Consider the following 288,358-nt stretch of genomic DNA (forward strand, 5'->3'; position numbering starts at 1 on the left):
AATAGCGCAGAACTGTTTTGTACATGCATTTCAAAAACAGCCTGTATATTGGTGTTTAAATTTAATATAACATAATAGTTTAGATGATAATTATAATCGGGACTTTTGGCTAATCCGACAAGGATCTGGCAACTTTCGTGTCTGATTTATCCGTGCATTACTGTAATGAATTTTCTTGAGGTTTTCTAATTTTTCTTAAGTTTATCTTTAGATTTTCCTCAAATATTATCTCGCTTCTTATTTGATTTTCTACAATTGGTTGTAACAAGTCGATAAAAAAATATGAAAAATGGTGGATGCGCCAGGCTAATACACGAAAAAAAAATAGACAGCAGGCGTTAACTTCGTTTCTTAAGTTGGTAACTTTGAAAAATCGGTTGAAAAGTGACACTTTGATGTCATGAAGAGTTGCATGAGAAAATGTAAAAATAATAAGAAGGATTGTACAGTTTATAGTTTATTTATTCGAATTTGGCACAGAAAAGAACAGTGAGCCTATTTCCTAGTAGACATTTCAGTTGTAACCATTTGATGCGATATATGACTTACAATATAATTTTACATTGAGAATGGTATTGTTACAAACACTCACTAGCCCTATGATGCATTATGGAATATTTTAAATGCACTACACTCGATCTCTTTCATATTGTCGTGCATACCTAATCGAGTAAATACTAAAATTTACACTATACCTAATTACAGGTATCACATTTTAAGTATGTAGGTTTCGAAAATCAAAACAAAGTCCCGGTTTTGAGCAACAAGCAAATGTCCACGGGGTGGTCAAAAAAAAGTAGTAAGTTCGTAATTGCTCAAAATGTTTTATTCATGGGCGCGTAAGGATGAAGTCAGAGCCTGATTGAATGAAATTGCTTTGTTTGGTCATTGGGTATATGAATAGCGACCAATCTGCTTAATATAGTACTACTTTGACCTTTTCTGAGTTACATAATATGACAGATAACTTTAGTCTAAGTACATGTGTATACTAACCGTAACATATAATTGAGTCACTGTACAAGTACAAAACTGCTGAAAATAAATAATAATTACTTAAAGTACTGGCTCTTATATTAAAATATATAAACATCAACAGTTGAGAACAAATCTATGATAGGTACATTGCACTTGAATTTAAAGATTTTGCGAGGTCTGGTCGTCTCATCATCGCCGGGTAATTTGTACCAAATCGAAAAACTGTAAATAAAGCTGTCAACAATGAGAAGACTAGACTCGATGAAAATGATAACAAATAAAAACTAAACAAAAATGAATAAAAAGTAAAGCTGATTGTGTCAATGCAATGCGTAAACTATGTATAAAACTTTACATGAATTTACAAAATAAAAACAAAGGGAAAAACATTAAAGACTAATGTAATAAATAACTTGAAGATCTAGAGTAATGTATCTACATAACAATACAACTACAACACCAACGTTATGATAATAGTCTCGGGCGTAAAGTCGCTTCACATTCGATGGCACGAAGAATTCCACTTCCACCGTCAGAGGATTTGTACACCGCGGGCTCCGATTCAATACCAAGGGAAATTACCTTCCCTGTTAGGCCAGGCTCATTCATCCTCATTCCTCGGACTCGAATCATAAGCCATTGCGTGCTCCTGCGAGAAATTCATACCATCCGGCGAGGTACTATCATGAGGGTAATAGAACCCTTCCGAACTCGGCCCAGCGCCGTTCATCATCCCCAAGGGTGGCGACACGCTGGGCCTCGTCGCCGAAGCCGACATCTCCGAATTCGAAGACAACGAGAAATTCATATCTCCCGTGCCGTCGCGACACCACAACTGGCGCATCTCCTGGCGTCTCTGACGCATCAACATCTTGTACTCCGAAATGCGCATCTTCTTCCCATCGACGATGCAAGTGCGCTTGGGCCGCGGCCGGTACCGGTAATCGGGGTGCTTCTCCATGTGGAGTTTTGATAGTCGCGACTGTTCTTCGTAGTATGGCTGCTTTTCGGCGTTGGACATGGCTTTCCAGCGAGCCCCGAGGATTTTGGATATGTTCGAGTTGTGCATGTCTGGACACGCTTTCAGGATCTTCCGTCGCTCGTCTTTGGCCCACACCATGAAGGCGTTCATGGGGCGCTTTATGTGCGGCTTGTTCTCGGAGTCGCGTTTCGTCTGCTGTCGAATGATTTTCGCTTTCTCGCTGTTGTCGTCTAGTTTGAAGTTCGGGTCCGGCCCGCCCCACACTGCAAAAAAACTAGAATTAGAAAAAATTCCAATCGACCAGTACAAGTTTGCACAGAAAGACGCGACGTCAAGTGCAAGCAAATTGTAGCTGACAAGACCTCTATATCTCAAGCACAAAAGTATACAATTAAGTACAATAACATCTGGTTACGGCTGCGGGTTTCAGTTCCCACAGTAAACTTCAGATGGTTAAATTACTTTGTGCAATTGGGACACAGTTTAAGGTTCTAGCCGTTAAATGTACTGGAAGAAGTAAACTGCAACGTTACGCACGTTTTATGACCAACTTTATATGCATTCGCAACCTTCAAACCAACAATCCAATTGTCGTTTGCGCTTGTTTTATTACTTCAACAATTAAAACTAAACTCATTGCTTTATTTTGGTTTTGTGGCGTCAAATCATGACGTCACAGGACGACGTAGCATAAAAAAAATCGAGTAAGTGAGGCTGTACCCGTTTGATTTATTATTGATTATTCTTGTGTAATTTGATCTCCTGAAGACGATGGTGATTTTGAACATTCTCTAGGACCTCTAGTTTTTGAGATCTATAAAAACTCAAGATAATCACTTATTTCTATTCAAAAGATCTTTTAGATGAAGAAAAATATCAAAAAAGAAAAAAAACTTTTTTTCTTGTTTATTTATCTCAAAAACGGTTAACTGAATGTTTTTGCTACCATGATACCCATAATTATGTGAAAATTGTTAACAATTTATTAAGTAACATTCATAATATGACTTTTCATAAAAAAGATTTACCCCAACTTACCTTATTTCGAAAAAAAATTATAGAATAGAAAAAAATCTAATGTATTTTTTTAATTTGGTATGATAAAAAAACCACAAAATTTTTGTCACCACTGCCAGGAAAGAAAAGTACAAAATTTGTGTGATAAAAGTGTTTTATTTTTTGATTACATGTTTTTTGTAACTTTTCATTGTTACCGTGATCTATGACAACTGTAATCTGAGTCAGAATTATCGAACGTAATTTAGACTAGCTCAAAATTCTGTCTCAATTAAATAGAAATTTGGAACAATTTTAATTAAATTTAAGGAATCAACTTTGATGTGTACAAAGGTTATTTAAGTTACTACTAATTTCATGTACTTATTTATATAAATCCAATTTGAAGGGAACGAATCAAGGAACGTTACACAAAAAATAACAAAATATCCATTACTTCTCAAACAAAGAACTTTTTAGTAGAATAGCAGGCAAGAGAGTTTGTGCCAGATAATTTCAAACGTGGATAGCCGACTACAAATCTGCATGGGCTCTTTCGGTCTACGTCCGATATTACCCCAAGTTACCTTACATAATTTTTATTTTTTTATCAAAAAATTATTTTTATTTAAATCTAAGACTTCCAGATAGATGAATTAAAACGACAGAAATTTATATCTAGTTCCGGAAATTTTACCAAAAAATCTGTGTTCTTCAAGAACGGTTTCACTGATTTTCATAATGTTTTGCACACACTATCTTGAGATGTTTTGCACTCAAATTAGCAGTTTTTTCAAACCTCAAAAACTAGACATCCTGGAAACATTCACCATCGTGTTTTCTGACCAAAATTACATAGGGTACTTTTTTTTACTTTTATTTTGTCGGCCAGTGTTATTGTAAGCGAAACATTGCTCGCTTCGCTCGCCTTTACTCACTTCCGTGAATAAAAAGTCGCTAAAAAAATTAAGGTGCCCTTGGTTCGATGCGCACGTATACATATGTCAAGAACAGAAAAATACAAATTGACAGCCCATTTTTATTTACGTCTAGATGAGCAAATATTTCTTAACAATCACATTTTAACTTACTGTAACGTGTGGAATATTAAAGCCAATTTAATGCCCAGTAGCTGTCATTTAGCAAACATAATATTAAGCATTCGTTTAAACTTACGATGTGCTACATAAATTCCGCCGTCAAATTTCGCAAATAAATTGAATAACAGCCTGTGAACTTACTGTGACACGCCGCCATGAAATCCGTCTCGTCCTTGATCCCGCCATCATCCTTGGGCCTGCCGCCCATGTGTGGCGGCGCCGGAAGTCCATACATATGCATAGGAAAATGCGGCTGTTTGTCGTCCTTGCTCTTACTCCTATCGACACTGGGGGGTAAAGGACTAAATTGGGGAGGCAACCCTGCGTAAGGCAAAAACGCCCTCGGCATCACTAAACTGGGAGGTAGAAGTTTGGGGGCGGTAGCCGCCACCGGTTGATCATTGAAGGTTTGTAGACCTGCGGGTGCGCTTTGTGGACTCGATCCTGCCGATCCAGAACTTGAAGATTTCGGTTTGGATAGGTTCAAGGGGGCATCAGGATCAGAGGGTGGGGGAGGTGGTGACGGCGTTCTTTGTGGCGTTGGTGATCGTTTTTCCGTTGACGCGGATATGTGGGCAAGATGGGCGGTGGCGGAGATCCAACTGGGAACTTGATGAGGAGGAAGCATCTGAAAAAAATCGTCTTTTATTCGAGTTTTGGAGAGGTTGACGAGGGGGCTTACGTGGTTGGCGAGGGATTTTGGGGTTTGGAGACTGCGGAGTTGGTCCAAAAATGGCAAGAACATGAGACCCTGAGGGTTGACACCGCTGGCGGCGTATTGAGCGGTGATCTGGCCTTGGATTTCCTGGAGCTTCTGCTGCTGTTGCAGCATTTGCTCCTGTTGGCGTCTTTGGAACTCCAGCTGCTTCTGCGTTTCATTGACCAGTTGGGTGGTGCCCGACGGCTGCAACAAAAAGAAAATTCAACAATCCCGAAGAGGAGCAAGATTAATGAGCGGCGGAGGGGGAATAAGGGCAGAAAGACACATTTAAGAATTGTTCATCTGTTATATTCTCCATGTTTCTTTTTTTCAAATATTCGCAGGTTGCCAAGCCGCCTACGGCTACTAAATATACGTCGGCAAGCGGCCAATTTTATCTTCCATTCACTGCAGTTCTCATACATAGTGCACATTTCAGAATTTCCAACCGAATTAAAGAGTCATCGTAAATATTGAACGCTTCCACGTTTTTCCACGCATAAAAATAAACTTGTTATTGTTGCGCATCTCTTTTTGTCATTCCCACTAGGTCAAGCATGAAAAACTGAAAACCATCCCCGCATATTTCTGGAGGCGTTGGCAGAAGACCGAGAATAAGAACACCAAGGGGACAGCAGGCAGATATTCTGGTGTCGGTCATTATTACGACATGATATATCACTTCCGGTGCGTGTTAATTACTCGACCAGCTAAGAACAAGAACGGGTGGTGTTGAGAATATTGCAGGAGGTCGATCATCTCCGCAGGAGCTTTTTGTTGTTACAGAAATCACTCTTTGACGGCATGTTAGATCGTTTAGGATCACGTAATCTGAACGTTTTAACATTCACATCGGTGATGCAAATTCGAAGCGTTTCGAAAATTCTTATAATTGTCGTAATGTGATATTCTCTCTAAAATTAGAGAGGCCGAATTCCGATTCGAGTAAATAAAGGAACCCGATATTCTCATATTTGACATACCGAGAGGCTGCCGCAAGCGCAAACGCAACCGCGAAAGTGTCAAATGGAGCAAATCGATGGTTGGATGAAGTCGCCGTTTCCGTTTGATAGTGTTAACAAAGAAGTTGTGTGGAACAGAAAAAATAGAGTCGATGTCTTTGTATATACACGTGGGACACATAAAATTGGTGCAGACGTCAACTGTGAATAGACGTGAAACAGAGAGAGAGTTTATAATGATTCAGGAAAACGATAAAGAATAAAGTACGCCAATGAAGTGAAGAGAGATCAAAGTTCCCGAAAAGTACATCAACATAAGTCTAATGGAAATATTCGATTTAGTTGGGAAATATAAACTGCGGGTCCTCGCTACATATTAACTCTTAAAACAATAAAGCAGAGTGTATCAAAGACCGTCTAAAATAAACACGCTTGTTTTCCCAACTTTTAAAAATAATAATAACGACGGCGGAAAAAATTCAATCAGAGCCATCGACTTTGTTTCACAGGCGAGCCACAAAAAGCTCTTTGAATGTGCACACATTCAAAGGTCGTTTTCATTTGTTTTATGCCCTCGACTGACATTATAAAGGCTTGTTTGGACAGTATCTTCTGCACTGATCTTAATGGAAGGGAACGGTCTAAGCACGCTTTGATCTGCATTGTTACGCGGATATTTTATTCATTAGCTGATGATCCTGGGACATTTTGGGGGCCGCTGGACAGTCGCGGACAATACATTATTGTTACGGAAAAGGTCTGTTTTAAATCAAGTAAGCAACGGAAAGCGACGCCCCCTGCGACCGACATGTGTTGAACAGATGTAGCGCACAGATTCGCGAAAACAATACACCGATTTAATGAGGAACGCCGCATTGTCTTGTCACTCTTCCATTTTCGGACGAAATTTTACGAAATTATCAAAGTATTAGCCAGGTGGCCCCGAAAATTCGGCGGATCTCGCGGACCTCGTTAGAAAATAATTGGAAGCTTTCCAGCCAGTTTTCGATATCCAGACCGGCACTATGGTCGAACGGCAATGAAATGAAGCCATTATTTTGGTTTTCTGTTAATTACGAATTTGAGAAATCGGGGCAAAAGCGTCTCGATATATCACTTTCTTCGTTAATAAAATCTTTTATTCTGGGAAGGCGGCCTTAATAACCAATTTAAAAAGAAATAAATCAGGCCGAGTTAATCGCAGCCAATAAATTTCCCGCGGTATTGTTTTTTTGGTGTAGTGGTATAACTCACGTCAAATTTTTCTTAGATTTATGGTAATAATGACCACGCGCGTTGCGAGTGTTATTTTCGATTTTCTTTCAACGAAGAGAAAATTGTCAGTTGTGTTTTATGACAGACAATATGAACTCTATTTATACAACAAATTTTCTTCAGTAAACAAGGAATCTAAAATTAAAAGTACAAATTTACAGAGACGACAATATCCTCACCAATAAACCGAACACTAAAAGATTCATAACGTCGCCGGACTGAAATAGTGAACGGATTAATATTAATGGGACATTTGTTAAGTTTTTTGTGTGGTTTGGAAACGTCTCCATAAATCCGAGTAACAATTTAATTTAATATGAAGAGGAAGAAATGTTTTGACAGTGCGCCACCGAAATAAAAGTTGCAAAGTGCGACTGGTCTTGGAGACATCAAAAAGCGTTGACGGTCGGCTGTCAAACTCGAGTTAGGGTTTCTTTGGGGATATGCGAGTGGTGAAAGTCGCGCTATATTCTGTTTTATCTACGCCTCCGACGGACCACAAAAGGAATATGGGCGCTAAATAATGCAAAATCCGGCGGCGAAAGTACAAAATCAAAAGCATTATTATTAGATCGAAGCGCTGAAGGAATAATAAACAATAGTGAGGAAACAGAAGCGGAAATAATAAAAACGCCAACAAGAAGGCCAGATCGTAATAAATCCGTGCATTATGATTTATTAGACAATAAAGCGACATTGTGGAAAATAGCAGGGCCGGCTTTGAATGCGTCCACGTATTTGTTCAGGCCGACTTCGAAATTATGCATCTGTTTATACAGTTCGCTTATATTAACTCGCGCTGCTTATGAAACTGTTTATTGCCGCAGCGGAAGAAATTGTAAACCGAAAGCCCCCGCATCTATTGTAGCGCGCGCGCCGCAATTTGTTGCTGGAAAAACAATAAACACCCACTGAGGTGAGGCGAAATCAACCCCCAGCAGTAAAGTCATTTCGACACAATTTGTTTGGATTAATCAATAAATCCTTGAATGGTGGCAGAGCGAGGCGTGAAGACATCGAGTGGGGTGAACACAACGTATTGTATTCAACCAACCCCTGCATATGAATTATGATTTATGGCCCGCAAAGTCATGAACCAACCACTGTTCAGGGTAATTAACTTCGCGTTTAGGGTTGGCGGGCGATTATCCCTTTATTTACTTTATTGTTTCACAAACCTAATTTGGGGGAGGGACGTTTTTTAGGATTTTATTTAATTTCATTACGGGGAGTTTTATTCGTCGGAGCTTATGCTCCTGTTAATTGAGTGTACTGGAACAATGGCTGAGCACCCTTGTGTGCGTGCCGCGATGCGTGAAAGCTTCAAAGGACCTCATCCTTGATCCCAGCTTGTGATTTTAATGCGTATTATTTCGGCACAGCGGAATTACATCTGATTATCGCTTTTCACCGACACAATGCCGGTTTCCATCATTTCCGCGTTGGCGTAAACAAACCGGAGGGGTTGCTGTCCGCCTCCTCGATCGTGAGGCAATTGAACGACGTAATTGGTAATCAGTGGTGGCGTGGAGACCGCGACACGTGTCGCAAACAAGTGCCCACGTGATGAATACGTACCCCTTTGAATCGTTTGTGTATTATGTTATTTTAGGATTTAACAAGGGTTTCTACTTGACATCAAAGGGGAGCACTCGCCAAACAGCATATTGTCAATATTTGATGCGTACAAATATGCGGCGGTCATAACGCACGTTTATTAAAACTGGGAGCTTTGTGGGATGATTAGCATAAATAAATAAACGGGGGCTAAAAATTAAAACGTCTTGCAAAAATCCAAGTCGATAAGTTGTCAAAATCGGCGTGGAGCAAGGCAAGAGGAAAATTCTGATTAGTGCCTTATCCCTCGGGAAGGAAGGCGCACGTATCCCTTGGAGGAGTTGCACGCGTCTTGTCGTACGACATTTCACGCTCGACATGCGACACGCCTTTTGAAACCAATATTGTTCCTGGTGTTGGGCGACAGGCCCCGTCTCGGGCGCCACAAGACGAAAGAACATGTGAATGATTAAAGCCGTCCGTGCGAGTAAATCTGAATAGGATCGAGACCGTCGTAAAGCAGCGTCGTCGTGCCAGCACTTTCCAGCTTGCAGGATTTATGTAACACGTGAAGGCTGTTGTTTCTCGCGGGCCATCACTCACACGGGTAAACACCGTAAATCAGTCCCAACTAACGGCTGGATCACGGTTCCCAGTCCATAAACTTTCTGCAGGTTTATTTGTTGGGAGAAATGGAATATTCGAGTTGGCTTTGTTTATTTCACAATAAACAACGTCGAGTGGCCACTTGATTTCGATGGAGGTGAAGAAGATCGGGTGTGACGCCCTGCGGCGGTATAAAAAGAAATAATCCAGAATAGAGTGTGGATGTGACAAGGAATATAAGCCTTAGACAGGCTGTTCCCTGAGGATTTGTCATGTCAACCTACAATGCAGGAGCTATAATGCTGTGGAGTGAGAGGATGAGGGGATTACGGTTTCAGCTAGACGAGCTGCTTTCCTATAAAACTTATTAGCACTCTTGTGTACACTAATCCTCAGACTAATCTCTTAGTTTTTCAAAACAAAACAAATGAGACATTCTAACATCTTATAACTTTCCCAACGACACAAAGATTATATTTAGACGGACCAAATCGTCATTACTCTCAAACCATCCATTATCTTTATCACCAAAATATGCTCATTTTAAAAACGCCGAACAAAATCGCCCAATCTCCCAAAAAATATAAACAATATCCGCAAAGTGCATTGATCGCGCGTGATTACGTAACATAAAAATTCGATAAATGATGTTACAGAAACCTGCATGCGCGCTTCTCGCGTGCGATACAGGTGGCAGCACTGATCGCACCTCGTAAAACTTGTATTTTTCCTTTTTTGTGAACAATGCGAGCTTTGTGCCCCATTGAAACCCTCCATTTCCGTGAAGTTGTGCTTTAAAAAAGCGTCCCATGCAACTCACTGAATCGAATCATACGCCCAACGAACATATTATCGGAGCAAGTGCGCATTATTTTATAAGAGCAGTCGTTTGTTTATTCCGAACAATAGAGTCTTTCATACCGCCGACCACTTGACTATTTGAACGCTATTAAAATCGGGACGATTTTAATTGGGAGAAAAATCTCATCTTAATTATTTTCCGAGTGGTGGATCGATCGACGGGACCAGATGGAGGAAATGGTAATTGTTAATTAGGTTTTGGGTAGTAACTGAAAATTTCAACATGTGCAGTGTTCCGATTCAATTTGTCTTATTGGACGTTCTTTGTAACGCACCGTGACTAATGAAGAAGTGATCAATCACCCTCTAAGTCCTCTTGGTCCTCATGACGTCCTCCAAAACGTAAGCTGGTCAAGTTCAATGTATTTTTAGCCGCGGGTTGGAAAAAACTGAAGAGTATCATTTTACAGGATATTTATAGGCATCTCTTTGGGTTTTGTTCTATGTTTAGATAAGAGAAAGGAGCGTGGCGAAGAGCATAAATCTAAAAAATTAACCGTTTTTCCCCCGTGTTATGGATATGGATTACTAAATTTGAAATATCTTTGATACACATCGACTGCGGCTAATTTTAAACGCCAACAGAGCACATGAATGGAGCACACAGCTGTTGGGAGTTATAAGAATCTTCCGCTGGAAGTGTCATTCCACTGACATACCTTCTACATCAGGCACTTTAGAAGTGCTCTTCAAAAAAGGACTCGCCTAATTTTAACTGCAATCATTACGATTACTTCGAGTTATGACACCATAAAAAGCCGTAAAAAGCACCCAGAAGGGGGTGAATGAAACAACTGAAGCTATTACTCGCTGGGTTTCCCGATTTTCTCTAGGACGTCATCATGAAGGTTAAAAATGTAAATAGAAATGGGGACATCCGAACTCGCTCGAATGCCAAAATTTTCGCAGAAAATGAAGAGCTTGCTTCGATTTTGTCAAAGCCATGAGGCTGAAGATTCTGAAATTTCTCACGTTTTTCGATTTTTTGAAAAATTGAAGCTTAAAACTGGCAGAACTTGGACCAAGAATCTGAGCAACTGGGAAATCAATCCTGAAATTTAAGTTGAGGAACTGAATTGAACCTGCAAACCTGAGGATTTGTGAGCTCTATAAACCTAAAAAACAAAGAATTCAAAAGCCTGAGAGATTGAGACACCTAAAAACCTGAGGTACTGGAAGCTCCAATATTTGAAGAGCCAAAAATATGACACCAAATTGTTTATAATTTTTTTATAAAATTTGCTAAATCAATGAAATTTGAATGAGGTACTACTTACATCTCCCTTAGTAACTGTACCGAATTACAACATTTTAGCTCCAGAAATACAAGTTTTGGAAATTTTAATTTTGAAGACGAATCAAAATCTGGGCCATTTTTTATAAAATTCTATAATTTTTGTATTTGTACCTATAAAACGATGAAATTTTGCGGTTCTTAGTAACTGTACCAAATTAAAAAATTTTCGATCTAGAAATACAAATTTTTGAAATTTTAATTTTGTGGATAAACCAAAATCTTGACTATTTTTTATTAAATATCATAACTTTTGTATTTTTACCTCTAAAACAATGAAATTTTGAGGAGGTACTACTATCTAGCTTAGTAACTGTACCAAATTACAAAATTTTAGCTCCAGAAATACAAATTTTTGAAATTTTAATTTTGAGGACGCATTAAAATCTTCAACCTTTTTTATTCTATTCTACAACTTTTGTATTTTCACCTCTAAAACAATGAAATTTTGAGGAGGTACTACCTCCATCTCTCTTACTAACTATACCAAATTACAAAATTGTACTCCAGAAATACCACTTTTGGAAAATTCCAAAACGACGAACCAATAAAATTGGTGGAGGTAACTTCTATAAAACGACTCGAATTATAAAATGTTGCTAGGACGAACCAAAATTTCCAAAATTACGGAAGTAAGAAGTGAATTTTTCCATGCATCCTAAATTTTAAACCATTTAGTCGTTTTCAAAGAGTTTCTCGTTTAAAATCGAAGAAGCAATAGCAAGAACCGTGTCATAGTTTGATGCTTGCCTGAGGAATGCGGTAATGACTTTACCCAGTCCGTGTCATAAACAACTTCCCTGTGCGAGTAGGGTTCTGAAATTAACGACTTCGCTGATGATTCAAATTCGTGGTAGCTCCTTGTTTGCTCATGCACGAAACACTTCTTTTCGAATCAGATAAGAGAGCACCTGAAAGTGTTGCGGTTTGGGCAGTTTGTAAAAACTATCAGGAAATCTCCGGCCGATGAGTAAACAACAACTACAAGACGTCAGTGATTGGCACAAAATTCGAGATTCTCACTTTTAAATAGAACCGCTAGTATGTTTTAATAGATCGCAGGAGTAAATATAGAGGGGTTAATATCAAAAATAACGACAGTGACGTGATAGATACGTACGCATTTTGCAGTTAATCTATAATTAGGGAGAGTATTGGATTTTTGAAAGATGGGCTAAACAGATGTTCGCTCTGTTTATTTTCTTTCGACCATGTCCAAAGATTATTTTTATGATTAGTTTGAAAATTCCTCGCGTTTTATTGGTAATAATGGCGTTACATCATTTCTCTTAGCTTATCACCGAGTTTTGCATCCTATTTATATGAGTCCTGCTTCAGCTGACCATATAAATAGAAACCGCCGCTTGTATTGCAAATTATTTAATTATTGTGATTAGTTTTTCTCCTGCAAGGATTTTCACGTTTAACGAGCGCACTCCTGATATGGCCTCGGTCGTACTTTATTGCACATAATTTGTAAAATTGAGATTAACATTTATGATTAATCTAGCTTGCCATAGCAGGCACGTTAGTTAACAAGATGCGCCGTCATAAATTCGCTTTTTTATGGCATAAACTCGGACCATTTCAATCTGAAATGGCCTAGACTACAAATGTATGCAGATTGAATAAGCTTTGAATTGTTTAAAAATAGGAAAACCCATGAGAAACAAACTGCACTTGTCAGATCATTTAAATGCTGAATAACTTGAAATTAAATAATATACCAGGGCATTGACTGGTTCATAGACGAGAAGCTCGAACCTGTTCATGGACGTCAAGCTGCTTCGTTATCCCACGAAATTCATAAATTACGCACTCACCTCAACGTTTCGCCAAAAACGGATTAGAGATGTTCAAACTAATAGCTCGAATTTCCGAATTTATGGACGCTAACAAAGCAACCGCAGAATGTGGAGAACAAGTGCCAAAATATTCAACAATGGGCTATTTTCAACGGAGGGCACTGACTTGTCAAAAACAACGATGATAGATTTTTATTTAAGAGTTAGAACACGGACGTTTTACAGCTAACAGGTGGCCCAGTCTGTTTAAAATTCGGATGAAAAAGTGGGAAAAAAATCAGCAGTCATTGACTTTTATTTTGTTTAATTGACAGCTCGAAAACAGGTGGAGGAACATTGTCTTGTCGTGGTTTTTAAATTGATCAAAGGTTGGAATAATGTTAGAATTCAGAGCAAAAAACGGTCGCTCATTAATTTTTAATTATTGTTGTTGGACAAATTAAATGACAGTTTGTAATATGAAACCAGTTGTTTGACTCATTGTAGAAGTCCACAATAATTATAATTATTATTATTCTTGAGTTTGTTTCTATTCAATAAACGGTTCGCTCCAAATTTCATCGTTTTAGCGGTAAAATTATGAAAGTTATTTCGTTCATTCCAAAAATTAAAATTTTGTAATTTGGTACTTTTACTAAGTGAGATAAAAGCAGTACTTCCTCCAAGTTTCATTGTTTTAGTGGTTCAATTATAAAAGTTGTGGAAGTAATGGAGAATATTGAAAATTTTTGGTTTGTTTTCGAAATAAAATTTTTAAACATGTCCGTTATTTATTCAAAAATTTTGTAATTTCATACAGTTAATAAACAAAATGGAAGTAGTACCTGCTCCAATTTTCATTGATTTAGGGGTGAAACTACCAAAGTTATGAAATTTAATCGAAAATATTAAGATTTTTGATTCGTTTTCAAAATAAAAATTTAAAAAAAAAATATTTCTCTCCATTTCAAAATTTTGTTATTTGGATCAGTCAATAACCAAAACAAAGGCAGTACTTTGCCCAAATTTCGTTGCTTTAAAAGGAAAATCACGGCAGTTATGAAATTTAATGTAAAATTTGTAGATTTTTGGTTGGTTGTTAATACAAAAACTTTCCAAAAAATTCTGTCTCTGCGTCAAAAAATTTGTAATTTGGCACAGACACTAAGTAAGACAAAATTCGCCCCTTCCCCAAGTTTCAACGTCTTAATGGTCAAACTGTAAAAGATACGGAATTTAATCGAAAATAGCAGAAATTTTTGGTTCGTCCGAGACACAAGCTTGCAGGCTTCATAGAAATTTATTTAAATATTGTCAAAATTTCAGACTTTTCATCTCTGGAATCTTCAGGTTTTTGGTCCCAGTTCTCACTTTCGCACGTTTCAAAAATTTTTTCTCAGACTCTCAAGCTTTCGAGTTCCGAAGTCTAAAACTATTTTTAGATTTTTGTTCCGCAGATCCACAGATTTTCAAGTTTTAAAGTTTAATTTTGAAGTTAAATCTTAATTGAAAAGCTCAAATTACAGAAAAAATATAGAAAATTTCATGAATTTTGGAAAATAGAGAATTTACCTTCGTGCATGGCCGTGGAAAATCTAGGAAAAGTCGTGATTTCCAGAGTTTTAGACCGCGATACAACTCCAAGTTTCTCGAAACTGTAGGAATGTGAACATATCCTGTTTTGACAACCTCAAACTAATATGTTTCATATTTTGAGTAAAGAAACGGATAGCAATTATTTAAATCAGTTATTTCCGAGCGCCATGACTCAAAACCGTCAAAATGAACACGCGTACTTTGGAGTGAAGAACAACTGTTGAAAATAAATTTCCCCGTCTTGACCGAAAAAGTCTCTAAATAGTTCAATATAAAATATTGTGTTTCTAATAAATGCCACACTTACTTCTTCGACGAGCACTTCGCGTATTGGTGCAGCTCCCGCTCGTGTCTAAACTTACATTTATCGAATAACTTATTAAAAAATCCGTGACGTCAATATCTAAAAAAAATGTCGTTTTCAAATTGCTCGGAATTAATAATAATCGTATCCGCTCCAATTCTCGCATCACAGCCGTTTGAAAATTCTTCTTGTTAAATTTAGTCTCGAATCGAGTCTAGTGAGGATGCACTTTGCACAAATTTGCGTGAAACCGCCCTTAAAACGTCGGTGCCTTACAGTGACTTGCATTTATAATTGTGTTAAATTAGGCGCGCTCTCAGATAAGACTTAATTTAATAAAGCAGGTGGAAATCGCACGTTGTGCATCATCAATAACGCATTTATCTGACGATGACTTCGCAGCAGGACTGTCAAAACGTATTGTTTAATGGTGTGTAAGCTATGCGATTAACAGGATGGGTGTACAGGGGCACCCACATCATCACTTCCAATCGTAAAATGTCCTCTTGACAAATATTGTTATTTTTGGCGGACGAGAGATGCTGTTTACATGGCGAGATGGACTATTATTTCTTTTACGGCCGCGCAAGAGCCACGTTTACAACCGAATGGACATTACTAGTTTATTTCGAACTGGAGTGGGCTATTAATTATACACCAGTTTTGGAAAATAGGGCATTTTTCGGAAAAAAAGTTTTTGTACTGAACCCCCATTTAGATTTAACGCAAATTCGCGCCGATTTCTCAAATTCTAACTGGTGAATCTGCGTAAGAACTCTGGAGTTTGTGACTGAATCTGCCAAGTCAAGTGTCAACTTTTAAATACATTTTGCATTTTGTTGCGATTGTAGAAAAAATCTTGTGGCCAACTCGTGCGAAATGGAAGTTACGCACACAAGTTGTTGTCTAAACTCGACCTACAGACTCGTGGGACAAATCACGTCTGGAGTATAAAATATTACGATTTTGCAGCTTGTTGGAAAAATAACTATTCTGTAAAAAAGGACCTTTTGACATTTTTTCTACATTATTTTTATTTTAATTTTGAATCATTCGGATACATCCGATTTTTCTTTAATTTATTTCCTTTAAAATTATGTACAATTCAAAATGGGCCCATCACATTTGTCCACGGTATGGCCTAAAATGTGGACCGCAAGCTAATTCTAGTGATAAATCTATTGTAGCTGTGACTCCGCGAAAGTCCCATTTCCATTGATCGTGCTTCACTTTTGAGGATGTACCATGAGTACCAATGGTTGGCCCATCTTGAATCATTTTAAAGAAAATTAAACGAGTTTTCATTTAAGACTAAAAAAAGTAAAATTGGATAAGTCCAAGTAGTTCCAAAATAATAATCAAAAGTTAAAAAAAAAAAATTCGCGAGTTTAAAAAATTAAATTCTTATATTTTTTTTATATACAATTTCAACGAAACTTTGGTACTTTCGACAACATAACTCTTTAGAAATTCCCTGTAAATAATTTTGACCAGAATCTTTTAGTTCGTAATATACTGAGTGTTTAAATTTCGTATTTTTTGCATGCATAGACACAAAAAAGTAAATTGAAATTTTTAGACAATTGTAGAAATTCTATTGATTGGGGTATAGTGCCTAATTAAATGTATTTTTAAGAAAAAAATACTTTATTGGTTTTAGTTGACACTACGTACTTCTAAATGGCGGCCAAATAATATAATTTAATAATAATTTAAATAAAAATAAAAATAAAGTTTTCAAAAAGATTGTCACAGCTATAATAATTCCTTTTGTGTCGCTCGCATTGTACTGCGTTTGAACAAGTCCCATCATTTTGGACTTCTGTTAACATTGTCACTTGTCAAACGTCAAAATTGCCAATAGGGAAAAACAAACAGAAAAATTAAGCTTGAGTTGGTTGAGTCAGTTTTATTCCTTTAGCGATCCAGTTGATTTCAGTGTCTTGAAAGTATTTTGAAGTTATGTAACTAACGTTCCTGCCATTATTTGCGTTAAGCGGCATATTTAAATTGTTCGGAAAATCGTAGGTGACTAGATGAAAATCTTTTTGAAACGCGCTGTACTAATACAGTGAGTTTGCTCTTCAAAATTTTCAGTAGATCTGGATCAAAATGCCTTTTAAAAACAATGTAGATTTTATGTGCATTATTCAAACACCCTGTATACACAAAAAAGAGACTGATTTATGCTTTTAAAGCGAAGTACCGTTTATACAATTTAACGCATTTGGTCCTTTACGCGTTGGGTGAAAAAACTTTTTTACAAGAAGTGGTAAGAATTTATTTGTATCAAAAATGTGTTGAAATGGTAGTAAAATAAGTCTTCTTTTCCATTCTATGCAATTTTTGATAATTAGAAGTTATTTAGAAGCATAAACTTAAAAAATACAAGAAGTCACAGAGAAGTCAGAGTGGAAAAAAATTGTACCGACTAAACTAGAAGTTTGCCCACAATGTTTTTCTAGGAGCAAAAGTCCACTTATTGAGTTTTAGTTTGACACTAAATTTAAAAAAATGGAAAGTGTCATTCTTTTCAAAAAATTGCAATGTGTCATTTATGTCTTCATTTTGAAATATGTAATGTCAAGTAATATCAATAATATTTATTTAGCTAATGAAATTAGAAATTTCACCACCCGAAATAATTCAGGAAAAAAAATCTAAAAACTGGGGTAGCCTTGTCTCGAAACGCCCCAAATCGTAATGAGATTTGTCCCCCGAGTTATTTCTCTCAGACCCTTAAAGGGTTAGACGTGCTCCTGCACGTCAGTGAAAGATTATTGTACATCCGGCTGGTGCGCGTCAAGGGATATTCGTGTTTTTTCACCTCTTTACCAAGGGAAAGGATGTTATGTCTGCGAAAGGGTGGAAAGTGTTAAAAAATCCCCGCTGACGGATAAACTGCAGCAAATGTTGAAATGAATTGTTTGTGTGAATGCGCGGCTCGTGTTGATAACGTAAAATAATAGTCAGCTTCAAAGGTCGGCGAAATTAACAAAATATTTTGTCGACAATGAGCGTTCCCTGCAATCTCAACTTTGTGGATGTTTTCGATAAATTCGCTTTGAGTTAGTTCCCCGTCGAAACCCGAAGTCAGTCGGTATTTGCGCAAGATGTAATTGTACATAATCTCGTTATCATTAGTCGTGTGCATCTGATTTCGGCCCCACCATATCCCATCAAAGGATCACAAACTAGCCCCTTTTGATTCATCGCGATTTGGCATCCCAGTTTCTGTGTAATTAAGTAATGGGAATCAAACTTCTGCCTTCTGATGTTGCGCTATTTGTTCAACAGTTTCAACCAATCTATTTGTCTGTTTGATTATTTCGAGCCGCGGAACAAGAAATCTCCTTTACCAAACTTTTGATTAATGTTATTATAGCCATGTACAATGTGTATAAACAGAGGTCAAAACGTTACCGGGTCACTCGTGTTGGACTATTATGTAAACGCATGATAAAGAAGAATGTGAATCGACGTACAAAAAAAACTCAATCTTTTTGCGTCCTTCTTGTGCAATGTTGGAACACAATACTCTTATCAAATAAGGTCAAATTTTATCACTAAATTTAATAATAAAATATCGCATTGGTTTGTATACAAAATTTCCGAGGGTGGTTCAGCTTTGAAACTGCTGCATTATGATTAGCTTTTAATGGAGGTCATTACGTAACATTGTAGGACAGCAACATCAATAGGAATCATGGAAATTAGTTGTTATTGTGTACATCATACATACACATGTCATCACAAGCGCACTCGTTATTATACACATCCATATCAATATTTGACAAAGGCCTTTGTGCTCGATTAAATTATTCCGGTTGGCATTCAACTAAAACAAACTCTAATTAACGTCCCAACCACATATGAAATCGATCAGAGAGGGTGGGGAAATGCGGGAAACCAACAATGTGCTGCTAGCTTTATTTCCACTGAAATTTTATTCCGGAATTGCTGGCTGAAAAACGGACGAGCTTGATATAGATGAGCGTGCGGTTCTAGTTGACATCTGGGCAAAACTTGATCTTAGTCAACCGAATTTACATATGGAAATTAAACCGGAAGAGCGACACATTTCTATTTGAAATAGCAATAAAACTGAGGATTTAGAAAAAGATGCCGATTCTTCAAATTTATTTAATTTCAGGCGCAATCTTTTCTAATTTACGATCTTTGATTGTTTTTGAGGCCTTCGTTACCCAATTCAAGTATAAAATTAAAAAAAGTCCAGATTTCATAACATTCGAAATTTTGTAATTCGTCGACATACATACTTTTAAAGGTTTATAATTTGATCACTTTTATGACTATAACTTTGAAATTCGCACAGATTGTTCTCTTGGTATTGTCAAAGAACTGTACAAAATTACGAAATTTTGCTTTCAACAGGACAATTTTTTCAAATTTTTTAATTTTAGGGATTTTTGTCGACATGTCCTGAAAAATCTATCCATAATTTGGTTAGTTTTAGAACTATCAATTTGAAATTCACGAAATTGGAAAATTTAATCATAAACAAGGAAATTTTTGCTTCTGTTTAATTTTTCTATCGCTTTTGTTTGTGTAACTGTAGAAAATTACAAAATTTTTGAGAAAACTTTATAAAAAAATTGCAATTTTATAACAGTTGGATGATTCAAAGAAAGAATATAGTAAACCCAGTTGACATATACCTAGTAATTTTTATGGCCACATTATGAGAGGGCCGGGCAGTACTAATCCTTGCGATTGGAGACCATAAATGAGCACGAAATGAGTGCGGGCCTATTCAACCATCGGTCAACTCTCTACCTAGAACTTTGTCGGCTGCAGTTTACAACACCCAGTTTTATTTCTATGGGTGGTTTGACTTAAGCCATAAAATGTTTACTAGGTATATGTCAACTGAGGTTACTATACGAAGAATTAACACAATCTGGAGAAGTAATAAAAATAGCTACGAGAAAAAAAAACTGAAAAATCAAAGAATCTGAGCTTTGAGTATTTAGAAGTTTTCGAAACTCAAATCTTAGTCTCATCTCAGAATGAAAATCAGTAAAAGTATCCCAAGATCCTGAAATCCGAGAAGATAAAACTCTGAAGCATTTCAGGATACAAGGATTTCAAATGTGTTGCATTGAATTTTTTTGCGTCTAAAAGTTAAAATATGGGAATCCTGAGAATTCGAGAAGCGTGTCGAGATTTGGTAAAATGAATAAAACCGCCCTTATCGCCCTTAATATCAGTTAAATTACGTGTCATAACGTATGTGTATTATTTCCCCCACTTGACTGCGGCGTTCCTAAAGTAATCCGTCGGATTAGAATAATTAAAATGAGTATTCACCCTCTTTGCGTCGATGGCCTCTGCCCCTATTAAAAACTATATAAAGTGTATTTTTAATGTGTTTTTGTTTATCGTATAAAGGAGTGGCGCACGAATCTCTTGTGAGCTGAAAGAGGGTCTTAATTTCCGCAAGGAAATAATCATAATTGAGATGTCGGTGGTCGGGGGCGGCTGCGCCATTTCAATAGCTACAATCTCTTTGTAAACGTGTGTATTTATGTTGTTTAAAGTTTGTATCAAAGCAACCGAGCACAGACTCAATTCCATCAGACGTCTTAGAGGGTTGCGACTATATATTATGCTATCTTGCGAATTGTTGCTGAAGAGGTTGATTGGTTCAGTTGGTACAGACAAAGCCGGGCAAAGAGGCAAAGCCGAGTTTGTATCGCCATTCAGCGCACCCTACATCATAATTATGACTGTAACAACCCGCCGTAATGTTAATGAGATAATGGCAAGAGCTGCTTTTTGCAGATCGGATGAAAGAGAGCCTCTTCTAGCTCCAAGATAAATCAGCAACACTATCTGGTCTATATTTGCATAAAGGACGACGCAACATGAGCCGTTCGGACGATCTCGAAAAAAATCACCAGCATAATTACCGGACGATTAATATGCGCGAGAATGAAAGTCCCGCTGTGCTGTCGATACTAGGCTTGTAATGCCTAGGTTTATTGCGGCCGTTTATTATTTTAATAGCACGGTTTCGTGTCGACGACGCTCCGGATTTATCCCACAAAGACCCATCGCGATTATCGCTCTTTCCCCGGATTTGCCCTCGACAATGATACGTAATATTACGGAGGCTTTGTCAACAACTGATTGCTCGATATCTCTACATATTACGCTTTGATTGCAACCGCCAAAGTTATTACGAGCCCGAAATGAAAATACATAAACGGAGCCAAAAACAATGAAAATGCACCTGTCAACACCTCAGCTAGTTACGAGCTGTGTTACAAAGCGAGCGAAGCGATTAAACCACACATTGTTGCTCTTCCTCATTTTTTTTTGCTTATTTTTCGAACTGCAACTTTGATTGTGGAGTTGTATATTGAAAAGAACAATTTTGAGAAGATTTTGAATTTTCGGGACACAAAAAGTTTGATTTTTGTCGACTTGTCCTAAAAAATCTATAATTTGGTTAGTTTTAGGACTATAAATTTGAAGTTCGCTGAAATGGTTCTTTCAGTATTGTTTAGAAATTGTACAAAATTACGAAATTATAACATAAACAGGAGAATTTTTGGATAATTTTGAAAACCGTTACTAGTTACTTTTTTTACTACAACTTTAAGACTCGCACAGACTGTTTCCTTAGTTGTGTCAAAGAACTGTGCGAAATTGCAAAATTGTACATTGAAGAGGACAATTTTTAGAAACTTTAACAATTTGAGGACCATCGGAACTTTTGCAGTTTAACGACATATTTTGAAAAATTCCCAAGTTGGTTAGTTTCAGAACTGCAACTTTCATATTACTGGAGATTATTCTTCAAATGTTGCACAGTTAGTGTAAAAACTTTCGAAGTTCCCCATTAAAAGGGACAATTTTGAGAAAATTTTGAATTTAGGGAATCAACAAAAATTTTGGTTGCTGTCGATATCTCCAAAAAAAAAGATAATTTGGTTAGTTTTAGGCCCATAAATATGAAGTTGGCAGAAATGGTTCGTTCAGTCTCATCAAGAAATTGTACAAAATTGTAAAAATATACCAAAATCAGGAGAATTTTTGAATAATTTTGAATTTAGCGTTACTCTTAAAATTTTGCGATTAGTCGACATGTTTTAACAGGTTTATAATTTGGTTACTTTTACGACTATAACGTTGATATTTGCACAGATTTTTTTTTGGTCTTGTCCAACAGCTGTACGGAATTTTAAAAAACATACGTTTATCAGAACAATTTTTAGAAAAAAATTAATTTTAGAGACAACGAAAATTTTGCAACCCAGCGAGATGTTTTGAAAAATTTAGAAGTTGCTTCTTTTTAGAACTACAACTTGATACTAGCGGACAATATTCTTTAGGTGTTGTCCAATTACTGTACAAAAACACAGAGATATACATTAAAAAGAACAATTTTGAATTTTTAGAACCCACAAAAATCTTGATTTTTGTCCTAAAAAATCTATAATTTCGTTTGCTTTAGGACTATAAATTTAAAGTTTGCAGAAATGGTTCTTTCAATCTCATCTAGAAATTTTCCGAACTTGCAAAAATATACCAAAATCAGGAGAATTTTTGGATAATTTTGAATTTTGCGTTACACTTGGAAATTTTGCGATGAGTCGACACATCCTTAAAGGTTAGTAAATAGGTCACTGATGCGACTAAAAGGTTGATATCTGCACAGATTTAAAAAAAATACGCTAAACAGAACAATTTTTAGAAAAATTTTAATTTTGGAGACAACGAAATGTCTATAAATATTTTTTGGGGCACTAAATGTAGGCAACCCAAAATCCACTTTTTTGTCAACTTGTGGGAGAAAAGTTAAGTTTCCCAGGAAGCTGACGGCATGGTGACGTGTTCTCGAGCAATTTTCTACAATCCAAGAAGTCAACCATCTCCTGCAGGGTTCTCGTCCCCGCTCGCCTCTTCGTCCTCTCGGATGGCCGCGGTGAACCCCGTCGCATTATTCGAATGATAAATAAACGCCGTAAATGCATTATGCCTTTTATTCTTTTAGGAATTTTCGGTGAGACCTGCGGCTTGTAAAAGGTATACGTGCCTAGTTAAAAGCGCGTTCTTTGCAATAAATTCAACGAATGATGTCCATCGGAACTTTGAGCTTCGTTTTATTACGATCTATTAAAACAGCGGCGTTCTTAGTTTTATATCAGCGAGGTTAAAGCGAATCATAAATTAAAATATTCAAGCCATCATTACAAAGTATTCGCAATTGGACAGCGATAAAGTCGAGGCGATAAAATCCGGGATTAAATCGATGCAATATGTAATTTAAAATGGATAAAATCTTGATAGGATGAGGTCCTAAATTGTGGCGGTTTTCATCCAGGACACCCGAAAATAGACAAGATAAATGTTGATGACTTTAAAAAACCGACGACTTGCTATAAAAAGACGGAGATCCATCTTGTGACTGTTCACATAATTAAACGTGGCGATTTTTCAGTTTCTACAGCGTGCTGATAAATTGACGGGATTGTGTTCTATTCCACTGATAACAACTCACCGTTATTACTGTTATTAGATATTGATATATTACTCTGTTAACTGCCAACAGTAATTAAATTAATTTTTATCCGATCGCAATTAATTGATTAAATTCTCAGAAATAGTCTCCAAAACACACTCAAGCACCAAGTCCTTGAAATTTCTTTCGTCTTCACGATAATGCAAAGTGACAATGACGTGGTTATCTCATTTTTTACGAGCTGTTTGGTGATGGGTGAAGGTTCGAAAAAGTCGGGCGATAATATCAATTTTGGAAATGGTAAAGCTGTGATTTCACATGTTATTTGACAGGAAATATTTTTCCATAAATCTTTGAAATCTATTTTTATCAGTTCCGCCGAATGTTTTTATTGGCCAGCACAAAGAGAAATCGCCGGATTTTATGAAATATGTGACTTTTACGGAAAGTTTGTTAAATTTTGAGAAGTCAGAAAGTCAAAGCATCTAAAGTCAAAAAATGAGAATTTTATTATCCTCTTGTTTGTAAATTGCTGAGAGATTAAAGGGCCTCGAAGGATCTCAAGGATGTGAATGTAAAAAATTCAAAATTTTGAAGCTACAAGTGCCTTAGAAATCAAAAATTATTTTTAAATCTTCAAATTTTCAAATTTTTTATATTGCTGGTCTATTTTTCGACCATTAGAATGAAGAAATTAGTAAAAAATATAGCAAAAAAATACAAACAGGCTCCGAAACTAGCAGGAATAATTGGGATAAATGTCACTGAAATGACAGGACTGTGTTAGAAAATTTTCAACCCAAAACGCAGCTCGCATACATAGAAATTTCAAAATTTTGTTGCAACGAAGTGGTTTAGAGATCAGAAATTAATTTCAAATTTTCACTAAGCTCTAATTTTACTTCAAAAGTGATTTTCGAAGTCCAAAAAACGCAGTGATATTAAAAAAAATTGCCTTTTCTAGCCAATTTTTCAAATTATGTTTTCCCACCGCCATCATACCACAAATGAAAAAATTGAAAAAAAAAATTCAATCGTAGCCTGAAACTTTAGCTTTAACGTGAAATAATTGTCGCCGAAATTGCAGGGCTGTATTAAAAAATTTTTGACCAGAAAAGTAACTCGGTTAGAATTTCGATGCTTCGAACTGCCTGAGACATTAGACGTTAATTTCAAATCTTTACTTATTTTACTTCAAAAGTGGTTCTTAATGTCCAAAAATCGCAGAAAAATAAAGAATTTCTGGCATTTTTAGTAGTTTTTTCAAAATAGGACTTTCGACTGTTATAATTGTGAAATCAGTGAAAACAAAATTTAAAAAAAATACAAGCGGGCCCCGAAACTAGCAGGAATAAGTGGGATAAATGTCACTGAAATGACAGGACTGTGTTAGAAAATTTTGAACCCAAAACGCAGCTCGCATAATTTCAAAATTTTGTTGCAACGAAGTGGTTTAGAGATCAGAAATTAATTTCAAATTTTCACTAAGCTCTAATTTTACTTCAAAAGTGATTTTCAAAGTCCAAAAAACGCAGGAATATTAAAAAAAATGCCTTTTCTAGCCAATTTTTCAAACTATGTTTTCCGGCCGTCATCATACCACAAATGAAAAAATTGAAAAAAAAAATACAAACGTAGCCTGAAACTTTAGCTTTAACGTGAAATAATTGTCGCCGAAATTGCAGGGCTGTATTAAAAATTTTTTGACCAGAAACGTAACTCGGTTAGAATTTCGATGCTTCGAACTGCCTGAGACATTAGACGTTAATTTCAAATCTTTACTTATTTTACTTCAAAAGTGGTTCTTAATGTCCAAAAATCGCAGAAAAATAAAGAATTTCTGGCATTTTTAGTAGTTTTTTCAAAATAGGACTTTCGACTGTTATAATTGTGAAATCACTGAAAACAAAATTAAAAAAAAATGCAAGCGGGTTCTGAATTTTTCGCTTTAGCGTGACGCTAACTTCATTGCAATTGCAGGATTGGATTAAATATTTTGGACTCGAAACGCAGCTTGCACAAGATAAAAAAATAAGTATTTTTGTTTGTTGTTAGTAAATTTTTTGAAAATATGACTTTGGACCCATTTAATTACGAAACCAATAAAAAAATTGTTAAAAGGATTCCAATACTTTCGCCCTCATATGATTTAAATACCATGAAATTGCAGGACTGGTTTAAAAAATTTGGAGCCCGAAATTCCAAAAACTGAAATTTCGAGAACTCTAAAAAACAATTTTATCAAGTATATTTGTGAAAATAGGAGTGGTGGATTTTAGAATTCCAAAACTCAAACGCTTCAAAAAACTTTATTATTCCACCGCATATTTTTGTACAAAGTTTGGATTTCCGTTGTCATTAAACGTAATTACATAGAATTTTTATTTTGATGGCAGAGCTTCGCTTTAACAGTCTTTTATGACAAAAATGCGAAGAATTTCCAACGCAAACTGTACCATTTAACAGCAAATAAACCAAACAATAATCATAGAATTCTCTCTTTAATGTGCCACATTTCTCCGAAGGCATAAACTGAGTAATTCTGAGCGGCAGATCCGGTAAAACTCCGCAGAATCGAACCTCGTTCCGGATCCCCGGATCCGGCGGAGCCGCGTGCCCGGGCATTGTTTCAGTGATTATCATAGCAGTGACGGAACCCACGCGCAAGACGTACGCTATTGGCTGGCACAAATCCTCCTATCGCCATTGGTCACCTAGTGACGGATGAGTAGCTTTTGTCTGTTGTCTGACAGGTGGGATAATAGTATTTCCGAACAATGGCGAGACGAAAATATGTCCGTTGACGCGCAGACCCGAACCACTGCCAGAAATTAAAACTTTAGAAGAGGCGGAATCGAATTTGGCCGCTGTCAAAGGACACGACTCGTGAATGCAGATCGACAACCCTAATATGAATAAAATATGCAACACAGAGGGATTGTCGGGACGTCTTTTGTGCTCGCGTTTGTTTGCCGTTTCTTTGAGGAGGTTTTGATTCTCTCTCGACCGAATTAAATTTGCATCGGGAAAAGCGAAATTCTAATGATACGGACCTTGGACTCTTGCTGTTGTTGCTGGGAGATGAGCTGCTCTCGGACCATCTGAAGTTGGAAGATTAATTCCGACAACTTCCGGTCTTTTTCCATGAAGTTATCACCGGAGAGGGCTTGCTGGATCGCAGCGGTCGGCTCCACGTCTCTGGAACAAGAAGGGGCGCTGTACTAAAGGTACGATTTGAATAATGATGAACGAACACAAGGGATGTGTGCTTACTCTAGTCCAACAGTTTACATAATTTAGATACGCTGTGGGGTCACCACACCATGCAGGAACATGTCAAAAAGAAGAATTGCGGCTCTGGCGGCATTTGCTAGAGAGCCTGTAATTTCAACCCTTAAAACCACTAAGCCTGAAACCCTGAAATCCAAGGAACCTGAACTTTCTTGTTTCATTGATTAATTTCGTGAAAAAGCCGTTTTCAGCGCGCAAAGTTTCCATCCCTCGGAATAAAGGCATCCAATCACACAGACCAGGGATTCAAGTCGCAAGTGCGAGATGGATGTATGTATTCATAATAAAATAACGAATTATTATGCAGGAGGCGTCTTGCGTCCGCTCGGGAACTAATTTGATCATTGAAATGCATTACACTACAAATAAACTGCATTGACCTGGTGCAACATGCTCGGTACGGTCAAGGAACACGCCGTCGTTGAGATGAGAAGAGTGTTGCATCAGGACTTCCATCTGAATGCTGAACGGATGAATGTAATGCATAATAGAGCAGTGGAGATTTAATATAAATTTTAAATGTGTTTCCGAAAGGTCCGTATCACTGCTGCTCAGCAATGCAAGTTTAATAAGAGAGTTTTACAATGTTGGTGTCACCTTTCGACTTTTTTTTGTTGGAGTACCACAAAGCCTATCGCTGTCTGGTATAAAATATCACACAAATGACTTTGAGCCCATTAAATCGATCGGCGATAACAAACATAGACTATAACAATAAAGTGTGTTGTCATATCCAATTGTCTGAAAGACATAATCTAACATTGTAACTTCTTACATAAATCTTTGTTTCCGTTGTGTGATAAACTATTGATTTATGTTGAGTACAACGAAGAGTAGACATAATGAATGGATAATAGTTCGATAAGGAAAAAAAACACGCGCGCATATGTATTGGCGACATAATAGAAAAAGCGGAAAAGAATTGGGTTAATCGGGTACTGAAGTTATCAATGTGTATATTTGGAGTAAAGGTCAAGGTTAATGTTGATATTGTAGTCGTGTAAGTGGTTAGAACGCAATTGATGGCGAGCTGATGGCCATGCGAGGTGGTAATGACGGGAAGGTCTTCAAATTTGCAAACAGATTGCTCGTTTGATTTATGAAAAATATGCTTTTTGCCACTTCTTTTTATTTCTAATTTTAACTTAGAAGGCCAAGAAGGAGATGTGCACAATTTTATTATTTGGCTGTGTGCAAAAATGTGTACTTTATGCAATTTTCGGTTCATCCTAAAAGTAAAAATTTCTAAAATCGGTTGTTTTTGCTCTATTTTTCTGAAATTTGGCACCCTCAGTAACCAAGTCAATATAAGTAATCTCCTCGAATTTTATTTCTGTGGGGTGAAAATTGCCAGAGTTACCACCCTTAATACATTTTTTCAAAAAATTTGGGTTCTTCCTCAAAATAAAAAATCAAATTTTGTTTCTTCTAGTCAATTTATAACTTTGCTATTTAGCACACTTAATTAGAAAGTCGCAATTTGTAACCTCCCCAAATTTAATTCCTGTAGCATTAAAATTATTAGAATTACAACCCTTAATAACAAATTTTTGCCCCCAGAGTTTAGTATTTGTAAAAAAATTATTTCTAAAATCAGTTGCTTCTGCTCTATAATTCTGATATTTGGCACAGTTAATAACCAAACCTAAATTAGGCACCAATTTTTGTTCATCCCTAAATGAAAAATTTAAAATTTTGTCTCTTCTAGTCAATTTATAATTTTGCCATTTAGCACTGTTAATAAGCAAGTCTAAATTAGTAACCTCCCCTAATTTTATAGCAGTAGCGTGAACATTTTAAGAACTACAACCCTTAATAACAAATTTTTGCAGTTTTCGAAAAAAATAAAAATTTCTAAAATCAGTAGCTTCTAATCTATAATTCTTAAATTTGGCACAGTTGATAACTAAGTATTAATTAGTTACCTCCCAAAATCTGATTGCATTAACTTTAAAATTACTAGAGTTACAACCCTTAACAACAAATTTTCGCAGTTTTTTGCATTTTCAAAAAAATTAAAATTTCCAAAATTAGTTTTGACTGCTCAATAAATCTGAGATTTGACACAGTTGATAACTAAGTCTAAGTTAATAATTTCCCCAAATTTGATATTTGTGGCGTTAAAATTACCAAAGTTGTACCCTTTAACTAATTTTTTTAGAAAATTTTGGTTCATCCTTAAATAAAAAGCTTAAAATTTTGTCTCTTTGGGTAAATGTATAATTTTGCCCTTTAGCCCTTAATTAACAAGATGCAGTTACTAACCTCCCAAAATTTAATAGCACTAGCATTAAAATTGTAAGAATTACCACTCTTAATAACAAATTTGGGAAATTTTCCAAAAAAATAAAATTTCTAAAATCAGTTCCTTCTACTATATAATTCTGAAATTTGGCACAGTTGGTAACTAAATTGTAATTAGTAACCTCCCCAAATATGATTGCTTTGACGTTAAAATTACAAGAGTTACAACCCTTAATAACAATATTTTCGCAATTTTCAGTATTTCCAAAAAAAAATAAAAATTCTAAAATCAGTTGTTTTTATTCCATAATTCGGAAATTTGGCACAGTTGGTACCTAAGTCTTGGTTAGTAACTTCTCCAAATTTAATTGCTGTGGCGTTAAAATTACCCGAATTACAAGATTTTAAGTATTTTTTGAATTTTTCAGTTTCAGTTCAAATTCCTAAATTTTTCTTACTTGACTTACAATTTTGCCATTTGGCTCAGCTAATAAGCAACTCCAAATTACCAACCTCCCCAAATTTCATTGTTGTAGCGTTAAAATTACCAAAGTTACAGCTTTTATCATATTTTTTCACTATTCTCTAAACCAAAATTTTCAATTTTTTTTTCTTTTGGTATATGCATAACTTTGAAATCTGGTGCAGTAAATAAGCACGTCTAACCCAATAACGCCCCCATATATAATTGCAATAGCGTTAAAATGGCCAACCCTTAATAAAAAATTCGCAGTTTTTGGTTCACGCAAAGAGTAAAAATTTCCATAATCAGTTGCTCATGCTCTATAAATCTGAAATTTGGCACAGTAAGTAATTGAGTCTAAATTAGAAATCTCCCCAAATTTGGTTGTTGTGGCGTTTAAATTACGAAATATACAGCTTCATCTTTGATTTTGACTAGTCTGTACACAATGTTGAAATTTTGCAAGTTTAAATGAGTAACTGCACCAAATTTAGTTGCTTTAAGAAAATGTAGCCCTTGTAGTCACAATAATTAAATGAATTTTAGAATTTCACACCTAAAATCTATTGATATTATAATACGACACAATTCTCATCTCAGCGCGATTTCTATTTTCCTTTGATATTATTTCAGGAAGTTCAAAACTAAAGCCGATCTAAATATTTTAGCTCATAAAACTTTCGATGTTTCAACAGTTTACCTGAAAATGCAGTAAATTCGGAAAGAACAAAGTCGTGGTAGCGTTTCTTTGTAAATCCGAAGAATATAATCATTTTTCAGTTTTATAAATCAATAAATTTATTACAAACATTCCGCCTGCCTCGCTCGTTGCCTCGGCCCTGAAAATTTCCGAATATTTTTGGTACTTACGAATTGTGCGTCGAGTTGGGCGTCGAGGACGGCGTCGGCCTCTTCTCTTCTTTAATGGTGCTGTTGTTGATTTTGGAAGTGAGCCTCTTGAGCACATCGTCCATGGATCTCTTCATGGGATGCGAGGAACTATTATTATTGTGTAAACTACTGTTATTATTATTGTAATGTAAGCTAGTCTTTAAGTCGGAAGTTGGCGAACTACACTCTGACGAATTCCGTCGTCTTTCGTCGGCATGCAGCGAGAGCGCCGCGATGCCCGACGGCATGAGCACATTACTCGGCGCCTCTGAACACATTCGAGCCGTTTTGCTCGGAGGCGGCGTCCGATCGTCGTCGTCTACTTCGCTGCCTGAAACACTCGGAGATGACGATTCGGAAAGTTTATAAAACGCGCTGGAATTATTGACCATCGTGCCGCTTCCGGCGCCGATGTCTTCTTCGCCGACGTCGCTGAGATTGTTACTGCTGGTTTCATCCAGGTCCGTTAAACCGCCGCCGTCGCTGCCGCCGCCCACGATCGTCGGGGGCAGCGGGCCACCACCGCCGTCTGATGCGCCTTCTTGAAGCTTCGTTGGAGGACTCTTCCGCTTCGAAGACATATTTCTGGAAGGAAAAACGAGCGGTTAGTGCGGCCTCCGATGCTTTTATTGTCGTGTTTGACTTTAGCCTCAATAAAAACGCGAAATTGTGTACAGAATTCCCGAAAGCTAAACAAATCGCCGTTAACAACCTGACGACGAATTTATTGTAACAAACTTATTTAGCATTTGTTTTCACTAACTTTTTACAATCGTGTTTAGACGATGAAACATAAACTGTTTGAACAAAAGTACCAATTATTATCTGCACTTAATATACTCGACGTTCCCGGAATAGACAACTCTGTGGCTGAACGAACAAACTTACATACTGGATGACGTACAAACTCATTTATAATTGCGGTTACAATGCGTAAAAGCGGGAGATGCATTGTCTAAACTACGAGAATATCTGATGAGTGTAAGAAAAACAAACAGTAAAATATTATGTTATGGATTTTCTTCATCTTTAATATTGTTTATACTGACTTTGTTAATGTTTGGCGGTAAACCAAACTTAACAAAACCTCAAATCTCAACTATAAATTACTTCACCGGATTATTTGCAGTACCTTCATTTCGCAAATGATCAAAATTTTACGGCGACCGCCTAACGTGAAGGATCCACGAATGTAAGTGGGCCGCAGATGCGCCTGCCTCGGTTCACACATTTTTTGCAATTCCTAGAAAATCCTGACTAAATTTCAAATTTTAGCTTCGCCTTGCAAATTAAAATTTCTAAAAGTTGTGCCTTTGGATCGACAATTTTGTAATTTGGTAGAATTAATACACGACTTAATAACAAATTAAGAATTTTAACAAAAGATGTTGGCAATTGTTGATTCGTATTCAAAATAAAAATTTCTAAAATTTTAGTTTTTCGCTCTACAATATTGCAACCTAGTAGAGTTAATAACTTATTTAAAGAGAGTAACACAGAGTAGCACAAAAATTATCAAAATTACGAATTTTACCAAAGGATGTGGTCAATTTTTGCTTCGTCTTCAAAATAAAAATTTCTAAAATCTGAGCCTCTCAAGCTATACTTTTGCAATTTAGTAGAGTTAATAAACTATTCAAAAAGAGTAACTGCCTAAAATTTCGTAGCCGTAGCGCTAAAATTGTCAAAATTACATTTTTTTTTAATTGTGTCAATTTTTTGCTTCGTTTTCAAAATAAAAATTTCGAAAATCTGAGTCTCTCGAGCTACACTTTTGCAATTTGACAGAGTTAATAAACTATTCAAAAAGAGTAACTTCTTCAAATTTCGTAGCCGTAGCACAAAAATTATCAAAACTACGAATTTTACCACAAGATGTTGGCAATTTTTGCTTCGTCTTCAAAACGAAAATTTCTAAAATTTGAGACTCCCGTTCTACAATTTTTTAATTAGGTAGAGTTAATAAACTATTCAAAAAAAGAAACTTTCCTATATTTCGTAGCCGTAGCACAAAAATTGTCAAAATTACAAATTTTTCTAAAAAATTGTGTCAATTTTTTGTTTCGTCTTCAAAATGAAAATTTCTAAAATTTGAGTTTCCCGCTCTACACTTTTGCAATTTGGTAGAGTTAATAAACTATTTAAAAAGAGTAACTTCCCCAAATTTCGTAGCCGTAGCACAGAAATTATCAAAATTACGGATTTTACCAAAGGATGTTGGCAATTTTTGCTTCGTCTTCAAAACGAAAATTTCTAAAATTTGTGTCCCCCGTGCCACAATTTTGCAACTTGGTAGGGTTAGAAAGCAATTCAAAAGGAGTAACCACTCAAAATTTCGTAGCCGTAGCACAAAAATTATTAAAACTACGAATTTTACCACAAGATGTTGGCAATTTTTGCTTCGTCTTCAAAACGAAAATTTCTAAAATCTGTGTCCCCGTGCTACAATTTTGCAACTTGGTAGAGTTAGTAAGCAATTCAAAAGGAGTAACCACTCAAAATTTCGTAGCCGTAGCACAAAAATTATTAAAACTACGAATTTTACCACAAAATGTTGGCAATTTTTGCTTCGTCTTCAAAACGAAAATTTCTAAAATTTGAGTCTCCCGCTCTACACTTTTTTAATTATGTAGAGTTAATAAAGTATTGGAAAAGAGTAACTTCCTCAAATTTCGTAGCCGTAGCACAAAAATTATCAAAATTACGGATTTTACCAAAGGATGTGGTCAATTTTTGCTTCGTCTTCAAAATAAAAATTTCTAAAATATGAGCGTTTTGAGCTATACTTTTGCAATTTGGTAGAGTTAATAAACTATTCAAAAAGAGAAACTTTCCCAAATTTCGTAGCCCTAGCACAAAAATTATCAAAACTACGAATTTTACCACAAGATGTTGGCAATTTTTGCTTCGTCTTCAAAACGAAAATTTCTAAAATCTGTGTCCCCGTGCCACAATTTTGCAACTTGGTAGAGTTAGTTAGTAATTCAAAAGGAGTAACTCTCAAAATTTCGTAGCCTTAGTATAGAAATTATCAAAATTACGAATTTCTCAAAAGATGTTAGCAATTTTTGCTTCGTCTTCAAAATATTTTTTTTTAAATCTGAGTCTTTTACGCTACAATTTTGCAATTTGACATAGTTAATAACATATTAAAAAAGAGTAATTTCTCCAAATTTCGTAGCCGTAGCACAAAAATTATCAAAATTACGAATTTTAGTTGAGGATATCAAAAATTGTTGGTTTCCTTTTAAAATAAAAATTTCTAAAATTTGAATCTTTTGCTTTATGTTTTTGAACTTAACTGGTAGAGTTAATAGGCGGCTCAAAAATAGTAACTTCCCCAAATTTCGTAGGTGTAGCATGAAAATTCTATAAATTACGAAATTTAGTTGAAGACATCGAAAATTATTGCTAGGCGCTTTTTTCGGACGAGATGCAGAAACCTGAGCTGCGCCAAAAATGTCAGTTTTTGCTTTGTCTTCCAAATGAAAATTTCTAAAATAGGAGTCTCCTCCTCTACCCGTTTACAATTTGGTGAAGTTAATGCACGTAAACCAAACTTATTAAAACCTCAAAACCCAACTATAATTTACTTCACCGGATTATGTGATCAAAATTTTACGGCGACCGCCCATCGTGAAGGATCCACGAATTTAAGTGGGCCGCGTGCCTCGGCCCCAGCCTCGCTCACCGTACTTTTTGCAATTCCTAGAAAATCGCGCAACGGTACCACTCAATTATATTTATGTAATTGTATAAATTAATTGAAACGAAGCCGTCTTCCGTGTTGCCGTCATTCTCGTTTTGCCTCTATAATTACCCAACAATCACGGTTTTGGTCGTTTCGGCCGAAGCTGCGAATTGTCCGTTAAATATAGTGCCCGGATTTCTCTTTTTTTGCTAAAGACTAATTCATACGTCAGTGTATCTAGTTGGCAGCGATCCGGATTCAAGAATAGGAATCTTCTTTTGTACACGTCCGCGGCTTGCTGGATGTATTATTTTCACTCCGTTTTGTTTTCGAAACAATTCAGCTTGAGATAGACACGCACGGAGAAAAACGTGGACAAAGGCGGAACAACATCGAGGTGTTTATAAAAGTGTCAGGGCTATCATCATGTTTTAATTAAAAGGACACATAAGTGGGCGCGATCGTACAATCGCGTTTACTTCCAATAACTTCAGCGATTATTCTTAATTAATAGGTGCGGACGGATTGGAAGAGTCTCAATTTTTTTTTCTCTTAAGGTCAACATCTCCTCCCATCTTCATCTGTTTAATCAATTTTTTTTGATTGACTGGGCTGACAGCGATCTTTCTCGGCACAGCTGACAGATTACAATTACGTAACGGATAAATAATACATCACAATAAAGATTATTGTAATGTTTCACGCCGCTTGCACGTTGTCCGGTTGGTATAATCTCAATTATGATAAATTTAGATTGTGATTACATTATTATAGGAGCGATAATGTCGTGACCCCGTGTCGCAGCCAATTATCCTTTCGAGAAATCAACAGATTGTCGCGCGACATGCGGTCGATCTGCACGGCGCCTTGGGCTAATGCAGTTGCAGGTTCATCTCAAATTTTGTTTGTTTATTCGAGAGTTGGATGGGATCTCATTTTTGTGGTGATGACCGAGTTTGATATTTTGGCAATGAATCGTTCATTTTTTCAACGATATTTTGTAAATCTTTACTTTCTTAACCAAAATCTATCGGATTTAGAGGACTAAATAGAAAGTTTTTACAATTTTCACAATAAAAAATTTCCATTTTTTCCTTGTGCAGATACAATATTGTAATTTCCGGTGTCAAATATGAAGATCTAAACTAGTAAATCCAGAAAATCTCGTCCCTGAAATTTTAGCTTCCCCTTGCAAATTAAAATTTCTAAAATCTGTGCCTTTTGATCGACAATTTTGTAATTTCGTGGAATTAATAACATATCCAAAAACAGTAACTTCTCCAAATTTCGTACCCGTAGCACCAAAATTATCAACACTACGAATTTTACTACAAGATGTTGGCAATTTTTGCTTCGTCTTCAAAATGAAAATTTCTAAAATTGGAGTCTTCCACATGACAATTATGCAATTTGGTAGAATTAATAAACTATTCAAAAAGAGTAACGTCTTCAAATTTCGATGTCGTAGCGCAAAAATTATCAAAATTACGAATGTTACCACAAGATGTTGGCATTTTTTGCTACGTCTTCAAAATAAAAATTTCTAAAATTTGGGTCTTTTGCTCTACAATTTTGCAATTTAGTAGAGTTAAAAAACAATTTATGGAGAGTGATATCACCAAGTTTCCTAACCGTAGCACAAAAATTATCAAAATTGCGAATTTTAACATGAAATGTTACCAATTTATGCTTCGTCTTCAAAATAAAAAATTCTAAAATCTGAGTCTCTTGCGCTACACTTTTGCAATTTAATGGAGTTAACAAATTATTCAAAAAGAGTAACGTCTCCAAATTTCGTAGCCGTAGCACAACGATTATCAAAACTACGAATTTTACCACAAGATGTTGACAATTTTTGCTACGACTTCAAAATGAAAATTTCTAAAATTCGAGTTTTCCATTCTACAACTTTGAAATTTGGTGGAACTATTCATGAATAGCAACTTCCGCAAATTTCGTAGCCGTAGCTCAAAAATTATCCAAACTAGGAATTTTAACAGGAAATGTTAGCAATTTTTGCTTCGTCTTCAGAACGAAAATTTCTAAAATCTGAGTTTCCCATGCTACACGTTTGCAATTTGGTGAAGTTAATAAACTACTCAAAAAAAGTAACCTCCCCAAATTTCGTAGCCGTAGCACCAAAATTATCAACACTACGAATTTTACTACAAGATGTTGACAATTTTTGCTTCGCCTCCAGAATGAAAATTTCTAAAATTGGAGTCTTCCACACGACAGTTACGCAATTTGGTAGAATTAATAAACTATTCAAAAAGAGTAACGTCTTCAAATTTTGTTGTCGTAGTGAAAAAATTATCAAAATTACGAATTTTAACATGTAATGTTGTCAATTTTTGCTTCGTCTTCAAAATAAAAATTTCTGAAATCTGAGTCTCTTGCGCTACACTTTTGCAATTTAATGGAGTTAATAAACTATTCAAAAAGAGTAACATCTCAAAATTTCGTAGCCGTAGCACAAAAATTATCAAAACTACGAATTTTACCACAAGAAGTTGGCAAGATGTTGACAATGAAAATTTCTAAAATTGGAGTTTTCCATTCTACAACTTTGAAATTTGGTGGAACTATTCATGAATAGCAACTTCCACAAATTTCGTAGCCGTAGCTCAAAAATTATCCAAACTACGAATTTTAACAGGAAATGTTAGCAATTTTTGCTTCGTCTTCAGAACGAAAATTTCTAAAATCTGATGAGTTTCCCATGCTACACGTTTGCAATTTGGTGAAGTTAATAAACTACTCAAAAAAAGTAACCTCCCCAAATTTCGTAGCCTAACACAAAAATTTCCAAATCTACGAATTTTTTCTACAAATGTTGGCAATTTTTGCTTCGTCTTCAAAATAAAAATTTCTAAAATTGGAGTCTTCCGTTCTACAACTTTGAAATTTTGTAGAGTTAATAAGTAATTCAAAAGGCGTAACCACTCAAAATTTCGTAGCTGAATCACAAAAATTATCAAAATTACGAATTTTTCAAAAGATGTTAGCAATTTTTTCTTCGTCTTCAAAATAAAAATTTCTAAAATCTGAGTCTCCCGCCCTACAATTTTGGAATTTGGCAGAGTTAATAAACTATTCAAATGAAGTAACTTCTCGAAATTTCGTAGTTTTAGGACAAAAAATATCCAATTTAAGAATTTTAACAAACGGTGTCGCCCCGAAAAATGCCAATTTTTTTACAAAATTGCACAATTTAGGCAAGAAAAAGCGAAGCCACTTCTTTTCGCATCCCCCGCAACCGAATGTTAAAAAGTGGTTTATAGGAGGGCGCCGGGACGCGTCCCCGTTCCGTCGTCGACTTTCGCACGACCTGACGAAGATGATGAATGTGTGTGTTGGTCGTAAACAAGCATCATGTGTGTTATTCTAAGGAAGCGAACATCCGCCTTTCGGTGAAATATCGCCTTGTCTCTGAACAATCCTAAACAAGTCGTACTTTTGTCCTCAACCCCCTGCTAGATGATGCGTTAGTAAAACGGTTCGCCGGATCCTCAGCGGAAAATAAATAGGCTTTGATGGCCGTACAAATAGGAAACCGAAGTCGGAGAATAAATAAAGCCACCCTTTGAGTTATTGTATCAATTTTTTTCCGAGTAAATGCGATGTGTTGCTCGTATAATAGCGTGCCGTGTTTGACATTCATCAAGAGCAAAAGTCCGGAGCAGGTTCGCTCCGGGATCTTGAAATTGATTAAGTACAGCAGCAAGAAACAACAGAAGTGCGTCCATAACTTAGGAAAATACAAACATAACGCGAGTAATGGACAAGTACAAGAAATCCAATTACTGAAATAACTAAAACGCATTTTATTCCGGCTCGTTTATCAGACGACTACCACTCTTCATATATGGGCATATCTGGGTGACGTCGCATGAATGAATGGCAAATATCACCATTAAACGCAAGCGAGTTATTACACCTGGAAAAAACGCTGCCCGGATTTATAACTTAATGGACGCCGACTGAAACGTCCATAAAAGCGCTAATAATCGTAAAGCGCTTACAATTAAAACGCATTATGAAAATTTTACGCAACCGCCGTTTGTTGTATTTCAATAACAATTCATTTTTACGTCTCATTTCGTTTCTTTCGCAATTCACCGAGACAATCAGAAATTCCGGGCGGGTCAAGTGTGTCGTCGATATCCGAGGAAAATGACTTCCGAGATGAACAAGCGGACTTGATGACACGCATTGTGACTGTCATTATGTAAACGCTGGAGCTTTTATTATGTGGAGACTGGAGGGTGGCTACCCCGAACTCTGGATGACACACGAGTACGTGTAATGCTTTGACGAACAATAGACTTCTTTTATTACGGCTGATCTGTTGCCATTAGGTCATTACATGTGTATGTGGGGCTTCGGCATTGTTAGCGCGGGTTGACGCTCCGCAATAACTCTTATTAGTCCGTCAATTTATGTCCAAAACATTCTCCGGTACCTATTTTCTTGTCAAAGCAGAATTAAACACGTTTCGCAGAGAACAGCCATTGTATGGATCACAGTTGTTTGATGACAAACTATTGAAATTATTGAGGAAATTTTTTCTTATTCTAAGACTTGCAAAATTCGTCTTAAGTTTCTAGTTTCTTATGGAGTCACTAGAATCCGGAAAGTCCGGAGAGTCCAAAAACCGTAAGATTTAACGAATTTTACAGAAAATTAAACAATTAATAACCCTGTATATGAAAAAAAATAAATAGTAAACCTCGGCTCCGCCTCGGGTTTGTATACTATTTTATTCACACTTCAGAATTTGGAACAAAATTAAAATATAAACCTCGCCCACGCCTCGGTTTGTTTTTTATTTATTAACAATTAGAGCTTCTGACTTATAAAGTTCAAAATATTTTGAAAAATCATTGAAAAAGTGAACCTCGGCTCCGCCTCGGGTTTGTATACTATTTTATTCACACTTCAGAATTTGGAAAAAAAAATATAAACCTCGGCTACGCCTCGGTTTGTTTTTCATTTTATTAACAATTATAGCTTCTATTCTGACTTACGAAGTTCACAATATTTTGCAAAATTTTGAAATTTTTTAAATAATAGCAAACCTCGGCTACGCCTCGGTTTGTATCCTATTTTATTAACACAACTTTTATGGCTCATTTTCTAACTTTCAAAAATCTACAAGATCAAAAAACTTTTTGAAAAAACATAAAATTCAAAAACATGCAAAATTGAACCTTAAAATTCGAAGGACCTCAAAGCCTGCAAACTTGAAGTCTGTAACTGGAGCATTATAACTCCTGAATCTGAAAAGGAACTAGTCGAAGAACTCGAAGATTTGAGGCTTTAATTGAGGATTCTTACATTTATTTTAATTGAGGAACTTACAAACCAAGAAATCCTGAAAATTTGAGAGTTAACTATCAAACTCCAGAAATTCTGGAAGTTCAAAACTTTATAAACAGATCAAAACCTTAAAAATTTGAGAGCTGGAAAACCTAAAACTCGACGATTCATTACTTAAAAAAACGGCAAATTAAAGATTTTTAAAATTAAACCTTAAAATTTCAAGATTTGAATCCGCAAACTTTACACATCAAGGGCCTAAAAATTAAACATTATAACTCCTAAATTCTCAAACCTGAAGATTTGACGGCCTAATTAGAATTCTAGAGACTTTAATTTGGAAGTTCAAAATCCTAAAAACTGAGATCAAAACCTTGAAAACTTGAGAGCTGGAGAACCTAAAACTCGACGATTCATCTGTAAACTCAAAAAACTGAAAAATTCTGAAAATTGAACCTTGAAATTTCAAGGTCTGAAAAATCCAAACTTCAGACATCAAGGGCCTAAAAATTGAACCTTATAACTCCTAAATTCTCAAACCTGAAGATTTAGGGACCTAATTGAGAATTCTAGAAACTTTAATTTCGGAGTTCAAAACCATAAAAAAACTGAGATCAAAACCTTGAAAACTTGAGAGTTGATTCCAAGGGCTTGAAAATCAAACTTTATGGCTCCTGAAGCTGAGAAGGTAATCCAAGAACCTTAAGATTTGAGGGTTTAATTGAAGACTCGACAGCTTACAAATTTATGAATCCTGAAAATTTGACTATCAAACTCCTGAAATCCTGGAAGTTTAAAACCCTAAAAACCTTGAGAATTGAGAAACTCAAAAAACTCTTGAAATAGAACCTTAAATTCCCAAGAACCTAAAAGTGTGTAAACTTGAAACTCCGAGGGCCTGAGATTTAACTTTATAACGATGATAATTCTGAAAATTTGGAAGTCCATAAACTGAGATCAAAAGCTTGAAATTGTAGGAGTTGGAAACTTTAAAACCAAAAAGCTAAAACTAGTTTTTTTGAAAAAAGAATTGGGGGCCGGAAGCGTGTTGGCAACAAAATAATTTCCGCTTAATGAAGTCATCGTCGGGTCGGTCAGACGTCCACCTCGAAATTCTTGCAGTTAGAGTTTAGGTCCTCGGAAATAATTCCATCTCCTCGTTGGTAAACGTCGGAAATGAAGACGCTCCCGGGCAAGGAAGCCCTTCAAAAGGAACTAATTAAAAGTATCGTTCCTCTCTCACCTTAATACGTAATTATACGAAAACAGGCCTCATTGTGCAATGAATTTTTAAAAGCTTTGAATAATACAACGTCCATGAAAGGAAGAAAAAGCTCCGACTATAAACGCATTTATAAGCTTAATGATACATTTTTATGAAAACACGGTCGGTCTATAGAAAATATAGAAATGGCAGTCGCCAGTCGTATTGATTGGGAGCGCGCGAGCAATTTTAGACGCGACACAGCAGGGAAACAAATCTAATTTCTCAAATAAATATTTTCTTTGCTTCATTATATTATTTCTGTTTCTGTTTGGGATTCGAGGACGGCGACGTTTTCTTTCATGCTGCGCCTTTATGCGCCATTATTTCTACATCTTTACAGAGCGAGCAAACGCGATTTCCCGACAATCGGAACAGCTCCGGAACCTGGACGGTTTCCGGTCATTTTAGCAAATTCGCAAATCAAATTTGGCACTTCCTTGTTTTTTGAATTATGGATTTATTCGTTTTACACAATTCGGCTGCGCCTCGGGTTTGTATACTGTTTTTTGCACTACTAGCTTCGCTCCTACAAGAATTTTGGTGAAAAAAGTAAAAATATACGAAACTACGAAAAAAAAGATTTTTCTGGTCTGAGAGAAATTATTCCTCTCGATCTTTCGGAACTCGGGCCACAAATGCTTCTTTTTTGTGGTTTATAAATAAATTACTATACAGGGTGCTGCTTAAAAAATATTCACAATCGCGGCTCATTTTCCAATTACTACAAAATTTTGAAGAAAACATTGCAAACTGCAAACACAATTATGCCTCATATTCCGATTTTCCGAGTTCAAAAATTTTGAAAAAAATTAAATAGTTTGTTTTCCATTTTATGAACAATTATAACTTATATTCTGATTTCCAAAGTTCTAAACATTTTATAAAATCTTAAAAAAAATTAAATAATAGCAAACCTCGGCTCCGCCTCGGTTTATATACTATTTTATTCACGCTAATTGTGGCTCATTTTCCACCTCCAAAAATCTACCAGATCAAAGAACTTTTTGAAGAAATTTAAAAATTACAAACCTTGAAACTTTAAGGGCCCAACTCTGCTAATTTGAGACTCCAAGAGTCTTAAAATTGAACCTTATGACTCAGTCAATCTGAGAAAGGACTAGTTGAAGAAAAAGTAAATGTATAAATCACAAAAAAGGAGACTTTTCTGGTCTGAGAGTAATTATTTCCCTCGATCTTTCGAAACTCGGGAAATAGTAACTTTCGGACCACAAAAATGTCTTCTTTGCCTTGTAAATAATTACTATAATTTGCACTTATTGCTAAAACTTAGAATGGCTCATTTTAGATAAAAAAATTGAAAAAAAACACTACGGCTAGGGTTTGTATACTATTTTTTGCACTACTAGCTTCGTCTGCTTTCGAATTGTGAAATTAAATTTCGATCCTACAAGTAGACAAAGAAAAGCGTGTTTTACATTGCCTATAATAAGCAAAATTTTTAACTCGAGCTAGAAAATTGAAAATGAAAAATTAAAATGTAAAGCTCCGCTACGCCTAGGGTTTGGATACTATTTTTTTCATGATTAGCTTCCCAACTGAGAAATTAAATTTCGTCCCTATAAGTAGATAAAGAAAAGCGTGTATTTTGGCCAAAAAAGTAAATAAAAAAAACACGGAAAAGAAGGCTTTTCTGGTCTTCGAGTAATTATTTCTCTCAATCCCTCGGAAGTCGGGAAGTAAAAGTGTCTTCTTTTCCTTGGTAAATAATTACTATTATTTAAAATTAAATTTAGATTTAGGATGGCTCATTTTTTACCTTTCTAAAATCTGGTCAAAAAATTGAAAAAAAAAATTGCCGCGGCCAGGGTTTGTATACTATTTTATTCTCATTAAGTTTGTACGGTTTTCGGTGATTTTAGGAAGTTCAAGAATGAAACATTGCTTCCTCGATTTGAAATAACGTATTTATAGCAGATTTTATCGCATTTTTGGCGAATTTTCCAATAAACATGTTTTACGGGTTACTAATCGAACAACAGTTATGATTATTGCTGACATCAGAAAGAAGTGTATCAACTTCCTAAATTAAGTCGAAGAAAACAAAACTCAACGATTTAATTGAGCTATTTATAAATATTTATAAACGAAAGAACCTAATAACAAAGATAGATACATAAAAAGTTTTACAGCAGATTGTAAATTACAAACAAGTATTAGTAGGTGCTGTTTAAATGGTAATTTCGGATTTTTTGTTGCTACCGTTATCTGATAAACGTGAAAGTCGAATAGAAGTTTGAGTTCTTGTCGCGACGTCCCACATCTAAAGATAGCTAATGACCGGATCAAAGTTAATCAGCGTCTACTCCCATCAACAATACGACGTTTATTTTTTCGGTTTGTAACAAAACCAGGCCATTGTGATAATCCCAAATATAAATAAGTTCCAACCTAGTCTGGCCTCCAAAAAACACTCAAGTAAAACGATATGCGGCCATATGGAGTCCTGTACAATGGATATGCGAGTAACATGTTCGGAAAACAACTTCAGGATGGGATTTCGTAGACAAAGAGACCACATCTGGATGCCATTAGCTTGGTGCAGGTTCGGTTTTTGAAACTGGTCCATAATATCTGCAACATCCGTTACGGACGTCTAATTTTAAAATGGACCGCCCTGCATTCTGCCTATTTGGTCAATTACACCAAGACACGTTTTTTTCGGAAAATCATAAAACAGAGGAGGTAATATTTCAAGAGGAAACGGAAACCTGAGGCACAATCCACATTGTCTAAACATGTCACCGGTGTTCAAAGTATTTCTTTTTTAAAATGTTGGCTCGTAAAAAGCGATGTTAGATGGATGTCGGAGCGTAAAGACAGATTGTTAATTTTTTTTCGAAAATTCTATTTCAAGCAGCTTTCGCCGCCGTACGAAACATGAAAGAGTTTGGCAAAATTGACGAAAGCCGTGTCAAAAGCACGATTTTATTAAAAACTGGAAGGTCGTCGACCACAATTGAGCCATCTCCCGTGTCGCCACAATCAAAGAGACCCGTTGAAATTAATCACAGTGGGATTAGAAATATCGAAGTGATTATTTAAATGAAGATGGAAGTCGCGCGATAATGGATCCCGTAAGGATTCTGTCAGAGATTATGTCCGGGGATTTATCCAGCGGTAATTGATAAAGATTTTTCAGTGTTATGCTAATGCATTGTGCATGGAAATGGTAATTCGAAAAAAGCGACTCTTTGTGCCGGCAACAACCTGAAAACATCCCCGACGCGACCGGAACAGGGGAAATCGAATTGTCCGCGGATCGGAATTGGCAAATCGCTGAAATGACAGTAAATGTTTGAAAAGGGGATGTAGATGGCCACTATGCAAAGCATCCGATGGATTATGGAGAGTCGGGGGCGCCATAATAGACCCGGAGCATCCCGAATTGTCCCCGTTGTGTTTGTGCAGTGTTTTATGTTATGAGGTTTTTCGATCCGTTGTATTCATTAGAAAATAACTTCGATGGGAGCCTCGTTGGGAGACTAAAAATAAGCCACACAAAGCACTAATTAAAATTAAATTTATAGAATTGCCTGCTTTGTCGGACGAAAACTCCAATTCAATTTAATAGGATCAATCGAAAATCTTCATTGTCAAAATTGGTGCACATTATGCAACTATTGAAACGTAAGAAACATTCTAAAAACATTAAAACTCGCTCATTTATAAACAGATTACCTAACTGGGTTACATAAGGCGTTTTAAGATGTAATGTAATTAAGGTGGCATAATGTTGGTTTTTTGCCGTGTCGTGCTATTAATACGAACAATTCTTTGCAAGGTGTGTTGGAGTTGGATAATTCTAAAAGTGCTTTCTGTCATTTTTCAATTATCTTGCCAACAGGTGTACAATAAATTAAGAGATTTTTAACTCGTCTTTATCGTGCAATATTTTACAAATGCAAAACAGTCCGAAAATTAAAAAAAAGACTAGTCGTAGTTCCAAATCTTTTTAATTTCCAATTAAATCTAATTAGTTAAATTAGTGCAGTTAATAAACAAGTCAAAAATTGTAATCTCAGCTAATTTCATTGTCTTAGCGTTAAAATTTTCATATTTGCAGCTTCTTCAGTCTACTTGGATCGACAATTTCGAAAAAATGTCTTTTCTGCTCTATAATTAAGTGATTAAGCGCAGTTTTTAAACGACTCAGAAAAAGCAATTTTGCCGAATTTTACTGCCGTGAGATCAAAATTACCAAAATTATAACCATCTAAATAAAACTTTTTGGTTTGTCCGAAAATTGAAAATTTCTAACAATTGCGCTTTTAACTCTATGATTAATTAATTTAGCACAATTTATAAACAGATTCTAATTAGTAATGTCACCAAAATTCTTTGCCATATCGTTAAAACTACCAAATCGCAGGCATAATTTAACCAAAACGCAACTTTTCGTTTTGGTCTAAAATTAAAAAAATTATAAAAATTGTCATAATTAATTAATTTGCCACAATTAATAAACGGCTCAAAATTAAGAAAGCCACCTAATTTTATTACCGTATTTTGAAAATAAGCAAAATTACAAGCAACCAAACAACTTATTCGTCCTAAATTTGATAATCTCTAAAAATTGACCTTTTGCTCTATAATTACTTAATTTAGCACAATTAATAAACAGATTCAAACTAGTAATGTCACCAAATTTCATTGCCATATTATGAAAATAAGCCAAATTACAAGCATTCAAACAATCTGTTAAAATTTTGATTCGTCCTAAATTTGATAATTTCTACAAATTGCCCTTTTTGCTCAACAACTAATAAACAGATCCAAATTAGTAAAATCCCCAAAATGCATTGCTATATCGTTAAAACTACTGAAATTACAGGCATCCAACCAAAATGCAACTTTGCCGTTCGGTCGAAAACAAAAAAAAAATCTAAAAATTTTCTGTTTTGCTCGGAAATTAATTAATTTAGCACACCTAATAAACAGATGCAAATTAGCAACGTCACGAAATTTTATTTCTATATCTTAAAAATTACTAAAATTACAAGCGTCCAAATAATGCGATGAAACTTTGGTTCGTCCCAAATTTGATATTTTCTAAAAATTGCTCTATTAGCTCTGTAATTAATTTATTTCGCACAATTAATAAACCGATCCAAATTAGTAAGGTCAACAAAATTGATTGCCATATCGTAAAAATTACCGAAATTGGAGGCATCCAACCAAAACGCGTCTTTTTAGTTTAGTCTAAAATTAAAAAAAAAATTGTTTGTTTTAGTCTATAATTAATTAATTTGGTATAATTAATAAACGGGTTAAAATTAGAAACGCCACCAAAATTCATTACCATATCGTGAAAATAAGCGAAATTACAAGCATCCACACGTCATGAAACTTTGGTTCGTCCTAAATTTGATAATTTCTAAAAATTGCCCCTTTTGCTCTACAATTAATTAATTTACCCCAATCAATAGACAGAATCGAATTAGTATTGTCACCAAATTTCATTGCCGTATCGTAAAAATTAGCCAAATTACAGGCATCCAATTAAATAGTTGAAACTTTTTGGTTCTCTCTAAAATGGAAAAACATTCGAAAAATGGTCTGTTTTGCACCAGAATTAATTACTTTGACATAATTAATAAGTACCTAAATAAAAAATTTGTACCATGGTCAAATTTTATTGTCACATTGTAAAAATTAAGAACATACAAAGTAAAAAACGTTGAAACTTTTCTGTTGATAAGAATGAATTAAGATTTCAAAAAATTGTTAATTTTGCTTTATAATTAAGTTAATAAATACGTGAAAATTAGTACTTTTCGTGAATTTCATTGTGATATTGTTGAAATTGATATTAAAGTAACACAAAGAAACGTTAAAACTTGTTGACTCTAATGATTTGAATTACCAAAATTATGAGCATCCAAACAAAATTTTGGTCGTCAAATTGGCATTCTGTCCCCATGACATGTCAAAACCAGTGACATTGACGACAAATTCCGAAAAGAAAATGTGAGCCCCCAAATTCGCCTTTAGCCTCTCAAATCCACTCGCTGTTCTAAATTTACCGCCATGTCCAAGCGACGTTTGTTACACTTCCAGTTTGATATGTTATTTTCTTATTGTTCGCAACAGTTTTGGCGCATCTTCCTTGCGACCTTCCTTTTTGATTTCGCCCATACGTTCTCTCCCGTCAAAAGCTTTTAACTCGTTCGGAACAATTTCGAATCGAGCACAAAAGAGGCAGCAAGTCTGACCTTGCTGCAAGTGGCAGTTCTAGAATCGCATCAGGAATGCACCCTCTTCCTTCGGATCGAGGGGTGCTGTTAACCTGATTTATTGGAAGCTGGGTCAGTGGTGAAACCCGATATTCGTGTGGGAACAATGCACCCTGCATTTGGGCGAAATCAGAACGGTTGTTGGACGTCCGACACCCACACATGTGCGCCTGCCATTAGTCGAGTGCCTAATCTTGAGTTAAAACAGATGTGCCACTTTGCAGAACAAAGATTGTCTTATTTTCGAAGGAGCACTCAAAGCGGCGTTTGTTGCCGCAAGAATTCGCGATCAAACCACGACTTCCTCTCCACCGGAAATTGATTGTTTTTATCACAACACATTGAGGATGATTCATACGAGTTGCATAACGAAGAACGAAGAGCTGCTGGAAAAGTGAACAACCTTTTGAAATTTCAAACCGGTTCTGCAATTACCATAACAATTGTCCCCTCGGACTCGCATCTAGAAAACAACCTGTTAATTGTGTAATTACGGAGCCAAAACGGCGGAATTTCGATCATCTGCTCCAATTATGGGCACAAAGAACCATTTCGCGAAATAAATTTATCGTCATATTAAAAGGTTTTAATTATCCCGCTGGAAAGAAACGCTCTGATAAAAGTTTTCGTTAAATTCACGTAATTAATTTAATTGATAATGGCGGAGGAACTTGTTAGCTAATGTGTGCTAGACAAGAAAAACGAGAAAATGCCACGCTAATTTGTTTAATTGAATCGATCGGGAAAACTTTCGAGATGGCGCCCTGTAATTGATTACCTATTTGCTCGTCTAATGAGGATGCTTTTTTCAAATTTTCTACGACTAATTGCAACAGTGTAGTTCTTTGGCTCCACCTGATCGCTTATTTTCTTATTATGACTGGCCACTGGATAAATAAACAACCATCCGCGAATATAACGATCCGATTTATGATAAACGTTCCCTGTTTGCATAAACAGACTACAGAGAATCATTGTGCGAAAACTGAACCTAGTTTATCGCACAGAGCCATCTTTCAATGTTTTTGTTCTTTCAAATCGCAAAAAAAAAGGTGGTCACAGAACATTACCGTCCCTCCTTTCACCACTGTTTTGATAAATAAATCATTTTATTACGACTCGCACCTTCCCAGAAGTTCGTTTTCTGGAATATCGTCATGTTCATTAACTCCAAATAATGCAATTTTATCTCAACGCACGGTATGTAATTCGGTATTTTCTAATTATAACCAGCACGACGTTTCACACGACTTTTTTCCCTTGTAAACGCACTGATTTATGATGAAATCCGAACAATACTAATTTGAATACAGTCAAGCCTCGATCAAACGTCTAAATCCGGAACACTTATCAATATGCAGATGAGATTCAATTAATTTAGTTGGAGCCGTATTCCTCGGAATGTAAATACTTTCATTTCAATTTAATTTAATTAGCACTTATGGTGATGTCGTGATCTGAAGATACACAGAATTAGGAAAGAAACGTTACGTGCTTTGTTTTGTAATAAAAGAGACGATTAGTGTCGTTCCGTTTCGCCTTGTAATTAATTTATGAACAATTGCAGATATTGTATCTTTGGAGTTATCAGGGAATGAAAATGTTATGGACCACAGTTGTTTGGTGTTACATAAGCCAAGACGCAGTTTATCGGAATTGTTTACGTGATAGTACCTAGAATATTGAATTTAATGTCTTTCCATTGTCTGGGTATGAATAGGCTTTTCAGAATAGTAATTATTTGTTTTCAAATAATAAATTGACCGCCCGGCGTCGGGGGCCCATGAAAAATTGTTTGGGAATACTGGGAACTTTCTGGGTTTGTTGGTAAATGCTCGCTGCGCTCGCCTTACGCTATACGCCGTATTTTGGTTTTTCACCGTTTTCTAGGTAATTTTAGTCTTTGTTCCCAACTTTTAATGTTTTATGCTCTTTTTCCTGTTTTATTGTTCTTCTCTTAACAATTTAATCGCAAAAGTTTACAATTTCAGCTTGAAAAATCTTGAGAAAAATAAAAGATCCAAACCTCTTTTAATGTTTTATGCTCTTTCCTGTTTTATTATTCTTCTCTTAACAATTTAGTGGCAAAAAGTTTACATTTTCGGCTTGAAAAATCTTAATAAATTAGAAGATCCAAACCTCGGCTACGCCTCGGAAAGCTGGAAATCGCTTATTTTGTGATTAGTATAAAACTCAAAATTACATTATTAATTGTGGATAAAATAGTATACAAACCGAGGCGTAGCCGAGGTATACTGGATCAAAGTATGTACCTATCGAAAAAATATAAAAAAAAATATTCACAATCATGGCTAAAACTTTAGGTAAAAACAGGCTCTTCTTCCAAGTTTCTAGAGTCTAAAGGTCCGGTTTACACAATCCAAATTCTCTTTAAATACTTAACGCCACGTTAAAGTGCCATGTGACTGCATTTCCGCCAATCAAATGCCAGCAATCCTCACATTAGATGCAAGAATTACATCATTTCAATGAAATTGTTGTGTAAACCGGACCTAAGAACTGAAAAAATAAAATTGCAAACCTTGGCTACGCCTCGATTTTAGTTTGTATACAATTTTATTCACGATAATGGCCAAAACTGGTTCATGTTTCAAGATTCTAGAAACTAAAAGAACTGAAAATTTTGAAAAAAGTAAATTATAATGTCTAGAAATTGGAAATGGGTTTTCAAAATACTGTCTAATAATATCTAATTACTCAATTCCCAGGTCCAAGAGTTTGAATAGTGCAATTTTAATCAGAATTTTGACTTAAACCTACTCTCAAATTCCCAGAATTTAAGATCAAATTTAATTTAATTGTAAAATTTTGCAGGTTCGTCTGGAATTTTCTCCGGAATTTTATTTAGAGTCCTTTTTGATTTCGAGGATTTCCCAAGATTCTGCACTTTTCTACACGTATTGTGAGTACGCAAAAGTCCCTTTTTTAAGCCGCAGGTTCAACAATTTTACATTGTTTGTCTTCCGTTAGAGGTAATTTCATTTTAATAGTCAAATTGATATAAATTACGACCCTATAAAGTGTTTGAGAATTTAGTGTCGACAAGCGCCCATTATGGGTTATAACTTGGATAATAACAATCCTAATCAAACACCTGAAAATCGTTTAGTAATGAAGCGAATTGTACATTTCCAAATAAAAAGTGGGCTGTGGGGGTTGGTGGTCCGGCGCCGTCATCAGCATGCATGGACTCACCTGAGGTGCGCCAGGAGCCCGCGATCAGCACATGGCGGCAGATTCGCCTGGGAGCGAACCTCTTGTAACGGTGCAGCAGCCACCGTGTTGCCGTCGACTGTCCGCAGCACTGCACAAAGCGAAGGCGGATGCGCGCCCCGTCGCCGTCCCTATGCGCACCCCCTCGCACCTATTGTTTGCTGTTGTTGGATTGGCCGGGCGGTGCACCTGCTCGGCCTCGCCGCCGGCTATTGTCACACACACACTGTCCTAACCTCACTGTTGCGGATGACCGATAGCGCGTAAGCGTGCGTATGCACTGCGTTCCAAGATGCGTCTGGCGATCTTCGTGCGCTAGCCAGCGCCCCACCAGCACAGCACCGCCTCCGCCCCTCCTTCGGAGCCCACGTGTGCGGCCCGCCTACCGCGCGAATTGTTAGGGCTCGCGACCCGGCCAGCTCGAGACGCGGCGACGATTGCGGATTCGCATTGTTGTCGCTGCGAGGCGGGGCGATGGATGGGACTCCCACAAGACAATGATGTGATAATAGGGACGCGGTTACGTCAGAGACGGACAATGCGCCAATCGCCACACACCGACTTTACTTAAGTCCACTGTTACGACACCCCTTAATTAAAGTGGCAAAATATGCCGGTCAAAAGATTTTAAGACAAAGTTTCCGCATGCTTCGTCCTCTCCGCTTCCTCATAGCGCGCCACTTTTTCAATTAACAAATTGCCCATATTAATGGTTCTGTTGGTTTAACAGTTAATTCCATCAAAATTGATTGCTATCGGCACGAAAAGTACTGATTTATCCGTTTGTTCGACACTTCCCTCCTAAAAAAACCTGCTCGTATTAATTACTTTCGCACTCTCGGAATAATTCCGTGACACGAACATCGAAACGATTTTGGGCGCTTTCTAGAATGTAAAAAATCCATCTGATCGGTCGTTTTATTATTGAAACATCAGTTGCGAAAACGAAAGGAGGAAGATAAAGCCGACACGAAAAATGCATTTATAATTTTTCTTCTCGCATGGATTAGCGCGACAGTGAGCAAACGTCGGAGCGTATCTTTGTGAGAGCTCTGGCAAAGGAATAGGAGCTTCCAAGCGAAAGAGCTCGTTCAGCTGAAGTTTCAGTTTTTGTGTTGGCAGCCATGTAAAAGGACATCGCCTGAAAGCTTCGCGAGTGTATTAATAACGCTGTTCAAATGAACTTTTATTTTGTTCAAAATTGGAATATTTATGTCACAATAAACCTTTTGCAGGCTGGCGGAGGTAAACAGTTTCTAATTGGATGTGGAGAGAGAATTATGCCATTTTTTCATGGATAAAATCATTCATTAATGGGGACTTTGTAAGAAATTACTGATCGGAACGGCAACTCAAACGACCCACGCGGAATAATTAATTACTTACAACAATAATTAAAATATAAACAACTCGTTATGGACACTATCTCCGATTTGTGATCCTTTTTTTACCATGCTTACCATCAGTCTTTGGAATTTTTAAGTAAGTAGGTAACTATTTTTATATTATACAGTTAGTTTCCACATTTTGTTGAATATAGACTTTAAGGATACGTCAGAATTAAAAATATCTTCGCTATTAGATTCAACTCGGAGATATGTAGATAATCTCCAGCAATACATTTTTAGTTTCAAGACTACCGTTAATTGCTTTTGATAAAAGCAATAAACTTAAAGGTACCTCGAGGCGGTCCATGGATATTATTAGCAAGTTAATAAATTAAATGATACTCGCTTTTATTAACCGGATTTTAAACATTAACACTACAAATAAGGAGAATTGGAAGATACCTATTGTTTGATTCTTTTTCTCAATTCTTGGATTATTCTGTTCTTTCTTGTACTTACTGTCTCTTTGAATCTGAACTAGAATTCTCTGAAGGTTGCTTTCTTCGATTCACTTTGTTTTTTTTAGGATTTTCCGGGATCATTTTAATTATTTCCAGGATTTTCTGGGATTCTATGAATTCTAAAATTTTTGAGACTACCTCAGTTTTAATTTTTCACGATTTTTCAGAGTTTCTCATAATTTTACCAATATTTCCACAATTCTCGACGATTTTCTAGGATTTTGCAGGATTCCAAGGGATTTTTAAGGCTCGTTGGAAACATTTTAGACGTTTGAAGAAAAATTTCAGGATTTGAATACGATTCTGAGATTGTTTGCGATTCTATTAAATTGACTATGATTCTCCAGGATTTTCCAGGATTTTCTAAGTTTCTGGAGTTATCGAGATTTCTCGACAATTTTCAAGGATTCTGCAAAATTTTGCACCATTTCACCAAATTTTCGCAAATGTTCGGTCGATTCTTTAGGTCTTTTTGGGATTTTTTTAAACGTTTTATGAATTTCCAAAATTCTAGATGACTTTAAGATTGTATAAGATTTTATTAAATTGTTGATTATTATCTAGAAACTGTCAAACTTATCTATGATTCTCCATCAGGGCCTTTCAGGATTTTCTAGAATTGCTTGGAGTTATCAGGATCTTTTCAAAATGTTACACCATTTTACGAGATTTTCTTGTAGATTTTCAAAAATTCACAACGACTTGGATTTTTTTTTAATTTTTTAAGAATTGCCAGGAATCGAAATTGTCAAAATTAATTATCCTTAAAGATCATCTGTGATTTTCTAAGATTGTTTGGAGTTATCGAAACCTCTCAAATTTTCGAAGATTAGGCAGAATTGTTGCATTTTCTCTGAATTTTCGGAATTCTCAACGATTTTCTAGGCCCGTTTTGGTGTTTTTTAACGTATTAGGAATTGCCAGGACGACTCTGAGGTTATTTAATATTCTATTAACTTGTTTATTATTATGTGATTCTTCAGGAGTTTCTGAGATTTTGTAAGATTATTTAGAGTTATTGAAACCTTTCCTGAATTTTCGACAATTTCCTTGACTTTTGCGCTATTTCTCGAGAATACCTGCAAATTTTTTTGGCTTTTTTGACATGTTTTTAACGTTTTAGAAATTGCCACGATTCTATTCGATTCTGAGATTGTTTAGGATTCTACTAAATTGTTTAGCATCTCGAAATTGTCAAAATTATTAATGATTCTTCAAAATTTTTTAAGATTTTTCAATCTTGTTTGGATTTGTCTAAACGTTTCCAAAATTTTTGACGATTATTCCGAACTTTGCAGGATTTTACGAGTGCGAATTTTCAGATTTTTTACGATACTGTCGGCCTCTTTAAGAATTTTTTAGATTTTTTAGGATTTGCCAGGATTCTATCTTACAATGTTTATTATTGTTTCGGAATAATTTATTATGTTCTGGGATTGTTTGGAGTTATCTGGACCTCTCCAGGATTTTTAACAATAATCCAGAATTTTGCACCATTTTACGAAATTTCCTGCAAATTTTTATCATTTGAGATTTTTTAAACGTTTTAGAAATTGTCAGAATTCTATCCAACTCTATGATTTTTAGTATTCTATTAAATTGTTTATTATTGCATATCTCCGAATTGTCAAACTTATCAATAATTCTCCAGGATTTTCCGGGATTTTCTTAGATTGTTTGGAGTTATCGAAACCTCTCTCGGATTTTGCAGCGTTTCTCGAGATTTCCTGCTAATTCTCAACGTTTTTTAGGTCTCTTTAGGAATTTTTTAGACTTTTTAGGATTTGCCAGGATTCTGTACGACTCTGTAAATTGGTTATTTATTATCCCGAAATAATTGTCAAAAGTATTTCTTAAAGGATCTCTGGTATTTTCTCAGATTGCTTGGAATTAATATGACTTCTTCAAAATTTTTGATGCTTCTCCGGAATTTTGCCGCGTTTCACGAGATTTCTTGCAAATTCTAAAAACTTTTTTAGCCCTTTTTGTATTTTTTTTAACATTTTAGGAATTGCCAGGATTCGCTGAGATTATTTAAGATTCTATTAGTTATTGTCTATTAACTTCTCAATAATTTTTCAGGATGTTTTGGGACTTTCGAAAATTGTTTAAAGTTATCGACAATCTTCCTGATTTTTCCAGAATTTTCCACGATTTAACTTTATCCCAACTACACTATGAATCCGCACAATTTCAGACGATTTCCTACAATTTTTTCGAATTCCCAAACTGTCAGGATTCTTTAATTTTTGGGTATTTGTTCCTTCTTTGGACTCTCATCCGATCCAAATCCTCCGAAGAAAGTTTCTTCCAGCGGCGATTTTTCTTTAATTTTGCATGCTCATTAGATAAGCAGAATAATCATTTAGCAGACGTTATCAGATAAATTTATATCAATATGAAAGTAAATATTCCAGTCATGCATTCATTGTTTAGCAAACGTTTCACGTCCCGAGATAATTATAAGTTTATAATAAATTAATCTTACATGATATTCGTGTTGAAAATCTGATAAGTACATAATAATTAATGTGAAATTACTCGACTCCTAAGCGTCGCCTATAATTTTATACGTAATTTAATTTTTCTACTACTTTGAACTGTTTATCACTGTCATTGAATAAAGGCAAGGATTAGTAAGATTTCTTTATGGTTTCTATGAATCTGACATTGAGCGGTTTTATGATAATTGCCAATGAAAAGTCGAAGGAAATTTGGCGGTGCAAATTTGCAAGTTTCGCTTTCCGTGAAAAAATTGGCGTATCTCGCAGGATAAATGTGGGGGATGATCAGTGATCGAGTTAGTCGAACCCCGAATCCCGTTCGTCGTTAAACTCGTATCAAGATATTCAGGTACATAATCCGTGAACACGTTTTAGCAGTGACGCAACCCTTCATGTGAATTTCATGAGATTTAATGCACCGCCATATAATTGGGTTACCGTTCCGTGCTCATCCGTCCTCGTCTCCGAGGAGCCAACAAGTTAGTAAGCCATTTCCCGGGTCCTATCTTCGGCGCGTCATTTGTTCCGAGTCAAACGGCTTCAAACAGAACCTCATTATAAGTTGCCTGATGTTCATAAAATATACAGGAGGCGGCCGGGGCCGCAACTCGGAATAATTCCATGTTTGTTACACCGTAGGGTACACTAGGATAATGCGGTTAACCAGGCAACCCTTTGGCAATGCTGCCGACGGCATTAGCCCTCGCTCGTTATTGTTTTTTATGTCAATTAACTTGTAATTCGATACCAAAGAGAATACCGGGCTGCTGCTATTACCGGTCTTTAATTCCAAATCCCCAAAGTCGTTCTTCATTTCCGGAAAACGGGGCGACATTTTTAGAAGATCTTCGGCGCGCCTCAACAATTAAAGTAGCGTTAACGAACGTCGACTACAAATTGACATCATCATGAGCGTTTAAGGAAGTAAATTAGACGATTTACCTACTTATGTTAATTCCGTGTAATTAATTAAGCGCCGGAATTGAATTTATGGCGGACTCTTCCATAATGTGCGACGCTGGCTTTCCATTTTTTACCTCCAATCTAATTATAGTTTATAGAATTTTCTGTCGCTGTAATCACCCCGATACGTTCAAACTTGATTAACACCATTAATAAAACAAGTTCATCGAACGGAATTAATAATTAATTATTATCGACGCCGCTATAAGTTACTAGAAATTTATTAATTAAGCCATCAACCGGATTGATCTTAACGCCATTCGAGTTAAACGACGAAGAATAAAATTGAGAGTGAAGATAAGACCTCTTTCTTCATTAAAAATTCCTATAAAAATCGACCACTAAGTCGAGTATTTATTACCGTCGTAAAATACATATTAATAGGCCAGGATAGAAGAAACCTCTTCACATTATTATTAAAAATTAGGTTTATTCCTGCTATTGACAAGAATAGATAAAAGCTTTGCTCGCTTTCTTAATGGATCATGATGCTGCTTTGTGAAGCTGCAAGATAGGAAGCATTAAAATCTACAGCACTTTGCATTTACATTTTTCTTACGCAAGATTTGCACTGGATCGATCTAAACTTCGTTTTTCTTGTAGAGGATTCTTCTTCCAACGAAAATTTACGCGTAGCCGAGGTTTTATTTTGAAAAATTTTGGAAAAATTCAATTATGTTGAAAATTCAACTTAAAGCAGGTTTGGTTGACAAAAGCTAAATTAAATCTTACCTGACGTCATGTTAAAGTGACATATGACTGCTTTTCCGCCAATCAAACGTCAACAATTGTTTTTAGAATTTAAAAAAATAATATTTTAACTTTCTCGAAACTAAAACTTCGAAGGAATTAGAAAAAAAATATAAATTCTAGGAAGTGGAAAATGGCTTATTTTGTGATTAGAATAAAACTGATTTTTTTTTATTGTAAATAAAATAGTATAGGTACAAACCGAGGCGTAGCCGAGGTTTACTGGTTAAACTTTTTTTGAAAAAATTGCCGAAAGCTCAACTTTCAAACAGAATCATCTTCCAACTTTCTAGTCTAAAGTCCGGTTTACACAAGCTAAATTAAATCGTACCTTTACGCCACGTTAAAATGACATGTGACTGCTTTTCCGCCAATCAAATGCCATCAATCGTCAGATTAACTTCAATTACTTAAATTATTGTGTAAACCGGTTTAAAGATCAAAAAATTTGGAACTAAAAAATATTTGCTTGTAACGCTCGCTTCGCTCGCTTCTCGCTATACTTTAAATTTTAGTTCTTCACCGTTTTCTCGATTATTTTAATTTTCGTTTCACTTTTAATACAAACTAAAAAATAAAAGAATTTTGAAAAAAATAATTAAAAATTTTAAACAGTTGGGAATGTGTTATTTTGAGATCAATAAAAAACTAAAAAAAAATTGTAAATAAAATAGTAATCTAAAAATAGTGGCTAACCCATGATTAGTAGGTCAAAATTTCTTGATATTTTTAATATTTAACTAAAACTAATGTAAATAAAGTAAATTTAAGTAAAATTGTGAACTATTTTGCTGTTTTTTTTTAATTATTATTGAAAATATAAAAATCTTTTTGAATTAGTGAAAATTACGTCTTTTTTTCGGATTAAAGAGGTAAAAATAAAATTTTAGATTAGCGGTCAGATTAAAGAGGTGCTCCTATCACTTTCAAAATACTTTTTATTTTAGACGTTAAAAATTTGTTGGAAAATGAGTCGTAATTGAATATTTTGAACGTTTAATAACGTCAGGAATTTAAAATATATTAAAAGTTCGGATAGTATTTCGGATAAAAATGACATTTAGAATTTGAGATTAATAAAAATTTCGAAATTGACATTTTTAAATCTAAATCTGTATTAGAGTCAATATGGGCAAATGTGGATAAAATAGAAAATAGTAATTTACCCTTTTAAATTCTGCTGATTTGTAAATGGGAATTCGGTGCAGGAAAAAGTAAGTACCTATACGTATAATCGATTGTTTTGAAAAGTCTCTTGTAGAATGCATGCCTCGCTCTTGTTAGTCTAAAGAGGAAATAGTTTTCTTTGATCCGCGTTTAGTAAGAAAACGAGCTGTAATGATCTATACCGAGAAACAGACATGTGTTATCATGAAAGCATGTGAAAAATCTGGTTTCTTCAAACATGCATAACAATTTCCAAGCCATACCTTCTAATTCCAACCACTCCCATCTCTCCCCTGTTCAATTTTCGTCAAGTCGTCTCTTTGTCAGCTCGATCTCGCCGCATTCTTCGGGGGACACCTGAGTTCATTTTATGCAGCAATATTCTTATTTTATTCGAGTTTTATGGTATTTTATGGACATCGTTGCGAAACGGCACCACCGAGTTATGTCGACAATAAAGGAACAAGAAGTTTAGTGTATTTGTCCGCTTCGTATATAAAATGTATGGAATAATTTATTTGAGCCGCGTCGAGCACATATTCGCGCAGATCTAAAGAGAACAACACGACGCCACGCGGGGTGGGGACGGGGGCGGCATGCACCGGCCGCCTGGGATGTATGAATAGCCCCGTGGTGTTCCAGCAGGAGGCTAAATCGGTCGCGCGATGTTCATTCATAATCTTGATGCACCCGGAAGGGACACCTTGCCAAAGTTCATTCACAGAATCGGAAAGTGCGGCCGAATTCTTTGGATATTCTTGGAGCGAGCATCCGGCACGGGAACCTGGAGGTTTTCACCTGCTGGACGCTTTCGGATTCCTGCTATCGGTCGGGATTTTCGATCGCCATTCCCTCTAATTCCGGCTTTCTATTCCGCAACATGCGCCTGTAAGTCTCGTTTTGAAAAGACGTGGTAATTGAAACTGCTTTCTTGCGACGATGATGGGACAGCCGCGTTTGTTTGTGACGCCAGTTGTTACACACAAGGCCCTGTTTTTAATCTCCCCATTCAAATTATAAAAGCTATTATGTAGAGCTAGACTGGGGCCTATTGTGCGCCCTCTTAAAGTAGATAAGAATGAGTTTTTTTAAAGACGTGTCCGCGCGATCGAGCGAGCTTTTCACTCATTAGAAAAGCAATTCGAAACTGAAAGGACCGTGTTATCGAAGCACTAAATTTAAACATGTGAAGACAGGATGTGCGGTATGTACAACGGAACTAGTGTAATGTTAAACTGGCGACATTCTTAAGAATTGTCACCGCGGCCAAGTCGTTAATTTAATTATGTCGTTACAACACCTTTGCAATAATAATAATTATCAGCAAAGCATGACGACCAACAAATTATTACACTCATGGGTAGCCAGGCATATCAAGTAATTGTTTACAATATTGCCCGTATCTTTCCTTTGATCTGCGTGGGCGCCCCATTTAAAATATCGCGGATATTAAATCTCGTATAAAGACATTCGGAGGAAGATATCGGTCGTCCTGCATAGGCCACGGTGCTTAATTTCCTGTTTATCGCAAACACTAATTGGTAGTTTACGTTGCAAGATGATTGCTTATTTTCTTGGCCGAGTCGACGATGAAAAAAAGTGTAAAATCTATCGGTGAAGAGGAATGCACGCTCTGTAGTCCACTTGGAAACTGGTAATGCACGCTCGCCTCACGAACACTGTGTAATTCAAGCCATTCTGTATAATTTGTCTCTTATCGTGTAATTGTTTGAATAATTCATACTAATGGCTCAAACTAGCTGATTTATTGGCGTGTGCACAAGAAGCCATTTTTGGCGCAGCTCAGTTTTCTGCATCTCGTCCGAAAAAAGCGCTTGGCAGTAATTTTCGATGTCTCAACTAAAATTCGTAATTTTGGTAATTTTTATGCTACAGCTACCAAATTTGGGGAAATTACTATCTTTGGATCGTGTATTAACTCCACCAAATTTCAAGAACATAAGCAAAAGAGTCAAATTTTAGAAATTTTTATTTTAAAGGGGAAGCAAAAATTTTCGATATCTTCAAATAAAATTCGTAATTTTGGTAGTTTTTATACTACAGCTACCAAATTTGGGGAAGTTACTATTTTTGAGTCGTGTACTAACTTCACTAAATTTCAAATACATAAAGCAAAAGACTCAAATTTAAAAAAAAATTATTTTAAAGAGGAAGCAAAAATTTTCGATATCCTCAACTAAAATTCGGAATTTTGGTAATTTTAGTGCTACAGCTACAAAATTTGAGGAAGTTACTATTTTTGAGTCGTGTATTGACTATACCAAATTTCAAAAACATAAAGCAAATGACTCAAATTTTAGAAATTTTTATTTTAAAGGAGTAGCGAAAATTTTTTATGTTTTCAACTAAAATTCGTAATTTTGGTAATTTTTATGGTACAGCTATGAAATTTGGGGAAATTACTATCTTTGGATCGTGTATTAACTCCACCAAATTTCAAAAACATAAGCAAAAAAGTCAAATTTTAGAAATTTTTATTTTAAAGAGTAAGCAAAAATTTTCGATATCCTCAACTAAAATTCGTAATTTTGGTAATTTTCATGGTTCAGCTACGAAATTTAGAGAAATTACTATTTTTGGGTCGTGTATTAACTCCACCAAATTTCAAAAACATAAAGCAAAAGAGTCAAATTTTAGAAATTTATATTTTAAAGGAGAAGCAAAAATTTTCGATATCTTCAATTAAAATTCGAAATTTTGTTAATTTTTATGCTACATCTACGAAATTTGGGTAGGTTACTATTTTTAAGTCGTGTATTAACTCTACCAAATTTCAAAAACATAAAGCAAAAAAGTCTAATTTTAGAAATTTTTATTTGAAAGGGGAAGTAAACATTTTCGGTATCTTCAAATAAAATTTGTAATTTTCATGCTACAGCTACCAAATTTGGGGAAGTTACTATTTTTGAGTCGTGTACTAACTCCACCAAATTTCAAAAACATGAAACAAAAGACTCAAATTTAAATTTTTTTTTTTAATGAGTAAGCAAAAATTTTCGATATTTCAACTAAAATTCGTAATTTTGGTAATTTTCATAGTACAGCTACGAAATTTGAGGAAATTACTATCTTTGGGTCGTGTATTAACTCCACCAAATTTCAAAAACATAAAGCAAAAGAGTCAAATTTTAGAAATTTTTTTTTTAAAGAGGAGGCAAAAATTTGCGATATCCTCATCTAAAATTCGGAATTTTGCTAATTTTAGTGCTACAGCTACAAAATTTGAGGAAGTTACTATTTTTGAGTCGTGTATTGACTCTACCATTTTTCAAAAACATAAAGCAAATGACCCAAATTTTAGAAATTTTTATTTTAAAGGAGGAGCGAAAATTTTTGATGTTTTCAACTAAAATTCGTAATTTTGGTAATTTTTATGCTACAGCTACCAAATTTGGGGAAATTACTATCTTTGGATCGTGTATTAACTCCACCAAATTTCAAGAACATAAGCAAAAGAGTCAAATTTTAGAAATTTTTATTTTAAAGGGGAAGCAAAAATTTTCGATATTTTCAAATAAAATTCGTAATTTTGGTAGTTTTTATACTACAGCTACCAAATTTGGGGAAGTTACTATTTTTGAGTTGTGTACTAACTTCACTAAATTTCAAATACATAAAGCAAAAGACTCAAATTTAAAAAAAAATTATTTTAAAGAGGAAGCAAAAATTTTCGATATCCTCAACTATAATTCGGAATTTTGGTAATTTTAGTGCTACAGCTACAAAATTTGAGGAAGTTACTATTTTTGAGTCGTGTATTGACTATACCAAATTTCAAAAACATAAAGCAAATGACTCAAATTTTAGAAATTTTTATTTTAAAGGAGTAGCGAAAATTTTTTATGTTTTCAACTAAAATTCGTAATTTTGGTAATTTTTATGGTACAGCTATGAAATTTGGGGAAATTACTATCTTTGGATCGTGTATTAACTCCACCAAATTTCAAAAACATAAGCAAAAAAGTCAAATTTTAGAAATTTTTATTTTAAAGAGTAAGCAAAAATTTTCGATATCCTCAACTAAAATTCGTAATTTTGGTAATTTTCATGGTTCAGCTACGAAATTTAGAGAAATTACTATTTTTGGGTCGTGTATTAACTCCACCAAATTTCAAAAACATAAAGCAAAAGAGTCAAATTTTAGAAATTTATATTTTAAAGGAGAAGCAAAAATTTTCGATATCTTCAATTAAAATTCGAAATTTTGTTAATTTTTATGCTACATCTACGAAATTTGGGTAGGTTACTATTTTTAAGTCGTGTATTAACTCTACCAAATTTCAAAAACATAAAGCAAAAAAGTCTAATTTTAGAAATTTTTATTTGAAAGGGGAAGTAAACATTTTCGGTATCTTCAAATAAAATTTGTAATTTTCATGCTACAGCTACCAAATTTGGGGAAGTTACTATTTTTGAGTCGTGTACTAACTCCACCAAATTTCAAAAACATGAAACAAAAGACTCAAATTTAAATTTTTTTTTTTAATGAGTAAGCAAAAATTTTCGATATTTCAACTAAAATTCGTAATTTTGGTAATTTTCATAGTACAGTTACGAAATTTGAGGAAATTACTATCTTTGGGTCGTGTATTAACTCCACCAAATTTCAAAAACATAAAGCAAAAGAGTCAAATTTTAGAAATTTTTTTTTTTAAAGAGGAGGCAAAAATTTTCGATATCCTCAACTAAAATTCGGAATTTTGCTAATTTTAGTGCAACAGCTACAAAATTTGAGGAAGTTACTATTTTTGAGTCGTGTATTGACTCTACCATTTTTCAAAAACATAAAGCAAATGACTCAAATTTTAGAAATTTTTATTTTAAAGGAGAAGCGAAAATTTTTGATGTTTTCAACTAAAATTCGTAATTTTGGTAATTTTTATGGTACAGCTATGACATTTTGGGAAATTACTATCTTTGGATCGTGTATTAACTCCACCAAATTTCAAAAACATAAAGCAAATGAGTCAAATTTTAGAAATTTTTATTTTAAAGGGGAAGCAAAAATTTTCGATGTTTTCAACTCAATTTCATAATTTTGGTAATTTTCATAGTACAACTACGAAATTTGAGGAAATTACTATCTTTGGGTCGTGTATTAACTCTACCAAATTTCAAAAGCATAAAGCAAAAGACTCAAATTTTAAAAATTTTTATTTGAAAGAGAAGCAAAAATTTTCGGCGTGTGCACAACAAGCCATTTTTGGCGCAGCTCAGTTTTCTGCATCTCGTCTTAAAAAACGCGTGTGGGTGCCATTGAGACAGGAAGTTATGAATGGGCCGCCTGGCACAACTATTCCCGGATTTAGCAACAGGATTGATGTCTCCCGTGTCCTATTTTCATTGTTTTGTTTGAATGCGATGCATATTTTCGTGTCGGTTAAAAATACCGGCGAAAAAACATGAGCAGTGAAATTCCTGCAGGTGACCCCTGAGGCTGATTAAGAATTGCGTTTAATTAGCGTCGTTGACAATCAGCGGTACCAAAATAGACCACCACTTCCTGCAGGCTGCCTGCCAACACTGACAATGGAAATCCCCACGTGTGCCTGGAAATAACCGAACAATGAAGAGACCGCTTCTGGGATGTTAATTGCTGATCGGACACTTTGACGGACTGCCAAAGAGTCCATCAATCAGTGAGGAATGCGGCGGGTACAAACCACTCGACAAATCTATGCGCTTGTCCGCGACCTGGCTTAAGTGACATGTCAACGGGGTAAATTCTTCGGATGTTGCGAAATTCGCGGCCAAGAGGCTGATATTTCTGGAATTAATGCAACGGTCGTGTATTAACGAGGCAGAGGCACGCAACTTGCCAGTAAAGAGTGTAGCAATTGAGGTTGGTAACATGTAATTTCCGGCAGTTACACTGTGTCCAATTTATACCGGCGCCTCCTAGCGGCTAATGGACTTCTTCGGCGATCGACAAGAACTTACACCTTTTTTCAACGTTAACACTCCGTTTTCGCACTGATAACTTCATCAAAACGGTTTTCAATTCATCGGCTTGGTGCAGCGATGTTGTTTGTTACACAAAAACAATATTACATTTTTTATTGTGAATAAAGGTTTGTTTATTTATTATATCAAAGTAGGAACCTACAGACATTTTTGGACATGTTTTATTCACATTTATGGCGGGAACGAAGTTTGGATTTTTATTTCTTATTTTTTTTAACGTTGCAAAATTAACCATTACAATCTCTAATCCTGATTTTGGTGCATTATATTTTTTTTATTTTCAAAATAATATACTTAAACTTTAAATTTTCACTGTGTAGAATATTGAAGACTAAAACTTTGGAATTTTTATTTTAAAGAGGAAGAAAAATTTTTGAAATCCTCAACTAAAATTCGTAATTTTGGTAATTTTAGTGCTACAGCTACAAAAATGGAAGAAGTTACTATTTTTGAGCCGCGTAGTAAGTCTACAAAATTTCAAAAACATAAAGCAAAAAACTCAAATTTTAGAAATTTTTATTTTGAAGAGAAAGCTAAAACTTTCGATATCCTCAACTAAAATTCGTAATTTTGTTAATTTTTATGCTACAGCTACGAAATTTGGGGAAGTTACTATTTATAAGTTGTGTATTAACTATACCAAATTTCAAAAAGAAAAAGCTTATGGCTCAAATTTTAGAAATTTTCATTTTAAAGAAGAAGCAAACATTTTTGATATCCTCAATAAAAATTTGTAATATTGTTAATTTTTATGCTACAACTACGAAATTTGGGGAAGTTACTATTTTTGAGTGAGTTGTGTATTAACTCTACCAAATTTTAAAAAGATTAAACAAAAAACTCAAATTTTAGAAATTTTCATTTTAAAGAGCAAGACAAATTTTTGGAATCTGCAACTAAAATTTGTAATTTTAGTAATTTTAGTGATACAGCTACGAAATTTGGGGAAGTTACTATCTTTGAGACGTGTATTAACTCTACTAAATTTCAAAAACATAAAGCAAAAGACTCAAATTTGAGAAACTTTTATTTTAAAAGGGTAGCAAAATTTTTCGATATCCTAAACTAAAATTCGTAATTTTGGTAATTTTCATGCTATAGCTACAGAATTTGGGGAAGTTACTATCTTTGAGTCGTGTATCAACTCTACCAAATTTGAAAAACATAAAGCAAAAGACTCAAATTTTAGAAATTTTCATTTTAAAAAGCAAGACAAATTTTTGGAATCTGCAACTAAAATTTGTAATTTTAGTAATTTTGGTGCTACAGCTACGAAATTTGGGGAAGTTACTATCTTTGAGACGTGTATTAACTCTACTAAATTTCAAAAATATAAAGCAAAAGACTCAAATTTTAGAAATTTTTATTTTAAAAGGGTAGCAAAATTTTTCGATACTTTTAAAACAAAAATTCGTAATTTTGGTAATTTTCATGCTACAGCTACGAAATTTGGGGAAGTTACTATATTTGAGTCGTGTATTAACTCTACCAAATTTGAAAAACATAAAGCAAAAGACTCAAATTTTAGAAATTTTCATTTTAAAGAGCAAGAAAAATTTTTGGAATCTGCAACTAAAATTTGTAATTTTAGTAATTTTAGTGCTACAGCTACGAAATTTGGGGAAGTTACTATCTTTGAGTCGTGTATCAACTCTACCAAATTTGAAAAACATAAAGCAAAAGACTAAAAAATTTTTATTTTAAAGAGCAAGAAAAATTTTTGGAATCTGCAACTAAAATTTGTAATTTTAGTAATTTTATTGCTACAGCTACGAAATTTGGGGAAGTTACTATCTTTGAGTCGTGTATCAACTCTACCAAATTTGAAAAACATAAAGCAAAAGACTCAAATTTTAGAAATTTTTATTTTAAAGGGGAAGAAACATTTTCGAAATTTTCAACTAAAATTCGTAATTTTGAAAACTTTGGTGCTAAGCTACAAAATTTGAAGAAGTTACTATTTTTAAATCGTGTATTAACCCTACCAAATTTCAAAAACAAGCAAAAAACTCAAATTTTATAAATTTTTATTTTAAAGAGAAAGCAAAAATTTTCGATATCCTAAACTAAAATTCGTAATTTTGTTAATTTTTATGCTACAGATACCAAATTTGGGGAAGTTACTATTTTTAAGTCGTGTATTAACTGTACCAAATTTTAAAAAGATAAAGCAAAAGACTCAAATTTGAGAAATTTTTATTTTAAAGAAGAAGCAAACATTTTCGATATCCACAACAAAAATTCGTAATTTTGGTAATTTTTATGCTACAGCTACGAAATTTGGGGAAGTTACTACTATTTTTGAGTGAGTTGTGTATTAACTCTACCAAATTTTAAAAAGATTAAGCAAAAGACTCAAATTTTAGAAATTTTCATTTTAAAGAGCAAGACAAATTTTTGGAATCTGCAACTAAAATTCGTAATTTTTTAAATTTGGAGAAGTTACTATTTTTGAGTCGTGTATTAACTCTAGCAAATTTCAAAAAGAAAAAGAGTAGGACTTAAATTTTAGAAATTTTCATTTTGAAGAGCAAGAAAATTTTTCGAATTCCTCAACTTAAATTCGTAATTTTGGTAATTTTAATGTTACAGCAACGAAATTTGAGGCAGTTATTATTTTGGAATCGTGTATCAACTCAACCAAATTTCAAAAATAATATACTCAAGTACCTATAAACATTCTGTTCTAGAACTCGCGAAGGACCCGTTAACCGCAGATTTTGTCATCTTACATTGTATATTTAAAAAAAATATATTAAAGTCGGAATACATTGATAACTCATCGGCGCGATATTAATTTTGTCGGTTCGGTGTAGCTATGTTATTATAAAATAATCCTCGCCCCTAAAATGATCCCCAATATTCGATAGTCGTAATGTGTGCTTGTCGGATCAGTAGGTGTCGCGTAATGGAGTTTGTGTAGCGCAGGAGGCGACAAAGCCTTGGTAGTCGCAGCAGGATTACACCGTGTGTACTCGCTTATCCCTCTCGAACAGCCATTGAAGGACCACAATTACGCAGGAACGTAATATCAGTAATCCGCGTCTTTGTGTTCGCTTCGACACCTTCTGGCTCTACAGTTTGGGGAATTGATACCCGATGAATGGGAACAATTTTAATAAGAAGTGGGAGAGGAGTAGTGTCAGTGGGTGGCATTACTCCCCTCAATGCATCCTAGCGACAAAGTTCTCGAAAATTGTAACTCAAATTCATTGAGAAATACAATGCCTATCATTACTCATAAAAAAATAAAATTGTTGCATTTTGCATTCGAAGGACCAAATCCCTCTAATAGCGAAGAATTACTAAAGGAGCAATCATGTTAACACCTCGTCTTGCCAAAAATGATAAAACAATGCCACGACGCATGCATTCGCGCTGATGGGGGTAAATTATTTTTATCTTCCTCGCTCCAATGGCAATTATGGTTTTCTTTGTTGCGCTCATCTATTTGTCCATTAATCGGTCTTGGACTCACCGAAAATTCATGTTTCTTGATGTGTGTGAGAATGAAAGAATGCAAGAATCTCTTTCTCGCTCGGTGTCCCCCACTTTCTATTAAATTTAATTCCATGCATCGGGTGTCAATTCCCCAAACTGTATATTGAAGTAGCGCGCTATTATATTCAACGCAGAGGCGTCGCAATCGATTGCCTAATCCGTAACGGTAAACGTTATAAAATCGGAACAATTTGTCCGCTAACATATGTAAATGCCGAAGAACGGTTCGATTTTTCCCACTTTAATTGAATTTGCTCGTTTTCCAAATTCCGACGATAATGGAGAGGTTGAACGGGTCAACGGACGCTACTGTCGAAACTAATATCGGCGACGTTGTGTCCAGCTTTTATTCCGCTTTAATCTCGCGGTGGTTGATTCCGGGGATTACCAGGAAACTCGAGAAAAGCATCTTTGCCAGGCGTTATGATGTGCTCGCACGAATAAAAGAAAATTAGTTCTCGGCGAGATGTATGGCGGACTCCGCTTCACATTATCTGGTTTATGAGGTTCTCTGTTAATTGGACTTTTACAAGTCTTCCTGTCATTACTCCGAGCTTCAACCGCTTTATTTACGCCCAACTCGTTCCGTACAAAAAACTTACAACCTGCAGGTTCCACTCGCTGTTATTATTTACAAAAATCGAACACGACTTGTTAGCGGTAGCAGGTGTTTAAAATATTCACGAATTTCAATATTTATGAGTTATTAATGGAAATTTATGCCTGCGAACAATTAACGAATAAAGATGAGACTACTAAGTATTTCCTTCACTTTTCCAGCTTTTTATTATTCGGAAATATGAGGAATGGACGTGTGTTAGGCGAATTAATAAAAAAACGACATTAATTTAAATTAAGTAATTAGTACTAGAAGGGGCACGATTTATATCTCTTTCTTAAAAGTCCAAAATTGCCATCAAGTTCAAACACCCCGACCGGTTCTTCTTAACTTCACCATTAATATGCGAGGTAAAGACTCCGACAATTACGAATCTGGTCTCTGACGTCACTACCAGCACCCATTGTCTTCTATTTATGTCACCTGTCAATAATCATACGCTCTTTAATGGGCATAAGCTTAATGCAATTGCATAATAGTGCACTCAATCCAGTTAATTACGAGCAAACTTCCTCTATCTTACCGTGGCGAAATTCAACGTTTTCTAATTAGAGCTTAAAAGTTTGAGGGATGATATTGTGTTTCCTGATTAGGAAGACACTTCAAATGAGGATTGTGAAGCATTATTTCCGTTGGAGAGGCCAACTCGGATTGAAGAGGCCCTCGCCGTCGGCCTGCTGGGTTTTAAGTGGTGCCAGCCCTTTAGAAAAATAATTTGCGTGCGGCCATTGTCGAACCACCAAGTGACTAGCTCACAATCATTGCAAACGAATATTGTGGGGGTGACATCGCCCAGACTTTCGCATGTGTTGCTCGAAAAAAAATCTTTATCTGGTGTCACCGGGTCCTTTTTGAAGTCCCGCGCGCCTTGAAAGGCTTCGCCTTTTTGCGCCCCTGCTGTCACCCAAGTCGTGCATAATTGAGTTGACTTCGGGAATTGCGGGGGTCCCCGAGCCCCTTGTCGCGTTGACAATGCGGCCCTGTCAATGCCTAATGCCTCAAGTCATTAATCACCGATCGTTCGCTGACACTTCGCTCCGAACGGAGATAGCAGGAGCTCCCATCTGCCGATAATCACTTCCATGTTATCTCGGGGCCCGAAAAACTGCAAGGACCCGGTCCATGCTCGCGCTAACGACCCAAACGGAATTGATCCTGGTGGTGTAAAAAGTGAGCGAGACGCGTGTTACTTGCCATCATAAATGAAATATTGCCGCTCTCGCTGTCGAATTGAAATCTGTTAATATCGATCCGAAAGGAATTAGATGGGTTTATGAAAGAGCATAAATTTCGTTTGAATAATTGGGCAAAATCGCGTTATGAGAAGATTTAGGGGGGCATGACAGGATCTATAAAACAGTTAGTCGACTTCAAAGGGAACATGGAACATCAGTTTACAAATAATTAAGTTCGGATTTATCGGCGCATGCCGGCTTGTCTTACAGGTGTGCCAAAAGAATTAATTTTCGACGGACACTGGCTTTATTATTATTTTTTTCTTTGTTTATTTTACACCAATCAAAGTTTTCTTTACATTCCACAAAAATCGAAATCTAAAGCGGCTTTGAAGTGAGACAACCGTTGGCAGAACTGCCTGATTGACAGTTTTGAAAAATTGTTCAAATACCCACAGAATTGACAAAAAAACAAAAATTAAAAAAAATCTAACTTCTGGATTCAAAAATCAGTCAGTTCAAAATAAAAATTCTAAATTTGACTCTGGAGCGTTCAATTCATAAAATTTGACCATTTTCTTGTACAGTTTATCTGTTCAAACGCCGAAACGGGAAATTGTTCAAAAATCCACGAAATAAATACAATTTTTTTAAAACTACCGAACTTAGAGTGTCAATTAATACAGAAATTTTAATTTTGGCTTTAAAGCTTCAAATCGATGAAACGTGTCTATTTTCTCGTAGACTTCACCTGTTTAAACACTGAAACGTGAGATTGTCCAAATATTTACAGAATTAACAAAAATTGGAATTTTTTAAAATGATTAAAATTGAGTGGGTGTAAAAATCAGTCAGTTCAAAATAAAATTCCTAATTTTGGCTCTAAAGCTTCAAATTCATGGAAAGTGTCTATTTTCTCGTAGATTTCATCTGTTCCAACACACAGAAACAGGAAATTGTCCAAAAATTCCCGAAATTAACAAAAATACAAATTTTTTAATAGAACCCAATTGATGAGCAAAAAAGTCTGTTTTAGTTGAAACATAAAAATTCAAATTGTGGTTCTAAAGCTTTAAATTCATAGAGCATGTTTATTTTCTATTAGATGTCATTTGTTTAAACGCTGAAACGAGACATTGTTCAAATATCTACAGAACTAACAAAAATACAAATTTTTTAAAACTACCGAATTTGGAGGTTTTAGAAATCTGTCAGATCAAAATGAAAATTCTAACTTTGGCTCTCAAGCTTTAAATTCATAAAGTGTGCCTATTTTCTCATGTATTTTGTCTGTCTAAACACTGAAACAAAAAATTGTTCAAATATCTACAGAATTTAAGAAAAATACATTTTTTTTAATATTACCAAAATTGGGAATGCAAACGAATCTGTTAGTTACAACAAGAAAATTTAGATTTTGGCTCTAAAGCTTCAAATTGATAAAACAGGCATATTTTTTCGTAGATTTAATTTGTTTAAACATTGGAACGAGAAATATTCCAAATATTCATGGAATTAACAAAAATACGATTTGTTTTAATTATCAAAATTCGGGAATGCAAAGAAAAGTCATACTTACAAATAAAATTTTAAATTATGGCACTAAAAGCTTTAAATTTATAGAGCAGGCACATTTTCTCGTAGATTTCAATTGTTTAAACTGTCCAAATATTCACAGAATTAAAAAAAATAAGAATTTTTAAAAATGATCAAAATTGGGTGGTGCAAAAATCAGTCAGTTCAAAATGAAATTCCTTATTTTGGCTTTAAAGCTTGAATTTTCTGGAAAGTGTGTATTTTCTTGTAGATTTTATCTGTCTAAACACAGAAACGAGAAATTTTCTAAATATTCACAGAATTAACAAAAATACTTTTTTTTTAAATGACCTAAATTGGTGGATGCGAAAACCTGTCAGTTCAAAATAAAAATTCTAATTTTGGCTTTAAAACTTCAAATTGATGAAACGTGTCAATTTTCTGGTAGATTTTATTTGTCTGAACACGAAACAAGAAATTGTCCAAATATCCACAGAATTAACAAAAATACGATTTGTTTTAATTATCAAAATTCGGGAATGCAAAGAAAAGTCATACTTACAAATAAAATTTTAAATAATGGCACTAAAAGCTTCAAATTTATAGAGTAGGCACATTTTCTCGTAGATTTCATTTGTTTAAACTTTGAAACGAGAAACTGTCCAAATATTTACAGAATTAAGAAAAATAAGATTTTTTTAAAATGACCAAAATTGGTGGATCCGAAAACCTGTCAGTTCAAAATAAAAATTCTAATTCTTTATTTGAAACTTCAAATTAATGAAATGTGGCGATTTTCTGGTACATTTTATTTTGTCTGAACACGAAACAAGAAATTGTCCAAATATCCACAGAATTATCAAAAATACGATTTGTTTTAATTATCAAAATTCGGGAATGCAAAGAAAAGTCATACTTACAAATAAAATTTTAAATTATGGCACTAAAAGCTTTAAATTTATAGAGCAGGCACATTTTCTCGTAGATTTCAATTGTTTAAACTGTCCAAATATTCACAGAATTAAAAAAAATAAGAATTTTTTAAAATGATCAAAATTATGTGGCTGCAAAAATCAGTCAGATCAAAATAAAAAATCCTAATTTTAGCTTTAAAGCTTCAAATTCACGGAAAGTGTGTATTTTCTCGCAGATTTCATCTGTCAAACCCAGAAACGGAAAATTGTCTCAATATTTACAGAATTAACAAAAATACATTTTTTTTAAATGACCAAAATTGGTGGATGCGAAAACCTGTAAGTCCAAAATAAAAATTCTAATTCTTTATTTGAAGCTTCAAATTGATGAAACGTGTCTATTTTCTTGTAGATTTTATTTGTCCAAACACCGAACAAAAAATTGCTCAAATATCCACAGAACTAACAAAAATAGAAAAATATAAAATTCCAATTTTGGCTCATTCCATGCGTTCAATCACTGAAACTGCCCATATAGCTTTGGAATGAGAAATGGTGGTGGCTCTGTCTACTTGACAGTTTTGAAACCGTATCGCTACCAACATCACAACAATAAAATAGTGAAATTTGTCATCGAGGTCGATAGGGCATCTGGTGAAAATATTTCCGGAAATGAAGCCTCTCCTAGAGCGTGAGTGACGGACAGACACCTTGTCATAACTCACACCGCGAACAAATTTCAAGCCACTTGACAGTTGTTTATTATTCGTGCATACGGAGTTGAGCATTCCCGCCACTTAATTTCCTCTCGAAATGTTTGTTTTCTTATTTCCTGCCGAATTCGACCGCCGTCGGGATGATTATTCACTCTCCAAATGAGACCGAGAATAATTATTTCTTCATCCAATTAGGGATGCTGCAAGTACAGAAGCCACAATCACGCTCGAGGATGCTATATATTCATTGTGTCGTCCGTAAGACTAAATGCAGAAATTAATGGGGATTTTATCTCATTAACAGCGCCGTGTTTTTATTTTATTCCGCAAGCAACACATTCCGAGCACTATTTAATTAAAAGAGACCATACCGGAAAGCTGCACAACAGCGAGGAGGAAATCTGACAATATGCGGGGCGAATTTTCTGGACGCGATTTTTTAATAACCGGTTGCAATGACTGCATCATTATTTAAATCAACGTCTAATTAACCAATAACTGGATATTAACAATTTTAATTTTTTACTTTGAGGAAAAAGTGAAACTATGTAAACAACAGAAAATAATAATCAATAGTTACGCCTTTAATTAACTGTCATGTCACTTGCAAAACCGGTTTTTATCTTTTAGTTATATCGTTTAAGTATACAGCAACCGGAAAGTACTTTTTAAAACGTGTTTTTTATTGTGGATCTTCTTTCCACGTAATCGAAAGTCTTCATCTAGGGAAGTAAAGCTGCTGGAAAAAATTAATCAGCGTTAAATCAACCAGTAAATGCTATTTTCCTCTTTTTCAATTAATTTAATCATTAATTTAGCAATTAAAACAACCTGCACAGTGGTATGCTAATATGAAGAACAAGAAGTAAGTCGTTAATTAATTCAACGAGAAAAAACGCTGTACTCAATAATAAACTAAACACGAAATATTACGATTTTGTGTTTGTAATAATACAAACCACATGTACTTAAAATCAATTAGTAACGTGAAATTGGAAGTATTCGAAACATTTCTGGTTAATTAAAAAAATCATTAGTCCTCAAACCTCCCAATAAATTTCAAAAGTCGTTCCGATGTTAATTTGTCTTTCCAACTCCTCGAAATAACTAAATTAAAGTTGAAAACCGTCCTTTTGTTTAATACCGATAACTCATCGCTTTTTTCGAATTTCATAATGAGAACGTCCCACGGCGCCATGCCATAAAATTTTTCCTTTAATTAACGCGTACCTCGTAAAGATTCAAAGTCGTCTCCGTAGGGTCAGCAAGCAGTGCTCCACATACGCGCGCGGAATTCGCAATTAGAAAACATGCACTCCTTGCAATCACAATTACATAACCGTCCGCAAATTCCAAAATAAAACCGAATGACGTGCTTTTTTCGAATGCGGCGCCCACGAATTGTCACCGAGCTCGATAATAAATTGCTTATATGTTTCTATTAACGAGGAAATTTTGTTCTGGGGGAGGCAGTCGACGTCAATGAGGGGCTGAAACTTTTAAAGCCGTGCTGGATGTCATTCGGAAGACGGATCACCCATTCTGGGTACGCATTTGATTGTTACGAGGTGAATAGCGACGTACAACTAATCTATCATACTAATAACGGATAATTTCGGTGGAAGTAATAGGCCACGAAGGACGGGACAATGGCGGAAATAATAGCGCGAATGTGGTGACAACAAGTGCGGGAGGTGATCGATTAGTGACAGGAGCGTTCATTAATAAAAATTATTTCAATTATCCGGGACAAAATTTGGCGGCCCAAGGATTTTCGTGGATCTCGCGGTTTCGGGGACCTCGATAACTAATTTGTCAAATTGTTAATTTTCAATTTTTTGATTAAAATTATCAGTTTTTGAGGTCAAAGTTTCTACATACAGTCGAACTTTCATAACTCGAAACCACAATTGCTTTGAGGTAAAAAAATTTCGAGTTAAAGAAAAACTAAAGAAAAATAGAAAATTTATAGATGTACAAAATCCGTTATTAAATTTTAGCGCAAATATTTGTTCTTACAATTTTTTTCATAAAATTATTTTTTAAAGAATTATAAAAAAATAGTTTCAATATTTTAAACGCATTTTTCACTTGTAAATGTAAATCTTCAAAATCTGTTGTAAAAGATCTGGTTTTGATCTGATTTTTTAAGATATTCTTCTTCTTGCACTTAGAAATTGGTTTTCTGGCTTAATTCTTCCAGTGAGATATTGTTGTCGAGAATCACTTACCAAAACGAAATTTTCGAAATAAAATTCTGAATATTTTTTTCGGTTACATCGGAGCTCCATATGGCGGATAAAATTTTTACACAACCCAGAAGATCAATTTTGGGCATCTTAGTGCAAGTTTCTAAGCTATCTAGCAATTTTGATAAAATTCTAGATTTATGGTGACATTTAAAGCTATTAATCAACTTCAGAAGATTCAGAAAAGTACTACAATATCATCTTTTACAAACCAATTCTGAGAAAATTTGAGTTATGTTGGCAAAATTTAATTCAATTTATAGAAATTTTCGAGTGATAGAATTTCGAATTTCGAGAAAAAATTAATTTGATTTTAAATTTATTCACAATTATAGGTAATATGCTTTGATTTTACTTGATTGTGGATAAAATAAATAATTTAAATTGTTTTTTTATCACTGATAGTTTTGGCGTCGCGATGTCTTAAAAATGTAATTTTTAGTTAATTGTGAGAGTTTGTGACATCAACCGTTAAATTTTTTTTTTTCAATATAAATGTGTTAAAATATCTCAGCTGTTAATTTAGATTCAATGCACATTGTCTGCAAAATTTGAGAAAAAAATGCGGTTTATTCAAGTTAGTATCCAATTTCATTACGTCAAAATTGGGAACTACGTTTACACCCATCTGTCAACATCTTGTGTCACAAATGACATCTATCTTTTGGCTCGCTTTAGATTGCAACAAAAGTCTTACTTGGTGAAATTGTCGCTTTGTCGATATTAATTAACGATTTTTGGTGTCCATAAAGTGCAACATGCCCGTGTTAATCAAATTAAACTTTATAAGAGTGAATAAAGTGACTTGTGACATTTTGGTGTAAACGTAGTTTGCCGCTGCTCTGTCAGAATTTTGAAAACTAACTTGATAAAACAGCGTTTTTTTCGCAAATTTTAAACACAATTTGCATTAGATTTAAAATAAAAACTCAGATATTTGTGTCACAGTTATGTTGAAAAAAAAATTGAATGCGCGAATATTTCCGCAAAAACTCAAAAATCGCTAAAAATCATACTTCTTAGGCGTCGCGACGCCAACCAAAGCTTCTAGAGCTTTGTCAACTATGAGCGTATGCAAATTTTCAAAATTGTAACTTTAAAATTAAAGACGATTTTGGGGGTGGACACAAGTGTTGCCGGACCCTGTATAATTCAAATTGTCTTGATCTAATTTTTTTTAATAAATCGGTAAATCCGCCGCAGGAAAGTATATTATAGGTGGCCCCCGGATTTCGGTGGACCTCATCTAAATGCTTATCGTCTTACCCATTGTCAAAACTTTTCGAAAAGAAGAGAAAATAATTACCTGCAACAAAAAAAAACAGAATTAGTTATACAGTCCAAAGCGCAGGTGTGAAAATTATTTTTTTTTCTTTTGTCACTTTAATAGTTCCAGTTTTTCATTCGTCAACATAAAATTGTATAGTAAAAAGTGCCTATTACTGTCCCCGCGAAAAAATAAGATAATGGTTAGTTTAGCTACATTGCAACTAATGGAAATAATACAGCATTTCAATTAAAATCACGCAACTTTTAATAAAGAGCCCACATTAATGAGTTAATGATCAACCATTTGAAATAATTACCTCTTTTTGTAATGTTTACATGTAACAATCGCAAACTAGTATTTTGTGACTAGTTTTTTCAGCTCCACTGCGAGCTCAAAAATCAAAGTTTACCGGCACGTTTGGAATAATCAAATGGCGATCTCTCCCAAAGGTCCAGATCCTAAAAATCAAATAGACATGTCTCACAAAGGTGTCCTTTATAAAGCGTATGTCATTATATCCCCCTTTTGTGAGCTTCCTTTTGTACATGGCGAGGAGTTCGGTCTTGCATAGCAATGAGATCGTCAGGGCAGCGTCGGCATGGATTTTAATGTTTTTATAATCATCCTCTGGCTCCCCGTTAATGTAACACTTTTGCTTTCGGCCAGAACCAAAGGCTTCATAAAAGACTTTTTCCTTTTTTATGTAAAATGTCCTAACTTCATTAACTTGTCGGTTGGAAATATGAATTTTTAGTTCTCGCCAAAGGACACAGGCGTCCTGTTAAATATTAAATAAAGCCGCGACGGGATAATCGACCGCATTTTAATTACTATCATCTGAGAGAACCACACGTGAACAAACACGGATTTTCCTCAATAAGGCAAACTTTCCACAGACGGGTTATTTTCGTTCGCATTCTTGCTTAATCCGCTCATCATTGTCGCTTCTCTTGTATTTCATTTTTTGGAGATATTCTGGCAGCCGTTCAGCTCGTGAATGAATGAACTCGGGTTTACGAGATTTTTCGTCTTTTTGCCGAAATTGCGACACTGCAGGAGTGCTGTTTATTCAATTCTGTTTGTCATCACTTAGCCACAATGTTATTTTGAACAAACATGCAAAATATTTATTGGAGCGATAAGATAAACTAAATATAAGTTTTTAAGTAAAGGAAACGATAAATCTGCAACGCGAGACGATAAACCCTTTTCCCGTGTGTGGCTGTTTTTAGAAGGGGTGCCAACCCTAGTTTTTGAGGACGAGATAAATAACTGTTTTTGAGTAACGAGTCCGATCATAAAAAGATATTGTAAATAGATCTTAAAATAAAAACATTTTAAAATGTTTACGACATGTTGGCCATTATTTACACGCATTTTTATTGGTGTCTTCGCACGTAACAATAATATATGGATTCCATAAAATATGAAAATTAATAATAAAAAATGGAAGAGTTCCAACCGCCACGTCCGTCATATTTTTAGCCACCGTCATTACCATTATCTCGAATCTGTTTAAGTGGGTGAACCCAAAAGTATCGTTGCCCAATTATGTAAATCCGTCGTTTATATAGGTACTAACATAATAATTTCGCGTTTTTTTCTTAGTCCTCCGGAGATTACCGGCGTCCCGTTATTCGATTACGACTTTTCTCTCGGTATTAATTTATGGCCGGTGAAACAATGCCAGCGAGATTTCCATCGTAGATAAGCCTCCTTTCGTTTTTCCGCCTCTCGCATTTTCCGCGAGATTTGAGCTGGCTCATCGCTGCTTTTCGTCACCTATAATTGGTTAATGCGAACAGTCGAAAGCGTTAATTATTTCAGTCGATTTAACGCCGAGAATCCGAACACGACGACTGAAAGGTTTAAAGCTCGGATTTTCAGACAACGGATTTTCCGTCTCTAATTTTCGGTGGATCCTTCGACACTTTCAGCTGTTCGTAGCCGCACTAAGTGGCTACAAAAGCCATAAATACTAAATATGAATCCGGCGTGGCATACGGAGCCGTTAAAAGCCCCCGGTGTAAAAATACATTCACAATGCGGGAAACATAATTCATACAGCTTTTAATAAACAGTGGTGGTTGTTTCGGTTTTATATGAGGTATTTTGCGGTCGCGACGGTAAAATCGTTTTATTTCGACGACGACGGCGCAATTGCGATATAGACATCTTTATTGTGCGGCTTTTAGTTCGGAGGAAGGTTTTGTTATGGGTTACAGGCATGAAAATAGACCATCGACGTGACAGAAAGACACGAAAAGTAAACTATTTATTGTCATCTTAACTGTTTTATTTTTTTTTCAGTTGTTTTGCAATATTTTCTTGGAATTGCTGCGTTTATCCAATTTGAAGCAATTTGATTAAATTTACTTAGCTTGGTTGATCATAAACTGTGGAGCTCTCGAGGCTTTCAAGTTATAACTTTGACTAATGGGACTAGTCAGCACAAAGAATTTTGCTCGATCACTTTTTTTCAAGATTTGTTTTTAGATTCTTTCTAGATTAGAGATCGTTTTATAGATTAGGTGTATTTTAAGAGCTTTTCAGGATTTCTTGCGATTTCTTAGGGATTTCTATTACCTTTTTTGATATTCATTTAGGATTTTTAGAGATTTCTTGCCAATTTCTAAAAATCCTTTGAGATTTTTTTGAAAATCATTCTTAACGAAATTTGTTCTAACATCTTAGAGATTTTGTGTGGATATTAGAGAAAAATTTTTTGGAGATGATTTGCGAACTTTTCAGTTTTGATTTTTAGATTTTATTAGAAATTTTTTGCTGATATTCTTTAAGTTTTTTAGTGACTTTTGAAGCTTTGGATGCTTTTAGTTACCTTTCCCAAATTTCATAGCTGTTGCACAACAATTATCAAAATGACGAATTCTATCAAAAACTGTTGGCAATTTTGTTTGATCTTAACAACAGAAATTTCCAAAATTTGAGTCTTTCGGTCTACAATTTTGCAATTTAATGCAGTTAATACATGACTCAAAAATAGTAATTTCTCTAAATTTCATTACTCTAGCACTGAAATTACCAAAATTACGAATTTTAGTGAAGGATGTCGGAAATTTTTCTTTGGTCTCAAAAATAAAAATTTCCAAAAATTGTGTCTTCCGTCGTACAAGTTTGAAATTTGGTAGAGTTAATACACAACTCAAAAATAGTAACTTCTCCAAATTTCATAGCTGTAGTACCAAAATTACCAAAATTACGAAGTTTATTAAAGGATGTCGGAAATTTTGGTTTTGTCACAAAAATAAAAATTTCCCAAAAATTGTGCCTTCTGTCGTACGATTTTGAAATTTGGTAGAGTTAATACACAACTCAAAAATAGTAACTTCCCCAAATTTTATAGCTGTAGCACGAAAATTACTAAAATTACGAATTTTACCAAAAGATGTTGGCGATGTTTCTTTGGTCTTGAAAACAAAAATTTCTAAAATTTGTGTCTTTTGCTCTACAATCTTGCAATTTGGTGTAGTTAATACACAACTCAAAAGTAGTAACTTCTACAAATTTCATTACTGTAACACTAAAATTACCAAAATTACGAATTTTATTGAAGGAAGTCAGAAATTTTGGTTTCGTCTCAAAAGTAAAAATTTCTAAATTTGGTCTTTTTTATCGTACAATTTTGTAATTTAGTAGAGTTACTACATGACTTAAAATTAGTAAATTCCCCAAATTTTATAGTTGTATAACCAAAATTACTAAAATTACGAATTTTTCTAAATGATGTTGGCGATGTTTGCGTGGTTTTTGTTTTCAAAATTTCTAAAATTTGTGTCTTTTGCTCTACAATTTTGCAATTAGGTGCAGTTACTACACAACTCAAAAGTAGTAACTCCTCTGAATTTCATTAATGCAGCCCCAAAATTACCAAAATTACAAATTTTATTGAAGGATGTCAGAAAATTAGGTTTCGTCTCGAAAATAAAAATTTCTAAAATTTGTGTTTTTGGCCGCACAATTGTATGATTTGGTAGAGTTAATTCACGGCTCAAAAATAGTGACTACCCCAAATTTCATAGCTAGAGCGCGAAAATTACCAAAATTACGAATTTTAGTGGAGGATGCCTAAAATTTTGATTTTGTCTCAAAAATTAAAACTCCTGAAAATTGTGTTTTTTTGTCGGACAATTTTGTAATTTGGTAAAGTTAATTCATGACTCAAAATTAGTAATTTCCTTAAATTTCATAGCTGTAGCATAAAAGTTACCAAAATTACGAATTTTACCAAAAGATGTTGGCGATCTTTCTGTGGTCTTGAGAACAAAACTTTCTAAAATTTGTGTTTTTTGCTCTACAATCTTGCAATTTGGCGTAGTTAATACACAACTTAAAAGTAGTAACTTCTCCAAATTTCATTACTGTAACACTGAAATTACCAAAATTACGAATTTTATTGAAGGAAGTCAGAAATTTTAGTTTTGTCGCAAAAATAAAAGTTTCTAAATTTTGTCTTTTTTGTCGTTCAATTTTGTAATTTAGTAGAAGTAATGCATGACTTAAAATTAGTAAATTCCTTAAATTTTATAGTTGTATAACCAAAATTACTAAAATTACGAATTTTTCTAAATGATGTTGGCGATGTTTGCGTGGTCTTGAAAACAAAAATTTCTAAAATTTGTGTCTTTTGCTCTAAAATTTTGCAATTAGGTGCAGTTACTACACAACTCAAAAGTAGTAACTCCTCTGAATTTCATTACTGTAGCCCCAAAATTACTAAAATTACAAATTTTATTGAAGGATGTCAGAAAATTAGGTTTCGTCTCGAAAATAAAAATTTCTAAAATTTGTGTTTTTGGTCGTACAATCTTGTGATTTGGTGGAGTTAATTCATGACTCAAAATTAGTAATTTCCCTAAATTTCATAGCTGTAGCATAAAAGTTACCAAAATTACGAATTTTACCAAAAGATGTTGGCGATGTTTGTGTGGTCTTGAAAACAAAAATTTCTAAAATTTGAGTCTTTTGCTGTAAGATTTTGCAATTTGGTGCAGTTAATACACGACTCAAAAATAGTACCTTCTCCATATTTCATAGCTGTAGCACGAAAATGACTAAAATTACGAATTTTCCCCAAAGATGTCAATTTTTGTTTGGTCTTTGTGTAAAATGTTCGAAAAATGAGTATTTAATTGAATTGTTGCAGATAATATCCCCTTGTTATCGAGCTTATTAAAATATCCTGAATAGCGATTGTAAGATAAAGAATTAATTTCCCCTTATTTTGCGCCACATATCTCAACTTTTTGCCGTATGTGCAGATGTAGTAACAAGTTGTTAACAATGCGGGCTAGTTGTTTGATTATGCACTGTGGCAAATGCAACAGCATTCTTTCCAGAGAATGTGTTGTTAATTAAGTTCGATAATATAACAAAGTTTTTTGTTTAGGTAGTCCTATCCTAATCGCCTCGTTCATTGTACCTCCCTTTTATTCCCTTAAGTTTGCTAATTTCGCAAGCGCGGCCTCTGTATAAGCTTCTAAATCTATCCGTCAGAAAACAGCGGCATTATGTGACCTGTAGTGTATTTTCAGCTCGGGCCTTTATTCCTTTATCTTGCCTTTCAGCCCGCTTTCAGAAACTTTTGCATTTGTTCGACTTGTTCATTAACGAACACGGCTCCGCCATCAATGCAGCGGAAAACTGAAAATTGTGTCTGTTGTGAACTTGCCTCTCTCCTTCCATCCTCTAATTAAAATATTGTGTCACCCTAAAGACGATCAAACAGAATAATTCACCAGGTCACCACATTATTGACGCCATTCTCCGGGGATTCCCAACGCTCTCTTGCAGCTTTTAATGCGACATTGTGGTGCAATGAATAATTCAGCGATTATTTATGTAAAAAGGGCATTGATACAGCAGGAATTACGACGATCAGCTTGAATGAGGGAAGCGAGATAGGGCTGTCTGTCAGGATGATTTATGCGAAACCTATTTCTGAACCGATACTCGTTTACCACGGACGCTTATAAAAGGACCCGGAACTGATAGTCCGACCGCTTTCGACACCGGATTAAAGACGACGCTCCGGAAACACCACGTCACGATCTGCCGACTAGCCACGTCACGACTTACAGACAAAAAGCGACGCTAATGGCCACCGATTATTAAATCGAAATTTAATTGGATGCTGATAGTCTATCCAATCAGCACGGGTTATACACAATACTTTTCCTACGACTACGTTTACTAATTGTATTGGAGAAGTGGAAAGTCATTTCTAATGTGATTGCGGAAATTTTGGTTTCGCCTCAAAAATGAAAATTTTTATTGTATTTTTTGTCATACAAGTTTGCAATTTGGTGGAGTTAATACACGACTCAAAAATAACAACTTCCTTAAATTTCATCACTATAGCACTAAAATGACCAAAATTAAAGTCCGTTTTGCTTTATTAGGATTCAAAGATAATCTTGAAAAATTATTTTATTTAAAATCATGGAGAAGTTTTTCTGAACTTTTTGTTTTGTTTTTGTCAATTTTATTAAAAAATCTATGCCATTGCATTACAAAATCGTAATTTCTAGGCACAAATTAAGTTTTACTACAATGACTTTAATGCTAACGCAGGCCTGAATAATACATTTTAGAAAACGTTTTGGTAATGAAATTAGAGGGTAGAAATTTTTGAAAGGAATTTTCTAGAAAACACAATGGAGAACCACTAAACACAAATACACAAATACAAATACAAAAATCTGTTGAAAAGTTAGCACAAAATGAGGAGCTGTATATATTTTTATCTATGATCTTCAATTCTAAATCATTAAAAATGGCACATTTGAATAAAAAACTGAAGAAAATGAATAAAAATTTCAGCTCCGAAATCTTGAGTACAAAACCTTGTCTGCTAGCGCAGTTTTGTGTATTTGGGGGCAATAAATCAACCATCCCGATCCCGTCCGTCGGTGTCTTGAAGCGCCCTCTTGAGCGCGTTGTCGAATTCGTGGGTAGATAAATCGTGGTGTAATGACGGGTTGGCTAAATGAAGAGGGCAATTACGGGAGCTTAGGTCGATTATCCGGTGTGGCTTCGCGACCGGTCCCGTCACGGTCCTTGCACCGACAAGAGATGCGCTCACTAATTAGAGCCGGGTGCGGAGCCACCAATACGCCACGGCCCGGAGATATGATGAGTTCGAAAAAAGGACGATCTTGTGCACACCAGGCGCTGCCCGTTGCCCTTTGATCTCGACATAAAGAGATATAACCATTAGGTTTTCATCATGCTATGCGGCCGGTGCTGCGGCGGCCGCTGGTCCGTTTGTGTGCTCTCAGGGATTAAGGAAATATAAGTGGTAGCGGGCGAGGAGTCTGCTCGTTCATTATGAATTAATGTCCGACCTTTCACATCAAACGCGAATGTTCATTTCAGCAATGGACTTCCGACGGACGAGCGTTGTTGTTGTTTCTGCGATGCTTCGGATGCCACAAAGCATAAAGAAAACACGACGTCGCCCCAACTCACATACATTTATTACGCCGACGATTACATAAAAGGGAGCTTTTCCTACCTTCTTTTTATCGAACGCGAACAAATAAACAAAAATTACTCGACTCAAAATTTCCTCGCTGGTCAAGTCTTTGGGGACGCCGCCATTAGTTACTTACGAAGGATTAGTCGCAGGAAACAAGAACTCTTGGGCCCGCTCTTACCACAAACTCCTTATTGCCCGAAAGCACTAAAGTATAGATTGGCTAACTTTGTAATGTCTTATCTCATTCAGACGGATCGTAAAACTCGCTTAATGGATGATATTTTCCACCGTTGGGAGGAACAAGTGCCGCCACCAAACAACTTCCCAACACGTAAACCGCTCCAAATCTCCTTATTTCACCCGAAGCCGGAATTCCAATGGGGAAAAATTTCCAAGCGTTTTTCTATTAATACAACGCTCCCTGATACACATTCGGCTTTATAATGAGCTAATCTATTTAGTTTATGTTTATAGAGCGACCACAACGACCGACAACACGCATCTTAGCACGAATTCATATTTAATACGAGTTGACAGAAATAGTCGGATGTATCAAATGGGAGAAGGTCTAGAAATTAAATTCAACAGATTTATTAGCGTTGAAGCATTTTTTCGTAAAAATAAAACCACAAAATGACACATTAAGGATAATTGATAGGGTCGGGATCCAGGTGAAATGTTAGACGCTTTGACTTTGATAATACCTGCTATACATTCCGACTTATTTTTAAATCCGTGCCAATTTTTTAAGCTCCAAGGGTGGCCCAAATCTCGCTCATTTAAAATTGAAATGAGACCATTTTACGACCTAAAACACAAATAGCTAATTAGCTTATCACGAAAAAAAACCGCCGCACAAGGGTGCTTTGGGGTGTCTGCGCTTTTTCGTGGAAACTTTAAAGTAAAGGATGTTTGGTCTCGCGGCTGCTGTTATAAATAATGGCTCGAAACCTGCCTAAAATGCAGAAACAGATGAACGAACAAGTGCTTCCAACCCCAAAGAGTCGTTGCGGTAAAAATACGTAAATCTTTTGCGACGATCTCATTGTGAAATGGCAACATTTAACTAAAAAAATAATCACCTTTTACTCACACGACTTCAGACAAATGAAAATTTTGCAGTAGAAAGTTATTTCCAAGCAGAAATTGTTTTGTTTTGGTTCTAGTCAGGACTGGTAAAAATAAAATATTTAAAGGGCTGTAACTCTAGTAATTTTAACCCTACAGCAACCAAATTTAGGGTGATTACTAATTTACACTTAGTTACTAATTGTGCCAAATTTCATTACTGTAGCACAAAAATTACCAAAATTGCGAATTTTAGTGGAGGTTGACGAAAATTTTTGCTTCGAATCAAAAATGAAAATTTCTAAAGTTTGTGCCTATTGATCTATAATGTTGCAATTTGGTGGAGTTAATACACTACTCAAAAATAGTGACTTTCTCAAATTTCGTAGCTGTAGCACAAAAATTATTCAAATTACAATTTTTCCAAAAGATGTTGGCCATTTTTGTTAGATTTTAAAAATAAAAATTTCTAAAATTTGAGTCTTTTGTTACAAGTTTATAATTTGGTGAAGTTAATAAATAATTGAAAGAGAGAAACTCCCTCAAATTTCGTAGTTGTAACACAAAAATTATATAAATTTCGAATTTTACCGAAAGAATTTGCCAATTTTGGTATGGGCTTCTAAATAAAAATGTCTAAAATTTGAGCCTTTTGCTCTACAAGTTTGCAATTTGGTAGAATTAACAAATAATTCAAAAAGAGAAACGACCCTAGATTTCGTAGCTGTAGCACAAAAATTATCCAAATTACGAATTTTTCCAAAAGATGTTGGCCATTTTTGATTGATCTTAAAAATAAAAATTTCTAAAATTTGAGTTTTTCGTTCTACAAGTTTATAATTTGGTAAAGTTAATAAATAATTGAAAGAGAGAAACTCCCCCAAATTTCGTAGTTGTAACACAAGAATTATATAAATTTCGAATTTTACCGAAAGAAGTTGCCAATTTTAGTATGGGCTTCTAAATAAAAATGTCTAAAATTTGCGCCTTTTGCTCTACAAGTTTGCAATTTGGTAGAATTAACAAATAATTCAAAAAGAGAAACGACCCTAGATTTCGTAGCTGTAGCACAAAAATTATCCAAATTACGAATTTTTCCAAAAGATGTTGGCCATTTTTGATTGATCTTAAAAATAAAAATTTCTAAAATTTGAGTTTTTCGTTCTACAAGTTTATAATTTGGTAAAGTTAATAAATAATTGAAAGAGAGAAACTCCCCCAAATTTCGTAGTTGTAACACAAGAATTATATAAATTTCGAATTTTACCGAAAGAAGTTGCCAATTTTAGTATGGGCTTCTAAATAAAAATGTCTAAAATTTGCGCCTTTTGCTCTACAAGTTTGCAATTTGGTAGAATTAACAAATAATTCAAAAAGAGAAACGACCCTAGATTTCGTAGCTGTAGCACAAAAATTATCCAAATTACGAATTTTTCCAAAAGATGTTGGCCATTTTTGTTAGATTTTAAAAATAAAAATTTCTAAAATTTGAGTCTTTTGTTACAAGTTTATAATTTGGTAAAGTTAATAAATAATTGAAAGAGAGAAACTCCCCCAAATTTCGTAGTTGTAACACAAAAATTATATAAATTTCGAATTTTACCGAAAGAAGTTGCCAATTTTAGTATGGGCTTCTAAATAAAAATGTCTAAAATTTGCGCCTTTTGCTCTACAAGTTTGCAATTTGGTAGAATTAACAAATAATTCAAAAAGAGAAACGACCCTAGATTTCGTAGCTGTAGCACAAAAATTATCCAAATTACGAATTTTTCCAAAAGATGTTGGCCATTTTTGTTTGATCTTAAAAATAAAAATTCTAAAATTTGACTCTTTTGTTTTAAAAGTTTGTAATTTGGTGGAGTTAATAAACTATCGAAAGGGAGAAACTCCCCCAAATTTCGTGGTTGTAACACAAAAATTATATAAATTTCGAATTTTATCGAAAGAAGTTGCCAATTTTGGTATGGGCTTCTAAATAAAAATGTTTAAAATTTGAGCCTTTTGCTCTACAAGTTTGCAATTTGGTAGAATTAACAAATAATTCAAAAAGAGAAACGACCCTAGATTTCGTAGCTGTAGCATAAAAATTATCCAAATTACGAATTTTTCCAAAAGATGATGGCCATTTTTGTTTGATCTTAAAAATAAAAATTCTAAAATTTGACTCTTTTGTTCTAAAAGTTTGTAATTTGGTGGAGTTAATAAACTATCGAAAGAGAGAAACTCCCCCAAATTTCGTGGTTGTAACACAAAAATTATATAAATTTCGAATTTTACCGGAAGAATTTGCCAATTTTGGTATGGGCTTCTAAATAAAAATGTCTAAAATTTGAGCCTTTTGCTCTACAAGTTTGCAATTTGGTAGAATTAACAAATAATTCAAAAAGAGAAACGACCCTAGATTTCGTAGCTGTAGCACAAAAATTATCCAAATTACGAATTTTTCCAAAAGATGTTGGCCATTTTTGTTTGATCTTAAAAATAAAAATTCTAAAATTTGACTCTTTTGTTTTAAAAGTTTGTAATTTGGTGGAGTTAATAAACTATCGAAAGAGAGAAACTCCCCCAAATTTCGTGGTTGTAACACAAAAATTATATAAATTTCGAATTTTACCAAAAGAAGTTGCCAATTTTGCTATGGGCTTCTAAATAAAAATGTCTAAAATTTGAGCCTTTTGCTCTACAAGTTTGTAATTTGGTGGAGTTAATAAACTTTTGAAGGAGAGCAACTCTCTCAAATTTCGTAGTTGTAACACAAAAATTATCCAAATTACGAATTTTTCCAAAAGATGCGGATCATTTTTGTTTGGTCTTCATAATACATTTTTTTTTTAATTTAAGTATATCTAGAACAGAAGAAACAAAATTTTGAATTTTATATTTTGAAAATGAGCATTAGAGAATCTTTAAAAAACGTCCACAAAATCGACCAGGAATCTTCAAATAAACCAGAAGGAACTCCAAGACTATTTTTTTTCTATTTGGAAGATCGCTTGTGGTAAATTCAGTTCGGCCCTAATCATAGCAATTCCATCTCTCCATCCTGCAAAATTTAATGCCCACCGGTTTTCCCAGCGAACATATTCTATGACTGATTCGTTATCTCCATCTCCTCGTCCGGCGTACAAGTTAAAGATTTTCTTCTCGACGTTGCATTTAAGTAATTCAGCGAGTGGATAGAGTCCTCAAGCTTCACTTAAGTACCAAACCAACAAAACAACCCACGAGATAATGTTGCGTGTAAATGTAAAACAATCTGGTGGGCCGTAATAGAGATAGCGAATACTCCGCAGATAGAGTCCGGCAAGAACACACAACTACCGAATAAATACACAGAGATACAATCGTCTTGAAAGAACATGCTCTCGATTGAAATACTGAAGAGCCACAAAGTAACCGCACAGCGCCAGACCCCTTAGTAAAAGATCTGAATCGGCTTTGCTCCTTCATTAACACCAGACCGCTACGAGGAGAGATAAGAATGAAGTTCGTTCTATCCGCATGCAACGTTTTGTTCATAAATGTGCAGAAATATCTGCATAATTGGCCACGGGGCAATACGATTTGATTCGGTCGAAAAATTGACAGCGCGCCAAATATTCAAATTTATTATAATTAGCCGGGAAAGCTCGGAATTATTTATTTGACCATTCGATTCCAGAGGAATGTTTTGTGATGAAACGGCAATTAGGTAATTTATTTGAGGAAACAGTTAACTTGTAACGTGTCAAATGAAAAGTAACCAGATAAATCAAAAGAAATGACGGGGGAATGTGCGCGCTTCATCATGAATATGAAATTTGATATTCGAACAGAAAAATCTGTCGCTTTTTAATTATCGCGACATTTCGAAACTGGAACAGTTTCACGTGGTCATCGCCGAAGAATGCTGATGGGATTATCGAATATCAGATAACGAAGACTTTCGAAACTATCCAAACACCTGATCTAAACAACACAGCCGTCAGGTTTAATTTACAGACGTTAATAACTCAACGTTCAAACTCATCTCAGTGAGCTTCTAATAAATGGCTCTTGAAAACCAGCTCCGGATTAAGGAGGTTTCCCTGAAATAATAACATGATGAAAAAATCGATCGTGACAGCTTTCACACGTTTGACCATCCAATTTTTTAATATGCTAAATTATACATTTCATTAAATTAACAAAACTGGTATCTACATAAATTTGAATCTGTTGGAAAATTATGAAACGTGGGAGGTTCTATTCGCACGCAACGGAAATCTGATCTGGAATACCGGAGATTTTATAAGGTACCTGCGGCTAATACGGCCCCCGCTGTCATTTGGCCCACTATATTTTTTTAAGGTTCATATTTCTTTAATTAGGGCAAATAGGAAAAATCTGTTTGCGTCATCGCTTTTATCGAATTCTAAATGATCAAATTTTCAAAATTCTCCGGTAATTTTAACCCCAAAACTAATAAATTTCGGGATGATACTCATTTAAATTTGCTTATTAACTGGGTTAAATTTCAAAATTGTACGACAAAGAAAACAGATTTTGGATTTTTTTTTAGAAGATAAACCAAAAATTTCAATTTTTTTTATTGAAGCTTGTAACACACGTAGTTTTAACGCCACAGTCATTAAATTTGGAGAGGCTACTAGTTTAGATTTAGTTAGTAATTGTGCTTAGTTTCAAAGCTATAGCACAAAAGCGACAGATTTTGGATGAACTGAAAACTGCCTAACATTTTTATTAAGGGTTGTAACTCTGGTAATTTTAACACCAAGGCAACTAAATTTGAGGCAATTACTTGCTTAGATCTGTTTATTAATGGTGACAAATTTCAAATTTATACGTGAAGAGAAAAATCAGAAATTGAAATTTTTGATTTTGAGCGTTATCCAAAAACTTTTTAAAAACGTGTTAAGAGCTGTAACTCTAGTACTTTTAACAACACAGTAATCAAATTTTAGGTGGTCAGTCATTTGAAGTTGTTTATTGACTGTGTGAAATTAAAAAATTGTAAATTAAAACAGGATAAATTTTGGAATTTTATTCTAAAGATAAACCAAAAATTAAAAAAAAAAACTAATGAAGCTTGTAACTCTGGTAGTTTTAACGCTACTGCAATGAAATTTAGGGAGGTTACTTATTAGGTTTTGGCTAGTAACAGTGCCAAATCTAAAAATTATAAACCAAAAGAAATTTTTACTTTTTGGATAAACTGAAAACTCCCAAACAATAATTTAAAGGGTTGTAACTTTGTTAATTTTAACACCCATGGAACTGAATTTGGGACGATTACTAATTTAGACTTGCTTATTAACTGTGTCCACTTTTAAAATTAAATGTGGGTCAAAAAGACCAAATTAGAAAATTTTGATTTTGAGGATGCTCCAAAAACTCCTAAAAAAAAGTATATTAAGGGCTGTAACTGCGGTAATTTTAACGTAACAGCAATCAAATTTGGTGTGGTAAGTCATTTGTAGTTACTTATTGATTGTGTCAAATTACAAAATTGTCGGACAAACGGAATAAATTTTGAAATTTTTATTTAAAAAATGAACCAAAAATTTTTAATGAAACTTGTAACTTTGGTAATTTTAACGCCACAGAAATCAAATTTGGGAGGTTACATACCTAGATTTAGCTAGTGCCTGTGTTAAATTTCAAAATTATAGGCCAAAAGCGGCGGATTTTAGGCATTTTTTGAGCATGAACCGAAAACTTTTCAAAAACTATTCTATGGGTTTGTAACTTTGGTAATTTGAACGCCACAGGAGTCAAAATTGGGGAAATTGGTAACTTGGAGTTGCATATTAATTGTGTCAAATTGCAAAACATAAATTTTAGAATTTTTATTTTGAAGATAAACAGAAAATTTTCAACATTTTTTTGTAATGTTTGTGACTCTGGAAATTTAAATTTGGAGAGATTATTTATTTCAATTTAACTAGTAACTGTGCCAATTTTCAAAATTATAGACTAAAAGCAACGGATTTTAGAAATTTTTATTTTTAAGCATGAACCAAAAACTTCTCTAAAACTAGAAAATGATACTTGATGAACTTTGATAATTTTGACGCCATACAAATTAAATTTAAGGTAGTTGGTAATTTAGAGTTGGCTTATGAAGTGTGCTAATTTAGATAGATTTTGAAATTTTTATTCTGAAGGTGAACAAAAAATTTCTAAAAATTTTTATAAAGTTTGAAACTCTAGTAATTTTTGCGTCACATTAATCAAACTTCGGGAGATTACTTATTTAGATTTGACTAGTAACTGTACCAAATTTCAAAATTCTAGACCAAAAGCGACAAATTTTAGAAATTTTGATTTTGAGCATGAACGAAAAACTTTTGAAAAACTGTACAAAGGGCTGTAACTTTGGTAATTTTAATGCCACATCAATAAAAATTAGGTGCTTTATTAATATAAATTTGCTTATTACTATACCGAAAAATCTGAATTTTCCTAATTGATACCAACAATTTTTTGAACATGCCTATTTTGTAAAATTTCATAAATTACTGATATTATACCACTTGTTTAATTATAAAACCAAAATGAAACGATTTAGAGCGATCCGAACTTAGGCGGGCCTTGCTAGCCGCAGGTACCTTAGCAATCCCAAACACAAAACGAGCTTATGCTAATCAATTAATTATGGAAAGCACTGATAACTGTAAACTTTTTTGTTTTCGGTAAAAGGCGAGCGCGAGCAATGAAATGTCGTGGATTTAACAGTGTTTTATGAAATATGACCACAATTTGATTAGCGGTGATTTTTTTTCAGACGCATCAAAACCGTTCATCCAAAAATCTTCCATCTTCCGTCAATTGAACACGAATTTCGGATTTATTCATCAAATATAATTATAAAACTCGGCAACTACAGACTAGTTGAGTGACATCATAGTTTAACTTGGTAACTACTTATACTAATATAATAAGTTGGCAACGTCTGCACTGCGTCACTGCTCCTGCTGCACTTAATAACCAGCGATCACTCATTTTTTCACATTGTGACAACTGTCTGTTTTTTTAAAAATAGATCAGTCTAATATATTCCCTGCGAGTTGTTTGCTTTTCGTGGAATGTCACAAATATGGCGCTGATGCTCTTCGAAATTAACGGTTTTCGTAACATCAATCTCACGGTATAATACAAGCTCAATTATTTTTAATGACAATAATTAGAATTCGTAACTTTCAAAAAATCATTCCTGCTGTTACGATAATTGCATCACGGGTATGTCGCGTTTTTATTTTATATTTATTATTTATTTATAAGATTCTGTCGTGTCTATTAGATTTATATTGATTACGATTAAAATTTAATTAAGCTCGCGGTAGACAGGTTGATCGTAAAAAACTTAATTGGCAGTTGGTCCCCTCATATAGGAGGAATCTGGGAGGAATACAATCGGCTTCTTAATATTTTTATCCGTAGCCGTAACGGCTCTTGATACAAAACAAGTTGCACTTTCAAAATCGCCTGCAGTTTGCGGTTAATGTTACGGTGTAAGTCTTTGTTTTTACGATTCAGGTTTAATAGTCGCAGCAGGTGAAACAAAACCTGAAAACGTACTGTCAAGACTATCGGTAATTACGTAAGTATGTCCGCAGGATTGCGGCATTATTATTTATGGACGCGTCCCCGGAGCCTTCCCGGAATGATTTTGGGCTTTGCAACTCCTCGAGCCTCATGTGTTGTTTGGTCGTGCGAAAATGCCCTAGCATCGATCGCTGCGTCAAACTTTAAAAGATGCAATAACGAATGGAACCTTCAATTAAAGCAACGTCTCCATTTATCGGCGTAAATCTTGTCGCTTCGCGGGTTCATGGGGCTCCGGCCGGTTATTGTTGCATTGTGTTAGATGCGACAACCTGATCGATGTACCAGGACTGGTTCTCCTCCTGGGTCGCCCCGATAATTTAATACACAGACTCATTTAAATCCGGCAAAAATGCCGAGTCCGCCAGACCTTGTAAGTTTTAAATTACAGCACAATTGCACGAGATTGGTGAATACATCTGCATAACTTAGCGGCCCGATCGACGGCCGATATCATTGTCGCATGCCGTTTTTGCTCGTTATTTTTTTCGATGAACGGGTTTCGACTAATGAATATTTCTTCGGGACCGAGACAAATGGCTGCGATTCGGTTAAATAATCGCCGGACGGAGTGCTGCCAGGACACCGGAATGCCAAGACGCGACACCAACTGACCATGCACTCCGGGCACCAACGCTCTCTGCCAACCACATTTTTTTAAATCCGGCTCCATGGACCAAATTATATACAGCAACATATAAAAATCAATAAAAAACTTTTGGATTTAGATGGATTCTTAAAATTCGAGTGAAACGGGCGTTGTTTTGTACATTAAAATCTGCACTTTTGAAAATCTGGCTCAATGGACCAAATGAGAACAACTATACTTTGATATTCCTATACTCACAAAAAAGAGTACAGGCACAAATAATTGGCAAAGTGCGAGCGAAGTGAGCTCTGTTTTTTACCACAAAATCTGTTTAAATCCGGACCTATATTTGTAAACACCTGTATAATTTTATTACATTCTTGAAATCAGAAAAAAATTGCCCACAAATATCTGGTCAGGTCAAATGTGTCTTAGATTCTGAATTTTTTATGATTCGGCTCAAAGGACAAAATTAATGGAGTTATATAGTTCTATTGCATTTTAAAATCGCTAAAATAAGTAAATAGAAACGTGTGAGCGGCGCAAGTGCTGTTTTTCCAATCAAATTGCCCGTTCTTTATATACAGAATGTCCCCGGATTGAGTTCACAAGAGGGAAAAAAAGTTTATTTTCCATTTTACAAAAAAATGACAAAGGAATAACATTTTTTGCTTATTTCAAAACAGATAAATCTGCAATTAAAATTTCAAAATTATTAGTTTGTACTCTTAAAATTAAGTTTTTCATTATTTTTGTTTATTAAATTTTGTAATCGTATTTAAATAATAGCAGGCTGTGGATTCACAATATCAAAGAGTGCGTTAAAGATTAAAGAAAAATTTACCCAATAATGTGTAAGTATTAAAAAATTGGAAAAAAATGCAATTGCATCCTTAACAATAATTGAAAAAATTCGAAACAGTCTTAAAGAATTACGAGTTAGAATTGAACTATGTGCTAAAACAAGTAATGGGTCAATCAAATAGTGGAAATTGGTTTGAGTTAAGGAACAAATTTCATCCCTTTGACATTTTTTGCAAAATTAAAAATAAAAAAGTTCTTCGTTATTTTTTTGTTTTTCGATTTTAAGAACACAGCTTCATAATATTAAAGTTTTAATTAAAGATTTATTTATTTTAAATTAAGCAAAAAATATTATTCCTTTGTCATTTTTTTGTAAAATGAAAATTTTTTTTTCCTCTTGTGAACTCAATCCGGGGACATACTGTACTATATTTTATAATATATGTAACTGCTTAGTTTAGGGACACCTGTATATTATATTGTCAAAATCACTAAAATATAAAATATAAAATTACTTAAAAAATTTACCCACAAATAACGAGTCTTCCGTCAAATTCTTGCTTTTTAGATCCTGCTCGATGGACCAAATTAGTAGAACTGTATAGTTTTGGGCCAACTGTATGTTGCATTGCTAAAATTACTAAAAAACGGTCAAATGCGAGCGCAGCGAGCACTGATTTCTATATCAAATTGCGCATTTTTTAAGATTCGGCTCCATGGACCAAATAAGTTTATCTGTATATTTTTGGACCGGCTGTATAGTTGTATTAAATTTTAAAATTACTCAAAAAAAAATTACCAACAAATAACTGGGCAGGTCTGTTGATTCTTCCGTCAAATTCTTGATTTTTAGATCCTGCTCGATGGACCAAATTAGTAGAACTGTATAGTTTTGGGCCAACTGTATATTGCATTGCTAAAATTACTAAAAAACGGTCAAATGCGAGCGCAGCGAGCACTGATTTCTATATCAAATTGCGCATTTTTTAAGATTCGGCTCCATGGACCAAATAAGTTTATCTGTATATTTTTGGACCGGCTGTATAGTTGTATTAAATTTTAAAATTACTCAAAAAAAAATTACCAACAAATAACTGGGCAGGTCTGTTGATTCTTCCGTCAAATTCTTGATTTTTAGATCCTGCTCGATGGACCAAATTAGTAGAACTGTATAGTTTTGGGCCAACTGTATATTGCATTGCTAAAATTACTAAAAAACGGTCAAATGCGAGCGCAGCGAGCACTGATTTCTATATCAAATTGCGCATTTTTTAAGATTCGGCTCCATGGACCAAATAAGTTTATCTGTATATTTTTGGACCGGCTGTATAGTTGTATTAAATTTTAAAATTACTCAAAAAAAAATTACCAACAAATAACTGGGCAGGTCTGTTGATTCTTCCGTCAAATTCTTGATTTTTAGATCCTGCTCGATGGACCAAATTAGTAGAACTGTATAGTTTTGGGCCAACTGTATATTGCATTGCTAAAATTACTAAAAAACGGTCAAATGCGAGCGCAGCGAGCACTGATTTCTATATCAAATTGCGCATTTTTTAAGATTCGGCTCCATGGACCAAATAAGTTTATCTGTATATTTTTGGACCGGCTGTATAGTTGTATTAAATTTTAAAATTACTCAAAAAAAAATTACCAACAAATAACTGGGCAGGTCTGTTGATTCTTCCGTCAAATTCTTGATTTTTAGATCCTGCTCGATGGACCAAATTAGTAGAACTGTATAGTTTTGGGCCAACTGTATATTGCATTGCTAAAATTACTAAAAAACGGTCAAGTGCGAGCGCAGCGAGCACTGATTTCTATATCAAATTGCGCATTTTTTAAGATTCGGCTCCATGGACCAAATAAGTTTATCTGTATATTTTTGGACCGGCTGTATAGTTGTATTAAATTTTAAAATTTCTCAAAAAAAAATTACCAACAAATAACTGGGCAGGTCTGTTGATTCTTCCGTCAAATTCTTGATTTTTAGATCCTGCTCGATGGACCAAATTAGTAGAACTGTATAGTTTTGGGCCAACTGTATATTGCATTGCTAAAATTACTAAAAAACGGTCAAATGCGAGCGCAGCGAGCACTGATTTCTATATCAAATTGCGCATTTTTTAAGATTCGGCTCCATGGACCAAATAAGTTTATCTGTATATTTTTGGACCGGCTGTATAGTTGTATTAAATTTTAAAATTTCTCAAAAAAAAATTACCAACAAATAACTGGGCAGGTCTGTTGATTCTTCCGTCAAATTCTTGATTTTTAGATCCTGCTCGATGGACCAAATTAGTAGAACTGTATAGTTTTGGGCCAACTGTATATTGCATTGCTAAAATTACTAAAAAACGGTCAAGTGCGAGCGCAGCGAGCACTGATTTCTATATCAAATTGCGCATTTTTTAAGATTCGGCTCCATGGACCAAATAAGTTTATCTGTATATTTTTGGACCGGCTGTATAGTTGTATTAAATTTTAAAATTTCTCAAAAAAAAATTACCAACAAATAACTGGGCAGGTCTGTTGATTCTTCCGTCAAATTCTTGATTTTTAGATCCTGCTCGATGGACCAAATTAGTAGAACTGTATAGTTTTGGGCCAACTGTATATTGCATTGCTAAAATTACTAAAAAACGGTCAAGTGCGAGCGCAGCGAGCACTGATTTCTATATCAAATTGCGCATTTTTTAAGATTCGGCTCCATGGACCAAATAAGTTTATCTGTATATTTTTGGGCCGGCTGTATAGTTGTATTAAATTTTAAAATTACTCAAAAAAAAATTACCAACAAATAACTGGGCAGGTCTGTTGATTCTTCCGTCAAATTCTTGATTTTTAGATCCTGCTCGATGGACCAAATTAGTAGAACTGTATAGTTTTGGGCCAACTGTATAATGCATTGCTAAAATTACTAAAAAACGGTCAAGTGCAAGCGCAGCGAGCATTGATTTCTATATCAAATTGGGCATTTTTTAAGATTCGGCTCCATGGACCAAATAAGTTTAAATGTATATTTTTGGGTCGGCTGTATAGTTGTATTTAATTTTTAAAATTACTTAAAAAATTTACCCACAAATAACTGGTCAGATCAGTTGATGCTTGCGTTATATTCTTGCTTTTTAGATCGGCTCAATGGACCAAATTGGTAGAAATGTATAGTTTTAGGATACTGTATAGTTTATTAATCACCCACAAAGAACTCATAAAGTCCAAACGAACCGAGTACTGTTTTTTTTAGATAAAATTTTGTATTTTTAATATTCGGCTCGATGGACCAAATTACATGATACAGCGTGTTTGTAAATGATTCTTCCTCCAGGGCGGCTATAAACTGTCAATTTTTAGACACAACTACAACTGACATAAGTGACGTTTGTAATGAAATATGAATTCCAACGCCATCCTTGAGGAAGACACATTTATGAACACTCTGTATAACTGCGTAGTTTTAACACATGTATTATTTGATAGCATTCTTAAAATCAATAAAAAAAAGTCATTTGGAAATAAATTAGTCAAGTGCGAGCGGAGCGAGCGTATTTTTTTTACCCGGCTCTATGGACCAAATTAGTACACCTGTATAGTTGTATAAGAATTTGCAGTGGATGAATGTTTATTCGTGTAGCTTAGCAATAATCGTCGGTTAAAAAGCGATCGAACTCCTCCACCCCCATCGGTGGTTTATTATACGTGCGCCGGATCCATAATGCATGGGGTTGTGCAAAGCAGGGCCGAATTTGACACGAGCGCTCCCAGCCGGGGCTTCCTGCATCTTACATAAGCGTAACATCGTGTACATTATAGGGGCCTGAGCCTGTAATTCATTTTCCACCGGACTCCAGTCAATTATTTAAAAATTGCCGTCCCAGCGTGCATCATTTCTCCGCGAGCTCAGTTCCCGGAACAGTCGTATTTTGCTCCGGCAGCGGCCGCCGTACGAGTCATCAGGGACCACTTCCGGCTTGTTTTACATCGTTTTGTTCTAACAATCCCGCACATAACTCCTGCATCGGCGGAACTTCGCTCGAGCACTCGCTGTTATTGAAATTTGAAATTCGGGATACTCATTTGACAGACTATAACTCAACGCTAACTGATAAAGATTGCCGCGGTGGTTCCGTTCAAACGCCTGCTTTTTGCACTTTCTTCGCCGGTGGAAGAAACAAATTGCTTTTTGAAAGGTCGACGCGAGCGCGAGCGACTGTCAGCGGGTAATTGATGAGCATGACTCGGGCCTAATTAACTACTCTTGTAACGCGGGACCGACTATCTCACTGATACACATTCGGAAATGACACCCACGCGACAAAAAAACACCAAAAGAAACGAACAAACTTCAATTTTACACCGACGCGTTATGCCAATTATAAACATGTGCCGCTAGGTTAATCTATACAGAAATAATACTACAATTTTCCTTAATCATTTTTATGGTTCTAATACAGTAAATTGATACTTCAAAGTTACATCAAGATCAAGTTTTATAGATAGCGACATTGTGGACAGTATGCGATAATACGGATTATAAAATAAACAAAGATTAACTGAATCATTTATATCATACCTACCTAATAGTCCAAGCAAAATAGACAAATAAATTTCAAAAGCTTGGAATTATTTCCATAAGGCTGATTTTTTGTGTGGACGTTCATTTTATTGTTTTAAACAAAATGTCAAAAGTCCCTATTTATAGGTGTGCTGCTAAAAAAGTTACGCGGTGGTAAATGACAAAAAAAACAAATATTTGCAAAACTTGTCACTGGTGATTTCAATGCCAAAAATACTTGAAAATGAAAATTGTACCTTATCAAATTTATCACAAAAAAATAATATTTTTCGTAGGAGTTACCATTTTGGAGATAAAAGAATTTTTCAAAATTTTAAGAATTTTATTATTTTGTGCATCACAGTCGAAACATAGAACTTAGTGCCTTTTTTTAGATTGAGAAAGCATTGAGTAAACTTAACCAACGAAATCTTTCAGCAACTTATGAAATTAATCTTGTGCAAATTGATTTTTATGGTACTTATTTTCTTCAAGATCTTCTTGTTTTTGAGAGTCCTCAAAAGAACAGGATGATTTTCATGTATATCTTTGTTGAACTTGTACAATTAAGACTCATTTACCTAAGATTCAGGCAAGATGAACGGCGGCAATTACCATATACCTAGTGTTGAAAAATAAAACTTTTTCACGCTAAATTAAAACTATAACTTTTACCACCATTAAAACAATTACTTTTTACTAGTTTATTTGAAATAAATGAAGACACAGTGTTATTTGCCTTCTAAACTTCATTTTAGTCTTCATGTCTTCAGCAACAATCAGTAATAATAAAGTTGGTCATTACCAATATTTAAAATTGGTAATGCACAACATTTTTAACCATTTTGTCACTGTTAAAATTTTTAACAACAATAATGTTACAATACTTTAAGAGCAGTTTTAATGTCTTTTAAATACTCTGTTATACATGAAGAATTTTACCAAAAGTCAACGTTTTCGTACACATGAAAATTTAGAAATTTTTAGAAATTTTTATTTTGAAGACGAACTAAAAATTGTCATCACTTTCAATTATGTTCCGTACTTTTGTCAGATTTTATCCTACAACTGTGAAATTTCAAGGTTTTATTACTTTAGACTTGTTAATCTACTGCTCTAAATTTCAAAATTTTACAGCAAAAAATAGAGTTTTTAGAAATTTTTATTTTGAAGACGAACTAAAAATTTTCATGGTTTTTATTTAAATTCCGTAACTTTGTCAGATATTGACCTAAAACGGTCAAATTTGAAGGTTTTATTACTTTAGACTTGCTAAAGTACTGCTCTAAATTTCAAAATTTTAGAAAAAAAATAGAGTTTTTAGAAATTTTTATTTCGAAGACGAACTACAAATTTTCATGACTTTCACTTAAATCTTGTAACTTTGTCAGATTTTATTTTGAAACTGTTCAATTTAAAGGTTTTACTATTTTTAGACTTGCTAACTTCCTGCTCTAAATTTCAAAATTTTAGAGCAAGAAATAGAGTTTTTAGAAATTTTTATTTTTAAGACGAAATAAAAATTTTCATGGCTTTTACTTAAACTCTGTAACTTTGTCAGATTTTATTTTAAAACTGTGCAATTAGAAGATTTTACTACTTTAGACTTGTTAATTTGCTGCTCTAAATTTCAAAATTTTAAAACAAAAAATAGAGTTTTTAGAAATTTTTATTTGAAGCCGAACTAAAAATTTTGATAACTTTCACTTAAATCCCGTAACTTTGTCAGATTTTATTTTGAAACTGTTAAATTTGAAGGTTTTACTATTTTAGACTTGCTAATTTCCTGCTCTAAATTTCAAAATTTTAGAGCAAGAAATAGAGTTTTTAGAAATTTTTATTTTTAAGACGAAATAAAAATTTTCATGACTTTTACTTAAACTTTGTAACTTTGTCAGATTTTATTTTAAAACTGTGCAATTAGGAGATTTTACTACTTTAGACTTATTAATTTGCTGCTCTAAATTTCAAAATTTTAAAACTAAAAATAGAGTTTTTAGAAATTTTTTTTTGAAACCGAACTAAAAATTTTGATGACTTTCACTTAAATTTCGTAACTTTGCCAAAATTTATCCTGAAACTCTGAAATTTCGAGGTTTTACTATTTTAGACTTCATCTACTGCTCCGAATTCCAAAATTTTAGAGCAAAAAATAGTGTAGACGCGAAACACACTCCAGTCATTATGTGTACAAAAAATTGCTCAAATATTTCAAACTTGTACATGTTTATTTTGCTTGAACTATAACCTATTTATTTGTTATTAGAATAGCATTCTTAATTTATTATCCGATATTAATCGTTACATAATTTCCTCCTGTTGAGCAATCGCGAACTTGAAGCGTCCACGTAATTTATTGCACTTTATTTATTTGACATTTTGATAACAGTCCGCCGGTGGCTATCAGTGCTGCACCTCGCTGCACATGGTAAATTTTGAATGTCTCTTGAGCGAAGAGGCGGATGTTTATGAGCAAAAGTGCTGTCCACTCTCATTAGCGCGTTCAAATCTAACTAATGTACAACCGAAGGCCCGGTGGAGCAATAACAATCAAAGCACTTACCGGTTAAAGTCCGGTCATAACCCGGAATATCGTAAAGTTAAATGTATGATTTGGAATGACCACCCGGGACGAATGATGGAACATGTAGGGAGTTTTTATCGCCTCAGTTGGTAAAATTGGTTTTAAGGAAGAGTAACTTACCGAGACATGACATCGGGGAACTCCCTCTTCAAAACAGCCCACTTCTGGAACAGAAAACAACATGTAAATCCGAGGCGAACAAGATTTGTTTGTCACTACCATTGTGTTATCACGACCGTTGGCAATCGTCTGTTTGGATTACTTCTGTACACTTTATTCCGGAGAAATGCGGATAAAAAATATTTGAAGATAAATTTATTGACAATATAATTATTGCAGAATTGGGAGTGCCTATCAAAAGTTCAAACAAACTTCAGATAATGGCAACGATTTTTAATCGCGCCTCGAACGAACTGTAATTGTCATTTTCCTTCGCATTTCCGTTCGCTGAATTTTTCCCCAATCGAGAAAGACATGTTTTTTTACTTTCGCCCTCACATGATTGTTTGGCGATGAATTGGAATTAAATATCCGTTGCAGGCACCGGAAATGAGATCGCGCGAATGGGGCGCCAAAAATAATTATAATCCCTCGCAATTTTCCATAACAAATCTTTGTTTACATTTCCTTATCGGCGAATTTGATAATACCAGCAGACGAATTAGCTGACATTTCCGCATGATGCTCATCTAATGGAAGAAACACATCTCATCAGATTCCACCACAAAGCTCTCGTCTCCCTCGAGATGAGCTTTGATTAGAATCGTATGATTGCATTGCTCACTGTTTGTAAGTGCATCAGCTGTGGAAAAAACGCTCTTTGACAGCGATACCAAAACCTGACTCACACTTTTCCAAGTGTCTAATTCCAAGAAACGCGAAATTATATCAGAATTTGCTTTATCCTTTATTTAATGTAGAGATAGCTGCTGTAAACTTTTTAAGTTGTTTCACTGATAACTTGATGTTTAACTTTTTGAATAATAGATCTAAGATCCTGATTGCAAGGTTCTGTTTACTTTGTGATAAATTTTGTATTAATGCTTTTACAACTATTATCACTGACGAGGAAGTTAAAACAAAACGAAAACTATTTCTGATAAAAGTAAGTAGTTATGTAAGAAATTAATACTTTTGTACATTTTCAATTTACTACAGTGCTAATTTATAAGATAAGTGAATGTGTTAACAATTAAAGTGAGTGTGCATAAGACACAATGAGTGCCATTCAAAATCGGAATGTGAAGGTATTGCAGCATCAATCCGAGCTGGCGTTCGCCAAGGATTTTGTAAATTAATCAGTCCTTGGGTTAGACAGCTGGAATTGTGCTTTTCTGGTATTAAAAAATTAAATTTATAACCAAATTTGTAAAAAATGAGATTTTGGAAAATTGAATGTGCCAAATTGCAAAATTATCGAAAGAGCAAGAGAGATTTTAGGTTTTTTTTTCAATCGGAGGAAGAAAAATTTTGGAATTTTTAAGAAAAAATTTGTAATCAGTAAATAATTCAACAACTTTTAAATTTTTGAAAAATATTGTCTTTAAATTTTTAAGTTCCAAGCTCTTTGGATTTTTATTAGGTATGTCATTTTTTTGAAGTTTTAGATTCTCAATTCCATTAAATTAATAAATTCTTTATTAAGTCTTCAATATTAATAAAAGAAGCATTTATGTATTAGTATTTAGTTTCTAAATATTCTTCGTATTTTCTTTGAACAATTCGTCTATTTATGTATTAGATTTTTCTTATATTGTCTTTAAAGTTCCACTGAAAGATTTAAAGAATCTGAAGAAACAAATTAAAAATTTTTAAGGATCTTTAAAGTATATCCATCTGTGAGAGCGTTGCTTTTGCCAAACAAATAAATTCCACCTTTTTGCGTGTAATCACCATAAATTTAATGTTGGTTTACGGCAAGTTATCGCTGCAAAATAAAAATTCCCAGCATGTAAATTTGCAAAGATAATTCCTTTATAATTGTGCGTAAAATTGTTCCTCCGCTTCGACAGCTCATCAGATGTTAAAATAGGCCCCCATTCCCAGTAATTTATTCCATTTGTGTTGATGAGCCCCGTTCATTAGCATCCGAACCAAACGATTTTTGTCTAGTTCAAATTAGAGCCACGTGAACAATTACCCGTCGTAAATAACAATAAAAGATTAGCTGGAAGAAGCATGAAGGGAATAAATTACGTGAAGACCTCACGCATTCTTCACGATAATTTCGCCTCGTGCATAAAACTAAATTACTTTTACATTAAAACGAAATTTATATAAATTTATGAAAACGATCATCAAGCTCTGTCAGGTTTTTATGCACTTAGGCCAAGTGGGTTATAGCGGACTAACTAGGATGGTCAGAAGGATGATTAATGATGCAGGAAGCGGTCATTCTGTCGAGTCTAACACAATAATAATACCGTTTAATTGTTTCGATACTCGGCCAGGATTAGCAAAAACGGGACACCTGAAATTTCCGGAATGTCGTCGCTCCTCATACCTGTACTTTCTAACAATACTTTTACCGAGTGGACAGTGGGTCGTCACCTCGGGACATCTAAGACCACCACATGTTCCAACGATTCGACGAAACAATAATTTAATCTGATGCTTTAATGGGTAGAAAGTGGAGTCGTTTTATGTATAGCAAAAATCGTTATGTCGACAACAAATTTAATTATTCAGTCGTGTTTAACGACGGTAGAAAAACACTAATTCCTGCTCGTCATACATTTTAAATTCACTTGCATATGCCCGGAGTTGATGATGCCGCTTTGCTCAACAGACAAATTTGAATTATTAAATTTTTGTTTGCTGGGAGGCGACCTCAAAACTTTCGATGCATCGAATCTGCTTCATATTCAAAGTGTTGGTAACGTGGGCACATCGTAAATTTTAGTTTGATGGTTATTATACCAGGCGTTGTCGAATTAGTAAGGGGAAACCTTCAGCTGACTATAAATCTACTAATTTTATATGCTAATTAGGAGAAGAGGAAAGGACGAAGGTTTATTGTTAGCTCTTTGCGAGCTAAAAATATAACTTACGGTACATACAAGCAAGCTGTGCGAGTTGGGCTGTGCGGTTTTGACAGGAGTGATGTTCATAAATTTTTAATACCGCTTTTTCTACAATTACGCAAGTCAACACATTTTGATACAAATAGTAGTTTTTTCAAAAAAAAAACGTTTATAAAACTCGTAGCTCAGGTAGTTTTAAAGTTAGAAGATTCAAATTTGACAGTTTAACTGTCTCTAATCCTCTAATTAGCGGTGCCAAATTTCTATATTTTAACACAAACAAATATTTTAGAAATTTTGTTTTAAAGACGTACCAAAAAATGTTTAAAATTTTTCATTAAAATTTGTAACTCGAGTAGTTTCAATGCTACAACAATTAAATTTGGAGGTTTTATTGCTTCTGACTCTCTCATTAACTGTGCCAAATTATAGTGTTTTAGAACAATAAATAAAAGTTTTAGAACTAAAAATGTACAAAATGGTCACTCGCGTGGTTTATTTACAACATTCAGATTTGACGATTTTACTACTTCTAACACTCCTTGTTCAGTGTGCAAAATGGTAGAATTTTACAACAAGAAAGAAAAATTTTAAGAGTTTTTATTTTAAGGACGAACCAGAAATATCCAAAATTTCTTTTTCAAACTTGTATGTCGGGTAGTTTTAATGTTACAACGTTCACATTTGAAGGTTTTTCTACTTCAAATATTTCTATAAACTGAGCAAAATTACAAAATTCTAGAACAAAAAAAACAATTTTAGAATATTTTTTTTCAAGGATAAACCAAAAAGTTGTAAAATTTCCGTTTCAAACTCGTATCTTGGTTAGTTTTAATGTTACAACATTTGAATTCGAGGGTTTTTTCCTACTTCCAACACTTCTATTAACTAAGTAAAATAATAGAATTTTAGAACAAGAAGGTATAATTTTGGAATTTTTTTCAAGGACAAATCGGAAAGATGCAAAATTTCATTTCTAACTCGTATCTCAGGCAGTTTTAATGTTATAACATTAAAATTTGGAGCCTTTCCTCCTTCTAACATTTCTGAGCAAAATTATAGAATGTTACAAAAATAAAAATAAAAATTGCATACAAAAATCAATTAAAACTGTTTTTTTGGGTCATGAGATTAGCTTTTCAAAAATATCTTGGCAACTACTTATCCTAGCGATGAGTTTTATAGGTTGTTGGAAAGTTTATTAAGTAAGATAGTATCTTCCAAAAATTTCAAAGTTATAGCTCAATTAGTTACTGATTTACAAAACTTTCCTTAAACATTGTTTTCCTCCGAAAAATAAAAATTTCTAAAATCTTTCTTGCTCTTTCGATAATTTTGTAATTTGGCATATCTAAAAAGGAAGTGTAAAATCGTAACTTCCAAAAATTTGAAGGTTATTGTCCATTTAGTTACTGATTTACCAAACTTTTCTTAGAAATTTCAAAAATTTTCTTGCCCTAAAAAATAAAAATTTCTAAAATCTTACTTGCTTTTTCAATCATTTTGTAATTTGGCATATCTAAAGAGGAAAAGTAACATAATGTCTTTCAAAAGTTTTGAAGTATTGGTCCAATTAGCTACTGATTTACAAAACTTTTTTTAAAAAGCTCAAAAATTTTCTTCCTCCAAATGATAGAGATTTCTAAAATCTTTCTTGCTCTTTCCATAATTTTGTAATTTGGCATAATACGTAAAAGGAAGTGTATGGCAGTATTTCAAGGTTATGGACCAATTAATTTCTGATTAAGAACTGCACTTATTAGCCTCATTGTACATGTGAGCGACAGACAATCCCGTTCGTTATTTCAATTCAAAAAAGTCTTTAATACATTCAGCATCCATACACATAGCTTCCTTCTTGGTTTAATAAACCCGATTAATTTGTCGCCAATCCGTATTGTCCAGTTACACAACAGGTAGCCAATTACGCGTCCACATCATTAGAAGTTGTTGTAAATGCCGTCGGAACGTCGTCTTCGATCTGGTTCCCGTTTCCTGTTATGGATGTGACCGCAGAATCACGGCGCGATTATCTCCAACAAAAAACGCACACACAAATGATAACACGTTTGTTTTCTTTTCGTTTTTGTTCGGGAGAATCGATTTTCGACGGTGTGCATAGACACAAATGAGGACAAAGTGCATACAAAGACAGTCATTGTTATGTTTTAATGAACGCTTTGGTTTTCGTTTTCTCAAAGGACGAAGATGGATGAATCGAATTTTTTCGTTTGGAATTAGCATAATGTTTTAGCCGTCACCGTATTCGCATAATAATAGCACGCTAATTATACATTGTTATGTTGGCACCTGTACCAACAAACCAGCGTTTTCAACACAACGTTACGAAAAACAAAGGTCTCGCAGCAGCGCCTTGAGGTACTTCTGCCCACTGCTACCCAATTTCGTCACGAGTTGAACGGAACAATCGCCCAAAGGCGCTATCGATCGCTCGGCGATTTCTAATCGAGAAGGAAATTACCGATCGGTCAATTTATGCGTTTTCATCCGGCAAATGGTCCATATAGTGTCCAAACGGCATCTGTATTAGATAATTTTAAATTTATGTGGACCGGTTCCTGTAAAAAAGCCATCAAACAAAGTTATCAAACAAAAACAACCTATTTGCCGGGAGAACTCAATAAAGTAGGGTCTTTTAAAAAGGCCAGTCTGACCCCTGTTTTCATTAATTATTGATGCGATTGTGTGCAATGAATAAGTAAGGTGCATTATAAAACCTGGAAAGCGAATCGACCGCTTCGGGTCCTCCGTGGTTCAGACAGAATGCAGACCACGCGCCAAAAGCACGGATATCGGATGAAATTGAAGCGAATTGTCGGAAACCTGATCTGATTAGGGGATGGGGAGGACGGGCGGGGAAATTGTCTTGAGATATTAAAAAGGACGAAAATTGGCATCGACAAAGCCATTTGGAATTTACTGCTTTTCGGCGCTTTAAGAGCCTCATTAAAGCACCGTTTTTCAATTGTTTTGTAAATAATCTGTGCTCTGATTGGACGAATAAATGTCATTTTTTGACAATTGACAGTAGATTGACGTTTACCGACATAATCTAGTTTTTGTAAAATATCTCAAAATCGAAACTTCTTATTTATGTATATTTTTGTTTGTAATATAAGCATTTATGTGTAAAACAAACACAGACTTTTCGAAAATATGGGAGTTTGGGACTATAACAACAGAAAACTCGTGGTAAAAACAAAGAACAGAGTCTCTAATGGTACAAAAAGTTTGCAGAGAATTTGAAACTCTGATTGTTTGAAGAACTGGGAACTTTTTAAACAGAAGCATTGATAAATTGTTTTAAAATATGGGAATTTGAGATAACGACATAGGCAACTCACTGGTTCTAAAATATAAACTAAACATTACAAGAATTCGAGAATTTGGCAGTTTAAATATTTAGGAATTTTATTAACAGAGACTGCGAGATATAAATAATGGGACAGAGGGCTCGAATTTTCGAAAATTTAGAAATTTGAGAAAATAACAAAAAACTCGTCGCAAAACTAAAACGACAAAGTATGTCATGGGACCGAAAACCGACAGATTCGAAAATTTGATTATTTGAAGAACTGGGAGTTTTATAAACAGAAGGATTGATGAATTGTTTTAAAATATGGGAATTTGAGATAACAACATAGGCATCTCATTGGTTCTAAAATATGGACTTAACATTTCAAAAATTCGAGATTTTGGCAGTTTGAATATTTAGAAATTTTATTAACAGAGACAATAATAAACTGCGAGATATAAATGAGGAGACAGAGGACTTGAATTTTCGAAAATTTAGAAATTTGAGAAAATAACAAAAAATTCGTCGCAAAACTAAAACGGCAGAGTTTGTCATGGTACCGAAAACCCAGAGATTCGACGAAAATTTGATTTTTTGAAGAACTGGGAATTTTATATGTTAAACAGAAACATATTATATGAATTGTTTTAAAATATGGGAATTTGAAATAATGACATAGGAAGCTCATTGGTTCTAAAATATAAACTAAACATTACAAGAATTCGAGCATTTGGCAGTTTGAATATTTAGGAATGTTATTAACAGAGACATTAATAAATTGAGAGATATAAAAGGGACAGAAGACTTGAATTTTCGAAAATTTAGGAATTTGAAAATATAACAAAAAACTTGTCGCAAAACTAATACGGCAGAGTTTCTCATGGGACCGAAAACCCATAGATTCGAAAATTTGATTATTTGATCAACTGGGAATTTTATGAAGAAAAACACAGATAACACAGAAGTTCGAGAAACATTTGAGAACTTGACAATAAAAAACTCATTGCCTCAAAACCAGAGCAGAGAATTTGTGTTGGTTGACTAAAACCAGAAATTGTGAGAATTCGTGAATTTGACTTTTAAAAGAACTGAGAATTTGATAAACAAAAGCACTTTTGAGTTATGATGGTATGAAGAAATAAGAAAAAACTGAAACGTTTGAAAATCTGGGAAATGTCTATAAAGGATGGTAAAAAAACAGACGAGATTAAAGAATGTTGGTAAACAAGAGAAGTCTATGGAGAAAAAAACAAAAGAAACCAAGACACATTCAACATGTTGAGTGAGAGTTGTATGGACAGTGCTGCCAACATGCAAAAACGAAAATAAATTTGGTCGGTACGGAAGACGACATCTATCGAATTCCCAGAAAGTGCACATATGTGCGTACCCACAACTGTCCATGGAGTAATCTAGTAATTTATCTAGGGATTATTTTGAAAGAGCAACTCTGTTACTTTCACGGAAGACCGCTATAAGTGTGTAAAATACGCGCGTTGCTACGACAAGAATTACATACATTACCGAGATTAAAGAGCGTGTGGTACGCAGTATATTCTCACTCGAATGCAATTTTTGTATGCTGCGAAAGAGAAATTGGATTCTCGTATACTATAATTATAGGAAGTTGCCGTATTGCATACGCAAGATTTTTGTGCAGCGACTGGTAATTATTCCTTGGTAACAGCGTTTGCGCTCACCCTGTATATTGGGGTGTTTGGTGATGAACGAGTTAAATCGGTGCGGTTTTTCGGCTTCGGTTATAAAGATATTCGTGGTAGATGTCCGAAATTGATAATATTGAGCAGTAATGGATTAGAGGCGGTCTGTGCGACGTGCAGATGGCTAAATCCGATACGGCGCGTTTATTAGCAGTGCACACCGGCAGCAAGCTAAGGGCAAGGTAAGTCTGGTACATTCTCGTCACGATCCGGCGATTGGATGGCAATCCAATAATCTCACTGTTCCGGTCTGACCTGATGCAATTCTTCTCTAAAGAGCCACGTTACTAAATACATTATGTATGATACCGCTCTCTGCTTAGCTTCGCAGATTTCCACTGCCTCTATTGTTTTTTGATGTTGAACTGCCAGGATTGCTGCAGAATGCGAGCGGATGTGCGTTTTTGCGGTTTTTGTCGACCAGTATGTTGTACTGTGTGTTTATCGGGAGAATTAATGTAAACAGGTATATACGATGGATGCACTTGGAACTACAGAATTGCAATGTGCTCTTAATTACGACTTCTTCAAATCGATCAACAAAAACTCAACAACGCCACTTTTTTCAACGAGAGAGGAAGCGAGTGAATTAAGTCATTTAAAAATCCAATCATATCCTTTGTTTTAAATATCTTTCCAAGAAGAATTACTTTACCAGTTATTGATTCCATTCCAAATATGAACGTTACGCTCGATGGAAGAGTGAGCCATCATGTTTGAAATTAACATCGAAATATACGTTCCAAGGTTCAAATATTAATGAACACGATAAAATATGGATTGTGAACCTCTTTCATGCATGAAAACTGTTAATATGTTAATCAAATAAGTCAATATAATGCTTGTAGTGGCATTTTTAACAGCAAACAATGAAGGTTTTCTCCTATGAACGCGCAATTCAAAAAATAAAAGAGCTCATTTCGTCCAAAGATCTTCAAACCGCCAAATTTTTGAATTATCAAAATGTCTCTGTTTATATTCCCAGTACTTGAAAATGCCAAATTCACGAATTCTCAAACTCTCCGATTTGAGTTTACCAACACAAATTCTTCTGTTTTGTTTTTGAGACAATGAGTTTTTCATTGCTATGTTCTCAAATTCTAATGTTTCTCTAATTGTTCCTCTAACTTCTCTGTGTTATCTGTGTTTCTGTTAATAAAATTCTCTGTTCCCTCTTCAAACAATCAAATGTTCGAATGTTCTTTAGGTTTTCGGTCCCATGACAAACTCTGCCGTTTTGTTTTTGCGACAATGAGTTTTCTGTCGTTATTTTATCAAATTCCTAAATTTTTGAAAATTTATGTTTTTTGTCCTCTCCTTTATATCTCGCATTTTATTAATGTTTCGGTTGATCAAATTCCTAAATTTTTCGGTACCATCATATTTTAGGTCCAATAAATTTTCTATGTCATTATCTCAAATTCCTAGTTTTCTGTTTTTGAGGCAATGAGATTTTCATTAGCAGGTTTTCAGATTCCCACATTTTCAAAATGTCTCTTATTTTCCTATGTTGTTTGTGTTTCTGTTTATAAAACTTAAAGTTCTTCAAATAATAAAATTTTCGATTTTTTTCTGGATTTTCTCTGCCATTACAAACGTTGCTCTTTTGTTTTTTATATTGTCATTCTCCCAAATTCCTAGATTTTCCAATGTTCAATTTTTCTGTTTTTTAGTGTCCGTTTATAGAATTCCAAGTTCTTCAAAATATCAAATTCTCAAATCCTCAAAATGAGTTTTCTATTGCCATTCTCTCAAATTCCCAGATTTTCGAAAACTTAAGTTCTTCTTTCTCTAATTTCTTCGTGTTATCTTAAAATTTTTTTGTTAGTGCTCTTATTTACAAAATTCTCATTTCTTCAAAATTTCAAATTAATGAACTCTTAAAAAGTCTTGTTTTAAAGTCCTAACGCAATTTTTGTGATGTTCCCGAATCCTCAAATTTTCAAAAATTTAGTCTACCTTCTTTAAGTTCTGTGTGTTATCTGGGTTTATAAAATTCCCAGTTCTTCAAACTATCAAATTATCAAAGTCTTTCTGTTTTATCTGTACTATTATAAGTTCTGCTGCTTTTAAGACGAGTTTTCTAGTGTTCCAAATTGTTACATTTTCTAATAGTCAAGTCCCCTGTCTTCCCATTTTTGTCTTTCAGTTTATTAGTCTGTTTATAAAATTCCCAGTTCTTCGATGTACCAAAGTTCCGAATTCCCGAAATGTCTTTGCTTTCTCAAGCTTAGTCCACATTTCACAAAATTTCCAATTCTTTAAACTACCAAATTCCCAATTTTTTTTCAGTTTTTTCAAACACTGTTGTTGTTTCAAATTTTCAGAATCTCGAAAACCGGCTGTTTCCTTCTGATATTTGTTCAAATTTCCGCGTGTTCGTCAAGACCAAGACAAATTCTGAAGTTTTTTTATGAGCATTGCAATAAATGAAACGAAATAAATAAATTTTCGAATAATAGCCTCGTTCTTCTCGCACCAGACGCCAAGTCAGCACTTTCCATCCTTCACGGCGATATTTAAGAATTTTTTCTTTCCCCTGAACGTTCGGCTACACCGACTAGTTAGTGCTCGTCCCCCGCTGAACTATCCGTCTTCCCGTTTCGGCCCAATTAGCCTCGCCCGTTGAACCCGGCGTCACGTTTTCGGTGTTGAACCTCGTGAGAATGAACATAATGAAAACGCAATCAAATCCCGCGATCAGTGTAGCTGTCCGCATTGACGGACGCGAGATGAGCGTGTGTACATATAATATAACGTGTGCCCCCTCGACGTAGACCCAGACGGACGGCCCAGCAGGTTCTCGGGTCAGGGCACGTCACTGGCGATGACTGCACCGACCGCTTAAAAAATATCAATCTCTTGTCGGGGGGCCCGATTTGCTGCGCCATGGGATTTTCTCGCAAGGAGGTTATTTCTCCAAAAGGAAGAAATAACGCTATTCAACAAGTTAATTAGATAGGGTAAAACTACTAATAGTTCTTCTAAATGTCAAATTCACGAATTTTCACAATTTCTGGGTTTAGTCAACCAACACAAATTCTTCTGTTCTGTCTTTGAGACAATTGTCATGTTTTCAAATGTTTCTCTAACTCTCTAACTCTCTTCATAAAATTCTCAGTTGTTTAAATAATCAAATTTTCGAATCTCTGGGTTTTCGGTCCCATGACAAACTCTGGCGTTTTAGTTTTGCGACGAGTTTTTTGTTATTTTCTCAAATTCCCAAATTTTCGAAAATTCAAGTCCTCTGTTCCCTCATTTATATCTCGCAGTTTAGTAATCTCTCGGTTAATAAAATTCCTAAATCTTCAAACTGCCAAATCTCGAATTCTTGTATTGGTTGATTTTTCTGTACCATCATATTTTAGGGCCAATGAGTCATATGTCATGTGCTTCTGTTTATATGAAATTCTTATTTCTTCAAAATGGTAAATTTGCGAATTCTCTAGTTTTAGTTTTCGAATACCAAGACAAATATGTATTTCAGTTCTGTTTTTGAGATAATGAGATTTATATTGTCATGTTTTCAAATTCCCAAATTTTCAAAACTTCTCTAATTTTCTTTGTAATTTGTAAAACGCCTCTTCCTTGTCCTAAAAGTTCAAAATTTGGTAGAGTCGAGTTACATTAAGAGTAGTATTGCGTCTAAATTTAATTGCCGTAATGTGAAAATTTTGCAATATTTTGATTCGCTTATAAAATTAAAATCTCTAAAATGCATCTTTATTATCTAAAAATTTTCAAATTTGGGACAGTTAATGAGTATAATAGGAGTAGGAGTTGCGTCCAAATTTCATCGCCATGAAAACTACAAAAGATACAGGATCCAAAATAAATTTTGGATATTTTATATTTAAAAAATTAAGATTTTTAATATTTTTCTTTGTTGTCCTAAAAAATTCGACATTGCCGCAGTTAATGTGTGTCCACAAAAGTACAATTTTCATTCCAATACCATCAAAACTACAAAAGTTACGGTATTTAATAAAAAATTTTGAAAAATTTCCGGTCGCTCAAAAAACTAAAATAAAACATAAGAAAATTAGAGAAGTTTTCACATTCCCAGATTTTCAAAACTTCTCTAATTTTCTTATGTTTAAAACGGTAATCCTTTTTGGGAAGCCTTTTGGTGCTTTAAGACGCTTTAAGAAGTATGGCGATTGCTAAAAAAAAATATTTTACTCGATGGGTATCATAAGAGAGCTGTCTTTAATTCTTTGCTAAGAAATTGCTTACTATTTTCTTTTTTTTTGACCTGCAATGCGTATTTTTTTGGGTCCTTATAAAAATAAAAACAAAATAAACTTAAATAACAAGAAGTAAAACAACATAGTAGAGACTCTTATTGAAGACATGAATAAACATTAAAATAATTACATTTTTTTTTGTAAAAACGAAAAGTTTTCATGGTTCAAGAAGGTTTTAATTCCGCCAAACAGAAATTGCAAGTGAGTTTTTTTCTCTTCGTCTACTCTTGCACATTGATCATGAGCCCATTTTTGGCACATACTGCAACTAGTCCAATCTTCCTTTTTCGAAGAGTGAAAATATTTTTTTTAACAAAAAATACATACTGAAAAGATTCATTCTTTCGCTTTTGTTTTCTTATCATTGTCTTTCGTCAAATATCATACAATTATTCATATTAGAGGTAAAAGTGCAATAAAAACAAAGAACATAATTCATAAATTTACAACGTGCAATGTTCCAACTGAATCAACAAAAAATTGAAAGTTTAATATTAATTCTTTAAAACACCACAGGTGTCATTTTGAAATTTTAATTCGAAAGGTAAAATTCACTTGATTAGAAAATGTCTTAGATTGAACCAGGGAAAAACATTTTTTTTAATATCCACCGAACTGCATGCAGGTGCTTGCCTGCAATGTCCGCAGGTTCAACAACATATTTAATCATTTTATTGATCGATGGAACTAAGAAGTTTGGGAATCAAAGGGAATCATTTTACCTCGAAGGATCATTTTACCCCGATCTCCCCTACAAAAAAAATTTGTTCGCTTTATTTGATTTTATTCTCCGGTTAAATACATTAGTGTAAACATGTTTTAAGCGTTCATTCATCAAAATTTTAGAAAAAAATAATTAAGAAAATTTGTTGTTTTTATCAATTTTGGTAGCTATTTTTTTGTGTTATTAAAACTAATATAATTATAACAATATGTTCTACGGATACCTACAAGCTTCTAGTAAGTATACCCAACAAATGGGGCATTAACTTTTGGACCAACACATCGGCAAAAATTTGGAAAAATCCTCCAGTTTGAAGAAATTGAGTTTATTTGTACTATTTTAGTTTTAATTTTCTAAAATAAATCATAATTTGACAATACAGTAAGATTTAAATTATAACAAAGCTTTTTTATATATTATCTTCTACACCAGAATAGGTCAAAGAAATTTATTGGGTCAAATTTTGGTGTTGATAAAAACTATCAAAAATTCAATTTATTTCTAAACATATTTATACAGTTTAATCATCGCTCTGATGATGGTAGCTATCGAAACGCGCATCATTTTTTGACGAAATTTGGTGTTTGGCAATAAATTGTATTTTTGATAACCAGAAAAGGTAAAACAGAATAGGCGTAATTTATCAGAAACAAAACCAACTTTTTAAATTTTTGTTACATTGTGTTACCCTAATTTCGGTTGGTAAAAATTTTTCCCTGCCCGGAGACGGCCAAGGTCACCCGGAAGAGTGGACACGGTGACGTCACAGAGGTCAGGTTGCCCGATCAGGTGTATAGACCTAACGGTCGCTTGCATCATGACAGGTAGGAGGCTGAAACAATCACGCATCACACACACACACGGCCGCCTTGATGGGATTCGGCGGTCCGGTCACGTCCACCTGTTAATGTAACTAGTCGATATCTTGGCACTAATGATGTTGGTTTTTGGAGGAAAAGGACATTTTCACACGCTGAGTGAATCCGTTCGACGATTGAGAGAGATTCGATTTTTTTACACGCTCCGGTGCGCCCCGGAATTCTCTTCATTGTTCCAACAATAAGCGAATGCAATGAAAGTGGAATTTCGTTGCCTGCATGTGCGTGTGTGAGCTCAGTCGTGTTGTAGAACTGTCATTTTGTTTGATTAGTTGTTGTGAGATGAAAGGAAATTAGAAATTCACAGTTTCGATCTTTTTACGTTCGGAATGGAAATTACTTTCATTTTTCCTTTACGTAACGATTTTTATTGGGATTTTATAGTCTGGAACTAGAAGTGATAATGCATAAATTTTAGAAAAGTGGAAAAGAAATTGAGGTCGAGCTTGGACAGAAGTTGCACAGGCGATTTGTTCAAATTATCGATTCGCACCTAATGGAAGTAGGTGGACAGGTTCAGGTGCTTCTAACTGAAGAAATAAGAAGAATTTTTACGCCCACCAAAGTTAATTATCCCTGCTAACAATATTGATACTAGAATCTAAATCACAAAAGTTTTCGTCTCTATATGGCAGAGAAATCGTAATTAGTACGTCTATAGAAGAGTACAATCATGCCAACGTCAATTATTTTTTAATGACAATAATAAATATCTCCGTATTAATAACCGTCTAGTAAAATTAAGACGATTGCATTGATTAGTCGGATATTTTCATTTCTTCTGTTTAAACTCTTCCGATTAACCGTACTTTTTCAACACCGTCCCTAATTAATTGGGGATTTGGTTCGTGATGAAAAGGATCGTCCTATTGTCTGTTTATCCAATTGTGAAATTCTTATAAATCACATACGCTTACTGTTACATAACTGTATTCGTAAAAAAAATCTAAATATGTGTACAATAATTGATTGCTGCATTGTAAGCCATTTACTATCTCGTTTCTTTGTAAAAGTCGGCACTGATGTATAATAATAAGAGCCTCGGGCACACTTTCGAAATTGTCCGTACGTTAATGTATGAAAAGTTGATTGAAGCAATTATTTCAATTTTTAGTAATGAGAGAAAATCTGGAACATGTGTGGGGAATTTGAAAAGTTCGAATACTTCGCGTGCGAATGCTTTTTCGGGTTATTTATGTGACGGCGGTGCTATAAATTAGCTAAAATTTAGAATGCGCGGATTTCCTGGCTGATGCGGTTGTTACTTCACCGAAAAGTGAAGGTTTGATGAAAGTTTATGCAGGAGCAAAAATTACTGAATTTTCTTACAAACTAATCATTGCGTAATTGAGTCACTGCACTCTTATGAAAAATCGCCCTTTTGTGGATAAATTTTTGTTCTCTGCCATTCAAATTCACGTTCGAGAATCTTAAGAATTCGTGATATTCTAAATGGAGTTTTTCCACAATTTAAATAATATTTAAAGTGATTTACAGATGAGGTCTTGGAGAGCTTATGAAAATTGATTTAAAGTTCTCCAAAACTTTAATTTTTTACGTTCGCGTTTATTCAGTTTTTCTTTTGCAATTAGTTTATTAGACTTGCGGCTAGGGTCAGTAGTTCTTTTGATATTTTTAAAAAAAAACGTCATGTTTTAGTTTGTACCTACTTACTTTCACATGCATGAAACGTCAATACCATGCAATTGTATACTATATCTATTAACTGTGCTAAATTACAAGTTTCTTGAAAAAGAAAAAAATTCCTTCGAGAGTTTTTGATAATAATTTGGAATTACTACAAGGTTGGATGCCCTTAGCAACTACGTCAAAGTATGAATTTTTGTGGCAAAAATGAGGGAAAAATGTGCGAGAAATTACCAAAATTGCAATGAAATGGACGTTTTACTTTGTAGGCACACTCATGCATTAAAAAACACAAATTACAGATTTTCAGAACAAGAATCTAAAATTTAAAAACTCTTGGTGTTTAGAACGAACAAAATTGTCAAAAAATTTCGTTTAAAGGCTTGTAACTTTGGTAGTTTTTACAGCACGGTGATGAAATTTAAACGCAATACTACTTCTACTGTTCCCATTAACTGTGCCAAATTTTGAAATTTTTGGACAAGAAAGAGGCATTTTAAAGAGATTAATTTTATAAGCGAATCAAAATATTCCAAAAGTTTCTGTTAAATACCGTAACTTTGGAAGTTTTTACATCACGCCGATGAACTTTAGCCGCAATAGAACTCTTAGTGTACTCATTAACTGTGCCAAATTTTGAATTTTTAGTATTAAGAAAGAGACATTTTAAAAATTTTAATTTTTCGAGAGAATCGAATTTTTTCAAAATGTTCTATTAAATACCGTAACTTTGACAAATTTGATGATATTGCAATAAAAATTGGACATTTTACTTTTGTAGACATGCTTATTAATTGCAATTTGAAATTTTTAGGACAACAATAAAAAATTAAGAAAAAAAATTTAGAACAAAAAATATTCTAATATCAGTTTTTAAATCTTGTAACTTTTGTAGTTTTCACACCACTGCGATGAAATTTAGACCCGATACTACTCTGATTGTAGTCGTTAATTGTGCCAAATTTAGAATTTGTAGAACAAGGAAGAGGCACTTTACAAATTTAAATTTTTTGGGAAAATCCAATTTTTCAAAAATTTTCAATTAAATACCGTAACTTTGATAGTTTTGATGGTATCGCAATGACAATTGGACGTTTTACTGTGCGGACACACTTATTAATTGCGACAAATTACAAATTTTTAGGACAACACAGAAGAACAAATAAATATTCTAAAATTTCTTTTTAAATCCTGTAATTTTTGCAGTTTTTACACCACTGCGATGAAATTTAAGCTCAATACTACTCTTAATGTATTCATTAACTGTGCCATTAACTGGGCAGAGGCATTTTAAAAAATTTAATTTTTGGAGAGAATAAAATTTTGTCAAAATTTGTACGTGTAACTTTCTCAAATTTGATGATATTGCAATGAAAATGGGACGTTTTACTTTTGTAGACACGCTTATTAACTGCAAAAGATTACAAATTTATAAGACAACAATAAAACATTAAAAAAGTAATCTTAATCTTTAGAACAAAAAAATATTCTAAAATCAGTTTTTAAATGCTGTAACTTTCGAAGTTTTTACATAACATCGATGGAATTTTGACCCAATACTACTCTTAATGTACTTAATTGACTATGTAAAATTTTGAATTTTTAGGACAAGGAAAAAGCATTTTAAAAATTTTAATTATAGTTAAATACCGTAACTTTGTCAAATTTGAAGATATTGCAATGAAAATTGGACGTTTAATTTTTGAAGACACGCTTATTAACAACGACAAAAAACAATTTTATAAGACTAAAAAGACGAAAAAAAAAATTTTTTAGAGCAAAAAAAATTGTAATATTTTTTTTTCAGTAAATTCGAAGTTTTCACTTCACCGCGATAAAATTCGGGTTCAAAACTAACCTCGATCTACTTAATAATTGTTCCAAAGTAGGGAATTTTAGGACTAGAAAAAAAATAATAAAAAAGATAATTCCATTAAATTGCAAATGAGAATAAAAAAATTTGCTGGTATTTTTTACAAAATCGTTGACTCCACCGACGGTTTTGATAGTTCGCTAGAAAATTTTCATGATTTTTTTAAGTAAAACTGAAAAAAAACAAAAATGAAGGCGTTTTACTAAAAAAAAATAAATTGAGTGATTAATCAAAATACAATTTTTTTACTGAATTGCTTGACAATTGTAATTCCCAGAATTGAAATTAGCATAAAATGGAGCAACTGCAGATATTTGTGGTTTGAAGGTGTTTACTTAATTGATTACCTATGATGTCACAGATATAAACGTACAAAAGCTTTGATAAAAGGTGTATTTTTAAGCGCTGTTTTACACGTTTTTTACATGTGATTTCTTGAGAAAACAAGTTTAGAAATTCCCCGGACTGGAATTTTCCGGAGTTGTCTTGCACGATCCAAATTTCCCTTCATAACAATCAACAGAAGTAAAAATAAACAAAACTCAATAATTTATAACAAACTAGTCGAACCCTCCCAGCAAGCAGTGAATCTTCCAGAAGGAGCCCGCAAGAGAATCCGGTTGATGATTTGTTTAATTGTCTCCGTGTTAATGCAAGGCAATAAAAATTGATTGTCATAGCGAGCGCACCTCTTGTATTTACATAAGCCTGGAACCGGTCTCAAAATAATCCTTTGAGACAAAGCCTAATTGTGATGTTCAACGTACGTAATGGGGTTGGATGGTTGCACCGGATGCTGTAAGTGGGCCGCGCTGAAACGGAAGAGCAGGTGGACGAGCGCGTAAATCATCGTTTTGTCAAAGTTGCGAGCTCTTGCGCGATCTTCGCCAAAGAGAGACCCAACCGAATGAAATGAACACTTTGATGTGAAAACGACAGTTTATAGATTCATAAATTGTATGAGACAAGGGGGCTATTATTCTTGTTTTCGGGAAAATCGCATGGGTTTCTTTCGCGTGACTCATGATGGTTACGTGATGCTGAGAGTGGTAAAGTGGAGAACAATTTTCTTCACATGCGAATCTGCGACGGGTACAGATTTTGAAGCTTCGACGTGATTTTTATGGACGTTGAGGAACTTTCTTATTTAATCAGATCGAGGGAAATAAAATGGAAGTGACAGTAGCGACGAGTTTTTCTATTAACTGTTTTATTAATACGCACAGGAGAAATTACACACTGATTTTTTACTCGTGACTGATGAATCATTTTAGTCATGACTCGTGAATTAGGAAAGCTGAAAATAATAGTTGTTAGCTGTCTGATTCTCTTCTATTTAATATAACGCTGAATTTATGGCCATTTCACATGACTTTTGGGTTTATTAAAAATTATTTATTAGAACTAGGCGGTCTCTTGTCTTGTCTTTCGTTTTTCAAAAGCGGTTATCTTAGTTCATTTACACGATCTAAAGCCGAGTTTAGCCCGCTAAAGCTGTCATCACGTTGTGGTCAGGTCATGGTCACGATTTTGACAGTTGGAAGTTATCTAGATCCCCTAAGTTTCAAAAATTTTATATTAAATACCGTAAATTTGGCAGTGCAATGAAATTTGCAGGTTTTACTTTTGTATACACTTATTAACTGCCACAAATTACAAATTTTTGGGACCATAATTAAGAATTCTAAGCTCCTTAAACTTCAGTTTCAAGAATAATCTAAAAAAAAATTTTTAATCGTGTAACTTTGGTAGTTTTCATATCAATTTTTATGTCAAAAAATAGGCAAATTTGAAGTTTTAACCAAACAGAACTTTTACATTTATTCCTATTACATATTTATTTAGCAACACCATAACAGATATGGCAAATTAATGTTACATATTATCTCGAATTTGAAGTTTTAAAATTTTTAAAACAGTGAGTTTTCTAAATCTAATTCGCTTGATGTCTCGTTTATTCACGGACTAAACTTAAACTATTGGGGCTTGTTTTACGCAGAATTTTAATTGTCCCAGCAATCTTAAACTATTGCTTCTCATTTTACGCAGAATTTTAAGCAAAATCCAAAACTGTGCCAGTTTTTCGCGTACGTTAATAAATTACCGAATTAGACGCGTTTAAAATTGTCGTTAGTGACTTTTTTAGTTTCTATGTGTATTAACCCTGATATTTTGCTTATTGTCAAAGCAATCTTAAACTGTAGGTGCTCGTTTTACGCAGAATTCTAAGCAGAACCCAAAACTGTGCGAATTTTTAACGTACGTCAATAAATAACCATATTAGAAGCGATTAGAGTTGCGGATAGTGAATTGAAAAAGGGGAAATTTTTAACCAGGCCGGAATTTTTCAATTTTTTTTATTAAATACCGTAACTTTGTCAGGTTTGATAGTATTGCAATAAAATTTGGCGGCTTTAATTGTGTAGACGTACTAAGTACGTGCCAGAAATTACAAATGTTTTGAACAGCAATGAAGAATTTTAAGTCTTAATCTTCAGAACAAAAAAAAAAGTAAAATTATTTTTTTAAATCCTGTAACTTTGGTAGTTTTTACATTAAGGGGATTAAATTTAGACGCAATGCCACTCTTAATCTAATCATTAATTGTGCCAAATTTTGAATTTTTAATACAAGAAAAAAGCATTTAAAAAATTTAATTTTTGGAGCACCTTAAATTTTTGCAAAATTTTTTATTAAGTACCGTAACTTTGAGAGTTTTGATGATATTGCAATGCAAATTGGACGTTCTGCTTTTGTGGGCTCACTTTTTGACTGCGAGAAATTACAAATTTGTAGGACAATAAAAAGAATTTAAAATATTGAAATTTTCAGAACGAAACAAAAATAGTCTAAAATTCTTTTTTAAGCCTTGTAACTTTAGTAGTTTTCACATCACGGCGATGAAATTTAAACGCAATACTAGTTTTAATGTACTTATTAATTGTGCCAAATTCGGGCATCATAGGATAGGAAAGAGGAATTAAAAAAATAATAATTTGGTGAGGGAGTCAAAATTTTCCAAAATTTTCTAGTAAATACCGTAACTTTGACAGTTTTGACGATACTGCACCGAAAACTGGATGTTTTACTTTTGTAAACAAACTTATTAATTGGTTGCCTTCTCTTTAATGTAACGCAGAATTTATAGCCATTTCTCGTTACTTTTTGAGTTTCTTGCAAACTCTTTAGCATGCGTGTTAATATCGACTTGAATGATTTATTAGAACTAGCGGTCTCTTATCTTGTCTTTCTTTTTTTTAAAAACAGTTATCTTAGTTCATTTGCACAAACATTTAACTTTCCAAGCATTCTCATTTTAGAAGTAAAGCCGACTTTAGCCCGCTAAAGCTGTCATTACGTCGTGGTAACCATGGTAACGAATCACCATGGCGCTTTTGACAGTTTGAGGTTATCCAGAGTAAAATTGTCAAAAAAGTTCGCGATGGTAAAGTGGTACTTATTTGTATCTTCAGGGGATGAAGCGGTGATAGTGGAGGCGAGCGCGCGGTTCGCCTTGATGCACTTTTACTTTTAAGATCGTATGACAGCTCTCCGATCGTTACGTCAGTCATCCGACCAGATGTCATTCGAAAGCACGTGACATATGTTTACATGTCTAAAGAACTTACCTGTTGATTGCGGCGCCACAAACACAGAGTTTGAACATGATCTCGATGGCACTAGAACTGAGAATCCCGGCACTGACACTGAGGTAATCCAAAGGTGGGTGCACTGTCACTGTCACTGTCCTCGATGGCACTGGAAGCACCCCCAAGCAGTCCCATTCATGAGTACAATTTGATCGAGTCGCGTGCTCTCCCGAAGACCTCGCTTCTTACACTGATCACACACTCATGAAGGTAAGAATGGCCGGTGGGGGGACATATAAGCACCCAGGTAGGCGAAGCTGGTCGCCGGCGCTTCTTCGCCGACTGCTCCAGGTGGAGTGCGACGGTCGTCAAAGGGGCCGCATCCATTAGCGTCGACGTCTTGGCGTGGCCGCCGGCACGATGGAGCTGACCGCACCGATAATTTAATATAGTGTCCTCTCATTACCCTATTGATTGCTCCATTGTCTCTCCGGCGCGAACTTACAAACTTAGTTAACTCGCAGAGAATAATGGACAAAGGTCGGGAGCGGGATTCGGGGATGACGATGACTGGGACCCTACAATAGCTCACTTGATTATACTTATTATGGACGAAGGCGAGGCTTCTTCGATGTCAAAGCGACTAATTGATGACTTACCATTTTCAAAAACGGATTCTGCCAAAGCGAATTAATCACAATGTTGCAGATTTTAGGGCAGCGCTTTGTACAAGTTTTTAAAAGCGAAAAAATCTTACAAGATGCGTCATCTGGAGTGGCACAGCTGCGCGTTATTCCTAATAATTTTCCACTACAATTTTCCACTTTTAGAACACGAAACGATGTGTATACACCGCAAAAAACTGAATTTACTCACTTTAATTGCTCAGACTTATTTATTCAGGACTTTCAATTTTTTTGATGCTTATTGATGCACGAAAATAAAATTATTCTTTTGTAAACATTTTACAGGTCCTGATAATGTTCAAATAAGAAGGAACGGAAATGCTAAGGAGATTGAAGAGTGCATCAAAACGAAGAAAAGGAAGAGAATTGAATTAATCGTGAGAAAATCAAATCTGTGGTGTTGAGATGTGATAATGGGGCAAAAGAAGAAGGTGTAATGGTAAATACTGGGAATTCTCATAATCAAAAATAAAGGACGAATGGAAATGAAAATAAAAGATTCAAAAATGGTGTAACAGCTTCTTTGGATTTTTTCTTTGTTTCAAATCCTGTCGATTTTTTCTACGATGCTTCAGATTAATTTCTAAATCCTCAAGTAAGTCAGATTTTTTTTTTATTTTTCAAATTTCAGAGTCTTCCAGATTTTTAATTTTTGTAAATTTTGTTTCGACTTTCTTCGGTTGTTTTATGAGTAAAACTATGTCAACTTTCTGCGGTCGATTTCTTGCCTATTTTTGGAGTAATTATTACTTCTAAATTATTGCTTTTATTATTATAGCTCATTTTACGCAGAATTTTGCGAGATTCTAAATCCGGGATTGAAATTTAGCCCCGACAACAAATAACTGGGTTTCGGAAAGTTTTTCCTTATTTTTCCTAATTTTTAAAGTTAAATATCTCCGAAACTTTTAGAGATATTGAGTTGCGGTTTGCGCCATCGTTTTTCTCGCGATTTTTTACATAAGAAATAGTTCTTTGATTTTTCTACAGTCAAAATTTGCAAATTTTCGCAAAAATTTATGACTAAAACTATGCCAGATTTCTGATATCGATATCTCGCTTATTTTTTTGGAGTAAACTTAAGTTATTATACATCAGTGTACGCAGAATTTTCCGCAGATTCCAAACCTGGGATTGAAATTCATATCCGACAACGAATAACTGAGTTATGGCCGATCAAAGTTTCGGAAAGTTGATTTTCGTTTTTCCTCATTTTTTCTAATTTTTAAAGTTAAATATCTCGGAAACTATTTGAGATATTGAGATGCGGTTTGCGCCATTCTTTTTTTCGGCTCATTTCACGTTAGAAAATGTTTTCAAAAGTCCCAAATTTGATAGTCGATTTTTCGCGAAAAAAAAATCCGATTCAAACGATGAAAATTTTTCATTTTTTTAATTTTTGGCCATAACTCCCAAACTATTTGTCCGATCGATCTCAAATTTGGCCAGTTAATAGATTTTAAGCTCCTCTTTCGATTGACGTATAACACAAAGGTATTAAACGTCGTTTTCACCTTAAATGCAGTGATTGAAAATCAACCCAAAATTACCTCTTCAAAATAGTTTTAGGCCGATGCCTTGTTTATTTATTAAGCAAACTCAACAAATTTCGGCTCGTTTTATGCAGAATGTCCCGCTGAATCCAAAGCCGCAAGAATTTTTAATTTTCGTCAACAAATAACTGAGTTATTCCCGTTTGAATTTTTGGGTTGTCGCCAGAGGGCCAAATTTTTGAAGGTTCAAAACAATTCGTGCTCGATATCTCGGAAACTATTTCAGATATTGAGATGCGGTTTGCGCTATCGTTTTTCTCGCGATTTTTTACATAAGAAATATTTCTTTGATTTTTCTAAAGTCGAAATTTGCCAATTTTCGCCAAAATTGATGACCAAAACTATGCCAAACTTCTGATATTGATATCTCGCTTGTTTTTTTCGAGTAAACTTGAGTTGTTATACATCAGTGAACGCAGAATTTTCCGCAGATTTCAAATCTGGGATTTAAATTCAGATCCGCCTAAAAATAACTCAGGTATGGCCGATCAAAGTTTTGGAAAGTTGATTTTCGTTTTTCCTCATTTTTCTTAATTTTTAAAGTTAAATATCTCGGAAAGTATTAGAGATATTGAGATGCAGTTTGCGGCATTGTTTTTCTCGGCTCATTTTACGTTAGGAAAAGTTCTCAAAAACACAAAATTCAATAGTCGATTTTTCGCGAAAAAAAAATCCGTCTCAAACAATGAAAATTTTTCATTTTTTTTTATTTTTGGCCATAACTCGTAAACTATTCGTCCGATCGATCTCAAATTTGGCCAATAGATAGATTTCGAGCTCCTCTTTCGACTGATGTATAATTCAAAGCTATTAAACGTCGTTTTCATTTTGAAAACATTGATTGAAAATCACCCTAAAATGACGTTTTCAAAACGGTTTTTGGCCAAAGCCTCGTTTATTTATAAGCAAACTCAACAAAGTTGGGTCTCATTTTACGCAGAATGTCACGCTGAATCCAAAACCATGAGAATTTTTGAATTTTCGTCCACAAATAACGGAGTTATGGCCGTTTGAATTTTTGGGTTGTCGCCAGAGGGCCAAATTTTTGATGGTTTAAAATAATTCGTGCTCGATATCTCAGAAACTATTTCAGATATTGAGATACGGTTTGCGCCATTGTTTTTCTCGCAAATTTTTACATCAAAATTAGTTTTTATATTTGCCAATAGTCGAAAATTGCAGTTTTTCGCAAAACTTTATGACTAAAACTATGTCAAGCTCTGATATTGATATCTCCCTTATTTTAGTTCATTTTCCGCAGATTTCAAATCACAAAATCAGTTGAGGTCTTCGAGTTCCTGTACCAACCCAATTACAACCCACAAATCCGGGAGGTCTATAAAGGTCTCTGCGGTTCCGGAGCCTTTTCGTTTCAATGATTTATTAATAAGTTTTATTGCAAACCGATACAGGTGTAAGAAAAGACAATCTTGTTGTAATTCAAGCAATTGTGGGCAGCATTTGTGGATATTGTTGTATTGTGTTCGCATTGAGAAATTGCTCATTGATTCATGAACAGTATAAAGTATCGACAGCTAGAATGCGAAAATTCTCCGACCAAACTAGTGTATTCAGTATATTCAATTACTCCCGAGAATAATTCGGAGCGCCTGTCCGTAAAAAATTGTAATATGTGGTTGCGGCATCAAGCCTCGGTATAAATTACAGATTGTGTACGCTTAGGTCGAGAATTAATAATAAAAAAAGACCGTAGAAACAGATAAACAGTGTTTCATAACCTCAGCATCGTATGACAGTACCAATAAATCTCTGGTAATTTATTAGGAGTGTGAATCCCCATAATCGGACACTTCTAGCCACAAACTCCGGCACTTAGCTTGCGATATAAAAAACGGCAACAAAATCGCCGCTCGTTTTCCCGGTGCGAAAGCTTCGCGAGAGAGCGCTTTGATAGATAGCCACCAGCGAAGACGACAAAAAACTGTCTTTGTCTGTTGGAGCTATGTTAATTCTACCATGCGATAATTCATACCAGTTGTACTTGCCTTGCTGGAGTCGTATTATAATAATATACGACGAGCTTGGATGTATACCTACCTTGAAGCGCCCCTCGGCCCTCGCTGAAATACGACGCAAAAATGCGACACGCATGTAAAGCCTCCTCATCAGCCAACAAAGAAGTGTTACACTAATGTTGAAAAATTCAGAATCAATAAAGACAGGTTACTCGCTGGAGGTGTTTAAACGTGCGGCATTCTTATAAAAACAGGATTAGACACAAAAATTTCTACGGGTTGATGACCATCTCAGCTTTTGCCAAGAAAAACAGACATATTTTCTCAGGCGTTAGTTCTCCAGGCGCTGTTTCGCAAAATTTAGGTAAGAAATAAATTATGGCCATTTTGTCTTATTTTCAGACGCGCTCAGTTTTCGTCAACACCAGTAAAAGATGTTAGATGCAAAGCTTCGATTAACAAGCGTAAACTGAAGAAAAGGTGAGGTCAAAAGCAGTGTGAAAAAAATGGAGAAAAATTGTAATTGAACAGATGAAGAAGGCAAATTGTGTTGCTTTTGCTAATATCAAACGATTTTGTTCTATGTCTAACTTCTGGGGTCGATTTCTTCCTTATTTTTGGACCAAACTTGCGCTATTAAACCTCATTTTACAGAGAATTTTCAAAAATTCGGCCCTTTGACGACGGTCTCGGAAATCTCGTATTTTGGAAACTATTACAGATCTTGAGATGCGGTTGCTCCATCGTTTTTCTCGCGATCTTTTCATTCTTCTTATATTTTTCAAAAGTCGAAAGTTGCAATTTTTTGCGAAAATTTGTGACTAAAACTATGCCAAATTTCTGATATCGATATCTCGCTTATTTTTTAGAGTAAATTCAAGTTATTATACATCAGTGAACGCAGAATTTTACGCAGATTTCAAATCTGGGATTTAAATTCTGATCCGACAACAGATAACTGAGTTATGGCCGATCAAATTCTCGGAAAGTTGATTTTCATTTTTCCTCATTTTTTCTAATTTTTAAAGTTAAATATCTTGGAAACTATTTGAGATATTGAGATGCGGTTTGCGCCATTCTTTTTCTCGGCTCATTTTACGTTGGAAAATGTTCTCAAAAGCCCAAAATTCGGTAGTCGATTTTTCGCGAAAAAAAATCCGACTCAAACGATGAAAATTTTTCATTTTTTTAATTTTTGGCCATAACTCCTAAACTATTTGTCCGATAGATCTCAAATTTGGCCAGTAGATAGATTTTGAGCTCCTCTTTTGACTGATGTATAATTCAATGCTATTAAACGTCGTTTTTATTTTGAATAAGTTGATTGAAAATCACCCTAAAATGATGTTTTCAAAACAGTTTTGACCAATACCTCGTTTATTTATTAAGCAAACTCAACAAATTTCGGTCTCATTTTACGCAGAATGTCACGCTGAATCCAAAAACATGATAATTTTAAATTTTCGTCAACAAATAACTGAGTTATGGCCGTTTGAATTTTTGGGTTGTCGCCAGAGGGCCAAAATTTCGAAGGTTCAAAACAATTCGTGCTCGATATCTTGGAAACTATTTCAGATATTGAGATGCGGTTTGCGGCATCGTTCTTCTCGCGATTTTTTACATAATAAAATGTTCTTAGATTTTCCAAAAGTCGAAAGTTGCAGGTTTTCAGAAAAATTCATGACTAAAACTATATCAAAGTTTTGAAATCGATATCTAGCTTATTTGTGGAGTAAACTAGCGTTAAATATCTCCAAGAATTTCCTACAATTTCCACTGACTTCTAAAGAAATTTAAGAATATCTAAAATTTGACAAGGAACTTTAACATATTCTGATGGTTCTTGAGAATCTCCAGGAATCTCAAATTAAATAAAAAAAATCGGAAATTCGGTACGATTCTTAGAAATTATCTAAGAATCTTTAAGTATCACCAGAAATCTTTTTCAAATCTAAGAATGTCAGGGAATCTTTAAAAATCTCCTTAGATTTAAACCCAAAAATTAAAAAAAATCGCTCTAAGATATTTTTTTTTATATTTTTAATGATTTTATTTATTAAACTACTTGATAGAATCAAAAGGCGTTTTTTTCACTCAAAGACATGACTTAAAATTTCTTCGCCAACTGAGGATGATTTTCTCTTTTTGAGCCATAATTGAATCGAATATTTTACACATGTTTGTCTGTTGTGTATTCAACTTCATTCTAATGCGTTTTATGCCTACCTGCCCGCCCAAAAACCTAAATAAACCTCATTGTCATATCGCATTCTAACGAAACCGATGCCTATCTCGATGTTTTATAGCAGTGCCCTCCAATTTAACGCACTAACTCGGTGTCATACTTTGTCACATGAATTCCCAAATGAATAAATCATCGAATGCACGCCATCCTTGAGCTACATAATCAGAATCGAACTCCGTTTATTTTTTTTAATTAAACCGAAATTTATTGGTTGAGCAGCACAAAAAGACGAACGAATTTGGGTGTCAAACGGCGGATCCGCTCCCCGTCCGCTCGTTAGCTGTTGCAAGGATGATTTATGAATCCTGCGAGTCACTGGCTGGTCGAGTCACCCACTGAAGCCGGTGCTTTACGGTAGCAGCAGCCGATTAGCCCTAAACCATCTGCAAGTCATGCTGAACGGCTGCTTACGCCCAGACCTGGGGCGACACATCCAGCGCGCTAACGTCTGTTATAAATGTCGGAGGTATTATTGTTAACAGCTACCGTTTTTAATTTATGGTATTGATAATCACGCGATTTTTCCCAAGTTCTCATCGTGGCCGTGATGGAGATTGATGCCGAAATTCGATTTTAACGAGGCCGTTTATCTCGCGAATTAATTGAATTTCATTTTTTTGCCATGGGGGCAACAACGAGTCGCTATCATCTACCGTTACCACATAAACAAAGTCGAAATTTGCAAGTTTTCGCAAAAATTTATGACTAAAACTATGCCAAACTTCTGATATCGATAGCTCGCTTGTTTTTTGGAGTAAAATTAAGTTATTATACATCAGTGTACGCAGAATTTTCCCTAGATTTCAAATCTGGGATTTAAATTCAGATCCGCCAAGAAATAACTCAGCTATGGCCGATCAAAGTTTCGGAATGTTGATTTTCGTTTTTCCTCATTTTTCCTAATTTTTAAAGTTCAATTTCTCGGAAACTATTTGAGATAATGAGATGCGGTTTGCGCCATTGTTTTTCTCGGCTCATTTTACGTTGGAAAATGTTTTTAAAAGCCCAAAATTTAATAGTTGATTTTTCGCAAAAAAAAATTCCGACTCAAACGATGAAAATTTTTATTTTTTTTTATTTTTGGCCATCGCTTGTAAACTATTTGTCCGATCGATCTCAAATTTGGCCAGTAGATAGTTTAGAGCTCCTCTTTTGACTGATGTATAATTCATTGCGATTAAACGTCGTTTTTGTTTTGAAAACATTGATTGAAAATCACCCTAGTAAAACGTTTTCAAAACAGTTTTTGGCCAATTCCTCGTTTATTTATTAAACAAACTCAACAAATTTGGGTCTCATATTACGCAGAATTTCACGCTGAATCCAAAAATATGGAAATTTTTGAATTTTTGTCCATAAATAACCGAGTTGTGGCCGTTTGAAATTTCGGGTTGTCGCCAGAGGGCCAAATTTTTGAAGTTTCAAAACAATTCGTGCTCGATATCTCGGAAACTATTTTAGATATTGAGATGCGGTTTCCGCCATTGTTTTTCTCGCGAATTTTTACATTAGAAATAATTCTTTGATTTTTCTACAGTCGAAATTTGCAAATTTTCGCAAAAATTCATGACTAAAACTATGCCAAACTTCTGATATCGATATCTCGCTTATTTTTAGAGTAAATTTAAGTTGTTATACATCAGTGAACCCAGAATTTTCCGCAGATTCCAAATCTGGGATTTAAATTCAGATCCGCCAAGAAATAACTAAGTTATGGCGGATCAAAGTTTCGAAAAGTTGATTTTAATTTTTTCTCATTTTTTGTAATTTTTAAAGTTAAATATCTCGGAAACTATTTGAGATATTGAGATGCGGGTTGCACCATTGTTTTTCTCGGCTCATTTTACGCTAGAAAATGTTCTCAAAAGCCCAAAATTCGATAGTCGATTTTTCGCGAAAAAAAATTCCGACTACAACGATGAAAATTTTTCATTTTTTTTATTTTTGGCCATAACTTGTAATCTATTTGTCCGATCGATCTCAAATTTGGCCAGTAGATAGATTCTGAGCTCCTCTTTCGACTGATGTATAATTCAATGCTATTAAACGTCGTTATCATTGTGAAAACATTGATTAAAAATCACCCTAAAATGACGTTTTCAAAACAGTTTTGGACAATGCCTCGTATATTTATTAAGCGAACTCAACAAATTTGGGTCTCATTTTACGCAGAATTTCACGCTAAATCCAAAAACATGATAATTTTTAAATTTTTGTCAATAAATAATCGAGTTATGGCCGTTTGAAATTTCGGGTTGTCGCCAGAGGGTCAAATTTTTGACGATTCAAAACAATTCGTGCTCGATATGTCGGAAACTATTTCAGATATTGAGATGCGGTTTGCGCCATCGTTTTTCTCGCGATTTTTTACATAAGAAATAGTTCTTTGATTTTTCTACAGTGGAAATTTGCAAATTTTCGCAAAAATTCATGACTTAAAATATGCCAAATTTCTGATATCGATATCTCGCTTTTTTTTTTGGAGTAAAATTGAGTTATTATACATCAGCGTACGCAGAATTTTACGCAGATTCCAAATCTGGGATTTAAATTCAGAACCGACAACAAATAACTGAGTTATGGCTGATCAAACTTTCGAAAAGTTGATTTTGATTTTTCCTCATTTTTCCTATTTTTCAAAGTTAAATATCTCGGAAACAATTTGAGATATTGAGTTGCGGTTTGCGCCATTCTTTTTCTCGGCTCATTTTACGTTAGAAAATGTTCTCAAAAGCCCAAAATTCAATAGTCGACATTTTTCGAAAAAAAATTTTTGACTCAAGCGATGAAAATTTTTCATTTTTTTGTATTTTGACCATAACTCGTAAACTATTTGTTCGACGGATCTCAAATTTGGGCAGTAGATAGATGTTGAGCTCCTCTTTCGACCGATGTGTAAAACGTCGTTTTTACCTTGAAAACAGTGATTGAAAATGATTTCCCATCGTGGCCGTGATGGAGATTGATGCCGACGTTCCGAAATTCGATTTTAACGAGGCCGTTTATCTCGCTAATTAATTGAATTTGATTTTTTAGCTATAGGGGCAAAAACGAGTCCCTCTCATCTACCGTTACCAGATAAACAATGCTAAGAAAAGACGATCCAGTGTCAGAGTCGGTGGACAATGGATCGAATCATTAAATATTCTGCAGCACGTCCGATTTTGCGAGGGGAAAACTCGATAAAAATAACAATAGCAGCGAGTTTGCGACGAGACGCAGATGTGAGGTCAAGATTACGGAACGGCACAATGCCCACGTCACGTGGTGATTAATTAGAGGTGGTACCAGATGATCTCGTTTTGGCTCTTCGGACGAACCAACTTTAATTGGACTTAATTGCAGTCTCAGTGTGAAAGTGGAGGTTTTATGAATGAGAACGTCATAGATGAAAAAAAAAACGAAGAAATAAAGATATTATCGATGGAAAAACGTGTTCGGGACTGAGGAAATGGACGACATCGCATCGTTATAATGAGCCAACGAGATAAAAAGTGATCAGGGTTTTCAATGCTGGTTGTAAATTAAATGTCGGTTAATCTTACACAGTATCTCGTCACAAATTACATGAATAACCATAAAACTTGCAGGTTTCAAAATTGCGCTGCTTTGCCAACATTCTTATGCAGGCGCTATAAACAGATACAGGTGATTTTAAATTGATTGTTGAATGCGGACAGAGAAAGAGAAACTTCGATGCACTCCATTAACTATGGATTTTGCTATGGATGAACTGCCGCCGACATTATTATTAAACGATTTTAGCAAAAATGTATGAGCGGTACTTCTTACATCTCCAGCACCAAACTCTGGAAAATATAAAGAAGGTACAATACAAAGGTCCTCTTCATGAAATCAGCAAAATTTTTAGGATTTGAAGGAATAAACAATCAAAAAGTTCTGAAGAATTTAAGTCGTTTCTTTGAGACAGATTTTCGGGAATTTCGAGGAACCTAAAGAACCTACATGACCTAGAATCTAGAGAAAAAAGTGAATTTTTACATCCTCGAGTTCTTAGAATTTGAGTGTCCAAATTGTATTTTTTGATTATGTGAAGCTAAAATCTTATTTATTTACAATTGTGCAAAAAGTAGGCGTTTTTCGAACAGAATTTGGTTCCAAAAGTGGCCGTTTTAGTAAACTCTGCCAAATTTGTGTTTCTAGATACGACAATCAGCTGTCAAATTTGATTAATTTTGAAAAGAACTGGAGAACAATCGTAGATAAAACGTTGTGAGTCTTTTTAACCTTGTAGGCATAAAAATTTAATAATAAATACTTATCAACTTTCGACTCCTCTCATCTCAAAAGAATCTCCAAAAAAGTTTTAAAAATCGACCAGAAACGTTTTATGGGTTGCCAAAGAATCTTTGAACATAAATAAGAAACTCTGCTTCCAATAAAAATCTACAACAAATTTTTGAAAAATCTCTAAACAAATTCCCAAAAAATCGCCAAAGCTTGTTCAATGAGTGTCTAAAAAATCGTTAAAAGCCCTCAAGAAATCCTCAAGGATTCTCTCTAAAAAATCTCTGAGAATCTAAACTTTCTTGTAGTTGAAATTGTTTTATTCTGAAATCAAACTGAGAGCTCTAAATTCTGATTCTGAATTTTTTTTCTGACTAATTATTACCTGAAACTAGAATTTTAAACATCAAGTCTCTGCAAATTTTATATTTTAATTTTTTTTTCTAATTTCGAAGGAATCTCGGAAGGATTTTTCATAGAATGAATGTAAATAATCGCCAAAGATTCTATAGAAAATCCAACAAATTTCGATAAGAATATTTATTTCAAAAAATCTTAAAAGAGTCTTTAAAACCTTCTTTCTAGAGACTTTAGGGATTCTTAAAGAAATCCTCAAAGTATTTTTTTTAAATCTAAAAAAATTATAGCAAATTTCAATGCAAAACTCTTAAAAGAATCGCCAAAGGCTCTGATAGATTTAGATCGACTCTAATAATCGCTGAGGATACTAGAAAGAGTATCAGGAAATTTTGTTGAGAATATTTATTCAAAAGAATCTTTAAGGAGTTTTTAAAAAGTTTCAAAAGGTCCAAACAATTTCTAAATTATTTAAAAAATATTAAAGGAATCCATTTAATCTCCAAAAAACCCTCTGAAAACTCTTAAAGAATAAAATCTCTAAGAAAATCTAAAGAATTTTTAAGAAATTACATATTATAAAATTTGAAAATTATCTCAAATTTTTTTACGCATCTTTCTAAAAATCTTTCAATAAAGCATTCATAAAAAAAAGCTCAAAAATGGTCTAACAAATCGCGCAAACGAATTTCGGACTAGTTTTTAAATAATCTGGACAAAAATTTCAGAACAATATCTAAAGATTTTGCCCAAAAAATTACCAATAAATATTTTTAAGAAATCTTTAAAAAATTACAGATGTCAAAACAGCTTCCAAATATTTATGAAGTGTTAAAGGTACTCAAAAAAGCACCGAGAAACGTCATAAAAATGTTTGAAAACATTTAAAAAATCTAAAAATGTTTTTCTATAAAATTTTCGAGAATTTACAGGACTGAAAAGTTTCAAAATTGTCTTAAAAAAAACTTCAATGACTCTTGGAAAAGTCTCTTAAGAATTATTTTAAGGAATCTCCAAACAAACTTTCTGAAAATCTGTTACTAAAGAATTCATAAAAGAGCTTCAAGAACGATTTAACAAATTTGGTTTAGAATATCCACAAGGAAACGTCAAAAATCGCTAAAAAAATCTAAGGAATTCCTAAATAATAATCTAGACAATCTCTGAAAAATATTTATAATTTAAAATATATATCAGCAAATCTTCTTAAGAATATTTTTCTAAAATTGGTTTAAGGAATCTCTAAAATATTCTTGAAAGGATTCAAAATATCGCCAATGACTCTTAAAGAGCCATCAAAAAACATCCCAGAAATCCCTAAAAATTCATCTATAAAGATTTTTTTTAAAATGTCCGCAGAATCGAAAAAAAATTTGCAAAGAATTCTTAAAGTAGTCAAGAAAACAATTGCTATAAATTCTCGAACAAACTCTTCAAGAATAATTTTCAGTTTTTGTCAAATATCTCGGTCAAAATTGATTTAATCGACGACTTCTATTATTTGTTGGAAAGCTTTAGTGAGCTTTTCTAAGATATATTGCAAAGTTTCAAAATTTTTTTAGAACTGAAAAAAACAAACTAAAGTACTGAACAAATGTTTCTAATTATTTCTGTGTCGAACTCTGAGCGGATTATTTTAATGTAAACTGCACTAAATTAATACTACTGCACTTGCCCTTCGTCTCAAGAGTAAACAGTCCACCCGCTCTAAAAATTCAACTTAGCTCACTCGTTGAGTAATATATTATAACCGAAATTGGTTGAGTAGTGTAAGAAAAGAGCAAAATTGTTTAGATGCGCATTAAAAGATCACTAGCATGTTCGTTTCTGGGTCAACTTACCTCAATCAGATCCCATCGCATTCTTCGGCAACAACTGGAAGAAGAGACACTGGCTTTAACTCGGGCGCGATACAATACAAAGCAGACAATAGTTCACCGAGTCGGATGCATTTTTATAAGCGACCCCTCGATATTTATTCAGACTGCTCTATTATTCCATCAACAATCGCCGTGCTATTGTGTACCCATCTGTGCGTAGAGAACGGGGGCATTGTGAACGTCCTGTAGTGGCATCCTGTGACCCAGGGCACAGGTGAGCCCCCAAACTTAACAACTCATTACGAGTGAAGAGTGGAAAATCCATCATTAGCGTTTCTCGGACGCAGGAAAGTATTTTATTAGCTAAGAACCCTCGAAGCGTGCATGTAAATACGTCTGAGATAAGAGAAGAATCCGGCAACCAATCGCAAGTAAGTCGGGTAATGAAACTCTGGTTTGGTATTGAACCAGACCAGGGAACTATTCAGTAAATGGAGCTGCTGATGGAAAATCAAAAGGAACGAAGAGGTTTGCCTAAACAGAAACAAACACCGCCAAGTTATAAAGAGCGCCTCCTCCATATCTCCCCTGCCGCAAATACAGAATAAACAGAACACCGCGTTTCTGTTCTTACGTGCCTCTATAATTAATTACGGAATTACTTGGAACTTTCGGCTATTATTGAAGTTAGCAAAATATACTCGACACTATTCAAATAAATCAACATATTTTACTATTCAGGTGATGATTATTTTCTTTGCATTTTCGCTACTTAAAAAAAAGATGTTCTTTTTATGACGGGCTCTCAAAACCAATGGGCCATCCGAAGAGGTTCGTAAATTGTGAAAATAAATACCACTTTTCCAGGACAACGGTTTCTTGATTGCTAAATTAATAAATACAGCCGGGTAAACGACGCCACAATTAATTCCAAACCAAAAGACTATAAATTCTAGCTAAACTGGAAATTACTCGCTTAATTACCTTGCATCTTTATTTTCCCACACGACTTTATATATGATTTATTCTCAGTTGATACCAACAAGGGCCACTCTTATATTATTCGAAAAGCGCTTCTGGAACAACTTTCTCGCAGCCATAAAATTTCGAGATAATAATTGCCAAAACCTCGATTTTCAAATTAATTAAAATAGTTGGATGTGTATTCTAAAGACGTGTTTCTTTAGCAACGTAAATTCAGTATTTATTATTTTATGATGTATATAAATTTCGAATCGGGATTTGTGGTTTTTTACGCGGTGTTAGTATCTTCCGTTCGTGACCATAAATTCCTCTTGTTGAAAACACTGTTAAAATAATTTCGCAAATATTTATTGCGGGCTTGCTACTGGTGGATTGAGCGGTGTGGCCTCAATTGGATGTAGTTTTTAGACAAATTTTACATGAATAAATGTGGAAAATGTAGATAATTGATGAAACTAGAGTCTGAAGAATATATTAGAAAATAAGAGAGTAAGAGTTTTTGGGATTTTTCACAATCGTTGAACTTTGTAGATTTTGGTGGCCGTTTTGAATACTTTGGCTACTTTGTATTTTTGGAATTATTTTGTTTTTTTACTCTATTAATTCTTAGAGCTCTTTCGTTTTCAGTTTTATAGGTTTTAAATTCAATTTTGTCATTTCACATTCCCAAAATTTTCGTTGTTAGTTTCTTTAGATTTTTTAATTTTATTTTTCCATCTTCTATTTTCTTCGCATGTTTAGCATCATTAAATCTTTTCTTCAGAAGCTTTAATTTTATGAATTTTCTTATCCCGCTTATTTTTTGGAGTAAATTTGGGTTATTTTGCCTCATTTCACGCATAATTTTGCGCAGATTCGAAATCTGGGATTAAAATTACGATCTGACAACAAATAACTGAGTTATGACCAATCAAAGTTAAGTGTTGTTTATATCAAAAAATTCGACTTAAAAATCGAACTCTTTACTTACTTTTTGTATTTTCAGTTCCTTAGGATGTCTAAATTCTGTGAGTAGTTTTGTCTTCTTTGTGACCTTTCAGTTCTTTAGATATTAAATTTTTTAACTTTTTTTTAGACTTTTTCTTTCTCTTTTAAAATCTATATATTTGTTCGTCTTTCAGTTCTGTCTAGTCTTTTAATTCTGTGGATTCCTGGACCTTTGGAGTCTTTACAACATTGAAGGACATGGCTTTATTGTTCCTCAGAAGATCAAGAATAAATGGCAAACTGTCTAATTTACACAAAATCGTTCATTTTTATGGAGATTTTCCCATGTTTATTGTTATAGCTTATCCTCAAAATTTACGACGATTAAAACGAATCTCATCGCAGCATGAGAGAGCAACACATTACAGCCTTTGAATTTCATCGTAGCATTTAAACACTTTTAAGAGATGCTTGCCATGGAACTGCATGTTACGCAAATTGCTTTTCTGTTTTAATAGTTTTTGAGAGATTGAAAATGATTATTTTATACGTTTCCAAGTCTTCTAATCAATGTTTATTGCCATAATGCGACACATAGTAAAATAATTCTTTAAGTTTATAGCAATCAAACGTAAAATGAGTATTGTCTCATTTAAATAAATCATCGTCTGTCCGAAAAAGCGGCATTTTCGTCCGGTAATTACCCGAAACTCGTTTTGTTTACAATGCTCTCGTCTCGGCGGTGGTCGAAAAGCGCAATGATTAATTGTGATCCATGACGTATATGTGTATTTACGGGCACTTTTGATAAATCGTCCTGCGTTGATCGGCTTCGATCGTGGGCGAACACGAATTACCCCTCGCACAATGCCCGGTGATTTCCCGGGCTTTCATTACCCCCATTGTCGGTGACGCGCTTATTCTTCGTCGATCCCGAAACAAAATGATAGCCTCGCAAAAGTTTCCCAACGTAAAATAGTTATCTTTGATTCAGAGGGATTTCTAAAGCTCTTTTCTCTCCGGATTTTTCTTTGGCGAAGCGACGAGGGTCGAGCGAATGCAGTTCATTTTGAGACGGCGACAACCCCGAAAGGATTAAATTCGAATCAAGAGAATATTAATTGGCATGTAATGGCGTTCTGGCAACATTTGCTGCCGTCACACATCCATCACGGACATTAGCGAAATGAATCCATTACGGGGAAGTATCACAATCGGTGACAAATTTTCCGTGCTAAGAAATATTTCGAGTGTCTGTTTGCGTCCATAAAGAGCGGAATTAATGCCGGTCCTCGGTCCGTTAATGCCTCTAATCTGATGCGGCCGGCAGTAAACGCTCGCGGAATCTCGCAACTATTAATTCCTGCGACCGGATCATATATTAGCGGACACAATGACTCCGGTCCTGGACCCTCGGCCATGAATTTTTTATGTCGATGATGACAAATTCGAGCATCAAACCGCAACTATTATTGCCCAGTGAACAACACAAAAACAACAAAAATAGACACTTTATCTACCTTGATTGACAAGATAAAAGTTTCATTTTTATGCTTTAGCAGAGAAAGCACTTTATATGCCTCGTAGCTTCACCGTAAATACAGAAATGTTTTCACTGCATTGAAAATATTTTTTTTTAGAAAAATAGAGTCATTTTTCAAGTTTACGCAATCGTTTAAAAAAAATCAAATATGCTATTTAAAGCAAAAACCGATTTGTGTGCTTCGTCTGTTAAGTTTGCCTCACTTCGCTCGGCTAGACACACGAACAGGCTCAACACACAACGCTTCTTTTTTGCACTTAAAGACAAAATGTACTATTATACCACAAAATTTTTGTGTTTTTTTTCAGTTTTTTTGCACAAATCAGATTCTAATTTCTCAAAATTTGAAAAAGTTTTAATTTGAAATAGCTAAAAAGTTTCTACAAAATTTATTTTTCTATTTGCAGTACCCCCAAGAAAAATGCAATTTGTAAATAGAAACAAAAATTTTGCAGTTTATTTTTTATTTTACAAAAGGTCCAAAGTTGTTCTGATAAAATTTTACTTAAAATGACTTCCTAGGACAGAAATAGCTATTTGTGTACCAAGGCCAAAAAGTGATTCTTTTTTGGCCGTGATACACACATGATTTTTTAGGCGACATCATTAAATTTACAAATTAATTAATTTTTATTTTTGATTTATTGATTTAATCATTTATAACATCTGAATAATTGTAAATATTTATGAATCCTTCAGAAAAGTTCATATTTTCTTTTTTTACATTTGCAGTTTCGGCATGTGCAGCTTCACAATTTGTACGAATTAGGTTTGATGTGCTTTTTGATGTTGTTGCAGCCGCACTGCTAGACATGTTCATTTTCAATAATTCAACACGTCTTTGTTGGACTTTACAGCAGTTTGTCGATTTGATTTTACCGAAATAATTCTAAAATTGGGGGTAATGTCGGTATCTTTATGTAATATGCAAAAGTATGGATAGATGGCGCCACCATAAATCGGCCAAAAATGTTTGCGGCCAGAAAAGACCTAATTTTAGGCCGCTTTTGAGACCTAAAAATTCCATTTTCAGTTTAAGTCGCCCAAAATAGCTATTTGTGTACAAGGCCAAAAAGTGAGCTTTTTTTTAATGGCCGAGGCGCTAGCCAGAAAGAAGGCGAGGGCAAAATGGCACTTTTCGGCCGTAATACACACAAGATTTTTTAGGTGACATAATTTAATTTACAAGTTAATTAATTTTTATTTATGACTTATTAATTTCATCAATTATAACAACTGAATAATTGTAAATATTTATGAATCCTTCAGAAAAGTTCATATTTTCTTTTTTTACATTTGCAGTTTCGGCATGTGCAGCTTCACAATTTGTACGAATTAGGTTTGATGTGCTTTTTGATGTTGTTGCAGCCGCACTGCTAGACATGTTCATTTTCAATAATTCAACACGTCTTTGTTGGACTGTACAGCAGTTTGTCGATTTGATTTTACCGAAATAATTCTAAAATTGGGGGTAATGTCGGTATCTTTATGTAATATGCAAAACTATGGATAGATGGCGCCACTATAAATCGGCCAAAAATGTTTGCGGCCAGAAAAGACTTAATTTTAGGCCACTTTTGAGACCTAAACATTCCATTTTCAGTTTAAGTCGCCCAAAATAGCTATTTGTGTACCAAGGCCAAAAAGTGAGCTTTTTTTTAATGGCCGAGGCGCTAGCCAAAAAGAAGGCGAGGGCAAAATGGCACTTTTCGGCCGTAATACACACAAGATTTTTTAGGTGACATCATTTAATTTACAAGTTAATTAATTTTTATTTATGACTTATTGATTTCATCAATTATAACAACTGAATAATTGTAAATATTTATGAATCCTTTAAAAAAGTTCATATTTTCTTTATTTAAATTTGCAGTTTCGGCATGTGTAGCTTCACAATTTGCATGAAGTAGGTTTATTTTCAATAATTCAACACGTCTTTGTTCCACTTTACAGCAGTTTGTCGATTTTATTTTACCCAAATAATTATAAAATTGAGGGTAATATCGGTATCTTGACGTAATATGCAAAACTATGGATAGATGGCGCCACCATAGATCGGCCGAAAATGTTTGCGGCCAGAAAAGACTCACTTTTAGGCCGCTTTTAAGGCCTAAAAATTTCATTTTCAGTTTAAGTCGCCTAAAAAATATTTTTTTTTCAGTTTTTCGAAGAATTCCGGTCATTTGGCATTTATTTCTTATTTCAGGATGGAAAACGGTCCCGGACCCTTTGCCATGAATTCTTGATGCCGATGATGACAAATTCGAGCGGAGACACTTTTTATCATGCAAAACCTCGCCCGTTCAATCATTTATCCTCCGGAAATCAAACCGAAACTATTATTGCCAAGTGAACAACACTCGAAGCCCGGAGACTTGGACCGTATTCTCATGATTAACGATTGAATGCACTTTGGCAAAGCGCGAGGCGAGAACACGGAAATTCTTTCTTGGAGGAATCGTAAAAAAACGGCTTTGTGTAGTCGAGCGGTGGGCATTTGTCAACCGGAGTCAATACGAGGTATACAAGGGTAATGTATTGTGGTTCCCATTAGGACGGAATAAACAGACTCTCGATGTTCCTTCGCCGGAACGAAATAATTGTTCACATGCAATTTCCATTATGCGAGGAGAAAAATGCGAGGTGCGAGTGCATAGCTCAGCAGGACACGCAGGATACGAGCTTAGGTTTGTCAATTGTCACCTGGACCGTGTTCCTGAGAACGCCTGTCCGATTACAGCGCCACATATCACCGCGGTGGCCGCTGTTACCATCGTTGGACGTGCTTGCCTGCTGGACTGTGTGTGTGCATCTTGCTATCTACATGAGAACAACACCACTACAAGACGCGGGGAGTTATGGATTTTGCTTTGCAAGGCAATTAGTGCGACGCGGACACAAAACACAACACAAAACGAAACGGACACTGTCATTATTCACCTTTCCGAAATAATAAAACGGGGTCATCATTTTACGACAGGGAAATATTTCAATTGTTTAGGGACCAACCAACAAACATTCTAAATATTTAAACTCGCAAGTTCCCAGGTTAGGAATTTATGGCGCTCGGACTCTCAAGTTACTACGAATATTTTAGATCCTGAGATTTTCAGCTCTGAATTGATGGAGGCAAAAGTTCACTGTCATCCTCGAGTAGATCCTGAATATTTTCGATTTGTTTAAGATTGCAGACTTTTGTCTCCAAACAGTAAGGAAATTCCTAAAGAATTCCAAAATTTTGGATAATTTAAATTGTCCAGAAAGATCCAAAGTTACTCAGTTGAAAAATGTACAATATTGGCATAAAAAGAGACAATCGAATATTTAAAATATTTCTTAAATATTTAATAAAAAATCGTTTTTAACTTTTTGGCAAAAAAAAAATAAAATTCTGAGAAAAAACCTTACAATTTCTAATGAATTCTGTAAAGTTAATGTAAAATTATTACTTAAAGCATCTAGAAGAGCTAAAGAATCTAAAGAATCTAAAGAATCTAAAGAATCTAAAGAATCTAAAGAATCTAAAGAATCTAAAGAATCTAAAGAATCTAAAGAATCTAAAGAATCTAAAGAATCTAAAGAATCTAAAGAATCTAAAGAATCGAAAGAATCTAAAAAGAATCTAAAGAATCTAAAGAATCTAAAGAATCTAAAGAATCTAAAGAATCTAAAGAATCTAAAGAATCTAAAGAATCTAAAGAATCTAAAGAATCTAAAGAATCTAAAGAATCTAAAGAATCTAAAGAATCTAAAGAATCTAAAGAATCTAAAGAATCTAAAGAATCTAAAGAATCTAAAGAATCAATCTAAAGAATCTAAAGAATCTAAAGAATCTAAAGAATCTAAAGAATCTAAAGAATCTAAAGAATCTAAAGAATCTAAAGAATCTAAAGAATCTAAAGAATCTAAAGAATCTAAAAAGAATCTAAAGAATCTAAAGAATCTAAAGAATCTAAAGAATCTAAAGAATCGAAAGAATCGAAAGAATCGAAAGAATCTAAAAAGAATCTAAAGAATCTAAAGAATCTAAAGAATCTAAAGAATCTAAAGAATCTAAAGAATCTAAAGAATCTAAAGAATCTAAAGAATCTAAAGAATCTAAAGAATCTAAAGAATCTAAAGAATCTAAAGAATCTAAAGAATCTAAAGAATCTAAAGAATCTAAAGAATCTAAAGAATCTAAAGAATCTAAAGAATCTAAAGAATCTAAAGAATCTAAAGAATCTAAAGAATCGAAAGAATCGAAAGAATCGAAAGAATCTAAACAATCTAAACAATCTAAACAATCCTGAAAAATATTGGACGATGATACGAAATTTTAGGAATGATAGAAAACCCTAAAAAGTTCTGGAAAACTGTAAATAAGCTCGGGGAATCCTAAAGTATCTTAAATTCTAGTCAAAATTTTAGAGAATCTTTGGAGTAAAGTGTTATTTATCGGAATCAAATAAGTTATAAAAAAGTAAAATCTTGACTCTCAGTCAAATTTAGAAAAATTAGTAATTTAAAGCTACTTATTAATAGTATAGTAACCTCAGTTGACATATACCTAGTAAACATTTTATGGCTTAAGTCAAACCACCCATAGAAATAAAACTGGGTGTTGTAAACTGCAGCCGACAAATTTCTAGGTAGAGGGTTGACCGATGGTTGAATAGGCCCGGACTCATTTCGTGCTCATTTATGGTCCCCAATCGCAAGGATTAGTACTGCCCGAACCTCTCATAATGTGGCTATAAAATTTACTAGGTATATGTCAACTGGGTTTACTTTACGAGATTGCAAAACCTTTAGATTCATTTTCTTTTAATTCATTGTATTTCTTACCCGGATTTCTTAGGTTTTTGTATTCTCTAAATTTTTTTAATCCCATTTGGGTTTTGCTTTTGAATCTTTAAATTTTTAGAAACTTGGTTTATTTCCTGGATATTCAATTTTCCTTTCTGAATTGCCTGAATTTGGCTTGGATTTGTATTTTTTTTGGTTTGAAAAAATATTCTTGAATACCTTCGGTTCTTTAAAATTTTAAGGACTCTTTCAATTCTACAAATCTTTGAATTCCTTTAAAAGTGTGAACACAATAGCGGAATGCGAATCAGAAAGTGTCCAAAAAAGGAAGGCGAAGCCTAAAAAGTGGCAAAAGAATGAACTGCATAAATGAAGCGAAATTGGCGTCATAATTCCCGCAGCAGCAGAAGAAGAAGGAGCTGTCAAAGCCGATAAAAAGCTTTGATTGAAAATGAGTCAGTGCAATTGGTGATAAATCGGTGCAAAAATGCGTTGAAGAAGTCGTTTCTCTTGAGATTCCGTGAATTTCTCTGGTATAAATCGCGTTTATGTCACGGTTCTAAGTACACATCATCTGCATGAATATCGCATAAAAACATAAAGTTTTTGTATAATTAAATTATTTAAATGGAATAATTGAATAACTCTTGTTCTTGTAAACAATAAACAATGGAGCTTTTATAAATATCAAGGATAGCAGCATCGTAAGAATATTTTTTCTTCGGTCAGTTATGAAACGCCTTTGTTATTTGGTCCATCATCTCCGTGTCTCCGCTAGTCTCATCAGACAAAGAGAAGAAAAATGTGAATCGTGTGATTAAACGTGTTGTTTGATGAATACTCCTCGCACAATAGAACCGTGAATTATAAACAGTTATTAAGCTCTCTCTAAGAACTCCCAAACCGAAAACAAACGTCCAAGATAAATAGCGTCGCTCAAAAAGCCAAACAATGAGTGACCGGTAATTACATCATTAGTCGCTGCCAGCTCGACCATTCTATGAATATTAAAGAGTTCCACCGGTGCATTTCTCATAAAACGGATCGCACAAATCACTTAAACCCGCCAATCTTTTTAATCGTGCGTTATTTAACCAAAGCTGACTCAAAAATTACAGCCCGTTCTCTTCTGCACTCCCAACAAAAGCATGTAGCTCCGGCTCCGCGCTCAGATAATGCCACCATAAATTATATTATTACCTTGTCTGCCGTGTATAATATAAATTGATTGGAATTTCATACCGTGTTCCAGAGCAATCGCGGACAAAAACCGGCATCTTCCTATGGAAAAGCTCACGCATGCAAGAAGTAACAGCAGACTAGCGTGATTTAGAGCCTCGAGCGAACATCGCCATTTTTTTTTTTGGAACGAACCATTACTACTACCCTCCACTTTTTATACCCGGATTCGATATAATTGTGTTTATTGTATTTCTCCTTTTTCAGTCACGGACATGCTACTGTAATGTTTTAATTTATGTTTGCACGATAAATATTGGAAATGGGCGCGCTATATTACAATTTGGGCCTGTGTGGCATTTTAAAACGGGGCTAACTATATTTTAATTTCGTAAAAATCAACGGACAACATTATTTGATTTTTTTATGCCAAACCGCTGGAAATTGCTTACAGGTTACTGAATATTGCAATTTGCGGTCGAAATATATGGGAAAATTAAGTTAAAAAAAATTGCAAATATTTTCTTTGAGTGCAAGAATCTTTGGAATGTTTCGGTTCTTTTAGTTGTTACAAATTCTTTTGAAACTCCCCCACAGTTAAGTCAAATTTTGCCCATAAAATTTACCTTGGGTGAACTTTTTCAAGTCAAAAAACCAGAAATTTTTATCTAAAATAACAATTTTTGCATCTTGAAGGCAAAGAGTTCAATTTCATCACTAGACGTGGTTTTTGTTCTTCGAGGCACATTTAGTGGCATTTCGCTCACATATGACATACCACATTTTATCTACAACCGCTCAATTTGACAGATTTGACATAAGGCAAATGTGACCAAAATGAGTTGTGTGATGAAAAATAAGGGATTTAATGTAGCTGCTTTATATCACTCGTTGTATAACGGCTATAAGTCAAAATATTGCTCATTAGATAGCTAAAATAAATGATTCGGATTATATATACTAAGGGTTGTAACTTCGGTAGTTTTAGCCCCAAAGCGACTAAATTTTGAGACGTTAGCAATTTGGAGTTGCTTATTAATTGCACTAAATTTTAAAATTGTAAGTAATGCAGTCAAAATTTTAGATTTTTTTTATTCTTAGATTGACCAAAAATTTCCAAAAAAATTCGATAGCTGGTAACTCTGGTTATGTTAATGCCACATCATTGAAATTTAGCGAGGATACTAATTTGGACTGAGTTACTAAGTGTACCAAATTTCAAAATTATCGAGCAAAAGCGACAGATTTTGAGAATTTTTATTTTTTGTAAGAACCGAAAACTGCAAATAAAATTTTCTAAGGGTTGTAACTTTGTTAATTTTAACGCCAAATTTACTAAATTGAAGGAGAATTGTAAATTAGAGTTGTTTATCAATTGTACCAAATTGCAAAATTGTATGTTAAGCAGAAAAAATTTTGGATTTTTTTCTAAAGATTGACCAAAAATTTCTACAAAAATGTTTAATAGCTTGTAACTCTAGTTACTTTATCGCTATAGCAATGAAATTTGGCGGTCTTCCGAATTTGAACTTAATTCCTAACTGTCCCAAATTTCAAAATTATAGGGTAAAAGCGACTGATTTTAGAAACTTTTATTTTTTGGATGAACTAAAAATTGCAAAAAAGTTGTACTAACGGTTGTAACTTTGGTAATTTTAACGCCAGATTTACTAAATTTAGGGAGGTTAGTAATTTAGAGTCGGTTATTAACTGGCCGAAATTACAAAATTGTTAGTCAAACAGGAAAAAATTTGGAATTTTTTTTATTCATAGATAAACCAAAAATTCTAAAAAAAAAATTGATAGTTTGTAACTCTGGTTATGTTGATGCCACAGCAATGAAACTTGGCGAGGTTACTAATTTAGACTTAGTTACTAAGTGTTCTAAATTTCAAAATTATGAAGCAAAAGTTACAGATTTTGGAAATTTTTATTTTTGTAAAAACCGAAAATTGCGAATAAATTTTACTAAGGGTTGTAACTTTGGTAATTGTGACGCCAAATTTACCAAGTTTAGAGAAATTAGCATATTGGAGTTACTGATTAATTGTACTAAATTCTAAAACTGGTAGTCAAGCAGAAAAAATTTTGGAATTTTTTTGTCTCAAGATTTACCGAAAATTTCCAAAAGAAAAAGTATGAAAGTTTGTACTCTACTTACTTTAACGCTATATCAATGAAATTTGGCAAAGTTGCTAATTTCGACTTAGTTACTAGCTATACCAAATTTCAAAATTATAGGACCGAAGCGACTGATTTTAGAAATTTTTATTTTGTGTAAGAACCGAAAACTGCAAAAAAAATTACTGGAAGTTTTAACTATGGTAATTTTAACGTCATATTTATAAAACTTGAAGGGGTTAGTAATTTAGAGTTGGTTATTAACTATGCGAAATTAGAAAATTGTAAGTCAAGTAGGAAAAATTTTGGAATTTTTTATTCTGAAGATTGACCGAAAATTTCTAAAAAAAAGTTTGATTAGCTTATCACTCTAGTGATTTTAACACCATAGCAATAAAATTTGGCGAGGTTACTAATATAGACTTAGGTATTGACTGTACCAAATTTCAATAGTATAAAGCTGAAGAGACTAATTTTGGAAATTTTTATTTTTTTGGAAGAAATAAAGGTTTGTAACTTTGGTAATTTTATCGTCAGCTTTACTTAATGTAGAGTAATTTGCAGTTGCACCAAATGGCAAAACTGGGAGTAAAGCGAAAAAAATTTCTAAAAATGTTTTCTGCAAAACCAAAATTTTCCAAAAAAGTATTTAAGGTATAAACTTCGGCAATCAATTTGGGGCCGCGTGCGCCAAACCCATGTCAACAAATTATGAATTTTTTGAGAGCAATTCCGCCGAAGACACTTTCCATCTCTTTTTTTCGAGTGTGGCCCTTTAGATTCTCATCAACTGTCACAATCGATCTTGTCAACCCTCGGCGGCGTAATTAGGAAAGGGGCACTCGTAAATATTTTGTATCATTGTGGTCCACGTTTATTGGGGGTCCGATGATTGATGTGGCGGACTCGACCGGAGTGTTCGTGTACATGTGAGCGCCGACTAACGGCACGAATCAATCAACTGACTGCTTTTACTTTTAGTCACGCTTGCAGAACAGGTGCTTCGATGATCTTCAGATCGTTTGAAAGGTTCTGAATAGCATCAATCTAAAAACTATAAAACAATCCACTTGCTGATGGTGAGAAGCTCGCTGATTATGGGGATTTGGCGCTTGTTAGGGCGACGGACGCCGAAAAATTCCCATTTCCCCGAGTCTTGAGAGGTCGCTTTCAGATAATTAAAAGTTCGTCGACGATAATGTCCGGCGTTCATGTTACGTAAGCGATTGTCTATTAAATCATCGGGAGAAAATAGAAATAAAATGCCCATACGATGACCGATGGTGGGAAAAACTAGTATGTTGTATTCTCAGTGAGAGAAGCAGCGGACGTATGCTAATGGTCCTGCGAGCTGCCACGCGAGCACGTCGTCACCTGGACATTTCCTGGACCACAGAAATCCACAATCAAACATTGACTAGTCTCACTCAACGCTCGCTGACTTGTTAATTAATCACCTTTTTTACTTTATTTTAGTGGGTCGTAGTATGCGGATACTGTTACTTCTAAGTTGGACAATACATTCTTGTTAAACTCAAATGAGCCGACTCTGGGAGAAACATGTGTTATCCGGTTCATCTCTCAGGACGAGAATACTTTGGAGATTTGTGGCGATTTTTTATTCCAACGTAGACTTTTATTCAAAATTGGAATGTAATGGATGCTCCTTTTTACATTTGTAACGAACGCTAATGGAGGCTAACTTACATAATCCGCTATTTATGGTCACGAACTGGATAGCAATATCGAGCTTATAAATACAAGTAGCCATCAATGAAATAAAATGTATTTACACGCCATAAAGATATTATTATTAATAAGAAAAGTTAAAACAGGAAAAAGTTTTCCGTTACCTCTCCACCAGTCTTTCAGATTCTGCCTTATCCGAGTTCACTGAGTAAAAACTTTCAGAGGATTTCTAATTTCATTTCGATTCATTTTTCGTGTTTATTTCGTTCTTTGCACTTGTTCAATTTCTACTTTGTCTTGACTGGATTCTTTAGACTATTTATATTCTCTGGACTTCATTCAAATCCACTGGTTTTTTCTACTTTGGATTATATTTAAAATATTTTGGGCTTCTTGGGACAAAAAAATTCAAAATTTTTTCTGATTGACTTACAATTTTCCAATTTTGCGTAGTTAATAACCAACTCTAAATTGATAACTTCTCCAAATTTTATAAATTTGACGTAAAAATTATCAAAGTTACAACTCTTAGTAAATTTTTTTCGCAGATTTTAATTCTGACAAAATGTTCTATGATTTTTAAATTCGGTCAAGTTGTAACAGTTAAAATTATTAATCTCGCCAGATTACATTTCTGTGACGTTAAAATAGCCAGAGTTACAAGCAATCGATATTTTTTAATTTACAATCAATCTTTAAAATAAAAAGTTACAACATTTTTTCTGGTTGACTTACAATTTTGCTATTTGGTACAATTAATCAGTAACTCCAAATTACTTACCTCGCCACATTAAGTAAAATTGGCGTTAAAATTACCAAAGTTACAACCTTTAGTAATTTTTGGTTTTTACAAAAAAAATTACAAAATCTGTCGCTTTTGTTCCATAATTTCGAAATTTGGTACAATTAGTATATAAGTCTAAATTAGTAACCTCCTCAAATTTTATTGGTATAGCGTTAAAGTAAGTAGAGTTACAAGCTATCAAACTTTATTTTTGGAAATTTTTTGTTAATCTTATACAAAAAAAAATCCAAAATTTTTCCTGTTAGACTCCCAATTTTGCAATTTGGTACAATGAATAAGTAACTCCAATATATTAACATCTCCAAATTTAGTATATTTGGCTAAAATTATCAAAGTTACAACAATTTATTTGCAGTTTTTGGTTCTTCCAAAAAATAATTTTTCCAAAATCTGTCGCTTTTGCTCTATAATTTTAAAATTAGGTACAGTTAGTAACTAAGTTCAAATTAGTAACCTCGCCAAATTTTATTGCTTTGGCATTAAATTAACTAGAGTTACAAGCTGTCAAATTTTTTTTAAATTTTTGGTCAATCCTCCAGAATGAAAAATTTCAAATTTTTCTCTGCTTGACTAACAGTTTTGCAACTTGGTGCAAGTAATAAGCAACTTTAAATTACGAACCTTCTCAAATTTAGTTGCTTTGGTGTTAAACTTACCCGAGTTACAACCCTTAGTTCTTTTTTTTGCAATTTTTGGTTTTTACAAAAAATTAAAATTTCTGAATCAAGCGCTTTTGGTCTATAATTTTGAAATTTGGTACAATTAATAACTGAGTCCAAATTACTAATCTCCACAAATTTCATAACTATATACAGCGTTGAAGTAACTAAAGTTACAAACTAGTACTTTTTTTGAAAATTTTTGGTCAATTTTTAGAATAAGAAAATTAAAATTTTTTCTGCTTGACTTACAACTTTTTAATTTAAGTTACTAACCTCTTCAAATTTAATAGTTTTTTCGTTAAAATTACCAAAGTTACAACCATTAGTTAAATTTTTTCGCAATTTTTGGTTCTTACTAAAAATAAATTTTTTTAAAATCAAGCGCTTTTGCTCTGTACTTTTGAAATTTGGTATACTTAGTATCTAAGTCCAAATTAGTAACCTCGCCAAATTTCCGAGTTCAGTTTTTCATTGACCAAATTTTTTTAACCATTTTCGACATTTTAGTAATTTTTGAATCACCCAAAAAACTGTTTTCTACCAGACGTCCTTTTAAGGCACACACACTATAAACCTTTTCCATCCTCCGAGCTGCCGGAAAAGCCATGAAAAATCTCCAGACAACATAACTACGTCGTCTGCAAATGATTTAAACACTTGTAAATGAAAAATGTAGCAACATTCAGCGTGTAAACGTGGTAGCCCACACGCTCATAGATTTGCAAGTTCATTAGCTGATAGCGGTGAGACTGGTGCAGTAGCGTTCTACTTCATCAAAATGTCACTCGGAGGGAATCTACGTCAGAATATATGCAACGTGCATCTGGAAAGTCAATGGCGGTGGTTACACCTAAAAATATTCTCTGGAATATTTACATAGCTATCACTAACTTTGAATATTAATTTATGTGCGTTGTGAACAAATTAAAATGTTTACACGCCAATAATAAGCAGTATCATAATGAATAAATATTTGTTGCCAACGATTAATTAGCTGTTTGCATTTTCAATGCCGATTTACGTGCGTGATGAACTGATCAAAGTTGACGGGCGAAATACAACGGACTAACGTTTTCATAATTATGAACGGAGAAATTATTTATGTAAGATAGAATGACATGACATGACAGGCCTTTTTTACAGGTGTTGTGTTTGTTTGGTTTCCTCGCCTCACTTGGAAGCCAAACAAGATCAATTTTGGAAAAAAATGCAATGGCAATGCGTTTGCATCTTCTATGGAATCCACGAAAAATGTTTGTGGGTTGTAACTTTGTATAAAAAAAATCGACTAAACACCGCTATTATCCCAGAAAAATCCGCCATGGGCGTCTTACCTGTCCATATTAGATAATCTCTTAATTCCCCTGAACCTCAGGTAAAGATCATAAAACCTCCCAAATCTGACAAATTATAAATTGAGTGTGGTCAGGTATAAAAACTGCCAGAGGAAAATTTGTGGAGAATTAAGTGATTTGTATACAAAGCACAGTTCTAAAATTCTTTATTTCCTTGATTTCGTGCCAGCGGAAAATAGTAAATCTCCCTCGTGAACGAAACAAATGGTTTTTAATAATGCGGCCAAACAATTGGAGTGAATTTATTTCGTAATAAATCCATTTTTCGCGACTCTCTCAATTTAATTATTGGCCTAGATTCAAAAATTCGCACCTAGACGGCCCCGATCACTTGTTACATCATTTATGTCAATGCAACAATGTTCGAGCGAATTGATGGAGTCGCTGACATTTTTAAGTCACAACAAGTCTGCAATTAGATGGAATTATGACGGCTTCACCTAAAGCCCGAAGGAAGAATTTTGCACCTCGAATTTGTTAATCGTAGTCTAATAATACGTCATTGATTTTTCAAGATTATCGTTTGTTTTGCTCCCCTCGTCTGTACATTTTAAACGTTGGCCTGTGGCGTATTTGCAAACTTTAGAATAAATGTTTATTCTAAAATCACACAACATCAAAGCGAATCATTGTTGGGAGCCGAGAGCTTGGTTTGTGTTCTCCGACAATGAAGCGAATTTAAATACAAGTGATGGACCAGTGATAGGGAGTTTATTTAACCATTTCACTGATAACAATCAAAGAAGAGAGCCATATTAATTATAGAGATCTTGTTTAAACAATTCGCTAGCTTTGACTGAACGATTAATTTGAATAGCCACAACGTGAAAGGAAAGTGAAGGAGATTTATTTATTTTGGGTTCATCTTTGCATGTACCGTGTGATAAAATGTAATTTTTGCGAATAATCTGCATGAGTAAAGTTAGCGACTCGCCATGTATGCATGTAGTATTCATCCTATTGAATGTACCTGTGCATGTCGCAACAAGTCTGCATAATCCCCAGTTTAATTGGACTATGTTAATCCATAAATTTCGTCTGAATTAATTGATGCATAATCCAGAACAAGTGAGAATGACGAAGTCTCCGGAGGCGTCCTGATCTGCATATCAAGCCATCTGACCCTAGCAAGGCAGCAGCAATCTGCCTTCCATCCTGTTGCCGTAGCTAACAAATACAAATGAGTCCTTCCCCCTTGTCTCGGTCGCTAATGTTCGCGGACCGGCACAAAGGGAATTGCTTGTGTAAACAACCCCGCTAATATGATTAATGGCGTTCGTTTTAAAACACGAAGGAGCGAAGAACGCGCGCTCTTTTTCCGGAAGTGCCGCGCGATGGTTTGAGGTTGTTTTAACAGGAGCTACGGTGACATCTTCTTTGATCTTCCTCTATTAATTAGCAAACGACGAAATTCTATTTGAACAATAGCATCAAAGAGTTTTCGACTTTCAACACTAATGTTTAAATGACTGTCAACTACTGGACTAACGAGATACAATCGGAGACACTCAATTGAGCTGTCAGATAGACCAAACTTTATTAATTAACGCTTTATGATTAAGTGAAATTTAAATTAACTATTATACTGTTTCGTGCCTAGATAAACGACACATTATCTACTCGGAAACATTGCTTAACTTCTTTAAACATAGTTTCCTTTTTATGTTTCAACTGCCCTGTCACTAACATGTGTGTGTATAAACGCTGATAAATCTTTGAATAGATTAATTATCTTGCTAAAATGAGATATAGACAGACGTACTTTGAAGAAACAAACAGCGCACAAGAAGAAAAGTACCAGAGATTTCCTGGGGCGAATTTAGAAGCGTCAAAATGTCATTTCTTTTAAAATATTTCAACTCCACAAGCTATTTTTATTGAAATTGAATACATAAAAAATCCTGTTAAAACCAATCAGATAAATAAATTTGTTGTATTAAAGCGACTTGCTTCATTAAAATTCAAGATTGGCATTATCTTTATGGATACATAAATTTAAGTAGTTATTTATCCCCGTTCTTATGTTAAATTTTGCGCTTGTGAAAGATGGTCCAATTTTTCCACAGTTAGATAATTCGCGCTTATTTAATTTGTCACTGATGTATAACTGCGTTGATTTGGAAAGTACTTTTTTATTCGCTTGAAAATTTTTGCTTGGCCTTCAAAACAAAAATTTCTAAAAATTGTCCCGTTTGTTCTAGAATTATGAAATTTTATACAGACAATAAACAAGTCAAAAGTAGTAAAATTCCCTAATTTTATTAGAATACTGGCAAAACTAACAAAGTTACGAATTTTAATAAAAATCGTTAAAAATTTTTATGGCTGCTCAAAATGAAAATTTCTAGAAATCGGTATTTTTGCCCACAAATTTTGAAACTTTGTACAGTTAATGAACGACTCACCTTTAGCAGCAACTTCCCTAAATTTTGTTAAGATATTATTTAAATTAACAAAGTTACAAATTTTAATACAAATCATTAAAAATTTTGGTGACCTCTCAAACTATTTTTTTTTAAATTTAGTTTATTTGTTCAAAAAATATGAGACTTTCTACAGTTATTAAGCAAGTCAGAGCCAGTAACTTCCTCAAATTTCGTTTTTGTAGTGCTAAAAGTACTAAAGTTACATATATTAACAAAAATTCTTGAAATCTTTTGGTTGGTTTTCAAGACCGAAATTTCTAAAACTCAATTTTTTTGTCCTAGAATTATGAAATTTTATAAAAGCAATAAGCAAATCAATAGTACTAAATTCCCAAAATTTTACTGGGATACTGCAAAAATTAACAAAATTACAAATTTTAATAAAAATCGTTAACAATTTTGATGACTTCTTAAATAAAAAATTTTTACAATTCGTCATTTTTCTTCAAACATGTTGAAACTTTGCATAGGTAATGATTAACTCAGAACTACAAATTACCGCAAATTTCGTTGAGATACTGCTAAAATTAATAAAGTTAGGGATTTTAATAAAACATTTTTGTAGCTTTTAAAAATAAAAAATTTCCAGATTTCGTCATTTTAGTTCAAAAATTTTGGAATTTTGTAGAGTTAAGGAACGACTCACATTTAGTAACTTCCTTAAATTTCGTTAAAATATTACTTAAACAAAGTTACAAATTTTAATACAAATCATAAAAATTTGGGTGACCCTTTAAAATAAAAATTTCTAAAATTTAGTGCATTGGGTCAAAAAGTTTGAAACTTTGTTCAGTTAATAAGCAAGTGAAAGACAGTAACTTCCCCAAATTTCGTTTTTGTAGTGATAAAAGTACTAAAGTTACATATATTAACAAAAATTCTTGAAATCTTTCGGTTGGTTTTCAAGACCGAAATTTCTAAAACTCAATTTTTTTGTCCTAGAATTATGAAATTTTATAAAAGCAATAAGCAAATCAATAGTACTAAATTCCCAAAATTTTATTGGGATACTGCAAAAATTAACAAAATTACAAATTTTATTAAAAATCGTTAACAATTTTGATGACTTCTTAAATAAAAAAAATTTACAATTCGTCATTTTTATTCAAACATGTTGAAACTTTGCATAGGTAATGATTGACTCAGAACTACAAATTACCGCAAATTTCGTTGAGATACTGCTAAAATTAATAAAGTTAGGAATTTTAATAAAACATTTTTGTAGCTTTTAAAAATAAAAAAATTCCAGATTTCGTCATTTTAGTTCAAAAATTTTGAAATTTTGTAGAGTTAAGGAACCACTCACATTTAGTAACCTCCTTAAATTTCGTTAAAATATTACTTAAACAAACAAAGTCACAAATTTTAATACAAATCATAAAAATTTGGGTGACCCTTTAAAATAAAAATTTCTAAAATTTAGTGCATTTGTTTAAAAAGTTTGAAACTTTGTTCAGTTAATAAGCAAGTGAGAGACAAAACAAATTTCTAAAATTTAACTCTTTTGATTCAGAATTATAAGATTTTATACAAACAAAGTCAAAAGTAGTAATTTTTACAAATTTCATTGAGCTATTGCTATAATTAAAAAAGTTAATTTTTGTAACTTCTTAAAATAAATTATTTTTTCCGATTTTTTTTTAAATTTGGGCTATAAAAAAAATTTAAGTAAGGTGCTTATCGGTTGGCTTCAAAACGGCACTAATGTTTTTAAAATTGGACCGTTAATGTTGAAGTTATAAGAACCGAATTGGAGCCCTGCGTTAGTGAATACATTTTCATCAAAGTAAATTTAAAAATTTTGTCACTCAAATCCAGTTTTTAGAAAATTTTTGAAACAATTTATTATTATTTTTATTAATAATTAGATCTAATAAAATTTTTATGGACATATAAATTTACGTAGTTACTTATACTCGTTCTTAAATTCAGCGCTTCAGGTGAAAACCAGTGAAAGATGGTCCAATTTTTCCGGTTAGATAATTCGCAGTCGATTAAAATTTTGTCATTGACGTATGATCGCCTCTCTTTCGAAAGTACTTTTTTTTCTCCGCGAATTGATTGGCCTAATAATTTATAAAAATGATTGCCACACACTTATTAAAAATCAACGACTGTCGCGCGATAAATAACGATTTTGTTAAAAAACGTACCTTTTCCTGCCAAATTGAATTAATCATTGCCCGAGCGGTGAATGGCACCAATTTTCGAAGGGCCCAACTAAGCCGTGATTTAGAGCCACTTAATTCCCCCGATTCTCAACAGGGAACCAATTTAAACATATAATTCTCAGATATTTTATGCAGTGTTACCTAACAGTCGTAATATATGATTATGACAAGGCAGTCGCTCGTGTGCGAGCATTTTTCAAACGAACAAACAAAAACGAGCATCCCGTTTAACGAACCTATCATCGTGGCCACTTTTTCATGTAAATTAATAATTGTGTTAGTTAGCAGGATGATTAGTTGTCCGACAGAGGTCGCGTCGGTAACCCCCGGAGTGCGCAGTGTGGGGGGCCCGGAATCGGGACCGGAGCTTTATTTCGCGATGGACGGAAATATTCACTTTTTTATCAATAAACTCATTAATCAACTACGACGAAATCATTATCATCTTGCTGTAAATGCATACTGGAGGAATTTTTGTATTAATTACATTTTATGCATTTTTCGAATTATCTGAAGTGAAAAAATTATCCAGTATTAATTAGCGCCATTTTTTCAATCAAACATTCCAGTTTACACAAAAAATCGACGAGAACTTGTTGCGGAATACTGATTGACATACCTTAAATTGACTTAATTGATGACATATGAATAACTATTATGAGTATGTTTAATATAAACGTCAAAGAAAGTAAATAAGATTTCATAAGCGCTTAAATGTTTTTACAAGATTATTTTATTCACGTCTCTAACAGCGCATGAAAACGATGAATTCCTGAGAAGGAGCATGATTTTGGTTACGATATGTAATAATTAAAACGCCCGCATAATTAAAATACCGTGCGATCAAATTTATATAATGTATTTGTTCACTCGCTAGAATGAGTATTGACAAGTTTTTCTTTCAATAGTGGGCGCTTCATTCCTTTTCTGACAAAAAAATCTCTCGCGAGGCGTGCCGAGCATTTATCGCATTTTTTTATTGTTATTCTATGCATTGCTAATTTTACAACAATTCTATTTTTTTTTCTCTTGCCTCAACTCCAGACGGTATCATAAAAAACTAAGAACACAAACTCTACAGAATCAGGGAGTAGAAATAAATGTAAATTTTATAAATTAATAACTCATAATTCGGGCTTCAAAAAATTGTGAGAAAAATCAGAGTAGTGTTTTTTACCGTTGGTTTTAAATTTTTTCAACCCTCTTTTTAAGTTTTTTAATTTTATGAAATTCCTCTTTGAAAATCTACGTTCTTCAAATTCTTGAAATATAAAAATATCTGAAATTAGTCACTTCGGGTTTATAATATTTGACAAAGATAGTTGTTAGCTCTAAGTTAGTAACCACACAAAATTTCATTGATGTGGTGTTAAAATTACAAGAGTTACAACCTTTAATAGACATTGTTTGCAGATTTTTGGTTCACACAAAAAGTAAAAATTTCTAAAATTTTACACTTTTGCTTTATAATTTTTAAATTTGGTGTAGACAGTAATTAAGTCTAAGTTAGTAATCTCGCTAAATTTCATTGATGTGGCGTTCAAATTACTAGAGTTACAACCTATAATAAATATCGTTTGCAGTTTTTGGTGTATGCAAACAGTAAAAATTTGTAAAAACTGTCACATTTGTTCTATAAATTTGAATTTTGGCGTAGACAGTAATTAAGTCTAACTTAGTAATCCTGCCAAATTTTATTAATCTGGCGTTAAAATTACAAAAATTACAATTATTAATAAACATTGTATGCAGTTTTTGGTTCATACAAAAAGCAAAAATTTCTAAAATCCGTAACTTTTACTCTATAATTTTGAAATTTGACGTAAACAGCAATTAAGTCTAAGTTAGAAACCTCGCCAAATTTCATTGATGTGGCGTTCAAACTACTATAGTTACAACCTTTAATAAATATTGTTTGCAGTTTTTGGTTCATGCAAAGAGTGAAAATTTGTAAAATTTGTCACATTTGTTTTATAAATTTGAATTTTGGCGTAGACAGTAATTAAGTCTAAGTTAGTAACCTTGCCAAATTTTATTGATCTGGCGCTAAAATTAAAAAAGTTACAATTTTTAATAAATATCGTTTGCAGTTTTTGGCTTATGCAAACAGTAAAAATTTGTAAAAACTGTCACATTCGTTCTATAAATTTGAATTTTGGCGTAGACAGTAATTAAGTCTAACTTAGTAATCCTGCCAAATTTAGTGATCTGGCGTTAAAATTACAAAAATTACAATTATTAATAAACATTGTATGCAGTTTTTGGTTCATACAATAAGCAAAAATTTCTAAAATCCGTAACTTGTACTCTATAATTTTGAAATTTGACGTAAACAACAATTAAGTCTAAGTTAGAAACCTCGCCAAACTTCATTGATGTGGCGTTCAAACTACTAGAGTTACAACTTTTAATAAATATTGTTTGCAGTTTTTGGTTCATGCAAAGAGTGAAAATTTGTAAAATTTGTCACATTTGTTTTATAAATTTGAATTTTGGCGTAGACAGTAATTAAGTCTAAGTTAGTAACCTTGCCAAATTTTATTGATCTGGCGCTAAAATTAAAAAAGTTACAATTTTTAATAAATATTGTTTGTTGTTTTTGGTTCATGCAAACAGTAAAAATTTGTAAAATCTGTCAAATTTGAATTTTATCGTAAGCAATAATTAAGTCTAAGTTAGTAATCTTGCCAAATTTTATTGATCTGGCGTTGAAATTACAAAAGTTACAATTTTTAATAAACATTGTAGGCGGTTTTGTTCATACAAAAAGTAAAAATTTCTAAAATCCTTTAAATTTGCTCTATAATTTTGAAATTTGGCGTAAACAGTAATTAAGTTTAAGTTAGTAACCTCGTTAAATTTCATTGATGTGGCATTAAAATTACAAGAGTTACAACCTTTAATAGACATTGTTTGCAGATTTTTGGTTCACACAAAAAGTAAAAATTTCTAAAATTTTACACTTTTGCTTTATAATTTTTAAATTTGGTGTAGACAGTAATTAAGTCTAAGTTAGTAACCTCGCTAAATTTCATTGATGTGGCGTTCAAATTACTAGAGTTACAACCTTTAATAAATATCGTTTGCAGTTTTTGGTGTATGCAAACAGTAAAAATTTGTAAAAACTGTCACATTCGTTCTATAAATTTGAATTTTGGCGTAGACAGTAATTAAGTCTAACTTAGTAATCCTGCCAAATTTAGTGATCTGGCGTTAAAATTACAAAAATTACAATTATTAATAAACATTGTATGCAGTTTTTGGTTCATACAAAAAGCAAAAATTTCTAAAATCCGTAACTTGTACTCTATAATTTTGAAATTTGACGTAAACAACAATTAAGTCTAAGTTAGAAACCTCGCCAAACTTCATTGATGTGGCGTTCAAACTACTAGAGTTACAACCTTTAATAAATATTGTTTGCAGTTTTAGGTTCATGCAAAGAGTAAAAATTTGTAAAATTTGTCACATTTGTTCTATAAATTTGAATTTTGGCGTAGACAGTAATTAAGTCTAAGTTAGTAACCTTGCCAAATTTTATTGATCTGGCGCTAAAATTAAAAAAGTTACAATTTTTAATAAATATCGTTTGCAGTTTTTGGCTTATGCAAACAGTAAAAATTTGTAAAAACTGTCACATTCGTTCTATAAATTTGAATTTTGGCGTAGACAGTAATTAAGTCTAACTTAGTAATCCTGCCAAATTTAGTGATCTGGCGTTAAAATTACAAAAATTACAATTATTAATAAACATTGTATGCAGTTTTTGGTTCATACAAAAAGCAAAAATTTCTAAAATCCGTAACTTGTACTCTATAATTTTGAAATTTGACGTAAACAACAATTAAGTCTAAGTTAGAAACCTCGCCAAACTTCATTGATGTGGCGTTCAAACTACTAGAGTTACAACCTTTAATAAATATTGTTTGCAGTTTTTGGTTCATGCAAAGAGTAAAAATTTGTAAAATTTGTCACATTTGTTCTATATTTGAATTTTGGCGTAGACAGTAATTAAGTCTAAGTTAGTAACCTTGCCAAATTTTATTGATCTGGCGCTAAAATTAAAAAAGTTACAATTTTTAATAAATATTGTTTGTTGTTTTTGGTTCATGCAAACAGTAAAAATTTGTAAAATCTGTCAAATTTGAATTTTATCGTAAACAGTAATTAAGTCTAAGTTAGTAATCTTGCCAAATTTTATTGATCTGGCGTTGAAATTACAAAAGTTACAATTTTTAATAAACATTGTAGGCGGTTTTGTTCATACAAAAAGTAAAAATTTCTAAAATCCTTTAAATTTGCTCTATAATTTTGAAATTTGGCGTGAACAGTAATTAAGTTTAAGTTAGTAACCTCGTTAAATTTCATTGATGTGGCATTAAAATTACAAGAGTTACAACCTTTAATAGACATTGTTTGCAGATTTTTGGTTCACACAAAAAGTAAAAATTTCTAAAATTTTACACTTTTGCTTTATAATTTTTAAATTTGGTGTAGACAGTAATTAAGTCTAAGTTAGTAACCTCGCTAAATTTCATTGATGTGGCGTTCAAATTACTAGAGTTACAACCTTTAATAAATATCGTTTGCAGTTTTTGGTGTATGCAAACAGTAAAAATTTGTAAAAACTGTCACATTCGTTCTATAAATTTGAATTTTGGCGTAGACAGTAATTAAGTCTAACTTAGTAATCCTGCCAAATTTAGTGATCTGGCGTTAAAATTACAAAAATTACAATTATTAATAAACATTGTATGCAGTTTTTGGTTCATACAAAAAGCAAAAATTTCTAAAATCCGTAACTTGTACTCTATAATTTTGAAATTTGACGTAAACAACAATTAAGTCTAAGTTAGAAACCTCGCCAAACTTCATTGATGTGGCGTTCAAACTACTAGAGTTACAACCTTTAATAAATATTGTTTGCAGTTTTAGGTTCATGCAAAGAGTAAAAATTTGTAAAATTTGTCACATTTGTTCTATAAATTTGAATTTTGGCGTAGACAGTAATTAAGTCTAAGTTAGTAACCTTGCCAAATTTTATTGATCTGGCGCTAAAATTAAAAAAGTTACAATTTTTAATAAATATTGTTTGTTGTTTTTGGTTCATGCAAACAGTAAAAATTTGTAAAATCTGTCAAATTTGAATTTTATCGTAAACAGTAATTAAGTCTAAGTTAGTAATCTTGCCAAATTTTATTGATCTGGCGTTGAAATTACAAAAGTTACAATTTTTAATAAACATTGTAGGCGGTTTTGTTCATACAAAAAGTAAAAATTTCTAAAATCCTTTAAATTTGCTCTATAATTTTGAAATTTGGCGTAAACAGTAATTAAGTTTAAGTTAGTAACCTCGTTAAATTTCATTGATGTGGCATTAAAATTACAAGAGTTACAACCTTTAATAGACATTGTTTGCAGATTTTTGGTTCACACAAAAAGTAAAAATTTCTAAAATTTTACACTTTTGCTTTATAATTTTTAAATTTGGTGTAGACAGTAATTAAGTCTAAGTTAGTAACCTCGCTAAATTTCATTGATGTGGCGTTCAAATTACTAGAGTTACAACCTTTAATAAATATCGTTTGCAGTTTTTGGTGTATGCAAACAGTAAAAATTTGTAAAAACTGTCACATTCGTTCTATAAATTTGAATTTTGGCGTAGACAGTAATTAAGTCTAACTTAGTAATCCTGCCAAATTTAGTGATCTGGCGTTAAAATTACAAAAATTACAATTATTAATAAACATTGTATGCAGTTTTTGGTTCATACAAAAAGCAAAAATTTCTAAAATCCGTAACTTGTACTCTATAATTTTGAAATTTGACGTAAACAACAATTAAGTCTAAGTTAGAAACCTCGCCAAACTTCATTGATGTGGCGTTCAAACTACTAGAGTTACAACCTTTAATAAATATTGTTTGCAGTTTTAGGTTCATGCAAAGAGTAAAAATTTGTAAAATTTGTCACATTTGTTCTATAAATTTGAATTTTGGCGTAGACAGTAATTAAGTCTAAGTTAGTAACCTTGCCAAATTTTATTGATCTGGCGCTAAAATTAAAAAAGTTACAATTTTTAATAAATATCGTTTGCAGTTTTTGGCTTATGCAAACAGTAAAAATTTGTAAAAACTGTCACATTCGTTCTATAAATTTGAATTTTGGCGTAGACAGTAATTAAGTCTAACTTAGTAATCCTGCCAAATTTAGTGATCTGGCGTTAAAATTACAAAAATTACAATTATTAATAAACATTGTATGCAGTTTTTGGTTCATACAAAAAGCAAAAATTTCTAAAATCCGTAACTTGTACTCTATAATTTTGAAATTTGACGTAAACAACAATTAAGTCTAAGTTAGAAACCTCGCCAAACTTCATTGATGTGGCGTTCAAACTACTAGAGTTACAACCTTTAATAAATATTGTTTGCAGTTTTTGGTTCATGCAAAGAGTAAAAATTTGTAAAATTTGTCACATTTGTCCTATATTTGAATTTTGGCGTAGACAGTAATTAAGTCTAAGTTAGTAACCTCGCTAAATTTCATTGATGTGGCGTTCAAATTACTAGAGTTACAACCTATAATAAATATCGTTTGCAGTTTTTGGTGTATGCAAGCAGTAAAAATTTGTAAAAACTGTCACATTTGTGCTATAAATTTGAATTTTGGCGTAGACAGTAATTAAGTCTAAGTTAGTAACCTTGCCAAATTTTATTGATCTGGCGCTAAAATTAAAAAAGTTACAATTTTTAATAAATATCGTTTGCAGTTTTTGGCTTATGCAAACAGTAAAAATTTGTAAAAACTGTCACATTCGTTCTATAAATTTGAATTTTGGCGTAGACAGTAATTAAGTCTAACTTAGTAATCCTGCCAAATTTAGTGATCTGGCGTTAAAATTACAAAAATTACAATTATTAATAAACATTGTATGCAGTTTTTGGTTCATACAATAAGCAAAAATTTCTAAAATCCGTAACTTGTACTCTATAATTTTGAAATTTGACGTAAACAACAATTAAGTCTAAGTTAGAAACCTCGCCAAACTTCATTGATGTGGCGTTCAAACTACTAGAGTTACAACTTTTAATAAATATTGTTTGCAGTTTTTGGTTCATGCAAAGAGTAAAAATTTGTAAAATTTGTCACATTTGTTCTATATTTGAATTTTGGCGTAGACAGTAATTAAGATTAAGTTAGTAACCTTGCCAAATTTTATTGATCTGGCGCTAAAATTAAAAAAGTTACAATTTTTAATAAATATTGTTTGTTGTTTTAGGTTCTTGCAAACAGTAAAAATTTGTAAAATCTGTCAAATTTGTATTTTATCGTAAACACTAATTAAGTCTAAGTTAGTAATCTTGCCAAATTTTATTGATCTGGCGTTGAAATTACAAAAGTTACAATTTTTAATAAACATTGTAGGCGGTTTTTTGTTCATACAAAAAGTAAAAATTTCTAAAATCCGTCACTTGTGCTCTATAAATTTGAAATTTGGCGTAGACAATAACTGGGTCTAAATTAGTAACCTTACAAAATTTCATTAATGTGACGTTAAAATTACAAGAGTTACAAGTTGAATTTTTTTTTTCAAATTAAAAATTCTGAAATTTTTTTTTTGGCCTCATGAATTGTAAACGTCAAATTAACATTCAATTGACATCTTTGGAAACACTAGATTTACAAGCGCCCTGCTGTAAAAATTGCCCAAATCGTCTGCTCTTCAGATGCGTTTATAAATTAAAATCACTTTACCATAATGAAGATTGATCACCAAAGTGGAATCTACCTAAATTATTATCTCAATTAAGACAATATTTCTATTTTTAAAGTTATATTAAAACGTTTTTTATACAGCGCCATCTTGTGTACTTTTTGTGCACCAAGTACAAAATTGACAGAATTGACAGATGATGAAATTTACAAATGTCAGATGTGACAGTTCTCATGAATTTCGAAAAACCCAATTATTTAAATTAAAATTTTTCGGCCAAAAAGTTTAATACAACTCTTGTGCGTTAACCATTTTACAGCGCTCAATCATTAAAGCACTCCGGCTACGCCGTCGTGCTTCAAACTGATTTCGCGCTGTAAAATGTAAGTTACCACACGCGACTGTAAATAACTATTGTTTGACTTAAAATTTTGTAATTTGACACAGTGAATAAACAATTTCAAATAACTAACCTACCTTCATATGATTGCTGTGGCATTAAAATTACTATAGTTAACGTATAATTAATTCCGCAATTTAGCACGGTTAGTAACTAAATCAAAATTAGTAACTTTCCTAAATTTAGTTACTTGGGCGTTAAAATTAGCAGAGTTCTAAGCCAATTGGTACAAGTGATGGTATGAGTCAAAAAATCGACCTTTGTTCGGGCGTCAACCCAAAATTTCAATGGCCATAGATCAGTTATTAGTTGACGTACTAGAATTATGAGCACGGATTTAGATTCAGCGCGAAATTCTGCGTAAAGTGAGTTGCTGCACAAATAAACTCGTTATTGAGGTTTTCAGGTCTTCTAGGGGTGAAACAATGCGATCAGTCGCAAAAAGTGGTTTTGTCAGAAAATAATGTCTTTTTGGAGATTTGTTTGTTTGTGCATCAAGGATAAGCACTGAAAAGTTTAGATCCAAGAGAATCTAAAATTCGGGTGAACAATGTCTGTTTGTCAACATCGCAGCGACAGCCGCCTCTGCACTCCTGTCTTCAGTTACACAAATAAACGGAATGTGTTCTTCCTCTTGAGATTTACCGCGTGTAGTTTCCACAATTCAGCCGTTGATATAATCATTATGGCCCCTTAATGATATAAATCCACGTGTGTTTCTGGGGGAGCGATGACGCGTCTGAAAGCTTCTTAAATATTCTCATGGCCTTCGTCGATGACAATGAGATATTTTGTGGGATTGCGGCCTGAACGGCGATTACCTATAATTAATGACACGTCAGATCGTGAGCATTAAAGTGCATCCATCTGCTTTTGTTGTTGGCGATTCTTTTGAGCAAGAGGAACAGCTACCGTGGCCGGTTATAATGTCGGGCTAATGCTTTTGTGTGCAACATCCCTTTATATAAAACAACTCGCTCTTTCTATTTCGTTTCCTCCGCGCGGATGAATAGTGGCGTAATCTTTCATTGTCTTTACGCCGAAATACCTCCATTGTCAACCGACACGTAAAACAGATCATGTGTTGGCGTGTTTTTTTGGCCATTTGAGCGCAGCGCTAAATAAAAACGTTTAACTCTTTTGAGTTCTTATTTCTGGAATTAACTGGAATAACCGTGGCAACCAAAATTAAACTAGCAAGACGCAATTTGCTGTTCTGATACATAAAGAGCCGGTCTAGACAATCATTTCTGTACCTCAGAAGCATTATTTATTTTAGTTATTAGAAATAATGGCTTAAAATTAACCCAAATTCAGCAACTTCTATGGACTATTAAATTTAAAAAAACTTCCACAAATTTCGTTCATGTGACACCAAAAATGTCGAAATTGAAGCGCGTTCAAGTTTTTTTGTAAAATTTTTTAGCTACTCGAAATAAAAATTTTGTAAAAATTCTCCTTTTCGCTCTAAATTTTTGTAAATCGGCAGTCAAGAGTGATAATCTCCACAAATGTCGTTAAAATCGCATAAAAAATAAAGAAATACTGGATCTTAAAAAAAATTGGTGTCATTTTTGAATCTTAAACGAAAATTTCTAAAAATTTGACTTTTTGATCTAAATTTTTCAAATTAGTGATATTACTAAAACAAACAAAAGAAACAACATGCATAAATTTCGAAATTACAGTGTTGAAAAAATTGATATTTTCACAATTGTCCAAATGAAATTTTCTAAATATTTTTCTTTTTGGTCTAAATTTTTCTGAATCGGCACTCTTAATAAGACAGTCAAGACTTATAAACTCTACAAATTTGGTTAGCGTGGCATTAAAAATGAAGAACTTACAGGTCGTTAAAAATTTTTGATCACATTTTGTTTTGGTCAAAAAACAAAAATATTTCTTTGCTCTTTGGAATCAAAATTTTTAAAAATTCTCTTTTTTGGTCTAAATTTTTCTATAATCTTCACAAATGTCGTTAAAATCGCAGAAAAATAAAGAAATACAGGATCTTAAAAAAATTGTTGACATTTTTTGGTCTTCGACGAAAATTTCTAAACATTTGACTTTTTAATCTAAATTTTTCAAATTAGTGATATTACTAAAACAAACAAAAGAAACAACATGCATAAATTTCGAAATTACAGTGTTGAAAAAATTGATATTTTCACAATTGTCCAAATGAAATTTTCTAAATATTTTTCTTTTTGGTCTAAATTTTTCTGAATCGGCACTCTTAATAAGACAGTCAAGACTTATAAACTCTACAAATTTGGTTAGCGTGGCATTAAAAATGAAGAACTTACAGGTCGTTAAAATATTTTTATCACATTTTGTTTTGGTCAAAAAACAAAAATATTTCTTTGCTCTTTGGAATAAAATTTCTAAAAATTCTCTTTTTTGGTCTAAATTTTTCTATAATCTTCACAAATGTCGTTAAAATCGCAGAAAAATAAAGAAATACAGGATCTTAAAAAAAATTGTTGGCATTTTTTGGTCTTAGACGAAAATTTCTAAAAATTTGACTTATTGATCTAAATTTTTCAAATTAGTGATATTACTAAAACAAACAAAAGAAACAACATGCATAAATTTCGAAATTACAATGTTGAAAAAATTGATATTTTCACAATTGTCCAAATGAAATTTTCTTAATATTTTTCTTTTTGGTCTAAATTTTTCTGAATCGGCACTCTTAATAAGACAGTCAAGACTTATAAACTCTACAAATTTGGTTAGCGTGGCATTAAAAATGAAGAACTTACAGGTCGTTAAAATATTTTGATCACATTTTGTTTTGGTCAAAAAACAAAAATATTTCTTTGCTCTTTGGAGTCATAATTTCTAAAAATTCTCTTTTTTGGTCTAAATTTTTCTATAATCTTCACAAATGTCGTTAAAATTGCAGAAAAATAAAGAAATACAGGATCTTAAAAAAAATTGGTGTCATTTTTGGGTCTTAAACGAAAATTTTTACAAATTCGACTTTTTGATCTAAATTTTTGCAAATTAGTGATCTTACTAAAACAAACAAAAGAAGCAACATGCGTAAATTTCGGTTCTGTCGTACTAAAAATAACGAAATTACAGCGTTAAAAAAGACATTTTTCCCGTTGTCCAAATAAAAAATTCTAAATATTCTCTTTTTTGGTCTAAATTTTTCTGAATCGGCACTCTTAATAAGACAGTCAAGACTTACAAATTCCACAAATTTGGTTAGAGTGGCATTAAAAATGAAGAACTTACAGGTCGTTAGAAATTTTTGATCACATTTTTCTTTGGTCAAAAAACAGAAATTTATCTTTGCTCTTCGAAATCAAAATTTCTAAAAACTTTCTTTTTTGGTCTAAATTTTTCTGAATCGACACTCTTAATAAGGCAGTCGAGAGTACTAATTTCCACAAATATCATTAAAATCGCATAAAAAATAAAGAAATTACAGGATCTTAAAAAAATTGGTGGCATTTTTTTGGTCGTACAACGAAAATTTTATTGGAATACACAGATTTTTTTCTTTAGTATCCCCAAATAATATATTTTTAGAGAAACCTAAAATCGTTTGTTTTTCATCTAATGGGGATTATTTTTCTCTGTCTTAAAGAATATGTAAAGAGTAATAAAAAACATTATTTTCCGGTTCAATTTCTTATACCGAAACCCGTTGGTTATTAAATTATTTTTCTTTGTACTTTTTATTATTTATTTTTAATCTAAAATTCAAAAAAAATATGCCAAGCGCCATTATTTCTACCTATCAAAGTTTCAAAAATCGAAGGACATAAACAACGAAGTCATATTTCTTTACTAATTCTTAAATACAAGTTAACTACAATCGAAGTAAATGCAGCCTGTATGATTTAAACATTTTCCAGTTCGTTTTTTATAGCGAAGTCCGTTGGTTTTTAATTTATTGTTTTTAGTACATTTTAAGTATTTATTTATTTTTAATCTCAAGTTAAAAAAATTGCCAAGCGCAATTATCGATGAGAGTTTAAAAAATCGAAAAACAAACAACGAAGTTATAGTTCTTTGTTAAATGTTAAATGAGAGTTAGCTTCTTAGTTGCCATCTTTGTTTCATATAACAAATAAGGAATCTCAAATCAAATTTCAAAGCCAGGAAAAAGCGAAATTTACCGATTTCAAGGGCGACCTAGGTTCTAATTTCGATAAAAAATGATTGTTTCGGTACCTAACTGTGCAATTCCATGAATTAAATTATTACAAACTCACAAAAATGATTAATAGCAGTCTTTTGGCATTTTGATAAAGAATCTGCTAATTCACTGGTTTAGTCCTTTTGTGTTGCTATAAAATTTAGAAATTTTTCGCGTACTGTTCGATTTTTTATAGCGAAGCCCGTTGGTTTTTAATTTATTTTCTTTAGTACTTTAATCTATAATTAAAAAAAAAGTCAAGAACAATTATTTCTCTGTCTATCAAAGTTTCAAATTGAAGGACATAAACAAGTTAGTTAAATGTAAAATAAGAATTAACTAGGTGGAAATCGGTAAATAGTGGCGTAATCTTTCATTGTCTTTACGCCAAAATACCTCCATTGTCAACCGACACGTAAAACAGATCATGTGTTGGCGTGTAATTTTGACCATTTGAGCGCAACGCCCGAAATATACGAGCGTCTTGAAATATTTACACACGTTCCTGTTAATTGTGCTTTTGGTGAGACGCGGAGTGATGGAAGAACTCGAAGAACAATGATCGCTGATGGGAGACTCGTTGTTGGTATTTTTAGAGAACATGTTTGTTTAGTATCTCGTAAAACGTTCCTTTTGTCTCGGCTTAACTTTTATTGTCCGTTTATTTGTAGGAAAGTCACGGTGATATGTGTTATTAAGCACACAAATAAACCACCGCGATACTCGTAAATTACGAGAGCTTTTCAACCACTCCACTCAATTGTTTTACCAGATATTCCAAATATTTAGTGGTTAGACTCATTACGGTCGAAAGACCTTGAGACAAATTGCAACAGGATAATGAAAGCCGATGGATTTGAAATTCATTTTTCAAAACAAAGAAGAAAGTCAATTGGTGCAGCTGTAACGTAATCGTGTCTACTTCGTTTTGTAATCGGATAATTACCTGCACAGCAGATTCCACACTTTGGAAAAATCGAGGCGTTTATTTTCTCTTCGGGGTATAATTTTCGATTTGCATAAACAATCTAAAGAGAAAGTTTTTTAGTTCAGGATGAGCTGCTTTTCGAGGTGAAAGAAGACCAAGCTCGCACAGAGCCGGTGAATGGGAATTTTTATCTTGAATTACCTGTCCGGTACTGTACTTTTATTATTTTCAGTTTCAGCTTTTCTTCACTTAGACGAATTTATAAAAATTAATTACATCGGCAATCTACAAAATTATTAAAATTACTCAATTTGACCACATTTTTTTTTAATTTTTAGCTCGTCTTGAAAATAAAAATTTCTATAAACTGTCTTTTTTGCTCTACAATTTTTAATTTTGGTACAATTAATAAACAACTAATGTGTAGTATTCTTCCAAAATTTCCTGTTCTTAGCGTTAAAATTATCAAAATTACAGTTTTTGACCACATTATTTCGAAATTTTTAGTTTGTTCTGAAAATAAAAATTTTTAGACGTCATTTTTGCACAATAATTTTGAATTTTGACACAATTCATTAACAACTAATGTGTAGTATCCTCACCAAATTGTATGTTTATAGAGTAAAAATTACCAATAGAACAGGTTTGACTAGTTTCATTTAAAATCTTTAGTTTGGCCTGAAAATAAAAATTTCTAGAATTTGTCTTTTTTGCACAATAATTTTAAATTTTAGCACAATTGATAAACAGCCAATGTGTAGTATTCTCACCAAATTTTATGTTTATAGTGTCAAAATTACTAATATTACAGTATTTAACTATTATTTTTTTAAATTTTTTAGTTTGTTCTGAAAAAAAAATTTTTAGAATCTGACTTTTTTGTACAATAATTTTAAATTTTGGCACAATTAATAAGCAACTAATATGTAGTATTTTCACCAAATTTTATGTTTCTAGGGCCAAAGTTACCAATATAACAGAGTTTGACTATTTTTTTGGAAATTTTTAGTTAACCCTGAAAATAAAGATTTCTGGAATCTGTCTTTTTTGTACAATAATTTTAAATTTAGGCATAATTGATAAGCAGCCACTGTGTAGTATCGTCACCAAAGTGCATGTTTATAAAGTCAAAATTACCAATATTACAGGGTTTTACTATTTTTTTTTGAAATTTTTAGTTAGCCCTGAAATTAAAAATTTTTAGAATCTGTTTTTTTTGTACAATAATTTTAAATTTTGGCACAATTTATTAACAACTAATGTGTAGTATCCTCACCAAATTGTATGTTTATAGAGTCAAAATTACCAGTAGCACAGGTTTGACTAGTTTTATTTGAATTTTTTAGTTTGTTCTGAAAATAAAAATTTTGAGAATCTGACTTTTTAGTACAATAATTTTAAATTTTGGCACAATTAATAAACAATCAATATGTAGTATCATCACCAAATTTCATGTTTATAGAGTCAAAAATGTTAAAATTACTAAGTTTAAATATTTTTTTTTAATTTTTAATTAGTCCTGAAATTAAAAATTTCTAAAATCTGTCTTTTTTGTACAATAATTTTAAATTTTGGCACAATTTATTAACAACTAATGTGTAGTATCCTCACCAAATGGTATGTTTATAGAGTCAAAATTACCAATAGCACAGGTGTGACTAGTTTTATTTGAATTTTAGTTTGTTCTGAAAATAAAAATTTCTAGAATCTGACTTTTTAGTACAATAATTTTAAATTTTGGCACAAATAATAAGCAACCATTATGTAGTATTTTCACCAAATTTCATGTTTCTAGGGCCAAAGTTACTAATATAACAGAATTTGACTATTTTTTTGGAAATTTTTAGTTAGTCCTGAAATTAAAAATTTCTAGAATCTGTTTTCTTTGTGCAATAATTTTGAATTTTGGCACAATTAATAAACAATCAATATGTAGTATCATCACCAAATTTTATGTTTATAGAGTCAAAAATGTTAAAATTACTAAGTTTAAATATTTTTTTTTAAATTTTTAATTAGTCCTGAAATTAAAAATTTCTAAAATATGTTTTCTTTGTACAATAATTTTAAATTTTGGCACAATTAATAAACAATCGATAGGTAGTATCCTCACCAAATTTCATGTTTATAGAGTCAAATATGGCAATATTACAAAGTTTGAATTGTTTTCTTGAAATTTTTAGTTAGTTCTAAAAATAAAATTTTTTACAATTTGTTTTTTTGTACAATAATTTTGAAATTTGGTACAATTGCTAGGCAGCTAATGTGTAGTATCCTCACCAAATTTTATGTTTATAGAGTCAAAGATACCATTATTACAGTGTTTATTTTTTTTTGAAATTTTTAGTTAGTCCTAAAAATAAAAATTTCTAGAATCTGTTTTTTTTGTACAATAATTTTGAATTTTGGCACAATTAATAAACAATCAATATGTAGTATCATCAATAAATTTCATGTTTATAGAGTCAAAAATGTTAAAATTACTAAGTTTAAATATTTTTTTTTAATTTTTAATTAGTCCTGAAATTAAAAATTTCTAAAATCTGTCTTTTTTGTACAATAATTTTAAATTTTGGCACAATTTATTAACAACTAATGTGTAGTATCCTCACCAAATGGTATGTTTATAGAGTCAAAATTACCAATAGCACAGGTGTGACTAGTTTTATTTGAATTTTAGTTTGTTCTGAAAATAAAAATTTCTAGAATCTGACTTTTTAGTACAATAATTTTAAATTTTGGCACAAATAATAAGCAACCATTATGTAGTATTTTCACCAAATTTCATGTTTCTAGGGCCAAAGTTACTAATATAACAGAATTTGACTATTTTTTTGGAAATTTTTAGTTAGTCCTGAAATTAAAAATTTCTAGAATCTGTTTTCTTTGTGCAATAATTTTGAATTTTGGCACAATTAATAAACAATCAATATGTAGTATCATCACCAAATTTCATGTTTATAGAGTCAAAAATGTTAAAATTACTAAGTTTAAATATTTTTTTTTAAATTTTTAATTAGTCCTGAAATTAAAAATTTCTAAAATATGTTTTCTTTGTACAATAATTTTAAATTTTGGCACAATTAATAAACAATCGATAGGTAGTATCCTCACCAAATTTCATGTTTATAGAGTCAAATATAGCAATATTACAAAGTTTGAATTGTTTTCTTGAAATTTTTAGTTAGTTCTAAAAATAAAATTTTTTACAATTTGTTTTTTTGTACAATAATTTTGAAATTTGGCACAATTGCTAGGCAGCTAATGTGTAGTATCCTCACCAAATTTTATGTTTATAGAGTCAAAGATACCATTATTACAGTGTTTATTTTTTTTTGAAATTTTTAGTTAGTCCTAAAAATAAAAATTTCTAGAATCTGTTTTTTTTGTACAATAATTTTGAATTTTGGCACAATTAATAAACAATTAATATGTAGTATCATCACCAAATTTCATGTTTATAGAGTCAAAAATGTTAAAATTACTAAGTTTAAATATTTTTTTTTTATTTTTTAATTAGTCCTGAAATTAAAAATTTCTAAAATATGTTTTCTTTGTACAATAATTTTAAATTTTGGCACAATTAATAAACAATCGATAGGTAGTATCCTCACCAAATTTCATGTTTATAGAGTCAAATATGGCAATATTACAAAGTTTGAATTGTTTTCTTGAAATTTTTAGTTAGTTCTAAAAATAAAATTTTTTACAATTTGTTTTTTTGTACAATAATTTTGAAATTTGGCACAATTGCTAGGCAGCTAATGTGTAGTATCCTCACCAAATTTTATGTTTATAGAGTCAAAGATACCATTATTACAGTGTTTATTTTTTTTTGAAATTTTTAGTTAGTCCTAAAAATAAAAATTTCTAGAATCTGTTTTTTTTGTACAATAATTTTGAATTTTGGCACAATTAATAAACAATCAATATGTAGTATCATCACCAAATTTCATGTTTATAGAGTCAAAAATGTTAAAATTACTAAGTTTAAATATTTTTTTTTTAATTTTTAATTAGTCCTGAAATTAAAAATTTCTAAAATATGTTTTCTTTGTACAATAATTTTAAATTTTGGCACAATTAATAAACAATCGATAGGTAGTATCCTCACCAAATTTCATGTTTATAGAGTCAAATATGGCAATATTACAAAGTTTGAATTGTTTTCTTAAAATTTTTAGTTAGTTCTAAAAATAAAATTTTTTACAATTTGTTTTTTTGTACAATAATTTTGAAATTTGGCACAATTGCTAGGCAGCTAATGTGTAGTATCCTCACCAAATTTTATGTTTATAGAGTCTAAGATACCATTATTACAGTGTTTATTTTTTTTTGAAATTTTTAGTTAGTCCTAAAAATAAAAATTTCTAGAATCTGTTTTTTTTGTACAATAATTTTGAATTTTGGCACAATTAATAAACAATTAATATGTAGTATCATCACCAAATTTCATGTTTATAGAGTCAAAAATGTTAAAATTACTAAGTTTAAATATTTTTTTTTTAATTTTTAATTAGTCCTGAAATTAAAAATTTCTAAAATCTGTTTTCTTTGTACAATAATTTTAAATTTTGGCACAATTAATAAACAATCGATAGGTAGTATCCTCACCAAATTTCATGTTTATAGAGTCAAATATAGCAATAATACAAAGTTTGAATTGTTTTCTTGAAATTTTTAGTTAGTTCTAAAAATAAAATTTTTTACAATTTGTTTTTTTGTATAATAATTTTGAAATTTGGCACAATTGCTAGGCAGCTAATGTGTAGTATCCTCACCAAATTTTATGTTTATAGAGTCAAAGATACCATTATTACAGTGTTTATTTTTTTTGAAATTTTTAGTTAGTCCTAAAAATAAAAATTTCTAGAATCTGTTTTTTTTGTACAATAATTTTGAATTTTGGCACAATTAATAAACAATTAATATGTAGTATCATCACCAAATTTCATGTTTATAGAGTCAAAAATGTTAAAATTACTAAGTTTAAATATTTTTTTTTTAATTTTCAATTAGTCCTGAAATTAAAAATTTCTAAAATATGTTTTCTTTGTACAATAATTTTAAATTTTGGCACAATTAATAAACAATCGATAGGTAGTATCCTCACCAAATTTCATGTTTATAGAGTCAAATATAGCAATATTACAAAGTTTGAATTGTTTTCTTGAAATTTTTAGTTAGTTCTAAAAATAAAATTTTTTACAATTTGTTTTTTTGTATAATAATTTTGAAATTTGGCACAATTGCTAGGCAGCTAATGTGTAGTATCCTCACCAAATTTTATGTTTATAGAGTCAAAGATACCATTATTACAGTGTTTATTTTTTTTTGAAATTTTTAGTTAGTCCTAAAAATAAAAATTTCTAGAATCTGTTTTTTTTGTAGAATAATTTTGAATTTTGGCACAATTAATAAACAATCAATATGTAGTATCATCACCAAATTTCATGTTTATAGACTCAAATATAGCAATATTACAAAGTTTGAATTGTTTTCTTGAAATTTTTAGTTAGTTCTAAAAATTAAATTTTTTACAACTTGTTTGTTTGTACAATAATTTTGAAATTTGGCACAATTGATAAGCAGCTAATGTGTAGTATCCTCACCAAATTTTATGTTTATAGAGTCAAAGATACCATTATTACAGAGTTTATTTTTTTTTGAAATTTTTAGTTAGTCCTAAAAATAAAAATTTCTAGAATCTGTTTTTTTTTGTACAATAATTTTGAATTTTGTCACAATTGATAAACAGCCAATGTGTATTATCGTCACCAAATTTTATGATAAAGTTAAAACTACCAATAGAATCAATGGTGTTTGACTAGTTTTAATCAAAAATTTTTGTTTGGCCTGAAAATAAAAATTGCTAGAATCTGTTTTTTTTTTGCACAATAATTTATACTTTCAGCACAGTTTATTAACAACTAATTATCAAGTTCATAGTGTTAAAATTACCAAACTTACACCAATTGATCATGTCACTTATATGCACTCTTCGCACTTGGGTTTAAAAGCGTGTCATTTCGAAGTTAAAACGACAATCAAACTGTCAACTCTACAGCCATTGTAGAAAATCAATTTTTGGCCGATTAAAGAAGCGCTCGTCTATAAATCATCAGATTTGAATTTTCAACGACCAAAACAAATCGATTAAAGCGTAACTTAAGCCGTCGGATTAAACCAACAATATAATCCTTGTGAGAAGCGACGTCTTGAACGCTCCAGTTTTAATAACAAAGACAGGTTTTGTCGCAGGTCGTTGTCCACTAATTACGATTTAATACCGTCTTAAAAGCATAATAGTTTGTACATCTTAATCAAGACATGCGCAGTGCCTCCGCCCAAGTCGCATAAAACATAAATATCAGCGATGGATTGAGATTCATTATCTCCGGCTTCACAATTAAGATAAGCATCGTCTTGGATTCTTTTTCTTGCAACACTCACGGGAAATTCAAATTTTAGTCTGAGTGAGTGCAATAATGGCGCAATAACTCCCTATTTATGCGCGAGTTGTTCTTGTGTTTTAAGCCGAGCAAAAAAGATAATTGTGTAGACCGCTTCTTACACGGCAATTAATGTTCTTCGCGCAAACCGAAAGAAGTGGATCTCTGACAGATGCATTAACTCCGATGCTCGTAATCTCTGTTTCAATTGAGATGCAGATGGTGATAATACGCCTATTATATAGGAAATGATTTGTGAACGGAAAAATTACGACAGATTTAATTTATTGCAAATTACACCTAGGGATGGAACGTCGTTCCAAAGAGAATAAATTGCGTCAACTTTATGTCAATAATAGTGCGTGCGACGCCAAAGATCCAGAATTCAATCTTCTTTGTGCCAAACACTGCGATTTATTGCGAGTGCATGGCATTTTTCAAATTACTGCAAAAACCAGATGCAATTTGTAAGGCTGCAATAACGAAAGTGTGACGATTTCTTTCAAAAATGTTATCCAATTAGATGTTTCCATATGTGAATCACTGCACAATCATTGATAATTACACGACTCCACATTCTATCGGTTTCTCGATTAGGAAAATTTAAAGCGAGGCAAAATTTTATTAAGCCGGGACTGGTATTGTCAGTTTGAGAGCGACTTGTGCTGTGAAGTTTCGGAGGGAGTGCTGTTCATAATTTTTATACTGATACGTTAATAATAAATAAAAATTCTAAAATTTTTGTTTCTTCTTTCAAAATTTGGTAAAATTCTAAAAACAATCTTTCGTGAGATAATTTTTGCAACTCTGAAATTTTTAATTTTTTGTTCTAAATTTCTGTAACTCAGGGCATCTAACAAACATCTCTACACTAATAAATCCATAAAATTTGATGGCTTTATCAAAAAAATTGACAAACCTACAAAATTTGATGTAAATTTTTGAACTTCGAGCTCGTGAACGAAACATTTCAAGATTATTATTTTTTTATCTAAAATTCTGTAATTTTGTACACCCACTTAACGTCTTCAAAGTAATAAAATTACAAAATTTCAGTGCTTCTGATTTTAAACTGTCAAATTTACACTATTTTAAAGAAAATTTTGAATTTTGACTTAATTCTTCTAAAAAAAATACTAAAATTTTTATTTTTTGTTCAAAATCTCTGTAACTCAGAGCATCTAATAAACACTAATAAATCCACAAAATCTGATGGTTTTAACATTAAAATTGTCGAACCGACAAAATTTAATGTAAATTTTTGGATTTTGAGCTTGTGGTGCAAACGAAAAATTCCAAGATTGTTATTTTTTGATATAAAATTCTGTAATTTTGGACACCTAATAAACGCCTGCAAAGTAGTAAATCCACAAAATTTTAGTGCTTTAGATTTAAAACTGCCGAATTTACACTATTTAAAAAAAATGCACTTTACTCCATTCTACAAAAAAAATTCTAAAATTTTTATTTTTTGTTCAAAATTTCTGTAACTCAGAGCATCTAATAAACATTAATAAATCCACAAAATCTGATGGTTTTAATATTAAAATTGTCGACCCTACAAAATTTAATGGAAATTTTGGATTTTGAGCTTGTGGTGCAAACGAAAAATTCCAAGATTGTTATTTTTTGATATAAAATTCTGTAATTTTATACACCTAATTAACGCCTGCAAACTAGTAAATCTACAAAATTTTAGTGCTTTAGATTAAAAACTGCCGAATTTACACTATTTAAAAAAAAAGCATTTTACTCCATTCTTCAAAAAAAATTCTGAATTTTTTATTTTTTGTTCAAAATTTCTGTAACTCAGAGTATCTAATAAACACTAATAAATCCACAAAATCTGATGGTTTTAACATTAAAATTGTCGAACCTACAAAATTTAATGTAAATTTTGGATTTTGAGCTTGTGGTGCAAACGAAAAATTCCAAGATTGTTATTTTTTGATATAAAATTATGTAATTTTATACACCTAATTAACGCCTGCAAACTAGTAAATCTACAAAATTTTAGTGCTTTAGATTAAAAACTGCCGAATTTACACTATTTAAAAAAAAAATGCATTTTACTCCATTCTTCAAAAAAAATTCTAAAATTTTTATTTTTTGTTCAAAATTTCCGTAACTCAGAGCATTTAATAAACACTAATAAATCCACAAAATCTGATGGTTTTAACATTAAAATTGTCGAACCTACAAAATTTAATGTAAATTTTTGGATTTTGAGCTTGTGGTGCAAACGAAAAATTCCAAAATTGTTATTTTTTGATATAAAATTCTGTAATTTTATACACCTAATAAACGCCTGCAAACTAGTAAATCTACAAAATTTTAGTGCTTTAGATTAAAAACTGCCGAATTTACACTATTTAAAAAAAATGCATTTTACACCATTTTTCAAAAAAAATTCTAAAATTTTTACTTTTTGTTCAAAATTTCTGTAACTCAGAGCATCTAATAAACACTAATAAATCCACAAAATCTGATGGTTTTAACATTAAAATTGTCGAACCTACAAAATTTAATGTACATTTTTGGATTTTGAGCTTGTGGTGCAAACGAAAAATTCCAAGATTTTAATTTTTTGATATAAAATTCTGTAATTTTATACACCTAATTAACGCCTGCAAACTAGTAAATCTACAAAATTTTAGTGCTTTAGATTTAAAACTGCCGAATTTACACTATTTAAAAAAATGCATTTTACTCCATTCTACAAAAAAAATTCTAAAATTTTTATTTTTTGTTCAAAATCTCTGTAACTCAGAGCATCTAATAAACACTAATAAATCCACAAAATCTGATGGTTTTAACATTAAAATTGTCGAACCTACAAAATTTAATGTAAATTTTTGGATTTTGAGCTTGTGGTGCAAACGAAAAATTCCAAAATTGTTATTTTTTGATATAAAATTCTGTAATTTTATACACCTAATTAACGCCTGCAAACTAGTAAATCTACAAAATTTTAGTGCTTTAGATTTAAAACTGCCGAATTTACACTATTTAAAAAAATGCATTTTACTCCATTCTACAAAAAAAATTCTAAAATTTTTATTTTTTGTTCAAAATCTCTGTAACTCAGAGCATCTAATAAACACTAATAAATCCACAAAATCTGATGGTTTTAACATTAAAATTGTCGAACTTACAAAATTTAATGTAAATTTTTGAATTTTGAGCTCGTGGTGCAAACAAAAAATTCGAATAGTGTTATTTCTTGTTATAAAATTCTGTAATTTTGTACACTCACTAAACGCTTTCAGAATAATAAATCCACAAAATTTAGTGCTTTGGATTTAAAACTGTTGAATTTTAACTATTTTTAAAAAAAATGTATTTTGACTCCATTCTTTAAAAAAAAAAAATCTAAAATTTCTGTAACTCAGTGCATCTATTAAACACCTCTACACTAATAAATCCGCACAATTTCATGGCCTTAGCAATTAAATTGTCAAACGTACAGAATTTAATGTAAATTTTTGAATTTCGAGCTCGTGGTGCAAAATTCTAATTCTATTCCTGTACACCCACTAAATGCCTTCAAAGTGGTAAATTCACAAAATTTTAGTGCTTCAGGTTTAAAGCTGTGGAATTTACACTATTTTAAAGAAAATTTTGTGTTTTTTTTATTTTTTGTTCTAAATTTATGTTATTCGGTGCAAAGAACAAAAAAATATACAGAGAAATGTGTAAACTAGATTACTTTTTATGGCTGTTATGCCAAACAGACGCGCCTATTATGATCGCCTGGAAATTAGATTTGAGCAGTAGAGCCCCCCGCGAAAGTGCAAAGAAAACAGAAAGAAATTCCGAGTTGTTTTCATCTTCAAAGCCCGTCAGATTGGCAAGTCGAAAGAAGTTAATGGAAAGCCTCAGAGGCGTTTGTTCGAGTCGTCTTGCCCAAACACAAGACCGATCTGAAAATTATTATTCAGCGTCGTATTTATTTCCAGAGTTTGCTTTTTATCAGCAAATAAATTTTTTCAACCTGAGCCGAGTGCAGCGGAAGAAATTGACGTAGTTCGCTACTTAAAAGAAAGCCTCCATAAAACCCTGTTTATTTACACGGCTGTTTTATGTACTCAATCATCGCTCCCAAGTTAAACAATTCCATGTGTTCGGGAGGATTTATGAACTGCTTTGTTTCCCTCCTTGCTCACTCTTTCAACATCACCATTACGTTTCCACTAAAGCGGCCCACTCTGCCTCATTTCTGTTGAATTCAGTAGCTAAATATACCGCCTCGTAAAACAATCAGTATATTTCGTTTTTGTTTGCCAGATAAACACTTGATTGTTTCTCCAAACCGTATTGTAACACGGAACTCGCTGCCTGTTCATCATCAATCAAGCTCCCGTTTTTTTCTTCGTTTCGGAGAAGCTTTCTCTCTCGCGCGATTGATTCGTCATCTCCTCCTCCTCCTTCTGTTTTTTCCCAAACGTCCCGAGGCCAGGATGCGAGGAAGGCTTGAAACGAAAGCACTCTGTTTAAAAACAAAACATTACGGTAAACCAATTTCGCTCATCTATTTGCTTTGTAAAAAGCAAGTCATCCAAAATAAAAGGTTGTGTTTGGGAGATGCGGGGCTACCGACTGTGAGACTCATTCCAACTGTTTGTTACGTAAGAACGTTTTATACTAATTGTTTCATTTACTATCCTGAAAAATCCTTTATGGATTTTACACCCACGACCATCGCATCCACCTCTCAACGAATCTAAGATACATTAGGAATAAAATAGAAGTAAATGGTTGGTTCATCTTCCTGAAAGTAGCAAAGAAAGTGAAGAAAGCTCAAGAATCAAGAAATTTAGGAACAAAGCGAATCCAAAATAAAAATAAAAAAATATGAAAAAATTATAAAGGAACATGCAATTTTGAATTCGTCCTTCAAAGAAAAAATTGTAAAATTCTCATTTTTTGATGCAAATTTCTGTAATTTAGTGCACCCAATAAACACCTATGAATCAATAACTTCACTAAATTTCATGGCTTTAATATTAAAAGTGTCGAACTTACAGAGTGAAATATACAAATTTGCATTTCCAACTCGTGGTGCAAACAAAAAATTCTACAAACGTAATTTTTTGTTGTAAAATTTTATAATTTAGTGGATTTAATAAACGTCTCTTACTTAATAAATCTACAAAATTTCATGCTTTTAGTGTTAAAATTACCAACCTTACAGAATTTAAAAGAAAATTTTGGATTTTAAGCTCGTGGTGCTAACAAAAAATTATAAAGTTATTATTTCTTGTTCTATAATTTTAGAATTTTGTGGACCTAATAAGCGTCTTCTGAATAATCAACGCACACAATTTCATTGCTTTAGGTTTAAAACTATCGGATTTACACAATTTTAATTTTGACTTGGTTTTACAATAAAAAATTTTTAAAACTTTCATTTCTTTGTTGTAAATTGGTGTAATTTTATGCTTTTAATAATAGCGTGTAAATTAATAAATTCACAAAACTTTATGGTTTTAGTGTTAAAATTGACGAACTAACAGAATCTAACAAAAAATTTTGGATTTCAAGCTCGTGGTGCAAATGACAAATTCTAAAATCCTGGTTTTTTGATCAAAAATTTTGTAATTTTATGCACCTAATAAACGTCTTCAAAGCAGTGAACACAAAAAAATATTGTTTTGGACTAAAAAATGTCAGATTCACGCAATTTCATAGAAAAATTTGAATTTTGACTTGGTTCCACAAAAAAAATTATAAAGATGACATTTTTTGTTATAACATTTTGTAATTTGGTGGATCTAATTAGCGCCTCTTAGTGAATAAATTTACGAAATTTCATGCATGTAGTGTTAAAATTATCGAACTTATAGAATTTAATAGAAAATTTTGGATTTCGAGATCGTGGTGCAAGCAAAAAATTCTAAAATTTTTATTAAAATTTTTGGCTCATCATAAAAATAAAAATTTCTACCATTTTTATCTGTTGCTTTAGAATTTTGTAATTTTGTACAGTTAATAAATAAATCAAAAGTAGTAACCTCCGCAAATTTCATTGCAGTAGCGCCAACAAAACTGAAGATACAAATTTTATTGTAAAATTTTGAAAATTTTTGGCTGATTCTAAAAATAAAAAAATTTAGAATTTGGGTTTGCTACTCTAAACTTTTGTAGTTAAGTGTAGTTAATAAATTACTAAAAAGAAGCAACCTCCTCAAATTTCATCGCCATAGTGCCAACAGAACTAAAGATACAAATTTTAATATTAAAGTTTAAAAATTTCTGGCTCAATATAAAAATAAAAATTTCTAACATTCTTGTCTGTTGCTCTAGAATTTTGTAATTTTGTACAGTTAATAAATAAGTCAAACGTAGAAACTTCTGCAAATTTCATCGCAGTAGCGCCAACAGAACCAAAGATACAAATTTTATTGTAAAATTTTAAAAATTTTTGGCTAATTCTAAAAATAAAAATTTCTAAAATTTGGGTTTGTTGCTCTAAGCTTTTGTAGTTAAGTGTAGTTAATGAATTGCTACAAAGTAGCAACCACCTCAAATTTCATTGCCGCAGTGCCAACTGAACTAAAGATACAAATTTTAATGTAAAAATTAAAAAATTTTTGGCTTGTCTTAAAGACAAAAATTTACAAATTTTGTGTTTGTTGCTCTAGAACTTTGTTATTCAGTACAGGTAATAAACAAGTTAATAGTAGCAACTTACAACTGTCAAATCAAAACAATTTAAAAGAGAAAAAAATAAATTCGAAATTTCCAAAATTCATATTTTTTCTTGTAAATTTCTGCAAATTAGCGCATTCAAAAAACATCTGTAAATTTAAAATCCACAAAATTTCATGACTCTAGTGCAACCAGAAATTGTGTTAATTATGGCCTAAAACCCGCGCCAAGAACAAATTACAAAAATGATCGCCTCATTATTTTTTGAATAAATTATGCCATCTCTGTTGATAGCGTCAGGATTTAAAAGCGGTGTCTTGTCCTCAATCCTGCAATATCTGTAACATTGTCTGTTGTAAAACAAGAAAAATCCGTCGGCATCCTTTGTCGCATAGAACCCATTCTTCCATGCGTCGCTACACAATCTAAATACGTATAAGGACATTCTTTAGCCGCTAGATAAGTAGACATGTCAACCGATTCCTTTGGATGTAAATTTGTTCTGGAGCATTTGTGCGTAACTGCCTTCATCGAATCGACAATTACATTAAAATCGAATTTTAGGAGACGATTTCCTATTGCGCGCTACGATGCAGCAGACGCCGGACGCCACCTGATACCCCGGAAAAATCCGGGCGCGCCAGATAATTACAGATTATCTGGTGCCCTCTCAATTATTGCAAAACTATTAATTATAACGGATTTTATTATCTCACTGGAGACAGACACAACAACAGTTAGCCGTTATCTGTTTTCATCATCTTAATTGATCGCACTAAAATCGTAGTGGCGCACCTACCGGCCTTTCAGTTTCTACGATTTTTACGAGATTTACGCCGTTTTATGACCAATTAATTTTGCAACAATGAGCGAAAAAATCGACCAGGAACTTTCTTTTGTTCTGCGAAACAGCTTTCAAAAGTCTCATTTTTGCATCAAATTGTGTAAATCCGACAGTTTTACGTTTGAAGGAAAACAATTTTGCGTATTTACAACTCTAAAGACGTTTAATGTCATCTTTGACTTATTTATTAACTGTACAAAATTACAAAATTCTAGAGCAACAGACAAGAATGTTGGAAATTTTTATTTTTATGATGAGCCAGAAATTTTAAAACTTTAATATTAAATTTTGTATCTTTAGTTCTGTTGGCACTATGGCGATGGAATTTGAGGAGGTTGCTCTTTTTAGCAATTTATTAACTATACTTAACTACAAAAGTTTAGAGCAACAAGCTCAAATTTTAATTTTTTTTATTTTTAGAATCAGCCAAAAATTTTCAAAATTTTACAATAAAATTTGTATCTTTGGTTCTGTTGGCGCTACTGCGATGAAATTTTCAGAAGTTTCTACTTTTGACTTATTTATTAACTGTACAAAATTACAAAATTCTAGAGCAACAGACAAGAATGTTAGTAATTTTTATTTTTATTATGAACCAGAAATTTTTATACTTTAATATTAAAATTTGTATCTTTAGTTCTGTTGGCACTATGGCGATGAAATTTGAGGAGGTTGTTACTTTTTAGTAATTTATTAACTACACTTAACTACAAAAGTTTAGAGCAACAAACCCAAATTTTAAATTTTTTTATTTTTAGAATCAGCCAAAAATTTTCAAAATTTTACAATAAAATTTGTATCCTCAGTTTTGTTGGCGCTACTGCAATGAAATTTGCGGAGGTTGCTACTTTTGATTTATTTATTAACTGTACAAAATTACAAAATTCTAGAGCAACAGATAAAAATGGTAGAAATTTTTATTTTTATGATGAGCCAAAAATTTTATAGCCTTGATTGTGTTGGCACTGCAGCTATGAAATTTGGGGAGGTTGCTACTTCTAAGTCATTTATTATCTTCACTAAATTACAAAAGTCTAGAGCAACGTACACTAATTTTAGAAATTTTTATTTTTATGACAAACAAAAATTTGCAGATTTATACATTAAAATTAGTATCATTGGTTCTTAAAACACTACAGCGATGAAATTAGAAATAATTTATACATTTAACTTGTTTATTAACTGTACTGAATTGCGAAATTCTAGAGCAACAAATATAAATTTTAGAATTTTTATTTTTACGACTAACAAAACATTTTCAAATTAAAAAAAATTGTATCTTTTGATTTGTTAGCGCTACAGCACTAAAATTTGGAGAAGTTTTTACTTTTAACTCTTATGGAATTACAAAATCATAGAACAGACACAAATGTAGGGCATTTTAGGTTCATTTGCAAGGTACAGCTAATTTTTTTGAACAACTCTTCCAAATATGTTTCCATATTTTTTGAAATTTGATCAACTGTAAAGAGCCTCGTTTCCCAATATGTAATAAAAAACAATGTCATCTGCGTAGGTCAATTCTCCCATCTTTCGGAATCCCAAACATGGTCAGGCGCATAATTTAAAGCTTTAGTTAATATAAATATTAATAGTTTAGCATTTTATCGTTGATATAAAAATTAACGATATTTTCTCGGTTTGGGTAGCAAGTTTCGGTAGTGAGAAAATCGGAGAATCACCTCGAAACCCAATCCTCGTTAACACCTGTGGGCCAAGCATTAAAACGGGTGTTCGCCTCGTAATTTATCGTTCGAAAAAGGCGAACGGTCGGCGAAACACAACAGGTGAGCGTGTAAACGGCGCATTAGCCTTTTAAATTTATATTGAATTTCATCATCAAGGAAAATGCGGATCGACGACTACCTGTCAGATCGTTTACCTATTAGTTGGAAGGTTCATTGTTCCCGAAACTATATGTTTGGGTTTAATGCATGCGGCATTCTCTAGGACATGTTCTTAAATACCGATTTTAAAACTACCTTGTAATTTAGGAAGGATTCCACACATTGCTGCTTCGGTGTGAATTCATTTCTGTCTCCGGTTATTAAAAACTATAAATAACGCCAGAGCTAATTTGTTTTAATAACGTGTAAATCCGATAAATTTTAGTGCGCACCGTTACCTTTCGAATTTCTTGGATTGTTCGACAAGTGTCCGAATTTTTTACAAGCGCCCTAGAAAAAAGCATTAGGCGGATGATGGCGATTCGCATTCCAAACACAATCTTCTAAAGAAAGCGACACGTATTTACCATTATCTTTATGTTTTTACATAATTAACAGAAAAAAGGAAGTGATTTCTACGCCGACACGAAATGGATCTCTAAAAACGCTTGTAATTTTTTTCACTGTCCTTTTTTTGGGCATGAAATGGATAGCAAATCAAGCTAGGAACTTAAATAGGAAAAAAAAATGAATTCAAAACCTTTAAAAACTCGCGCCCATTGGATCCGCGATAAATTGTAACTTGATCGATTTAAACAAGTTCCAAGATCAAGAATCACTTCAACAGGACTTTTATGGTCTTTTGGTGACTTTAACGAGCGGCGATTTTTCCTCCGGAGCGTAATTTTGGCACTCCAGCAACTAAACATTTTTTTCATTATTTATTGAAGAAAGTTGAACCGGAATTACTTGATAAATGTTACTTAGAAGAAGGAGGTAATAAAAGTGTCAAGTTTATCTAAACCGATTTCGAATATTTCAAAGCACGCAAATGTGGTGTGCTCCAAAAACATATTTATATTACTTTTATTTATGGAGAAGTACTGTGAGAAACTTTATTTCTTGTAAAACAAATTATAGAAACCGTTACTTAATTCCGATGTTAAAAATATTACACTGATTTGAATTTTATGCGTTTTTTTCTTTAGAGAAGCGTCAGTATAAATACAACTCTTTTTAATATATTTTTTATTAGTTAAAAGTCGATAAACATATAAATTGTGAAATTAAAATGTGGATTAGAAAATGGAAAAATGCTGTTTTGTGACCCATGCCCAATTATCTCCGGTAATTACAGTATTTACCACTATTTAAGTTGCAAGATAATCCATCAACTAAATTAATGATCATCTTAACAGTTAAGTCGGTCTGGGCATACATATTTAAATAAAACATAGACATTAGCATTATTTTTAATTAGCTATTACAACGTTTGCTTCACCTGGTCCTCTTTATATAAGTTATTATCATAATAAAAAAGCTCTAAAATTTATTCCTAGCAATATATTTTTATAGTGAGAAATAGATTTATCCTCTCCAAAGTTAATTATTTTTACGCACGCATATCTGAAACATGTATGTAGATAAAGTTTGGCAAACGATTTTGTGCGCTTAAAAGTCAGATTTTTTGTTTTTTTTTCGGCCATAATCTCAACAGACAGTAGTAATTTTTCGCATTATTTGCTTCGGGACATCAAATCGCTTATTTTTAGAAAAAAGTTAAATTTATAGGGCTCATTTTACGCAGAATTTCACGCAGATTCTAAATCCGGGCTCAAATTTCAAATTTTTAACGCTCCATCTCTTCGAAACTACAACAGATAAAAAGAAATGGTGTGGGCCATCGTTTTTCTCTTTTGTTTTTTATAATAGATACCCAAAATTCGATGATCGATTTTTTCTCAATCAATAAAAAATTTTCAATTTTTGGTTTTTTGGCCGCCACTCGTGAACTGTTTGACAGTTTAGTCTGAAATTTGGCCAGTTCATAGATTTAGGGCTGCTCTTTTGATTGATGTATTACTCAAAAGTATTAAACGTCAATTTTACTCAAAAAAAAAATTGAAATTACCCCAAAAAGACTCCTTGAAAACTGATTTTAGTCAATGTCTTGTTTATTTGTGTTGCAAACTCAAGTTTAGTGTGCTTATTTAACCCAAAACTTTAAGCGGAATCTAAAACCAGGCAAATTTTTAACGTACGTCAACAAATAACTGCCTGAATTTTTGGATCAAATTTTTGAATATTTGAAACCATTTGTGCTCGATATCTTGGAAATTACTGCAGATAAATTGAAACTGTTTTCACAGTCCTTTTTCTCGCAATTTTTCAACTTAGAATTCGTTCTTAAGTTTTCCGAAAGTCAAAAATTTAATTGCGTCGAAAAAATATTGATGACTAGTTTTAGTCTAACTTCTGCAGTCAATGTCTCGCTTATTTTTAGAGCAAACTTGTATTATTGAGGCTCATTTTACGCAGAATTCCACCACGATAAAACGAATCATTTCAAATTTCATCCCCTTAAATTTGTTTTATAAGGATGTAGATTATCAACACCACCCGTTTAGAGTTTGCTACACCTCTGTACATTAATAACTACAGATCTTTAGATCTTTAGATTCGGAAGAGATTTCCTTCACAATCGTTATCAGGTTTGTTCAAGACGAAATCTAAACCGCGGCCCATTCTACATTGTTATGCAAAAAATGTTGCTCAAGAATGCAAAGAAGCACAACAGTGGAAGTTCATAATGGGCAACACGTTGGATGATGTATACGAAAGCGAGCTGCAGCAATAAAATTTGCATAATTAGTGATAGTACAAACTCCACTGGTCTCAAATCTTGATGGTCACCGTGGGAAGACCAATAACAACAGAATTAACCATATGGTATTTGTTGATACCACACAGAAGATGTAAAATTAGAGCTCGAAGCATTCACTCTAGGGTTGCTCAACTGTTATCACATCATAATTCCGGAATTACGTTTTAAGATATGCAATCATTTCGAAATAGAATGTATGATTGGTTTTTATCCACGACATTAATTATTATTATTACATAAAAGAAATATTCTATTTTGTGTAGAAAACGGTATATCGTCAAGCTTATTAAACCTGAAATATCGTTTGAAAATCTGGTTTAGTTGCATTCAGCTATTAGTTGCTAGATGCAGCAGTATTGCAGAAAAACTTAATTTATGGATCCTTCGTTGCAAGACCGGCCGTCATAATTGCTTTATGCGGGACTTTTTTTCCTGCAACGATCCGAATTTGCATGGAACATTCTTTAATTAATTCCACGAGTTTTTATTTCATCTCTTGATTGTGAGTTTGTACTATTCAGAGCTTTGATCCGGGCGAATTAAAAATGTTAATTATGTCTAGAACGTCCATTAAAACGATTCGAAAAAATCCGAGAAGCCGTTCCGGTGTTCCTTTAAATAATTCAATTCGACATCAATCAGCGCTCGACGATTGTTGTCACCGGAAGAATTTAAGAGGCCACTATCTCACGTTCAACGTAATAAATGCGAAGCACTATAAAAATTTAATTACAATATATCACAAAAGAATTATATTGTAGTGAAGCCACCATAATTAATGATTGTACCTACCAAGGCACAAGTTGGAGAAAAACGGGAGGCATAAATTACGGCCGATTCTGACAGCGGAATTTTAACGAAGTTGTTTCATAATTTGTCGTTATAAGTGTCATTGTTCTCGACAAAACAGAATGTTGGAGCGATGCTATTATCTACTCGACGCGGTATTTATTGAATTACTCGTCATTACTCCGGCTCGCGGTCCGGAGCATGTCGCTACACTCTATAAACACACTTGATTCCGGTGAATAATCGGATTATTCCGGTGCCGAATCCGGTATTGTGCCCCACATGCGTGTGTTGCTTATAAATTGCGTATTGTTCCAACGCAGGCTCTCAATCTTGTAATGACGACAGCGACGTAATTACTGTGGATTCAAGATTCGGCGTCGCTTCCTGGTGCTCCAAAAAGTTTATTTACGCCCTTTCGCCATCGCTTAAGAAAAGATCCCATGTAAATTGACGGGTAAATAACTTCTTTATTAAAAAAGATATCGACTTCAGTTTTCGAGTATAGGTTTGTTACTTCCATTACTAAAAGACTGTTTGTTTAGTTTTTTAAAGAAACATCGGAACTTTTTTGAAATTGAAGTTATTTGATGCACAAATTAACAGTTTTCCAATTCACACTATATCTGACGTTATTTTATTATTTTGAAAAAAGCATTACGTAGAACTATGTATCAAAACAACATCTTACAAAATTGGTTCATTTTGCTTTATAAATAAAGGAGATATGATTCCGTTCAATTTTATTATTAAAAGTTCGGTCTTATTCTGTGAGCAAAGATTGATTTATTACCTTAAACCGCAAGTAATGGAAGCAGTAAACCGTCGAAAAACTTACAAGTTCCATGGGTCATTTTGTAGTTTGTTACCAACCCTCCATTCCCTAGTCTGAATATTTAGAGCTTTTTAGCTACAATTTAATTTTGATAAAAGCTTGATTGGTGATGAAGTCACAAGTAACAGTCAAAATTTTTACACACCGGTAAAATTACTTCGTGTATTAAATCAGTAATTTCACAAAAACCAATCCTATTGTGAAAAATGCAAAACAAGTTAACTTTTAATTTTCTAATAATCTAATATCGAGATTCAGCGATTAATTTTGAAAATATCGTCGAAACTTGAAGCTAAATGAAAATTTTCTCTATTAAAAAACGGTTTTTGAAGCTAAATCTGCAAAGTAAAGATTGAAATGTATAAAATAATAAAGTTTTAACAAAATTTAACGGTTAATTTTCGAGAAATCGGCTGAAACGTGCTTAAAATTAGCAAAAATCATCGAATAATCAGCCAAATTTTAAAGTAAATGACGTTTTTTCTGTAAATAAATGTTTTTGAAGCTGTATCTGCAAAGTAGAGATCAAAATGCATAAAATAATTAAGTTTTATGAACATTCAACGGTTTGTTCTAGAGAAATCGGCTGAAATGTGCTTGAAATCTGCAAAATTCGTCGAAAAATCAACTAAATTGAGACTAAATGATGATTTTTTTATAAAAAAACTGGTTTTGACGCTGTATTTGAAAAGTAGAGATTAAGGTACAAAATAATAAAGATTTAGTAAGATTTAACGGTTAATTATGGAGCAGTTAGCTGAAATGTGCAAAAATCGTCGAAAAATCAATTAAATTTGGAACTAGATGACAATTTTTTTCTAAAAAACAAATCGGTTTTCGAGGTTATATCCGCAAAATAGAGATAAAAATGCATAAAATCATGCAGTTTTACCAAGATTCAACAATTAGTTCTAGAGAAATCAACTGAAATGGGCGTGAAATCCTTAAAATTCGTCGAAAAAGCAACTAAATTTGAAACTAATTGTATTTTTTTTATAAAAGAAATCAGTTTTTGGAGGCTGTTTTAATAAACTAGAGATCAAAATGCATCAAATACTGAAGTTTTAGCAATATTCAACGGTTAGTTCAGGAGAAATCGGCTGAAATGTGCTTAAGATCCGCAAAATTCCTCGAAAAATAAACTAAATTTGAGACTAAATCACGATTTTTTTTTATAAAAAAAATGGTTTTTGACACTGTATCTGCAGAGGAGAGATCAAAATAGTTTTATCAAGATTCGACGGTTAATTCAGGAGAAATCGGCTGTGCTTGAAATCTGCAAAATTGGTCGAAAAATCAACAAAATTTGAGACTAAATGACAATTTTCTTTATAAAAAATCGTTTTTTTAAGGTTGCATTTGCAAAATACAGAACAAAATGTATAAAATAATGAAATTTTATTGAAATTAAACGGTTAATTGTGTAGAAATTAGCTGAAATGTGCTTGAAATTCGCAAAAATCATCGAAAAATCAACAAAATTTGAAACTAAATAAAAAATTTTTTATTTAAAAAAATCGGTTTTTGATGTATCTGCAAAGTAGTGATCAAAATGGATAAAATGATGAAGTTTTATTTAGATACAACGGTTGGTTCTGGATAAATCGTTAGAAATGTGAAAAATCTGCAAAAATCGTCGAAAAATCAATGAAATTTGAGACCAAATGACAATTTTTTTGTTATTTACTTTAATTATACCGTCTTTTACCGCATTTTTACATTTGTATTTTCTCTGTATGTGCTTTTAAATTGTCACCTACTATCTTTATCTTTTCAATAATAAAATAAGTAAGAAAGTACAGTTTTTTTTTGGAATTCATAGACGAAATCGTATTTTCTCATTAATTTTACTTCGAATGCTTAGTTATCAAAAGTTCATAAGGTTAAGTAAATTTAGGCGATAGTTGTGGTTAAAGCAGAAGAATTGTTACTTGTGTTCGTATAAAAAGAAAACTAATTACTAATTAGCATTCAGATAATTGAGGCACCTCGATTAAGTTGCGATTAGCCACTCCAGTAGATTTTAATCAACTCCTCAGAAAACATTAAAAAAAAATTGTTTGGTTTATTTAGCTTGTGATTCAAGCTCTCGGACTAGAAGAATTGTTGCTTGTGTTTGAAGCTGATGCAAAAATTTGTTTTTTATCACGGTTTGGTTGGCGTCGCGACGTCTAAGAAGTATAATTTTTAGCGATTTTTGAGTTTTTGCGGAAATATTCGCGAATTCAATTTTTTTTCAACATAACTGTGATACAAATATCTGAGTTATTATTTTAAATTTAATGCAAATTGTGTTTAATTTTTGCGAAAAAACGACAAAGCGTTAATTTTACCATGTAAGACTTTTGTTACAATCTAAAGGTAGCCAAAGGATAAATGTCATTTGTGACCCAAAATGTTGACAGATGGGTGTAAACGTAGTTCCAAATTTTGACGTAATGAAATTGGAAACTAACTTGATAAAACAGCATTTTGTTCTCAAATTTTGAAGACAATTTGCATTGAATCTAAAATGACAACTGAGATATCACATCTACATTAAAAAAAAATTAAATTAGAGGTTGATATCACAAACCCTTACAATTAACTAAAAATTAAATTTTTAAATCGTCGTAACGCCAAAACTATCAGTGATAAAAAACAATTTTTGCGTCAGCTTTTAGAGCTTTATCAACTGTGAGCGTATGCAAATTTTTAGAATTGTAACTTTAAAATTAAAGACGATTTTGGGGCTGGACACAAGTGTTGCCGGATCCTGTATATACTTTTGTGGGCTGCAGAAACCCCTTGTAAATCATATTTGGTCCCAACTTTGCGGGTAATGTAGTGAAACTCCTGAAGACTCCTCTTTTAAGATACGCACCTAATAACACATTAAGATAAACGTAGTAAGTGGTACTAGTGGTGCCATCAAGAAATTTTTCCCCTCTTCTAATCCCGTCGTGAAAGTCTCGCTAACAATGAAATGGGAGCTTACATAAAACGCGCCCGGAGGAGTCCGGCGCGCCGATATCGAGAGCACACAATAATAAAATAGAATAGAAATGTATGCAGGCCTCCGGCTTAATAATACGTTTACAAATTACGATCCAGATACAGTAGCATTCCGAGAGACGTGTAGAGGCGGTACTTAATTAGTCATTTTATATGCTTCACTCACTATTTGTTAATAGATTACGGGTGTCGTTGCGGCAACAACAGGTAGCGAGAAAGTCGCGCGATTTTTGACGTTTCAGTTCATGGGCGTCGACCACCGAGACAACCTGCTGCTTTACCATCCGCAGACGAAAGAATGGAGAAACCGGCGCCTCTGTCTAACACCCCGGGCCACAGACAGACGCAGGATGTGGTTTCGCAATTGAAATCGGTTTCATTCTTTAATTACAACGTGGCGACTGAGATGTCACAAGAGAGGTGTTGTGGGTTTGCGATCATTAATTGCCACTGCAAAGTCTGAGTGTAGTCAAAAGTTCGAGTATTTTGAAGAATTTTGGAAAGTTTAATTGCAAACCTCGGCTACGACTCTTTTATTCGCAATTAGCTCATTTTCCAACTTTTTAAAATCCATCAAATCCAAATAATTAAAAAAAATCGTACTTTTAGACCTTATATGTTATCCTTCAATTTCTGAAAAAATGTAAGACATCGAAAAAATACGGAAAAACTAGAAAATTTTAGACGATTTGAGAAATCTAAGTATGTGTAATAAGAGATCCAATCGTATTTAAAGACAAGAAGGAAGAAAAATCTAGAAAATCTTAGGAAGCCATTAATAGTGAGAACTTCTGGAACTTTTCGAATTTTTAAAATTCGGTGAACATAAAAAATCCAGGAAATAGGAATAGAAAATCCCGGAAATTGCGGAGAAAATAAAAGAAAATATTTATTTGATTATCTATGTAGTTTAAGGTTTTTTCTCTCAACAGCGTGCACTTTATTTCTTATTTTTTATTTCCCATACATTTATCGCATTTTCTTCATATTCTGTCTTGGAATTTCCTACTGGAAGCTGTTTAACTTTCCTCTTAATATTTTTCGTTTGATTATTCTACATATTTTTTTTTTATTCTATTAAACATCTCAGAAGTGTCGCTGCCAAATTTTATTATTCCATTTGCAAAATTAACAGAAATGCAGATTAAAATAGCAAAATATTGAAAATTTTAAATTTGTTTTGAATCGCAAATTACTAAAATGGCGGTTTTTGGTTCAAAATTTTTCTGATTCAGGGCAGTCATTAAACATTATGCCAAATGCACGCAAAATGTACCTAACTTCCTAAATTTATGTATCTACATACGTGGATGAACGTGATTCCCCTTGGTTGTTGATATAGCAAATAAACTTGCTCCATTTTTCGAGTCTTATCAAATGAAATGGTGGAATTTTTAAAACTAGTTGAAGTCTTCGAGTCTTACCAAAATAAAAAGGCAAAAATTTAAGTAAAAGTTACTGCGACAAAATTGTGGTAAAAGGGCAAAACGAAGATCGTTACAGAAAGAAGGAAATTTCAGAAACGACTATGAAAAATAAATCTCTAAATAAATGTAATAAAAATCAAAGAAGATAAAATTGCTAAATGTAGTGGAGGAAAAATCCGTCAAGAACAGTCAACGACAAAGATTCGACTAAACTGTCCTGCCTTAATCCTTTGTCTTATTTAATCCTTAATGCCTTAATCCTTTGTCTTAAGTTACGATGATATCTGAAACAAATAAATACGTATAAGTAAAAAAAATTAAATATTTATGAAAAAATAATATTCGCTTACGTTTAAACCATCGTGGCACTACAACTTCTACTTTTACTTCCTGACAATCAGTAAAATACACTTAAATAAATTTTGGGTTACCGTTGCACGTCTTTCTTACTCAAAACTTAGACTACAACTAAATTAATAATAGCTTTAGTAGAATTATTAAATAACGATTATTTAACTCTTTTTTTGGGAAAAAAATGACACTCAATTTATTAATTAGGAACAATGCAGCTCAATCAATTACGTATTCTGCCTAGAAAAACAAGACTAAAACGTATGGAAAACTACCAGACGGTCATTGTCAAAAACTATATCTTCTTATAAAGTTGCTATATTTTAAAGATCACATTTTGCTTCTCGTTTTTAAAAAACATTTAATTTTTTTTAATCAATCGGTTTGCTTATATTAAAAATTTGTTGTATTTAGCCCGCCTCGCCATAATCAAATTTAACAATAATTAACTTCCTTAAAATTCCTATTCTTACTAAGTACAAACGCTCTGTATATCGAATTGTTTTTGTTAACACTTACGAAATGCAAAAATGGACAATCAAACGCGTCTAATGTTTATCTGAATTGAAAACTCTTCAAAATGCCTAAAAATTAATATAGGCTAGAATTTTACCTAAAAAATTTTGTCAGAATAGCACTCTGTAGCACAAATCTTCGAAATGACCGTCTTTATTAAAAGTCGAAACACAACTGATTCCAACAAAGACATTAATACGTAATTTCCTAATTGCTTTTATCACCACCTTTTTCTTGAGCGAACAAAAAATTAAAGGTAATAAATAACGACTTTTCACCTGGAGTTCCAAAATAAATCTAAATATCCGACCAATTTGTAGACAAGACTGATTTTGCAACTTTTCAAGCGATAATATTTGATACGATAGAAAACTGGCAATTCTCCCTAACTTTATAACTGTAGCACGGAAATTATCAAAGTTATCAATTTTAGTGAAGCAATTAGACAATTTTTAATTGGCATTAAATACAATTTTTTAAAATTCGTGTCTTTTGATTTAAAAATTTGCAATTTGTCAGTATTAATATACACTCAAAAACTAATAATTTCTTGACATTTCATAGCTACTGCACTAAAAGTACCAAAATTACGAATTTTAAGGAACGATTTCTCATATTTCTACAAATAAAAAGTTCTAAAAAAGTTCGGTCTTTTTTAAATTGTTATTTTTTATTATAAAATCACATAATTTAGGACAGTTAATTTATTGCTCATCTCTTAAAAAGTTGTTCTGCCAAATTTTATCAATTTATTTGCAAAATTAGCAAAGTTACATAATTCAGTAGAAAATTTTTAGGATTTTTTTGGTAGGTATTTTGTAACAGTTATTGTTATTAAACATCTCTAAATAAGTAATAATGCTAAATTCTAGTATTTTGTCGCCGGAATATAAAACCATTACAAAATGAAAAAAAATAAATTCGAAAACTATCAGTTTAATGAACCGAAATTCTGAGAATTTAAGAATCTAAAAATTTAAAAAGTTGATCTCAAATCTCAAAAACTTGAATCTGAATAATTTAGCAGAACCTGAAGAATTTGGGGAATGTAAAGGCGAATTTGAGAAATTCAAAGAATCTCAAAGAAGTCTGATGGAAATCAAATTGTAAGAAAAAGAATACGAAGACAAAGACTGCGATCTAGAGCATTTTTGAAACAAGTCTCTCTTTAGAACATCATTATGACAAAATTAAAAGTAATAATTTTGCATCCTTCGACAGGAAAGGGTAATGCATGCTGTTGTTTGATGAAATGTTTGCAAGTAATTACAGTCTGATTTGCTTCCTTCGGAAGTTGCCAACAATTAACTTGTATGTAAATAGTACCCGTAAGAAGGAACTCTTCTATTATATTGATTGATAGATGGGATAAAACAAAGTATCAATTAGGATGTCTTAGAATAGTCATCTTTTTTTCGTGCTGACGTAATTTTAAGTAATTTTTTCCCATCACGTCTCGAGTGGTTCGAGGTGTGAGAGCCCATAAAAATACTCATAAAGTACCGAGAGTTGTGTTGAGGAGGTTTACCGCTAGAGCGCCAATTAAATAACTTAATTAAGCGGCTTAATCAACTTGTCATACGGGAATCAATCTGTACGCGATAAAGAGCTGCACATTCCTCGAGTTCACTCCGCGTTTTGTTCCTTCGGATGCGGAATTAGTCCTCTCGCGTGCTTTTTTCTTTTCAGCTAAATAAGCGCGGAGGCGGCACAAGAAAGACGCCCCTTTGAGAGACTCAATGTTTGGGCAAGTCTGATTCCCCGCTTTGATTTCGTTTGATTTCCTTGTTCCATATTTCTAATTATATTTTTCTTTTAAGAGTCTTCGGTCCTATTATCACCCTCCTGTGCCGTCGTAATTTCTTTTTTTATTCGAGTCCGCTCCGCTCGGAAATAAATTTGCCTTTTGAATTTTTCCAACATGTATCCTTTTATCAGGCGCTCCGGATTCCTTGTATATAGCGCTGTGTAGATAATGAGCCGCCGCCCCCGACCTCCCACCGCCCGCGACAAATTGCGTATATTGTGTCACAGTCGGGGGGTAAATAAAAATCCGGCCAGGAGCACCGGTGGTAATTAGCCTGTCGCGAACACTCGCCATCACTATTGTGTTCGCTTGAGGCCTAATTAGCCGAATTACCACCGCAAGAAAACCCAACCCTCGCCGAAATTAACGCCCTTCGAAACACAATTTTACACACAATCATCGAGCAATTTATACAAATCAACAAGGTAGTTTCCGCTCAATATCCTCATTGTGAGGGGGAACGCCCGAATCCCGACGCTCCCCTGCTATCCAGAATTACAATTTTTATACTCAACTTTCCTAGTAATCAATAATTTTATTATACTAAAAACAACCCCAAGAAACGGGAAAACGAGGTCCACGAAAAATTGAGGTCCGTCTAGTTTGGTGGCCGCGTAGAGCACTCTGTCTCGCTCTGATGAAGTGAGCAATATCTCCCGTTATTTTTTGACTATTTTTTTTTGAAAATGCAGTTTTGCCTGACAGGTCCACTCGATATTTGAGCTAGCAAACTTTGAGGTTTGTAAAGATTTAGCGATTAATTTTGGAAAAACCGTCTAAATTTGAATCTAAATGGAAATTTTTTCTATTAAAAAAACGGTTTTTGAAGCTGAATCTGCAAAGTAAAGATTGACATTTTTAAAATAGGAATAAAGTTTTAGCAAGATTCAACGGTTAATTTTGGAGAAATCGGCTGAAATGTGCTTAAAATTAGCAAAAATCGTCGAAAAATCAGCCAAATTTTAAAGTAAATGACGTTTCTTCTGTAAATAAATGTTTTTGAAGCTGTATCTGCAAAGTAGAGATCAAAATGCATTAAATAATTAAGTTTTATGAAGATTCAACGGTTTGTTTTGGAGAAATCGGCTAAAATGTGCTTGAAATCTGCAAAATTCGTCAAAAAATCAATTAAATTTGGAACTAGATGACAATTTTTTCTAAAAAACAAATCGGTTTTTGAGGTTATGTCTGCAAAATAGAGACAAAAATGCATCATGCAGTTTTACCAAGATTCAACGGTTAATTCTAGGGAACTCTGAAATGAACGACTGAAATGGGCTTGAAATCCTTAAAATTCGTCGAAAAAGCAACAAAATTTGAAACTAATTGTATTTTTTTATAAAAAAAATCGGTTTTTGGAGGCTGCAGAGGAGAGATCAAAATGCATAAAATCATGTAGTTTTATCAAGACTCTACGGTTAATTCAGGAGAAATCGGCTGTGCTTGAAATCTGCAAAATTGCTCGAAAAATCAACAAAATTTGAGACTAAATGACAATTTTCTTTATAAAAAATCGTTTTTTAAGGTTGCATTCGCAAAATAGAGAACAAAATGTATATAATAATAAAATTTTATCAAAATTGAACGGTTAATTCTGTCGAAATTGGCTGAAATGTGCTTGAAATTCGCAAAAGTCATCGAAAAATCAACAAAATTTGAAACTAAATAACAATTTTTTTATTAAAAAAAAGTCGGTTTTTGACGATGTCTCTGCAAAGTAGAGATCAAAATGCATAAAATAATGAAGTTTAAGCAAGATTCAACGGTTAGTTCTAGAGAAATCGGCTGAAATGTGCTTAAGATCCGCAAAATTCCTCGAAAAATAAACTAAATTTGAGACTAAATAACGATTTAAAAAAAAATAGTTTTTGACACTGTATCTGCAAAGGAGAGATCAAAATGCATAAAATCATGTAGTTTTATCAAGATTCTACGGTTAATTCAGGAGAAATCGGCTGTGCTTGAAATCTGCAAAATTGGTCGAAAAATCAATAAAATTTGAGACTAAATGACAATTTTCTTTATAAAAAATTGTTTTTTAAGGTTGCATTTGCAAAATAGAGAAAAAAATGTATAAAATAATGAAATTTTATGTAAATTAAATGGTTAATTCTGTAGAAATTGGCTAAAATGTGCTTGAAATTCGCAAAAATCATCGAAAAATTAACAAAATTTGAAACTAAATAACATTTTTTTTATAAAAAAAAATCGGTTTTTGACGATGTCTCTGCAAAGTAGAGATCAAAATGCATAAAATAATTAAGCTTAAGCAAGATTCAACGGTTAGTTCTGGAGAAATCGGCTGAAATGTGCTTGAAATCTGCAAAATTCGTCAAAAATTAATTGAATTTTAGACTAAATGACAATTTTTTTTATAAAAAAATCAGTTTTTGAGGCTATATCTGCAAAAGTGGAGATGAAAAATGCATAAAATCATAAAGTTTTATCAAGATTTAACGGTAAATTCTAAAGAAATCGACTGAAATGGGTTTGAAATCTTTAAAATTCGCCGAAAAATCAGCTAAATTTGAGTCTAAATTTTATGAAAAAAAATCGGTTTTTGAGGCTGTATCTGCAAACTAGAGATAAAAATGCATAAAATAATGAAGTTTAAGCAAGATTCAACGGTCAGTTCTGAAGAAATCGGCTGAAATGTGTTTGGAATCCGCAAAAATTGCTGTCCACCAATTTCGGGGGCCGCCTAGTTTTCCCATTTAATTTTCGCGGTGATCAATAATTCCATTGTATCGACAGCCCCCGAGGGACGGCGCGTCGAGACCCCCAGATCCGTCTTTCCTCCGGCTCTTGTATATTTAATGGGACAGGGATTATGGTTTCCGAGTGACATCTATTAATTATTGTCGAAGCTGCGGGAAAAGTTGTAATCGAATGTCTTGTTGCGGTATCGGTAGCGCGGACGTATGTCTAAAGATAAAACGAGAGATCTCCGGTTGTCATTTCGAAACTTTGTCTGCAAGATAAATGCTTCATGTAATTGAAATGTTGGCTATAATTCGACAGTTTTATCAATTTAAGGGCGCGCATATTGTCGAGAGAAAAACCCGCATCGATCAAAAGAATCCGCTAATGACGCATCTCTAAGAATTCAATTGCGTAACATTAATTATAGGTAGTATTATGAGGGCAACAATGGCCAATTAAAAGAAACAATCGCTCGGTGTTGGTATCTTCGATAGTCCATCATCGAGCAACATGTGCGTGCTCGGTCGCCGTTGAAAAAATGCAAACAATACCGAAGTGATTATTAATTGCAAACAAGTTCATAATTCCATTCGGTTTATGGCGCAATAAACAATTATTAACGGCAATTAAAATCTTGAAAAATCAACCATTAATCGCTGATTTACATCTACAATGTTTCATCCCGGATGCACGCTGCTGATCAAAATAAACGACAAATTTCTATTACTAATTTGAAGTAATGTTTCGTTGCTGGGAACGAACGATCGATGGAAATTTATTGTCACAACGATGTGCAATAATTCATATTTTTTGCCCGATTTCTCGCTTTCACTGCCAAAGTAGATGATGCATCTTCCTCATAATTTATAAGAAAGTTTTTAAAGTGGGCTCGGATGGTTTACGGTAGTTTGGCGGGACCGTCCATCAAACGGGAAGTTTCAAGCAAAATCGCTATCTGCAGGGCAAGCGCTGGAACGAGCGAGTTGCGCTATGAGCTTTCGGCGCGAGAGCTGTACATATTTTTTACTGCTTTTACTATCAATATTATGATTTTACAAAAAAATATTTCAGTGATGTTTATCCAATTTTTCCTAAATTTGCGAATATTTTCTAAAATTTTCAACGTGTCGTATAAAAATTCGTAACTTGTAGTTTTAATTCTAAAATCATGAAATTTAATGGAATTATTGTCTAAGACCTGATTTTTACGGGTGCTATATTTCAAAGTTTTAGACCAAAAAAGAGAAATTTTAGGAATTTTTGTTTTCGCACAAACCAAAAATTTCTATCGTGTGGTATCAAAATGCGTAACTTGCGTAGTTTTAGTTTTAAAATCATAAAATTTAGAGGAGGTATCATCTTACATCTGTTTTTATGTGTGCTAAATTTCAAAATTTTAGACCAAGAAAAAGGAGTTTTAGAAATTTTCATTTTCGCACAAATTACTAAAAATTTGTAACTTGGCCAGTTTTAATTCAAAAGCAATGGAATTTGAAGGAGTTACTGTCTCAAATTTCTTTATAATTAAGTGTACTACATTTTAAAATTTTTGACTAAAAAATTTTTAGAAATTTTAATTTGGCAAAATCCAAAACTATTTACCGTATTATATAAAAATTCGTAACTTGGACAGTTTTAATTCTAAATCAACAATATTTTAAGGAGTTACTACTTTAAACCAGCTTTTTAACTACACTTGATTTCAAAAGTTTAGCGCAAAACAGAAAACTTATAGAAATTTTCTTTTTTGTACGAATTAAAATTTCTGTCTGTTTATCTAAAAATTGGTAACTTGGCCAAACTTTGAGGAGTTACTGTCTCAAATTTGTTTATTAAGTGCACTAAATTTCACAATTTTAGATTGAGGAAGAAAAATTTTCTAAATTTTAATTGTGACAAAATGTTTATTTCTGTTGTTTTCTTGCAATTCAGCCGTTGAATCTTGGTAAAAAGTGATTATTTTGTAGATTTCGTGCTCTTCTTTGCGAATTCAAGCCAGAAAACAACGAAAATCGGCGAGAAATCGTCGTTTTGCATCGAAATATGCGGATTTCTCTAAGAATTTTGATGATTTCGTGCAGATTTCTGCGGTTTTCTTGCAATTCAGCCGCTAAATCTTGATTAAAAGTGATGATTTCGTAGATTTCGTGCTCTTCTTTGCGAATTCAAGCCAGAAAAAAACGAAAATCGGCGAGAAATCGTCGTTTTGCATCGAAATATGCGGATTTCTCTAAGAATTTTGATGATTTCGTGCAGAATTCTGCTGTTTTCTTGCAATTCAGCCGCTAAATCTTGATTAAAAGTGATGATTTTGTAGATTTCGTGCTCTTCTTTGCGAATTCAAGCCAGAAAACAACGAAAATCAGCGAGAAATCGTCGTTTTGCATCGAAATATGCGGATTTCTCTAAGAATTTTGATGATTTCGTGCAAAATTCTGCTGTTTTCTCGAAATTCAGCCGATAAATCTTGATTAAAAGTGATGATTTTGTAGATTTCGAGTCTTTCTTTGCGAATTCAAGCTAGAAAACAACGAAAATCAGCGAAAAATCGTCGTTTTGCATCGAAATATCCGGGTTTTTTTTAAGAATTTTGATGATTTCGTGCAGATTTCTGTTGTTTTCTTGCAATTCAGCCGTTGAATCTTGATAAAAAGTGATGATTTCGTAGATTTCGTGCTCTTCTTTGCAAATTCAAGCCAGAAAACAACGAAAATCGGCGAGAAATCGTCGTTTTGCATCGAAATATGCGGATTTCTCTAAGAATTTTGATGATTTCGTGCAGATTTCTGCTATTTTCTTGCAATTCAGCCGCTAAATCTTGATTAAAAGTGATGATTTTGTAGATTTCGTGCTCTTCTTTGCGAATTCAAGCCAGAAAAAAACGAAAATTCGTAACTCGGGCAGTTTTAATTTTAAATCAATAAAATTTTCGGCAATTACTACTTAAAACCTGCCTATTAACTATACTTAATTTTAAAATTACTGCGCGAAACAGAAAACTTTTAGGAAATTTTATTTTCGCACAACAAAAGATTTCTATCTTTTCGTATAAAAATTCGTGACTTGCGCAGTTTTAATTCTAAATTAATGAAATTTTTGGGAGTTACTATTTTAGACCTGCTCATTTCCTACACCAAATTTCAAAATTTTACAGCAAAAAAGAACACTTTTAGAATTTTTTATCTTGGCGCTAACCCAACATTTTTACCGTGTCGAAAAAAAATCGTAACTTGCGTAGTTTTAATTCTTAATTTATGAAATTTCGAGGAGTTATTATCTTAGATCTGTTTCTTACGTGTACTAAAGTTCAAAATTTTAGATCAAAAAAAAATTTTTAGAAATTCAAAAATGTTTACCCTGTATTATAAAAATTGGTAACTTTGGCAGTTTAAATTCTAAATGAATGAAATTTTGTGGGCTTACAATTTTAGACCTGCTTATTCCCCCCACTTCGCTAAATTTCAAAATTTAAGTCCGAGAGAGATAATTGTTAGAAATTTTTGTTTTAGCGCAAATCAAAAATATCTTTTTGGTCGAATACTCTCTATCTCTCTATGCTCTTTTTCCGATTTATTTAATTCTTCTAAGAACTTCTACCATCCTCCTGGAATTTTACGAATTCTTTGGCCTTCTCTGCCACTTCCCAGGATTCTTCAGGATTTCATAGAATTCCCTTTTTTTCTCTTTCAGATTTTTCTTATTCGATGATTTTTTTGATTTCCTTGGATTTTTTAACAGGATACTTTTAAGCTTTAGGATTCTCCCAGACTTTCTAAGCTCCGTTGTTTTTGGATGCCTTGAAGGTCTTTCTTTGTAGTGACATATGTCAAACCAGTTGCAGAAGTACCAACTCAAATTCATACCATAAATAGTCGAAGCTCTCACAAATGCATTTTTTTAAATCGAAACGAAATAAGATTATGAAAAGCGTGAGACGAGGGTAGAAAGAAATAGTTTTTTTGTGGCTCCACAACAATAAGTCTCGTCCTCTCCAGTACCCCGCTAAGGATAATAACAAATGTGTGTCGGCTCGCATAAATAAGAAGAATGCGAGTGGCGCAATCTGTTAGGTGGTCAGTCTATTAGTTGGGAATGTCCGGACGGCATTGTGAGTGTGATGGGTACTAATGGCCGCGGCCAGTTTTACCATCTCGACCCTCTGCAAATATCTAAAACATTTACATTAGCCAACTCAGCAACTAATCCTTTGTCATCTGGTGATATTTCAGAGCCGCGACGGGAATAATTACAAGAAATTCGGAAAAAAAAATTAATCGACAATAGGTATGTTGTTGGTCGAAAATTACACTTTTCCGTTGGATAAATAAAGACTAGTTTTTTCGCTCATCTTATTAAAGCCATTAAACTGATTCTATACGAGAAATTAAAAACCGTTAGTCCTCGCACAAGGACTCAATGATTTGGGCAATTATCTGGGCAAGTCAGTGGGAAATATACTTATTACTAGGTTAACCATCCACGGCGGAATTAATAGCTATTTGTGAAGTAACTGTTGTGTTCGGAACTTGAAAGAACTGCTTAATTTTCATAAACATTACTATACCTGCTTTATAATGGAGGATCATTAAGAACGGGAATATTTTTTAGATGAGACTAATAAGTGCTATAAACAATAAAACGATATCTGCATAACTTAACTTTTTTTAGTCTTGTGGTTCTCGAAGAATTCTGATCCGCAACTTTCACCCATAATTTCCTTCATTAACTAAATTTATAATTACGAGTATAAGCATCGAACCACAAACTGCATTCAATGATTGTAAGGCAATCCAACTACAATTTCTTTCACGCAGATTCCAAACAGGAGTTAACTCTGAAGAGAGAGAAGGAACAGGCAAAAGATTGTCTAAAGAAAACAACAAACAAAACAACGTTTTTTTCTCTTCCTGCCGTATTTAAATTTCTTTCAAAATTTTCTTTACTGGTAGAATTTTTCATATTCAGATTCTTAGAGTTCTGCTGTATTTTCAAACTTTTGAGATTTTTAATCTTAGAGATGAGAATCGTGGATAATCCTACAAGAATAAAGAATCCTAGAAGATCGTAAGAATTAATGCCAATGAAGATTTTTCAAAAAAAAAATTGTGGAATATTTAGAGAACTCTCTAGGATCCTAATAAATTCAAGGAATAAATAGCTGCTACTCACGTGAACTAACAAAAATTAAATTTTTGTAAATTCTCAAAATCTGAGGATACTAAAGCCTCTTAGAAAATTAGGCGAAATCCGACAAAATCTTGAAAACATAATGAACATTTTAGAAAACTGGAACAATTTAAAACCCACCAAATTTATTCCAGATACAAAAAATGTTTGGCAAACCCTATAAAGTCCTGGAGAGTCCGGTAAAATTCTAAAATGAACTTCGGAGAATTCTAAAAAATTAAAAAAACAACTATTTTTCAGGATATTTAAGTCTTGTAAAATTAGAAAAATCCAATTAAATTCTGAAAACTTTTGAGGAGTTTTGGGTCGCTCCAGAGAATTTTAAAAATCTAAGAAAATCCTAGAACTTTTAGAACTCTGAATGGTCTGAGAAATTTTAGAGAATTTCAAAGAAATTTATGGAAATCCTAAAAAGTCGAACGAAAGACAGCGAAAAAATGTCTCAATGATTCAAAAAAGTCTAGAAAATATTTTTTACAAATTTTGTCGAATCGCAAGGAATCCAGAAGAACTCTAATAACAATTCAAACAAATTTAAGAAAATCCTAGCAAAAAAAAGAATAATACGTTGTTAATTCATGCAAAAAAATTCTGGAAAGTCGGAAAAATTTGAGATCCTGGAGATGCTGGGTGTTCTGAATTTTGGTTTTTGGCAAATTAGAAAATTGTAGAAAATAGCAGAATTTAAAAACTTACAAATCAAAAGAACCTAAATAGGTTTGGATCCTCCGACAGAATAGCAAAGAGTTTTAGAAGATCTTAGCAAACTCCAGATAATTCTAATATAATTCAATACAATTAGAAATATTATTAAAATTTCTTAAAAACAAAGTAGAATTATAGAAAATCTTAGAGAATTCTAAACATTGCTAAAGGAAAATTCGCGGAGAAAAACTTATAAAATGCCGAAACACTTTCAAAAATTTTACTTTTTGCGTATTGTAATTTACTACTGTTAATAAATCTGTCGAAGAAGTAATGACCTCTAATTTGATCGCTAACCATTAAAATTATCGGAATTTCAGAATTCTAGGAAATTGATGAACAATTTTGGTTAGTCCAATAAATAAAATTTTCCAAAAATTCTTCGTCTTGATTTAAAATTTTGGCTTTAGCATACCCAATAGGCGTGCCGAAAGAAACAATGGCCCCAAATTTTATTGTCATGGCATTAAAATTACCAGACTTACAAAATTTTATAATTAATTGACATTTTAGTAAATCCAGGAATAAAAAATTTCCTAAAGTTTTTCCTTGTGCTCTAAAATTGTGCAATTTACCCCAATCAATAAGCGTGGCGAAAACAGTTATGATTCAAAATTTGATCGTCATAGCATTAAAATTACTAGACTTACAGAAATCTAAAAAAATGAGTCCAATAATTTAAAAAATACAATTTTAGAAAATCTTAGAGAATCCTAGAAAATGCAAAAGAATCTTCAGGAAATTCTAGAAAATTGAAAAAATCCAATTACAGAACTCCAGATGCTCTAGAGCTTTTCACAAAATCCGAAAAATTTTAAAGAATAATAAAATATCAGAAAGACTCAACAAACCCAAAGAAATCAAATTAATCTAAAATACCAAGAAACTTAATAAATTCAGAAAATTTTAGTTAACTTTATGAAATCGTGGAAAATCTCGGAAAGATTGAGAAATTTTATAAAACCTTAGATAATTTTGAAAAATTGTTAAAATTTGATGGAAACGACACAAGCAACGAACACAAGTGAATCTAGAGCGTCCTAGAACATCGCCATGATCCCGTAAAAGCCCGGAAAATCCGGGAAAATTTTATACAGAGTCCACCCCCAAAATCGTCTTTAATTTTAAAAATAAAATTTTGAAAATTTCCATGCGCCCATAGTTGACAAAGCTCTAGAAGCTGACGCAAACATTTGTTTTTTATCATCGATAGTTTTGGCGTCGCGACGCCTTAAAAATGTGATTTTAAGCTAATTGTGAGGTTTGTTGTTTTCAATATAATTGTGTTAAAAATATTTCAGTCATTTTAAATTTAATGCTAATTGTATTCAGAATTTGAGGAAAAAATGCTGTTTTATCAAGTTAGTTTCCAATTTCAATACGTCAAAATTGGAAACTACGTTTACACCCAACTGTCAACATCTTGTGTCACAAATGACATCTATCCTTTGTTTCGCTTTAGATTGTAACACAAGTATTACTTGGCGAAATTGTCGCTTTGTCGATGTTAATTAACGATTTCTGGTGTCCATAAAGTGCAACATGCTCGAGTTAATCAAAATTGACCTTCATAGGAGTGAATGAAGTGACTTGTGAAATTTTTGTGTAAACGTAGTTTGGCACGTCATAACTTTGAAAACTAACTTGATAAATCAGCGTTTTTTTCGAAAATTTTAAACACAATTTGCATTAGATTTAAATTAAAAACCTAAATATTAGTTTAGTTTAGCGTAGTTTCGCTAAAACTCAAAAATTGTTAAACATTATACTTCTTCGGCGCCGCGACGCCAAAACTTGCGGAAAAAAAAACCAAATTTTTTCATCAGTTTTTAGAGCTTTGTCATCTATAAACGTAAGCAAATTTTCAAAATTTTATCTTTAAAATTAAGATGATTTTGGGGGGGTATAATCAAAAAGGAATCCCGAGAACCGCAGTAATTTTAAAAATTCCCAGAAAACAACTCCTGTAGACTCATTTTAATGAATTTCATGAAGAATTCTAGGGAGTCTCTCAGAAGTCCAGAAAATCCCAAAAGTCCCCTAGGATGTTACCTAAACAATCTAATATAATCAAATCTTGTGATAGTAATCAGAGAATACTTGTGCAAATAATAGACTTCTGACTTCCTCCCTTTGATTGCATGACCAAATATGTAGGAGTCATAACTTTTCATCTCCTCAATATGCAAATTACTCCTTTAAGGTGCATGTTGAACATACTCTTGAAGCTTTCAACAAAACTGGAAAAATCCTAATTAAACTAGAATTAGCGAATTGTTGCAAAACTGAGCGCTCAGCCTTTCTAAATCAGTTTGTTTCGTGGTAAGAAGTCCGTTTACACAACAAAAAACACGCCGTGTTCTATGTAAGCACTTCCTAAATAGTTTTGTATTTTATGTCCAAGTTACTACACAACACCGAAACAACAAGAGTTTATCTGCGTCTTTAATCTGGACCTTTCACGAAATATGTAAATTAAATTATAAACCAGTATCGATTCGACGACTTCTACAAATAAAAACAAAACATTCGGACGATCCTCGATATCGTTTAGTATTAAAAGAATGTCAATTTAAATTATCTAAATGTATTTAGTAAAATTTAAAACCGGTTAACAGACAGTTATATTGATGGCCATTCTATTTGAGTTTCGGATTCCGATTATGGCCATATAAATTAAGATAATGGTGAAAGTTTTTCGGTATTAAAAATGGAAACTGACCGAATGTGTTGTCTTTAGTACTCATTAAACGATAAGGACACGACTCGACGATTTTTCGGATGAGCGAAAGCTCGGCGTTTTAACACGTGTTCCAATTAATAGAGAAAATGAAGAAAACATTCTTTTGCTTTTAAATGTTTTAAAAGTGCGGTTCGTCAAGTTGCATCCACCTTGATAAACATGCTTCAAAGTGGTACAAAAGAAAATGCGTTTTATGAATCATTAAAAAATGAGCTTGCGGTTTTGTTAGTTGTTTCGCTCGGGCACGATTGAATTCATCTGGTAAAATGAGTTAATAAAATAATAAGCGGTGCGACTCCTCCTCTCAATTTATCACAATTATCGAATCTATCATATTATGGAGGAAGTACAATTATCGGCGGCAGATTGTATGGGTTTTAAGAGAAAATTATGCGCGAAACAAATTATAATTTAATATCCAAGTATAGGTATTATAAAATGCTGTTAACCCACCGCGTGAGAGATTTCCTAGACGTTTCAGCAAACGACGTGTTTTGCATGCAAATGAATCCACCAGGTCGGCGTTTGAACAAAACTAAAAAACTAGAACCATTATTTTGATGTTATTTATTTGTCTCCGCGTTTAATGGACCATAAATACCGCGCACTATTCCTAACTTGAGGTCCTCAAGTGAATTCTCATGGTTTTCAGTGACGCAACCAATTATAAGATGGGCTTCGATTTCAGGAGGATGACGACTTGTGTGTTATTGATTTATCGTGTAATAAGATTTTCGGCCCCTAAAACGGATAACGATTTTCCCTCTCGTCTGATGCACACACGTACAACTTAGGAGAAGCGCGAACAATGTAAGCAATTTATTGTTGAATTGTTTGACATGTTGGGCCAAGGGTTCTCGACGCATTGTTTCCACTCCTTGCGCTTAGATTGGACATTGTTTCACTGGAAATCACTTTTACGTATGCAAATGGAGCGCTTTGTCCGGCGGATGTCCTTCTTACGAGCTCCAGCAGGTGGCGAGGGGGTGGAAAATTCACACTTAGAATTATCTACTCGATGGGTCTCCAGGTTTTAGCTTCATTTCTGAGTTTTTGCATTAATTTTAATGATGATTGTCCTGATTTCTATAGGATCCTGTGATGTTCCTTGAGATTATCCAGAATTTTCTAGCTTTTCTAGAACTTCCTGCAAATTCCCCATGATTTTTTTAACTTGTTTTAAAATTTCCTGGAATTCTCCGAGACTCCCCAGTATTTCATAGGATTTGTCTACAGGACACTTGCATTGTTGAGTAATTTCGATTTTTTTCTTTCTTTGAATTGTTTCGTTTTATAAATTTTCTGAGATTTTTGAGTACTTTAAGATCTTAGCAGTCTCCCAAAAATTTTTTAAGATTGTAGAATGTGTAGAATTTGTAGATTGGTAGATAATTTTGGTTATTCCAATTGTGAAAAAATTCTAAAAGTTCTTTATTTACCAGACTTGGTAGATATTTAATAACAAATTGATGGATATTTTAGTAATTCCAAAAATGAAAAATTTCCAAACATTTTTCTTGTTTTAAAATTTTGTAATTTACTTCAATCAATAAGCGTGGTAGAAAAAGTTATAACTCAAAATTTAGTTGTCATTGTAATCAAATTACCAGACTTATCTATTATTTATTAATCTAATAAAATGGTGGATAATTTTGGTCAGTTCAAAAATTAAAAATTTCTAAATGTTCTCCATTTTACCATAGAATTTTTTTTGGCACACTGAATAAACATGCCGAAAGGAAGAATGGCTCTAAATTTGGTTGTTATGGCATTAAAACTACCAGAATTTTGTAACAGATTGTATTTAAAAAAATGGAAAATATTAGTTTGTTGCAAAAAAAATCCCTAAAAATGTTGTTTGTTTTATATTCCTGTAAGTTGGTACAATTAAAACAGTCTACTGCCTACACACAGTTTAAATAATTGTCTAGGTGGAGGACCATGGGAAGACGGAAACCTGAGGATTTTTTGCACGCGCGTTGGCGCAGTCCTCCAATGTAAAAGATTCCAAGAATAATCGCTTTTACAATTGTTTTTCACGCAGTTTTTTAGCTTAGAAATCGATCTTCGATAGTTGGAATTCGGAATTTTATTTTTTTCAATGTAGAATTTAGCTTTGCGGTCTCTAATTCATACTCGGTCGATATTTCGCCTTCAAAAAAATTTCTTTTTGCTTTAAAATTTTTTGTTATGTATCACAGTCAGTAAGCATGGCAAAAGTGGTACTCAGTCAAAATTTAATCATTCTACCATTAAAATTACCAGACTTACAGGATTCTAGAAAAATCGTGGATTATTTTGGTCAATCCAATATTTAAAAATTTCTGAAAGTCTTCCGTTTTGCTGAAAAATTTTGTTCTTTAGTACACTTAATAAACGTGTCTGAAGTAGTAATGAGCCAAAATACGATCGTCATAGCATTAAAATTACCAGACTTACGAAATTTAAAAAAAAACAGTGAATATATGTTTTTTTTAAAGTTGTTTGTTTTGCTCTAAAATTTTGTCTTTTAACACACTTAATAAGAGTGCCAAAAGGAGCAATGGGGCCAAATTTTATTTCCATGGCAATGAAATTACCAGACTTACTGAATTTTATATAAATTGATAGACATTTTGGTAAATCCAAGAATAAAAAATTTTCAAAAATTTTTCCTTTTGCTCTAAAATTTTGGCATTTACTACAGTCAATAAGCGTGACGGAAGAAGTTATGACTCAAAATTTAGTTGTCATAGTAATCAAATTACCAGACTTACAAAAATCTAATAAAATGGTGAATAATTTTGGTAGCCTAGAATTTTTTTTGGCACACTGAATAAACGTGCCTAAAGGAACAATGGCTTTAAATTTGGTTGTCATGGCATTAAAACTACCAGAATTTTGTAACATATTGTATTTAAAAAAATGGAAAATATTAGTTTGTTGTAAAAAAAAATCCCTAAAAATGTTATTTGGTTTATATACTCCTGTAAGTTGGTATATTTAAGAGTCTAATGCCTACACCCGGTTTAAATAATTGTCTTGGTGGAGGACCATGAAAAGACGGAAATCTGAGGATTTTTTGCACTCTCATTGGCGCAGTCCTCCAGTGTAAAAGATTACAAGAATAATCGATGCTAATTGACGATCCCTCGCGACGGTGCCTAATAATTACCGACTTGGTATCCAGCCGCGTTTATCGTACGCAATTATTTCTAGTTTTTTAATTAGAAACGTCTTCTATATAAGTAGCGGGATTAAAACAACTTTTCCTCAAGAATGAAGACACTGTACACCTTAAGACACGCGATATTAATATGGCGACAAGTCGATGACACTGCCAGTGTAGGCCGCATAGACAGCGAGATATTGTGATGCACTATCTAGATTGTGTTTCTTATAAATTACTGGTATTCCTGCGTCTGCTACAAGAACTAGTCACTGAACCGGCCCGGCTTCAGATACCTTTTCAGGCGCGCTACAGTTAATCGGAAGAAATAACGAGGAGTGGACGACATGAAAAAACAGACGGACCTCGGAAATACAACACAAGGTGCCATTACCAATCTCTCACAAAAAATTACTTTTCTGGGTCAACGGGGAAGCGTGAGACTGACAGACTAATTTCAGGGGGACTTGCTCAAAATTGGAGTTTAGATTGTGATAACAACGAATTATGGTGTCGATGAAAAAAACGGATAATCGCTCCAACAATGCGAGATTACCGTTTCTTGGATTTATACACGCTATCATTTCAAATTGCCATCATTTGTAAACTAAATCATCGTAATTGAGAGGTTTGTCTATTATTTTTTATTGCTTCATTTTTTTATTTTTATTCTTAGATTTACCAAAATGTCTATCAATTTTTATAAAATTCAGTAAGTCTGGTAATTTCATTGCCATGGAAATCAAATTTGGCCCCATTTCTCCTTTTGGCACTCTTATTAAGTGTGCTAAAAGACAAAATTTTAGAGCAAAATGAAGAACTTTAAAAAAAAATAATTTTTGAACTGACCAAATATATTCACTGTTTTTTTAAATTCTGTAAGTGTGGTGATTTTAATGCTATGACGATCGAATATTGGCTCATTACTACTTCAGACACGTTGATTAAGTGTGCTAAAAAACAAAATTTTTCAGCAAAACGGAAGACTTTTAGAAATTTTTAAATATTGGACCGACCAAAATAATCCACCATTTTTCTAGAATCCTGTAAGTCTGGTAATTTTAATGGTAGGATAATTAAATTTTGACTGAGTACCACTTTTGGCATGCTTATTTACTGTGGTACATAACAAAAAATTTTGAAACAAAAAGAAATTTTTTTGAAAGCGAAATATCGACCGAGTCTGAATTAGGGACCGCAAAGATAAATTTTGGATTGAAAAAAATTAAATTCCGAATTCTAACTATCGAAGATCGATTTCTAAGCTAAGAAATCTCAAGAAAAACAATTTTAAAAACAATTTTTTATATTTGTCTTAATACTGAAAATATCCAGAAAAATCGATTTCGAACAGAAAGAAAAATGACCGTAGTTTTAGATTTAGCGCGAAATTCTGCGTAAAATAAGCCCAACCGAAACAGATTTTCAGAGGGTGTTAGGGTACCAAAAACACGACCAGCGAATTTTCGACTTTTGAGGGCGGATTCAAAAGTAAAATGTCCCGAGAAAATCGATGCTAAAAACCGTTTCTCAAAATCTTTCGTAGTTTCAGAGATATTGAGTTTTGAAAATTTTCCAACTTAAAATTTAATATCCGAAACTTTGATCGCTGATAACTCCGTTATTTGTGGACCCATCTTAACGAATCTTACTTTTTTGGATTTGACGTAAAATTCTGCGTAAAATGAGCACCAATTTTAATAACGCTTAATCAATTAGCATTGATTATTTTTGTAATCTGCGCCAACGCACGTGCAAAAAATCCTCAGATTTCCGTCTTCCCATGGTCCTCCACCTAGACAATTATTTAAAGCGTGTGTAGGCATTAGTCTCTCTTAATTGTACCAACTTACAAGAATATAAAGCAAATAACATTTTTAGGTATTTTTATTTTTACAACAAACTAATATTTTCCATTTTTTAAAATACAATCTGTTACAAAATTCTGGTAGTTTTAATGCCATGACAACCAAATTTAAAGCCCTTGCTCTTTTCGGCACGTTTATTCATTGTGCTAAAAAAAATTCTAGGCCAAAATGGAGAACATTTAGAAATTTTTAATTTTTTAACTGACCAAAATTATCCACCATTTTATTAGATTTTTGTAAGCCTGGTAATTTGATTACTATGACAACAAAATTTTGAGTCAACTTCTTTCGCCACGCTTATTGAATGTAGTAACTGCCAAAATTTTAGAGCAAAAGGAAAAATTTTTGGAAATTTTTTATTCTTGGATTTACCAAAATGTCTATCCATTTATATAAAATTCAGTAAGTCTGGTAATTTTATTGCCATGGAAATCAAATTTGGCCCCATTGCTCCTTTTGGCACTCTTATTAAGTGTGCTAAAAGACAAAATTTTAGAGCAAAACGAAGAATTAAAAAAAAAATTGAACTGACCAAATATATTCACTGTTTTTTTTTTTTATAATTCTGTAAGTCTAGTAATTTTAATGCTATGACGATAATATTTTGGTTCATTACTACTTCAGACACGTTTATTAAGTGTGCTAAAGAACAAAATTTTTCAGCAAAACGGAAGACTTTTAGACATTTTTAAATATTGGACTGACCAAAACAATCCACCGTTTTTCTAGAATCCTGTCAGTCTGGTAATTTTAATGGTTAGGATGATTAACTTTTGACTGCGTACTACTTTTGCCATGCTTATTGACTGTGGCACATAACAAAAAATTTTGAAACGAAAAGAATTTTTTTTTTAATTTTAATTTTTAACTAGCTAAAATTATCCATTTTTTTAGAATTCGCTAAATCTGGTAATATCTGCCTAAAATGAGTACCAACACTTTAAAATTGTCTTGTAAATAAGCGGAAAAATCGCGAGAAAAACAATTTTAAAAACGATTTTTTTATATTTGCCTTAATTTTGAAGATCCAGATAAATCGATTTCGAACCTTCAAGATTTTGGCTCTCTGGCGACAACCCAAAATTTCAAAAGGACGAGAAAAATGACGGTAGTTTTAGATTTAGCGCGAAATTCTGCGTAAAATGAGTCTAACCGAAACAGATTTTCAAGGGATGTTGTTAGGGTCATTTTCAAGAGGCTGTTTTGGGGCAAAAACTACGTTTAATACTATTGAATTATATATCGATCGAAAGAGCAGCTCGAGATCTATAAGGTGGCCAAATCTTAGATAGATAGGGCAAGTGGTTTACGAGGGGCGATTAAAAAACAAAAAATTGAATTTTTTCATCGATTGAACGCAAAATTTTTTTGCTCAAAAAGTCGACTAGCAAATTTTCGACTTTTGAGGGCGGATTCTAAAATAAAGTGTCTCGAGAAAATCTATGGTAAAACCGTTGTTCAAAATCTTTTGTAATTTCAGAGATATTGAGTTTTGAAAATTTTCCAACTCAAAATTCAATATCCGAAACTTTGATCTCTGATAACTCAGTTATTTGTGGACCCATCTTAACGAATCTTACCTTTTTGAATTCGACCTAAAATTCTGCGTAAAATAAGCACCAATACATTAATAATGCTCAACAAATTAGCATCGATTATTCTTGGAATCTTTTACACTGAAGGACTACGCCAACGCGCGTGCAAAAAATCCTCAGATTTCCGTCTTCCCATGGTCCTCCACCAAGACAATTATTTAAAACGTGTGTAGGCATTAGACTCTCGCTGGGAAATATGTTATGCGTGAACGAACATTAAATTAGAAAGACAAGCAGCCTGGTGAGGAGCACGTATCATCCTCGTCTACGTGAACCAGGGGCACTGCAGCCCCCTGCGGATCGACGAGAGAAACGCGCCGTCGACGTGGTGCAAGAACTTACGGGATGATCGATGACACTGAATCTTTCCACACAATAAGACGAAAGAGGCAAAAGTCTATCCCGCTGTTATTTCTTTGCCGTGACAATAAAAATTATAGGCTAGCTGAACTGGAAAACAACAGGTCGAGCGAGCACAGCAACTGCGAGGATTGTGGATTGCATTCATTAGTTCGGGACACGCAACCGAGTACGGCCCTGCGTGAGGCTCCCGGAGACGACGGCTACCGGACCCTAATTGCCGCAATTTTCGCCCGATGGCGTGCGAAACAAGTGCATGGACCACCTACTAAAGCGCAGGCAAATTCCTGGTGAAAGGAACGGAGGAAAAAGCTTCAGTGTCATCACTAGGAATTACGTATTGACACAAATTCTCTTAAGTCTCTTCAAGAGTACTCGAGGAGCTGAAGTGACCACGTAATTTTGCTACCTATTGTAAGCCTTCCACAGACACAATCGAAGGATTAAAGCATTCTTTCGAAGAGAAAGTTGAAACAGCAATTAATGATTCTATCATTTTTATTATTAGTAAATATTAAGTACGCAGTGATTTAGAACTGTCCTCCATCGAGTTTTTTATTATTATTTCATGTTACTTACAAAACCAAAACTAGGTTTGTTTTCCATTGCCTTAAAAGGAAAACTGCGAGACAAATCCCCCAATATCACCAGCATTGTGCTTGCAATAAGTAAAGTACTAATTGTCAGTAAATATTTAATACATAATTCATCGCCTTTACATAATTAATTAAGTGTGTAAATTAATCACGCTTAACTAGCAAACATGTAATTTTAAAAATTACTTTGAAGATTTACAACATTTGCTGAGACTTGTCGTAATAATTCACGGGTACATCAAAACGTACAAAATTAATTATTGTAAGAGAATACGCACAGTTTCACGTGTAATCTGTTCTGGAACTGGAATTTTAACAATTTATAATTATTCTCTAATGACTAAGAACGAGGTTAATTGTGTTTACTCCTTCGCAAATGCAAACAATATAATTAAGTATTATAAAATGGGTGTTATGTGTCGACACTTTATTAAAATATCATTAGATAATGTCATAAATTGTTGGATTTCTGAAAGTTGTGAGGTAGAGCGGGCGGTAAGTGGTCGGTTTACCAGTTGAGGGCAATTGGTCACAGCTATGTTAATAAACAAACAATGATTTAAAATTTCAAATCTTAAAATCCGAAATTTTTATTTTTCCATTGTAGAAGTTAGCTGCCTTTTGGTCTCTAATTCAGACTTATTTATGAAGCAATCTTAAAGTATGGGTGCTCATTTTACGCAGAATTTCACGTAGAATTTAAAAAGATAAGACTCGTTAAGATCGATCCACAAATAACTTAAGTTATGAGCGATCAAATTTTCGGATATTGATTTTGAGTTGAAAAATTTTCAAAGCTCAATATCTCTGAAACTACGAAAGATTTTTTAAAAACGGTTTTTACCAGCGTTTTTCTCGAGTCATTTTACTTTAAAATCCGTCCTCAAAAGTCAAAAATTCGATGGTCGATTTTTTGGGCAAAAAAATTTTCCGGCTCAATCGATGAAATTTTTTTTATTTTTTGTTTTTCGATCGCCCCTTGTAAACTGCTTGCCCAATCGATCTGAGATTTAATCAGTTGATAGATCTGGCGCTGCTCTTTCGATCGATATATAATCCAATGGTACTCAACGTAGTTTTCGCCCCGAAACAGCTTCTTGAAAATGACCCTAAAAACACCCCCTGAAAATCTATTTCGGTCGATATCTCGTTTATTTATTAAGGAAACTTGAAATGGATGGGCTCATTTTACGCAGAATTTCGCGCTGAATCCAAAACTACTATCATTTTTCTCGTCCGTTGACAAATAACTAAATTAGAAGCATTTGAAAATTTGGGTTGTCGCAAGAGGCCCAAAATTTTGAAGGTTCCAAATCGATTTTTCTGGATATCAGAATTAAAGCAAATATAAAAAATCTTTTTCAAAATTGTTTTTTTCGCGTTTTTTTTGCTTAGAAATGGAATTCGAAATTTCGGTTTTTTTAGTATGAAAGTTGCTGTTTTTTGGTCCCTAATTCAGACACGGTCGATATCTCGCTTCTTTATGAAGCAATATTAAAGTATTGGTGCTCATATTACGCAGAATTTTTCGTAGAAACCAAAAAGGTAAGATTCGTTAAGATCGGTCTACAAATAACTGAGTTATGAGCGATCAAAGTTTCGGATATTATTTTGAGTTGGAAAATTTTCAAACCTCAATATCTCCGAAATTAAAAAAAAAATTGAGAAACGGTTTTCACCATTGTTTTCTTGGATCATTTTACTTTAGAATTTGCCCTCAAAAGTCAAAAATTTTATCGCCAATTTTTTGGTCAAAAAAATTTTGCGACTAAATCAATGAAAAATTTTCAATTTTTCGTTTTTTAATCGCCCCTCGTCAACTACTTGCTCTATTGATCTGAGATTTGGTCAGTTGATAGATCTCGAGCTGCTCTTTCGATCGGTATATAATTAAATAATACTAAACGTAGTTTTTGCCCTGAATCAGTTTCGTGAAAATTACTCTAAAAACACCCTCTGAAAATCTATTTCGGTCGATATCTCGTTTATTTGTTAAGGAAATTTGAGCTATATGTGCTCATTTTGCTCAGAATTTCGCGCTGAATCCAAAACTACTATCATTTTTCTCGTCCGTCGACAAATAACTAAATTAGAAGCATTTGAAAATTTGGGATGTCGCCACAGATTTTGAAGGTTCGAAATCGATTTTTCTAGATATCTTCAGAATTAATGAATTAATGCAATTATGAAAAAAAACTTTAGAAATCGTTTTTCTCGCGATTTTTCAGCTTAGAAATCGATCTTCGACACTCAAAATTTTATTTTTTTTAGTATAGAAGTTTGGCCTTTAATTCAGACTCGGCGATATTTCGCTTATTTGTGGAGCAATATTAAAGTATTGGTACTCATTTTACGCAGAAAAAATGAGAGTTTTTAACATTGGTCTACAAATAATTGAGTTTTCCTCATTTTATTTTGCACGTTTCGATATCTTGTACAAAAAAAAATTAGAAACTCATCTCTGGACAGGAAATTGGCGTCTGTCACCGATTCAATAAATAATTTATCATTGCAGGAGTTGTCGCTCTAGAACATCCAAAATTTGCATAATTTCTGACAAGTTTTCCTATTAATAAACAGCTTCTTGTAATTGTTTCTTATCTGCGCCTTGTGTTAATTTAAAGATAAACATGCTGATAATAATTTAATATTCATTTATAGCCTGTGTTTTTCCTGGGAGCAACTGTTTAATAATTTAATAATTATTATTCACGTTCAAAATTTCTAAGATCTAATCAAGATGGCACAAATATTTTAAGATAATTAATGTTAAATAACATTTCCGAAAACATGAAGCAATCGGTCGGTATAAAAGAAAATGCAGGTGTTATGTCATTCGTCTAATATTTGAGTGATTTGAATCGAAATGAATTTTTCTCATGCGATTTCGAACATAACAATAACATAATTTTCGTGCGCCCCGTAAATAAATGTATAAAGTCGCAGGAGGTACTAAAAGTAAACGTCGTAACCTCATTTTAATAAACAATAAACAAGTTAGTTTAGTAGTCACTAAAGTCAGTTGAAGAGAGTCGCCGATGTAGCTTTTATGTTATCTGACCGCTTCGGTCAGAAATCCTGTTAATTACGACTCTTTCTCTTTGTTATCCCGGTCGATGTTTTACTCCATCTCGGAATGGATTCTTTTCACTTCATTAGCATTAATTATTTCGAAAACTCGCCGAGTCGGCAACACGAAAAACCGTCGAAATCTAGCGATAATAACAATAGGAAAACGATGAATTTCCATAAGCCGTCTTGTCCATACTCGAGCGTCCGTATTGGGCCTCGACAAGTCACCATTGAGAACAATGCCTGACGAGAAACCGTAAACTTGTAGATTGACATGCAAGAACGTCCACTAGCCCGAAGCTCATCGGTGAAAGTTGGAATTGTTTTCCGAACAATAATCATTTATCAGTCTCTAATTGGAGTAGGTAAATTGCTCGGTATGGATAATGCTCTGCCATATAAACATTCTAATGGTCCTGCTTCGTACCCCTTTTGTCTTAACGATTGTCTCCGATATGGCCGTTACGCAAACTAATTAAAAACTCAAACTGTTTACGTTTTTTTTCTTTGAGCGACCACAAAAGGAATGCACACATATCGTCCTCTTTTTCGACGCTTAGAGGCTTTTCATAGAAAGTTATGTTTTCTCGCTCTTTTTTTCCTCCACTGGTCGTTGACAGGTTCCCGTTCTGTTTAATTCTCTCAAGAGGAAGTAATCACGCATTATTCAGCGATTTTACAATCGGCCATCGAACGCAACAATCGCTACCGCATGGCGGCGCCTAAAGCACCGATTTTATTAATGAACTTGTGGCATAATTATTCCTATTTGTTCTTCCTTGGATAGATCAAGATCTACTTTCGTCACTGTTATTAACGAAATTACGGAGAAAGTAATACAATATCCGTGGCAGGCCAGGAATTTGTCGCTCCTGCTGTATAAATTTTTTTCATGACAGTTTTATGTTTTCGACAATTTATTATTTAACTTAATAGAAATGAACGTGCGTTACACAAAAACATGGAAATTGAGGCAATTCTCGTGTCAATAAATCAGACTTTTGGGTTTCTCTTCAGCGGACCATCTTTGGCCACTCTAGAAATTCTCCTCCTATATCTCTGTTAGGAACTACAAGTTCTCCGCTTCCGGCATTGAAATAATCATATTCACATTAGCCACATCATTCTTCTTCGCCTTTGATGGACAACTGCTAGATTTATGACATTTAAAGCACTTAATACAGTCAAGTTTTTGTAAACAATCCGGTGATTTATGACTTTTCGCGGTTGTAACGTCGAAGAAATGTTCTTAAGTTTGGGGTGTTTAAAATGGCAATGTTGGCGTTATTGTCAAAACTAATTGTAAAAGACAGTTTCTGGCGCTCTTAGTAGCAAAAAGACACTTGAAAAAGACGGTCAAAAAATATTGTTGCAAAAGACAATCTCTGGCGTCTTTCGTAGGAAAAGACAAATTGTAAAAGACGTCCCGTTTAGTGGTAAGAGACAAAAATTATAAGTACAGCTCGCTAAATTTGGTTTTTTTGATCGCCCCTTATTAACTACATGCCCTATCGATCTTAGAATCTTAATTAAGCCAATTGATAGATCTCGAGCTGCTCTTTCGATCGATGTTAACTAAACGTCGTTTTCGCCCCGAAACAACTTCTTAAAAATGACTTCATCGAAAAATCTATTTTGTCGATATCTCGATTATTTGCCAAGAAAATTGAAGCCCTATGCGCTCATTTTACGCAGAATTTCTCGCCGAATCTAAAACTACTATTATTTTTGCAGTCCGTCAACAAATAACTGAATTAGAGGAGTTTGAAATTTCGGGTTGTCGCTAGAGGGCCAAAATTTTGGAGATTCGAAAAACGATTTTTCTTAATATCTTCGGAATTAAGACGAATATAAAAAAATTCTTTCCGAAATCGTTTTTTTTCGCGATTTTTAGATAGTTTAAAACTTTTAATTTTCGCAATGTAGAAGTTAGCTTTCTTTCGGCCTCTAATTAAAACTCGGTCGATATCATGCTTATTTATCTTAAAGTATTGGCTCATTTTACGCAGAATTTCACGTGGAATCCAAAAAAGTAACATTTGTTACGAAATTTTGGATACTGAATTTTTAGCTGCAGAATTTTAAAGACCCAATATCTCCGAATCTACGAAAGATTTTGAGAAACGGTTTTCACCATCGTTTTTCTCATCATTTTACTTTGTCGCGAAAGAGAATTTCAGGTGTCTGTCTTTAGTAACAAAAAACGAATTATAAAAGACAGTTTCTGGTCCTCTAAATTGCAAAAAAACAATTGAAAAAGACAGTTCATGGCGATCTTAGTAGCAGAAAGACACTTGAAAAGACGATTTGGGCCACCAAAAAAAAATTGTTAGTACTGCTAATTGTTAGTAGTGCTCACCAAAGACACATTCGGGCGTCTTTCGTAAAAGAAGACAAACAGTAGAAGATAAATTGTAAAAGACGTCGTATTTGGTGGTAAGAGACAAAAATTATAAGTAGGTACAACTCGCTACCACTCGCGAAAAACAGTTTCAGGTGTCTTTTGCAGCAAAGAACGAATTGTAAAAAATAGCCTTTCACCCTATAAATAGCAAAAAAAACTGTTCATGACGTCCTTCGTAACAGAAAATTAATTGTAAAAGACAGTTTCCTGCGCTCTTAGTAGCAAAAAGACACTTAAAAAAGACAGTTTTTGGTCATATGTGCGATCAAGCAAAAATTGTTAATACAGTTAGCCAGTGCTCTCTGATGTCTTTCGTAGGAAAAGACAATTTGTAAAAGACGTCCCTCTTGGTAATAAGAGACAAAAATTATAATTAGTCTTTTGCAGCAATAACAAACTATAAAAGACAGTTTCTGCCGCTCTTAGTGGCAAAAACACACTTGTAAAAGACAGTTTTGGCGATTTTGGTGACCAAAAAAAACACAAATTGTTAAACGACAGGCCCTGGCGCTTTTGATAGTAGAAAAACAAATGCAAAAGACACTTTCTGGCTCTTTTGGTAGTAAAAGACAAAAGTTGTAAATACAGCCGAGTTCCTGGCACTCTTGATTCCAAAAGAAAAATAATGGCTTTGGCTTTTGGTGGTGAATAATAATAATAATAATAATAATAAAGATTTATTTCCAACAGACACAACCAGTCCATAGTGGAACATACAAAAAATACAATTACACAATAAATTTAATAATAATAAAAAAATAACATATTTTACCCTACCCAAATAACGACTACTGCGGCAGAACCTTAAGCGCAGCAAATAATTTCCGCCTGCATGAAGCTGCAGAAAAATTGTTAAAATAAATATCAAAATCCTTATTTGCTATAAAATTGTACAACCTAATACATTCATTCATAGCACAGTGGAGGTGATGAAACGTATTTGGCCTACTATAATAAAAAGAACATGGACTTCTACAGTTTAATCGAGGTACACATAAATTGACTTCTGCAAGTAAAGCAGGAACCGAGAGTTCGCCGGACACAACCTTCTGTAGAAAGACAAGACAGGCAACTTTTCTTCTTAGCATTAGAGAATTTTCGTTAATAGTGATAAGAAGCCAGTCTTGTCCACAATGCCTTGGTGGATAATAACTAAATATTTTAAAGTGAATGTATTTGGCAAACTTCCTGTTTACATTTTCAATAATATCGATATACGTTTGTTGGTATGGCAACCAAATCACACAACAATATTCCAGCTTAGATCTAACTAGACTGTAAAACAGATTCTTAATACATAAAATGTTGGTGAACTCTTTTGTATTCCTGCATGTGAAGCCTAATGTTTTGATAGCAGATTTGGTGATATCAATGATGTGAGGAGCATAAGACAAACTACAATCCAACGTCACACCTAAATCGCGAATTAAGTTGCAGCTTTCTAGTGGCGTACCTTTAATGTTGTACTGATAAGGAAAATTGCGCTTTTCTTGAAAAAGTAACTTTTTTACATTTATTTTTGTTTAATAGAAGACAATTACGTTCACACCAAACATTTAAATGATCAAGATCATCCTGAAGCTGGATGCAGAGACACTATAGGTTTCGCAATTTTTAGATCATCTGCATATATAAAAGACCTACAATGGAGACCGTGAAGGACATCGTTCAAAACTATTATAAAAAACAATGGGCCTAAGTTAGATCCTTGCGTTACTCCACTGGAGGCACAGTATACATTTGACCTAAATCCGCAATACTCGACAAATTGCTGCCTACCAACTAACAGCGACTTTATCAACATTAATAATTTGTTGAGTATTCCAAACAACTTTAATTTACCCAACAAAATACAGTGATGAACATGATCAAAGGCCTTGGAAAAATCGGTGTAGATAACATCAACTTGGCAACGTTTGTCCAGAACCTTTGATATGAAGTCAGTAAATTCAACTAAATTTGTTGTAGTGGAGCGTCCTTTTACAAAGCCATGTTGTTGTGGTGCTACTTTACTAATTACATATGATACATTCAAATAACTTAGTAAAGTTACATAACAGTGCAATTGGCCTGTAGTACAATTTTACTTAACTTCCATCTCGATGGGTAGACAGACGTAGATAACATTAAATTAAACAAATGACACAGAGGAACCAAGAAACAACTAATACAATCAACAATCAAGAAGGCTGGTACATTATCAGGACCGCAGATGTTATTGGGCTTGGGTTATTGGGTGAAAAAGGAAAGTTGTAAAAACATGTCTAAAAGTGAGTTTGTGCCGTTGGCCCCATCGCGTTTGCGTGGCCATCACGACGACATCCTCTGCGAGGCCCAGCGATCAGATAGTCGCGTGATAAGTAGAAACGCTGGGACATTCGTTTGGATCGGCAATTGTTCGTCCCGTCAGGCGGCCTCTAATGGAGGCAAACAAAGCGTACTGATGTCGACCTGTTGCATTGTGGCCTAACTAGATGTCTTCTAATTGACAATTGTTTACAGCGGTTATCATTCATGTACTGCAAATTCCTTGTACAGAACCGCTAGATGCAGATAAACGTCGTCTTATGGCCGACTCGTGATCCTTTCGTCTAATGAATGCCATAAAGTGTCCCATCGGATTGCGTCTGATACACAATCAACTCCTCAACCTCCGCTTTTAACGACCGGCGCGGATTTTTATAACGTCTTCATGATCGATCATGCGAGGACTTTCACTGTTGTCGATATCATTGTCATGGGACAAATTTGGCTGCGAGCTCATTTATTTCCCCGATCATTTTATCCTCACTGACAGATCGCAGTGGGTCACTGTCGATTGACAGTCGAGATTGTTTCAATATGTATGCCGCTGCCTACTGCGACCGGTCATCATCGTCCTGACACCCACGTCGGCAGCCTCCTTTTCTTTACTTCGCACCGAAAATGATCAATAAAATTGACTTAGACACCAAGGCGATGGAATCATCGAACTTTTGCAGTAATCTCGGATTAATTATCGTAGGACGTAGAGTGCGTGTAAACGGGAGCCATCGATTCATAATAAAGCCGTTCTCACGCTTTGTGACTTGTAGCACAGGAAACAAAATCGATTATCTGCGTTACGTTTTTTCAGTGTCACCGTGTAAACGACTCGACTTGTACCACATTTTTCACCACGTGTAAACACCGCTTTATGCAATTAACGTTATTGTTAGCGTAATAAAAACAACTGTTATTATGTATTCGGTGTGATATAAAAAGCGGGTAATTTTTTTAATACGTATAATCTTCGATTTATACCGGTAAATTATTATAATAATGCAGCCACACCTTATGAATAATTCAATTTATTATGACTGGAACGGCATTATAAGGCCTGTTAACAAATATACAAGTGCAAAGCGTAAAAGTGTTTGTAAATTAACAACTTTTTTTTTATTTATTAAACAACTTTGTTTTTTTATCGCGAGATGTTTTTAATATGATAACTGTATAATATTTTAGTAGAAAATTTCAATCGTATTAGGCGGATTGATAACATCTACTTTATCGACTTCTATGAATAATAAATATAGGAATTTAGGATGTTTTTCATGTACACAGTTACTAACTCATCTGTAAAAATAGACGTACGGGTTTTTCAACATTTTTCTTTATTCATTTTTATCGCCGTTTCACATTTGTTTCCTAGCTTTATTGTTATTAATTTCTCCCGTCTTTCGATCCATACTTACTTAAATTTAAAAATTTTCATCTTGTCAGTCAGTTATTTGTTGACGTAATGAAATTTTGAACCCGGATTTGGAATCTGCGTGAAATTCTGTGTCAAATGAGTCCAAATAACGCAAGTTTGCTCCGGAAATAAACGAAAAATCGATCGAACAATGTTTACATAGTTTCAGTCTTAGAATAATTTTTTTTAGGCGACTTAAACTAAAAAGCGGCCTAAAAGTGAGTTTTTTCTGGTCGCAAACATTTTTGGCCAATCTATGGTGGCGCCATCTATCCATAGTTTTGCATATTACATAAAGATACCGATATTACCCCCAATTTCATAATTATTTGGGTAAAATCAAATCGACAAACTCCAGAAGGATTCAGAAATATTTACAATTATTCAGTTGTCATAAATGATTAAATCAATAAATTCCAAATAAAAATTAATTAACTTGTAAATTTAATGATGCTATTGCCTCGGCCATTAAAAAAAGCTCGGCCAAAAAAGAGACACTTTTTGGCTTGGTACACAAATAACTATTTTAGGCGACTTAAACTAAAAATGGAATTTTTAGGCCTCGAAAGCGGCATAAAAGTAAATCTTTTCTGGCCGCAAACATTTTTGGATAATCTATAGTGGCGCCATCTATCCATAGTTTTGCATATTACATCAAGATACCGATATTACCCCTAATTTCATAATTATTTGGGTAAAATCAAATTGACAAACTGCTGTAAAGTGCAACAAAGACGTGTTGAATTATTGAAAATGAACATGTCTAGCAGTGCGGCTGCAACAACATCAAAAAGCACATCAAACCTAATTCATACAAATTGTGAAGTTACACATGCCGAAACTGCAAATGTAGATAAAGAAAATATGAACTTTTCTGAAGGATTCATAAATATTTACAATTATTAATGATTAAATCAATAAATCATAACTTGTAAATTTAATGATGTCGCCTAAAAAATCATGTGTGTATCACGGCCAAAAAAGAATCACTTTTGGCCTTGGTACACAAATAGCTATTTCTGTCCTAGGAAGTCATTTTAAGTAAAATCTTGTGTATAACGCGGCCAAAAGGTGTCATTTTGCCCTCGTCTTCTTTCTGGCCTCGGCTATCGCTTCGGCCATTCAAAAAAGGCTCGGCCAAAAAAGAAACACTTTTCGGTCTTGGTACACAAATAACTATTTTGCGAATTTTAACAAATTTTTAACCAAAAAATATGTTTTTGGATTTGGATTTAATTTGTCCATATTTAATTCGGTCGATATCTCTCTTATTTTTGGAGCAAATTTGCATTTTGTTGGTCTCATTTTACGCAGAATTTTGCACAGATTCCAAAAATCGACGTACGACCAAGAACTGTTGTTTGCAAGTCAAGAGCATCAGAGACTGTTTTTTACAAATTGTCCGCTGTACTTCCAAATTTTTGACTTTTGGTACGAAAAACGTCAATTTTTTACGATAGTTTCTAGAGGACGTGGAAGAGATAAAAAAACAGATCAAGTTGAACAGATTTTTTCCGTCCTGGACCAAGATGTTGAGACAAGAGATTATAAATTCTCCTTGGTCGAATCATATAGTTAGATCTCGTTTTTTTAAAATTTGTTAATTAAATCGATTTGGGCCTCGAGTTTATCGATGACACAACTGAGAGATCGATAATAATTTATAATGGATTGGTGCAGATGTGGCACGGCCGGGCAAACGTCCTTCGTGAAAGTATAATATGCGTGTAAGATTTAATTAATAGCCGTCATCTAATGGGGACAGTTTTTGTTTATTTACGGTGACAAGACAATCGTTGGCGAGGTGTGGCAACGCAATAGACTATATAGCAGGTTCAAGATTGTGCAACTAGCCACTTCACCAAATTAAACAATCGTCCAACGCACTTCTCTGGTGATAATAATCTTAGAAAGTTTTTAATGTCTCATTAATCCGCATCGTAAATTCGTCCGTTTTAAGATTCCACCAGTGTCCAAAGAGGGGGCGGAATAATAGAACGGGACATGTAAAAACGTTCGACTAATACAATAAATGTCGGCACAATGCGTCCTTCTTATCCTGACAATGGTCTCCATTGAGGGCGGCTCACTCGGGATGAACAGAGTTGTAAATTGCCGAGCAAAAAAGAGAAGCGACTATTGTTACACGCTTATTATCATAGCGACGGCGACAATGCCGCCAGTACTCTTTCTTTCCGCTGGAGATGTGCTCGGATTGCCAATGAAGGTGGGTTTTATTAGGCGCCGATGCAGGACGACAACCAGTTACCAAGTCCCTCCGCTTATTAATTACGTTATATAATCATTACTTACGCAAAAACGCGATTGACGGTAATAATTGCGTTTTAATCTTCCCGGTTTCCCATCAGAGAGCGAGACGATAAGAAAACAACAACGCTCTACGGGCTCCTTCCGCGCTTCTTTGGGACTGATAGAGCGAAGAGATCTCGCCAAGAAGATAAAACTCTAAACACTGTGTTGGAGTTAATTTAGCGCTGCTCTATTGATCCCGACAATAATTGCTATTCTTCGCAAAGCTCAATAACTTCACTTCCTTGTTTTCTGAGACTGTTTTGCATTAATTGAAAGTGACTGAATTGATTTATGTGTGGACGACAAAAACAAATCGCTTTGACGTGCAGCGGAAGCTAAAAACCGGACGATTAGCCAGAGCGTTGAGAACCGAGATTTCCTAGTAGAGGCGGCAAAAACGCGAAAATCGGGGGATTTTATTGATATGAAGGACGCTGAAGAAACTGCACACTGTATGTCATTTTCCTGTAGCGAATTTACCAATTTTGTAAAGAAGAATTTTTAGAATTTTTAGCAGGATTCTCACTTTTGAATGCTTCAGATCGTCAGATTTTATCCTGCTACTTCTTCAATCTGTAATTTTTAAGATCTTAAAAAATTTTATTTGATTCTTCATATTCTTTTCTAGCAATAGACCCGTCCTGACGTTCTTCCTAGCAAACGACAAATTTTGATGTTGAATTTAGGAAGACAGCGAAGGAAGGAAAACCAACAGAAAAGAAAAAATCTTTTCGACGCCATATCGACTTTCCCACCCTCCACATTGTCAACTCATCCGCAATTGTTTTGAAGCAGCATTCGTGGGCGTCGTTACCGCATCCACAACGTTGTGTGTTTATTGGTCTATTGTTACTTAAGTGCTGACTGAATGAGCAAGTGATGTCATGTCTAACTCCACTATGTAAAAATCGCCTTTTGTTCCATTACCTTTTCTGACATCACCACAATTTTCAAGTATTGCCGCAAACATTCTTGAGCAAACACCGTAATTGTCGTTTGGCATTATCCTGACAATAACAATACTCAAAGTTGGCATGCGCTTAAGAGGCCGTTTCTAATTGTTGTGACATTGAAAACACGAGAGGATAACAACTATTCGGTTCTTGAACTGGACATAGGCGATAATTGAATGCAAGTAAGACGTTTCTTATTGTGACAGGCGAACGCCCTCAGGGTTGCGTGATAGACGTCAACTGCCACCCTTGTGGAAGAAAAGTGTGTCAGTTTTTTTGGTTTTCTAGCGGTGGCACTGACGGATGCAGGTGTGTTGGAGTGTCAAAAATAACTACTTAATTGATAGCGTACATGTGAAGCTAATCATTTTGATTCCTACGTGCTAATTTTAATTACGAGAGATCACAGTGCCCTTGGTTCGATGCGCACGCGTCCAAATGTTTACTGACAATATAATAAATATCCTTGTTTCATTTTTCTTTAACCTGTTTGTATTAATGATCCCAGATTTGTCTTCCTCGCATACGTTAATCCTTTCTAACTTTTTCGTGAGAACTAATCGCGCCGCAAACGGTATTCATTGTTTTCCCTCATATGGGCTTTTTCTGCACGCCCATGGAGCTCGGACAGTGTATATTAATAATTACCGAGGAATGTCCGAGAATGCGCGTCTTGCGCATCCACTGATTGTATTCATGTAATTACATATTCGTGGGTTATAATTAACCCAAGAAGCGGAGTCAATGATCCACGGAACCGTTGTGGAGGCTCAAAACTGCCTAGCGCTACTCTACTCCGCATCACTGGCAATTTTTCTTCCTGCGAAGAAAGTGTTGGGGATTTTATGCAAATCGGCCGATCACACTAGCCAACAGGTTTGGAGCGAAATTTGAGAAAAATATCGACGGAATTAGATTTGGACAAATTAAATAAATAATACCTTTGGTCGAAAAAGTTGTTTTTTCATATTTTTCAAAATCGAGATCAAACTGTTGACAGACGCAAGAAAGACGATGGCGCAAACTGTTTCAATTTATCTTTATTAGTTTCAAAGATATCGGACTTTAAACATTTGAAAAAACTCAAAATTAAATCTCCAAAACTTCAAACGGCCATGACTCGGTTATTTTTGGAAATTTGCTCCAAAAATAAGCGAGATTTTAACCGAATTAGATTTGGGCAAATAAACCCGAAGGTCGAAAAAGTATTTTTTATCTATTTCATTTTATTTTTATCTATTTCAGTTTTGAAGATATCGGACTTTAAACATTTGAAAAAACTCAAAATTAAATAACCAAATTTTCAAACGGCAATAATTTGGTTATTTTTGATCGTATGTCAATTTTAGACTTATTTTTAAAATCTTCGTGAAATTCTGCAAAAAATGATACCAAAAAACTCAAATTTGCTCTAAAAAGAAGCAAAATACCGACGGAATTAGGATTTGGACAACTTAAATAAAAAATAATACCTTTGGTCAAAAAAGTTGATTTTTTATATTTTTCAAAATCGAGATAAGACTTTATTCATATGTTGAAAGACGCGAGAAAGACGATGGCGCAAACTGTTTCAATTTATCTCTTGTAGTTTCGAAAATATCAGACTTTAAACTTTTGAAAAAACTTTAAACGGCCATGATTCGGTTATTTTTGGAATCTGCGCAAAATTCTGCGTACACTGATGCATAATAACTCAAGTTTATTCCAAAAATGAGCGAGAAATCGATCGAGGTAATTTTGCTTAAAAAAACTTTAAGGGTCATACCTCAATTATTTGTAAAGGTAGGAGAAAAATTAAAACAGTTTTGGATTCTGCGTGAAATTCTGCGTTAAATGAGCACCAATGACTTAAACTCGCTTCACCAATAAACAAGATAAAAAATAAACAAATTTGAGATTGTTAAGAGCCTTGGTATGCTCTTACTTTTTATAAAATGGTATAATAAACCCTTAGAATTACCAATTAAAATTAACGACGACAAACTCAGCCTATCATTCCAAGAAATCAGTTAATCTCTTCATTCCTCCGTTTACAATAATTCCATAAATCTGCGACGTTCATGATTAATGTCACTACTTTTATTCCTCCGCTTGGCAGTTAGTTACGTCTGTCCTAACACCCTTTTATTTGTACCGAGAATATCTAAATTACGCAAATTGTTTCTCTGGTTCCTTTCTCCGCGGAACGACAAAGACTGGCTCGTGCGCTTGACATAATTAGTTTCCTTTCATCCAGAAGAAAAAACGCGCGTTTTGCATTTAATACAGACAATAAAATGTGAAAATTTACTAATGAGAGCTCGCGAGATAATTAAATGAGGAATTAATGATCGCGTTTTGCAAAAACTAATTTATGGTCAGAATGTGAAAATTTCGAGTCAGGTGCGAGAGCGAAACGGCCTTTGGAAATATGCACCAAGTGACCCCAATCGCAGCAACAAAATGTCTCAGGGCGCCACAACCAGTTTGAAAAGACAAAAACTCGACATTCTAATGCACATTGTGTTCGCCAAGAGTTGCGACATCAGAAAAAGAATGGAAATGTTTGTTCGCCGTAATCTGCGCTATTGTCCATCATTAATCAATTCGATCATAATAGAAGAATGAGGTTGCTGTCTGACCGGCGGTTTTGAGCAATATTAATAATAACAGCAACGATTGCGAAGCGATTGCAGCAATGCACCTGACTATCACCGATTTCGACACTAGAGGACGATTCGGAGCACTTTTCCCAGCTTCCCGTGCGCAGCTGTCATTAGCATATCTTAAACGGCCGCACATAAATCTAAAAGGCTATTTGAGCAATTATTGTGCTGCCATTTGATTGATTAACAATAAAACGGTGCATTAGAGTGGATACAGATGAGGCTAATCGACGTAACCGGTTGCCTTAAGTGGCCACACAACAATCTCAACATCACGACGCCAAATATTGACCACGATCAAGGTGATGAACAACGTCACTTTTTTAGATCGACGCTAACGTGCTCTTGACACTAGTAGCCAACTTTCAGCTAGAGGAAGTGTGAGAAGTCACGATTTCGGGCTCTTGTAGAGGACCAAGTTCAATGGTCAGCAACTGTGAGCTAGCAGCAGATTTATACAAAATTTAAAACAATATTATTTCTATTTTTGAAATTTTACTGTCATTTTTGATACTGCACATCTTTCAGATCCATCGGTAAAGTTTTCTGAATTGAAAATTTTTTTTTTTTCCATTCGCTTCTTTTTTCGATGCTTTTGAAATTTAGTTTTGGTTTGCTTGAATTGTAGTTTAGTTTCTTTTATTTATAAACTTATAACTTCGGAAATTTTTGAATTTACATGAAAAAATATGTCTGCTCTTTTTTAACTAAAGAAAGTCTAGAAGATGTGCGAAAAAAGCGAAAAATATAAAGAATCTGAAGAATAAAGAACAGAATCTAATGATATAAGTAGAATTAATGATCCAATCAAAAGTTCCAAGCCAATCTTAGAACAACAAGCAGTTTGATGGGAATATGAGAATACGAAAACAGATTATAAGAAAGAAAAAAAGTCAAAATTTTGAATGTGCGAAGAAATTAAAAGAGATATCTGAAGGATAACAAAAAATCTACTTCTATACGGAGGAATAGTAAATAGAGGAATTTAAGAAATCTGGATAATTAAAAAAGGCTCCAGCGCCACTGGTGAATGTAGTATCTTGCTCAATTTTTTTAATGATAGATTTTTTATAATTTTTTATTAGTGCAATAAACCAGTATTAGCCTCAGACTACCATCTAATTATTTTATAATTTAACGGTGTTTGCAGAAAAAACTGTAGTTGTCCACCGCGTCTTCGAGTCCAAAACGGCCTCCGGCCTTAAATCCGAAGACTCCCCAGGGGCGTTTGTTCGTGGAACCCCATAAACAATGATCTCGCTCTTCGCAGCGTGAAAGTGGCACATCTTTAATGGAGCCACTAAATCACCGACCTCTCCATATGTATTGTTGCCACTAAATACATTTACATAAAAGTAGTAAATTAATGGTGAAAATCGGCCGGTCAACGGTCCTCTTCGTTGTTTTCTTCTCCTGAGGACGTGGTTCTTCTACAACGACCTTGGTCGGTGGCCCGTGTGGCTATCTCATCGTATTATTCGGTCAGAACGAACAGGTTTCGCCAGTTCAACAGGTGTACAGGCGCCCTCCGTTATACAACAATCACTTTGTGCCGCACTATAAATATTCCAATCGGCAAACCACAAAATATTCTTGCGGAGACAACATTCATCTTGTTGGGCTGAAGAGCTTTATTGACAGGAGAAATGATGGTGTTGGAGTTGCGTCATCGCCGGGCCTAAAAAATTAGAAACTTTGAAACCCTTTTTATGAAAAGTCGCTATAAATTCCAGCTCCGACACCTCTAATGGAATTCCTGAAATTTTATGCAAACTAAAGAAATATGTACTAAATTATAGAAACCTCCTCGTAATTAGTATATTAATTTTCAATTTTTTTTTGACATTTCAAAACAATGAAATTCTAATTCTGTTGGGCTCACTAACAATGCCAACATCTAAAAATTAAAACAAACAAAAAATTCTCACATTTTTATTTCCAGGATGAATCTAAAACTCCTTTTCTTTTATATTACTATTAGATTTTATAACTCGTGTGAATTTAATGTTATATTAGTGAAATTTGGCGGTTTTATTGCATTAGCGTTGCTTACTAATTTTGCCAAATCACATAAATTTAGAACCTGAAAGAAGAATTTTGGAAATTTTTATTCTCAGGACAAACCAAAAATTTGCTTTATTTTGTGTTAGTTCTCATAAGTCTCGTAATTTTGATGCGACAACAATGAAATTTGGAGCCCTGACTAGAATTAAGACGTTTTCTAACTGTGCCAAGTTACAAAAATTTCGAACCAGAAAAAGAAATTTTTAGGGATTTGTATTCTTAGGGCAAACTAAAAATTTCTTAAAATTTATGTTAGATTTCAAAACTTTCGTAATTTTGACGCGACAACAACGAAATTTGGAAGCCTGACAACAATTAAGAAGTTCTATAATTGTGTTAAATTACAAAAATTTGGAACCAAAAAACTATTTTTAGAGATTTTTATTCTTAGGACGAACTAAAAATTTCCAAAATTTTTCTGTTAGATTTCATAACTCTGATAATTTCGACGCGAAAACGATGAAATTAGGAGGCCTGACTACAATTAGGAAGTTCTCTAACTGTGCTAAATTACAAAAATCTAGAACCAGAAAAATAATTTTTTAGAGATTTTTATTTTTAGGACGAACTACAAATTTCTAAAATTTTCTGTTAGATTTCATAACTCTCGTAATTTTGACGCGATAACAATGAAATTTAGAAGCCTAACTACCGTGAAAACGGTTTATAACTGTGCCAAATTGCAAAATTTTACAAGCAGAGAGAAAATTTTTGGAGATTTTTTATTCACAAAATGAGCTAAAATTTTCACAGTTTTTATAATATAACAAGCTTAACTTATAATTTTAAAATTACAACAATGAAATTTGAAAGCTTTCTTACATTGGTTAGTAACTGTGCCAAATTACAAAAATTTTAAACAAAAAAGAAAAATTTTAGAAATTTTAGATTCAAGACAAATCCAAAATTTTCAATGTTTTTGGACGTCATGGACGAAGAGCTTTATTCACAGGAGAAATGACGGTGTTGGAGTTGCGTCATCGCCGGGTCTAAAAAATTAGAAACTTCGAAACCCCTTTTATGAAAAGTCGCTATAAATTCCAGCTCCGACAGCTCTAATGGAATTCCTGAAATTTTATGCAAACCATAGAAATATGTACTAAATTATAGAAACCTCCTCGTAATTATCCATTAATTTTTAGTATATTATCGAGTTTCGAGTACGTTATTTATATAACGGCGATCATTCCGAAATGTTTTCTCTTTTCGAGAAGACTATTAATTTAATTAAACATCTAAACATAAATATTAATCATTCGACTTTTATAAACTATTAAAATTGATTGTGCTCGTTTGAAATACTTTTTTTTGATCCATCGCTCCGGGGCTCCGGTGAAAAAAATCATTTTGTTTATCCGAGCGCGAGGTCTCCAGAGAGCATTGTTCCCTCACATATCATTTTATACAAGGAAGTTTTCACACCCATTTTGCATAAAATTAGCCTCCGGGAAGGATGACCACGCTTGCACCGCCAATAAACTCCCCGCGATGACAGCTCGTTTAAAACCAGAAACGCAGTGTTATTTTTCCCCCAAGAAAATTTTTCCGACCTGGGGCCTCCTCGGAAGCGCCGCCGGCGAGTTCCGGATCCTCCGGGCCCATTGTGCGTGTGAGCGGCTGGTGACCCGAGGCCAACAGGTGCATTGGGTTTATTGACTCCGTTCACCATCGTCGTCCAGTACCTGTTCGCCTGTTCCCATCGCCTCAATCAATGGATGGCGGAGACGACTGCATCTCTCGGGGTGCGGCCCAGTCGCATCTCTTCGCGGTCACGCTGCAACGGCAGAAATTGCCGAGACACACTGTGAAAAATGAAAACGCGTTTGTTACACACCAAGAATGCGGGATGTAAATCAAAACTCGATACGATTTATCCGCTGTATATGGAAGAGCACACGGGGGCCGGCTGGCGCCGATGCCTCCAGCGACGGCTCGTCACCACGCAGGATGACGGACTAACATGAGCAGGAACGGAGATGTCGGAAGCTTGATCACACACTTCCAGCTTTAGTGGATAAATGCAACCTGAGTTGTTTTAATCATTTATTAAGGATACATTTTTAAGCTCTAACAAATTTTGTTTATAGGTAGGTGATATGTAAAGTCCGTTTTTTTTTAAAACCACCAACACCGCAATCTTCCCCTGCATTACAACCGGCAACGTTGCCTAGGGAGATTTTTGGTGAGAAAATAGATGTCAAATTTTTGACATTTCTGAAAATTACGCAGTGTTTTCGTTAAAAACGTTTCTTTTACAGCCTGTTGGATTGCAAATCAAAGGATTTAATAGTGAAAAGACTCGGCACAGCCTGAAAGGCCGTTTTGTGTAATCAAATTGTCAATTAGGCAGCTAACCTATTTGATTTTAACACCAAAAAGTCACAATCGACGACGTTGCCGGTTGTAAAGTGCTGGGAGAGTGCGGTGTTGGTGGGTTTTAAATAAAAAAACGGACTTTACCATCGCGCTCAAAAAAACCTAAGACAGTAAAATTTTAGTTGATCAATCTTGGTTTTGAGTCGTGTTGTAATCTTTTTAGTAATCTATGAGAATTTATTTGTCAAAATGACTGGTCTGAAATCTTGCTATTCTGGGAGACAAAAATTAGTTACAGTAACCCCATTACTGACTTGGACGTGACTATAGTTATATAGATAATAATTAAGTAAATGTTGACAAAACGGCAGTATTTCTGTATTGAAAAATAATTTTGTAATCAATTTCACATAGTAGAACCTCGATTATCCGGTAACGGATTATCCGTGCAAGGGTGTTTGTTCGATTATCCGTGTTTCGATTATCCGTTCATTACAAAAAACACACAAATTGAAGACTAACTATTTCGTATTTTTGCTTCCAATGTTATGAGTTAAAATTTTTGTCTTTGAATAGTACTGTTTAAATAAATTCTTTTGCAATAAAAATCTTCATAATTAAGAAAACTGAAAACTCAAGTGACAGTAAATGAAAGTACCAATTTTTTTTTCTACAAAATAGTTACTTTTATGTAATATGTTTGATAAGAGTGATAAGAGTTGATTGTTTCAATTTCTTTCAATATTAAAAATTGTTATTGTTAAGGTAAATTTTGTTGAAGTTTTTATACAGGGTGTTAGATAACGTTACGGCCATAAACTAATGGGTAATTATTATAATTATAATTTTTTTTTTTTCGTTTTTTAGTTAGAAAGCTACAAGGCTTTAAAGTTGACAAATAAAATGGCTTCAAATAATTTTTCAATTTTACAGAAATCCAAGTAGCTTTCGGACCAAACGAATAATTTGTCACTTTCCCGTCACATTTGAAGTTTTAAATCAGTGGCGCCAATAAAAGGGAAAAACAATAACGCAATTTTATTCTAAAAACAGACAATAAAGCAACACTACAATAGATGTTCAAAATGGCCACCATCTTGTTGAACACATAATTGTAACGACGCAACAATGTTTCCTTTATTGAATCCAACACATTTTTGTTTTGACGAACTTGATTTGTGATGTCCACAAAAATGGAACAACTACGCCACTGATAAAAAATAAGAACTGTCAGTTTGACATCAAACAAAAAATTTCCTTCAGTAACTCTGATTCAAATTTTTATAACCTTATGCAAATTGTTCCCTGATTGGTCACATTCAAAGCCTTCCAGCTCTTAAACGGTTCAAGAAAACCTGAAAAAAACTTCAAAACATTACTTTTCCTACGACCCCATATGAAAGTGATGTTTTTCACACGGTTAAATGACTCCGAAAGTTGAAGTTTTCGTACGTCCATTTCCGAAAGTAAAAGTCACTAGTGTGATATGAATATATCCGCACAGACCTGTCAAAATTGACAGTTATTTTGAAATACAAATGTAATTCTTGAATTTTTGTCTCAAATATCTAGACGATTCACTGTAAAACAACATGCATAATGGTAAAAATGAATTGGTTAGGTTGTTTTTGCCAAGACAATTTTAACCGGTCTGTGCGTATATATTCATATCACACTAGTGACTTTTACTTTCGTAAATTGATGTACGAAAACATCAACCATCTAACTATGTGGAATACGTCACTTTTATTCATAAAACCTCATGGTCGTAAAAAATGATATTTAGAAAAGATAAGAAATGAACTATTGTCAAGACTTATGGTTTCTTCCTGATGATGGAAGGTCGTAGGAAAAATAGTGTACACAACTCGTCGCAAAGTGTCTTTCTTGCACTCGTGTAACATCTGCACTCGGCTGGCGCCTCGTGCATCTACATTTACACTCGTGCGAAATTGCTCACTTTCCACACTTGTTATGTAAATATCTATTTCATGGCTGCCTCCATCACCCCTTTTTCTATGGCCGTAACGTTACCTAACACCCTGTATATTTTAAATTAAAAAATCGTTCCAAATAATTCTGTTGCCTTAAAACGTGTGTTTATTTAACAAATCGATTATCCGGTGTTTTAATCGAGGTTGTACTGTACTTTATATTTTTTGATTTATTGTATATTATTAGTATTTTCTGAATTGTTAGAGTTTTTCACTTTTTATACTCTTTGAAAGTTCTAAATATAATAATTTTTTATTTCTCAACTGTGTTCCATGTCTTCAAATTTTATTATACATCTTATAGTTTGTTATGTAGTTCATTAATTTTTTTGATTTTGGGAGCATTCAAGTTCGCTTAGAACAAAATAAGCATCAAGCCCTCATCAGATTATCCCGATTTGGCCTTCCTGCTGGTGTCATACCTCAGCAACCAGTCGTTCCTCTTCCACTCTCGCTTTCTTTTCCAGATCAAACACTCAACGGCAGCTAAAGAGCGCAAATATCACTAACCACAATTTTACGACGTGCTGCACGCACATGGAAAAAACTGCAGCGTCATCACCATTAGAACACGAATCGATAAAAATCTACACATTACAATTCCCATCTTAAGAAGTGATTACAGTCCGATCTCTAATTTTTAGACATAGCAGCGGTGATAAAAGCCGTAAGAAGTGTTAAGCTCAGCGGACATCCCTAATGTAACTAGTGCTTTTTTCTTTTCAGACCAGTTTCTTCGGATTACTTTCTTTCCGTTCACCTTGAGTTGGAGTTTTGTGCACATCTGTTGGATTAATAAGTTGAAGTTAAAGTCTGTTCTAGTCCTTGAAGATAATCGCGAGTTAAATTGTTAAACTCGAGTCGTAACAAATTGTACAATTCCCGCAATTAAGAGAATAAATCTTCAAACACGGCAAAGTTGCGTTAACATTGAAAACCACTTCTCTCATTGCTATGCATTCCCTCTCTTCCTTCATTTTATAACCTGTTAGAGCGTCATTGTTCAGGAGAAAAGTTTTATTTATCATCGCTGAGATACCAGTTTTCGTGCATTTATTGAATGGAACATTAAGTGCTTACAGAATAACAGCAGTCCGAGGAATGTATTGCGAATGTGAGTTGAACCGGTACATCAGGAATAGAAAGCAGGACGGTTGTTTGTTATGATTTATTCCTGCGGCACAATGGGTGCGAAATTGCGATTTCCACCCTGTATATTAAACCCGACGGCCGGCCGCTTGCGTGTCGCCTATCGACGACGGTCGAAGAATTAAATATCAATTTACTGAAATACATTTACCTGAAATAACACTGAGAATTCGAATTCATTAAATCTTAAGCACCTTGGAGATAAGCGTGTGTGACAAGCCGCGATGGGAAATCCTGCGAACGCGAGTTGGACAAAGAACAAGGCATTCGCTCGGTTGACCCGGAGGAATGCTGCAGGACAACGGATCATAGAGATTAGAATGAATGGAGAGCGTTTTAATTATAATATCGAGAATTAACCTCTCATTATCTTTTTAATAAAAGATAATTGTTCGGCTACAGATGCCGGACGGTTTGTACTGTCAAAGACAATCGAATTCATTTAAAGAGGCTAAAGAAAGAAGCGAAAAATGCAAATCTGGAGGATCTAAATTGCATTGAAAATTGAAAAATTAGCGTTAAAGTCACTCCTTCAGTTTTTTTTTGGGGATGAATAAAAAAACAGAAATTCTCTGTTAGATCGCATAATTTTGACATTGCAGAACAATGAAGTTTAAGACATCTGTTGGGCTTACTAACAGTGCCAAATTGCAAAATTTAACACAAAAAATAAAAATTTTGCGAATTTTTCGAATTTTTTTTTTGAGGAGGAACCTAAAATTTTCTTTCATTTATATTAGGTCTTATAACTCGTGTGATTTTTATGCTACATCAATGAAATTTGAAAGTTTTATTGCATTAGTTTTGCTTACTAATTTTGCCAAATTACATAAATTTTGCACCAGAAAGAAAAATTTTACAAATTTTTATTCCCAAGACAAGCTAAAGATTTCCACAATTCTTTTTAGCTCTTATAAGTCTGTAATTAATTAATATGTTTTGTCAACTTTGTCAAATAACAAAAATCTAGAACCACAAAATATTTTTTTTGGAATATTTATTCTTAGGACAAACTAAAAATCTCCAAAAATTTTTGTTAGATTTTATACATCGTAATTTTGAAGCGACAACAATGAAAATCGAAGACCCGACTATAATTAAGACGTTTTCTAACTGTACCAAATTACAAAATTTTACAATCCAAAAACAAATTTTTTGAGACTGCTAATTCAAAAAATAACAAAATTTCTAAAATTTTCTGTTAGATTTCATAATTCTTGTAATTTTGACATTACAAAACAATGAAATTTTAAGACATCTGTTGGACTTACTAACAATGCCAAATTACAAAAATTAGAACAAAAATTAAAAAAATTAAAAAAAAAATATTGTTAGGACCAACCTAAAATTCTCTTTATTTTATGTTAGATCTTATAACTCGAGTGATTTTGATGCTACATCAATAAAATTTTAAGGTTTTATTACATTAACTTTGCTTACTAATTGAGCTAAATTACATAAATTTAGAACCTGAAAGAAAAATTTTTGGAATTTTTATTTACAGGAAGAACTAAATATTTGATTGTTTTGTTATAAATCTTATAACTCTCATAATTTTAACGCTATAAAATTGAAGTTCTTAGGCTTTACAACCACTAAGGCGTTTTATAATTGTGTCAAATTGCAAAATTCTAGAACTAGAGGAAACATTGTTAGAATTTTTTTATTTGTTAGATCATTTAAAAAATTAAGGGAGTTTCTATTAGATAGCATAACTATGGTAATTTTGGCATTTCAACCATGAAATTTGAATGCCTAACTACAATTAAAACAATTTCTAAGTGTGGCAAATTAGAAAAATCTAGAACCAAAAAAATAATTGTTAGGAATTTTTATTTTTAAAACGAACTAAAAATTTCTAAAATTTGTTAGATTTCATAAGTCTCGTAATTTTAAACTTACAACAATAAAATTAAGAGGCCAGACAACAACTAAGACGATTTCTTAATGTATTAAAAAATTTAGAACCAGAAAAATAATTGTTAGAGATTTTTATTTTTAGGACGAACTAAAAATTTCCAAAATTTTTTGTTAGATCTTAGAACTTTCGTAATTTTAACGCGCCAACAATAAAATTTGGAGATCTGAGTACAATTAAGACGTTTTCTGACTATGCCAAATTACACACATCTAGGGCTAACAAAATAATTGTTAGGAATTTTTAGTTGGGGAAGAAACTAAAAATTTTCAAATTTTTCTGTTTTATCTTAACTTTGACGCGATAACAATAAAATTTGAAGGACTGACTACAATTAACACATTTACAAACTGTGCCAAATTACAAAATTCTACAATCAGAAAGAAATTTTTTGGAAATTTTTATTTTCAAAAGAACCAAAATTTTGGAAATTTTTTGTTGAATCTCATAACTTTGGTGATTTTGACATTACATTAATTCAGTTTCAAGGTCTTATTACATTTGAGATGTTTCTTAATTGTGCTAGATTACTAAAATTTAGGTCCAGAAAGAGACCTTTTAGAATTTTTTATATTTAGGACGAACCTAAAATGTTCATAGATTCTATCGGGTCTTATAACTCTCGCAATTTTAAGGTTACAAGAATGGAATTTTAGAGGTTTATTACCATCAAAGCGTTTTATAACTGTGCCTAAGTGCAAAATTCTAGAACCAGAAATAGAATTTTTGGAGATTTTTTGTTTTCAAGTTATTCATGTAATTTAGGCAGCAATGAAATTCGAGACACTTATAAAGAAGAAAAGAACAGAACAAGTGCAAATAATCTTAAGAGTGATATTTAAAGAGACTCCGGAGCAAGAGGCCCCAAAGAATCCAAAAAAAAATTCAAAGCGAATCAAATTATTTGCTCCATTTATCTATGCAATGCTCTCGCAGCCTTGTTTTGAATGTTGCCTAACTAAAGTACGCGATTTTATTGATGATTGCTTCTCTTTGGAAAAGTTAACGACATTACCGTAAATCAATCGCAGCAGTTGTTGAAATCTCTGATAAATGTTAACCGACGTTTAATTCCACTCCGAGTCAAATCCAAATGACTCGACATGAAAACAAAATAGTTGATTTTCACAATCCGTGTTTCGATATGACAACAATTTCTCTCGAAACCCAAAGAAAAATGACGAAAGAATCATCACAGGTAAGTTTTCGATTTGTGTCTTGGCCCCCTCGAAGTAGGTGTCCGTGCGTGTACGCGTTTCCAATCCTGCTGTTAATTGATGAGGGCACGATTCGGTTGCGGGCCAGGGTGCAGCAGACCATTGATCAAACCCCACGTTGTTTATTGAGGCAGAGCGCCACTTACAAGACAGCCGAACACGGGCATAACTAAGCGGGCGCCTACGACACTAGTTATATTCAAATTAGTCCAGCTCTACATCTGTAGCACACGTCCATTCGGCGGCTCCTGGTGATTTATTGGCGTGCAAGCGAATTTTCAATCACAGACTTAATTAATTTCGTCTAATGGGTCTTTGTGGGGCGCTGGGGCTAATTTATGGGCCGCGGCGGTGTTAGATACGCACGTACAGATAACGACGATAAAGATGGCCTCGCATAAGAGCTGTTTTGTGTAGACGGGGGGGTCACGCAAGGCAGATGAATCTACACCTTTCACATTATATCAATTATAATTTATGCATAGTTATTTTACGCTGAATTCTGAAAGTACGAGAGCTTTTTATTAATTTTTCTTTGTACGCATTGGAGCGATGACCAGCTCTTAACCTTTTACTTTAATTTACCACGGCCGCCAAATATTTCGAACACGTTCACCTGTTAATTCGTATTATGGGAGTCACGATGCTACCATATCCAGACAAGTGCGCGCATCCTCCGCTAATTATAATATAATTACAGAGGAACTCTTGATGGGATTTAAATATACGACCGCACCGCGAAATTATACCACAAATGAAAGCTTTTAAGAGAGTGTAAATGACTGCTTTCCTACCAAATGAGACATAAATAAAAACTTATTATAGTTTAAACAAATATGAACGGACAGGTATTGCCCCAATCTGGTTCACTACGGTGGGAAAAAAACACATTCGTTTTCCTCTTGTTGGCCTCTTCATCTACTCCTTTCGGAGCTCTAAATTCTTCATATTCTTCTTTTTCTGTTCTTCAATTGAATGTATTGCTACATTTCCTTTTAATGTTCTTTTCAGATTTTCTGATTTCATTCTTTAATTTAGAATTTTTTTTGTTCCTTGCTTTCGATTTTCTCTTTGTATTCAACTGATTTTAAGAAAACCTCCACAATTTGTGTACTCTTTAAATTCGTCTGAACTTTTTTGAATTGTTTTTGGTTTAAAATGTCTCTTTCAGGTTCTAATTTTATTAAATTTAGCATAGCTAGATAATGTGGCAAGTGTAATAATTCCTCTAAATTTCAATGTTGTAACATCAAATTTAATTTAACAGAAATTTTCGCAAAATTTTGGTTGGTTCTAAAAATTAGAATCCCTAAAAATGCTCTTTTTGGTTGTAGAATATTCTAATTTGGCACAGTCATAGAATGTCAAATTTGTGAACATACCTCCAAATTTCATAGATGCAAAATCACAATTACGAGAGTTATAAAATCAGAAAAAATTGTAGAAATTTTTGGTTCGTTCTAAGAGAAAAATTTATAACAATTATTTTTTTGGTTCTAAAATTTTGTAATTTGACACAGTTCGAATTGTAGAATTGTAGGCCTCCAAATTTTATTGCGGTATCCTCAAAATTTCAAGAGCTACAAAATGTAAGAAAATTTTGGAAATTTTTAGTTTGTCCTAAGAATAAAGTTTCCAAAAAAATATTTTTCTGGCACTAAAATTTTGTAATTTGGCACAGTTAGAAGACATTTTAATTGTAGTCAAACCTCAAAATTTCATTGTTGTGACGTCAAAATTAAGAGAGTTATGAGATCTAACAGAAAATTTTGGAAATTTTTAATTTGTTCTAAGAATAAAAATTTCTAACAATTATTTTTCTGGCTCCATAATATTGTAATTTGGCACAGATATAAAAAAATTTTTTGGTTCTAAAATTTTGTAATTTGACACAGTTCGAATTGTAGGCCTCCAAATTTTATTGCGGTAGCCTCAAAATTTCAAGAGCTACAAAATTTAAGAAAATTTTGGAAATTTTTAGTTTGTCCTAAGAATAAAGTTTCCAAAAAAATATTTTTCTGGCACTAAAATTTTGTAATTTGCCACAGTTAGAAGACATTTTAATTGTAGTCAAACCTCAAAATTTCATTGTTGTGACGTCAAAATTAAGAGAGTTATGAGATCTAACAGAAAATTTTGGAAATTTTTATTTTGTTCTAAGAATAAAAATTTCTAACAATTATTTTTCTGGCTCCAGAATATTGTAATTTGGCACAGTTATACAAATTTTTTTTTGGTTCTAAAATTTTTAATTTGACACAGTTCGAATTGTAGAATTGTAGGCCTCCAAATTTTATTGCGGTCGCCTCAAAATTTCAAGAGCTACAAAATTTAAGAAAATTTTGGAAATTTTTAGTTTGTCCTAAGAATAAAGTTTCCAAAAAAATATTTTTCTGGCACTAAAATTTTGTAATTTGGCACAGTTAGAAGACATTTTAATTGTAGTCAATCCTCAAAATTTAATTGTTGTGACGTCAAAATTAAGAGAGTTATGAGATCTAACAGAAAATTTTGGAAATTTTTATTTTGTTCTAAGAATAAAAATTTCTAACAATTATTTTTCTGGCTCCAGAATATTGTAATTTGGCACAGTTATAAAAATTTTTTTTTGGTTCTAAAATTTTGTAATTTGACACAGTTCGAATTGTAGAATTGTAGGCCTCCAAATTTTATTGCGGTAGCCTCAAAATTTCAAGAGCTACAAAATTTAAGAAAATTTTGGAAATTTTTAGTTTGTCCTAAGAATAAAGTTTCCAAAAAAATATTTTTCTGGCACTAAAATTTTGTAATTTGGCACAGTTAGAAGACATTTGAATTGTAGTCAAACCTCAAAATTTCATTGTTGTGACGTCAAAATTAAGAGAGTTATGAGATCTAACAGAAAATTTTGGAAATTTTTATTTTGTTCTAAGAATAAAAATTTCTAACAATTATTTTTCTGGCTCTAGAATATTGTAATTTGGGACAGTTATAAAACGTCAAATTTGTGAACAGACCTCCAAATTTCATAGATGCAAAATCACAATTACGAGAGTTATAAAATCAGAAAAATTTGTAGAAATTTTTGGTTCGTTCTAAGAGAAAAATTTATAACAATTATTTTTTTGGTTCTAAAATTTTGTAATTTGACACAGTTCGAATTGTAGAATTGTAGGCCTCCAAATTTTATTGCGGTAGCCTCAAAATTTCAAGAGCTACAAAATTTAAGAAAATTTTGGAAATTTTTAGTTTGTCCTAAGAATAAAGTTTCCAAAAAAATATTTTTCTGGCACTAAAATTTTGTAATTTGGCACAGTTAGAAGACATTTGAATTGTAGTCAAACCTCAAAATTTCATTGTTGTGACGTCAAAATTAAGAGAGTTATGAGATCTAACAGAAAATTTTGGAAATTTTTATTTTGTTCTAAGAATAAAAATTTCTAACAATTATTTTTCTGGCTCTAGAATATTGTAATTTGGGACAGTTATAAAACGTCAAATTTGTGAACAGACCTCCAAATTTCATAGATGCAAAATCACAATTACGAGAGTTATAAAATCAGAAAAATTTGTAGAAATTTTTGGTTCGTTCTAAGAGAAAAATTTATAACAATTATTTTTTTGGTTCTAAAATTTTGTAATTTGACACAGTTCGAATTGTAGAATTGTAGGCCTCCAAATTTTATTGCGGTCGCCTCAAAATTTCAAGAGCTACAAAATTTAAGAAAATTTTGGAAATTTTTAGTTTGTCCTAAGAATAAAGTTTCCAAAAAAATATTTTTCTGGCACTAAAATTTTGTAATTTGGCACAGTTAGAAGACATTTTAATTGTAGTCAATCCTCAAAATTTAATTGTTGTGACGTCAAAATTAAGAGAGTTATGAGATCTAACAGAAAATTTTGGAAATTTTTATTTTGTTCTAAGAATAAAAATTTCTAACAATTATTTTTCTGGCTCCAGAATATTGTAATTTGGCACAGTTATAAAAATTTTTTTTTGGTTCTAAAATTTTGTAATTTGACACAGTTCGAATTGTAGAATTGTAGGCCTCCAAATTTTATTGCGGTAGCCTCAAAATTTCAAGAGCTACAAAATTTAAGAAAATTTTGGAAATTTTTAGTTTGTCCTAAGAATAAAGTTTCCAAAAAAATATTTTTCTGGCACTAAAATTTTGTAATTTGGCACAGTTAGAAGACATTTGAATTGTAGTCAAACCTCAAAATTTCATTGTTGTGACGTCAAAATTAAGAGAGTTATGAGATCTAACAGAAAATTTTGGAAATTTTTATTTTGTTCTAAGAATAAAAATTTCTAACAATTATTTTTCTGGCTCTAGAATATTGTAATTTGGGACAGTTATAAAACGTCAAATTTGTGAACAGACCTCCAAATTTCATAGATGCAAAATCACAATTACGAGAGTTATAAAATCAGAAAAATTTGTAGAAATTTTTGGTTCGTTCTAAGAGAAAAATTTATAACAATTATTTTTTTGGTTCTAAAATTTTGTAATTTGACACAGTTCGAATTGTAGAATTGTAGGCCTCCAAATTTTATTGCGGTAGCCTCAAAATTTCAAGAGCTACAAAATTTAAGAAAATTTTGGAAATTTTTAGTTTGTCCTAAGAATAAAGTTTCCAAAAAAATATTTTTCTGGCACTAAAATTTTGTAATTTGGCACAGTTAGAAGACATTTGAATTGTAGTCAAACCTCAAAATTTCATTGTTGTGACGTCAAAATTAAGAGAGTTATGAGATCTAACAGAAAATTTTGGAAATTTTTATTTTGTTCTAAGAATAAAAATTTCTAACAATTATTTTTCTGGCTCTAGAATATTGTAATTTGGGACAGTTATAAAACGTCAAATTTGTGAACAGACCTCCAAATTTCATAGATGCAAAATCACAATTACGAGAGTTATAAAATCAGAAAAATTTGTAGAAATTTTTGGTTCGTTCTAAGAGAAAAATTTATAACAATTATTTTTTTGGTTCTAAAATTTTGTAATTTGACACAGTTCGAATTGTAGAATTGTAGGCCTCCAAATTTTATTGCGGTAGCCTCAAAATTTCAAGAGCTACAAAATTTAAGAAAATTTTGGAAATTTTTAGTTTGTCCTAAGAATAAAGTTTCCAAAAAAATATTTTTCTGGCACTAAAATTTTGTAATTTGGCACAGTTAGAAGACATTTTAATTGTAGTCAAACCTCAAAATTTCATTGTTGTGACGTCAAAATTAAGAGAGTTATGAGATCTAACAGAAAATTTTGGAAATTTTTATTTTGTTCTGAGAATAAAAATTTCTAACAATTATTTTTCTGGCTCTAGAATATTGTAATTTGGGACAGTTATAAAACGTCAAATTTGTAAACAGACCTCCAAATTTCATAGATGCAACATCAAAATTACGAGAGTTATGAGATCTAACAGAGAATTGTAGAAATTTTTGGTTCGTTCTAAGAATAAAAATTTCTAACAATTATCTTTTTGGTTCTAAAATTTTGTAATTTGGCACAGTTAGAAAACGTCTTAATTGCAGTCAGGCTTCTAAAGTTCATTGAAGGCGCCTCAAAGTTACGAGAGTTATGAGATCTATCCGAGAATTTTGGAAAGTTTTACTTTTTCCTAAAAATAAAAATTAGAAAAAAAAATTCTGGCTCTAGAATTTTGTAATTTGTTATAAAACGTCTCAATTGCAGTCAAGCTTCTAAATTTCATTGATGTCGCGTCAAAATTACGAGAGTTATAAGATCTAACAGAAAATTTTGTAAATTTTTAGTTCCTTCTAAGAATAAAATTTGCTAACAATTACTTTTATGGTTCTAAAATTTTATATTTTGGCACAGTTCGAAAACGCCTTAACTGTAGTCAGGCCTTCAAATTTCATTGTTGTCGCGTTAAAATTACGAGAGTTGAGAGATCTTAAAGAATATTTTGGAAAATTTTTAGTTCGTTCTAAGAATAAAAATTCCAAACAACTATTTTTCTGGTTTTAAAATTTTGCAATTTGGCACACTTTGAAAAAATCTTAATAACAGTCAGGCCTCGAAATTTCATTGTTGTCGCGTCAAAATTTCGAGTTACGAAAGTTAAGAAAAATTTTGAAAATTTTTACTTTGTTCCAAAAATAAAATTTCTAAAAAAAATATTTTTTTGGCTCTAGAATTTTGTAATTTGGCAGAGTTAGAAAACGTCTTAATTGCAGTCAGGCTTCTAAAGTCCATTGAAGGAGCCTCAAAGTTACGAGAGTTATGAGATCTAACAGAAAATTTTGGAAAGTTTTACTTTTTCCTAAAAATAAAAATTAGAAAAAAAAAATTCTGGCTCTAGAATTTTGTAATTTGTTATAAAACGTCTCAATTGCAGTCAAGCTTCTAAATTTCATTGATGTCGCGTCAAAATTACGAGAGTTATAAGATCTAACAGAAAATTTTGTAAATTTTTAGTTCCTTCTAAGAATTAAATTTGCTAACAATTACTTTTATGGTTCTAAAATTTTATATTTTGGCACAGTTCGAAAACGCCTTAACTGTAGTCAGGCCTTCAAATTTCATTGTTGTCGCGTTAAAATTACGAGAGTTGAGAGATCTTAAAGAATATTTTGGAAAATTTTTAGTTCGTTCTAAGAATAAAAATTCCAAACAACTATTTTTCTGGTTTTAAAATTTTGCAATTTGGCACACTTTGAAAAAATCTTAATAACAGTCAGGCCTCGAAATTTCATTGTTGTCGCGTCAAAATTTCGAGTTACGAAAGTTAAGAAAAATTTTGAAAATTTTTACTTTGTTCCAAAAATAAAATTTCTAAAAAAAATATTTTTTTGGCTCTAGAATTTTGTAATTTGGCAGAGTTAGAAAACGTCTTAATTGCAGTCAGGCTTCTAAAGTCCATTGAAGGAGCCTCAAAGTTACGAGAGTTATGAGATCTAACAGAAAATTTTGGAAAGTTTTACTTTTTCCTAAAAATAAAAATTAGAAAAAAAAAATTCTGGCTCTAGAATTTTGTAATTTGTTATAAAACGTCTCAATTGCAGTCAAGCTTCTAAATTTCATTGATGTCGCGTCAAAATTACGAGAGTTATAAGATCTAACAGAAAATTTTGTAAATTTTTAGTTCCTTCTAAGAATTAAATTTGCTAACAATTACTTTTATGGTTCTAAAATTTTATATTTTGGCACAGTTCGAAAACGCCTTAACTGTAGTCAGGCCTTCAAATTTCATTGTTGTCGCGTTAAAATTACGAGAGTTGAGAGATCTTAAAGAATATTTTGGAAAATTTTTAGTTCGTTCTAAGAATAAAAATTCCAAACAACTATTTTTCTGGTTTTAAAATTTTGCAATTTGGCACACTTTGAAAAAATCTTAATAACAGTCAGGCCTCGAAATTTCATTGTTGTCGCGTCAAAATTTCGAGTTACGAAAGTTAAGAAAAATTTTGAAAATTTTTACTTTGTTCCAAAAATAAAATTTCTAAAAAAAATATTTTTTTGGCTCTAGAATTTTGTAATTTGGCAGAGTTAGAAAACGTCTTAATTGCAGTCAGGCTTCTAAAGTCCATTGAAGGAGCCTCAAAGTTACGAGAGTTATGAGATCTAACAGAAAATTTTGGAAAGTTTTACTTTTTCCTAAAAATAAAAATTAGAAAAAAAAAATTCTGGCTCTAGAATTTTGTAATTTGTTATAAAACGTCTCAATTGCAGTCAAGCTTCTAAATTTCATTGATGTCGCGTCAAAATTACGAGAGTTATAAGATCTAACAGAAAATTTTGTAAATTTTTAGTTCCTTCTAAGAATTAAATTTGCTAACAATTACTTTTATGGTTCTAAAATTTTGTATTTTGGCACAGTTCGAAAACGCCTTAACTGTAGTCAGGCCTTCAAATTTCATTGTTGTCGCGTTAAAATTACGAGAGTTGAGAGATCTTAAAGAATATCTTGGAAAATTTTTAGCAAGAATAAAAATTCCAAACTATTTTTCTGGTTTTAAAATTTTGCAGTTTGGCACAGTTCAAAAAAATCTTAATGATAGTCAGGTCTCGATAAAATTTCGAGTTACGAAAGTTAAGAAAAATTTTGAAAATTTTTACTTTGTTCTAAAAATAAAATTTCCAAAAAAAATATTTTTTTGGCTCTAGAATTTTGTAATTTAACAGAGTTAGAAAACGTCTTAATTGCAGTCAGGCTTCCAAATTTCATTGATGTTAAAGTTACGAGAGTTATGAGATCTAACAGAAATTTTTTGAAATTTTTAGTTCGTCCTAAGAATAAAAATTGCTAACAAACTTTTGTGGTTCTAAATTTTTGTAATATATTAAACGTATTTTAAATATAAAACGTTTTAATTGTAGTCAAACCTCAAAATTTCATTGTTGTCGCGTCAAAATTACGAGAGTTACGAAATTCAAAAGAAAATTTTGTTCGTTTTAAAAATAAAATTCCTAACAATTATTTTTGAGGATTTAGATTTTTGTAATTTGGTGTACTTGCTAAACGCCACAAATGTAATAAGACATACAAAAATAATTCTTCAAAATCAGAGGAATTTTAAAAATTTGTATCACTTGGGAAATTTTGAAACTCGGGAAAATTCGATATATTCAGAGAGCATGCAGAAACTGGAAAAATCTGGAGGGTTGAAAACCACAAAATCATTGAAATTGGAGAACCTTGAAAAACTGGAAAAGTGAATGATCTATCGGTAAAAATAAACTGAGTAAAAATGCAGAAGTTGAACCTGAATTTGAAAATTTCAAAAATCAATTTCTGTGAATTTTGGGTTTCTATTTTATAAATCTGGAGAATCTGAGGAATTTGCAGAACAAGAATTTGAAACCTGGCGAACCTCAAAGAGACGAAATTTAGACGGGATTTTGCCGGTTAGTCTTGAGATTTTGGATCAGGCATCTGGAAACCTGGAAACAAAACCTGAAGCCGAATTCCTTCTCTTATAATCTTATGTAAAATAAAATTAATTCTCCGTAGATTTTCCCACGGTAAATCACCATTCTGCACGCTTCTCGTGTTACCACCGCCAAATCCTCAGTGTCCAATTTCAAATTCTCCAAATTCGCCTCTTTTCCTCTCTTAGCCTGTTTAATTAGTCTCGATCCTCTGAGTCAGTGACCGGCCACAACACCAGAAGCAATAACAATCATTTAGAAAATTCAAACCGTCAAACCTTATAGTTGTCAACATCAGCAATCGGTCGTTTATAGACCCCCTGCTGCGTGCAGCCACTGGAATTTTTCCCGTCTCTAAATTTTTGAAATTCTTCGAAAAGAACTTCAAAGATCACTTATTGTTATCACAGCAGTTGTTTGATTTTAATGGCCCCATCAAATGACTTTGTATCTTTGTCCGAAGCCATATGGCAGCACTGCATTTTTTGAATGTTTCTGGGCGCGAAGCTACGACACAATAGGATTTTATGGCGTTTACAGTTCTCTCAAAATCACTTCCCGTTTTTCCGTTAACGCGAATTGTGAATGTAACGAATAAAATTTTATCGCCGAGGCGCATTAGCTGGTGGAATGCTGAATGGATATTTAAAATCGCGGGAAAAATCGGGCCAATTTGGGCGGTAATTAATTAATTTCGATTTAATGTTTAGATTCATCAATATTTTCGTGTTTTGGTTCGATTCTCGTTTTAATTAAAAATGTGTCATAAAGAAGATGATGTACGAGCAGAATAATAGTGGCTATTAATAAAGGAATTCTTGGAATATCCGAGACACGAAGAAATTACGAAATTCGACACTTCTTCAGAGTGTTTCGAGTGCCGGAATCTAAACTAGAGGGCGATTAGTCTTTATTGTCATCTCGGAATGCAAGAAAATCGTAAAAATACTTTCATCCTAAGCCCTATTGTCATTACGCTTCTCAAATGAAGAGCTACATTCCGTCGACATGATTAGAACTTAAGACAAATCGCCGCAATAAATTTCCCCGAGATTTCAAACATTATCAAAGCCAAAGCCTTTTCTATTATTCCATCAGCCAGACTTTGACAAATCTCCTGTTTTCAAGCAACAATACAACAAAAATCCCACTAAATTGTCTCGTTTCTTTGAAGTTCCCGACACAAACGACGCTGCAGGAATCGAAAATCGCACTTTAACGTATTGGTTCGGGGACACTTAGTGCAGGTCCCGCCCTGCATTGCAGACAAATGAACAATACTGTTGTGCAGGAAGCCACGCCTGCTGTTGTCTGCAGATCTATTGTTCCTGCTGGGCCTGCGCCCTGCTAAACAATGCGTTTGGTGCTGCTATTGTGTCGCGGCGTCCCAATCCGACGCTCAGGGCGGCGCCGCCGACGGGTTATAGCGTTTAACTGCCAATCGGTTTGCAAAAACGCGGGAAAAAGGTGACTATTGTTGGGGCGCAGGACGGGAAGAGTCCTGGCAGGAATTTTGGGGAAATTGGCGGGAAAATCGAAAAGGGGCAAAATAAGATAAAGTAGACATTAAATTACTTAGAATTACTTTTAGATTTTCCCAAATTTTCATTTTTTTCTGACCTGTCAAAGTCGGTTTATATTCTCCCATTTTCTAGTGTTTTCTTTTAGATATCTCAACTTCTTTGCATTCTTTGCTGCTCCTGATTCTTTCTTTAAATTTTTCGAATTCTCACCCTTTTACATTCGTCTGATTCTCTTGAGTTTTTTTAATACTTTAATTGCAAATGCAAGCAGACACAGAAATCGTCAGATTTATAAACAACTGAACCGAAAATTTCGAAAATATTTGCTAATCTTACCAATAAAAATTAAAAAAAAATCTCTCTCTAGTACTAGAATCTTCTAATTTGGTACAGTTGAAAAGCCCCTTATTGGTAGTCACACCTTCAAATTTCACTGTTGTCGCGTCAAAATTGCCAAAGTTGTGTTATCTAATAGAAACTGAGAAAATTTTGGATCATTCTAAGAATGAAAAATCTGTAAAAATTCTCTTTTTCGATCTAGAATTTTGCAATTTAGCACAGTTAAAAAACATTTTGATCGTAATAAAGTCTCCAAAATTCATGTTTGTATTGTTGAAATGTCAAGAAAAATATAAAATCTGATAGAAAACAATGAAATGAAATTTTAGATTAGTCTTAGAAAAAATTAATTCGAAAAACGTCGAAAAAAATGTTTTAGTTATAAATTTTGAGTTTGGCTTAAGAAACGCCGTAAATGTAAAATACAAAAATTCCCAAACTTCATTGCTATAATGTCAAAATCATCAAAATTAAGGAATTGAAGAAAAAATATTGCAAATTTTGGTTTTTTTTAAGAGAAAAAATTTCGAAAAAATTTAATTTTGGTTCTAAAATTTTGTAATTTGACAGAGTTGTAAAACGTTTTAATAGTAGCCAGAGATCCAAATTTCATTGTTGTAAAGTCCAAACTACGAAAGTTATGAGATGTAATGGAGAAAAATGCAAATTTTAATTTTGCACCATTATAAAACGTTTCAATTGTAGTCAGACTTCCAAATTTCATTGAAATCACGTCAAAATTACAAGAATTATAGCATTTTACAAAAAAATTAGAAAATTTTTGGTTCACCTTTAAATTAAAAATTCCAAAAAAATTGTTTGTGGTTGTAAAATTTTGTAATTTTGCACAATTATAAAACGTTTAAATTGTAGTCACGTTTTCAAATTTCTTTGATGTAACGTCAAAACTACCAGAGTTATAAGATCTTACAAAAAGTTTTGAAAATTTTTGGTTTGCCTTCAAATTAAAAAATTCTAAAAATTCTTTTTGTGGTTCTAGAATTTTGCAAATTAGCACAATTATAAAACGTTTGAATTGTAGTCACACTACCAAATTTCATTGAACTACGAGAGTTATAAGATTTTACAAAAAATATTGGAAATTTTTGGTTCACCTTTAAAGTAAAAATTCCTAAAAATTCTCGTTGTTCTAGAATTCTGTAACTTTGCACACTTATAAAACGCCTGAATTGTAGTTAGGCTTCCAAATTTCATTTATGTAACGTCAAAATTACCAAAGTTACAGGATCTTATAGACAGTTTTAGAAATTTTTGGTTCACCTTCAATTTAAAAATTTCAAAAAATTCTGTTTGTGGCTCTACAATTTTGTAATTTAGCAGGATTATAAAACGTTTGAATTTTGGTCAGACAACTAAATTTCATTGATTTAACGTCAAAACTACCAGAGTTATAGGATCTTACAGAAAGTTTTGAAAATTTTTGGTTCACATTCAAAGTAAAAATTTCTAAAAATTCTCTTTGTGGCTCTACAATTTTGTAATTTAGCAGGATTATAAAACGTTCGAATTTTAGTCAGACAACTAAGTTTCATTGATTTAACGTCAAAACTACCAGAGTTATAGGATCTTACAGAAAGTTTTGAAAATTTTTGGTTCATCTTCAATTTAAAAATTTCAAAAAATTCTGTTTGTGGCTCTACAATTTTGTAATTTAGCAGGATTATAAAACGTTCGAATTTTAGTCAGACAACTAAGTTTCATTGATTTAACGTCAAAACTACCAGAGTTATAGGATCTTACAGAAAGTTTTGAAAATTGTTGGTTCACCTTCAATTTAAAAATTTCAAAAAATTCTCTTTGTGGCTCTACAATTTTGTAATTTAGCAGGATTATAAAACGTTCGAATTTTAGTCAGACAACTAAGTTTCATTGATTTAACGTCAAAACTACCAGAGTTATAGGATCTTACAGAAAGTTTTGAAAATTTTTGGTTCACCTTCAATTTAAAAATTTCAAAAAATTCTGTTTGTGGCTCTACAATTTTGTAATTTAGCAGGATTATAAAACTTTCGAATTTTAGTCAGACAACTAAATTTCATTGATTTAACGTCAAAACTACCAGAGTTATAGGATCTTACAGAAAGTTTTGAAAATTTTTGGTTCACATTCAAAGTAAAAATTTCTAAAAATTCTCTTTGTGGCTCTACAATTTTGTAATTTAGCAGGATTATAAAACGTTCGAATTTTAATCAGATAACTAAATTCATTGATTTAACGTCAAAACTACCAGAGTTATAAGATCTTACAGAAAGTTTTGAAAATTTTTGGTTCACCTTCAATTTAAAAATTTCAAAAAATTCTGTTTGTGGCTCTACAATTTTGTAATTTAGCAGGATTATAAAACGTTTGAATTTTGGTCAGACAACTAAATTTCATCAAAACTACCAGAGTTATAGGATCTTACAGAAAGTTTTGAAAATTTTTGGTTCACATTCAAAGTAAAAATTTCTAAAAATTCTCTTTGTGGCTCTACAATTTTGTAATTTAGCAGGATTATAAAACGTTCGAATTTTAGTCAGACAACTAAGTTTCATTGATTTAACGTCAAAACTACCAGAGTTATAGGATCTTACAGAAAGTTTTGAAAATTTTTGGTTCATCTTCAATTTAAAAATTTCAAAAAATTCTGTTTGTGGCTCTACAATTTTGTAATTTAGCAGGATTATAAAACGTTCGAATTTTGGTCAGACAACTAAATTTCATTGATTTAACGTCAAAACTACCAGAGTTATAGGATCTTACAGAAAGTTTTGAAAATTTTTGGTTCACATTCAAAGTAAAAATTTCTAAAAATTTTCTTTGTGGTTCGAGAACTTTGAAATTTAGCACGATTATAAAATGTGTAAATTGTAGTAAACCTTCCAAATTTTATTAATTTAACGTCAAAATTACCAGAGTTATAGGATCTTACAGAAAGTTTTGAACATTTTTGGTTCACATTATTTAACGTCAAAATTCCTAAAAATTCTCTTTGTGGATCGAGAATTTTGAAATTTAGCACGATTATAAACTGTTTAAATTGTAGTCAGCCTTTCAAATTTTATTAATATAACGTCAAAATTACGATAGTATGAGACCTAATACAATAATCAAAGAATAAAAAGTTTCGTTCAAAAAAAAATTTTTTTTTGCTTCAATATTTTTGTAATTTGGCAAATTTAGTAAATTCCCCATGTACAATAAAACCTTTAAATTTCATAGTTTAAAAGTCAAAATTAAAAAAATTAAAAAATTGAACAAAAAAAAATGGGAATTTTTTATTCGTCGTAAGAATAGTCTTGTTGATCTAATAGAAAATCCTTTACTCCGATTCTAATTTTTTGTAATTTGGCATAATTCATCGTCTTCAGACAAAGTTTCCTCTTCAATTTCTTTAATTTTTTAAATAAAAGAACTTAAACTAAAGAAACAAAGCAAAGAGAAACGCAAAAACGCAACGCGAGAAGCTGTAAAACACGAAAAACCGAAGAGACATGAAAAGGAAGAAATGCACGAAACACTTCCGTCAACTTCGAAGTCAACAACAACCTCATAACTAAAAATGTGAAAGTACCAAGTGCATCGATTAAAATCTCGAAAATTAACAAGAAATTTCACATACTTATAAGTACGTACTTAGGAGGCCACCACCGCCTGTGGTCCCGTCACAGTTTTTTATTTAAACAAGGCTGTGTCAGTTATTAAGTTTAATTAGTCTAGCAATTTCACTAATTAAAGTTATTAATCAATACATTTAATACAACAGCGACAGGTCTTTAGCTCGGGTCCTGTGGTGCTAACTTGCGGGCATGAAATAAGACGAAGATGAGTCTTTATGTCGTATAATAATATGTCTTCTAGACACGTCATTAAAATGTTTTATTGATGTTGTATTAAAATGTTTGCACGTACGTGCATGATTTATCTTCCTCAGTTCTGCGTGGCGAGAAAAAAAATTTTAACGGCCATTGTTGCTTTGAAATTTGACCGGATTGCTCCGGGGTTTAACGTAGGCAACCAACTATACGCGCCGAGCACAATGCATTCCTTTGATCTCACGGGTATTCAAATTTTATTTCATCATAACCACTTTAATTAGAAGGAACCACCAATAAATCCATTTTTACGACCATGGGAACAATGTCGCCGGTTAATAAATAGACGCGTTGAATCAGATGGTTCCAAGGCTGGAACAGGTGCATCGAATGAAAATATTTTTGATTTTCTCCAACGACACATATTTCATCTTTGCGGTTATTCTTAGATTTTTTATTTTGCTTTCGTATTATTAGAGCGCGCGGACGCTACAAACCTACAAACGCACGTAGAGGAATTTTTTATTGCAGATCATTTAGTCCCAAATGTACCTAATAAAACGACCAAACTTCGTTGCTGTAATGTAATCATGTAATCATCAAAATTAAGGGATCAAACAGAAAATATTAAAAATTTTGATTTTTTCTAGGATAAAAAATCCAAAAAATATTATTTTTGGTTCTAAAATTTTGTAATTTGGCAGAAAACGTCATGATGGTAGACAAAAATCTAAATTTCATTGTTGTAGCGTCTAAACTATGAAAGTTATGAGATGTAATAGAGAAGAATGCAAATTTTAGATTTTTCTGGAAACAAAATTTACGAAAAAAATTTGTTTTGGTTCTAAATTTTTGTAATTTGGCATAGTTAAAAAACGCTTTAACTGTAATAAAGTGTATAAATTTCATTGTTTTGATGTCAAAATTAAGAAAGTTATAAGATATTACAGAAAGTTCTGAAAATCTTTGGTTCACCTTCAAATTTAAAATTCCTAAAAATTCTCTTTGTGGTTCTAGAACTTTGTTATTTAGCACGATTCAATTGTAATCAGACTTCCAAATTTCATTGATATCACGCCAAAACTACCAGAATTATAGGACATTACAGAAAATTTAAAAAATTTTTATTTCACCTTTAAATTAAAAATTTTCTTTGTGGATCTAAAAATTTGTGATTTGGCACTATTATAGAACGTTCGAATTGTAGTCAGGGTTCCAAATTTCATTGATGTAACGTCAAAACTACCCGAGCTATAAGATCTTACAGAAAGTTTTGTAAATTTTTGGTTCTTCTTCAAAGTAAAAAATTCAAAATATTTTTTTGTAATTTAGCACCATTATAAAACGTTTGAATTGTAGTCTCTACCAAAATTTGTTGACATAACATCAAAATTACCAGAGTTATAGGAACTTCCAGAAAATTTTCGAAATTTTTAGTACATTTTCAAACTAAAAATTCTTGAAAACAAATTTGATAATTTAGCACGATTATAAAACGATTAATTTGGTTAAACTTCCAAATTTTATTGATGTAACGTCAAAATTATTAGAGTTATAAGATTTTACACAAAGTTTCGGAAATTTTTGGTTAACCTTCAAAGAAAAAAATTCTAAAAATTCTGGTTGTGGTTCTAAAATTTTGTAATTTAGGACGATTATAAAACGCATGAATTGGTGTCAAACTACCAAATTTCATTGATTTAACATCAAAATTACCAGAGTTATAGAATTTTACATAAAATTTTGCAATTTTTGGTTTACCTTCAAATTAAAAATTTCTAAAAATGGTCTTTGTGGCTCTAGAATTTTGTAATTTAGCACGTTTATAAAACGCTTGAATTGTAGTGAAACTACCAAATTTCATTGATTTAAGATAAAAATTACCAGAGTTATAGGATTTTACATAAAATTTTGGCAATTTTTGGTTTACCTTCAAATTAAAAATTTCTAAAAATTATCTTTGTGGTTCTAGAATTTTGTAATTTAGCACGTTTATAAAACGATTGAATTGTAGTGAAACTACAAAATTTCATTGATTTAACATAAAAATTACCAGAGTTATAGGATTTTACATAAAATTTTGTCAATTTTTGGTTTACCTTCAAATTAAAAATTTCTAAAAATTATCTTTGTGGTTCTAGAATTTTGTAATTTAGCACGTTTATAAATCGCTTGAATTGTAGTCAAACTACAAAATTTCATTGATTTAACATAAAAATTACCAGAGTTATAGGATTTTACATAAAATTTTGTCAATTTTTGATTTACCTTCAAATTAAAATTTTTTAAAAATTATCTTTGTGGTTCTAGAATTTTGTAATTTAGCACGTTTATAAAAAAAACGATTGAATTGTAATGGAACTACAAAATTTCATTGATTTAACATAAAAATTACCAGAGTTATAGGATTTTACATAAAATTTTGGCAATTTTTGGTTTACCTTCAAATTAAAAATTTCTAAAAATTATCTTTGTGGTTCTAGAATTTTGTAATTTAGCACGTTTATAAAACGATTGAATTGTAGTGAAACTACAAAATTTCATTGATTTAACATAAAAATTACCAGAGTTACAGGATTTTACATAAAATTTTGACAATTTTTGGTTTACCTTCAAATTAAAAATTTCTAAAAATTATCTTTGTGGTTCTAGAATTTTGTAATTTAGCACGTTTATAAAACGATTGAATTGTAGTGAAACTACAAAATTTCATTGATTTAACATAAAAATTACCAGAGTTACAGGATTTTACATAAAATTTTGGCAATTTTTGGTTTACCTTCAAATTAAAAATTTCTAAAAATTATCTTTGTGGTTCTAGAATTTTGTAATTCAGCACGATTATAAAACGCTTGAATTGTAGTCAATCTACCAAATTTCATTGATTTAACATTAAAATTACCAGAGTTATAGAATTTTATATAAAATTTTGACAATTTTTGGTTTACCTTCAAATTAAAAATTTCTAAAAATGGTCTTTGTGGTTCCAAAATTTTGTAACTTAATTAGCACAATTATGAAACGCTTGAATTGTAGTCAAACTACCAAGTTTCATTGATTGAACATAAAAATTACCAGTTATAGGATTTTAGATAAAAATTTTGGCAATTTTTGGTTTACCTTCAAATTAAATTTTTTTAAAAATGGTCTTTGTGGTTCCTGAATTTTGTAATTTAGCACGATTATTAAACGTTTGAATTGTAGTCAAACTACCAAATTTCATTGCTATCACGTCAAAACCTCCAAATTTTTTGAAAATTTTTGGTATACCTATGCATATTTTTAAGTAAAAAAATTAAAAAAAAAATTTGTGGTTCTAGAATTTTGTAATTTGGCACTATTATAAAGCGTTTTTATAGTAAATTTCATTGAAGTAACATCAAAATTACCAGAGTTAATAGGAACACACAAAATTTTAGAAACTTTTGGTAGATCTTCAAATTAAAAATTCTTGAAAACAAATTTTGTGGTGGTAAAATCTGGTAATTTAGCACAATTATTATAAAACGATTAATTTGTAGTCAGACTTCCAAATTTCATTACAATCACGTGAAAACTACCAGAGTTTAGGATTTTACAGAAAGGAATTTTTTATTGCAGATCATTAAATCTCAATGGGAAGACAACGTCAAGGATTTCGAAATTTTTTCATCAAATTAAATCACGACAGGGGACGATGTAAAAAAGATCCGGAAAACGAGAAATCTGTTTGAGTCACGAATCGGTTATTTATTGCTCTTTCTCCGATTAATTTTTCATTTTTATGCCCCGCATAAAAACTCCATTAATTTTCGAATAACTGAGAGTTTGAATTACGTTTTAATTTTATAGAAGTTAATAATTAATCAAAGTTGGTACGACTCGACGTCGATATTAATTTAAAGTTTGATGAATCGGAGACAAGCAGCGTGCTGGCCTCTCTGGAGCCGCTCCAGATGCTCGCCAAACAGATTTCATCCCCCACTCTCGGCTCCGGGGGGTCAGCTACTCGCCGCTAGAGGTCGCTTCGAGCTCTAAACTTTAATTTTTCTCTGAGGAAAATCACCCCATTTTCCATGGTAGTTTTTCCGTGGTTTTTCCCCCACTGGCCCATGTCCAAGATGAAATGGGCACGACTGGGCAAGTGCCCAAAACCCGGTCCGGTCCGAGAGGAAACTGCCAGCAGATGCTAAATGTAGTGGAACTTCATGCCATCCGTAAGTGATTGATGGCAAAACGCCCTTCCACCTAGCGCAATATGTGTTATTGAAATATGAGATATATGGGTTGTTACGCTATCAATTATAATATTCGTCCGGAGCAGACATGGTCTATTTGCGACTTAAATGTGGGTCCACTTTGCTAAACGGGTCGGCTTCCGGCTACTGATTGATCGTAAATATTGAGGTAATCGTGGCCAGATGCCTCAGTTTCGGCCGTTTGTTTTCCAAAAAGAAAAGAAATAAACGTGTTCGGTCAATGGAGCGTGGCATTGTGATTAGTAGCATGATTTATTAAATGGGCGATCGTATCAATTTGAAGGAGATGTTTTGGGAGGAATGGGAGGTTTGAGCGGCTAGTTAAGAGATGCAGGAATGTTAATCAGGGGCGGGATTTATGTGGCTTGGTTTGGCTTGAGTTATTTCGGGTAATGGCTTAAAAAAGACATTTTTGGTTTTGGAGTTTTCGTTTCGGCGCCTTCAAATTACGAATTTTGGAGCTTTCAAGTTCTCATCTTTCAGATTTTGATTTGCCAAAGAATGTAAATAATTTAAAGACTTAATCCAAAAAAAGAATATAAAAAACGCCTCAAAAACATCAAAAACGAAAGAATCTAAAGATTGGAACTTGGTCTGACAAATCTGAAGCTACATATTTTTATTTTATTATACAAAACTTTAGAACCAGAAACACAAATTTTCAATATTTTTTCTGGGACAAACTTAAAATATTAATAACTCTTGTAATTTTGAAGTAACATCAACGAAATTTGGAAGTCTGACTACAATTTAATCGTTTTATAACTGTGGCAAATTACAATTTTCTTGAATCAGGAAGACAATTTTTAGGGATTTTTGTTACTAGGACGAACCAAAAGTGCCTAATTTTTTTGACCAATCTTATAATTTTTTTAAGTAGTCAAATTCAGAGGCAAAATTGCATATGTGACGTTAACTAAATGTGAAAAATTACAAAAATTTTGAAGCAGAAAAAAAAATGTTTGAAATTTTGTTTAGAACGAAAATTCTTTGATAGGTATTAGGTCTCTAACTTTCGCAATTTTGACGTTACATAAATAACATTTGTAAGTTTAACTACAATTTAAATGTTTTATAATTGCGCTAAATTACAAAATTCTAGAATTTTTAATTTGAAAGTGAACCAAAAATGTCTGCAACTTTCTGTAAAATCCTATACTTCTCGAAATTTTTATGTTACATCAATGAAATTTGAAAGCCTCACTACAATTTAAATATTTTATAATTGTGCTAAATTACAAAATTTTAGAACCACAAAGAAAATTTTTATTTTGAAGGTGAACTAAAAATTTAATTAAAAACTTTCTGTAAAAACTCTCGTAATTTTGAGGTTACTACAATGAAATTTTAAAGTCGGATTACAATTCAAATGTTACAATTACATAATTCTAAAACACAAAAAGTTTCTTTAGAAATGTTTAATTTGAAGGTAAAATTTTAAAACTTTGGTAATTTTGACGTTACACATTTTAAAATCGTGCCAAATTACAAAATTTTAAAACCAGAAATAAAATTTTGTGGAATTTTTACTTAAAAAAAAAATTGCAATATTTTTTCTTTGATCCATTAATTTTGGTGATTTTGAAATTACAGCAACGAAGTTTAGACGTTTTATTAGGTACAGTTGGGTCTTTTCCAAATTGTGCCAAATTACAGAAATTTAGAACAAAAAAGTTTTTTTTCCAAATTTTCATTTCCAGGACGAACCTAAAATTTCATTGTTTTTTATAAGATTTTATAACTTTTGACGTTTCAACGTCACAAAAATAAAACTTGGGATCTTTATTACCATCAAAACGTTTTTGTATGTCCCAAATTGCATAATTTTGGAACCAGAGAGAAATTTTTTGGAAATTTTTTATTCATAGGTGAGCCAAAAATTGCACAGTTTCTATTAGATGGCATAACTCTTGTAGATTTGACGTGACAACAGTGAAATTTGGTGGTTGGAATACCAACAAGGTGTTTTATAATTGTACCAAATTACAACAGTCTAAGACCAGTAAAAGATTTTTTAGGAATTTTTAGTGTTTGAACGAATAAAAAAAATTCCGATATTTTCTGTTAATTAATTAAATCTCCTAATTCTGGTATTTTACAAAAAAATTACAAAAATTTTGGAGCAGAAAGAAACATTTCACGAATTTTTATTGCTAAAAGTCAAAATATTCTGATATTTTGCCTTAGATTTCCTAACTCCGATAATTTGGGCAATTGATGGCCTTAACTGGAATTATTTACAAAATTTAGCTTCTTCGTAGACCTAATGCAGAAAAGTAACTCAAAAACTGTTTAATCTTTCAAATTCCTCAGCTCCAGAATGACTCAAATTTGTTAATTATTTGCCGTTAATGTCAAGTTAATTTGCACCCATTTAGTCGTTTTGTGTTTGGGAAGATGCAGAAAAGCAATTCCTCGTCCATCAATCTTGGAATAATGACAGATGGCTCAGTGAAGCGCGTTTTAAGAGCGTTGTCCGCGACCGGAGTACACTTTCGAATACTAAATAATATAAATCAAAAAGTTCGTAAATCAAAGTAACAAATTAACTGCGAAAGCTATAAGTTACCGCGTTGCAGACATATATAAATGTAGCTATTAGCATAGGCAGCGCTACCAAGATCCATAAATCACGTACAGGAGAAATAACTTGTTATACCCCATTGTATAACGATGTTGTTTTCATCCCCCTTTTCATTGGATATATGTAAAACTCCTTTCATCGCCTCCTCCGAGTCGCTCGAAGGGGTGGCTCGCAAAAAACGTTTTTATTGCCGAGATGTTTTCTAATTTACCTCGTTTGTTCGGACAGCGCCACCCTCCACGTACCCCAGGGAAAAATTGCACCCGTTATCGGCAATAAGCCTTTCGGCGAGGGACGATAATGAGCGCCGTTTTCTCCCACTAAAAACTTAATAATAATTCGTCGATATTCTCGCAATATTTTATTGTCGTGAAAGAGCGCTACTAGTTTACAAGAAAGCTTTTGAGAGATCTCGCGTTTACTCATGAGTGGATCTGAACGACGAACGCAGGGTGCTCATATTGTGTAGATTCAACGGTGGAGTCGTCCATCTGCTTTCCCGGTCCGTTCGTTGTTATTTCCGCATCGTGAACTCCAAAAGTCCGCACCAAAAACTAAAAAGCAAGAAGCTGCCGCACCTACACACACATCCACCTCTCGATATTTCGTCTCTCTATCACCAGAACAATGAAAGATACGGGAATTATTCGCAGCACAACAAAAAATACACTGCCGATGGGGGCTTTCGAACGCGGCCGACCATGCGACATGCAAAATTAAGACGTTCGTGTATTGTAAAATAGCACAAAGGATGCATTGTTGGCGATAACAGAAACTAGAACAATGAACTACAATGGATTAAAAAATTACAAAAAAGCGGAGGATACATAGTTAAACTTATTTGCCTTTCACAGATTTGATTGATTCTTTATTTTACAAATCCAAGATTTATTTTTCTTGTCGGTCTTCTAGATGATTCCCTGATAATCCCACAGAATATAAGAGAAGAATGATTTTGATTTCTTAAAATTTATTATTTTTTTCTTCATTCAAAATGTGACATAATTTTGACTTACCATTGCGCAAATTGTGGAAGGACTATGAAGATGGTTGAGATATCCTCGTACGTAGAATTTCATGAAAAATGAATTTAATCTATTGATATTTTTTGTTTGCCCAATGGTTTAGAAGTAAAATGCGATCAACGCTCGGCACGCCTTGCTAAGACTTTTTCTTTTTCCACAATTTTTCTTCGTTTTCAAAACGAAACTTTTGCTCTATAATGTTGCAATTTGGTAGAGTTACTACACAACTTAAAAATCGTAACTTTCCCAAATTTCATAATTATAGTACCACAATTAGCAAAATTACGAATTTTATTGATGGATTTCAAAAATTTTTGCTTTGTTCTCAAAATAACAATTTCTAAATTTTTAGTCCTTCGCTCTAAAATTTTGTAATTTCGTGGAGTTAATACACGACTCAAAAATAGTAATTTCTCCAAATTTTATAGCTGTAGCACCAAAATTACCAAAGTTACAAATTTTATTGTTGGATTTCAAAAATTTTTTTCTTCTTCTCAATATCTAACTTTTTAGTCTCTTGTTCTATAATTTTGCAATTTACTAGGATTAATTCACAACTTAAAAATAGTAACTTCTCTAAATTTTATAGTTATAGTACTAAAATTAGTAAAATTACGATTTGTTTTGGTGCATTTTTGCTTTGCTTTTAAAATGAAAATTTCTAGTTTTATAGCCCTTTGCTCCATAATTTTGCAATTTAGTAAGTTTAATCCTCGATTAAAAAATAGTAACTTCTCTAATTTTCATAGCTATAGCACTAAAATGTACGAATTTTATTGGTGGACTCCAAAAAACGTTTGCTTCGTTCTCAAAATATTTTTTTTTAATTTTTTGGTCTTTTGCTCTATAATTTTGCAAATCTCTAGAGTTAATACACGACTAAAGAGTAGTAACTTTCCCAATTTTCATAGCTATAGCACTAAAATTACCAAAATTATAAATTTTATTATGTATTTTGTAAAATTTTGCTTCGTTTTCTAAATACAATTTTTTAAATTTTTGGTCTTTTGCTCTTAAAATTTGAAATTTGCTAAAGTTTAATACACGACTCAAGAATAGTAACTTCCCGAAATTTCAAAGTCATAGCACTAAAATTAGCAAAATTACGAATTTTATTGTTGAATTTAGAAAATTTTTGCTTGGTTTTTAAAATAAAAATTTCTAATTTTTTAGTTCTTTGCTCTATAATTTTGCAATTTGCTAGAGTTAATACACGACTAAAGAGTAGTAACTTCCCCAAATTTTATAGTTATAGCACAGCAATTACTAAAACTACAAATTTTATTGGTGAATTCCAAAAATTTTTGATTCTTTCTTAAAATAAAAATTTCTAATTTTTAGTCTTTAGTGTTAATTTTTTTAAATTTAGTAAAGTTAATACACGACTGAAGAATAGTAACTTCCCCAAATTTCATAGCTATAGCACTAAAATTAAAAAATTACAAATTTTATTGGTGTATTTTGTAAATTTTTGCTTGATTCTCAAAATACAGTTTTTAAATATTTGGTCTTTTGCAAATTTTGCAATTTGCTAAAGTTTAATACACAACTCAAAAATAGTAACTTCCCAAAATTTCAAAGTCATAGCACTAAAATTAGCAAAATTACGAATTTTATTGTTGAATTTCGAAAATTTTTGCTTGGTTTTCAAAATAAAAATTTCTAATTTTTTAGCTCTTTGCTCTATAATTTTGCAATTTGCTAGAGTTAATACACGACTCAAAAATAGTAACTTCCTCAAATTTAATAGTTATAGCACTAAAATGACCAAAATTCTAAATTTTATTGGTGGATTTTGAAAATTTTTCTAGATCTTCAAAATAAATATTTCTAAAATTTGTATCTTTTGCTCTACAATTTTGCAATTTAGTAGAGTTAATACACGACTCAAAAATAGTACATTCCCCAAAGTTTATAGCTATAGCAGTAAAATTACCAGAATTACAAATTTTACTGTTGAATTTCGAAAATTTTTCTTCGTCTTCAAAATTAAAATTTCGAAAATTTGTGTCTTTAGCTTTACACTTTTGCAATTTAGTACAGTAAGTACACGACTCAAAAATCGTAACTTCCCCAAATTTCATAATTATAACACTAAAATTAGCAAAATTACGAATTTTTGTGGATTTCACAAATTTTTCCTTCGTTCTCAAAATAATAATTTCTTTTGTTGGAAGATTTTGCAATTTAATAGATTTAGTTAATACACGACTCAAAAATAATAACTTCTCTAAATTTGATAGTTCTAACATTAAAATTAGTAAAATTTCAAATTTTATTAGTGGATTTCAAAAAAATTCGCTTCCTTCTCAAAATAAAAATTTCTAATTTTTCAGTCTTTAGCTTTACAATTTTGCAATTTGGCCCAGTTAATGCACGACAATGAAGAATGATTTTGATCTCTTGATATTTTTGAATTCCATATTGAATCCTAGATTTTGGACTTTTCGTTGTCAGACCTAACTAAGAGTCAGAAAGGAATCAAATCCTCGCCATGAAAGCCCTCGAAATGAAATTTCAAATTAAAAAATCCGCCCTGAATGCTTCCAATCTACCCAAAGCAATCATTTTGTGAAAAGCCGCCCCAAGAATGGGTCCCATTGCCCAACTATGTCAATATTTGGCCCGAAATTATTCGAAACTCATCGAAGTATAAAGGACCTTAGGTGTTTACATTTCTTTCACGCTCCACGCACACGCAAAATAGATGTCAAGATGGCCATCAGCATACCTCCAAACCCCCAGCTGTCCCCACAACTCGCAAAAAAAAGGCACGTGCATGGGAAAACTGAAACAAAAAATGGAAAATCCTTGATTAAAACCTTGTAATACAATTCACATCTGGCATTGATATCAGATCGATTGTTGGACGAATTAAGTAAACTATGGGCAGACTTAAACCAGTTAGTATAGAAAACCTCCTGAGCGTAAAGAGGGTGGTTACGCAACTCACCCCGCATGTGTTGGATTACATGGTGGATTGGATTTCAATGCGAAATTCGGACTTTTTGTTATTTCTCGCATGCTGATGATATCTGTACTAATTTCATTGTCCTGAAACTGACCGTTGAAACGAAGTGTGAATACGAAAATCATAAGTGAGTTGTGGCCTCCACTCTTTGATGCATTGGCGAAGTAGTCAAGTGGATGATTTCGACGATTCCATAAATACGTTTCTTGATTTCCGGCTCATTTTGCAATAACCATCGCTCGCAGTTGCCCATCTATCAAATTACACGATATTATAATTGATCGGGGCGCAGATGTTCAACCCAGACTCGCCACACTAATAAATCGGAAAATTGGAGAAAATTTCTCTGTTTTTATCACTAATTATTGAACAATTGTGTAGAATAATCCTCCTTCTCCCTCGATTGTTTTGCTCAGGTAGTGTGATTTTCCCGCGCCGCTGATCACTGAAAATAACAATACGAGCGCAGTCACGCGAGATAACACCCTGTAGAGCCATGATACGGTGTACGTTGCGCGAAACACGTCTTTTATTGTTTCCCTCGACATGGCGACGTCGACATATCGGGGGAAAATTTTATATTTTTCGTATAATAATAATCCGCACCGACCGAGATTTACGATTTTTAAATGAAGTTAGTAGAGACGGCGGTTGTAAAAGTGCTCTTTTTCGACCGGCTATAAAGCGTTCCATCCCGATATGGCGGATAATAAAGAACGCGAGGGAAATAATTTTTATTGCAGCGACAAGAGATAAAATTAGACGGAAAATCGCGGGACTATGGAGGAAATGCACGAGCTAGAGGAAGAAGGATCGGTTGCATCCTCCTATTTATTTCTTTTATTGTGTTAATTCAATAAATTTGACATTAAAGTAATGAAATTTGGCGGATTTGGTACTTTAGGGGTGGTTTTTAAAAATTAAAATTGCCCACTTCTTGAGCATAAAATAATAATATTACAATTTTTCTTCTGGAGACTAAAAATTTTACATTTTTAATTAGATTCTGTAATTTCGACAATTTAAATTGTGGGATTTATTGCTTAGATGGTGCTTACTGAGTGGACAAAATTACGAATTTTTAGAACAAATAGTCAAAAATTTAGAATACTTTTCTTTTATAGTGAACCCAAAAATGCAAAATAGTAAAAGTAAATTTTTAAAATTCTGTAAATTTGACAATTTTGACATTAAAGTAATGATATTTAGTAAAGTTGTTATTTTAGGGGTGGTTTATAGGTGAACCAAATTACACACTATTAAAGCATAAAATCAAAATATTAAAATTTTTCATCTGAAAAACGAACCAAAAACTATACATTTTCAAATAACTTCTGTAATTTCGACAATTTCAATGATAATCTATTGAAATTGGGTGGATTTATTGTTTAGGTAGTGCTCATTAAGTGAACAAAATTACAGATTTTTAAAACAAAAAATAAAAATTTTGAATTTTTGTCTTTCAAAATAAACCTTAAATCCAAAATTGGTAAAATTTTGAAATTCTGTAAATTCGACAATTTTGACACTAAAGCAATAAAATGTGGTGAATTTGTTACTTTAAGAGTTGTTATTGAAAGAACAAAATTACACACTTTCAGAGCATAAATTATAAATATTACAATTTTTCATCTGAAAAACGGAGTAAAAATTATACAATCTCAATTATATTCTGTAATTTGGACAATTTCAATGTTAAACTAATCAAATTTGGTAGATTTATTGCTTGGGTAGTGCTTATTGAGTGGACAAAATTACGGATTTTTACTTCAAAAATGAAACTTTTGGATTTTTTAATGATTTTTGATTGTAAAACTCTGAAATTCTGTAAATTTGCCAATTTTGACATTAAAGCAATAAAATTTAGTGGATTTATTATTCTAGGGGTGGTTTTTAAGAGAACAAAGTTACACACTTTTAAAGTATAAAATAAGAAAATTAAAATTTTTCATCTGATTAAAAGAACTAAAAATTATACATTTCCAATTAAATTCTGTAATTTCGACAATTTCAATGTTAAAGTAAACAAAATTGGTGGATTTATTACTTTGGTATTGTTATCTTTTATCTGCTATTCAAATGAAAAAATTGCAAAAAATAAAAAATATTTTTCCTAAAATTTTGCCATCTGTTTTCTTTACAATTAAATCTAAAAAATACGTTTGAAAATTGTGGAATATTTGAGGCACAAAAGTACAAAACGAACAGTCTAAAAAAATTAAAAAATTAAAAATTGCAGATAGTCCATTTTCAAAAAAACTAAATTGACCAAACTTGTAAGAAAAATGAAACAAAAATTTAGTTAATCCTAAAATTGCACGAATTTTCATTTATGTACTTTAAAGAGGATCGAAGAAAATTTCAAAAAGAGAATTTAAAGATTTTGATGAAACGATCAGTCTATCGAAATTGAGTAATCCAGAGAAAATCGCAGAAAAGATCTCCAAAGAATTTAGAAAGAATTTTAAATGTTTTTAAGAGAATTTAATAAAAATCTCGAAAAAATTAGGAAAGGATTTAAATAGGATGTAGAGAGAGCATACAAAAATTATTATTATACCTTATAGTCCACTTCTTGAAAGTCTGAACTATTCAAAATGGAAGGAAAGGCAAAAAAAATCAAGTTTACCTAAATAATAACTAAAATATCTAAGAAATTAAGAATTTAGAAGTTTTGATCTAAAGATTTAGAAGAATTCAGAAGAAAACAATCAGAACTGAAAATCAAACGAACAGTGAAATAAAAAAAAAGAGATCCGAAGAAAGTTCAAAATAGAATCTGAAGATATTAGTGATATGATGAATCAGTTGAAATTGAAGAATCTTGAGAAAATCGAAAGTAGAGTATGACTAAAGACTTAAGAATTGAATGAAACTAAAGAATCTAAAAAGAACACAAAGAGAATACAAAAAAAACAACAAAATAAAGACACTCAAGAGGAATTTTTTATTACAAATTTGTTTGAAATTTTTGTAAAATGTGTACTTTCCAAATTAAATCTCGCATTTCTGGTGATTCCCATATCGTAGCAATGAAATTAGACAAGCTGTTATCCGTTAAACTTCAAGATTCATTAGATGCGAACATTATTAAAGCTGCTAAAAGAGAAACACATCCGTTTTATTACCATTTTCCTTGATAAAAGTTGACATTCCTCTTGTACGAGATTGATAGTGTCAATTAATTCCCTAGAATCCTCTCGAGCTTTTTAAGAGCTCCTAAAGCCCGAAATTAAAACAGCACCGATAGTGTCAGATCTGTCAGCGTCGCAGCTAAATACAGACGTCAAAGGGCCGAAGAGCCGTCCACGTGTTAGTCACGTGCCGTAAATATTAACATTGTGACCAGTCATATCTCGCACACCCATTTCGGATTTATTGCAATTCGCCTTTAAGACCCGGCAAATTACAATCCTAACATGATTCGTTCTAGATAAAAAAAATTAGGGGAAGTTTGCATAATGAGCGATCGTCCCTTCTTTCTGCAAAATCGTCATTAACACGTAGCGTCGGTTTTAAAATCGTTGAAATTCCCGATTCCGGCATCTAAATCCTGCGGCGGTTGGTATGAATCAATGTGTAAGCCGCAGCACGTGCTTTAACGACCGATTTGGTGCAATTTATTGCTAATTCGCGTAAATATAAAAATAGGCGATTGGGAGAGAAAGCGGCGCGTGGCTAACACGAAGCGTTTTGGGACGGCGCCGCGACGCATTGCCTCAACACCGCGGGAACATAAAAGAGAAGGACACAATAATGACACACGTGTCTGTTTGTCAAGCCACGTGGTTAACGTTTGTAGGCAACGAGACGCGAAATGACGTTTTTTAACACCCTCTTTTGTGCGGATGGAAATCGATAGTGGTAAAATTTTTAATTGTTGCTCGCTTCCCGAAGACACGAGATATTGGCGCGGCGACATCGCCATCTCTTCCATCTCGGCGAATAAAAGTCTCATGTAAAGTGGCCGAAGCCGCAGGGGTAAGATTGTATCTCCCTATAAAAGTAGCTGCAACAAGGCGGCCATCATTGAACTCTTTCTAGTGGAACAAATTGGAATGTTTTTTCGAAGACGCAGCTCCGTTCCGTCTAGGACTCGATTCAATCGCATACATGGAGGAATGTTATACAAAACCGATAATCTGAAATGAAAAATGCCGACTGCATCTGACGTTCAATCACATTACCTTTAGCGTGTTCGCGTATTTGCTGCTCTAATCCCGAGCATTGTTGCGGCGCTCTCTGAGGAATGGATAGCAGGGGCTTAAGGAGGACCCATTAACGACCCAGACGACACTCTTTGCTGACAAGATGGTGCTGTAAGCACGCGCTGCTGGCCAAAATACCTGGCCTCTAACGCCCTTTTGTTGTCTCCACGGAGATGCTGCGAAGCGTGCTTGATATGCAACCGCTTTTCTTAGGGATGGTGATGATAAAAAAGAAAGGTTCGCCTCTTGTATGAGCTTTTTTATTTAGTCTGTGGTATTCTTTTACATTGAGATGAATAGGTACTGTTGCAGTTTCCCATTAGGAGGGGTTCAAGGGAGACGAGGTCTCCAACGAGGCGTGCCACAAAGAGGTCATGTTACGCCGGGTTTTGCCCCTTGCCAATCTTCACAAAATGTCTAATTAATATACACACAATTATTTATCCAGTTGGCTATCGTTTTGTGAACGTACGTCCCAATATCTGTTATTTACCGACATCGGTCAATTATTTAATGTTTTATTGTCAAGTTCAGACGCACGTTCGCAAAATGGCAGCCAACTAGATAAATAATTCAATTGGTTGTTCTTTAATTATGTAATAATAAAGTTGAAGAAAATACCAAAATAAAAACAGAGTTTTAACATATTTCTAGAATATCTTAACTTCTTGGATCCCACTCAATTTTGTTTGAATTTTCCAATCTTTCCTTGTATTTTCTGTTTTGTCCATATCTTCTCTAGAAACTTCTCTTGAAATTTCCTGCAGAGTCTTCCCTCATTTTTCTTTAATTCTTTCCAGATTATTAATTTCCTTAATTTCTTATTTTCTGATTTTGGAAAAGTTTATTCGTTTGACAAACCAAAACTGCAAAAAAATGTGTTAAGAATTGTAACGCCACCATAATTAAATTTGAAGAAAGTACTTATTTAGAAGTTGTTACTTACAATGCTGAATCTCATGAGTTCAGAGCAAAGCGAATGATTTTAGTAATGTTTATATTTTGGATAAACCGAAAACTGCAAAAAAATGTAATAAGGGTTGTAACTACCTTAATTTTGTCGCTATAGCAATCAAATTTGAAAAAGTTACTAATTTAGACTTTGATACTAACTATCCTAAATTTCAAAATTATAGAGCAGATTTTAGACTGATTTTAGACAATTTTATGTTTTGGACGAACTGAAAACTACGAAATTTTATACTAAGGGTTGTAACTCTCGTAATTTTAACTCCACAGTAATCAAATTTGTAGAGGTTAATTATTTGGGGTTGCTTCTTAACTGTGCCAAATTATAAAATTGTAACTCAAGCTAGTCAAGTTTTGGAATTTTTTATTTTTAAAATAAAGCGAAAATTTTCGAAAAAAATTATTAAGGCGTTTAACTCTGGTAATTAATGCTATCGTAATCAAATTTGGAGAAGTTTTTAACTTTGATTTAATTTCTAACAACGCTAATTTTTAAGGTTTCAGAGCAAAAGCAGCTGATTTTAGAAATGTTTGTTCTTTAGATGAACCAAAAACTGTTGTGTTAAGGGTTGTAACTCGCGTAATTTTGACGACACAGTAATGAAATTTGGGGAGGTTACTAACTTACCCTTGTTCATAAAACTGTGCTAAATTAATAAATTATAAGTCAAGTTAGTCAAATTTTAAAGTTTTTTACTTTGAAAATAAATCAAAAATTTACAAAAAAAGTTATTGAAGTAGTAATTTTAACGCCACCGTCACAAATTTGGAGAAGTCATTAATTTTAATGGAATTACTAAATGTGCCAAATTTCGAGATTTTGGAGCAAAAACGACTGATTTTAGAATTGCTAATTTTTAGATAAATCGAAAACTACAGAAAAAATGTGTTAAGGGTTGTAACGCATGTAATTTAACGCCACCGCAATGAAATTTTGGGAAGTTACTAACTTACCCTTGCTCAAAATCTGTGCCAAATTACAAAATTACAAGTCAAGTTAATTAAATTTTGAAATTTTTTATTTTGAAAGCGAACCAAAAATTAAAAAAAAAATTACCAATGCGTCTAACTCTGGTAATTTTGATGCCAACCAAGAGGTTACTAGTTTTAACTTAATTACTAACTGGGCCAAATTTCGAGATCTTAGAGCAAAAGTGACTGAGTTTAGAAATGTTAATTTTTTGGATAAATCGAAAACTGCAGAAAAATTGTACTAAGGGTTGTAACTCGCGTAGTTTTGACGCCACAGCAATGACATTTAGGGAGGTTACAAATGTACCCTTGCTCATAAACTGTGGCAAATTACAAATTTATTGAAAGAAAGACCCAAATTTAGAAATTTTTGATCATGGGAGAAACCGGAAATTTTCAAAAATTTTTAGTAGACCTCGTAACTCTTGTAATTTTCATAGCATAAAGTCGAAATTGAATAAGATTACAACTTATAATTAGCAAATTGTATCAAAATTTAAAATTTTCCAAGGATTTTTGCTTGATGAAAAATAAAAACGAATCGAAAGTGGTGTCTTTTGCTGTATTCTTCATAAATCTAATTTTTTAGAGCGAAGTTGAAAGAATAAGAGTATCTAATTGAAATTTTGAACGATTCCTGTGATTTTGGCAGGACGAATTGTGGTGTAACCGTAGCAGATCATCGTAGCATGAAACCCGTTCTCTTCCGAAATGAAATTAGAAATCGCACGGTGTAAACTCTGCGTAGTATTGGCAGTGCCGCCGTGTGGCTTATTATAGCCGTTGCAGATGCAGAGCCGCAATCTCGTATCTGGATTAGAAGTGAAGTCATCACCGTCAGGAATCCCTCACACACCATGGAATAGAAATGCTCGTATTCATGTTCGGCTGGCATGTAACACGAGTCAAGGAGCATTATGGTTAATTGAAGCTCATCCGTATTCGAGATGAGCGGAAGCAGGTACGTCATCCTAGTTGGCAGTGCACAAAGATAAAGCAGGATCAGCAATCAGGTGAATTAGCGTGGAGGTGGATTAGCAAAGAGAGCAGCACTGCAATTCGACGTTAGCGGCGTGTGAGGGACCAGAGAGGCTCCTAATTGGCATTTCCCTTTTTCTTGTTTGTTTGGCGTCAAGAGGCGACTTCTTCAAAACGACGATATTGTGCGGACCACCCACAACAATGCCGATGCGGACCTGACAGAGATCTCATTACAGATAGGAGAGATAAGCCCACAAAGGCAATACCGATTCAATATAAACACTGGGAATGGACCGATATATGCGTCAGGGAAATTACACACAATCCCAAAATCCGCCTACATGTTTATATGCGAGCATTCGACGCCCCTTATCTGATCAACGCAAATTGATTTTACTTGCTGACCTCAATTTTATTGTACGAATCGAAAATCTGCCCGCAGGCACAAAAACTAAATAGCTAGAGCCTATTTACAAAGCAATTGCACACCAGAATGAACTGAAACACGTTAAAAACTAAAACTTGCTGAAGCAAAATTTTCTTAAAATTAAAAATCGAACATATAAATCTTAAATTAACCAAAATCATGAATTTCACCTAACTTCACTTTTTTCACTCAAAATATAACTTCCAAGAATTTAAAATGAGTGGACAGATAAGTTTGATCTATTTACTTATCACATCAAATACTGAATACATAAATAAGTAATTTCATAATTTGTTTTTCCATTAAAACTTTGATAAGACAAGTTTGTCACACCTGTGACAATATTTTAACAAAAGTTGGCAAAACTGCTTGAAATCTGTGGAGTAAAAAATTGAAAATTTGTATACAAAGTAACAAGTTGATAATGCAGTTTTTGCACTATTTCTAGTAAAAAGATATATCAGTGGAAAAACTAAAAATAGATGTCACGGGGGTGGCAATTGTTAAATTGAACTTTCCAAATTTGATGATTTAAGGTCCAAATGTACATAACTTAGTCTTAACAACTTCTATTATAATGCTCAAATGGTAAAGAAACTGTAGATGGTATGGGAGGCACAACTAAAAATATCGTTCAAAAAAGGCAATAAACAATTTTGCAAATAATTTCTTCTTGAAAGCAAAAAATCAATTAATAATATGAATATTTTGTATACTGATGAAATCAAAGTCAAAATATCTTAATCAACTAAGTAAAAATATTCAAGCAATCTAAAAATATCTTACATTTAGTCCAAATAAAAAAGTTAGTTTAGGGTGGATGTAAGAGAGACAGCGGTAAAATGATCCTTGGAGGTAAAATGATTCCCTTGGATTCCCAAGCTGCCATTAGTTCCATTGATCAATGAAATTGTTAAATATGTTGCTGAACCTGCGGATATTGCAGACAAGCACTTGCAAGTATTTCGATGGATATTCAAAAAAATTATAGCGATATTTGTGTTTTTCCTTGGTTATGTGTATTTTACCTTTCGAATTTAAATTTATTAAATTTAAATTAAAATTTCAAAATTACCCCTCTGATATTTTATAGATTTTTCATTAAACTTTTAATTTTTTTAGATTCAGTTGCAACAATACAATTTATGTATTATCTTCTTTGTTCTTATTGCACTTGAGGTAAAACGACCACTTAGGTACTGGGTAAAACAATCCCGGGATCATTTTAACTCTATTATAAATAATTGTATGATATTTGACAAAAGACAGTGATAAAAAACAAAAACGAGAGAAAGATTCTTTTAGAATGTATTTTTGTTGAAAAAAATATATTCACTCTTCAAAAGAAGAGCTTTGGATTAGATGCATTATGTGCCAAAAATGGGCTCATGATCAAGGTGCAAGAGTAGACGAAGATAAAAATAAAAACTTTATTTTGTTTTTATTTTAAAGCTTAAATGTTTTCACTGTTTCCACTAACTTTTGCTTAAGTTATAAAACTTTTTGAACACACCCTTACGATGGATAGGAATCATTTTACCCCAATCGCGAGATAATTTTACCTCTAGTCTATGGGTAAAATGATCCTTCTGCAGTCTCGCACTCAATTCTTATTTTCATGAAAATAGTGTAAAATTTCTGATGCATTTTTAGGCGGACTTGTAGTACATTAGTTGTCAAAACTCCTGCATAAGTGGTAGAGTTATCAATATAAAAGTTTTGTAGCTATAGTGCTAAAGACCTTAGAGGGATCATTATACCCCGGTCTACAGTGCACAATTGAATTGGTTATTTTAATTGCAAAAAAGCTTAAAATGTTTGCCGATGGAACATATTATATTTGTGTACTAAAGAAGAAGGAATCAGAGTTCTGTTATTCACAGAAATATAGAAAAATTAGTTTCTTTCTCTATGATCTCTATGATCGTAACTTATCAAATTTTATTTAGATTTTACTGATAACAGTATATTTTTGCTTGAAAAAATAAAAAAATTGTTGTAATTTTGTCACACCCGTAACATATGGAATTGCTGAGCACCAACAAAATGTTTGATTGATGAAATCGGTGAAAACAAATCCCGCGATCGAAAGCAAATTAATAAATCCTTCCGCGCTTCTGCCCTCCAGACAGATTGCAAATGGCGATTTTAGATTGGTCCGCCGTCACTGCACAGTAACAAATAAGAGGGTTCCAGCACTTCTTGCACATATAAGAAACTATCCCGGATTTATGGGACTCCGATTCTTGGTCATAAATCAGCAAGAATTGATGATTACAGAACACGGCTCGGATTTGATACAAAGTCGCGAGTAGAATTTTGGCGGTGAAGTTTCATTTCCGGCGATCGTAAAATCTAAATAATAAAGGAGCGGCGAATTTGCATTCGATGCGAGATCTAGTGCAACATAATAGAAATATCAATCTGGCGAAATTGCATTTGAAGGGGGCCGATGGCGGCTTTTGCGCTGATGTAATTACATCGGGCAACATATTATGGAGAGGCCCACAGAACTACAAATATTAATCGAGTTTCAACACAATATGCACGCATCACTGGCCGGACAAATTGTTTTATAAAGTGATTACGTGTGATGGCAGTTATCAGCTACTGCCATAATGTTACGTCGCTAATTATATTCAAGTGCACTCCAGAGATACGTTTGCTCTAACTTCATTCTGTGCGTGCGGGGCGCCATAAACGCCGCAAATTCAAATTGATTTGTTTCTTCTTTCGCATCCTTCGAACTTGTTTTCCATGCAAATACCATCGCAACTTTATAATATCGAAACGACTTTCCCTTGTTGGAGTTTTCCGATTTGGATTTAGATATGAGAACCGCGCCGTCTGCTCGCTAAAAAGCTCGCCATTCTTATTACACGAAGGAAATTTCATGCATAACATACATGCAAATTCGCGTAAGTTCTTTTGAATTGCAAATTTTTTCTCAATTCTTACAGGCAAAATAAGTAGGTTTTCGTCACAGGAAGTAAACAGGCACGCGGAACTCGCAGCAAGAAGCCGATTCCGGTTTAAATCTTCAGACTGCTATTTTTATAGTTCACCAAACTGTCAAAGTTATAGTGCTCATAGAAGCGAACACGAGATATTGGTTTTATTGAAAGGGGGCTCGCAGCTAATAGCCCTTCTATTGTGTAATTGGAAATTATTAATTTTTAATTTCTTTTTCGTGTTCTAAAATCATCCAACTCAGCACAGCAAAAATTCCGTAATTCTGGCATTGAAATTCCCAAAGTTTTTGGTTCATCCAAAATATAAAACCGACAAAAATCAGTCTCTTCTGCTTTATAATTTTGTAAATTGGCACAGTTTATGAACAAGGGTAAAATAACAACCTTCCTAAATTACATTACTGTGGCGTCAAAATGATCAGAGTTAGAACCATTAACGCAGTTTTCGTTTTGTTCAAAAAATAAACATTTCTAAAATTAGTCGTTTTCGTTCTGAAATCTTGAAATTTGGCACAGTTAGTGATAACTTCTAAATTAGTAACTTCTTCAAGTTTGATTACGGTGGCGTAAAAATTACTAAAGTTAGACCCTTTAATATTTATTTTTGGAATTTCTTGGTTTATTTTCAAAATAAAAAATTCTAAAATTTAACTTGCTTGACTAAAAATTTTGTAAGTTAGCACAGTTTATGAGCAAGAGTAAATTAGTAACCTCTTCAAATTTGATTGCTGTGGCGTTAGAAATTACGCGAGTTACAACCCTTGACACAATTTTTTCCCAGTTTTCGGTTCATCCAAAAAATAAACATTTTTTAAATCAATTGTTTTTTCTCTAACATTTTGAAATTTAGCACAATTAGTGATAACTTCTAAATTAGTATCTCCTCAAAATTTAATTCCGGTGGCACTGAAATCACCAAAGTTAGACGTTTTAATATTTATTTTTGGAATTTTTTGGTTTATATTCAAAATAAAAAATTCTAAAATTTAACTTGCTTGACTAAAAATTTTGTAAGTTATCACAGTTTAGGAGCAAGGGTAAATTAGTAACCTCTTCAAATTTCATTGCTGTGGCGTCAAAATTACGTCAGTTACAACCCTTAACACAATTTTTCTGCAGTTTTCGATTTATCCAAAATTATCATTATTAAAATCAGTCTCTTTTGCTCTAACATCTTGAAATTTGGCACAATTAGTAACAACTTCTAAATTAGTAACTTCTCCAAATTTACCTTTAATACTACTCTTTTGTTGATTTCGGCCCGTCCAAAGAATAAATTTATAGAATCAGTCGCTTTGGCTGTACAATCTTGAAATTTATCACAGTTACTAGCAACTTCTCCAAATTAGCTCTGGCGTTAAAATTCCCAGAGTTACAAATCTAAAGAATACAATTTTCACAAATCATTGCACTGGCTCAGTTTTTATTGTTATTGCAAAAGGAAAAAATAATTTGCAAACTAGTGTTATCAGATATGAAAGGACTGGAAGCAGGGTCGGTTTGGGCGGTCGAAGCTGGGAAAAAAGCGTAGGACGAGAAAGATTTATTCGGACATAAATCCGTCTATCGGTCTCGGGTAAGCATCCAATATATTGTCGAAGTAACGTGCGAGTCTCGGGGACGGCAGCGGCGTGGGGGCGGCGGTTTATCCCGTGTGCCACGTCCTGAGATTGTCCAGCTCGTCCAGATTAAGCTAGAAATTGACCCGATCGAACCATGAGCCGTCCCTCATTCACACACCGTTGGGCAAATCGCCTGTCACACTCGTCCAAGCTGTCTGTCGTATCGCCCGCTCCAGATGGACGCTGATATTATCCAAAAACCGATCCGATAACGTCCAATTTATATTCCATAAATTGGCGATTTTTAAAAAACAGTTTGTGTTTCCGGTGGCGCATTTTTCCGTCGTGATGAATCGCCGGAGCCAGAACGAACATAAAGAATTTGCAATTATACAAAGCCATTAATCAAGGGTATTTCCACAGTGTAAATCAATCCGCATTAGTGTATTCACAGTGAGCGGGTTGCCGGAATTCGCAGTCAACCCGGAATTGTCCGGGATGGAATCAGTGGCTATTGTCTTGGCACATAATATATCTACCACTGCGTTATTGTCGCATTTGCGAATTTCAATACACTGTCCGAGTTCATCCATTCGTGTTTAACAAGACAATACCTCGCTCCCGGAGCGTCCGGATCAATTTTTTTTCGCTGCCTCTCGCTCGCTCCGAGGCCAATTTACATAATAATATCGCATTTCACAGATATCATCGCTCCGGATCTGCACGAAGGGCACGCGTTCAAAATATGATTGCGACTTTGATCCGGATCACAAAAGCTGACTTCCGGCCTGTCTCATCGCCAACACGTGGCGTTCTTTCACACTTCCGCCGTTCGCGTTGGAGAGAGTTGGTGCAGAAGCATTGGTGAAATCTACCAAGGCGGCGTTTAGACCCTCGCCTGTTTTTGCATACTCGCTACTCATAACTAAAATTGTTATGATTTATGAAAGAAATGAAATTTCGAATTTTTCTATATGCTAAGGGCTGTACGGGTAATTTTAACGCCACAGCTATCAAGTTGCTAATTAGTTACTAATTTAGACTTTGTTACTAACTACCCTAACTTTCAAAATTATACATCAGATTTTAGGCTGATTATAGACAATTTTATTTTTTGGTTGAACTTAAAACTTCGAAAATTTATTTTTTTAACTCTACAGTGATCAAATTTAGGGAGGTTAATTATTTGGGGATGTTTTCTGACTGTGCCAAATTACAAAATTATAAGTCAAGTTTGTCAAGTTTCGGAGTTTTTAGCAACTGATTTTAGAGGAGTTTATTCTTTAAATAAACTGAAAACTGCGAAAAAATTCTGTTCAGGGTTGTAACTCGCGTAATTTTGACGCCACAGCAATGAAATTTAGGGAAGTTACTAATTTACCTTTGCTCTAAAACTGTGCCAAATTACAAAATATTTACACAAGCTAATCAAATTTTAAAATTTTTTATTTTGAAAATAAACCGAAAAATTACAAAAATAATTATTAAAACGTCTAACTCTGGTAATTTTAATGCCACCGTAATCAAATTTGGAGTAGATACTAATTTAGAAGTTGTTACTAATTGTGCCAAATTTCAAGACGTTAGAGCAAAAGCGACTGATTTTAGATATTTTTATTCTTAGATGAACCGAAAGCTGCGAAAAAATTGTGTTACGGTTTGTAACTCGCGTAATTTTGACGCCACAGCAATGAAATTTGAGGAGGTTACTAATTTACCCTTGTTCATAAACTGTGCCAAAGTACAAAATTATAAGTCAAGCTAGTCAAGATTTGGAGTTTTTTATTTTAAAAATAAACCAAAAATTTCCAAAAAAAATTATTAGAGCGTCTAACTCTGGTAATTTCAACGCCACCGTAATCAAATTTGGAGAAGTTACTAATTTAAAAGTTGTTACTAACTTTGTTAAATTTCATGATTTTAGAGTAAAAGCGACTCATTTTAGAACAATTTGTTCTTTAGATAAACCAAAACTGCAAAAAAATATTGAGGGTTGTAGCTCTAGTAACCCTGTAGCAATCAAATTTGAGGAAATAACTAATTTACCCTTGCTTATAAACTGTGCTAAATTACAAAATTATAAGTCAAGTTTTACTAGTCAAGTTTTGGAATTTTTCATTTTAAATATAAACCAAAAATTTTCAAAAAAATGTATTGAAGCGTCTAGCTTTGGTAATTTCAACGCCACTTTAATCAAAATTGGAGATGTTACTAATTTAGAAGTTGTTACTTTAACTGTGCCAAAGTTCAAAATTTTAGAGCAAAACCGACTGATTTTAGAAATAATTAGACTTTGGATAAACCAAAAACTGCAAAAAAATATTTTAAAAGTTGTATTTAGTATTTTTTACGCTACACCAATCAAATTCCGAGTGGTTACTAATTTACCTTTATTCATAAATTGTGCCAAATTACAAAATTTTAAGTCAAGCTTCTCAAGTTTTAAAATTTTTTATTTTGAAAATAAACCAGAAATATAAAAAAAATGTATTAAAGCGCTTAACTCTGGTAATTTCAACGCCACCGTTTTCAAATTTAGAGAAGTAGCTAACTTAGAAGTTGTTACTAACTGTGCCAAATTTCATAATTTTAAAACAAAAGCGACTGATTTTAGAAATGTTTATTCGTTGGATGAACCAAAATCTGCAAAAAATTTGTATTATGGGTGGTAACTCTGGTAATTTTGACGTTACAACAATTAATTTAAGGAGGTTACTAACTTACCCTCGCTTAAAAGCTGTGCCAAGTTATAAAATTATAAGTCAAGCTAGTCAAGTTTTGGAATTTTTCATTTTGAAAATGAACCAAAAATTTCCAAAAAATTGTATTAAAGCGTCTAACTCTGGTAATTTTAACGCCACTGTAATCAAATTTGAAAATGTTACTAATTTAGAAATTGTTACTAACTGTGCCAAATTTCAAAATTTTAGAGCAAAAGCGACTGATCTTAGAAATAATTAGTCTTTGGATAAACCAAAAACTGCAAAAAAATATTTTAAGGGTTGTAACTCTAGTATTTTTTACGCTACTCTAATCAAATTTGGGGTGGTTACTAATTTACCCTTATTCATAAATTGAGCCAAATTACAAAATCAAGTCAAGCTAGTCTAGATTTGGAGTTTTTAATTTTAAAAATAAACCAAAATTTTCTAAAAGAAATTATTAGAGCGTCTAACTCTGGTAATTTCAACGCCACCGTAATCAAATTTGGCGAAGTTACTACTTTAAAAGATGTTACTAACTTTGCCAAATTTCATGATTTTAGAGTAAAAGCGACTCATTTTAGAAAAATTTATTCTTTAAATAAACCAAAACTGCAAAAAATATTGTAACTCTGGTAATTTTAACCCTGTAGCAATCAAATTTGAGGAAATAACTAATTTACCCTTGCTTATAAACTGTGCTAAATTACAAAATTATAACTCAAACTAGTCAAGTTTTGGAATTTTTCATTTTGAATATAAACCAAAAATTTCCAAAAAATGTATTAAAGAGTCGTCTAGCTTTGGTAATTTTAACGTCACTGTAATCAAATTTAGAGATGTTACTAATTTAAAAGTTGAGAAAATGAGAAAATTTTACAATTCTTTATTTTGCGGATGAACTGAATCTAAGTTTTCATTTTCACTAACATTACTTGCTCTAGTCTAAAATGTTTGGATTTAGTAACACTAGAAATTCAGCTATAAACAAGTGTAATAAAACGTGCAAACTATTCAGTTTATTGCCTCGTTCTCATTTAGCATGCATTAATGTGCGCGAATAAAAACTTTACACAACTAACAAAAGTTCGATAAATATTCATTGGGAGGGTTCCCGCCTGTGTATATTAAATATGAATTTAAATATTGTTTAAAACGCTGCACCCTCTTACAACATCGTCTCGTATTACCCCTAAAACTGCTGTATCCATGACAGTTAATTCTAGCTCTCGAGAACACCCCACAGGAAGTGCTTTGATACTTTCATAGTGTTGAATCATTATCGCGTCATCCAATTCATCATAACCGTCATATGTAGGGTGTTAATAGTTCGGGGGTTTCATCCCTGCCGTCTGAAAAATCCCACTTTTTGATGTCGTCATTCGATTACAACCAAAGGACTTAATTAGATCTCTCATAAAGTAAACAACCAAGCAAGAGAGCACGTATCCTGGGAAAGCAAATTAAGAATCCGCCAGAAATGAATTTAGCGACTTTTGTGACCGCTCTTCGGATTATTTTATTAAAAATTCTCTCATGTGAATGAGATTACGCTCTGAAAAGGGTGCAATTAAGAAAAATTCCGAAAAACGGGATTTTTAAAACGCTTCCAGCTTAATCCCGGTTGACCCCCGAAAAGAGGGTCTGTCACGATATCCTACAGTTCCGGATTATACTTTAATTGATTTGGGCACGCAGTCGGCGACCGCTCGCGCGTGAAGACCTATCATTGTGTCCCGATATATCCCTAATCATTATCTCTTTCTATTCATTCTCTAATTGTACATCTTTTATTTGGAGGGTTCGTGACGAATTCCGGTCTCATTGTCAGGGTTCGAGGCTATAGTTTTTATAATTGGAGGAGATTTATGCGCAAAAAATATCGAATTGGGGTTGGGGTTTATTCCTGCTTTGCGGTGGTAATGTTGCGTTTAGTTTTGCGTCATTAGCTCTGCAGTGTGTTCGCAGAAGATGGTTTCCTGTTTGCGGACATTATCGGGTACAAACTTCTGCATTCTACGACTTGGCGTGCTCGTAATAGTGGATCGGGGAGATCGTGGAAAATGCGAAAATACGCTCGCTTAATAGCTGGGAAACCTCCGGGAAAATGGGGAGAAAAATTATTTGGTTCTTCAAGGCGAAAATGACCCACATTCTACAAGTGTGGGCTTTGAAACTAACTAGAAATACGCTGAAAAATGCTAAACGACAAAATAAAAAAATATATATTATTAATTGTATTATATGCTACCTTGCTATTCTTGTAATTTTTATCAAATTCGAACGAAATTTGGCAAGATTACAACTTATTATAACTGCCAAATTAATTGTACCAAATTTCAAATTTATAAAACAAAAAGGAGAAATTTCCAATATGTTTATTAAGGTTGTAACTATTGTAATTTTTGTAGGATAATAATGAAATTTGGCAAGGTTACAACACATTACTACATACGTAATTGTACCAAATTACAATTTTATAGAATAGACAGGACAAATTTTAGAAATTTTTACTCGTGGGCGGAGCCAGAAAATTACAATGTTTTTGATAACCCTTTGGAGCTCTTGTAATTTTAATAGTATAAGAATGAAATTTGGCAAGATTACAACTTATAACTAACCAATAAATTGTGCCAAATTACAAATCTTTGGAATAAAAAGAACAAATTTTGAAAATTTTTAGTTGTCCGAGCAACTGGGAATTTACAACATTTTTTATTAAGGCTTGGCATTCTTGTAATTCTTATGGTATCAGAATGAAAATTAGCCAAATTGCAACTTGTAATTAACAAATTCATTGTACCAAATTACAATAATTTATAGAACAAAAGGTACAATTTTCCGATATATTTTTTTGTGGGATCGATGGGAAATTTTCAGTATTTTTTATTAAGCTTGTAACTATTGTAATTTTTGCAGGATAATAATGAAATTTGGCAAGGTTACAACACATTACTACATACGTAATTGTACCAAATTACAATTTTATAGAATAGACTGGACAAATTTTAGAAATTTTTACTCGTGGGAGGAGCCAGAAAATTACAATGTTTTTGATAACCCTTTGCAGCTCTTGTAATTTTCATAGTATAAGAGTGAAATTTGGCAAGATTACAACTTATAACTAACCAATTAATTGTGCCAAATTACAAATCTATAGAATAGAAGGAACAATTTTGAAAATTTTTAGTCGCCCGAACAATTGGAAATTTCCAATATTTTTTATTATGGCTTGGCATTTTTGTAATTTTCATAGTATCAAAATGAAATTTAGCCAAATTACAACTTGTAATCAACAAATTAATTGTGCCAAATTATAAATTTATAAGACAAAAAGGACAAATTTTGTAAATCTTCACTCGCCCGAACAACTGGAAATACGTAATATTGGAATCAGAATCAAATTTAGCCAAATGGCAACTGATAATTAACAAATTAATTATACCAAATTACAAATTTATAGAACAAAAGTGACAAATTTTAAAAAAATTGAAGAAATCCAGAAATTTCCAATATTTTTAATAAAAACATGCAGCTTTTGTAATTTTCAAAGTAGAAGAACGAAATTTGGCAAGTTTATAACTTCTAATTAGACAATTAATTGTACCAAATTACGAATGTAATGTATAGAGCGGAGGAGGCAAATTTTAGAAATTTTAGTCGTCTGAAAACCTAAAATTTCCAATAATTTTTTTTTAAATTTGCAGTTCTTGTAATTCTCAAAGTACAAGCATGAAATTTTGGCAGATTGCAACTTATAATTGAGGCATTAATTTAGCCCGATTACAAATTTGTTGAACAAAAGCGACAAATTTTGAAAATTTTTATTCGTTCAAGGGACTATAAATTTCCGATATTTTTTATTAAAGCTTGGCATTCTTGTAATTTTCATAGTATCAGAACGAATTTTAGTCCAATTGCAATTTATAATTAACAAATTAATTGTGCAAAATTAGAAATTTATAGAACAAATTTTAGAAATTTTTTCTCTTTAGATGAACCAGAAAATTCCAACATTTTTGATTGAAACTTGTAACTTTTGTAATTTCCATTGTACAACAATAAAATTTGGCATTATTACAACTTATTCCTACCTAATTAATTGTACCAAATTACAAATATGTATGTGAAACAAAAATTACAAAATTTCGAAATTTTTTGGTGAGAAACGAAACGAACTAGCAAATTCCAACATTTTTTTCAAAAATCAATAACTGTTGTAATTCTAAAACTATAAAGATAAAATTGGGGTAGAAAACAGTTTATAATTACATCCTTAGTTGTGTTAATTTACGTAATTCTAGAGTAGAGAGATAAAAGTTGCAAATTTTCATTTATAGAAACCAGAAAAAAATTCAAACTGTTTTACTAGAGACTGTAACTTTGGTAATTTTAGCCCCATATCAATGAAATTTGACAGAATTACTACTTCTAATTTGCAGATTAATTGAACGGAATTACGAAATTATAGAACAAAAGAGTCAAATTTTAGAAATTTTTCCTCATGGAAGGAGCACATTTTGTATCCATTCGCATTAAATTTGTTCTAAAATTGCAAATTAATGTTTTTTTCCCTGGAAATCTCCTCAACATTCTTTCTTTCGCAAGTTCTTAACGACTCCAGATTGCAGGGTGCTTGATAACGCGCCAGAGACACGAGATTCCAATCTTTAGAATGATGCATTAGAGCAAGAAATCAATATTTTACTTCTTGAGTTCTGTGCAAAAATATGTTAAAAATAATTCAGTGAAGAGTTCGTCTATATAGAAAATTGTCGAACTTTAACGAACTGTCTACTTTAAGCTCAATTAATTAAAGCCGATGTTACTTAAGTGCAATGTTGAGCAACTTCCCTCTTAATTTCTCTTATTCTCTTTATCAAGAAGTTCTTTTGCTTCGAACCTTGAACCTCGAAACCGCAATAGTTCATCCTTCCGCTTCCCTCATTAGCTAATACGCCGCTGGCAAATCGAAACAGTTATGATATAAAAGCCGTTTTGTGCAGATTATTCCTGTTATGATTTATTTATGGATCAAAGCAAAGTCAGAGCGAGGTAGATGGGAGGCGGTACAACGGGGCGGTTTGTTACTCACGCTCTAATGCACATTGGCGACTAGCACATCGAAGGCGGAGCTCAACACAGATGTTCATGTCCAATGTAGAAACATGCACACGTGGGCACAAATAAAGAAAAACTCTACACAAAAATGTATTTTTAAGCAGTCACGCCTTTTTTGGGGGGAAGAAAAACAAAATTCGGACCAATATAAATGTTTATTCTAATGATGCATCGATAGAAATTAAGTACGGATTCGGCGGTTTAACCAAGCAAGAGACCTCCATGTCCTCCCAGGCCAATAGCGGGGGCGGCGATGATACCGCCGGGGACGGCGAGGACTCCACTGGGCTGGGGCTCGGGCTCGGCGTGAGCGGCGACGAAGGCCATGACGACCAAGAGGGCGAAGACGAAGAGTTTGAACATGTTGGCAGAAATTTTCTTACTGATTCATAATCCTGGAAAAACGGGTATTTATACCAACACCACACCAAATGATGCAATTTTTCTGTCTCCGCAGTCATCGCACCAACCTTGAAGCTGGAAAATCCCGTTGCATTTTTCTGATGTAACATTCGAGGGGGTTGAAACATGAAAATATTTCGTGTTTCACTGCGTGATTTTAAGCCGGCTGTTTTAAACAGGATTGTTTTAATGCCGTTTATACTAATCGAATTTGTTCAGATAAAGGGTGTTTTAAGGCCCCTTACTGCTGCACCCCCGCGTGAACATGTGTATGACGCGATATAGCGTTTACACTAATGCACTAATACGCATACAGATTTTAATTCCGTGCATTCAGAGCGATCGGTCGACTGATAAATATTGACTCGGAACAGGCAGGGGTGATTTTGAATCTGATTTCTGTACCCTTTTTAATTGACTGAAATTAATTAAAAATAATTAGATGCGAGAGAACGTGATAATGCGAAATGGACATGGGATATCGAACGTTTTTGGAATTTTTGCTATTCCAATTTTCGCGTTAATTGCTGGTTGAAGAGAGCTGTGACACGCAAATTTCATGGAACCAATTTATGGATTTCAAATATCAAATACTCTAATCATGAGTTGTCGGTTCCACGTAGTTTAGACCAATTTCTCTAATTGGGAAAATTACAATTTTTCGTTATTAATTAATTAAATTCACACTACTAAGCAGTTAATTAATTGTCCCAGGAATGACAAATTTTACACGTTGGATGAACTAAATAAATATTCAAGAATTTTTGATTAAAGGTTGCAGTTCTTGTAATTTTTATACAAAAAGAATGAAATTTGGCAAGATTACAATTTACAATTAGCTTAATAAGTGTGCCAAATTACAAATTTTTAGAATGAAACAGACAAATTTTAGAAATTTTTATTCGTGAGAAAAACAAGAAGTTCCAATATCGTTGATTAAAATTTGCTACTCTTGCAATTTTCATAGTATCAGAATGAAATTTAGCCAGATTACAACTTATAATTAACAAATTAATTGTGCCAAATTACAAATAGATAAGTTGGAAGGAAGAAATTTTGGAAATTTTTACTCGTTCGAGCATCTGGAAATTTCCAGCATTTTTTATTAAATTTCTTGAATTTTCATAGCGTCAGAATGAAACTCGGGCAGATTACAATTCATAATTAACAAATCAATTGTGCCACATTAGAAATTTATACAACAGAAAGGAAAAATTTTAGAAATTTTAGTCCTTTGATAACCGAAATTTATCGATAATTTTAATTAATATTTGCTATTCTAGTAATTCTTAAAGTATAAGCATGAAATTTTGCCAGATTACAACTTACAATTAATTTTGGCAAATTACAAATTTGTTATTATTAAGGGACAAATTTTGGCAATTTTTACTTGTCCGAGCAACTGGAAATTTCCAATATTTTATATTAAAGCTTGGCATTCATGTAGTTCTCATAGTATCAAAATCAAATTTTGCCAGATTACAACTTATAATTAACAAATTAATTGTACCAAATTACAAATTTATAGAACAAACATGAGAAATTTTAGAAATTGTTTCTGTTTAGATGAACAAGAAATGTCCTATATTTTAGAATAAAATTTAGAACTCTTGTAATTTTCCAAATATAATTTTGACAGGATTATAACTTATTGCTAGATAAGTAATTGTGCCAAATTACAAATTCCTAGAACAGAAGAAACCAATTTTATAAATTTTGATTCAGAAATACTTAAAGCTTGCAATTCTTGTAATTTTTATAGTATCACAATGAAATTTGGCAAGGTTACAACTTATAATTAGGAAATTAATTGTGCCAAATTACAAATAAACAACAAGAAACACGTTTTAGAAATTTTTATTTCAGAGAGGAACCGAAAATTCCCAATATTTTAGAATACAATTTATAACTTTTGTAATTTTCCAAATATAAGAGTCAAATTTGACAGGATTACAATGTATTGCTTAGCTAACCAATTATGCCAAATTTCAAATTTTTGGAACAGAAGAGACCAATTTTAGAATTTTTTATTCAGAAATGGAACAGACAATTTCCAAAATTTTTACTTAAGCTTGCAATTCTGGTAATTTTTATGGTATCAGAATGAAATTCGGCAAGGTTACAACTTATAATTAACAAATTAATTGTGCCAAATTACAAATTTATCAACAACAAGGGACAAATTTTGCCAATTTTTACTTGTGCGAGCAACTGGAAATTTCCAATATTTTATATTAAAGCTTGGCATTCATGTAGTTCTCATAGTATCAGAATCAAATTTTGCCAGATTACAACTTATAATTAACAAATTAATTGTACCAAATTACAAATTTATAGAACAAACATGAAAAATTTTAGAAATTGTTTCTCTTTAGATGAACCAGAAATGTCCTATATTTTAGAATAAAATTTAGAACTCTTGTAATTTTTCAAATATACGAGTAAATTTTGACAGGATTATAACTTATTGCTAGATAAGTAATTGTGCCAAATTACAAATTCCTAGAACAGAAGAAACCAATTTTATAAATTTTGATTCAGAAATACTTAAAGCTTGCAATTCTTGTAATTTTTATAGTATCACAATGAAATTTGGCAAGGTTACAACTTATAATTAGGAAATTAATTGTGCCAAATTACAAATAAACAACAAGAAACACGTTATAGAAATTTTTATTTCAGAGAGGAACCGAAAATTCCCAATATTTTAGAATACAATTTATAACTTTTGTAATTTTCCAAATATAAGAGTCAAATTTGACAGGATTACAATGTATTGCTTAGCTAACCAATTATGCCAAATTTCAAATTTTTGGAACAGAAGAGACCAATTTTAGAATTTTTTATTCAGAAATGGAACTGACAATTTCCAAAATTTTTACTTAAGCTTGCAATTCTTGTAATTTTTATGGTATCAGAATGGAATTTGGCAAGGTTACAACTTATAATTAACAAATTAATTGTGCCAAATTACAAATTTATCAATAACAAGGGACAAATTTTGCC

The 288,358-nt window shown here is 33.0% G+C and overlaps 1 protein-coding gene across 4 annotated transcripts; it reads right to left on the bottom strand.

Annotated features, from left to right (window-relative positions):
- Positions 1 to 804: 804 nt before the first annotated feature.
- LOC148166457 (uncharacterized) lies at positions 805 to 121,331 on the bottom strand. Of its 4 annotated transcripts, XM_088048838.1 has the most exons (7): positions 100,246 to 100,293; positions 100,147 to 100,190; positions 30,355 to 30,960; positions 26,540 to 26,684; positions 4,739 to 4,960; positions 4,198 to 4,684; positions 805 to 2,223 (listed from the first exon to the last, which is right to left on the bottom strand). In XM_088048838.1, exons 1-7 carry the CDS (start codon positions 100,246 to 100,248, stop codon positions 1,580 to 1,582), a joined length of 2,151 nt encoding a protein of 716 aa, XP_087904964.1. In that variant the 5' UTR covers positions 100,249 to 100,293; the 3' UTR covers positions 805 to 1,579. The 4 variants fall into 4 exon arrangements, with proteins under 4 accessions (XP_087904964.1, XP_087904962.1, XP_087904960.1 ...); XM_088048836.1 differs by lacking the exon at positions 100,246 to 100,293 and adding an exon at positions 121,085 to 121,331 and having other exon boundaries at positions 4,198 to 4,960; XM_088048834.1 differs by having other exon boundaries at positions 4,198 to 4,960.
- Between the last annotated feature and the right edge of the window lie 167,027 nt (positions 121,332 to 288,358).

This window comes from Gnatocerus cornutus, unplaced genomic scaffold (genome assembly GCF_029298725.1).
Source record: "Gnatocerus cornutus isolate USDA-ARS CGAHR unplaced genomic scaffold, icGnaCorn1.1 ctg00000023.1, whole genome shotgun sequence".
Taxonomy (NCBI): domain Eukaryota; kingdom Metazoa; phylum Arthropoda; class Insecta; order Coleoptera; family Tenebrionidae; genus Gnatocerus; species Gnatocerus cornutus.

Excerpts from the sequence above, each read along its gene's own strand:
- LOC148166457 (XM_088048834.1), bottom strand. Across the intron at positions 26,685-30,354 it reads CCCAACTCGACGCACAATTC|AGACGTGGAGCCGACCGCTG; the intron begins GTAAGTACCAAA and ends TTCTTGTTCCAG. Across the intron at positions 2,224-4,197 it reads TTTCATGGCGGCGTGTCACA|TGTGGGGCGGGCCGGACCCG; the intron begins GTAAGTTCACAG and ends GTTTTTTTGCAG.